The sequence below is a fragment of the Schistocerca gregaria genome, chromosome 10 (genome assembly GCF_023897955.1).
Source record: "Schistocerca gregaria isolate iqSchGreg1 chromosome 10, iqSchGreg1.2, whole genome shotgun sequence".
Taxonomy (NCBI): domain Eukaryota; kingdom Metazoa; phylum Arthropoda; class Insecta; order Orthoptera; family Acrididae; genus Schistocerca; species Schistocerca gregaria.
In genome coordinates, this window is record NC_064929.1 from 127,181,350 (window position 1) to 127,418,570 (window position 237,221).

Genomic DNA, 237,221 nt, shown 5'->3' on the forward strand with positions numbered 1-237,221 from the left:
ATACATAACTTGTAAGCAGGCTGTATAGTTTTTTTTATTGGTAACGACACGTAGCGCTCTCTATGAAAATCACTTGCTGTGCTGTGTGCAGTCTGTGGCTAGTTTGCATTGTTGTCTGCCATTGTAGTGTTGGGCAGTTGGCTGTTAACAGCGCGTAGCGTTGCGCAGTTGGAGGTGAGCCTCCAGCAGTGGTGGGTGTGGGGAGAGAGATGGCGGAGTTTTGAGAGCGGATGATCTGGACGTGTGTCCATCAGAGACAGTAAATTTGTATGACTGGATGTCATGAACTGCTGTATATATTATGACTTTTGAACACTGTTAAGGTAAATACATTGTTTGTTCTCTATCAAAATCTTTCATTTGCTAACTCTGCCCATCAGTAGTTAGTGCCTTCAGTAGTTTGAATCTTTTATTTAGCTGGCAATATTGGCGCTCTCTGTATTGCAGTAGTTTGAGTAACGAAGATTTTTGTGAGGTAAGTGATTCATGAAGGTATAGGTTTGTTAGTGAGGGCCACTCTTTTGTAGGGATTATTGAAAGTCAGATTGCGTTGCGCTACAAATATTGTGTGTCAGTTAAGTGATGATCAGAATAGGTAAAGACAGAAATGTCTGAGTACGTTCAGTTCTGCTGAGCTGTTTGAAAATCAAATAACGTAAGAGGTTTATCAGCATAGTAATGCATAAATTTTTCTAAGAGGATATTTCAGTTTTACAAAAGTGGTTTATTAATATGACCACACTTGCAAGTAAATAAACTAATCCGTAGTATTTATCAACGAACGGCCCCTAAGCTTCTCTGGAATCGTACCAAAGAGTTGCACGTCCCTAGCCAGGTGGGCCGCTACAACGAGAAAACCATTCTATTTTTACCATTCTTGTGGTCCCTCCACCACGATACCGAACTTGCAACTACAACCTACTACCAGTCAGAGACTTAAACAGACAACTATTGGAGCCAATGTACTGTTCTGATAAATATTGATTGCTTTTGACAGTAAATGGAGTGTTCTTTGTCCAATTGATATTAATTTGTTGAACAAAGCTAAGGACTTAGATGTCATTTGCTCGATATGCGGAATGAAACTCCATGTCTCATCTAGATATACCCCCAAGTAGCGGGCATATCCCTGACGCGATACTGTCTGCCCATTAATTCTTATTTTGGGTCCCTGTTTAACTTGTATATACAGGGTGAAAAGTATTTAAACCGACAAACTCTGGGAGGTTGTAGGGGACATCAAAACAAATATTTTTCCCTAATGTCTTTTTTTCCTACGAGGATTATTTAAACTGTTGGAGGCCGTATTACGCTCTTCAGTTGTTAGAGGCCATATTACGAACTTCAGTTGTTAGAGGGAGTATTACGCTCTTCAGTGGTTGGCAACTGCTGTCCACCAGTGTAGTAGTGCATTGTCTCTGTTTACTAAAGGAGCGACACACCTGGAGTGAGTACACTGATATGGTTGGTGCGTACCACGTAGCGCACCAGAACGGACGAGCTGCACAGCGGGTTCATCAACAACAATATCCTAATCGCCGTATCCCGCATCATACGACCTTTGCTGCTGTGTACCAACGTCTGCGTGAGACCGGGTCATTTAGCAGATTACATGGACAGGGACGCCGTCGCACGGTCAGAACGTTGCAATTTGAGGAAGCTGTCTTGCAGCACGTGGAGCGGGATCCTCCAATCAGCACTCGTGCAGTTGCACGTAACATGGGGACGAATCAGACGAATGTAAGAGCAGTCCTTCGACAGCAATTGTTTCGTCCATTGCACGTACAGCGTGTTCACAACCTGGAACCAGTTGATTATCCACGCAGAGCACAATTTTCAAAATGGTACCTGGAACAGTGTGAAATGCATCCTACATTTCCATCCTCCGTGTTGTTTACCGATGAAACAACGTTCGGGTGAGATGGAGTCTTCAACATGTACAATTCGCATGTTTGGATAACCCACATGCCACAGTTACTAGCGCTCATGAAGTGCGGTTCTTCGTTAATGTGTGGGTCGGTATTCTTAGAGCCTGTTTAATTGGGACGTATCTGCTGCCTAGTTGTTGTCTCTTGGTCATAAAAAAGGGGAAAGAGTTTGTTAGTTCAATTAATTTGCCGCCAGAGAAATGTTCCTCTACCGGTTTAAATACTCCTCGTAGGGAAAAATGACATTAGGGAGAAATATTTGTTTTGATGTCCCCTACAACCTCCCAGAGTTTGTCAGTTTAAATACTTTTCGCCCTGTATTATGATTTCTGTGGTGCAATAGACACTTTTAGTCTTCCGACACCAACCTGTTGACAGAGCAATAGCCAACCGAGAACGTTGCTCAATCGCATTACGAGAGTCTCCCTCCAACAGAATTACGAGATCATTCGCGTATGCAACGACACCCAGAACTGCAGTATCCCCCTGCAAGACATAAGGACAATACGACACCCAGTCCCTGAGCGGAGAAAATCTCCGACCCAGCTGGGAATCGAACGCGGGCCCGTAGGTATGACATTCCGTCGCGCTGACCACTCAGCTACCGGGGGCGGACAATTTTGTGTTAGTGGGCGTAGACCCCAAGAAGCCACGGATCCAAGTTGTTAGAAAGTTGTGCTAGGTTTCTATGGCACCACACTAGAGAGATCAGCGGTCCCTAGGCTTACACAGTACTTAATGTAACTGAAACTAAAACTAACGTACGCAAAGGACAAAACAGTTACCCATGCCCGAGGGAGGAATCGAACCTCCAACGGGGTGGGGGGACCCAGCGTGGCTGACCCGAGTTGTGAACAAGACACCGTGCAACCTGGTGGTGGCTCCATAATGGTGCGATCTGCGTTTACGCGGACTGTAGTGGGTCCTCTAGTTCAATTGAGCCGCTTCTTGGCTAGAAATGGCTACACTACTGGCCATTAAAATTGGCTACACCAAGAAGAAATGCAGATGATAAACGGGTATTCATTGGACAAATATATTATACTAGAACTGACATGTGATTACATTTTCACACATTTTGGGTGCATAGATCCCAGAACAACCACCTATGGCCGTAATAACGGCCTTGATACGCCTGGGCATTGAGTCAAACAGAGATTGGATGGCGTGTACAGGCACAGTTCCCCGTGCAGCTCCAACACGATACCACAGTTTGTCAAGAGTAGTGACTGGCATATTGTGAGGAGCCAGTTGCTCGGCAACCATTGACCAGACGTTTTCAATTGGGAAGAGATCTGGAGAATGTGCTGGCCAGGGCAGCAGTCGAACATTTTCTGTATCCAGAAAGGCCCGTAAAGGACCTGCATCATGCGGTCGTGCATTATCCTGGTGAAATGTAGGATTTCGCAGGGATCGAATGAAGGGTAGGACCACGGGTCGTACCACATCTGAAATGTAACGTCCCCTGTTCAAAGTGCCGTCAATGCGAAGAAGAGGTGACCGAGACGTGTAACCAATGGCACCCTATAACATCACGCCGTGTGATGCGCCAGTATGGCGATGACGAATACACGCTTTCGATGTGCGTTCACCGCGATGTTGCCAAACACGGATGCGACCATCATGATGCTGTAAACAGACCCTGGATTCATCCGAAAAAATGACGTTTTGCCATTCGTACACCCAGGTTCGTCTACACCATCGCAGGCGCTCCTGTCTGTAATGCACCGTCAAGGATGACCGCAGCCACGGTCTCCGAGCTAATAGTCCATGCTGCTGCAAACGTCGTCGAACTGTTCGTGCAGATGGTTGTTGTCTTGCAATCGTCCCCATCTATTGACTCAGGGATCGAGACGTGGCTGCACGATCCGTTACGGCCATGCGGGTAAGATTCCTGTCATCTCGATTGCTAGTGATACGAGGCCATTAGGATCCAGCACGGCGTTCCGTATTACCCTCCTGAACTCACCGATTCCATACTCTGGTAACAGTCATTGAATCTGTACCAACGCGAGCGGCGACGTCGCGATACGTAAATCGCAATCGCAATAGGCTACAATCCGACCTTTTTCAGAGTCGGAAACGTGATGGTACGCATTTCTCCTCCTTACGCGAGGCATCACAACAACGTTTCACCAGGCAACGCCGCTCAACTGCTGTTTGTGTATGAGAAATCGGTTGGAAACTTTCTTCGTGTCAGCACGTTGTAGGTGTCGCCACCGGCGCCAACCTTGTGTGAATGCTCTGAAAAGCTAATCATTTGCGTATCACAGCATCTTCTTCCTGCCGGTTAAATTTCTCGTCTGTAGCACGTCATTTTCGTGGTGTAGCAATTTTAATGGCCAGTAGTGTATGTTCCGCTACTTGCAGACCGTTCGCAGCCCTTCGTGGACCTCATGTTTCCGGACAGAGATGGAATTTTTGTGGATGGCAGTGCACCCATAGCTGTTCGCGACTGGTCTGGACAACGTTATGGACCATTCGAGTGATCGATTTTGCCGCACAGATTGTCTGACTTTAACTCCAACAAACATCTTTGGCACATAATCGAGAGGCCGATTCGTGCAAGAAATCATGCAGTGGCAACATTTTCGTAATCGTGGACGGCTGTAAAGACAGCAAGGCTCAGTATTTGTGCACTACGCCAGCCAAAAGGAGTTCCGACTCGAGGTACGTCATGACTTCCGTCGCCTCAGTGTACTTGTGTTGCAAGCGTCAAAATTTAATCTAAGGTGCAGAACTCTGCTTCCGATGTTTTTCCGAAAGGTGGCGACAACGGTAAGTAGCGGTCGAAAGAAACAGATCGCAGACGTCGGGCAGTTAGCTTGGATCTCGGTGAACATAACCTAATTCAGACAATAGTAGATTTATGTCTGCCTCATAAAGCTGTTCCTGATTGAAAATGTCTGTTTTAATTCTCGTCATTTACGGGAGGTGTTACTGTTTTGTTTCACTATGAAGAAAACAGCGGCTGAGTCTCATCGAATGCTCTCACGTACGTATGGTAAGCTCGCTATTAGTGAAAGAACGTGTCGTGAGTGGTTTCAGCGCTTCAAGAACGGTGATTTTAACGTCGTAGACGGGCATCGTGGTGGAAGAGAGAATGTTTTCGAAGATGCAGAATTGGAGACATTGCTGAGTGAAGACTCACGTCAAACTCGAGAAGGACGCGCGGATAGTGGGAGGGTCATAGCAAGACATTTCAAAACGTCTCAAGGCTATGGACATGATTCAGAAAGAAGCACCTTGGGTCCCGTGTGAGCCGATACCAAGAGACGTCGAACGGCGTTTGTGTGTTTGTGAACTGTGGTGTCACCGCCAGACACAACACTTGCTAGGTGGTAGCCTTTAAATCGGCCGCGGTCCGTTAGTAGACGTCGGACCCGCGTGTCGCCACTATCAGTGATTGCAGACCGAGCGCCGCCACACGGCATGTCTAGAGAGACTTCCTAGCACTCGCCCAGTTGTACAGCCGACTTTGCTAGCGATGGTTCACTGCCTACATACGCTCGCATTTGTTGAGACTACAGTTTAGCATTGCCTTCAGCAACGTCATTTACTACGACCGAGCAAGGGGCCATGATTAGTTTCTATTGATGTTGTAAATCATGTACCGTCAAGAGCGACATTCGTCATTAATGGATTAAAGTTAAGTATTCCATCAGCTACGTCCGTTTTCCTCAATTCTAATTTCCTTGTCCTGTTCCAGACCTCACGCCAGCCTGCGTGAGCTAAAACGGGTGCCTTTCGGCCTCCTGTAGTAACACGGTGTTGGCGCTCCTGCTAACCACAACATGAACAGTTGCTTCAGAGGCAAGAACGGAAGGATTTCTACATCACATTGTGACCGGACACGAAAAATGGATTCATTACGATAACCCTAAACGCAAAAAATCATGGGGATAACCCGGCCATGCTTCCACGTCGACGGCCAAACCGAATAGTCAAGGCTCCAGGATCATGCTCTGCATTTGGTGGGACCAGCTCGGCGTCGTGTACAATGCAACGAAAGGAAAGTCGTACACCTGGAACAATAGAGAGCTGAACTTGACAGCCACAAGACACTTCAGATTTTTTTTTGTTTTGTGTTTATCAGTATCGTCATTGCACCTCGAGTAGCTTGTACCGAAATACTTGGCAGTGATTGTAACGAAATAAACTTCCGTAGCTAGTTTACGATGGCTCTCCCAACTCACCTTCACCCCATTAGCGTTTATTAATTCCGTTGCGCTCATTTTAATTTGCGTGGTTGCTTAGGGAAGAGATCGAGATAAGTAACAAACTACCATCATTTCCCACTATAATATGGAGTCAGTGGGGGTGGAGGGGAGCGAGGGGGAGGGTTGGCAAAACTTCACAAGCAAACCACATGTCTATTGGATTTTTGTTACTTTTCATATTTGTGGCAGCTACAGGGGATGGAAAAAATGATGTGAATAGCACGTTACATAGTACATCTCTAATTTTGTCCATATTTCGCAGCTTCAAACGTGACTGTTTTCAATACACTGGAGGTATGAGTTAAGAACGCCTTCAGTCACAACTTTTCGTGTTTTATTTAATACACGACGCATTTCGGTCTCTAATGGTCCATCATCAGGTGTAATTTATCTTAATACATAATTTATTTTTACTTTTGAATGAGGTGAAATGCATGTTGCTGTCACGAAAACGTTTGGTATTAGGTTATGAATTTCGTAAGTCAAATGCGGAAAATATGTGCGAGATAGTGGACATGATGAATAGTGTAAACTTACCACATAACCCAAAAAATTTTTTTTAACGTTTTAGCACCAGTAAGCATTCTTTTCTCCGTCGTTTTCGTACATGCCATTTCATTCATACATATGTTTGTAAATACTTCACACATTTTTTTGTACATGGTGTGGTCAAAGATGAATTTATTCGTAAAGCTAAAGGTACGTCAGTTGTTTAATAATTATATATTATATATAAGTTAAACAGTTCTACTACCTAGGCAGCAAAATACGAGGGCTATCCACAAAGTACACTCCAGGAAATTGAAATAAGAACACCATGAATTCATTGTCCCAGGAAGGGGAAACTTTATTGACACATTCCTGGGGTCAGATACATCACATGATCACACTGACAGAACCACAGGCACATAGACACAGGCAACAGAGCATGCACAATGTCGGCACTAGTACACTGTATATCCAGCTTTCGCAGCAATGCAGGCTGCTATTCTCCCATGGAGACGATCGTAGAGATGCTGGATGTAGTCCTGTGGAACGGCTTGCCATGCCATTTCCACCTGCTGCCTCAGTTGGACCAGCGTTCGTGCTGGACGTGCAGACCGCGTGAGACGACGCTTCATCCAGTCCCAAACATGCTCAATGGGGGACAGATCCGGAGATCTTGCTGGCCAGGGTAGTTGACCGTCAACTGCACATACCTTCTAGAGCACGTTGGGTGGCACAGGATACATGCGGACGTGCATTGTCCTGTTGGAACAGCAAGTTCCCTTGCCGGTCTAGGAATGGTTGAACGATGGGTTCGATAACCGTTTGGATGTACCGTGAACTATTCAGTGTCCCCTCGACGATCACCAGAGGTGTACGGCCAGTGTAGGAGATCGCTCCCCACACCATGATGCCGGGTGTTGGCCCTGTGTGCCTCGGTCGTATGCAGTCCTGATTGTGGCGCTCACCTGCACGGCGCCAAACACGCATACGACCATCATTGGCACCAAGGCAGAAGCGACTCTCATCGCTGAAGACGACACGTCTCCATTCGTCCCTCCATTCACGACCTGTCGCAACACCACTGGAGGCGGGCTGCACGATGTTGGGGCGTGAGCGGAAGACGGCCTAACGGTGTGCGGGACCGTAGCCCAGCTTCATGGAGACGGTTGCGAATGGTCCTCGCCAATACCCCAGGAGCAACAGTGTCCCTAATTTGCTGGGAAGTGGCGGTGCGGTCCCCTACGGCACAGCGTAGGATCCTACGGTCTTGGCGTGCATCCGTGCATCGCTGCGGTCCGGTCCCAGGTCGACGGGCACGTGCACCTTCCGCCGACCACTGGCGACAACATCGATGCACTGTGGAGACCTCATGCCCCACGTGTTGAGCAATTCGGCGGTACGTCCACCCGGCCTCCCGCATGCCCACTATACGCCCTCGCTCAAAGTCCGTCAACTGCACATACGGTTCACGTCCACGCTGTCGCGGCATGCTACCAGTGTTTAAAAAACTGCGAAGGAGCTCCGTATGCCACGGCAAACTGGCTGACACTGACGGCGGCGGTGCACAAATGCTGCGCAGCTAGCGCCATTCGACGGCCAACACCGCGGTTCCTGGTGTGTCCGCTGTGCCGTGCGTGTGATCATTGCTTGTACAGCCCTCTCGCAGTGTCCGGAGCAAGTATGGTGGGTCTGACACAGGAGTGTATATTACGTTTTGGAATTAAAAATAAATAAAGTATTGGAATTTTTTTAATTATAGACAGATGAAAGTCACACTTCAATACTACTTTTCTACATAGTTGCCAATTAAATTAAGGCACTTATCGTAGCGATGGACGAGCTTGGAAATTCCTTCGTCGTAAAATTCGGCCGACTGCGCCTTCAACCACGTGGCGACTGTCTACTGGGACAGAAAAGGTGTGATTTTTGTGGATTTCCTGGAAAGAGGCACTACAATAAACTCTCAAAGGTATTGCCAAACTCTGCACAACCTCAGAAGAGCAGTACAAAACAAGCGCAGGGCTCAAAGATCTTGCCGATTCACGACAACGCCCGGGCTCACACTGCAAATGCCACTCGTGAAGTTCTCGAATCTTTTAAGTGGGAGTTGTTTCCTCATCCGCCGTAGAGTCCCGACCTGGCACCGAGCAACTTCCACTCATTCCCAGCAGTGGAGAAGTGGTTGGCTGCGCAGCGTTTTGATGACGACGCACAACCTCAAGAAGAGGTAACCACGTGGTCGTGTGCGCAGGCGGCCGAATTTTACGACGAAGGAATTTCCAAGCTCGTCCATCGCTAAGATAAGTGCCTCCATTTAAATAGCAACTATGTAGAAAAGTAGTATTTAAGTGTGGCTTTCATCTGTACATAATAAAAAAATCCAATACTTTATTTATTTTTAATTCCAAAACATAATGTACTTTGTGGATAGCCCTCGTAGCAGACTAAGGAGGACATCAGAAGCAGGATAGCACTGGCAAAAAGGGCATTCCTGACAAAGAGAAGTCCACTAGTATCAAACATTGGCCTTAGTTTGAGGAAGAAATTTCTGGAAATCTACGTTTCGAGCACAGCATTGTATAGTAGTGAAACATGGACTGCTGGAAAACCGGAACAGAAGAAAATCGAAACGTTTGAGATGTGATGCTATAAACTAATGTGGAAAATTAGGTGGACTGATAAGGTAAGAAATGAGGAGGTTCTGCGCAGAATCGGAGAGGAAAGGAACATGTTGAAAACACTGACAAGTAGAAGGGACACATCTGTTAAGACATCAGAGAATTACTTTTGTTGTATTAGAGGGAGCTGTAGAAGGCAAAAACTGTACAGGAAGACAGAGATTGGAATATATCCAGCACGTAATTGAGTGCGTAGGTTGCAAGTTCTACTCTGAGATGAAGAGATTGGCTCAGGAGAGGAATTCGTAGCGGACCACACCAATAAAAAAAATATAAAAAAATATATCATAATTAGATACAAGAAGATGTGCATTTATCATAAAGCTAGCCATTAGGCATGTGGGACCTTAGGTTCTTCTATCGAATCCAGTATTCAAATACCCCACAGGAATGCAGTCGCATGACGTCAACAACGCCCGTTATTTCTACAGGTGCACACACTGCGATTTTAAAGGCAAAACAGCAGTTAATAAGCGTAGTGTAACGCAGTGAAATCATATATGTCTTAAGGAGCATACATTTAATGACTTTTAGATATAAGAGACGCAGATAACTGAACGAAAAATAACGAAAAAGTAATAACGTAACGAGACGCGAATCAGTGATCATTGCCTACCAGTCGCGAGCTATTTTTTCCATCTTTATACATTTTACGCTTCACGCAAACGATCATAGCATATGTGCCTTCGTTAATAAGTTTGCGTCGACCATAAATCGAACCCAGATCATCCACTTGCCATTCAAGCAGCCTGCCACAGAGAAAACTGACTGTAAACGTGGTAAAGACAGTCTCAATATTTCGCACTAGATTCTCTCGAGTATTTTTCTGAGCTCCATCGAACTGTCTTGTAGGACTGATACTTGAGCTCTGAACATCACGCACCATTAACACAAATAATTACAAAACTGCTACGGTCGCAGGTTCGAATCCTGCCTCGGGCATGGATGTGTGTGATGTCCTTAGGTTAGTTAGGTTTAAGTAGCTCTAAGTTCTAGGGGACTAATGACCACAGCAGTTGAGTCCCATAGTGCTCAGAGCCATTTGAACCATTTGAATTACAAAAATCCGATTGCCGCATTGTGTTTTGGTCAACCTCACCTTCTGTTCCTCACAGCGCTACAGCACTTAATCTGAGTGATGAAGCAGTATTCTTTCGCCTCATTCCGAAAGATGGTGTGCTTAGGAAGAAGAAACCGATTCGTATGTTATCTATAGGAACCTAGACGTGCGAAAACGTGATAACCGTGAATTTCATAAATTTGATAGGCATGTGTATGACTAGAGCTGTGGAACACAGACATCGAAGGCAACAATATGAAAAACGTGCTACCGACGTACTACAAGATCTGTGGTAGTCAGTAATAATTGCACTAAAAAAGAAAAAAAAAGGTGCCTCGAAGAGATTGTATAAATGGGACGGAAATCGGTAGATATGGTGTACGAGGGCCGTTCAATAATTAGTGCCCCACTTTTTTTTTCTCAGAACATATTTATTGTTAAGAGTCAGAGTGTGCTAACAAAATACATGAGCACGTCATGTCCATGCCTTATTTTCCTACGTAGTCTCCATCACGTTCTATGGCCGTACCCCAACGTTGTGTAAGAGCATGTATTCCCTGTTGGTAAGAGCTCTTGTCCTGTAGGCGTAGCCATGTTTTCATGCCTTACACTCTCGTCATCTTCAAAGTGTGTTCCCCGTAGAGAACCTTTGAGCGGCCCAAAGAGATGCAAGTCCGAGGGCGCCAGGTCTGTAGGCAATGATGTCCAACCCGATTTGGCGGTGTGTTCCCGGGTTCTCAGACTTGTGTGTGGATGTGAGTTATCGTGTTGGAGCAAGACTTCCGCTGGATTCTTGTCCGATCGGAAACGACGGAAACGGTTTTTGAGTTTATTCAGAGTCTTTACCTATTCCTCTCAATTGATGGCTGCCCCTCTTGGCATCACGCCCACGAGAATGACGCCATCACGATCCCAGAAGGCTGTCACCGTGACTTTTCTGGCAGAGGGGGTTGTCTCGAATTTCTTCTTTTGTGGTAAATGAGAATGATGCCACTCCACGGACTGCCTCTTTGTTTCTGGCGCAAAGTGGTGCACCCAGCTTTCGTCTCCCATAACGATCCGTGACAAAAAGGCCTCTCCGTCGGTCTCAAATTGCTCCAACAATTCAGATGAAATGGCCTTCCTGTGAATCTTGTGGTCCGCTGTGAGCATTCGTGGAACCCATCGTGAGGATCTCTTTTTAATATCAGACAGTATCGATCATTGCAGACGCACTTCCAATGCTGACCGACAACTGTAGAGCAAACTGTCGAGTTGTGATGCGCCAAATAATGGCATCCGTACGATTCAGCACGTCTGGAGCAGTGGCTGTGACAGGACGTCGAGAACGTGGCTGATCACGGAGGTCTGTTTCTGCATTTCCTGAGGATGTAACTTTCTTTACCCATCGGCCAACTGTACTCCTATAAACTGCAGCATCGCCATACTCCGCACAGAAACGTTTATGGGTGTTCACCACGGTTTCTTTTTCTGCACACTAGAAATCAAGAACAGCACATTGCTTGTAACGTGAGTCGTATGTAGACGCCATTTTGACGGTGTAGTACGGCTCTGCCATCTGCTAGAACGGTTCGAAACTTCACCGGCGCACAGAACAGACATCAAATGTAAAGCACCAACAAAGATGTTTACATATTAATGGCGTTTAAAAAAATGTAGGGCGTTACTTCTTGAACGACCCTCGTACATTTACAAACAAATGATAACCATTTCAGAGAAAAAAAAGTTGGATGGAAGAGAAGGAGGTTTACAAAATCAAAAAAATCATTAACTCTTTGCTCCATCTCCGGCTCTAATGCAAGCAGTTCTTCAGCTTGCTGATAGGTTCTTGGATGTCCTCCTCAGGCATATCGTGCCAAATTCTGTCCAATTGGCGCCTTACATGGTCAAAATCCCGGGGAGGCCAAGGTAGGGTTTGCCAAGCACGAACATGAGCAGCAGGGAGTCTCGCCGTGTGCGGGCGGGCGTTATCTTGCTGGAATGTAAGGCCAGGATGGTTTGCCATGAAGAACGACCAAACGGGGCGCAGAATATCGTCGACGTGTCGCTGTTACGTAAAGGTGCCGCAAATGACGACCACAGCAGTCCGGCTATGAAATGAAATGGCACGCCAAACCATGAGTCCAGGGCGTCGGATAGCATGGCGGGAGACAGTCAGGTTTTTGTCCCGCCGCTCTCTTGGGTCTCTCCAGACACGTATTCGGCTTGGAATCTCGTTGACTGCAGCATACTTCTCTCCAGTGATGAGTCCCGCTTCGAACTGGACCCTGATGACCCGATCACCTACCACCACATTTTTTCTCACCATTCTCGACACCCTGTTGTAAGAATATGACATCCCCTTCATTTAAATGATCCGCCGCGATAGCTGAGTGTTCAGCGCGGCGGTCTGTCACGCTAAGGGGCCTGGGTTCGATTTCCAGCTCGGTAGGAGATTTTCTCCGCTAAGGGACTGCGTGTTGTGTTGTCCTCATTATCATTTGATCATCACCAGTGCAAGGCAACGGGAAACGGCCACTGGAATCACTTCCCTAGACGCTCGTGCGGTGGGCCTCTCTGACGAGGCTTTCCCCGTGACAAAGTTTTTTTTTTCATCTAAAAGAACATTGTCTTGAGCATCAGTATCATTTGCACGGAGTACCTGAGGAATTTCCTCATTCTTGGGAAAGAGCTACCTTCGTTTTGCAAGACATCCGAGAATAAATGTTTCAAGGTGTAAAAAGTTTTGGTCATTCAAATAAATTCATCTGGGATATTTACTTATTAGTTTACCTGTGCTGTACTTGTAAAGAAAAAAATATAAACAGTTAAGATTTTAAACTGTTGAAATACATAGGGACTTATTTTTGGCTTGTGAAATAATTAGCTCTATTACTCAGGAACCTGAACTGAAGTACTATAAATAAGTCTAAATATCTGAAGATATTCAGTTTTCCCGGAGATTAGCGTTAAAAAAACACACCAGAACTGGAGGACATTAAAAGCAAAGCCGACGCATACAGCACCAACATTTACAACATTATTCTTTCTCGCAAGAAAGCTTATAATCATTGTTGAAACACAAAGAACGTAGCAACAATGAGACAAAGCTTTCTCAACAGCGTATAGCTTTTAAAAGTAAAGTTTAATATATGTTTTATAAATGCACCAAATGTACAAACGTGTCCCAAGTACTTGAAATGGATAAGAATTCATAGCTTGAGCCATCTGAAGAGTAGTACCACCTCTTTGTAGTATACCTTTGTCGGTCTATTCCTTATCGCTGGTACGAGGTACTTATTTTTTTGCAGTTTTATGTTTTCTAAATACTTCGTTTTGTTTTTGAGTATCTATTTTACTAAATGTTTAATTTCCTCGATATTTCATCATTGCAGTATATTTGTCTTTTTTTAAAAACGCATTGCTGCATTGTTAAGCGAGGGGCAGCTGAATAAGGCTGATATTGCCAGTGTTGCAAGGAGACAGTTTTCTAGCTTAGTAAAACAGTACGAGATAGAATAATCTCTCGATAGGAGAGAGAGAGAGAGAGAGAGAGAGAGAGAGAGAGAGAGAGAGAGAGAGAGAGGAAGGGGGAGGGGGGGAGGAAAAGTTGTCTCGGCTGTAGGCGTGCTGTTAGACATTAATACTACACAGTGTATCGTAAAGAATCATCTACTAAAAAACATCGTAACTATTATGTTATTTGAGATATGTGTGTGAACGACGTACTGTTGGAAAGAGCAAACTCACGAGTTTTGCATGGTACCTGCTAGCAAGCACCAATGTGTCCTCACTTCAGTTTCAATAAAAATGGTATCAGGACAGCAGAAAGCGTTTTTATTCAACGTTTTGCGCAGTGTGTGTCAGTAATAACAGTTCAGCGTGACTATCGTACTAGGAATGGTGTGGATCCACAGAGCATTAGACGATGGCGTGAACATTTCCGGAAACCAGGTTGTCTGTGTAAAGGCAAATCGTCGAGCTGTCCGCGAGTGTCTGACACAGACGTCGAACGCATCCGCCACAGTTTCACAAGAAGTCCGCAGAAATCCATTCGCTATGTAGCTCGACAGCTCATTATGTACCAAATGTCCGTGTGGCGTGTGTTGCGTCGACATTTACACATCAAACCATAGTATTCAACTAACCCAAGCTCTTCTTGAAGATGAGAAACAACAGCGTGTGGATTCTGCAATTTCGTTCTTTGCAAGATGGACGTTTACAGTTTTCTTTCATGTTTACTTTTCAGTGACGAGGCAACATAAATGGAAACCTGAACCGTCAAAATGTGAGAATATGGGGTACCTAAAACCACATAAAGTTTTACAACTTGAGGGGGACTTTCCAAAATTTAATGCCTTTTGTACAGTTTAACGGGAAAAGGCGTACAGCCCATTTTTCTTTGATGACAACACTGTTACAGGAAGCACATATTTTGAAATGCTTGAGGAGTTTCTTTTCCTACAGTTGGAGACTGATTCGAACGACTACGTTTACCAACAGGATGGGGCACCGCCACTCTGTCATCTGGAAGTGAGGGAATTTTTAAATCGAAGGATTGCTGCACGATGGATCGGTCGCACTGAACCTAATGATTCAGCCTCACATTACTGGCCTCCAAGGTCACTGGACCTGACTGTATGTGATTGTTTCTTGTTGAAGTTTATGAAACACTCTGTTTATGTGCCTCCGTTGCCAACAAGATTGATTGAACTAAGACATCACGTAACAGCAGATGTAACACAAGACATGCTCGCTGCAGCGTGGGAACAATTTGAATACCGCATTGATATGTGCCGTGCTTCTCAAGGGTGGCATAGTGAGGACCTATGACAAGATATAAAAATATTTTTTTTTAGTTCCCAGTTCATCAAACAACAAAATTTGCTGTATATGTTTATTAGTTTCAAGCAACGGAAAATTCAGGACGGAATTTAAGAGTATTACGAAAAGGAAAATTGGTACTTACCATATAGCAGAGATGCTGAGTCGCAGATAGGCACAACGGAAAGACTGTCACAAATAAAGGTTTCAGCCACTGTGGCCTTCGTCGACATTAGACGACACACACACACACACACACACACACACTCACACAGACACATACACACACACACAGTCACCCACACAGACGACTGCGGTTTCAGGCAACTGAATAGACGTGCCAAATAGGATTATTCTTTTTGATACGCCCAGTACAAAAATACTGTGGTCAGTGTTTTAAAAGACGGTGAGTACTTGTTATTGGTGTGTAAAATGACAGTTTTGCGTACTTTTTGTGGTATGAAATGGAAGATTGGAAAAGGGCACAGGTCATCCCCGTTTTCAAGAAGGGACATGGAACAGATGTGCAGAACTATAGACCTAACGTCGATCAGTTGTAGAGTTTTGGAACACGTATTATGTTCGAGTATAATGACTTTTCTGGAGACTAGAAATCTACTCTGTAGGAATCAGCATGTGTTTCGAAACAGACGATCGTGTGAAACCCAGCTCGCGCTATTCGTCCACGAGATTCAGAGGGCCGTAGACACGGGTTCCGAGGTAGATTCCCTGTTTCTTGACTTCCGCAAGGCGTTTGATAGTTCCCCACAGTCGTTTAATGAACAAAGTAAGAGCATATGGACTATCAGAACAATTGTGTGATTGGATTGAAGAGCTCCTGGATAGCAGAACGGAGCATGTCATTCTCAATGGAGAGAAGTCTTCCGAAGTAAGGAAGATTTCAGGTGTGCCGCAGGGGAGTGTCATAGGACAGTTGCAATTCACAATATACATAAATGACCTTGTGGATAACATCGTAAGTTCACTGAGGCTTTTTGCGGATGATGCTGTGGTATATCCATAGGTTGTATCAATGGAAAATTGTACTGAAATGCAGGAGGATCTGCAACGAATTGACGCATGGTGCAGGGAATGGCAATCGAATCTCAATGTAGACAAGTGTAATGTGCTGCAAATACATAGAAAGAAAGATCCTGTATCATTTAGCTAGAATATAGCAGGTCAGCAACTGGAAGCAGTTAATTCCACAAATTATCTGGGAGTAGGCATTAGGAGTGATTTAAAATGGAATCGTCATATGAGGTTGCTCGTCGGTAGAGCAGATGCCAGACTGAGATTCATTGGAAGAATCCTAAGGAAATGCAATCCGACAACAAAGGAATTAGGTTACAGTACACTTGTTCGCCGACTGCTTGAATAGTGCTCAGCAGAGTGGGATCCGTACCAGATAGGGTTGATAGAAGAGACAGAGAACATCCAACGGAGAGCAGATCGCCTCGTTACAGGACCATTTAGTAATCGCAAAAGCGTTAGGGAGATGATAGATTAACTCCAGAGGAAGACTCTGCAATAGAGTCGCTCAGTAGCTCGGTAAGGGCTTTTGTCGAAGGTTCGAGAACATACCTTCACCGAGGAGTCAGGCAGTATATTGCTCCCTCCTACGTATAACTTGCGAAGAGACAATTGAGGATAAAATCAGCGAGATTAGAGCCCACACAGAGGCATACCGACAATCTTTCTTCCCACGAACAATACAAGACTGGAATAGAAGGGAGAACGGATAGAGGTACTCAAGATGCCCTCCGCCACACGCCGTCAGGTGGCTTGCGGAGTATGAATGTAAATGTAGAAGCAGTGCTTGCAGGAAGAAGTTCTGTTTCTAATGGCGAGTCATCGGGACAGCTATTATGGTCCACAAATCGATGTGTGTGATGTCCTTAGGTTAGTTTGGTTTAATTAGTTCTAGGCGACTGATGACCTCAGGAGTTAAGTCGCATAGTGCTCAGAGTCATTTGAACCATTTTGAACCCTGCCCCGGGCATGGATGTGTGTGATGTCCTTAGGTTCGTTAGGCTGAAGTAGTTCTAAGTTCTAGGGGACTGATAACCTTAGAAGTTAAGTCCGCTTGTGCTCAGAGCCATTTGAACCATTTGATATATACATGGGTACAAATTCAGAAGAAAGGTACTGATTAAGTAGACTCATACTTACGTTGCGTATCTATTGTTTCGTCTATGTGAGAAAAAGCCGATTGCAAACAACAGATATGTGATAAAGAGAAAGTTGTGTATATGACAAAAAATCCCTCCTTCGCTACAAAAGTGCCAAATCCTTTGGTGAATAAAGCTGTAATACTTATTTGATCTGAAGTTATTATTGTGGCCGGCCGCTGTGGGCGAGCGATTCTAGGCGCTTCAGCCCGGAACCACGCTGCTGCTACGGTCGCAATTCGGATCCTGCCTCTGGCATGGGTGTGTGTGATGTCCTTAGGTTAGTTAGGTTTAAGTAGTTCTAAGTCTAGGGGACTGATGACCTATTATTTGTGTATTCATTGTCAGTAATAATCCTGTGCCTTTGTAACTTTCTGGGTATGTAGGCGAGTGTAGCAGCCAGTTGGAGTTGGTAAGAGGTGAGGGAAATTTGTCTGCGAAACTTTTTGTTCCTGGAGTCGACAGCGTGTCTAATGCAGCTGCGATACTTTGGCCACTCCAGACGAGCCAGGAGCAGAGAAGAGCGAAGGACCGTATATGAGGTAATCCTAGTGTGGGGAATTTTAGCGATCGACGTTTTCAGGACAGGCAATGCTCCGAAAAATGACAGAGTGTCAGACAATCCTGTGGCTGGCTAAATTACAGCTCTCTGAACTTCGACAATACATCACAGTTAAATATTAATGTGTGCCTGAATGCGTCTGCAATATCATATAGAAGAGGTGCATCCAGTGGCAAAGCAGTATTTCAACGTCTTTGAAACTACAGAAGTTAATATACGATATCTGAGATGATAGAATTGCCCATAGTTATCATCTCTGAAAGCTATGTATCTGCATCTATCTTACTTCATGATTCAGTACGTCTTTTATACCATTTTTATAACGCAAATATTGATCAGAAGATTACTGAGCAAATGGAAACAGTATCAGAACCTCATTTTTGTCATACTTGCATTTTCACTTAACAAATCTGTAACATTTTTTTAAATGTTGATTGCGAATGCTATTAAAACTGTGCTAATTTTTGAGTGGTCAATTGAATATACTAGTGTACACCACCACTGAGAAGAGAATGAAAGACACTTATGTGAAGAAGGAACAAATAATTGTTTAAGTACTATTAAGTGACAATGCATTTTCATTTAACTTGAGCGCCCTTGTGCAAGAATACTTATCCATTTATGAACGCTTACTTACTTGTAATTATTGTGAATGATCTGAGTGTGACTGAATGTTAATGAAGTTTAAGCATTTCAGTGTTGTTGTAATGTACTCGTGTATCCCCAGGAGGTAGTCAAGCTGAAACAGATCATGTTTGTTGAAGTTAAGAAAGATGAATTTTTGATAGCCCACAGCTTTCAGCCAATGGAAAAGCAGACAGTAGCAGAACATTATGGGAATCAAGTAGAGAGTGGTTCTTTTCGAATGAATTCAAGGTAGCGATTCTGGACATTGTCGAGTGCTGGAAGAAGGCAGACCTACCTGTGGCAAAGTGCACGATTCAGTCCTGTAGGTAATTGATTATGGGTGGTGAACAGGTACTACCATAGTTTAACTCCTGAACAGACTTTAAATTTCGAGAGGTTTGAACGTGCTCCAGTGAAGCACTCTGTCTCAAGTTGTGTTACACAACTGAAGATAGGCAGAATGTAAATTACTTTTCTTTGTACCATGTGTGTCAGTTTGCGAATCATCATGTTGAACACTGAACTGTTTTGAGCTAATGAATATTTCATGTATTGTGATTATAAAACGGACTAGTGTTCCAAGTATCTTTCACAACTATTTAGCTTGGGTATTTTGCTACCATTCTCGTAAAGTTCCAATGTACCTTTACAGCATTTGATAAGCGTTCTTTTTGTCTCCATTTTAAGGAAATATTGTACAACCACCACCCATTTATTTTAGATGTTCTTTCTCGAATAAATATTATTCATAATAATTCTCTGTCATCTATATCAATTACAGATGTTTGAATGGAAGTCTTGTTATTAAATTATTCATTTAACATTTATTTTGTATTTCTGTGTATTTTATTAAATCAGAAATGTAGCTAGTACATCGACTATTTGACTGCACAATCAGATATGCATGTTATTACTTGCAGCGAATTAGATACAGGGCATGAACGTAGACATGTCATGGCTTAACGCTATACTACATCGCGCAATTGTTTTTTTTTGACAGAGCCATGCATAGCTCCAGTACTCAAAGTACAAGTAACTGCAGGCAATGATGCAACTGTTTTGCTCTTCGTTGGATGCTGTTTGAAAGAGCAATTTCTCAGCAGTAACAATTATCTAACATTGCATGTAATGCGCAAAATTCTTTCTTGTTGGTAAATTAAAATTTCGTAAACTTCACATATATTATGTGTATGTTCTTTTGCTTGTTTTTCTCTTGTTGTTTCTCCTTCCATAGCTTTTGACGATTAATTCATATATATGTATTTGTGCTTTCGGGAAATGTACTTGTTATCTTTGGCCATGATATTACTTTACTCCGTAATACGAGTAGTTGTGAGTCCGCCATTAACGTGGCAGGTTCTCAGCCAATCAGCATGTAGCAAGTGCTAAGTTGTGTCCCATTGGCAGAAGTAGTACACAGTACGGCATATTTGAATCGGGAAGCGTTGTCTGACTGCAATGTGCGTTCACGCTCGAAAACGGTCATGCATTAATGTGGCCTGCACAGCGACTGAACTTGTACAACTTCTTTATTAATTCAGGAAACTGTGTCGATTACAGTCTGCGTGCAGTAGAGAATTTCCGAAGAATTACTTAATTTTAAAAAATATTTATACATTTTTCTGAAATTATGTTAGGAGTTGTGAGATTTTGTAGAGGCTTTTACAGTAATTTGTCAGATCTCACCACACGAATAATGATTGCCTCAGACTTGTGTGTAGTGTGAAAGACTTGTATCAAAAATTCAGTGACACAGTTTTAAAGGCAGGTGTGATTACCGTGTTGGATGGAACTAGCAGAAATAGTAGTGAACTCTGAAAAGATTGTCACTGTATTTGTTTGAACTGTACAGGGTTACAATTTGTTTGATGTTCTCTTGATTACATAATAGCGTGTACAGTGTACTGAGAGATGCGACGGCGTAGAACTCCGGCACCACTGACGCCGACGTCGACGACGCACCGGGGAGCGACGTTAGTGGTTCATCTTCCTCAGCTTGGCCTCTGATGGAAGCAGCGTCGAGAGCACTCCGCAACCTGTAGGACAAGGAAAGGAGCCAGTGAATATCGGGCACACGCAGCCTGTATTGCCAACATTCATGATCAGTGAATGATGTGTGAACCACTGATTCATATACTGTGGAAGTCAGATCTTGTTTACTACAACTGCATCGTACTGTACTAGCATCACAGGATGCTGTATCTACGACACACAATATGTGATGAAAATTGTCTAGGAGCGGCACCAGCATTTAGGATAGGGAAAGTTATTTGGAGCACGAGTTACAGCCAGGTGCAGACCGGATTGCAGTCAGTTATGCCTAACAGCAGTTACGAAGGCATATAGAGGCCACGGGGATGTAGAACTGCCGGAGAGGGTGCACACGGCACTTTCCATGGCACGAGTCACACTCAGAATGGGGCCCCTGGCCAACCTATGTGATATGCGTATGTGATGCGAAGCTGTGTCTTAATAAAACAGAGGTGCACAGCCGAGTGTAAATAGGTGCCATTTTGTAACGAGATTCATTCAAGTGTGGTAGCTCTCGTGGACAGCGGGGCATATCACACCACCGGGCTATATGCAGCAACAGATGGTGCGCCAGTGTCCCAGTCGATGGCTGGTCGTTGGTTCGACCCTCTGAGGCCGACGCAGGGTCCACAGACAGCCAGGGTGGACCACTTTTGCACACCAAATGTTGCAGCTACTTCTGCCAGTGAACGTATCAGGATGCCCAAATATAGCAGGAAGACACCAAATGTAGTGGTTGGGGTGCCAGCAGGTGCCGTATTAAAACTCGGTGAGAACTTTCCAAATGATTTATTCCACTACAGTGCTCCGTTCACCTCGGTCTGCATCACAGGGGCCCCGCAGTGCTGAGGAAGCACCCCAGCGGCATGTGCAATGCAGCTCTGTGTCATGCTGGCCTCAGCCAGGATGATGTCAGGATGGTTGTCCCAGCGACCACCATCCCCATTGACTCCATGATGCTCCGCTGTGAGCCGTAGGCCGTCCCTGCTGCTGCTTCTTCCTCGCTGGCATAGCTAAGAACACAGCGGCAGTGACCGCCCATGATCCAGAATCCGAATCTGCAGCCCTCACCTCGGAAGTCTCCGGTGCGAGTCGGGAGCCGAGACGACTTCCCACAGTAGTGAACTGAAGAGTGGCCAACTCTGGCTGGCTGCAGACCCCACGTCGCCCTCTAAGGGTCGAACCAACGACCGCCGTGGACTGGGAGGCTCGTGCCCCATCTGTTGCTCATGTAGCCCACTGGTGTGACATGCCTCGCTGTCCAGGAGAGCTGCCACACTTGAATGAATCTCGTTAGGAAACGGCACCTATTTATACTCAGCTGTATACCAAATGGCTCTGAGCACTATGGGACTTAACATCTCAGGTCATCAGTCCCTTAGAACGTAGAACTACTTAAATCTAACCTAAGGATACCACACACATCCATGCCCGAGGCAGGATTCGAAACTGCGACCGTAGCGGTCACGCGATTCCAGACTGAATCGCCTAGAACCGCTCGGCCACATCGGCCAGCAGATTTGTGCCTGTGATTTGCTAACACACTGCTTCGCGTCATGTACGCATAACATTTAGGTTAGCCAGTGATCCTCTTCTGCCTGTGACTTGCGCCGTGGAAACTGCAGTGTGCGCCCTCTCCAGCAGTTCTACGCTCCTGTGGCCTCTATTTGCCTTCACAACTGCTTGTATGCATAACTTACTGTAATCTGGCCCACACCTGGCTGTAGCTCGGGCTCCGAATATCGCTCACAACTAACTTTCCCTATCCTAAACGGTGGTTCCGCTACAATCTGGTGACCCCTACATAACTGAACGAGATCGGGCTGGCTGGGGCGAGCTGTGACGCCGTGAGACGGGTCATTGGCGCGTGCCTTCCTACATCCGTTGAAGCGGCTGACAGCGAAAGGTTGGGTAGACCGTTGGGGGTGCTGCGCCAGGTCTTCGCCAGAAATCGCATTTTATTAGAAGTTAAGTGATTGGAGATATGTTGTTTCATTTACTTGTTAAATTCTAGTTGTTTTCTTGGTGTGGTCACCAGCCACTTTGTTTTGGGGTCGCCTTACCATTCTTCTCCGTTTGCCCACCTGCGGGAAGGTGGTGTATTGTGAATTGGGTAGTCCGTTTTTCCCTTGTGGAATTGGGGAGGTTTAGAGCAATCTGCGGTTCGGCTTGTTTAGTAACCCCCCCCCCCCCTGTCAATCTGCCATACGTTAATAGCTGCCTCTGTCATGTTTGTCGGATTTGGTGTTAACGAATTTATTGCTTAAAGGCCGAATTCTTGAAATACACTCCTGGAAATTGAAATAAGAACACCATGAATTCATTATCACAGGAAGGGGAAACTTTATTGACACATTCCTGGGGTCAGATACATCACATGATCACACTGACAGAACCACAGGCACATAGACACAGGCAACAGAGCATGCACAATGTCGGCACTAGTACAGTGTATATCCACCTTTCGCAGCAATGCAGGCTGCTATTCTCCCATGGAGACGATCGTAGAGATGCTGGATGTAGTCCTGTGGAACGGCTTGCCATGCCATTTCCACCTGGCGCCTCAGTTGGACCAGCGTTCGTGCTGGACGTGCAGACCGCGTGAGACGACGCTTCATCCAGTCCCAAACATGCTCAATGGGGGACAGATCCGGAGATCTTGCTGGCCAGGGTAGTTGACTTACACCTTCTAGAGCACGTTGGGTGGCACGGATACATGCGGACGTGCATTGCCCTGTTGGAACAGCAAGTTCCCTTGCCGGTCTAGGAATGGTAGAACGATGGGTTCGATGACGGTTTGGATGTACCGTGCACTATTCAGTGTCCCCTCGACGATCACCAGAGGTGTACGGCCAGTGTAGGACATCGCTCCCCACACCATGATGCCGGGTGTTGGCCCTGTGTGCCTCGGTCGTATGCAATCCTGATTGTGGCGCTCACCTGCACGGCGCCAAACACGCATACGACCATCATTGGCACCAAGGCAGAAGCGACTCTCATCGCTGAAGACGACACGTCTCCATTCGTCCCTCCATTCACGCCTGTCGCGACACCACTGGAGGCGGGCTGCACGATGTTGGGGCGTGAGCGGAAGACGGCCTAACGGTGTGCGGGACCGTAGCCCAGCTTCATGGAGACGGTTGCGAATGGTCCTCGCCGATACCCCAGGAGCAACAGTGTCCCTAATTTGCTGGGAAGTGGCGGTGCGGTCCCCTACGGCACTGCTTAGGATCCTATGGTCTTGGCGTGCATCCGTGCGTCGCTGCGGTCCGGTCCCAGGTCGACAGGCACGTGCACCTTCCGCCGACCACTGGCGACAACATCGATGTACTGTGGAGACCTCACGCCCCACGTGTTGAGCAATTTGGCGGTACGTCCACCCGGCCTCCCGCATGCCCACTATACGCCCTCGCTCAAAGTCCGTCAACTGCACATACGGTTCATGTCCACGCTGTCGCGGCATCCTACCAGTGTTAAAGACTGCGATGGAGCTCCGTATGCCACGGCAAACTGGCTGACACTGACGGCGGCGGTGCACAAATGCTGCGCAGCTAGCGCCATTCGACGGCCAACACCGCGGTTCCTGGTGTGTCCGCTGTGCCGTGCGTGTGATCATTGCTTGTACAGCCCTCTCGCAGTGTCCGGAGCAAGTATGGTGGGTCTGACACACCGGTGTCAATGTGTTCTTTTTTCCATTTCCAGGAGTGTATGTTTCCATCTTGCTTATCATCTTGCGAGGTGGTGTATGTGTAATGTAGAGCATGTTGTGCATATTACATAAGCCTGCATTTTATGGGTTTTATTTAAATAGTCATATTAGGTTATAATCTTGCCACAGTTCCACCGTAAGAGTGCTTTAAAAAAAATTGCACTTTCGGTGGCAAATAGTTTCAGGGTCGTACCATTTCCATTCCTCTCACAAGGTGCATAGTTTACATGTTTGTATGAGATGTTAATTTTTTTTAAACGTAAACTGGTGTGTTGCAGATTTGCACCAGTGTACTCTTTCAGAGGTGATTGTGAGAGGTCATGACTACGGCCGTGTTGAAAGGGAGCGGCAAGCTTCTCAGACCGAAGGCTCCTACTGTTAGTATTGTTCTTTGCCTCTAAATAAAACTGTAACTTGATATTTCGAGAGTGCTTTTCTGCTTATAATTTTAGGTCTGTTTTGGAAAGGCTTTTAGGAATAAAATTCACGTTTGTTAAATTGTGACTTGATATTTCGAGTGTGCTTTTCTGCCTATAATTTTAAGTCCGTTTTGGAAAGGCATTTAGGAATAAAATTCACGTTTGTTAAATTGTGACTTGATATTTCGAGTGTGCTTTTCTGCTTATAATTTTAAGTCTGTTTTGGAAAAGCTTTTAGGAATAAATTCACATTTGTTAAAAGTAATTTTCCATCAGTTACTTCCTGGGAGCTACTTTCAGGCTCACCTAGTATGATTAAATGCGTCAGTGTTTGTGGTGTGCGCACTGTAAGATCTCCGGTACACACAACATCAGATTATTTGACTTGTCGCTCTAACAAAGTAGGCGAGTGTCAGCAATATGTCTCGTGGTGTTATCATGGCGTGTTTATCTTCTGCCGTTAGGTCAGACGATTGAAATGCCACTTGCACGCTTATAGTAGCAGAATGACGGTGACCAACTTCAAACAGAACTTGATTAATTTTCACACACATTTATTAAAATAATAATAATCATAAACTTTACTTAACTTGATTCTGGATGCTATTTACAATTGACAGTCTGAAGTTCCTTCAGCCTTGGTACGTTAATTTTATTCTCACATATCTCTGATACTAGGCAAAGTTTCTATTCACTTATCTTCATGGTTATGTACAGGAATATGATAATCTTATTAGGAGCACACTGAAACTTGACTACAGACAAATGCAGACTAATGCAGACTGATGCAGACTGACTAATCTGATGTCTGCACACTTATTATAATACCTCGCGCATTCAGGTATCACTGCGCGAGTGTGTTCCGTGAGGAGAAAAGGTTCTACGTTAGCAGCAATCTCATTGGCTGCGTTACATATTAATACGAGGATCGGCCGAAGCAGAATTTGGTTCGTCTCTAAGACAGCGCCATCTTGTAGAGCAGAGACGGACGAGCGCTGCGCCTGTGCTGTTGTGCTTAGCGAGGCGCGCTCTAGTGGGAAAGTGCCATACGCGCTGACTATGCGGCACTAAGTACACAACAATGTTCTTGATGAAACGTCAGTAAATAAAGTAAATTGTTTAAGAAAAGATTTTGAAAGTAAATTCACGGTTCATTGTGGCTGTAGCGACTAATTTCATTCGGTTCTTTCGTTTGACTGGAAAAAAACGACTGGATGAAAAACAATCGACTGACCAATCGATTGTTAAATGCAGTCGGTTGCTCCATCAGTATGGGTGGGGTTTTACAGAGGCCAAAAGAGTGTGTGAGGTATTCTGCGTGGGATTCAAACGAGCAGGCCTGGAGTGTCGCAGTGTCGCCAACTTCAGTTGGGCCACTCACCGAAGACGAAGCCGCCCAGGATGGAGACGGCGAGCACGCAGCTGGACTCGATGAGGGCGCCCAGCATCAGCGACGTCACGAAGGTGCCCAGGCGGCCGCAGCACAGGGACAGACACACCGCCATCGCCCTGGAAGCACCACGGACACCGTGAGCGTAGGGGTCGCCAGCTGACCACAGGTGTACACACAGTGCCGGCAAGCTTCGTATTGTGGTGGTCGTAGCCAAGGGACAGGAGAAGATGAAGAGGCAGAGGAAGCATCTGAGGATGTCCAATGGCTAACTGAGTATGAACGAGAGATGAAAATACAACAGTCATCGGGGATTGGAACGTGGTTGTAGGTGGATGCACAGAAGAAAGGTTCGAAAAGAAAGAGGGTATAGACTGAGTTCTGTAGTAAATATCATATGGTAGTGGTGAATACTCTGTTCAAAGATTACAATCGGAGGACATACACTACTGGCCATTAAAATTGCTACACCAAGAAGAAATGCAGATGATAAACGAGTATTTATTGGACAAATATATTATACTAGAACTGACATGTGATTACATTTTCACGTAATTTGGGTGCATAGATCCTGAGAAATCAGTACCCAGAACAACCACCTCTGGCCGTAATAACGTCCTTGATACGTTTGGGCATAGAGTCAAACAGAGCCTGGACGGCATGTACAGGTACAGCTGACCACGCAATTCAACACGATACCACAGTTCATCAAGAGTAGTGAATGGCGTATTGTGACGAGCCAGTTGCTCGGCCACCATTGACCAGACGTTTTCAATTCGTGAGAGATCTAGAAAATGTGCTGGCCAGGGCAGCAGTCGAACATATTCTGTACCCAGAAAGGCCTGTACAGGACCTTCATCATGCAGTCGTACATTATCCTACTGAAATGCAGGGTTTCACAGGGATCGAATAAAGGGTAGAGCCACGGGAGGTAACACATTTGAAATGTAACGTCCACTGTTCAAAGTGCCGTCAATGTCAACAAGAGGTGACCCCGATTTGTAACCAATGTCACCCCACACCATCACGCCGTGTGATATGCCAGTATGGCGATGACGAATACATGCTTCCAGTGTGCATTCACCGCGATGTCGCCAAACACGGATGCAACCTTCATGATGCTGTAAACAGAACCTGGATTCATCCGAAAAAATGAGATTTTGTCATTCCTGCACCCAGGTTCGTCGTTGAGTATACCATCTGTCTGTGATGCGGCGTCAAGGGCAACCGCAGCCACGGTCTCCGAGCTGATAGTCCATGCTGCTGCAAACGTCATCGAACTGTTCCTGCAGATGGTGTTCTCTTGCAAACGTCCCCATCTGTTGACTCAGGAATCGAGACGTGACTGCACGATCCGTTACGGCCATGCAGATAAGATGCCTGTCATCTCAACTGCTAGTGATACGAGGCCGTTGGGATCCAGCACGGCGTTCCGTATTACCCTCCAGAACCCACCGATTCCATATTCTGCTAAGAGTCATTGAATCTCGGCCAACGCGAGCAGAAATATTGTGATACGATAAACCGCAATCTTGATAGACTACAATCCGACCTCTATCAAAGTTGGAAACGTGATGGTACGCATTTCTCCTCCTCACACGAGGCATCACAACGTTTCACCAGGCAACGACGGTCAACTGCTGTTTGTGTATAGGAAGTCGGTTGGAAACTTTCCTCATGTCAGCTCGTTGTAGGTGTCGCCACCGGCGCCAACCTTTTGTGAATGCTCTGAAAAGCTAATCATCTGCATATCACAGCATCTTCTTCCTGTCGGTTAAATTTCGAGTCTGTAGCACGTCATCTTCGTGGCGTAGCAATTTTAATGGCCAGTAGTGTAGTCCCAGATCACAATTTAGTATAGATGAGGAGTAGACTGAAGTTTAAGAGCAACGTTCAGAAGAATGAGTGTGGAAGGAAGTCGGATTCTGAAGTACTGCTGAACGATGTGATGTGTTTGATGTTTTCAGAGGATGTGGGTACTGCAGTAAGGAATACTAGAGTAAGTAGTTCACTTTAAGTTGAATGGACGTCTCTAAATAGGGCAGTTATCGACGTTGGACAAACAAACATAGGTACAAGGAAGTTAATTGCGAAGAAATGTGGGGTAACACAAAATGTATTTCTATTGATCGACGAAAGAAGTAAGGGCAAAAATATGAAGGGAAAGACAGGAATACAACGATATAAATCCCTTAGGAAGAAATAAACAGGAAGTGCAGGGCAGCCAAGGCGAAATGTTTTTGCAGGAAAGAAGAGAAGGAATGGCAAGGAAAAATTGGAAAATGTGGTAAGTTGCTGTGGAACCGAATTGCTGGTGTCATCGGTCCATAGGCTTACACACTACTTAATCTGACTTAAAGTAACTCACACTAGAGAAAACTCACCCACCCATGTCCGAGGGAGGACTCGAACCTCCAACGGGAGAAGCCGGGGGAACCGTTGCAAGGCGCCTAAAACCGCTCGGCTGAATGGCAAGGGATGTAATTGTCATTACTACTGACTCGGCATATAAGAAAGTGATGGTGGTGGTGGTGGTTAGTGTTTAACGTCCCGTCGACAACGAGGTCATTAGAGACGGAGCGCAAGCTCGGGTTAGGGACGGATTGGGAAGGAAAGCGGCCGTGCCCTTTCAAAGGAACCATCCCGGCATTTGCCTGAAACGATTGAGGGAAATCACAGAAAACCTAAATCAGGATGGACGGAGACGGGATTGAACCGTCGTCCTCCCGAATGCGAGTCCAGTATGCTAACCACTGCGCCACCTCGCTCGGTTAAGAAAGTGAAAACAACCTTCGCTGAAATTAAAAACGAAGATGGGTACAGATGGGAACATTGAGAATGTAGTGGGAATACTGTTGTTAAACGCGAAGGAGAGAGCATATTGGTGGAAACAGGAAACAGTTCTCTAGAAACCTGCCTGAGTGGGGGGGGGGGGGGGGGGGAGGAGAGGGGGGGGAGGAGTTGTCCAAAGAGGTGACAGAAGAAGAATATGGAGACGATATACAAGACACGGGGGATCTACAATTAGAGTTAGAATTTATGAGAGCTCTTGAGGTCGAATAAGACGCAAGAGATAGACAATAGTCCCACAGAATTTATAAAATAATTGAGAGAAGTGACAACCAAAGGACCATTCAAGTTAGTGTGTAGAATCTGTGAGATTCCTGATGTACCCTCAGACTTCCATAAAAGTATGATCCACACAGTTCAGAAGATACGTAGTGCCCAATGAGCTCACGCATCCAAGCTGCTGGCAAGGGCACTATACACAAGAATGGGAAAGATAACTGAGGACGTAGTACATGACCATTAGTTTAGCTTTAGGAAACGTAAAGGCATCAGAGAGGCAGTTGTGGTGTTGCGCTTGATAATGGAACAAGACTGTAAAAAATCAAGATACGTTCATTGGATAGGCCGGCCTACAAAAAGTGTTTGACGATATCACATGGTGCAACATGTTCGAAATTCTGAGAACAATAGGAGTAAGCTTTACAAAGAAAAGGAGTATACAGTATGTTCAAGAACCAAGAGAGACCAATAAGACTAGAAGACTAGGAATGAAGTTCTCAGATTAAAAAGGGTGTAACACAGGGATACATTCTTTGACCCCTACTGTTCAATCTGTACATCAAAGAAATGATAGAAATTGTAATTAAAGTTTCCCCAAGACATTGAATTCTCATCTTTATGTACGATAATGTAGGAAGCAGAAGAAATGTACTAAAATTTGTGTAACAGTCAGGACTCGAACCCAGGTCTTCCTGTTTGCAAGGGAGAAATGCTAACCATTACACCAGAGCTGCACGAAATACCGAAGTCGACTGGCCTCTCCAATACAAAGTTCATATCTTCAGCTTACTTTCCCCCTACATTGTCACTGTTGCCAGGGCTCTCTGGCATTGGAATAGCGCCCCAGTGTTGGATGTAAAGGGGAAGTCCCGTGCCATAGGTGATCTTATAATCGAGACATTTAAGTCTCCTCTTTGAGTCCCAGCTGTGGCACAAGTAGATAAAGATGAGACTTAAATGTCTCAGGGAAAATTTAATTATGAGATGACCTATGGTATATGTCTTCCCCACTATGTCCAAGATAGAATTGAGGGCATTTGACTTATGTAGTTCATGCAGAAATATTGATCGTAGTGATGCGGTGGTGTAATGATTAGCATTTTTGCCTACTAAGCAAAAAGACCTGGGTGCGACACCTAGCCGTGGCACAAATTTTAATTCATTTCTTTTGCTTCCATTATTATTGTAAATGATGACAATAAAGGAAAAGCTGAAGAGTGGGTGAAACTTCAAGGTACAAGGTTGATAAGATTTGCAGATTACATTGCTAACCTCAGCGCAAGTGAAGAAGAATTGTAGGGTCTCCTGAGTGAAATAAACAGTCGAATAAGAACAGAACACTGTCAACAGGCATGGGACTCCACTACCCATCACCAGATTCGAATGCGGGTTCTCTGCTGGGCATGAGGAAGAGGATGTTGGATGTGTGTCCACGGATGCTGGACATGAGGAAGAGGATGTTGGGTGTGTGTCCACAGATGACAGAATAACAACATTTATGGATGAGCTGCAATAGATTGGTTGTTGACTGTCTGGGTGAAGTTGGCTTCTGCTCGTAATGTTCTCAGTGGCGACGATGGTGGCTGGCAGACACATACTCGCGCGCCCGCTGCTGCGACTGTAGCTGCGCTGGTGTAACTGGAATCTGCTGACTCGGCAGTGGCGCTCCGGCCTTGCTGGGTCACACTGCGGTGGCAGAAACCATGCGCTGTTGTGATCGTGGCTGGGGGGTGTGGAGGCGGTGGCAGTGGGACAGGTCAGCGCGTTGTCTCAGCGATCATCCCTAGTAGCAGCTGTCTGGCGTCGGTAGGCCAGGGTTCCTGGTTCCAGCCCCAGTCACACTGTTTGTGGACGAAGTGTTCTTGGACGATGGTGACAGTGTGTCACCATGATGCACTCTAGGCAATGACTCCCATTACAGGCGCGACTGTCTGATGGTGGCGTCCGACGATTGCGATGCTGCTTACTACAGTGGCGGCTTCACTCTGCTGTTTCCAATGCTAAACGATGGTGTCTGCTACGATGACTGCAATGACAGCGACGACTCTGAACAGATGGAGCCGCCGAATGACACGGGCCCTGCATCACTCCAATGTCTCATGACGGTCGAGGACGACGAGATGGCTGTGGGTCCTTAAATATGGTTTTCTGCTGTTGATGTTTGAGGTCAGTGGAACAGCCTGGTACTGCTCCACTGGCATAACTGACATGGTATCTCTGTCAGTGTACCATACGACTGATCTGTGCAGCAGAATGTAACACACATATGACTCCTGGCCCCCCAACATTACCTCACATTTTAATTAACTCCTACCCTTAACTAACTTATAGTTGTAATCATTCACCTCTCTAGAATATGGATTTTATTTATTTAATAGTATGGCTAGGACCCCCCACCTGGCAGGCCATTCGCCGGGTGCTGGTCTTTGAACTTGAGGCCACTTTGGTGACCTGCAGTCTATGAGGATGATAGGATGATGATGACAGTACAACACCCAGTTCCTGGGCGGAGAAAATTCTCCGACCCAGCTGGGAATCGAACTCGAGCCCAGAGGATTGGCAGTCCATCAAGCTGACCATTCAGCTACCAAGGGTGGACACAATATGGATTGAAGATAAGCCAGAAAAATGCAAAAGGGACCAGAAACAGCAGAAATGGGAATAACAAGAAGGTTAACATGAAAATTGGTGTTCATCAAGTTGACAAAGCTAAGAAATTCTCCTACCTCCGAAGCAAAATAAACCATCATGAATGAAGCACGAACTAGACAAGGAGAGCATTCTTAGCCAACAGAAATTTACTGGTATCAGACATGAACCTTAATTTACGGAAGCACTTTCTGAGAGTGTACATTTGGATTATAGCATTGTATAGCAGTAAATCTTGAACAGTGCGAAAGTCGGAACAAAGGTGGATCGAAGTGTTTGAGATGTGTCGTTACAAAAGAATGCTGAAAAATCAGGTGGACTGATAGGGTAAGGGTGGGAAGGTTCTCTGTGCAGAATGGGTGAAGAAAGGAACCCACAGAAGACACTGACAAGAAGAATGGACAGGTGATAGAGCATGTGTTAAGACGTCATGGAATAACCTCCATGCCGGCCGGGGTGGCCGAGCAGTTTTAGGCGCTTCAGTCTGGAACCGTGCGACCGCTATGGTCGCAGGCTCGAATACTGCTTCGGGCATGGACGTCTGTGACGTCCTTAGGTTAGTTAGGTTTAAGTAGTTCTAAGTTTTAGGGAACTGATGACCTCAGATGTTAAGTCCCATAGTGCTCAGAACCATTTGAGCCAATAACCTCCATGGGACAGAAATCGGTAGATATGATGTACAAGGGTCATTCAGCAAGTAATACCCACATTTTTTTCCTCAGAACGTGTTTAGTGTTAAGATTCAGACTTTGGTGACAATGTACGTCAACATGTCTTGTCCATGTGCTGTTTTTCTACGCAGTCTTCATCACGTTCTATTGCCGTATCCCAATGTTGTGGAAGCGCATGTATTCCTTGCTGGTAAAAGCTCTTGTCCTGTAGGCGTAACCATGTTTCCTCTGCAAGGCTGACACTCTCGTCATCTTCAAAGTGTGTTCCCTGTAGAGAATCTTTAAGCGGTCCAAAGAGATGGAAGTCCAAGGACGCCAGACCTGAGCTGTAGGGTGGATAAGGCAATGATGTCCAACCCAATTTGGCGATGTGTTCCCGGGTTCTCAAACATGTGTGTGGGAGTGCCTTATCGTGTTGGAGCAAGACCTCTCCTGGATTCTTGTCCGGTCGAACACGTCGCAAATGGTTCTTGCGTTTATTCAGAGTCTTCATGTATTCTTCTGAATTGATGGTTGGCCCTCTTGCCATCATATCCACGGGAATGACGCCATCACAATGACTCTTCTGGCAGATGGGGTTATCTTAAATTTCTTCTTGCCTTTATGTTTCCGGCCCAAAGTGGTGCACCTAGCTTTCGTCCCCTTATTATCTGTGACTGAAAGGCCTCTCTGTTGGTCTGAAAACACTCGAACAATTTAGATGAAATGGCCTTTCTTTGAATCTTGTGGTCCGCTGTGAGCTTCCGGTCAAGGCATCGTGAGCACCTCTTTGAATATCTGAGAGTCTCGATCATTGCAGACGGACTTCCAATCATAGAAATGTGTGGCTTATGAGGAGTTTCTCGACCACTGTACCCCATTCATATTAACTTGCTGCACTCTATCATTTTTCCATATGGACAGCTCATACCACTTTAGAACTGATGCGTGATTATTTCCGCTGTTTTCATGCGATTTTCTGCAACCACCCTCCAATGCTGGATGGTCCTTCACTGTCAGTTTAGGAGGCGGCCCTGCTGTGGTTGTTTCTTCACGTTCCACTTCACAGTAACATCCCTAACAGTCATCTTGGACATCCGGAAAAGAGTTCAAAGGTCCACATTGTTATACAGATCATTTCTTTCCTTTCACACTTTGATACATCCCATTCTACGTCCGAACAGGCCTTGGAAACCCCAATGGTATCGACCGGCCGCCGTGTCATCCTGAGCCCACAGGCGTCACTGGATGCGGATAAGGAGGGGCATGTGGTCATCAAACAGCTCTCCTGTCCATATGCCAGTTTACGAGACTACTCTATCGAGTAGCTCCTCAGTTTGTCTCACAAGGGCTGAGTGCACCCCGCTTGCCAACAGCGCTCGGCAGACCGGATGGTCACCCATCCAAGTGCTAGCCCAGCCCAACAGTGCTTAACTTCTGTGATCTGACGGGAACCGATGTTACCACTGCGGCAAGAGTCAACCCTAGTACCTTTTATTTAATAAACCGTTACCGTTGCACGACAGAGATTCTTTGAAATTTGCATACAACACACAGGACAGACGTTAAAGAGCTCTATGTCCCTCCTGTGCGGTGTATTTACTGCCATTGGGCTGTTTTTACCATCACTTCAGGGGCAGTTTTTGTACATAGACCATAGCCTGCATTTGTCACGTTTGCGATACTGATGATTACAAAATGGACACATGTGTGCGAAACTAGTCACCATCGATAAATAATAAAAGCTATTCCTCAGTGCAACTTATGACGGAGCTACAACCATTTATTTCTGGTATGAGACAAGTTGCGGACCTTTTTTTCACCTGCAGCACGCTGCAAGTTCTTTACATCGCTTTTCTTTAATATTACGCAATGGGGCATGGAAATAATAACAAAAATAATGGCTCTGAGCACTATGGGACTTAACATCTGAGGCCATCAGTCCCCTAGATCTTAGAGCTACTTAAACCTAACTAACCTAAGGACATCACACACATCCATGCCCGAGGCAGGATTCGAACCTGCGACCGTAGCAGTCTCGAAATAATAACACAATGTGTCATTTGTTAAGGGGGGTAGGACGATAAAAGGGCCGACTTGGAGCAGGAGAGGCACCACAGCACGTTTTAATATCCACTGTCTGTGCTTCTACATATAAATTAATAAAACTTTGTCAGCATGACCAGGAAGAATTCAGGATTCACACTCATAGCAGTGGAAGTTCAAAAACATAACAAAATAGTTTTTTTACGTGTGAAATTTCATCATTTTTTAATTTTCTATTGGCTGCATTTGTTGCTATAGGTACACTTTTCTTCATACGTAAGAGCAGTTCTTCGATGCATTTTGCACAGAATACAAACTACACTTACAGTATTTACCAAATCTATTAAAAACTGTGGTAAAAGATTTGAGTTTTTTCCTAAACATCAAGTTTCCAATGAAACAACGCATTAATTTTTTTATAAGTTAAATAAATTATATAGTTTCATCGAACTATTAGTTTAATAAGTCAGAGCTGCAAATTACTAACGCTAATTATTTACCTCGGAGGGAGACGAGTTTGGATTCCGTAGAAATATGGGAACACGTGAGGCAATACTGACCCTACGACTTATCTTAGAAGCTAGATTAAGAAAAAGCAAACCTACGTTTCTAGTATTTGTAGACTTAAAGAAAGCTTTTGACAATGTTGACTGGAATACTCTCTTTCATATTCTGAAGGTGGTAGGGGTAAAAGTACAGGGAGCGAAAGTCTATTTACAATTTATACAGAAAGCAGATGGCAGTTATACGAGTCGAGGGGCATGAAAGGGAAGCAGTGGTTGCGAAGGGAGTGAGACAGTGTTGTAGAGTCTCCCCGATGTTATTCAATGTGTATATTGAGCAAGCAGTAAAGGAAACAAAAGAAAAATTCGGAGTAGTAGAAGAAAAAAAAACTTTAAGGTTCGCCGATGGCATTGTAATTCTGTCACAGGCAGCAAAGGACTTGGAAGAACAGTTGAACGGAATGGACAGTGTCTTGAAGGGAGGATACAAGATAAACGTCAACAAAAGCAAAACAAAGATAATGCAATGTAGTCGAATTAAGTTGGGCGATGCTGAGAGAATTAGATTAGGAAATGATACACTTAATGTAGTAAAGGAGTTTTGCTATTTGGGGAGCAAAGTAACTGACGATGGTCGAAGTAAAGAGGATGTAAAATGTAGACTGGCAATGGGAAGGAAAGCGTTTCTGAAGAAGAGAAATTTGTTAACATCGAGTATAGATTTAAGTGTCAGGAAGTCGTTTCTGAACGTATTTCTATGGAGTGTAGCCATGTATGGAAGTGAAACATGGACGATAAATAGTTTGGACAAGAAGGGAGTAGCGGCCTTTGAAATGTGGTGCTACAGAAGAATGCTGAAGATTAGATGGGTAGGTCACGTAACTAATGAGGAAGTATTGAATAGGATTGGGGAGAACAGGAGTTTGTGGCACAACTTGACAAGAAGAAGGGATCGGTTGGTAGGAAATGTTCTGAGGCATCAATGGATCACCAATTTAGTATTGGAGGGCAGCGTGGAGGGTAAAAATCGTAGAGGGATACCAAGAAATGAATACACTAAACAGATTCAGAAGGATGTAGGCTGCAGTACGTGTTGGGAGATGAAGAAGCTTGCACAGGATAGAGTAGCATGGAGAGCTGCATCAAACCAGTCTCAGGACTGAGGACCAAAACAACAACAACAACATAGTTTCATACAGCTGTAAGTATGGTTTGTACGCTGTGCGAAATTCATCGAAGAATCTCTCTTATTTGTGAAGAAAAGTGTACCTATAGCAACAAATGCAGCCGATAGTAATAAAAAAATGATGTAATTTCACATGTAAGAAAATTTATTTTGTTATGTTTTTGAAGTTCCACTACTATGAGTATGAATTCTGCATCCTTCCTGGTCATTCTGACAAATGTTTTTGAATTTGTTTGTAAAAAATTATAGACAGTGGATATTAAAATGTCCCGTGGTGCCTCTCCTGCTCCTCCAAGTCGGCCCGATTGACATCCTACCCCCGGAAAACAGCTAAAGCACTTCTCACACTACAGACACGATATACATGAAGTTGTAGACACTGAAGATATCATATCATGCATTCATACAGGTCAAGTGAGTGTGGCTGGTGATGTACATTATATCAGCTAGTATCGGGATGAGACATCTCGGCACCAACAGCGCATAAGTGCATGATGGTAGCACCTATCCAGTTGCGAAAATTAAAATTGCAAAATTACATCCTCATGTAAATCAAATAGCCTTTCGCTGTCCTGTAGTCGGTTTCTGAATCGCTGGCTCATGCATACTACTCTTAAATGGTGTGAGTGTGGTAGACCAGCAGTGACTGGTGGGAAAACTAAGTCCAGCTCGACTTCTGTACTTTGCTCTAAGCTGGAGACATTCTCTTTAACGACTCATCGATCTCCATGCAGCAAGTGTTCAAAAGTGTTGACGCCCCACCAGTAAGTGTTCTCTGACTTAACTCTCCAATACTTAGCTGGTTCTAGATTTGATGTGGGCCGTGTGATAAATGGTGCTCTCATTGACGATTTATAAGGCTCTTGGTAAAACTGTTTGAGTTGCTCTTTCATTTGACATATCATTTATAGCTGTAAGTTAAATATAATAAATATTATAAAGCGTTAAAACCCCGATATTCATTTATAAACACCCTGTATATGGGAATCACAGATAGGAAGAAGGGAAGAATGGTAGGACATCTCTTGAGACATCACAGAACCGCTGTTATGGTACTAGAAGGAGTTGTAGAGACTAAAAACTGTAGAGGAAAACAGAGATTGGACTACACTCAGGGCATACCTACGTTACAAGTGTTACTCTGGCATGAAGAGGTTGTCACAGGAGAGGAATTCATGGCAGGCTGGATCAAACCAATCAGAAGGATGGTGACAAAAGAAAATGTTCTTTTACTCATTGGAAATTTTCGCTGTAGCACCTGAGGTAGGTGGGGAAGATGTCAATGACGACGCTGTTGACGACGGAGATGCACATCCCGGAGAGTACGACGAACACCATGGGCAGCATCAGCACCTCCAGCTCCGTCTGGGCCCACATGGTAGCCACGCCGCATGCTCCAGACACCACCAGGCACACCGCTGAAACACAACGCCATTCCAGGTAGGGTCAGCTTGGAGTTGTCCAGCTGGACCTAGATGATAGCCACACTACACACCCAGGAAATACCAGCCACACTGCTTAACCATGATACCATTCTAAATATGGTCAGTTCAGGGATGTCCAGCTGGACCTAGATGGTGACCACACTATACACACAGGACAATGTTAGTAATACCACTTAAACATGATACTATTCCAAATATGGCCAGCTCAGGGAGGTCCAGCTGGATATACTACACACCCATGACAATACCAAGCATACCACTTAAACATGATACCCTTCTGAATGTGGCCAGCTCAGTTTGTCCAGCTGGACCTAGGTGACGACCACACTACACACCCAGTACAATGCCTGGCATACCACTTCAAAATGATACCACTCTAAATATGGTCATCTCAAGGTTACCATTGTAAATTCGTCAGCTCAGGGTTGTCCTGCTGGACCTAGGTAGTGTCCTCACTGCACACCCGGGGCAATACCAGGCATAATACTTAACAATACAATTATATATATATGGTCAGATCAGGATTGTCCAGCAGGACCTAGGTGGTGGCCGCACTACACACCCAGAATAATACCAAGCATACCACTTAAACACGATACCATTCGAAATATGGTCAGCTCAGTGTTGTCTAGTTGGACCTAGATGGTGGCCACACTATACACACAGGACAATGCCAGAAATACCACTTAAACATGATACCATTCTGAATATGGTCACATCAGGTTGTCCAGCTGGACCTAGGTGACGACCACACTACACAACTAGGACAATACCAGGCATACCACTTAAAAATATGGTCAGCTGAAGGTTATCCAGTTGGACCTAAATGGTGGCCACACAACGCACCCAGGACTATACCAGGCATACCACTTAAACCTGATACTATTCCAAATATGGTCCGCCCAGGGTTGTCCAGCCGGACCTAGATGATGGCCACACTACACCAAGGACAATACCAGGCATACCACATACACGCAATACCACTGTAAATTGGTCAGCTCAGTGTTGTCCTGCTGGACCTAGATAGTGTCCACACTGCACACCCTGTGTAGTACCAGGCATAATTCTTAACAGCAATACAGTTCTAAATATTGTCAGATCAGGATTGTCCAGCAGGATCTAGGTGGTGGCCACACTACACACCCAGAATAATACCAAGCATACCACTTAAACACGATACCATTCGAAATATGGTCAGCTCACTGTTGTCTAGTTGGACCTAGATGGTGGCCACACTATACACACAGGACAATGCCAGAAATACCACTTAAACATGATACCATTCTCAATATGGTCAGCTCAGTTTGTCCAGCTGGACCTAGGTGACGACCACACTACACAACTAGGACAATACCAGGCATACCACTTAAAAATATGGTCAGCTGAAGGTTATCCAGTTGGACCTAAATGGTGGCCACACAATGCACCCAGGACTATACCAGGCATACCACTTAAACCTGATACTATTCCAAATATGGTCCGCCCAGGGTTGTCCAGCCGGACCTAGATGATGGCCACACTACACCAAGGACAATACCAGGCATACCACATACACGCAATACCACTGTAAATTGGTCAGCTCAGTGTTGTCCTGCTGGACCTAGATAGTGTCCACACTGCACACCCTGTGTAGTACCAGGCATAATTCTTAACAGCAATACAGTTCTAAATATTGTCAGATCAGGATTGTCCAGCAGGATCTAGGTGGTGGCCACACTACACACCCAGAATAATACCAAGCATACCACTTAAACACGATACCATTCGAAATATGGTCAGCTCACTGTTGTCTAGTTGGACCTAGATGGTGGCCACACTATACACACAGGACAATGCCAGAAATACCACTTAAACATGATACCATTCTCAATATGGTCACATCAGGTTGTCCAGCTGGACCTAGGTGATGACTACACTACACACCCAGGACAATACCAGGCATACCACTTACAGACAGTACCATTCTAAATATGGTCACTTCAGGGTTGTCCAGCTGTACCTAGATGGTGGCCACACTATACCAAGGACAATACCAGGTATACCACTTAAACAAAATATCACTGTAAATTGGTCAGCTCAGGGTTGTCCTGCTGGACCTAGATGGTGGACATACTACACAGCCAGGACATTATCACGTATACCGCTTGAAAACGATACCATTCGAAATATGGTCAGCTCGGTGTTGTCCAGCTGCACCTAGATGGTGGTCACACTATGGACACAAGACAATGCCAGACATACCACGTAAAACCGATTCTGTTCTAAATATGGTCAGCTCAAGGTTATCCAGCTGCACCTAAATGGTGGCAACACTACACACCCAGGATAATACCAGGTATACCATGTAAACATAATACCATTCCAAATATGGTAAGCTCAAGGTTGTCTAGCTGGACATCTACACACTCAGGACAATACCAAGCATAACACGTAAATATGATACAGTTCTAAATTCGGTCAGCTCAGGGTTGTCCTGCTGGGCCTAGATGGTAGCCACAGTACACACCCTGGATAATACCAAGCATACCACTTAAACACAATATTGTTCTAAGTATGGTCAGGTCAGTGTTTTTCAGCCGGACCTGGATGGTGGCCACACTGCACACCCAAGACAATACCAGGCATACCAGTTAAACGCAATTCCATTCTAAGTATGGTCAGCCCAGGGTTTTCCTGCTGGACCTAGATGGTGGCCACAGTACACCAAGGACAATACCAGCCATACCAGTTAAACACAATACCATTGTAAATTGGTCAGCTCAGGACAATACTAGGCATACCACTTAAATGTGACACCGTTCTATATATGGTCAGCTCAGGGTTGTTCAGCTCGGCCTAGGTTGTGGCCGTACAACACACCAAGGACAATACCAGACATACCACTTAAATACAATACTGTTCTAAGCTTAGGGTTGTCCTGCTGGATCTAGATGGTGGCCACAGTACACACACAGGACAACACCAATCACATCCCTGCAATACGGCGCCATTACAAATAGAGTTGCCTTGGCACTCGGATTACAGTCTGCATGCTTTTCTGAAATCATGTCAGGCAAATGCAAATATTGCTTCGACACTAAATTTCATGTCCGAGGATAGTTCAACAAGTAAAGTAAGAAGAGCCCTTGCTGGTGTATGAGTACCACATGTGAATTACATTCCATGTCTAATTGTGAAAATAAAATTATTAAATCTTTAGAACTGTTCTGGTAGATGGGCAGTTATGCTTCACAGATTGCAGTTTCAAGGTGGGGGACTGGAAGATACGTGGCCGCCACTGAAGTGACAAGTGTAGTACTATATTGACGCAAATTATCAACAACTATTGGAAGTTTATTGGGCGTGTGTAATGGCAGGTTTGGTTTTGCTAAAGGAACTTGATAAAAGTGGACCAGATCAATGAGATGAGGAAACGTCAGAGTGACCAAGCAAGCCTGCCTCATCTGACAATGTCTGGCTTGTCCAAAAGCTGATCCAAGAAGACTGTCGTGATATGTAATGTGGGGTTCACATCAGCTCAACATTGCCCTCAGCACTGCAGTCGATATCATGGACAACGTACTGGAATAAAAGGTATTCTCGCTGGGCACCATGGCAACTCTCAGATGACAGCAAAGTCAGGCAAATGAGGCTCACTCTCCAGCAGTTTGGAATGTTCTATATTTCTGCAGAGTATAATCAGAGAGAGGAAACATTGTGGTGTCATGTGATATCCGAGATGATGAAAACGTGAATTTCATACGGAGACCTATCATATTCCTCCTATGAGAAGTTCAAAACATCACAGTCCGCAAAGACACTTATGGTCACCATGTGTTGGGACACACTGGGTATACTGCCAGTTGTTATTCCGAGCCACAGAGAGAACATAAATGCTGCCAGATATTGTACCATTCTGGGAAGGTTGCAGCAGACTATTGGGAGGAAGCGGCTGTTGCTTTCGAATGGTATTGTGTTGTTGCAACACGAAACACGCTGCACACAGCCCAGATCTCGCACCAAGCGTGTGTCATCTCTTTGGATCGTTAGAGAAGGAAGTGAATTTTTAACACTTCAGAAGCGATGCCAGTGTTCAGGAAGCTGTTGTCAAGGCCTGGAGCCTGATTTCTTTTACATCGTCTCCGACAGATTGGCTTACAGGTGGAAGAAATACTTAGATAACTATGCTGACTGTGTGAAATATCACTATACACGACAGCCTTAGTAACTTCCTCTTAAATCGCCGGCCGCGGTGGTCTCGTGGTTCTAGGCGCGCAGTCTGGAACCGTGCGACTGCTACGGTCGCAGGTTCGAATCCTGCCTCGGGCATGGATGTGTGTGGTGTCCTTAGGTTGGTTAGGTTTAAGTAGTTCTAAGTTGTAGGGGACTGATGACCACAGCAGTTGAGTCCCATAGTGCTCAGAGCCATTTGAACCATTTTGAACCTCTTAAATTTCCTGAATAAACCTTCTCTTCCAAGGAAAGTTGTTACCATAACTTTTGAACCACTTTTTTACCTAACGTCTGTAGTAGTAGTAGCTAATACACACATTAAAAGATGTTTTGTATCTCCTCTGTTCCGAGAGTTCCGGAACCTGTACAAAAAATTGGACTAGAGATCAACATAAACTTCATTTCCACCCTTTTTATTGCTCATGAAAACCACACATTACATGTTGTACCACCACACAGCGAGACTTTCGTTGGTGGTGCATACTGTTGTACACACCGGTACCTCTAATACCCAGTAGCATGTCCTCTTGCATTGATACATGCCTGTATTCGTCGTGGCATACTATCCACAAGTTCATCGAGGAACTGTTGGTCCAGATTGTCCCACTCCTCAATGGCGATTCAGCGTAGATCCCTGAGAGTGGTTGGTACGTCACGTCGTCCATAAACGGCCCTTATAAATCTATGCCAGGCATGTTCGATAGGGTTCACGTCTGGGGAACGAGCTGGCCACTCTAGTCGAGCGATATCGCATAATGCCATCCCAAAACAGCAGGGAACCTCCACCTTGCTGCACTCACTGGACAGTGTGGCTAAGGCTTTGCCTGATCGGATTGCCTCCAAACACGTCTCCGACGACTGTCTCATCGGTGAAGTGAGCGTGATATCAATCCTGAGCGGTACATTCGGCATGTTGTTGGGTCCATCTGTACCGCGCTGCATGGTGTCGTGGTTGGACCACGCAACGGACGTCAGGATTGAAGTTGCGCATCGTGCAGCCTATTCCGCACAGTTTAAGTCGTAACATGACGCCCTGTGGCTGCATGAAAAGTATTATTCAAAATAGTGGCATTGTTGTCGGGGTTCCTCCAAGCCATAATCCATAGGCAGCGGTCATCCACTGCAGTAGTAGCCCTTGGGCGGCCTGAGCGAGCCATGTCATCGACAGTTCCTGTCTGTATCTCCTCCAGGTCCGAACAACACTCCGAGACGTCTGGACACTTCCCTTGTTCAGAGTCCTTGCTGGCACCTCGATGTTGACCGTGTAGGCATGGTTGAACTACAAACACCAGCCGTGTATCTCTTTCCTGGTGGAATGACAGGAACCGATCGACCGTTGGACCCCTAATAGGCGCTGCTCATGTATGGTTGTTTACATCTTTGGTCAGGTTTAGCGACATCTCTGAACAGTCACCTATGTGTCTGTGATACCATATCCACAGTCAAGGTCTGTGTTCAGGAATTCTGGGCTCAAATGGTTAAAATGGCTCTGAGGACTATTGGACTTAACATCTGTCATAAGGGGTTACCGCCCAAACCCACTACATCTGCACTTGGTTTTCACCCTGTTTTCGCCACGTGTCAAAGACACTCACCGCAGCAATCCTCGAACATCCAACGAGTAGTGCTGTTTCCGAAACGCTCGTGTCGAGCCTCAGATGGTTCAAATGGCTTTGAGGACTATGAGGTCATCAGTCCCCTAGAACTTAGAACTACTCAAACCTAATTAACCTAAGGACATCACACACATCCATGCCCGAGGCAGGATTCGAACCATCGTCCACGCGGTTCCAAACTGAAGCGCCTAGAACGGCTCGGTCACAGCGGCCGGCGGAATTATGGGAACCGGTGTGATGCGAAACTTTTTTTTATGTATGTAATAGCAACAGAATGTGCCCATTTAGTTCCATAAACACTTAGGTACTATTTGTTGTAACGTCACCTTAGATTTCGATACAGGTTTTTGTCTGATGGATTCTCTGCTGCGGCATACTGATTGTTTGTAGTCATACTGAAAACAATAACGTCTTTCAACTGTGGAAAACACAAAATGTTTGAAGGACTGTTTCTTGGAAAATAAGAGCTACACTGTGCAGTGGCTACTTCTGCGGGCCCCTGTCCCGTCAGCTGTTTTGGTGGTTGCTCGACGCCAAATTACTGACTGTAAACCCCGACGGTTGAATTTATCAAGTTGGAAACAGATTGCGTAGTGCGATTCTTGAGTTTCTCCCGGCGTATTTGATAATCAAAATATCCACGGGTGTACTGCCGGTCTATAGTGTCCAACGGGCACAATGTTTCGGCGATCATACATGTCGCCATCATCAGGTGAACTGACGGACTGAGCTCCTGTGAACGTGCCGGCACGGAGATCCGTACGCTATGGCCGCTCAGGGGGAACTGGGTTCGGTCACTCGCTCACTCACTCTTTTACCTTACAGGTCTGCCCTGACCCGTGAAGGAGTAGGCTAAGCAGTCGACTGCTATTCCTGCGTAAACCTTACATTTTGGAGGGACTACCTCTCTTCGTGGATTGGCCTCTGGTTTGTTTCTTTTTTTCCTGGATGGGGATGTCCTGTCTCTATTGCGGAAGTTTTCACTCCCGCAGCAGGTCAGGCCAGCGTGTTGTTGGCCTGTGGTGTGCAGGATGGCCCAGATCCCTGATGAGCTGGTTGTCGGACCGTCCGGCCCGCTCATAGAAGGCCCGCGCTGATTGCTTGAAGCGGTCGCGGAGGAGGGGTATTCCGGTCTGCTCGTGTAGCCGAGCGGTCGAGTATAGCCTCGGCAGGCGCAGCGCGAGCTTGAGCGCCCTGTTCTGCACCCTCTGCAGCTTGCTGATGTGTGTTTCGGCCGCGTTGCCCCACACCACAGCCGCGTATTCCAGCACTGAACTACCAGCGCCAGGTACAGCGTGATGCCGTGGTGAGGCGGCAGCGCAGACGAGGGATTGAGCAAAGGGTACAGGACGCGTAGGCGCCCTATCGCTCTGCCCCTGACGTCCTCGATGTGCGGCTTCCATGTCAGCTTGTGGTCCAATGTGACATCCAGGTAGCGGCCGGTCTTGCTCCACGGGACGGGGCTGCCCATGACGGTGACTGGCGGAAGATCGGGCGGCAGTGGTCGTCTCGTGAACACCACCGCCTGGCTCTTCGCCGCGTTTTGCTTGAGGCGCCACTTGGTCGACCAGGTGCCAAGGGCCTCGCAACCTCGTTGGAGAAGACGGCGCATCTCGACCGCCTTCATGCTCCGCACAAACAGCGCAGTGTCGTCAGCATATAGTGCCAACTTCACCGGCGTCACGCGCGGAGCGTCGGCGGTGTATAGGGAGTACAGTAGGGGCCCAAGAACGGACCCCTGCGGCACTCCAGCACGGATGTATCGATGGGTGGATGACCCGTCTTCCAGCCTGACATGGAAGGACCGCTCGGCTAGGTATGACAGGAGGAGGACTCCGTGCGACGTCGGTACCCCGTGCACAAAAAGTTTGTACACGAGGCCGTCGTGCCACACGGAGTCGAATGCCCTAGAGACGTCCAGGAACACCACCCCAAGGTATTCCCGAGTCTCCAAGGCGCGCATGGCTTCTTCTACCAACCGCATCAGCTGGTGGACGGTGGAATGGCCCCTCCTAAAGCCGAACTGCTCGTCGGGTATGATGCCTGCTGCTGTCACGTGGCGGAACAGGCGTCTGGCGTACAGGCGCTCAAACACCTTCGAGAGTGCCGGCAGCAGGCTGATTGGCCTATAGTTGGCGGCGTCCCGTGGGTCCTTGTTCGCCTTGGGGATTGCCACCACCTCTGCATGTTTCCATACAGAGGTGTAGACCCCAGAGCGAAGGACCTGGTTGGAGATGCCCGCCAGGAATGGGTGTGCACCCGCCGGCAGGCTCTTCAGCAGATGGTTGGTGACGCCGTCAGCCCCGCCAGCCTTCTTGGTGTTGAGTGCCGTTATCTGCGCGGCCACCTTCTCGTCGGTGATGGGGTCGATCTCGTCCGCGTCGTCCCTGGCTTCCAGGAACACTGGGAGCTGCTCCTCAACCCGGTGGAGGTGCTCCTCGTCTATGTTATCATCCACCGGGGTGAATGACAGCTCGAAGTGGTCCGCCAGGGCGCCTGCTTTGCCGTCCGGGCTGCAGACGACGTCTTGTCCGACGAGTAGAGGCGGGACGCGCTGCCTTCTGCGTAGAAAGGACTTCACAGTCCGCCACGCGCTGCCGTCCTCGGGGTTGAGTGAGGCGACGAAACTGGGTTCGGTCGCGGAGGCGGCCGATTTAAATACCCTCCGCCCGCGGCGCGCTCCCTCCGCCGTCCGCGCCCCGCGCCACGGTCGCGCGGTGGAACAGATTGCGACGGCGTCTGAGATGACGTCAGTGTGATGGCTCTGTCCGTGGACGTCACAACTATACGTTTGCTCGATTTACTCTTGATTAACCCAATCGCTGGTTCCCAAGCCTTGGTCAAGAGAAGGGCTGACGGCACCCTAGGTCATGGGGTGTATCGGAAGACAACGCACACTGATCTGTATTTGCACGCAGACAGCTGCCACCACCCTTCACAGAGGAATGTGTTACTTAAAACTCTAGTACATAGGGCGCGCACCTTCTCTGACGCAGAGAATCTACCCCAGGAATTGGAATATCTGAGAACTGTGTTTCGTAAAAATGGGTACTCAGAGTGGCAGATTCAACGTGCTCTCCGCCCAACCACTGCAGCACAACCTGTTGAGATGGATGAAGTCACGAGGGAGGAGGTAGGCACTGCATTTATTCCATACACAGACGCACTCTCGGGGAAAATCGTCCGCATTCTGAAGAAACACCGGGTCGGAACTGTGTTTTGTCCTCCGAATAAAACTCGTGCACTGGTGGGGAGCGCCAAAGATGACCTCGGTTTGAGGAAGGCCGTCGTGTACCAGATTCCGTGTCAATGTGGCAAGTCGTATATTGGTCAGACGATGCGTACCGTCGAAGATCGATGCCGTGAACACCAGAGGCACACTCGACTGATGCATCCGAGCAAGTCGGCGGTCGCTGAACATTGTTTGTCGGAAAATCACGCTATGGAGTATGAACGCACGAGGGTTCTGGTACAGACGTCGAGATACTGGGACAGCGTTGTTAGAAAGGCCATCGAAATTCGCACCAATGACGACCTCATAAACCGTGACTGTGGCTATAATCTTAGCAAGGCTTGGGAACCAGCGATTGGGTTAATCAAGAGTAAATCGAGCAAACGTATAGTTGTGACGACCACGGCGGACAGAGACATCACACCGAAGTCATCTCAGACGCCGTCGCAATCTGTTCCACCGCGCGACCGTGGCGCGGGGCGCGGACGACGGAGGCAGCGAACCGCGGGCGGAGGGTATTTAACTCGGCCGCCGCCGCGACAGAGCCCACAGGCAGGAAGAAATAATAAACGGACGAGTGGCTCAATTGAGGCAAGAAAGGCCAGATACACAGTTTACTCCTGTTTCCGATCGACTTGTGTGTGCCTACATCAGGCGCTTAGGGAATAATAAATCCCCCAGTCCTGACAAGGTCCGTGTCCCATAACTGAAACACCTGCCTCCCAACGCAATCACCTACCTCACCACACTATACAATCAGTGCCTTTCCCTAACCTACTTCCCAAAAGCCTGGAAAACTGCTCAGGTCGTAAACCTACCAAAACCCAATAAGAACTTTATCCTTCCACAAAACTATAGACCCATCTCACTCCTGTGCTTTCTAGGGAAAGTACTGGAGAGCCTGATCCTAAGCGCCCTATCCACATTCCTACGAGACAACAACACAATCATCGCTTAGCACTTTGGATTCCGCCCTGAACACAACACCATCCATCAGTCCCTGCGCCTGGTGGAACACATATGCAGGACGAGAGACCGGAAACACAGCACAGGAGCAGTCTTTCTCGATATCGAGAAAGCATTCGACAAAGTCTGGCATGATGGCTTAACAGACAAGTTATCCCAGTTAGGCATTTCAGGACATATCATCAGCATGGTTGACTCGTTTCTGGCGGGGAGGCAGTATCGCGTCACGATCAGGGACGCTGAGGCAGGAGTTCCGCAGGGCTCAGTTCTTGGCCCCATGTTATACTCGTTGTACAGAAACGACGTGCCAAAGTCGGCAGGAGGTGAGATAGCGCTGTACGCCGACGATACGGCGGTTTACAGGAGTAGCAGCAATCTCAGTTTCATAGTAAAAAAGCTGCAGGAGCACTTGGACCAAATCGTAAAATGGTGCAAGATTTGGAAAATAAAGATTAATCGTGAAAAGTCCGTAGCAGTTATGTTTACGAGGAAACTGACCCCCCCCCCAAACAGACGGATTTTTGTAGCCGAAATGGAATTAGAATGGAGTGGCTCAGCCACATACCTAGGCCTTGAACTAGATAAACGCCTAACCTTTGCAAAGCAGGTAAACAGATCCAGAGGTAGAGGCTACACCGCTTTCTTCCAACTATACCCACTATTAAAAGGTGGAGGACTCAGCATGGAAACAAAACTTAGACTACACAGGGCAATTATTCTGCCGAGTATTTTATATGGATCGGAAGTTTGGTCCATGGCAGCAGACGTACATCTACAAAAAATTCAGAGCCTACAGAACAGAATCCTCCGCGTCATCGCCGACGCAGACCGCTACACACCAAACACACACATTATACTTATATTAAAATAAAATCAGAAAACCTATATGAAAAAGCACCGACTAATAATAAATCAGTTAGGAACCGATTATCCTGATGCTTCAGACAAGCGTCCCATTTCAACACTAAACAGAGAATTTAGGGAATAACAGTTAGAGACAAAACAGGCACACATGCAAACATTATTTAGATACGTGGAGGTATGTGCCGTCTATGCAACTAAATGAAGGCAGTTTGTTTGTTGCCATACGCGTTTCGCTTCATTTATTTGGGAAGCATCATCAGTGGCCTGAAATACATGTTTCTTTTTATGTATACAATAAGCGTATTATCTGCTAGATATAATAAGTTGATATATTACATTTTGTCGGGTTTTTTAGGTTAGAAACAACTTTTGTAGCACAAGTTCCGTAAAATGATGTATCTTTCGTTTTACTTACGATTTCCAGCACTGCTAACACATATATGTGTTTCTGGAGATGTATTTGTTGGTCTTCATGCTGCTGATTCGGCTAACTGGAGCATGAAGACCAACAAATACATCTCCAGAAACACATATATGTGTTAGCAGTGCTGGAAATCGTAAGTAAAACGAAAGATACATCATTTTACGGAACTTGTGCTACAAAAGTTGCTTCTAACCTAAAAAACCCGACAAAATGTAATATATCAACTTATTATATCTAGCAGATAATACGCTTATTGTATATATAAAAAGAAACATGTATTTCAGGCCACTGATGATGCTTCCCAAATAAATGAAGCGAAACGCTTATGGCAACAAACAAACTGCCTTCATTTAGTTGCATAGACGGCACATACCTCCACGAATTTAAAGCAACTAAAGGATAAGACGGAAAACAGTAAAAATGACGATTATTTAGATAACTGAAGCTATTCCTCTAAATATCATACAGCCATATTAGAAGTCAGACGGGCAAAGCCCTGTGGTGCTTCTGTGAAACATTAATATAGATAAGCAACTCACCGAACCCAGTTCCCCTGGGCAGCCATAGCGTACGGATCTCCGTGCCGGCACGTTCACAGGAGCTCAGTCCGTCAGTTCACCTGATGATGGCGACATGTTTGATCGCCGAAATATTGTGCCCGTTGGACACTATAGACCGGCAGTACACCCGTGGATATTTTGAGATTGTGTAGTGGTTAAAATAATATGTTACACATTGCCGAAACTTATGTATTGAACGTTATGATATCAGTAAAGTGATTTGTCTGTAATGTAATTCTAGACGAAATAGTCCACTTTTTTGCCGTTAGGGGACAGTATGTGCATTGTATGGCTACTCTGTCACCTGTAAGCATTGCCATACTTGTGCTGTTTGCAATTACAAGAGTTGTGTCGCTCAGGATGGTACAATAACATATGATCACAGGCTCCGTACAGTCAGTGCAACGGAACAGGGAATGAGGCAGGTGGAGTGTTTATTTGACATTACAATAGTGGGGCCATAGTCACAATACATAAAAATTTTTATAGAAAAAAAGGAGTTACATTTCCCGTTTCAATGTACTACGTCAGCACTCTCAAATGTAAAACATCATTTGGGGAATACATAAAGCGAATTACGACCACAAATCTGACAATAATTACGAGAAATAATGAGATCAGGCAAACGAGGCAATGGTGGCCCAAGCAAGTCACTACAGTTATGTCCATGGTTGCCCAAATGTTCAAAAAAATGGTTCAGATGGCTCTGTGCACTATGGGAGTAAACGTCTGAGGTCATTAGTCCCATAGAACTTAGAACTAGTTAAACCTAGCTAACCTAAGGACAGAACACACATCCATGCCTGAGGCAGGATTCGAACCTGCTACCGTAGCGGTCGCGCGGTTCCAGACTGTAGCGCCTAGAACGGCTCGGCCACACCGGCCGGCCCCGAATGTTCATTCCATGTCCTAATGGACGATAGATGAAAATTACACCAGGGTAAAAATTCCCGAGAATTCTTGGAATGTGTTCTGCTGTCGCGCTACGATTGTGTGGCTGATATAAATTCACAAGTCGTAAGTGTATCAAGGACAGCCAGCTTCCATATGGAGTGCAACACATAATACTCTGTTCCGAAAAAAAGGATCTCAAAACAGTCTGGACTCTTATGTTGGACTGAAATTACAGTACAGCGTGTTTTGTACTCTTATGTAGGACTGACATGAGAGTACAGCGTGTTTTGAGATTCTTTTTTCGGAACGTAGTGAAATTATGTGTTGCACTCCATATGGAAGCTGGCTGTCCTTGATACACTTGTTGTTGTGGTTGTCTTCAGTCCTGAGACTGGTTTGATGCAGCTCTCCATGCTACTCTATCCTGTGCTTCATCTCCCAGTACCTACTACAACCTACATCCTTCTGAATCTGCTTAGTGTACTCATCTCTCGGTCTCCCTCTACGACTTTTACCCTCCACACTGCCCTCCAATGCTAAATTTGTGATCCCTTGATGCCTCAAAACATGTCCTACCAACCGATCCCTTCTTCTAGTCAAGTTGTGCCACAAACTTCTCTTCTCCCCAATCCTATTCAATACCTCCTCATTAGTTACGTGATCTATCCACCTTATCTTCAGTATTCTTCTGTAGCACCACATTTCGAAAGCTTCTATTCTCTTCTTGTCCAAACTAGTTATCGTCCATGTTTCATTTCCATACATGGCTACACTCCAAACAAATATTTTCAGAAATGACTTCCTGACACTTAAATCTGTATTCGATGTTAACAAATTTCTCTTCTTCAGAAACGCTTTCCATGCCATTGCCAGTCTACATTTTATATCCTCTCTACTTCGACCATCATCAGTTATTTTACTTCCTAAATAGCAAAACTCCTTTACTACTTTAAGTGTCTCATTTCCTAATCTAATTCCCTCAGCATCACCCGATTTAATTTGACTACATTCCTTTATCCTCGTTTTGCTTTTGTTGATGTTCATCTTATATCCTCCTTTCAAGACACTGTCTACAAATGCTAGAAACATAGGTTTGCCTTTTCTTAATCTTTCTTCTAAGATAAGTCGTAAGGTCAGTATTGCCTCACATGTTCCAACATTTCGACGGAATCCAAACTGATCCTCCCCGAGGTCCGCATCTACCAGTTTTTCCATTCGTCTGTAAAGAATTCGCGTTAGTATTTTGCAGCTGTGACTTATTAAACTGATAGTTCGGTAATTTTCACATCTGTCAGCACCTGCTTTCTTTGGGATAGGAATTATTATATTCTTCTTGAAGTCTGAGGGTATTTCGCCTGTCTCATACATCTTGCTCACCAGCTGGTAGAGTTTTGTCGTGACTGGCTCTCCCAAGGCCGTCAGTAGTTCTAATGGAATGTTGTCTACTCCCGGGGCCTTGTTTCGACTCTTCACGCAGTATCGTATCTCCCATTTCGTCTTCATCTACATCCTCTTCCATTTCCATAATATTGTCCTCAAGTACATCACCCTTGTATAAACCTTCTATATACTCCTTCCACCTTTCTGTCTTCCCTTCTTTGCTTAGAACTGGGTTGCCATCTGAGCTCTTGATATTCATACACGTGGTTCTCTTCTCTCCAAAGGTCTCTTTAATTTTCCTGTAGGCAGTATCTATCTTACCCCTAGTGAGATAAGCTTCTACATCCTTACATTTGTCCTCTAGCCATCCCTGTTTAGCCATTTTGCACTTCCTGTCGATCTCATTTTTGAGACGTTTGTATTCCTTTTTGCCTGCTTCATTTACTGCATTTTTATATTTTCTCCTTTCATCAATTAAATTCAGTATTTCTTCTGTTACCCAAGGATTTCTAGCAGCCCTCGTCTTTTTACCTACTTTATCCTCTGCTGCCTTCACTACTTCATCCCTCAGAGCTACCCATTCTTCTTCTACTGTATTTCTTTCCCCTATTCCTGTCAATTGTTCCCTTATGCTCTCCCTGAAACTCTGTACAACCTCTGGTTCTTTCAGTTTATCCAGGTCCCACCTCCTTAATTTCCCACATTTTTGCAGTTTCTTCAGTTTTAATCTACAGGTCATAACCAATAGATTGTGGTCAGACTCCACATCTGCCCCTGGAAATGTCTTACAACTTAAAACCTGGTTCCTAAATCTCTGTCTTACCATTATATAATCTATCTGATACCTTTTAGTATCTCCAGGGTTCTTCCACGTATACAACCTTCTTTCATGATTCTTAAACCAAGTGTTAGCTATGATTAAGTTGTGCTCTGTACAAAATTCTACTAGGCGGCTTCCTCTTTCATTTCTTAGCCCCAATCCATATTCACCTACTATGTTTCCTTCTCTCCCTTTTCCTACACTCGAATTCCAGTCACCAATTACTATTAAATTTTCGTCTCCCTTCACTATCTGAATAATTTCTTTTATTTCATCGTACATTTCTTCAATTTATTCGTCATCTGCAGAGCTAGTTTGCATATAAACTTGTACTACTGTAGTAGGTGTGGGCTTCGTATCTATCTTGGCCACAATAATGCGTTCACTATGCTGTTTGTAGTAGCTTACCCACATTCCTATTTTCCTATTCATTATTAAACATACTCCTGCATTACCCCTATTTGATTTTGTGTTTATAACTCTGCAGTCACCTGACCAGAAGTCTTGTTCCTCCTGCCACCGAACTTCACTAATTCCCACTATATCTAACTTTAACCTATCCATTTCCCTTTTTAAATTTTCTAACCTACCTGCCCGATTAAGGGATCTGACATTCCACGCTCCGATCCGTAGAACGCCACACTTACGACTTGTGAATTTATATCAGCCATAAAATCGTAGCGTTACAGCAGAACACATTCCCAGAACCCTCGGCAATTTTTACCCTATTTTCATCTATTCTACACTAGGACATGGAATCAACGGTTGGACAAGCATGGTCATAACTTGTAGTGATGTACTTGGGCCACCATTGCCTCGTTTGGCTGATCTCGTTATTTCTCGTAATTGTTGTCAGATATGTGGTTATAATTCCCATTATATATTCTCCAAATGATATTTGCATTTAAAAATGACGACGTTGTACGTTGGGACCGGAAATGTAACTCCTTTTTTCTAAAAAAAGAAAAATTTTATTTATTGTGACTATGGCGTCAGTAATGTAATGTAAAATGAACGTTTCACTTGTATTTTTAGTCACATTCCTTACGGCAATTATGTCTCAATATCTGCAATGGCGAACTGGGGTTCCCGCTGGAGATTTCAAAATTGTCCACCGCCCCACCACCACGCACGGGATGCGGTGCTTGTCATGTCGTTAGATGGTCCTCTCCGAGAGAAACAAATTGGAATTACAGCTTTTTAGGACAGATGTGTAGTTTTCGCGATATTCCAACGTCTTCAGTTGCAAGGAACACCCTGTATATTACTGGCAGAACAGGTGTCTGGAGAAGCGAGTCCAGGGGCGGCACTCACCAATGATGGTCTTCTTGGAGATGACCCTCAGCAGGACGACGACAGAGGCGTAGGAGATGGCGGAGCCGCAGCCGATGATGAGGGTGTTTTGGAAGCTGGTGGAGCTGATGGACACGGCACAGGCGCGGGGTGCCATCTCCAGAACTTGAGGCTCCAGCGAGGCATTCAACAGCGTCCAGGCCTCCGGTAGGACCCCCGTGGCAGTCTCGGTCCAGTTGAAGGGCTCGCTCCAGGAGTTGGCAACGGAGGTATTCAGGACACTGCGCACAAGACAAAACTTAGTACATGAGCCACTCTCGCGGTATAGGTGCTCGTGCAGCATGTACGCAGTCAAACGGATATCAACTGCAGCTCAAGAGGGACCCATGTGTGTGGAACGAATTTGATGCAATAGTATGACGAAACGAGGAAATATAAAAAAGCAGCACATTGAACTGATAAGAGAGAATACACAAATGTAAGAAATGTGACTGATAGGATGTGCAAAATGCCTAGAGAAGAAACGCGAAGCTGAAGAAGAAGACATGACCAACGGTAGAATACTTTTCATCTATAAGGAGATTATACGCTGATTGTGCATTACTTACTGAACACCCCTCGTATTTAATCGCTGGTATATGAGGGCTGTCCAGAAAGTAAGAACGATCGCTCGCGAAATGGAAACGACTATGAAAATCCGATAAAGCTTTGCAAAGATGTGTTGGGCAGTGTCTCTAGTATGACTGTAGGTAGAATTATGTCGTTCTTTTCATTCCTGAGCCGTTAGTGAGCGCGTTAAGATGTTATAGAAAATAGTGTCTCCCGCCAAGTACGAGGGCCTGGTGAGAATTTTCCCCTGGAGCTATGCAACCAACATTACATAACTGTCGTGCGGTTTCTTCTTCAAGACAATTCTCAGCCTCATTCCGCAGGGGCAATGAAGATGTTCGTGCATCGTTTCAATTGGAAATGTTTGCTTACCCACAATACAGCCCGTAATTGTCCCCCACTGAGTTTCTTCTCTCCTCAAACAAACCACTGGCTATGAAGACAACATTTTGGCACAGACAACGAGCTTTAGGCCAACGTAGGGACTTGGTGGAAAGCATTGGCGACTGCCTTCTATGATGAGAGTATTGGAAACTTGGTACGACGCTACGACGAATGTCTGAGTCATAACGGCGACTACGTAGAGAAGAATCTGAAAGGTGTAGCTGACTGTTACAAATGAAACATTTCTGATTTTCACCGTGTTTTTCATTTCGCGATCAATCGTAACTTACTTTCTGGACAGCCCTCGTATTTTGCCAGCATTATGTACACTACTGGCCATTAAAATTGCTACACCAAGAAGAGACGCAGATGATAAACGGGTATTTATTGGACAAATATATTATGCTAGAACTAACGCAGTTTGGTTGCATAGATCCTGAGAAATCAGTACCCAGAACAACCATCTCTGGCCGTAATAAAGGCCTTGATACACCTGGACATTGAGTCAAATAGAGCTCGGATGGCATGTACAGGTACAGCTGCCCATGCAGCTTCAACACAATACCACAGTCCATCCAGAGTAGTGACTGGCGTATTGTGACGAGCCAGTTGCTCAGCCACCATTAACCAGACGTTTTCAATTGGTGAGATATCTGGAGAATGTGCTGGCCAGGGCAGCAGTCGAACATTTTCTGTATCCAGAAAGGCCCGTACAGGACCTGCAACATGCGGTCGTGCATTATCCTGCTGAAATGTAGGGTTTCGCAGGGATCGAAAGAAGGGTAGAGCCACGGGTCGTAACACATCTGGAATGTAACGTCCACTGTTCAATGTGCTGTCAATGCGAACAAGAGGTGACCGAGACATGTAACCAATGGCACCCCACACCATCACGCCGGGTGATACGCCAGTATGGCGATGACGAATACACGCTTCCAATATGCGTTCACCGCGATGTCGCCAAACTCGGATGCGACCATCATGATGCTGTAAACAGAACCTCAATTCATCCGAGACACTGACGTTTTGCCATTCGTGCACCCAGCTTCGTCGTTGAGTACACCATCGCAGGCGCTCCTGTCTGTGATGCAGTGTTAAAGGTAACCGCAGCCATGGTCTCCGAGCTGATAGTCCATGCTGCTGCAAACGTCTCCAACTGTTCGTGCAGACAGTCGTTGTCTTACAAACGTCCCCATCTGTTGACTCAGGGATCGAGACGTGGCTGCACGATCCGTTACAGCCATGCGGATAAGATGCCTGTCATCTGGACTGCTAGTGATACGACGCCGTTGGGATCCAGCACGGTGTTCCGTATTACCCTCCTGAACCCACCGATTACATATTCTGCTAACAGTTATTGGATCTCGACCAACGCGAGCAGCAATGTCGCGATACGATAAACAGCAATCGCGATAATGTGATGGTACGCATTTATCCTCCTTACACGAGGCATCACAACAACGTTTCACCAGGCAACGCCGGTCAACTACTGTTTGCATATGAGAAATCGGTTGGAAACTTTCCTGGCGTCAGCACGTTGTAGGTGTCGCCACCGGCGCCAACCTTGTGTGTATGACCTGAAAAGCTAATCATTAGCATATCTCGGCATCTTATTCCTGTCGGTTAAATTTCGCGTCTGTAGCACGTCATCTTTGTGGTGTAGCAATTTTAATGGCCATTAGTGTATAATGCAATGGATACAAAACCTTAGGAGGGGCTCTTGTCTACCACTGGATGTCGAATATCATGCACACTTATCTAGTAATGTTAAAAACAAATGAAGATGATCTCAGATATCCTGAGCACCCTGAGAATTCGTTTGGCAGAGCGCGTGATGGAGGACTGGGATGGGCCGGCTTAGGTGGCCGAGCGGTTGTAGGCGCTACGGTCTGGACCCGCGCGACCGCTACGGTCGCAGGGTCGAATCCTGCCTCGGGCATGGATGTGTGTGATGTCCTTAGGTTTAAGTAGTTCTAAGTTCTAGGGGAGTGATGACCTTAGAAGTTAAGTCCCATAGTGCTCAGAGCCATTTGAACCAAGACTGTGCTGGACTCACCTGGGCAGATTGGTCTGTGCAGCGAAGGGCACCTCCTGCTGGCCAGCCAAGATGGCGATGACGTCACACACGCTGGCCTCGTGGTCCGGGTACATGGACCGGAAGTCCGACATGCGGGTCATCAGGTCCGGCAGCCACAGGAAGAAGCCTCCCGAGCTGCGCAGACAGCGCTCTTTGACAAGACACAGTTGCTGGAGACTAGGTTACATGAAAGACAAACCAGAATGTTACTACCTCTTTACTTTTTTTTTTTGAGTCATCACTCTTCTGACTGGCTTGATGCAACCTGCCCCGAATTCCTGTCCTGTGTCAACCTCTTCATCTCAGAGTAGAACTTTCAACCTACCTCTTCAGTTACTTTCTGGATTTCCCTATCTGTCTTCCTCTACAGTTTTTACCCTCTACAGCTCGATCTAGTACCATGGAAGTCATTCCCCGAAGCCTTAACAGATGTCCTGTCATCCTGTCCATTCTCCTTATCAGTGTTTTCAGCATATTCCTTTCCTCCCCAATTCATCGCAGAACCTCCCCATTCCTTACCTTATTAGTCCACTTAATTTTCCACGTTCCTGTATAACACCACATCTCAAATGATTCGATACTCTTCTGTTACGGTTTTCCCACAGTCCATGTGTATGTAACGTAGCATTTGCGTTAAGTCAAGGTACAAGCTGTCTTCGTTTCGAATTTCATCCAAATCCGTCCATCCGTTTTAACGCGAAGGAGTAACGAACATAGCAACACACACACACACACACACACACACACACACACACACACACACACACACACACACGTACAAACTTTCGCATTTATAATACAACGGGCTAGTCACCTGATACGTGCAGGGCAAATATTGCGGAAATTTGAAGTGATGAGTGGTTTTCACAGAATGGGTTGGTCATTAGGGGCTCGTCAAGAGATTGTAATATTATGAGGGTGGTTTGAAAAGTTCTCTGAACGGAATAGAAAAAAAGTAATAAATCACTGGAACGTTTTTATTTTTGCATTTAGTCTCCTTGTAGATTAATGCACTTGGTCCAACGATGATCCACAGCCTTGATCCCATCTCGAAAATGTGTTTCCTAAAGGTTTGCAATATAGTTGTCCGGCTATCAATTCTTCGTCCGAAGTGAATCTTCGTCCACAAAGATAAATTTTCACCTTCGGGTAGAGATGGATGTCTGACGGAGCCATATCAGGCGAATAAGGCGGGTGTGGCAACAGTCCATACCTTGGTTCGTGTAATTTTGCCATGGCAACGGCACACGGCCACAGGAAGAAGCCACCGGAGCTGCGCAGAGAGTGCAATTTGACAAGACACAGTTGTTGGAGACTACGTTTACTTCGTTATGAAACATAAACCAAAATGCTACTACCACTTTACTTTTTTTTTTTGAGTCTTCAGTCTTCTGACTGGCCTGGTGCAACCTTCCCTGAATTTCTCTTCTGTGTCAACCTATTCATCTCAGAGTAAAACTTGCTACTTACGTCGTCAGTTATTTGCTGGATTTCCATCTCTGTCTTCCTCTACAGTTTTTCACCCTCTGCACCTCCCTCTAGTGCCATGATATCTTAACAGGTGTCCCACCATCCAGCCCCATCTCCTTGTCGGCGTTTCCCATATACGGGGTGTAAATTTTAAGTTGACAAACCAGAATAGCTCGAAAAATAAGCTTCAGACGAAAAAAATGTGTAGACTCCAAAGTTGATTATTTTCGAGGGGGACATTTGCTGGTACTGAAATTAGCCCGCCACTCCAGGCCCCTGGGGGTGGGGCGGGAGACAACTTTAAAATTTCAAATGGGAACCCCCATTTTTTATTACAGGACCAGATTCTACATAAAAAAAACTACGTACAGTTTTTCTTAAAGATTTGTTTTGATTCTTGGTAGTTGGCGCTGTAATTAAAGAAAACTAGGTTTTCATTTTTGAGTGGAAAATGAATGGCTACAAGCGCCTCCATCTGTAGAACACCCACCTGGCATACAGTCCAAACTGGATGAGGCAGGCGAGCAACGTGTAGGGAAGGAAGGGAGTCTTGAACAGCGGGTACGTCTGCCTCCACATGTGACGTGCGATGTACAGTGGCGACTTGGGGTTCCCGGCCATTGCTGAGGAAGACTGTAGGTCCTTCTGGAGGGCCAGTACCTGGCGAAAGAGACAAAAGGACAGCTAGAGGGACTACATGTATACCAGGCGTTCATTCACGTGTATTTTTTAAACCTTGTAAGTAGGCTGTTTAGGTTTTATTATTGGTAACGCCACGTAGCGCTCTGGATGAAAATCACTGGCTGTGCTGTGTGCAGTCCGTGGCTGGGTGGCATTGTTACAATACTCGCCATTGTAGCGTTGGGCAGCTGGATGTTAACAGCGCGTAGCGTCGCGCAGTTGGAGGTGAGCCGCCAGCAGTGGTGGATGTGGGGAGAGAGATGGCGGAGTTTTGAAATTTGCAAGACTGGATGTCATGAACACTATTGAGGTAAATACATTGTTTGTTCTCTATTAAAATCTTTCATTTGCTAACTATACCTATCAGTAGTTAGTGCTTTCAGTAGTTTGAATCTTTTATTTAGCTGGCAGTAGTGGTGCTCGCTGTATTGCAGTAGTTCGAGTAACCAAGATTTTTGTGAGGTAAGTGATTTGTGAAAGGTATAGGTTAATGTTAGTCAGGGCCATTCTTTTGTAGGGATTTTTGAAAGTCAGATTGCGTTGCGCTAAAAAATATTGTGTGTCAGTTTAAGCACAGTTATGTATAATTTTTCTAAGGGGACGTTTCATATGTCGGCCCTTAGCCGAGGATACCTCACTGGAATCTTCTGATTTTTTCCTTGTAGTTAGTGTAATTAGTGTAGCTTTTGTTTATTGCTAGCGCGTAATCATAGAGAGAATTTCCTTTGTAGTTGCAGTCTTTCATTGTTGTACAGTAAAATAGTTGTGGCATGCTTGTAGTTTTGCACGAAGTATTTCGCAGCTGCGCTTGCAATTAACTAGATATTATTCACAGTGCTATGTTAATGTGTTCTCTTATTTTTGTTCTTCAAATTGTGTTTTTCTGTGTTGTCGTGTGAAATATCGTGACAAAAATGGCGTGTGAAAAACGTAATACGAGGCTCCAAAGTAAACTGAGAAATGACAGTGAAGACGAAAGCAGTGTGTTAGCGCCACCGTGTAATGATTTAACTAATGTTCAAAGTAGTTATTTGGTAATAGTGCATAGGGAAATGGAGCGGGCTGCAAATAATGGTGTAGACAGTGAAATAATTAGTGAACAGGGCAGCATTATCGATCGATCTGTCGGCAACAGCTCGCCTCAGGATTCCGAAATGACAGGACACAATCTTGCAAATACTGTAGATTTAGGTTTTGCGTCCTCACCGTTTTCTCAAATAAGTCAAGACACATTTTCTGTTTTTCAAACTGCGAATATTGCCGGTTCAAATGCATTGCCGAGTAGCACTAAGGAACGTGTTTCACACACCAGTGCACTGTTATTACAATTAATGCAACAAATGGGACAAGAGCTTCAAAAGTTCGACACAATGGAATAAATCAGAGACAAACACAGCAAAAGCTTCAAAAGTGATAATATATACATCAGTTCATGACATCCAGTCTTACAAATTTCAAAACCCTGCCATCTCTCTCCCCACATCAACCACTGCTGGCGGCTCACCTCCAACTGCGCAACGCTACGCGCTGTTCACATCCATCTGCCCAACGCTACAATGGCGAGTATTGCAACAATGCCACCCGATCACAGACTGCACACAGCATCGCCAGTGATTTTCATACAGAGCGCTACGTGGCGTTACCAATAAGAAAACCTAAACAGCCTAGTTACAACCTGCCACATCTGATAGCCAGACTCATTGAAAAAGGAGGAAGGATTGCCTTAATGACTAATACTGAAAAAGCATGGAGGAAGAAATTTCTAAATTTGCAATAATGCTGAAAAATTCCAAAATAAATGGGAATAAAAAGTATTAGCTTTTAATGTGTTGATGAGGGCACTAGAAACAGAACAGATTGGAGAACAAAATCAGCTGTAAGTTTCTCTAGGGACCTATCACAGACGGATATCAACTGCGTTTTTTTAATAGGAACCCCCATTTTATTACATATTCGTGTAGTACGTAAAGAAATATGAATGTTTTAGTTGGACCACTTTTTTCGCTTTGAGATAGGTGGCGCTCTAATAGTCACAAACGTATAAGTACGTGGTATCGCGTAACATTCCGCAAGTGCGGACGGTACTACCTTCGTGATACATTACCCGTGTTAAAAGGACCGTTTACCTATTGCGCAAAAGGTCGATATCGTGTTGGTGTATGGCTATTGTGATCAAAATGCCCAACGGGCGTTTGCTATGTATGCTGCTCGGTATCCTGGACGACATCATCCAAGTGTCCGGACCGCTCGCCAGATAGTTACGTTATTTAAGGAAACAGGAAGTGTTCAGCCACATGTGAAACGTCAACCATGACCTGCAACAAATGATGATGCCCAAGTAGGTGCTTTAGCTGCTTTCGCGGCTAATCCGCACATCAGTAGCAGACAAATTGCGCGAGAATCGGGAATCTCAAGAACGTCGGTGTTGAGAATGCTACATCAACATCGATTGGAGCCGTACCATATTTCTGTGAATCAGGAATTGCATGGCGATGACTTTGAACGTCGTGTACAGTTCTACCACTGGGCACAAAAGAAATTACGGGACGATGACAGATTTTTCGCACGCGTTCTGTTTAGTGGATGAAGCGTCATTCGCCAACAGCGGTAACGTAAACCGGCATAATATGCACTATTGGGCAACGTAAAATCGACGATGGCTGCCACAAGTGGAACATCAGCGACCTCTGCGGGTTAATGTATGGTGCGGCATTATGGGAGGAAGGATAATCGGCCCCCATTTTATCGATGGCAATATAAATGGTGCAATGTATGCTGATTCTCTACGTGATGTTCTCCGGCTGGCGATGTTACTACAAGATGTTCCACTGCATGACAGAATGGCGATGTACTTCCAACATGATGGATGTCCGGCACATAGCTTGCGTGCGGTTGAAGCGGTACTGAATAGCACATTTCATGACGGGTGGATTGGTCGTCGAAGCACCACACCGTGGCCCGCACGTTCACCGGATCTGACGTCCCCGGATTTCTTTATGCGGGGAATGATGAAGGATATTTGCTATCCTGATCCACCGACAGCACCTGAGAACATGCGTCAGCGCATTGTCAATGCATGTGCGAACATTACGGAAGGCGAACTACTCGCTGTTGAGAGGAATGTCGTTACACGAATTGTCAAATGCAAATGACGGACATCATTTTGAGCATTTATTGCAATAATGTGGTATTTACAGGTAATCGCCCTGTAACAGCATGCGGTCTCAGAAATGATATCTACATCTACATCTACATCCATACTCCGCAAGCCACCTGACGGTATGTGGCGGAGGGTACCTTGAGTTCCTCTATCTGTTCTACCTTCTATTCCAGTCTCCTATTGTTCGTGGAAAGAAGGATTGTCGGTATGCTTCTGTGTTGGCTCTAATCTCTCTGATTTTATCCTCATGGTCTCTTCGCGAGATATACGTAGGAGGGAACAATATACTGCCCGACTCGTCGGTGAAGATACGTTCTCGAAAGTTCAACAAAAGCCTGTACCGAGCTACTGAGCGTTTCTCCTGCAGAGTCTTTCACTGGAGTTTATCTATCATCTCCGTAAGGTTTTGGCGAATACTAAATGATCCTGTAACGAAGCGCGCTGCTCTCCATTGGATCTTCTCTATCTCTTCTATCAACCCTATCTGGTACGGATCCCACACCAGTGAGCAGTATTCAAGCAGTGGTCGAACATGTGTACTGTAATCTACTTCCTTTGTTTTCAGACTGCATTTTCTTGGGATTCTTCCAACGAATCTCTGGCATCTGTTTTACCGACGATTAATTTTATATGGTCATACCATTTTAAATCACTCCTAGTGCCTACTCGCTGATAATTTATGGAATTAACTGCTTCCAGTTGCTGACCTGTTATATTGTAGCTAAATGATGAGGGGTCTTTCTTTCTATGTATTCTCAGCACATTACACTTGTCTACATTGAGATTAAATTGCCATTCCCTGCAGCATGCGACAATTCGCTGCAGACCCTCGTGCATTTCAGTACAATTTTCCATTGTTACAACCTCTTGATATACCACAGCATCAAACGGAAAAAGACTCAGTGAACTTCCGGTGTCATCCACCAGGTCATTTATGTATATTGTGAATAGCAACGGTCCTGCGACACTCCCCTGCGGCACACCTGAAATCACTCTTACTTCGGAAGACTTCTCTGCATTGAGATAAGGTGACAAAGGAACATGTATCACATTGGAACAACCGAAATATTCAAACGCACCTACGTTCTGTATTTTAATTTAAAATAACCTAGTTGTTACCAACGGTTCGTGTAAAATTGTGAGCTACATGTTTGTGACTATTACAGCGCCATCTATCACAAAGCGAAAAAAGTGGTGCAACTAAAACATTCATATTTCTTTACGTACTACACGAATATGTAATAAAATATGGGGGGGTCCTATTTCTGCAGTTGATATCCGTTTGACCTATGGCAGCGCCATCTACTTATTTATTTATTGTTCCGTGGGACCAAATTAAGGAGAAATCTCCGTAGTTATGGAACGAGTCAATACATGAAATTATGACACGATAGTAGAAACAGATAAAATGAAATATAAAAACACATTCAGACGTCAAGTCGTTAGTTTAAATAAAGAAAATCAACAATGTAACACTGGAATTTGTTTAATTTTTTAGCTCTTCCAGGAGCTCCTCGACAGTCTAGAAGGAGTGAGTCATGAGGAAACTCTTCAGTTTACACTAAAAAGACTTTGGGCTACTGCTAAGATTTTTAAGTTCTTGTGGTAGCTTATTGAAAATGGATGCAGCAGAATACTGCACTCCTTTCTGCACAAGAGTCAAGGAAGTGCATTCCAGACACAGATTTGATTTCTGCCTAGTACTAACTGATTGAAAACTGCTAACTGTTGGGAATAGGCTGATATTGCTATCAACAAACGACTTTAAAGAATATATATACTGTGAGGGCAATGTCCGAATTCCCAGACTATTGAATAGGAGTCGACAAGAGGTTCTCGAACGTACCTCACACATAGCTCGAACAGCCCGTTTTTGAGCCAAAAATACCCGTTTTGAATCAGAAGAATTACCCAAAAAAAGAGTACCTTACGACATAAGCGTATGAAAATATGCGAAGTAGACTATATTTCGTGTTGAACTGTCACTTATTTCAGATACCGTTCTAATGGTAAATAAAGCAGCATTTAGTTTCTGAACAAGATCCTGGACATGGGCTTTCCATAACAGCCATCTATCCGAACGCCTAGGAACTTGAACTGTTCCGTCTCGCTTATAATATGCCCACTCTGTCTGATCTATTGGGCCAACCATAGCGCCGTCTGGTTTCCCCATTGAAGCTTCACAAGTTTCGTTCTTTGCAGTTTTTTCGTTTGACGGTTATTTCGTGAGGTATTTGGCCCGGTCACGATCAATGTTCAAAAAATATTCAAATGTGTGTGAAATCTTATGGCACTTAACTGCTAAGGTCATCAGTCTCTAAGCTTACAGACTACTTAACCTAAATTATCCTAAGGACAAACACACACTGCCATGCCCGAGGGAGGACTCTAACCTCCTCCGGGAGCAGCCACACACTCCATGACTGCAGCACCTTCGGGCTAATCCCGCGCGGCCACGATCAATGAATGGACTACCCAGTATACACACTGATGGTGGTGCTGACTCACCGGGAACGTGTCTGGGGGCACGGAGTTGTTGGCGGAGAACATGTGCTGCAGCACGGCCAACGCCTCCTGGTGGCGGCCAGCCACCAGCAGGAACTTGGGGCTCTCCACCATCAGGGTCCTGAGCAACACCAGGGTGAGCGCGCTCAACGCAGCGCCCAGCAGCAGGAAGGCCCGCCACGAACTCAGCCGCAGGCCGCCTCCCAGGGGTACGTCCCACGGCTGGGGGATCACCACCCACGCCACCGCTGCAAATCATACACGCCACTTTCAATGTGCTGACGTATACCAGGTGATCAAAAAGTCAGTATAAATTTGAAAACTGAATAAATCACGGAATTAAATCGGGTGATGCTGAGGGAATTAGATTAGGAAATGAGACACTTAAAGTAGTAAAGGAGTTTTGCTATTTAGGAAGTAAAATAACTGATGATGGTCGAAGTAGAGAGGATATAAAATGTAGACTGGCAATGGCAAGGAAAGCGTTTCTGAATAAGAGAAATTTGCTAACATCGAATATAGATTTATGTATCAGGAAGTCGTTTCTGAAAGTATTTGTTTGGAGTGTAGCCATGTATGGAAGTGAAACATGGACGATAAATAGTTTCGACAAGAAGAGAATAGAAGCTTTCGAAATGTGGTGCTACAGAAGAATACTGAAGAAAGATAAGGTGGATAGATCACGTAACTAATGAGGAGGTATTGAATAGGATTGGGGAGAAGAGAAGTTTGTGGCACAACTTGACTAGAAGAAGGGATCGGTTGGTAGGACATGTTTTGAGGCATCAAGGGATCACAAATTTAGCATTGGAGGGCAGCGTGGAGGGTAAACATCGTAGAGGGAGACCAAGAGATGAATACACCAAGCAGATTCAGAAGGATGTAGGTTGCAGTAGGTACTGGGAGATGAAGCAGCTTGCACAGGATAGAGTAGCATGGAGAGCTGCATCAAACCAGTCTCAGGACTGAAGACAACAACAACAACAACAATGTAGACAGAGACGTACAAATTGACGCACATGCTTGGAATGTCATGGGGTTTTCTTAGAAGCAAATGGCACTTCATCTGATCAGAATAGCAATAATTAGCATAACGAAGTAAGACAAAGCAAAGATGATGTTCTTTACAGGAAATGCTCAGTGCGTCCACCATCATTCCTCAACAATAGCTGTTGTCGAGGAATAATGTTGTGAACGGCACTGTAAAGCATGTCCGGAGTTATGGTGAGGCATTGGCGTCGGTCGATCACGATACACTTGCGACTTCAGGTAACCCCAAAGCCAATAACCGCACGGACTGAGGTCTGGGGACCTGGGAGGCCAAGCATGACGAAAGTGGCGGCTGAGCACACGATCATCACCAAACGACGCGCGCAAAAGACCTCTCACACGTCTAGCAATATGGGGTGGAGCGCCATCCTGCATAGACGCCGTTCGTTCCAGCAGGTGTTTTCAGCCAGGCTGGGGATGATTCGATTCTGTAACATGTCGGCGTACCTCTCAGCCGTCTCGGTAGCAGTTACTGACGTTTTGCTGTCGGACATTTTGTGAACTTTGGTTTTTTTTTGTTCTAATAAAACCCTATGTCACTCCAAGCATGTGTGTCAATTTTTAACTCTCTATCTACATTATTCCGTGGTTTATTAAGTTTTCAAATTTATACTGACTTTTTGACCATCCGGTAAACTGAAAGCCAACATATAGTGTGGAGTCTGTCTGCAGGTCGTGGTCTACTGGCTAGCATTGCTACCTCTGGCTGATGGCGTCCTGGCTTCGTTTCCAAGCCAGGTTGGGAATTTTTCTCTACTAGGGGACTGGGTTTTGGGTTATCCTCATCATTTCATCACCTTCCTTACCATTCGTACTTTCATGTGTAATACACAGGGTGGTGACAGGACGGGCATCTGGCCACGACTTAAATTAACCATCCCAAAACCGTTTGTAACTACGCCAAACCTGTATGAATGTGTGACATGGGCACAAGCAAAAGAAGAAGAAGATATAGTTTGGAGTTTCACGCCACTTCATATTGGGTAAGGTGAAACATTTTGATTATTTTTACTATCTAACACAAAATATTCAAGAAGATTGTCTCTCCCTGTACATCTCCTCCTCCACCTCATCCTCTCTCTATCCATCTCCTCCTTCTCCTTCTCTCCGTCCATCTCTTCTCACTCTTCGATCTCCTGCTCCTCCCTCTGTCACTCTCTTCCTCCATCTCTTTCCATCCTCTCCTCCTCCTGTATACGAGGCGTGTTTTTTAAGTAAGTACTGTTTTGAAATTAACAAAAGCCGTGCTAAAGTGTCTCAAAAATTTTATATACATGAAAGCCTGTACCTTAATCTATACTACTAGCCATTAAAATTGCTACACCACGAAGATAACGTGCTACAGACGCGAAATTTAAACGACAGGAAGAAGATGCTGTGATATGCAAATGATTAGCTTTTCAGAGCATTCACACAAGGTTGGCGCCGGTGGCGACACCTGCAACGTGCTGACGCGAGGGAAGTTTCGAACAGATTTCTCATACACAAACTTCAATTCACCGGCGTTGCCTGGTGAAACGTTGTTGTGCTGCCTCGTGTATGGAGGAGAAATGCCTACCATCACGTATCCGACTTTGATACAGGTCGGATTGTAGCCTATCGCGATTGCGGTTTATCGTATTGCGAAATTGCTGCTCAGACTGGTCGAGATCCAATAACTGTTAGCAGAATATGGAATCGGTGGGTTCAGGAGGGTAATACAGAACGACGTGCTGGATCTAGTATCACTAGCAGTCGAGATGACAGGCATCTTATCCGCATGGCTGTAACGGATCGTGCAGCCACGTCTCAATCCCTGAGTCAACAGATGGGGACGTTTGCAAAACAACAACCATCTGCACGAACAGTTCGACGACGTTTGCAGACGCACGGACTATCAGATCGGAGACCGTGGCTGTTGTTACCCTTGACGATGCATCACAGACAGGAGCACCTGCGATGGTGTACTCGACGACGAACCTGGGTGCACGAATGGTAAAACGTCATTTTTTTCGGATGAATCCAGGTTCTGTTTACAGCATCATGATGGCCGCATCCGTGTTTGGCGACATCGCTGTGAACGCACATCGGAAGAGTGTATTCGTCATCGCCATACTGGCGAATCACCCGGCGTGATGGTATGGGGTGCCATTGGTTACACGTCTCGGTCACCTCTTGTTCGCATTGACGGCACTTTGAACAGTGGACGTTACATTTCAGATGTGTTACGATCCGTGGCTCTGCCCTTTATTCGATCCCTGGGAAACCCTACATTTCAGCAAGATAATGCACGACCGCATGTTGCAGGTCCTGTACGGGCCTTTCTGGATACAGAAAATGTTGGACTGCTGCCCTGGCCTGCACATTCTCTAGAACTCTCACCAACTGAAAACGTCTGGTCAATGGTGGCCGAGCAACTGGCTCGTCACAATACGCCAGTCACTACTCTTGATGAACTGTGGTATCGTGTTGAAGCTGCGTGGGCAGCTGTACCTGTACATGCCATTCAAGCTCTGTTTGACTCAATGCCCAGGCGTATCAAGGCCGTTATTATGGCCAGAGGTGGTTCTTCTGGGTACTGATTTCTCAAATTGCGTGAAAATGTAATGACATGTCAGTTCTAGTATAATATATTTCTCCAATGAATGTTTATCATCTGCATTTCTTCTTGGTGTAGCAATTTTAGTGTCGAGTAGTGTGTTATTGATTAGTAAATTGTCTGTTATTTGTATCTGTTCAGTTTCTTAAACTTCTGGAAAAACGCTACGAACTATTTTTGCAGGTGAATTGAGTGATATACGTGAATACTGTCCGCAAAATCTGTGGCAGATAGATTTAGCAGCGTCTAAAAATCCATTTCGAGGTCCAGTACAAAAAGGAAGAAAAAACTAATCTAAAAGGTCTAGAGGTCACGGAAGAGTATTTAAAGATGTCGACAAGATATATATATATATATATATATATATATATATATATATATATATATATATCTAGTCTTACAAATTAACTGTCTCTGATGGACACACGACCAGATCATCCGCTCTCAAAACTCCGCCATCTCTCTCCCCACATCCACCACTGCTGGCGGCTCACCTCCAACTGCGCAACGCTACGCGCTGTTAACATCCAGCTGCCCAACACTACAATAGCAAATTCCATCAATGCCACCCATCCACAGACTGCACACAGCACAGCCAGTGATTTTCATACAGAGCGCTACGTGGCGTTACCAATATAAGAACCTAAACAGCCTACTTACATCATCCCCGACGACAAAAGCAGAGCCAACACCGTGGACGGACTTGGAAGCATCAGTGTACAAAAATATGCTATCGGCAAGTTGTGAGCGAATTTCGAGAAATTTGCAGCGATAGGTCAGCTCGGGAGTCGAATCCTTCGGGAAAGAGCTGAGGTCGAAATGAGCCTCAGCTGCTGAAGCAAGTGACGAAAGTGGACGCCGGGAGGCTGCGGAGAAGAAACGTACATCTTGTACTGGCAGAAGCAGCAAAGAAGCCTGCCGCATGATCCTACCCTCCGACGCTTTTGAAATTCCGCCACCTGCCGTGGCTGGCGCTGGTGTCAAAGTGGAGCTCTCTGTCGGCCGTTTTCGCGGCCTGAGGCGTACAGCGCAGGGAGAGACACTGGGGCCTTTTTCCTCGTGACAATGATGAGCGCTATGCGGAACTAAAGTGCGCGTCACTTACGACGGCGGCCGAGTTTAAGTCCGTTCTGGGCATCTGACGTCACAAAACACAGTCAGCCAGTAAACAGAGAACGACGTTGCCAGAGCTCTACTGCAGTGCAGAGCACGGACGAGTGCCTTCACGTTTAGAAACGTTCAGTCATAAATAAAGTAATTCAACAAACGCAGTGTCTTGATAGCAGACTTTCTTTTATAGAAAGTTTGGAAAAAGCAGTCTTTATACCAATTGCTTCATATTCTATTAATTAATTAAACCAAACAAGCAATAAGCCTCCTAATTCTGGCGATAGCAAGGAAAGGTGTTTGTATCATTCTGAGGAAATCACTTTTTATCAATAAAGAACAGCGGTAATTGTTTCTTTCCTATTGTAGTTCGACGAAACGTGAATAATTCATAGTCATACCAATAGGGTTTGTCGGTATTTTGCGTGATATGTTAAAGTCCTCCGGGAGGTGAATTGAATGATGAGCTAGCCGGCACAGTAGCTCAGCGTGTTGGGTCAGAGAGCCCGTTGGCCTCTGTAATAAAAAACTGATCAATAACGAACAAAATGAAAAAAAAAACAAAACAAACCGTGTTATCGTAATGGTGAAAGTGTATGGCTGCTAAGCGAAAGGTTCTGAGTTCAACCCTTGGTCGGTGCTTAATATTTTCTTTATCTGCAAACAATATCGAAGAATCTTACTTCATGAATTTTGTTTGTTTGAATGTAATTTTGTGAAATTTCTAGTGACCTCTAAAATCGACTATACAGAAAGCATATGCTATGGACTTTTACCTCTGCAAACTCTTAAAAATTTCGTGCAGTGGTTTACTACATGTAATGCTGCACAATAACTGCGTTGAACTTCGAAGCAAAATTAAGTCATTTATGGGGGGAAGGTATCAGTCAAGAAGATGCGTAAAAATCAAATTTGTGGGCCAAATAGTTTTTGTGGAATCGAATGTTAAGAGTGTCAAAGCAGTCGGAACACCATGTGTCTGCACAAGCGAGCAGTGCAGTGATGACAAAATCGCGCACAGCGCTGAATGCGGGGAGCACGTCTCTGTAGCAGCGCAAAGGTTAATGCGGCTGTGGTGGCTTTGCTTCATAAACTGCGCGCTCCCCCCTAAACGTAAGTTTGCGAACTACACTATGGCGCTGCTTCTCTTGGCACGTACAACTGGCAACGCAGCAATCTCTCGCGTCTGGGCGGGCATGCGAGAGCCGCCAAGATAAATGAACTATAGCCAGCGGTGTGGGTCGCCTCCAGCGGTTTTGTGTGATAGTTTTCCTCGTTGTGTAGCGGATGTAGAAGCTGCCGTGAAAGGTTTCTGTCCTGATCCATACGATACTGTTCGATGTTGTTCTAGGAAAGGAAGGGCCATGAATATTTTACTCGGCGTTTTGCGTGCCTGCTCACTAAGCGACGAATTCTACATCTACATCCATACTCCGCAAGCCACCTGATGGTGTGTGGCGGAGGGTACCTTGAATATCTCTATCTGGTCTCCCTTTGTTCCAGTCTTATATTTTTCGTGGAAGAAGCATTGTCGGTATGCTTCTGTGTGGGCTGTAATCTCTCTGATTTTATCCTCATGGTCTCTTCGCGAGATATAGGTAGGAGGGAGCAATATACTGCTTGACTCCTCGGTAAAGGTATGTTATCGAAAGTTCAACAAAAGTCTGTACCGAGCTACTGAGCGTCTCTCCTGCGGAGTCTTCCACTGGAGTTTATCTATCATCTCCGTAACGCTTTCGCGATTACTAAATGATCCTGTAACGAAGCGCGCTGCTCTCCGTTGGATCTTCTCTATCTCTTTTGTCAACCTTATCTGGTACGGATCCCACACTGCTGAACAGTATTCAAGTAGTGGGCGAACAAGCGTACTATAACCTACTTCCTTTGCTTCCGGATTGCATTTCCTTAGAATCCTTCCAATGAATCTCAGTCTGGCATCTGCTTTGCCGACGATCAACTCGTATGATCATCCCATTTTAAATCACTCCTAATGCGTACTCACAGATAATTTATGGAATTAACTGCTTCCAGTTGCTGATCTGCTATATTGTAGTTAAATGATAGGGGATCTATCTTTCTATGTATTCGCAGCACATTACGCTTGTCTACAATGAGATTCAATTGCCATTCCCTGCACAATGCGTCTATTCGTTGCAGATCCTCCTGCATTGCAGTACAATTTTCCATTGTTACAACCTCTCGATATACCACAGCATCATCCGCAAAAGGCTTCAGTGAACTTCCGATGCCATCCACAAGGTCATTTACATATATTGTGAATAGCAACGGTCCTACGACACTCCCCTGCGGCACACCTGAAATCACTCTTACCTCGGAAGACTTCTCTCCATTGAGAATGACATTCTGCGTTCTGTTATCTAGGAACTCTTCAATCTAATAACACAACTAATCTGATAGTCCATATGCTCTTACTTAGTTCATTAAACGACTGTGGGGAACTGTATCGAACGCCTTGCGGAAGTCAAGAAACACGGCATCTACCTGGGAACCCGTGTCTATGGCCGTCTGAGTCTCGTGGACGAATAGCGCGAGCTGGGTTTCACACGAACGTCTTTTTCGAAACCCAGGCTGATTCCAACAGAGTAGATTTCTAGTCTCCAGAAAAGTCATTATACTCGAACATAATACGTGTTCCGAAACTCTACAACTGATCGACGTTAGAGATATAGGTCTATAGTTCTGCACATCTGTTCAACGTCCCTTCTTGAAAACGGGGATGACGTGTGCCCTTTTCCAATCCTTTGGAACGCTTCGCTCTTCTAGAGACCTACGGTACACCGCTGCAAGAAGGGGGGCAAGTTCCTTCGCGTACTCTGTGTAAAATCGAACTGGTATCCCGTCAGGTCCAGTGGCCTTTCCTCTCTTGAGCGATTTTAATTGTTTCTCTATCCCTCTGTCGTCTATTTCGATATCTACCATTTTGTCATCTGTGCGATAATCTAGAGAAGGAACTACAGTGCAGTCATCCTCTGTGAAACAGCTTTGAAAAAAGACATTTAGTATTTCGGCCTTTAGTCACAGAGTGCCTGGACATTTTGTTTTGATCCACCTACCGCTTTGACATAAGACCAAAATTTCTTAGGATTTTCTGCCAAGTCAGTACATAGAACTTTACTTTCGAATTCATTGAACGCCTCTCGCATTGCCCTCCTCACACTACATTTCGCTTCGCGTAATCTTTGTTTGTCTGCAAGGCTTTGGCTATGTTTATGTTTGCTGTGAAGTTCCCTTTGCTTCTGCAGCAGTTTTCTAACTCGGTTGTTGTACCACGGTGGCTATTTTCCATCTCTTATGATGTTGCTTGGCACATACTCATCTAACGCATATTTTACGATGGTTTTGAACTTTGTCCACTGATCCTCAACACTATCTGTACTTTAGACAAAACTTTTGTGTTGAGCCATCAGGTATTCTGAAATCTGCTTTTTGTCACTTTTGCTAAACAGAAAAATTTTCCTACCTTTTTTAATATTTCTATTTACGGCATAAATCATCGATGCAGCAACCGCTTTATCATCGCGGTTTCGCTGTTCTGCGTTAACTGTTTAAAATAGTTTGCGTCTGTTTGTCACCAGAAGGTCTAATATGTTATCGCCACGAGTCGGTTCTCTGTTTAACTGCTCAAGATAGTTTTCAGATAAAGCACTTTAAAAAATTTCACTGGATTCTTTGTCCCTGCCACCCATTATAAACGTTTGAGTCTCCCAGTCTATATCCGGCAAATTAAAATCGCCACCCAGAACTATAACATGGTGAGGAAATTGTTGTGTACATAGTTCCACATAGTCAGCACATACACAAGTTTCCCACTAGAGCGCGCCCCGCTAAGCACAACAGAACAGGCGCAGCGCTCGTCCGTCTCCGCACTACGAGATGGTGCTGCCTTAGAGACGGACCAAATTCTGCTTCCGCCGATCCGAGTATTAATATGTAACGGAGCGTGCAAGTGGCATTTCTATCGTCTGACCTAACGGCAGAAGATAAACACACCACGATAAGACCACGAGACATATTGCTGACAATCGCCTACTTCGTTAGAGCGACAAGTCAAATAGTCTGATGGTGTGCGTACCGAAGATCTTACAGTACGCACACCACAGATATCTACTCGAAATAGTTTCCAAACGATCCTTCAAGTGCTCAGCCACAACAGATGCTGAGCCAGGGGGCCTATAGAGACATCCAATTACCATGTCTGAGCCTATTTTAACCGTGACCTTCACCCAAATTATTTCACATTTCGGATCTCCGTCAATTTTCTTCGATTCTATTGCACTTCTTTTCGCTAAAAACACGCCTCCCCTGTCACTCTCCAGCCTGTCTCTGTGGTATACATTCCAATCTTACAGTTATTATATTGTAGTTGTTGTGGTGGTCCTCAGTCCTGAGACTGGTTTGATGCGGCTCTCCATGCTACTCTATCCTGTGCAAGCTTCTTCATCTCCCAACACGTACTGTAACCTACATCCTTCTGAATCTGCTTGGTGTATTCATCTCTTGGTCTCCCTCTACGATTTTTACCCTCCACGCTGCTCTCCAATACTAAATTGGTGATCCCTTGATGCCTCAGAACATGGTCTACCAACCGATCCCTTCTTCTAGTCAAGTTGTGCCACAAACTTCTCTTCTCCCCAATTCTCTTCAACACCTCCTCATTAGTTATGTGATCTACCCATCTAATCTTCAGTATTCTTCTGTAGCACCACATTTCGAAAGCTTCTATTCTCTTCTTGTCGAAACTATTTATCGTCCATGATTCACTTCCATACATGGCTACACTCCATACAAATACTTTCAGAAACGACTTCCCGACACTCTGTGACTCGATGTTAACAAATTTCTCTTCTTCAGAAACGCTTTCCGTGGCATTACCTGTCTACATTTTATATCCTCTCTACTTCGACCATCATTAGTTATTTTGCTCCTCAAATAGCAAACCTTCTTTACTACTTTAAGTGTCTCATTTCCTAATCTAATTCCCTCATCATCGCCAGACTTAATTCGACTACATTCCATTATCCTTGTTTTGTTGATGTTCATCTTATACCCTCCTCTCAAGACACTGTCCATTCCATTCAACTGCTATTCCAAGTCCTTTGCTGTCTCTGACAGAATTACAATGTCATCGGCGAACCTCAAAGTTTTTATTTCATCTCCATGGACTTTAATACCTACTCCGAATTTTTCTTTTGTTTCCTTCACTGCTTGCTCAATATACAGATTGAATAACATCGGGGAGAGACTACAACCCTGTCTCACTCCCTTCCCAACCACTGCTTCCCTTTCATGTCCCTCGACTCTTATAACTGCCATCTCGTTTCTGTACAAATTGTAAATAGCCTTTCGCTCCCTGTATTTTACCCCTGCCACCTTTAGAATTTGAAAGAGAGTATTTCAATCAACATTGTCAAAAGTTTTCTACGGAATCCAAACTGATCTTCCCCGAGGCCGGCTAATACTAGTTTTTCCATTCGTCTGTAAAGAATTCGCGTTAATATATTGCAGCTGTGAGTTATTAAACTGACAGTTCGGTAATTTTCACATCTGCCAGCACCCGCTTTCTTTGGGATTGGAATTATTATATTCTTCTTGAAGACATCACAGGTTGATATCTGTATAAGATAAAATAATATCTTGAAGATATTACAGTTATTATATCGTTACAGTTATTATATTCAGCGAGCTGTAGTAACTGTTTCGTGTTGTAGTGCCCGCCTGCGTGGTTTCGCAGCGGGGTTGAGCGGGAGAGCGCTCTTGTGTGTGTGTGTGTGTGTGTGTGTGTGTGTGTGTGTGTGTTTTCCTAGTCAGTGTAAGCCTCTACGCACGCACCAATTTATCGGTCGGCCGGCCAACCAACCGACCGACCGACGGATCGATTTCTTGTCAGCCTATGCACCTCACGACCGACCAATTTCTCGTCACTGTACAAGCCTACATCTACAGCTACGTGATTACTCTGCTATTCACAAACACAGTGTATCATAGCGCTTAGAGCCGGCAGGTCGCCGTTAACTTCCGCCTGTGCCGCTTGTGTCGAAGCTACTCAGTCTTGTTGGTGTATCGGCCGGAGTCACATCGTAGTTGTGTAGCGGAGTTTGTTGTCGTTTTCCTCTTGGCGGCGGTGTTTTCTGCCCGCGCCATGGTGTCATGTCGAGTCTCCTAAATCTGTTCCTCGTCGAGCTACTGTTCGTTTCAGTTTTCACAAGAGTACGCGTCGTATTCAACCTGACACCGTAGAAATTCACGATTGGTTGGCTGATGTTATCCATGTTACTCCTGATCAGGTAGATACTGCCTGCCGGGGTGGCCAAGCGGTTCTAGGCGCTACAGTCTGGTACCGCGCGACCGGTACGGTCGCAGGTTCGAATCCTGCCTCGGACATGGATGTCTGTGATGTCCATAGGTTAGTTAGGTTTAAGTAATTCTAAGTTTTAGGGGACTGATGACCTCAGAAGTTGAGTCCCGTAGTGTTCAGAGCCATTTCAACAGGTAGATACTGCTTACTTTGATTCTGACTTGTATGCATTCTTTCTGAAGTGTTATGATCCCGTTAAAGTAGAAAGACTTGTCTCCCGGGTTGGTTCTAAAGTGTTGTTTACACATCGCGATGGTTCCGTTACTCAAGTCCTGCTTGAGAATGCGGCACTCGAGCATACTCCGGTTAGAATTTATAATCTTCCTCCTGAAGTGGACGATTCATTTCATAAAACAGCGTCGCTTCCGTTTGGAGTCATACGGCATATCTGATGGGAACACTGGTCAGTACAACATCACTTCCAGTGTTGTAATGGAATGCGGACTGTGGACATGTGCGTTAAAAAGGATATTCCTTACCACTTAACTGTTTGTGGTTACCGATCCATGTCACGTATACAGGTCACGAAGGAACTTGTTTTCTCTCTAACGAAAGCGGTCATCTCACAAGGAGACGGCACGACCGTGGGGTCAGGGATTTGCTCGAAATTTTTGTTTGGTGAAAGAGGACCCCCAACACCTCATGTGGTTAAAATATTAGGACGCACTAGTCGCAAAATCCCGGGAAAAATCGTCCAAAGTTTTTTAGGTGCCGTATGAGTACATAATGTCAGACCAGGGCCGAGCCGCCGACTGGCCTAGATGGTTAGCGGTTCGGTTTCTTACGCCGCAGGTCTCTGGTTCGATTCCTCCTCTGGCACTTTTTCCTTGTGTTTCATTTTCTTTTGTTAGTCCACCAATTATTCAGAAAGTTTCCCAAACCTACATTATCTTTAACAAATTAGTTACAGTATTGAATAAAAATTATTTTCTCTTTGTCCAACAACACAGTTGTAAAGTATGTGAGGAGAAACATTGGGTTTTTAATCAGAAAAACAAATTCGACTGGGAAGCATTAAAATTTTATATGTATAATAATTATAAACAAGAACCGCAGTGGTAATTATCGTAAAAACAAACAAAGCAATAATTTTTGCGACATCTAGTGCAACATATAAAAGCGGATTTTTTACAGTCACAGGGCGTTTGCAATAAATCTGTACAAAAACATGCCCCAGTAACATTTACAAAAATGTTTCGTGTTTCTGATAATTTTGAGGCAAACCAGGCCTACTGAATCATGTCTCGGAATATTCGTGCCGATAATTCATGGTGTATCATAGAATGAATTTTTATACAATCTTCCAGGGAATTAATTTCACTATTCTCCTTTAACAATGCGCTGCAATTTTGCAAGCGCTTTATGAAATTTTTAACTTGCCTGTGAAAGTAAACACAACAAGGTTGCACCAAAGATATGCATTTTTGGAGGTATGACTTTTACATACCAAGTTGGCATACTTCCGTCATCTTGAAAAATTGCATCACATGTCTCTGGATTCCTTTGACCTCCCCAAGAGTCAATGAGAAGTAAGTATTTATTCTCTCCAGTGTATTATTATAAAGTTCTCCGGCCAATAACATAGCATCGCGAGAGATTTCTTCCGAAGATGTCGATGCAATTAAACTATTTTCCGTCAATAGCTTTTCATAATACACCACTGCGTCCTCCAATCGCAATGTTGATAGATCACTATGAATGGATTCTTCAGGAATTTCTTCTCCTACTCCAGATGAGCCAGCAACTTCTTCAGTCGACATATATAACCTGGGATCGGAATAACACGTTGCAATTTGAAACAGGCACGTCTATTCACGACGAAATCGAAAAACAAACTGCTGTTTGCTTCTCACGGCTCGCCCACAGTCCTGTGCGCAGATTACCGTTATAATTCCAAGGGGACAAAGTCTCTTTAAACCTTGAAACCCAATAAAACGAAGTAGAACAACGAGCACCAATGTTTTTCGGTGAATGAAAAACTTTACGCTCTTGAGTTTAAATAATGTGTCAAAAATAATGTAGGTTTGAGAAACTTTTTGAATAATTGGTGGAATAACAACCCTTGTCTACAGTACGAGCAGTCCTTAGCGGCTCGCCATCTAACAAGTGTTCATGACGTCACCTTTCTGGCTGAGATCTTTTCTAATAAGTACTGCATCTTGTAAGTACTGCATCTTTTGGAGTCAGTACATACTTTAATTTTATTAATGTAATATATACCTAATGTTTTAGTACAGTTAGTCTAATTCTGAAGACGACGCTCATAGTAGCGTCGAAGCCAGGTCAATTTTGACTTAATATTTGTGACCTAGGTCTTATTTGTTACAATATAAAAGAAAATGAAACAGAAGGAAAAAGAAGTGCCAGAGGAGGAATCGAACCAGAGACATCTGCCGTAAGTGTGCGAGCCCTAACCATCTTTTTTTTAAAATCTCATTTTGTTCGTTTTCGTTCGTTGTATCTGATCGGCGCGGACGACGTAATACATCCGTTTAAGTTCGTTGTTGATCCATTAACTCAGTTTTTTTTTATTACAGAGGGCAGCTAACCCTCTTACCGAACACGCTGAGCAACCGTGAAGGCAACCTTCTAGGCCAGACAGCGGCTCGGCAGTGGACTATCATTTTATACTCATAACGCACCTAAGAAAATTTGGATCGATTTTTCTCGGGATTTTCCGAGTAGTGCGTCCTAATATTTTAACGACGTGAGGTGTTAGGGGTCATCTTTCACCACACAAAATTTCGAGCAAATCCCCGACCCCACGATCGTGTCGTCTCCTGGACCTGACGGGACACCAGTTCGCTTTTACACAGAGTACGCGAAGGAACTTGCCCCGCTTCATGCAGCGGTGTACCATAGGTCTCTAGAAGAGCGTAGCGTTCCAAAGGATTGGAAAAGGGCACAGGTCATCCCCGTTTTCAAGAAGGGACGTCGAACAGATGTGCAGAACTATAGACCTATATCTCTAACGTCGATCAGTTGTAGTAGGCCTATGTCACTTGTGTTTTCAGTAGTGCGTTGTTTGTACATCACGATCTATACTTTACAATTTTCTGTCATGTTATGATATTCAAAATTTGGGGGCTATGAAGAGTAGACCACGAATATTACATGAGGTGACAGGTCAGGATCTGAAGTATAGCCAGTATCTCCTCTTTCTACATATTGTGACGCTGCCAGATATGTGACTGTGCATTGCGTATGGTGTGTGTGTGTGTGTGTGTGTGTGTGTGTGTGTGTGTGTGTGTGTGTGTAGTCATGTAGTGTTAGCGTATTGAGGAGGGAGTACCTCTAGGTAGCTCTATCCCCTATCTCGAGTATTATGACTTTTCTGGAAACTAGAAATCTACTCTGTAGGAATCAGCATGGGTTTCGAAAAAGACGTTCGTGTGAAACCCAGCTCGCGCTATCCGTCCACGAGACTCGGAGGGCCATAGACACGGGTTCACAGGTAGATGCCGTGTTTCTTGACTTCCGCAAGGCGTTCGATACAGTTCCCCACAGTCGTTTAATGAACAAAGTAAGAGAATATGGACTATCAGATCAATTGTGTGATTCGATTGAGGAGTTCCTAGATAACAGAACGCAGCATGTCATTCTCAATGGAGAGAAGTCTTCCGAAGTAAGAGCGATTTCAGCTGTGCCGCAAGGGAGTGTCATAGGACCGTTGCTATTCACAATATACATAAATGACCTGGTGGATGACATCGGAAGTTCACTGAGGCTTTTTGCAGATGATGCTGTGGTGTATCGAGAGGTTGTAACAATGGAAAATTGTACTAAAATGCAGGTGGATCTGCAGCGATTAGACGCATGGTGCAGGGAATGGCAATTGAATCTCAATGTAGACAAGTGTAATGTGATGCCAATACATAGAAAGATAGATCCCTTATCATTTAGCTACAAAATAGTAGATCAGCAACTGGAAGCAGTTAATTCCATAAATTATCTGGGAGTAGGCATTAGGAGTGATTTAAAATAGAATGACCATATAAAATTAATCGTCGGTAAAGCAGACGGCAGACCGAGATTCAATGGAAGACACGTAAGGAAATGCAATCCGAAAACGAAGGAAGTAGGTTGCAGTACACTTGTTCTTCCCGAGTTCAGGAGAACGGATGCCACAGGGATCTGTTTCAAGTGTCTGCCTTTTTTTAATAGCATTTAACGGGCTCGCTGTGGCGGTGGAAACGTCTGTCTCAGCGTCCGTGTATGCTGACTACTTCTGCCTTTAGTATAACTCTAATGGCATTGGAGCTGCTAAACATCAGCTGCAGGGTGCTAGCCGCAACGTGCAGTCTTTGGCTGTAGCGCTTGACTTTGTTTTCGGCAGCCAAGCCCTGCGTTATGCATTTCTGCCGGCGACGCACTGTTCATCCGGAGCCGCGGCTTTATCTTGATGGCGGTCTTCTTGCTGTGGTGAGGTCACACAGGTTTTTGGGTGTGGTTTTTGATGCCTGCTTGACTTGGATGCCTCATATTCGGCAGCTTAAACAGATGTGTCGGCAGCATCTAAATGCTCTGCAATGCTTGAGCCACACGAGCTGGGGCGCCGACCGATCTACTCTCGTACGGCTTTACCAGGCGTTAGTCCAGTACCGTCTGGACTATGGGAGTCTGGCTTATGGTTCAGCATCCCCATCTGCATAGCGAGTGCTGGACCCAATCCTACACAGAAGGATACGACTTGCCACCGGTGCCTTACGGACCAGACCCGTGGACAGCATACTTGTGGAGGCAGGTGTCCCTCCACTGCGTTTACGGGGCCAACATTTACTGGCCGCTTATGCTGCCCATGTTATTAGCTTGCCCGGGCATCCAAATTATCGTGTCCTGTTCCCACAGTCAGTCGTCCACCTGCCAGAACGTCGGCCTCGGTCCGGTTGTCCGATCGCCACACGTGTCAAAGAGCTTCTCTCCGGGCTTCTGTTTTTCCCTGTTCCAACTCCTTTCCAGGCCCCTCTGAATGGTGCGTTCCTCAGCCTTGCCTTCGGCTCGAATTGGCACATGGCCCGGAGGACTCAGCCCCTCTGGAGGCCTTCTGCTGCCGCTTTTATTCCATCCTCGCAACGTATCAGGACTCTGGCGTGTTTTATACTGACGGTTCGATGGTTGCTGGTCGTGTCAGTTATGCCCCAACTGTAGGGGACCATTACGCACAACGATCCTTGCCGGCTGGCTGCAGCGTTTTCACTGCTGAGCTGGTCGCCATCTTTCGTGCCCTAGAGTATATCCGCTCCTGCTCAGGTGAGTCCTTCGTTATCTGTAGTGACTCCCTCAGCAGTTTACGAGCTATCAATCAGTGTTTCCCTCGCTCTCGTCTGGTGACAGCTGTCCAGGAGTCTCTCCATGCTCTTGCCCGTTGCGGCCGCTCTGTGGTCTTTGTGTAGACTACAGGCCATGTGGGAATACCCGGCAATAAAAATGTTGACCGCCTGGCGAAAGAGGTCACCAGTAAACCATCTCTGGACGTTGGCCCCCCGGAGACTGATTTGGGAGCCTTGTTACGCCGCGAAGTTTTTGCGCTATGGGACGCTGAGTGGCGCAGTCTGACCACACCCAATAAACTCCATGTTATGAAGGAGACGACGACTGTGTGGCAGTCATCCATGCGAGCCAATCACAGAGGCTCAGTTGTCCTTTGTCGGCTCCGCATTGGCCACACCCAGCTGATGCACAGTTGTTTACTACATCGGGAGGACCCTCCTCTACGTCGCTGCAGGGCGGCTTTGACAGTGGCCCACATTTTGTTGGCCTGTCCGCCTTTTAGCTGTGGTCAGGCAGATACGCTCCATGCCCTTTTAGCAGATGGCACTGCCATGACAGGATTAGTTTTGCGTTTTATTCGGGCAGGGGGCTTTTATCATTTCAACTAAGTGTTTGTCCTTTTTGTGTTGAGTCTGGCATTTAACCTCCGGTTTCAGACTGAGTTTCTAATGTGTGTCCCGGTGGTTGGCTTTTCCTTTTTTGTCCCTATCGTCGGCCAACCACCGTCACACTCTGTGTGATTTTAATGCGTTTTGTCTGGTCTTTGTCTCAGTTTCTCTTGTCCTGTGTCGTCTGTCGTCTTCTCCTTCTTCGCTTTTATTCTCTGTGGGTGTTTTTAAGTCTTGGGAAAAGGGACCGATGACAGTAGCAGTCTGGTCCCTCTAATCCCACAAACCAACCAACCAACGTTTGATTGCCTCAATTAGGAGACTTTCACTGGCATCGTTATTGTTACCTTTCATTTGTTCTTCAGTCATCAACCTTGTGAACTTACATCAATAAAAGTTGTTTTTGTGAAAAATTGCGAATTGTCAGTCACAACAGTTACCATTTACATCTACATATATAATCCGCTAGCCACCAAGCGGTGTGTGGCGGAGGGCACAATTCGCGCCAAAGTCATATGTCCTCCCTCTCTGTTCTACTCGCGGATTGCACGAGGGAAAAACGATTGTCTGAACGCCTCAGTACGAGCTCTAGGTTCCCTTGCATCTGGTGGTGTCATGTGCCTAACATTTGTCGACCTGATTGAGATTTTCACTCTGCAGCGGAGTGTGCGCTGATATGAAACTTCCTGGCAGATTGAAACTGTGTGCCCTACCAAGACTCGAACTCGGGACCTTTGCCTTTCGCGGGCAAGTGCTCTACCAACTGAGCTACCGAAGCACGACTCACGCCCGGTACTCACAGCTTTACTTCTGCCAGTATCCGTCTCCTACCTCCCAAACTTGACACAAGCTCTTCTGCGAAACATGCAGAACTAGCACTCCTGAAAGAAAGGATACTGTGGAGACATGCCTTAGCAAGTTTCATATGAGCGCACACTCCGCTGCAGAGTGAAAATCTCATTCTGGAAACATCCCTTAGGCTGTGGCTAAGCCATGTCTCCACAGTATCCTTTCTTTCAGGAGTGCTAGTTCTGCATGTTTCGCAGAAGAGCTTCTGTAAAGTTTGGAAGGTAGGAGACGGATACTGGCAGAAGTAAAGCTGTGAGTACCGGGCGTGAGTCGTGCTTCGGTAGCTCAGTTGGTAGAGCACTTGCCCGCGAAAGGCAAAGGTTCCGATTTCGAGTCTCGGTCGGGCACACAGTTTTAATGTGCCAGGAAGTTTCATATCAGCGCACATTCCGCTGCAGAGTGAAAATCTCATTCTGGAAACATCCCTTAGGCTGTGGCTAAGCCATGTCTCCATAGTATCCTTTCTTTCAGGAGTGCTAGTTCTGCATGTTTCGCAGAAGAGCTTCTGTAAAGTTTGGAAGGTAGGAGACGGATACTGGCACAAGTAAAGCTGTGAGTACCGGGCGTGAGTCGTGCTTCGGCAGCTCAGTTGGTAGAGCACTTGCCCGCGAAAGGCAAAGGTAGCGAGTTCGAGTCTCGGTTGGGCACACAGTTTTAATCTGCCAGGAAGTCTCATATCAGCGCACACTCCACTGCAGAGTGAAAATCTCATTCTGGAAACATCCCTTAGGCTGTGGCTAAGCCATGTCTCCACAGTATCCTTTCTTTCAGGAGTGCTAGTTCTGCATGTTTCGCAGAAGAGCTTCTGTAAAGTTTGGAAGGTAGGAGACGGATACTGGCAGAAGTAAAGCTGTGAGTACCGGACGTGAGTCGTGCTTCGGTAGCTCAGTTGGTAGAGCACTTGCCCGCGAAAGGCAAAGGTTCCGATTTCGAGTCTCGGTCGGGCACACAGTTTTAATCTGCCAGGAAGTTTCATATCAGCGCACACTCCGCTGCAGAGTGAAAATCTCATTCTGGAAACATCCCTTAGGCTGTGGCTAAGCCATGTCTCCATAGTATCCTTTCTTTCAGGAGTGCTAGTTCTGCATGTTTCGCAGAAGAGCTTCTGTAAAGTTTGGAAGGTAGGAGACGGATACTGGCAGAAGTAAAGCTGTGAGTACCGGGCGTGAGTCGTGCTTCGGTAGCTCAGTTGGTAGAGCACTTGTCCGCGAAAGGCAAAGGTTCCAAGTTCGAGTCTCGGTCGGGCACACAGTTTTAATCTGCCAGGAAGTCTCATATCAGCGCACACTCCGCTGCAGAGTGAAAATCTCATTCTGGAAACATCCCCCAGGCTGTGGCTAAGCTATGTCTCCACAGTATCCTTTCTTTCAGGAGTGCTAGTTCTGCATGTTTCGCAGAAGAGCTTCTGTAAAGTTTGGAAAGTAGGAGACGGATACTGGCAGAAGTAAAGCTGTGAGTACCGGGCGTGAGGCGTGCTTCGGTAGCTCAGTTGGTAGAGCACTTGTCCGCGAAAGGCAAAGGTTCCGAGTTCGAGTCTCGGTCGGGCACACAGTTTTAATCTGCCAGGAAGTTTCATATCAGCGCACACTCCGCTGCAGAGTGAAAATCTCATTCTGGAAACATCCCCCAGGCTGTGGCTAAGCTATGTCTCCACAGTATCCTTTCTTTCAGGAGTGCTACTTCTGCATGTTTCGCAGAAGAGCTTCTGTAAAGTTTGGAAGGTAGGAGACGGATACTGCCTGAAGTAAAGCTGTGAGTACCGGACGTGAGTCGTGCTTCGGTAGCTCAGTTGGTAGAGCACTTGTCCGCGAAAGGCAAAGGTTCCGAGTTCGAGTCTCGGTCGGGCACACAGTTTTAATCTGCCAGGAAGTTTCATATCAGCGCACACTCCGCTGCAGAGTGAAAATCTCATTCTGGAAACATCCCCCAGGCTGTGGCTAAGCTATGTCTCCACAGTATCCTTTCTTTCAGGAGTGCTACTTCTGCATGTTTCGCAGAAGAGCTTCTGTAAAGTTTGGAAGGTAGGAGACGGATACTGCCTGAAGTAAAGCTGTGAGTACCGGACGTGAGTCGTGCTTCGGTAGCTCAGTTGGTAGAGCACTTGCCCGCGAAAGGCAAAGGTCCCGAGTTCGAGTCTCGGTCGGGCACACAGTTTTAATCTGCCAGGAAGTTTCATTTGTCGACCTCTTTTACGTTCGCCCCCTCATGTGTCCTATATGTAATTACTTGTCTCGGCATCATTTTTGTTTCGGGGTACTTAAATATTACTAAGTATCGCCCTGTACGCCAACAGTCGCACTGAGGAGCAGAGAATGAGTGCTGTTTGTCGAAGCAAGACTTCCCCCTTAATACGCGGTGACAGATAACACCTTGAGGACTGCAGTGACGCCTCGGAGATGACGTCACAGGAGGGCGAGGTCACACGTCGCAAGTTAAACCCGGAACAAAGGCCTGTCAGCTGCGAACGCGTCGTAAACCTGCTACTTGTTTGACTTATACTCGCTCGGCGACAAACAATGCTAATGCACTGAGCAGCGGCATCCTTAAATTGTTTTTCCCGCGTCACCACAGAAGTGTTCCGCCCAAAATGAAGGGAATATTTTCCAGACCAACTGCTTCGGCCTCGGGATACTGATCGCAGTGGTGTGGCTGTACAGCTTCAGCTGTTCTCAGGGAGGAACGTCATGAGATAGCGATACGTACAGATGCAGATGGCTGTAGTATCGCATACATGTGATCAAAAGTACCCGGACACGTGGCTGAAAATGACTTACAAGTTCGTGGCGCCCTCAATCGGTAATGCTGGAATTCAATATGGTGTTGTTCCACACTGATGACAGCTACCACTCTCGAGAGCATACGTTCAATCAGGTGCTGGATGGTTTCTTGGAGAAGGGCACCCATTCTTCACGGAGTGCTGCACTGAGGAGAGGTGTCGATGTCGGTCGGTGAGGCCTGGCACGAAGTCGGTGTCCAAAACATCCCAAAGGTATTCCACAGGATTCAGGTCACGACTCTGTGCAGACCAGTCCGCTACAGCGATGTTATTATCGTGTAACCACTCCGTCACAGGCCGTGCATTATGAACAGGTGCTCGATCCTGCTGAAAGACGCAGTGGCCATCCCCGAATTGCTCTTCAACAGTGGGGAGCAAGAAGGTGCTTCAAAAATCAGTGTAGGCCTTTGCTGTGATAGTGGCACGTAAAACAACACGAGATACAAGCCCCCTTGATGAAAAACACGACCGCACCATGAGACCACCGTCTCCGAATTTTACTGTTATCACTACACACGCGGGCAGATGACGTTCACCGCGCATTCGCCATACACACACCCTGACGTCGGATCGCCACATTTTGTACCGTGATGCGTCACTGCACACATCGTTTTTCCACTGTTCAATCATCCAGTGTTTATGCTCCTTACAGCAAGTGAGGCATCGTTTGGCATTTACCGGTGTTCAAAAAATGGCTCTGAGCACTGTTGTTGTTGTTGTTTTCTTCAGTCCTGAGACTGGTTTGATGCAGCTCTCCATGCTACTCTATCCTGTGCAAGCTGCTTCATCTCCCAGTACCTACTGCAACCTACATCCTTCTGAATCTGCTTAGTGTACTCATCTCTCGGTCTCCCTCTACGATTTTTACCCTCCACGCTGCCCTCCAATGCTAAATTTCTGATCCCTTGATGCCTCAAACATGACCTACCAACCGATCCCTTCTTCTAGTCAAGTTGTGCCACAAACTTCTCTTCTCCCCAATCCTATTCAATACCTCCTCATTAGTTACGTGCTCTATCCACCTTATCTTCAGTATTCTTCTGAAGCACCACATTTCGAAAGCTTCTATTCTCTTCTTGTCCAATCTAGTTATCGTCCATGTTTCACTTCCATACATGGCTACACTCCAAACAAATACTTTCAGAAACGACTTCCTGATACATAAATCTATATTCGATGTTAACAAATTTCTCTTCTTCAGAAACGCTTTCCTTGCCATTGCCAGTCTACATTTTATATCCTCCCTACTTCGACCATCATCAGTTATTTTACTTCCTAAATAACAAAACTCCTTTACTACTTTAAGTGTCTCATTTCCTAATCTAATTCCCTCAGCATCACCCGATTTAATTTGACTACATTCCATTATCCTCGTTTTGCTTTTGTTGATGTTCATCTTATATCCTCCTTTCAAGACACTGTCCATTCCGTTCAACTGCTCTTCCAAGTCCTTTGCCGTCTCTGACAGAATTACAATGTCATCGGCGAACGTCAAAGTTTTTACTTCGTCTCCATGAATTTTAATACCTACTCCAAATTTTTCTTTTGTTTCCTTTGCTGCTTGCTCAATATACAGATTGAATAACATCGGGGAGAGGCTACAACCCTGTCTCACTCCTTTCCCAACCACTTCTTCCCTTTCATGCCCCTCGACTCTTATGACTGCCATCTGGTTTCTGTATAAATTATAAATAGCCTTTCGCTCCCTGTATTTTACCCCTGCCACCTTTAGAATTTGAAAAAGAGTATTCCAGTCAACATTTTCAAAAGCTTTCTCTAAGTCTACAAATGCTAGAAACGTAGGTTTGCCTTTTCTTAATCTTTCTTCTAAGATAAGTCGTAAGGTCAGTATTGCCTCACGTGTTCCAACATTTCGACGGAATCCAAACTGATCCTCCCCGAGGTCTGCATCTACCAGTTTTTCCATTCGTCTGTAAAGAATTCGCGTTAGTATTTTGCAGCCGTGGCTTATTAAAATGATGGTTCGGTAATTTTCACATCTGTCAGCACCTGCTTTCTTTGGGATTGGAATTATTATATTCTTCTTGAAGTCTGAGGGTATTTCGCCTGTCTCATACATCTTGCTCACCAGCTGGTAGAGTTTTGTCAGGACTGGTTGTCCCAAGGCCGTCAGTAGTTCTAATGGAATGTTGTCTACTCCGGGGGCCTTGTTTCGACTCAGGTCTTTCAGTGCTCTGTCAAACTCTTCACGCAGTATCGTATCTCCCATTTCGTCTTCATCTACATCCTCTTCCATTTCCATAATATTGTCCTCAAGTACATCGCCCTTGTATAAACCTTCTATATACTCCTTCCACCTTTCTGCCTTCCCTTCTTTGCTTAGAACTGGGCTGCCATCTGAGCTCTTGATATTCATACACGTGGTTCTCTTCTCTCCAAAGGTCTCTTTAATTTTCCTGTAGGCAGTATCTATCTTTCCCCTAGTGAGATAAGCTTCTACATCCTTACATTTGTCCTCTAGCCATCCCTGTTTAGCCATTTTGCACTTCCTGTCGATCTCATTTTTGAGACGTTTGTATTCCTTTTTGCCTGCTTCATTTACTGCATTTTTATACTTTCTCCTTTCATCAATTAAATTCAATATTTCTTCTGTTACCCAAGGATTTCTAGCAGCCCTCTTCTTTGTACCTACTTTATCCTCTGCTGCCTTCACTACTACATCCCTCAGAGCTACCCATTCTTCTTCTACTGTATTTCTTTCCCCTATTCCTGTCAATTGTTCCCTTATGCTCTCCCTGAAACTCTGTACAACCTCTGGTTCTTTCAGTTTACCCAGGTCCCACCTCCTTAATTTCCCACATTTTTGCAGTTTCTTCAGTTTTAATCTACAGGTCATAACCAATAGATTGTGGTCAGAGTCCACATCTGCCCCTGGAAATGTCTTACAACTTAAAACCTGGTTCCTAAATCTCTGTCTTACCATTATATAATCTATCTGATACCTTTTAGTATCTCCAGGGTTCTTCCACGTATACAACTTTCTTTCATGATTCTTAAACCAAGTGTTAGCTATGATTAAGTTGTGCTCTGTGCAAAATTCTACTAGGCGGCTTCCTCTTTCATTTCTTAGCCCCAATCCATATTCACCTATTATGTTTCCTTCTCTCCCTTTTCCTACACTCGAATTCCAGTCACCCATTACTATTAAATTTTCGTCTCCCTTCACTATCTGAATAATTTCTTTTATTTCATCGTACATTTCTTCAATTTCTTCATCATCTGCAGAGCTAGTTGGCATATAAATGGGACTTAATTTCTGCGGTCGTCAGTCCCCTAGAACTTAGAACTACCTAAACCTAACTAACCTAAGGACATCACACACATCCGTGCTCGAGGCAGGATTCGAACTTGCGACCGTAGTGGTCGCGCGGTTCCAGACCTACAAGCGCTCGGCCGCTTCGGCCGCCATTTACCGGAGTGATGCGTGGCTTATGAGCAGCCGCTCGACCGTGAAATCCAAGTTTTCTGACCTCACGCCTAGCAGTCATAGGACTTGCAGCGGAACCTGATGCAGTTTGGAATTCCTGTGTGATGGTCTGGACAGATGTCTGCCTATTACACATTACGACCCTCTTCAACTGTCGGCGGTCTGTTAGTCAACAGGTCGGCCTGTACGCTTTTGTTCTGTACGTGTCCCTTCACGTTTGCACTTGACTATCTCATCGGAAACAGACAACCAAGGGATGTTTAGGAGTGTGGAAACGTCGCGTACAAACGTATGACAAAGGTGACACAGGATCGCCTGACCTCATTCGAAGTGAGTTCTGTGGAGCGCCCCCTTCTGCTCTACATCTACATCTACTTACATACTGCGCAATCCACGATATGGTGCGTGGCGGAGGGTACTTCGTATCACAACCACCATCTTCTCTCCCTGTTCTACTCCCAAACAGAACGAGGGAAAAATGACTGCCTATATGCCTCTGTACGAGCCCTAATCTCTCTTATCTTTGTCGTCTTCTCGCGAAATGTAAGTTGGCGGCAGTAAAATTGTATTGCAGTGAGCCTCAAATGCTGGTTCTCTAAGTTTCCTCAGTAGCGATTCACGAAAAGAACGCTTCCTTTCCTCTAGAGACACCCACCCGAGTTCCTGAAGCATTTCCGTAACACTCGCTTGGTGATCAAACCTACCAGTAACAAATCTAGCAGCCCGCCTCTGAATTGCTTGTCCCTCAATGCGAGCTGATAGGGATCCCAAACGCGCCAGCAGTACTCAAGAATAGGTCGTATTAGTGATTTATAAGCGGTCTCCTTTACAGATGAACCACATCTTCCCAAAATTCTACCAAAGAACCGAAGACGACTATCCGCCTTCCCCACGACGGCCATTACATGCTTGTCCCACTTCATATCGCTCTGCAATGTTATGCCGAAACATTGAATCCACGTGACTGTGTCAAGCGCTACACTACTAAATGAAGTATTCAAACATTACGGGACTCTTTTTCCTATTCATCTACATTAATTTAGATTTATCTATATTTAGAGTTAGCTGTCATTCTTTACACCAATCAAAAATCCTGTCCAAGTCATCCTCTATCCTCCTACAGTGACGCAACGAGGGCACCTTACCGTGCACCACAGCATCATCAGCAAACAGCCGCACATTGCTATCCACCCTATCCAAAAGGTAATTTATGTAGGTAGAAAACAACAGCGGACCTATCCCACTTCCCTGGGGCACTCCAGATGATACCTTCACCTACGATCAACACTCATCATCGAGGACAACGATGGCAAATGGAAATGGAAATGCCGTGTGCCTAAGGCTTCACGTCGGGTAGACAGGTCGCCTGGTACAACTCTTTCGAGTTGACGCCACTTCGGTGACTTGCGTGTCTGATGGCTCTGAACACTATGGGACTTACCATCTGAGGTCATCAGTCCCCTAGACTTAGAACTACTTAAACCTAACTAACCTAAGGACATCACACACATCCATGCCCGAGGCAGGATTCGAACCTGCGACCGTAGCGGTTGTGCCGTTGCAGACTGAAGCGGCTAGAACCGCTCTGCTACACCGTCCGGCGTTCCCCAAGGAAGTTATAGGCCCTCCATTGTTTCTGATCTACATTAACGATACAGGAAACAAAATGAGTAGCCGTCTTAGATTGTTTACACATGATGCTGTCATTTACCCTCTTGTAAAGTCATCAGATGATCAAAACGACTTGCAAAATGATTTAGATAAGGTATCTGTATGGTGCGAAAAGTGGCAACTGACCCTGAATAAAGAAAATTGCGACGTTATTCACATGACTACTAATGCAAATGCGCTAAATTTCGATTACGCGATAAGTCGGACAAATCTGAATGCTGCAAATTCAACTAAATACTTAGGGATTACAGTTACAGATAACCTAAATTGGTACGATGACATAGATAATGTTGTGGGTAGAGCAAACCAAAGACTGCGATTCATTGGCAGAACACTTAGAAGGTGCAACAGGTCTACTAAAAAGACTGCTTACACCAAGCTTGTCCGCCCTATTCTGGAGTATTGCTGCGCGGTGTGGGATCCGCATCAGGTGGGACTGACGGATGACACGGAAAAAAGTTCGAAGAATGGCAGCTTGTTTTGTTTTATCGCGAAATAGCGGTGATAGTGTCACACACATGATGCGTGAACTGGAGTAGCAATCATTAAAACATCGCGTTTCTCGTTGTGGCGGGATCTTGTCATAAAATTTCAGTTACCAGTTTTATCCTCCAATTGCGACAATACTCCGTTGGCGTCGACCAACATAGGAAGAAATGATCTTCACGATAAAACAAGAGGAATCAGGGCTCACACAGAAAAATTTAATGCTTGTCTTACCCGCACGCCGTTCGAGAGTGGGACGGTGGGAGAGAGAGCTTGAAGGTGGTTCATTGAACCCTCTGCCAGGCACTTTATTGTGAATAGCAGAGTAATCACGTAGAAGTGGATATACCCTTGTTCCGACAAGGAGCGATCTAAGGTTGAGGGACATATGACCAGCATGAGTCCAATCCTGCGGGTCGTTATTGCTAGAAAATCGATCCTAACGATGGCGCTGCTTCTCTCAGTTTCACGGAGTGGGACTCTTTCCTGATCTACGTTCATATCTCAGAGATAATCCGAGGACGTACTGGGAACCGAACCCAGGTCATCCTGAACCAAAGGGAGCTATGTTAACCATTCAGCTACAGGGGCAGTCACAAATATAGCTGTCACAAATATACTGTCGGATGTACACTCCTGGAAATTGAAATAAGAACACCGTGAATTCATTGTCCCAGGAAGGGGAAACTTTATTGACACATTCCTGGGGTCAGATACATCACATGATCACACTGACAGAACCACAGCCATATAGACACAGGCAACAGAGCATGCACAATGTCGGCACTAGTACAGTGTATATCCACCTTTCGCAGCAATGCAGGCTGCTATTCTCCCATGGAGACGATCGTAGAGATGCTGGATGTAGTCCTTTGGAACGGCTTGCCATGCCATTTCCACCTGGTGCCTCAGTTGGACCAGCGTTCGTGCTGGACGTGCAGACCGCGTGAGACGACGCTTCATCCAGTCCCAAACATGCTCAATGGGGGACAGATCCGGAGATCTTGCTGGCCAGAGTAGTTGACTTACACCTTCTAGAGCACGTTGGGTGGCACGGGATACATGCGGACGTGCATTGTCCTGTTGGAACAGAAAGTTCCCTTGCCGGTCTAGGAATGGTAGAACGATGGGTTCGATGACGGTTTGAATGTACCGTGCACTATTCAGTGTCCCCTCGACGATCACCAGAGGTGTACGGCCAGTGTAGGAGATCGCTCCCCAAACCATGATGCCGGGTGTTGGCCCTGTGTGCCTCGGTCGTATGCAGTCCTGATTGTGGCGCTCACCTGCACGGCGCCAAACACTCATACGACCATCATTGGCACCAAGGCAGAAGCGACTCTCATCGCTGAAGACGACACGTCTCCATTCGTCCCTCCATTCACGCCTGTCGCGACACCACTGGAGGCGGGCTGCACGATGTTGGGGCGTGAGCGGAAGACGGCCTAACGGTGTGCGGGACCGTAGCCTAGCTTCATGGAGACGGTTGCGAATGGTCCTCGCCGATACCCCAGGAGCAACGGTGTCCCTAATTTGCTGGGAAGTGGCGGTGCGGTCCCCTACGGGACTGCGTAGGATCCTACGGTCTTGGCGTGCATCCGTGCGTCGCTGCGGTCCGGTCCCAGGTCGACGAGCACGTGCACCTTCCGCCGACCACTGGCGACAACATCGATGTACTGTGGAGACCTCACGCCCCACGTGTTGAGCAATTCGGCGGTACGTCCACCCGGCCTCCCGCATGCCCACTATACGCCCTCTCTCAAAGTCCGTCAACTGCACATACGGTTCACGTCCACGCTGTCGCGGCATGCTACCAGTGTTAAAGACTGCGATGGAGCTCCGTATGCCACGGCAAACTGGCTGACACTGACGGCGGCGGTGCACAAATGCTGCGCAGCTAGCGCCATTGGACGGCCAACACCGCGGTTCCTGGTGTGTCCGCTGTGCCGTGCGTGTGATCATTGCTTGTACAGCCCTCTCGCAGTGTCCGGAGCAAGTATGGTGGGTCTGACACACCGGTGTCAATGTGTTCTTTTTTCCATTTCCAGGAGTGTATTTTTGTGATACAATTGTGCAGGGTGGTTCAGAAGTCCTTTGACAATTGCTTGAAGGCGATAACCAGTGTTTCTTATTTCTTGCAGATACTCCTGAAGAATACTGGCAACTGCAGAAACAATGGCCTTGTTTTGGCTTGATCGTGAGGGATGACCTACCAAGAGATCCAACAGGACTTACTAGGGAAGTTTAGAAAGCCACGCCCATCTAGGCAAGCTATCATGGATTTAGTGAGTAATTCCAAAAGAACAAGAAGTGTTGCTGGTACAGTTGACTTACTATGTTCGGGTAAGGCAGCATGATCACCATAGACACCGTACAGAATGCTATGAACCGCGGTCCAACCGCAAACGACTATTTGGGGGACACACAGATTCTCCTTGAAAAAATGTGCATGCCACATCCAAACTTCACCCTGAAGACATCGCTGCTCGTTTTGCCGTGCGTGTGCGCAGACGTGCTGGAAGCAATATAGGACGAAACTGTAATTCAAAACTTTCTGTACAGTGTTAAATCCACATCTCACACGTGTGGCAGGGTGGATAGACGCAACAATCGTATTTGTACGGGTGAGAGGCTAAACGCAGTTCAGAATTGGGAATGAGACACATCTAAGGTGAATGTGTGGATGAGAGTGCCCAAAACAAAGATATACTGACGTTTGATGTTTGCGAAGAAGACAATACAGGAACAATTTACTTAGACATGCTCTAACAGTATCTGCTACCACAACTGGAACAGGATAGCATAAAAGACACTGATGTTTTACAGCAACATTGCGCACCTGCGCACTTTCGAATCATCGTTCGTGATGACTTGGAAGAAACATTGTCATCTAGACAATGGGTTGTCTGCTCTCCTCACATGACGCTATTGGCTTTCTTTGTTTGGGATTTTGTAAGGTCACAGGTGTACCAGGTAAATATTAATAGCGTAGACCAGGCGATACCGATGCAGTCGGAGCTATAACACAAGAGATGCTGGCGGTAGTGTTTCGTACAAACAAGAGAGATAGGGCTGTGCGTAAATCTGCAGGGTCACCAGATCGAAATGTATTCACTTCTGTTCGCCCCCCCCCCTTCCCTCCCACCCCCCCTCACCCTATGTAGTGTGTAGTGAAGCTGTAACTTCCATTTTGAGAATAAGCATTTGCATCTCCAAAATGTCAAGGGACGTTAGAATCACGCTGTATGAAGCTAACCGACTGTTTCATGTGGAAGACTTTTATCCTTGAAAGGAGTAGGATGTCAAACGGGACCTTGAAGCGGGAGAGGCACCACAGGACATTTTGATCTCTGCTGTCTATACTTTTACAAATAAATTCATAAAACTTTATCAGCATAACCAGGAAGGATTCTGGATTCACTCTCATAGCAGTGGAAGTTCAAAAACGTAACAAAAAATTTTTCTAAAGTGTGAAATTTCATCATTTTTTCACTTACTGGCGGGCCGAAGTGGCCGTGCGGTTCTAGGCGCTGCAGTCTGTAACCGCGAGACCACTACAGTCGCAGGTTCGAATCCTGCTTCGGGCATGAATGTGTGTGAGTTAGTTAGGTTTAAGTAGTTCCAAGTCTAGGGGACTGATGACCTCAGATGTTAAATCCCATAGTGCTTAGAAACATTAAAAGCTTTCCTTTTATCATAAAATTACTTGAAATATTATGATGCAAAATTCCCCTTGTCTGCATTTGCACGGTCTTAAAACTTTCTCACACTAGTTTGTACAGCGTTTGTCAGTAGAACAATGATCTACATATTTACTTTAGACCAAATTCACGCATTATTGACACTAATAAAAGCATATACAAAACTGTACAGACATAAGTAAAAAAGCCTTCAAGAAACAAACAGAACAATTGACAAAAACATTCTCTTGACATGTTTCTTGAATATCTCTGTGCACTGCTGGACTCTGATGCTCAAGTTCCTTAACTACATTATAGTTCTTTATGTTTAGTCCTGTCCGCTACTGTCCTCTAGCAGATGAAAATTAGGAATACGCGTGTGTGTTGTATGTTAACCAGGGACCTAGAAACCACGGAGAGGCTCCGTCCCCGCCACAGCCGCAGTGGTCTACAACCCCGCGACGACTACCGCAGTCCACTTCACCCCTCCGCCGCCCCACATCAAACCCACGGTTATTGTGCTGTTCGGCCCCCGGTGTACACCCCCCCCTCCCAGGGAACGTCTCACACCAGACGAGTGTAACCCCTATGTTTGCGTGGTAGAGTAATGGTGGTGTACGCGTACACGGAGAACTTGATAGCACAGCAATCGCCGACATAGTGTAACTGAGGCGGAATAAGGGGAACCAGCCCGCATTCGCAGAGGCAGATGGAAAACCGCCTAAAAACCACCCAAAGATTGGCTGGCTCGCCTGACCTCGACACAAGTCCGCTCCAGAAAGGCGTGCGTTAGACCGCTCTGCTAACCGGTTGGGTAGAGCTACGTGCTCGACTGAAACCGCTTCAGAACAGCTGTCACTGTGCACACATGAGTCATTCTCCCGATACACAGGCTCCAAACAGGAGTGACATAAAGCTCCATGCATCACATTGATCATCGTTCGAATCCCGATGGTCCCGTGCCGATTCCATTCGCAACTGATGTCGGGTCAATAAGTGAACACGCAAGGGTGGTCTGCTGCAGATCTGCATGTTCGATGAACGGTGTGCTCCGAAACACTTGCGCGTGCACCAGCATTGTGTTCTTTTGGCAGAGATGCTGCAGGTCAACATGTGTCCTACTTTACACAGCAGACAAACCTCTGAGCCCCACGTTGTGTGAATAGTCGTGTACTTACAACCATTTAGCGCCTAGTGGTAGTTTCACTGTCCTTCTACCTCTTTCCGTAGATGCTCACGACAGTAGCACGTGAACATTCGACCAGCTTCGATGTTCACAGGCTCTCACTCACTCACTCCGTATTCAGGCCACGAGTGGCCTACCGGTACCATCTCAGTGGAGGATGCGGATAGGAGGGGCATGGGGTCAGCATACTGTTCTCCCAGTCGTTATGATGGTATTCTTGACCGAAGCCGCTACTATTCAGTCGAGTAGCTCCTGAATTGGCATCAGGAGGCTGAGTGCACCCCGAAAAATGGCAACAGCACATGGTGGCCTGGATGGTCACCCATCCAAGTGCCGACCACGCCCGACAGCTCTTAACTTCGGCGATCTCCCGGGAACCAGCGTATCCACTGCGGCAAGGCCGTTGACATTCACAGGCTCTGCATAATAATAACCTTCCCTTTGTCAAAATCGCTTATCTGAATGGATTTCCCCATTTGCAGACCATATCTTGGCTAGGGTGATCCTCCGTCCTTGTCAGCTCCGCTTACATACATTTGTTACCACGTCACTTACACCCCCGTGATGTGTGCCTCTTGCCTTCGGCTCGAATTGGCACAGCGCCCAAAGGACTCAGGCCCTCTGGAGGCCTTCCGCCGCCGCTTTTATTCCATCTTAGCCACATATTAGGGCTCTGGCGTTGTATACACTGACGGTTCGGTGGTTGCTGGTCTCATTGGTTATGCTGTAACTCTAGGGGACCATTACGAACAACGATCCTTGCCGGCTGGCTGCAGCATTTTCACTGCTAAGCTGGTCCCCATATTTCGTGCCCTGGAGTATATCCGCTCCCGGTCAAAGGAGTCCTTCGTTATCTGTAGCGACTCCCTGAGCAGTTTACGAGCAATCGACCAGTGTTTCCCTCGCTCTCGTCTGGTGATGGCTGTCCAGGAGTCCCTCCACGCTCTTGCCCGTTGCGGCCGCTCTGTGTTCTTTGTGTGGACCCCCGGTCATGTCGGCATCCCGGCCAATGAACTTGTTGACCGCCTGGCCAAACAGGCCACCAGTGCACCAACCCTGGACATTGGCCCCCCGGAGACTCATTTGCGAACTGTCTTACGCCGCAAAGTTTTCGCGCTTTGGGACACTGAATGGAGCGATCTGACCACGCCCAATAAACTCCGTGCTATCAAGGAGACGACGACTGTGTGGCACTCCTCCTTGCAAGTCTCTCGCAAGTAGTCTGTCGCCCTCAGCCGACTGCGTATTGGGCACACACGGATGACGCGCGCCCACAATTGCGCCGTGAGGACCCCCCTCTATGTCGCTGGGGGTCGGCATTGACAGTGGTCCACATTTTGTTGGGGTGTCGCCTTTTAGCTGCATTTGCACTGCCTGATACAGTCCCTGCTCTTTTAACAGATGACTCTGCCATGGCGGACTTGGTTTTGCGTTTTATTTGGGCAGGGGGCTTTTATCACTTAATGTAATTGTTTGTCCTTTTGCGTTTATTTTGATTCTGGCTTATGGCCTACGATTTTAGTCTGACTTTTTAGTGTGTTTCTCGGTACTTGGCTTTTCCTTTTTTGTTTCTATGGTCGGTTAACCAACGTCACACTCTGTGTGATTTTAGTTCGTCTTGTCTGGTCTTTGTCTAAGTTTCTCTTGTCCTGTGTCGTCTATCTTTTTTCCATTGTCCGTTTTTATTCTTTGTGAGTGTTTTTAAGTTTTGGAACAAGGGACCGATGACCGTAGCAGTCTGGTCCCTTTAATCCTCCAAAACCAACCAACCAACCAACCAACCAACCAGCCATCTCATGGGGACCGGTGTGTCCACTGCGGCAAAGCCGTTGCCGTTCACAGGCTCTGCGCAATATTAACCTTCCCTTTGTCAAAGTCGATTATCTCAATGGATTTCCTCATTTGCAGACCATATGTTGGCTAGCGTTATACCCTGTCTGTGTCTGGTGTGCTTACATACCTCTGATACTGCGTCAACGTGCCCGCAACGCTAACAGGCGGCATCCAAAGCCGCGGTGGGCAGTGGTCACAATGTTTTTGGTTGATTAGTGTACGTCCCACTGCTGACGACAGGGTTAATGCTCGTAATTTTCCGAGTTTGCTCGTGCGGTTGAGTGTGGCTTACCAGGCTGGGCGATGCTGCCGATGGCGAAGAAGAGGCAGACGTAGACGATGTGCTGCGTGCGCGTCCTGTCCGAGTGGAATTCCCCCAGGTAGGCGTACGTCACGGCGGAGGGCCCACACACGCTGCGGGAAACCACACGCAAGAGCATTACTCCACACTGCTGGAGGTTTAGGCAAGAAAGCAACAATGCTACAGTTACAAAATAATTCACAGGAGCTTCAAATATTTGTATGCAGTTAATGAACGTAATATTATGCAGTTCACCATACACCAGTGAAGCAGAAAACACATAAAAAGTATATAAAGAAAAGGATGGAAAAAATGAGGCAAATTACACGAAAGATGAGTATGTTGCAAATAAATTTCAAGAAAAAATGAAGAAAATCGTCTTGACACACACAAGCGTTGGATGAATGACATTTGTTTTGTAGACATACATCTGAGCACAGAAAGCCATGTTACAGTTGTTGCGGAGTAAAGTCAAGCAACGGCCCACCAGTCGGAAACTACAGAGAAGCCCATCGCACGCTGACCAACCACTCTCCAGGACGACAACGCAACAGCAGCGGCCTCTGTGTGGAGATGACATAAGCGCGGCGAACGACTGGCTACGCCCCAGTTGAATAACAGATTCAAGATTAGGCACTTGCGCAGCAGCGACTTAGGGTTCATTGTTTAGCAGCGCGGGTTTAGCTGAGCGGTCTCAGGTGCTGCAGTCATGGACTGTGCGGCTAGTCCCGGCGGAGGTTCGAGTCCTCCCTTGGGCATGGGTGCGTCTGTTTGTCCTTAGGATAACTTTCCTTGCGACACAGCTGTGTGATTGTCAGAGTTAAGCATTTTAATTTTCTTTTTTGTAACAAAACACATTAAGACGATTTGAATTGTTTCTCAAACGAACTGAGTACGTAAGATTCCTAGACTCCAAACATTTGACGACGAGCATAGAGACGGGAGTTCCTCTCGAACTACACTTCCTGACGAAAAATGTTAAGCACTGCAAAGTGGAGGAAGAAACGAAATGAAATTTCCCCAATATGGAGGCTATGTGATCTTAATGCAGTGACTATAAAATCCAGTCAATCGTACAAAGAATTTGCTGGTTGTTGTTGTTATGGTTTGATGCAGCTCTCTGTGCTACTATTCCTTGTGCAAGCCTCTGCATCTCTGAATAACTACTGCAACTTACATCCTTCTGAATCTGCGTAGCGTATACTTCTCGTGGTCTGCCTCTACGATATTTACCCTCCACGCTTCCCTCAAATACTAAACTGGTGATCCCTTGATGTCTCAAAATGTGTTCTACCAACCGATCTCTTCTTCTTGTTAAGTTGTGAAACAAATTCCTCTTCTCCCTAATTCTATTCAATACCTCCTCATTAGTTACATGATCTAACTGTTTAATCTTCAGTACAACATTCTGTAGCACAACATTCCGAAAGCTTCTATTCTCTTCTTGTGCAAACTGTTTATCGTCCATGTTGGCGTACATACATGGCTACACTCCATACAAATACTTTCCTGAAAGACTTCCTGACACTTAACTCCATACTCGATGTTAACAAATTTCTCTTCGTCAGAAACGCTTTCATTGCCATAGCCAGTCTACGTTTTATGTTCTCTCTACTCTGATCATCATTATTTATTTTGCTCCCCAAATAACAAAGCTCATTTACTACTTTAAGTGCCTCATTTCCTACTCTAATACCCTCAGCATCACCCGATTTAATTCGGCTACGTTCCATTATCCTTGTTTTGCTTTTGTTGATGTTCATCTTACATCCACCTTTCAAGACACTGTCCATTCCGTTCAACTGCTCTTCCAGTCCTTTCCTGACTCCGACAGAATTACAATGTCATCGGCAAACATCAAAGTTTTTATTTCTTTTCCATGGATTTTAATTCTTTCTCCAAATTTTTCTTTTGTTTCCTTTACTGCTTGCCCAATATATAGATTGAATAACATCGGAGATAGGCTGCAACCCTGTCTCATTCCCTTCTCAACCACTGCTTCACTTTCATGCCCCCTCGACTCTTATAACTGACATCTGGTTTCTGTACAAACTGTAAGTAGTCTTTATCTCCCTGTATTTGACCCCTGACAGCTTCAGAATTTGAAAGAGAGTATTCTAGACAACATTGTCAAAAGCTTCCTCTAAATTTACAAATACTAGAAACGTAGGTTTGCCTTTTCTTAATCTATCTTTTAAGATACGTCGTAGGTTCAGTATTGTCTCGCATGTCCTAACATTTCTACGGAATCCAGACTGATCTTGCCCAAGGTCGGCGTCTACCGGTTCTTCTATTCGTCTGTAAAAAAATTGTGTTAGTATTTTACAGCCGCAACTTATTAAACTGATAGTTCAGTAATTTTCACCTTTCAATACGTGCTTTCTTCAGGATTGGAATTATTATATTCTTCTTGAAGTCTTAAGGTATTTTGTCTGTCTCATACACCTTGCTCACCAGATGGAAGAGTTTTCCCATGATTGGTTCTCCCAACGCTGCCCGTAGTTCCAATGGAATGTTGTATACTCCGGGGGCCTTGTTTCGACTCAGGTCAATTTTCTGGATGAGCCTACTTATCAATATGACATTTATACTGCCCCCATCTGGTCTCGATCCACGCACTGATTCGGTTCGTAAAGTTCTCACAAAATGGTGGTATTCCCTCCTGAGGCAAGCTCGCCTGCTGGTGCTGTAACTGATCTCTAATATCCAGGCTACTGGAAATGGGATGAAGACGATGACTGAGCTGGACCCAAACGTGTTATATTGGGGGCACATCTGGGAAACTTGGTGGCCACAGGACTGTATCTCAGCCCTGTGCAAGACAGGTCATAGAGACATATGCCACGCGTGGATGGCAATAAGCCTGTTGAAGAGTTCGCCCACAACAGCGAGAGGCGAGGATGCATGGTGTCCATGAGGTAATTATTGTACCACCAGAGTCCCCTCAATCACTAACAGCTGTGGTCTCAAGTCATACCAGATGGCTCCACACACAGTGCCGGCCGCTGTGGTCGAGCGGTTCTAGGCAATTCAGTCTAGAACCGCGCTGTTGCTACAGTTTCAGGTTCGAATCCTGCCTCGGGCATGGATGTGTGTGCTGTCCTTAGGTCAGTTACGTTTAAGTAGCTCTAAGTCTAGGGGACTGATGACCTCAGATGTTAAGTCCCATAGTGCTTTGAGCCATTTGAACCATTTGAAGTAGCGCCAGCCACTGTGTATCTACAAAAAATTTGGAGAATGGCATCTCTCTTCAGGTTCAAATGGCTCTGAGCACTATGGGACTTCTGAGGTCATCAGTCCCCTAGAACTTAGAACTACTTAAACCTAACCAACCTAAGGACATCACACACATCCATGCCCGAGGCAGGATCGAACCTGTGATCGTACCGGTCGTGTGGTTCCAGACTGTAGCGCCTAGAACCGCTCCGCCACACGGCTGGCCCTCTCTTCAGGTCGTCACCTCTCTTCAGGTCTCGAAGCAATGGAGCACGATGATACAGAATGTTGCAGTGACTACGTATCTTCTTGGGGGGGGGGGGGGGGGAACGATCACCATAATAAAATAAGGGAAATCAGAGCTCTTACAGACAGATATAGGTGTTCATTCTTTCCGCGTTATACGAGATTGAAATTATAGAGAATTGTGAAGGTGGTTCGATGAACCCTCTGCTAGGCACTTAATGTGTTTTGCAGGGTATCCATGTAGATGCAGATGTAGTCGCTGACGATGGTCATTTGAGGTTCATTCTTGACACAATGCTACTGGATTCATAAGCATTCTATGTTGCCTGGGCACAGCACCATTTCAAAGAGACCAGTTCGTGTTAGGGAGTTAACAGCAGCATACCTATGGGGGCAGTAATTCCCTTGACCATTGATGCTGATCTCGCAGCAATGGTGCAGGATGACACAGAATGTTGCAGTGACACCATAACTTATGCTGGGATGACAGGCAGATATGGGAAGGGATTACCATGCGCTGTGTACAGTATGTCGAGCCTCCCTTGCAGCGACCTTGCATCGACCTTGCATCGTCGACCAGAACTTTGACGATGTCCCAGTGCAGTCAGAATTAGAGCACTGGCACATCTGGATAAGCCACAAAATCTAAATATTGCTCAATTCAACAAGCTTCATCAAATTGGGAATTAATTATGTATGGTGTTCCTTAAGGTTCCATCTTGGATCCATCGCTTTTCTTGTGTACGTTAGTGACATCTCGTCTGTTGCATTGCCAGGTGATACAAACATTGCAATAAGCAGCAAGTCAAATACAGATTTAGAAATGGCTGATAACCAAATTTTTACTGACGTTAATAAATAGTTTAACGCTGTCACTGTAACTAACTTTGAAAAGATCCACTTATGCAGTTCAGAACCTGTAAGAGATTTCCTTCCAACATGTGAATAACATATTGAGACATGCAGATCGAAGAGGTTGACAGTGTTAAATTCCTGAGATTACAGATCAGTAATAAATTCACTTGAGATGGTCTTACATAGAACTGCTAAGGTGCCTAAACAAGTCTACATTTGTAGTGAGAATGTCAGCTGAAGAAGATATAAATACAAAAACCTTGCACACTTTGCTTACTTTCATTGTATTATGCCATATGGGATCATATTCTGGCGTAACTCGCCAAACCGAGCAAAGGTTTTTAGAGTGTAAAATCGTGTAATAAGACTCATTTCTGGTGTAAATTGAAGAACATCATGTAGAAACCTGTTCAAGAAACTTTGTATTCTAACCACTGTTTCTCAGTATATTTATTCCTCAATGAAAGTTGTTGCAAGTAATATACTTTTGTTTCCAACCAGCAGCTCAGTACATGCTATCAATACTGGGAATAATAACCATCTACATAAAAATCTAAAATCACTTACCTTGGTCCGAGAAGAGGTGCAGTATTCAAGAACACACATTTTCAATGAACTTCCAAAAATCATTAAAAATTTGGTTTCAGATAAAGCACAGTTTAAACAGAGTTTGAAAGCCTTTTTGATAGACAATTCCTTCTACTCTATAGATAAATATCTTAACATGGACTGTTAGACTAATTTAAGTAAAAATGTCTGTTAGCTTTCAGTTTTAGCAGCACTTGGGCGCAACAGTCAAAATTAGGTATTTTGTGTATGATAAATTAATTAAAAGTCCGAAACTATGTCCCATTCTGACTGTATTAATTCTGAAAATATTTGCAGTTTCAGTTTACTGTCACATATTCACATGTTTTGACAATCCCCTGCAAATGATCATCACAGTGAGTATTATATTAAAATGTTTTATGTTGTACTTTCTGACTTGTCCCACATCCACGACAATCATTCATTTCTGGGACAGTGGGATGAAAACTGAATCTATCCTAACAGTCAGGCACCTGTAGAACTCTCTCAGATGCTGATAATGCTGTCTCACATGGTAACATGGGATCTCTTCGTGTCCTTGACAGCCCCTGTACACCTTACCAAGTTTCGTGAAGACACACTAAACATGAATACCAGTAATACATTCTGGCGGTAGTTCTACCTGCCACAGAGAATTGCAACTCTGATCATTTACACGCCCGCTGATGGTGTCTAAAAAGCTAGATTGACATGCAGTGCTTCACTTTTTTGTCAGCTAGCGGGTCCTCTCCTCTTCTGTTTCATTCCCCAAAATTAATGGGATGCAGCACCATCGCTGAGGCCTGATTTCTGAATAACCATGGGTCCATACGAAACTTCCGGACTTCCATAGTTCTAAATGATGACAGTGTTTGAAATAAGTGTAGTCGCTGGTACAAGCGTAGCTGTGGGAATGAAGACGAAACATCTTTAAAAATGAACCAAACGACGCGAAATCATAATAATGAATTTATGATACATCCTTTTATATACGATTTCATGCACTGCTAATTTTAATTTGTAACTTTCGAGAGTAATATTTACATTTACTTGTTGTTGCAGAGAAGGTTAATGAGAAATACGAATATAAAATACAAAGAAGTAAATAAATACGAACTGTACAGGTTAGAACATGTTGTTCACTTCTTACTTGGTGTATCACTAGGGTCACAATAACAGTAGATTGTGTTTTGAGAGTTTAATTACAGTTAGGCCGTAGTAGCAATAAATAAATCACGATACAAGGCTTTTTTGAAAGAATACACAGCCATTTTACTGTATTTTTCTTCTCCACAATCTAGACTTAGGCTTTTACGCCTTTATCGAGTACAATGTTCTGGTACAGTAATGGCGGTGTGTTCTTTCAAAAAATAATGTATGCGTGTGGTTCAGCACCATCGAAAGCAATCAAGGCGACAATGAAACAATGAAATGTCGTGTGACGAGGGCCTCTCGTCGGGCAGACCGTTCGCCTGCTGCAAGTCTTTGACGCCACTTCGGCGACTTGCGCGTCGATGGGGATGATATGATGATGATTAGGACAACACAACACCAAGTCCCTGAGCTGAGAAAATTTCCGGGAATCGAACCCGGGCCCTTTGCATTGACACTCTGTAGCGCTGACCACTCAGCTGCCAGGGGTGGACAAGGGGACAGTGACAAATAGCTTCTCATGGTTGGAATTCACAGTCATATAGTATTTCTTAAAAGATATCATAGTCGCCGTTGACTGTATAAAACATTTATTGTTACTGTTGCAATTTCGGCCTTATGGCCATTTTCAAGGAACGTTGCAAAAGTTACATTCTGTCAGAATATAAAACTATCTGACATGAGTACATTTTGACGACGACATATGCTCATGTCAGACAGTTTTATATTCTGACAGAATGTAACTGTTGCAGTATTACTTGAAAATGCAATAGTAACAATAAGTATTTTATACAGTCAGCGGCGACTATGATGTCTTTTAAGAAATGACAAATAGGTCTGTCGTCATCGAAAGAATATTCGTTTAGAAAAGAAAAGTCGACTTGTACTACGGGCAGAGATTATGCACTATCGCAGTGTTCACTGCTGTTATCTATGACATTGCTGTATACAAATTATGCAATAAATAAGTACTTTAAACTCACGCCGTCTCGACAAATAAAATGGTATTTGATAAAAAATAATGTGAAAATGGAGTCTCTTTTCGTTAGCTTTGTAAAATGCAGGTACGAAGTTGGGCATCCATGACTCCCTTTTGCTTCTGATTGTTCAAAGTATCAGTTACGTTAAACTGTTCCACATACAGTAAGTTTTAGCACAAAAGCGACATGCAGTGCCCTAAAAACTGTTTCTATCGATGCCTCATTCATCCCTGCATGATTAGTAAGAGTTGAGAAGAAGGTATGTTAACTTGAGAAATAATATGGGCGATGATAGAGGAGATGGAGAGGTTCGAAGGCCGAGCGGTGAGTATCATGATGCGTTTATTTAACAATCGCGAGGGCGTTACGAAGACGCGTATCGAACCTCAGTGACACGGGCTGTAAAGTGAGTGTGTCTTGGAAAGGTTTACTGATAACGTAATGGGAGCGTACATTCAAGACACGTCAGGCACCAGAATACCAATGCGATCTCAAGCTTTCCAGCCGGTGGTTTCATTGGCGTCGTCTATGCCACCCTCTGTGCCCTTTTCGTGTCGGTTCCGTGCGGAAGTGTGTCTAATATGTTTTCCTCGGCCACTCATAAGAAAACCTAGTGATTTCGAAGCTGGTCGTCGCGGTTCTGACCTCCATTGCGGAGTCGTCAAGAGGAGGGGTCAAATGTGGGTTAGAGGTAGGACTGTCGATATTTTTAAAAAACGTCGGGAGTCAGATATATCGTTATTTAACAGAAAATAGCTACAAGGCCTCGATACAGCAAAGACGGATAGCGATATATCGACGTTCCTGCTTGTAAAAATATCGGCTGCACATTTAAATATTCTGAGGTTTTAGAACTGTACCAGGTGTGTTCAAAAAGTAAGGTGACTTAATATTTTAATGAAAAATATTTATTTATTCATCAATATTCGTGTTTTCCACTGCAAAAAAAAAAAAAAATAATGGCTCTGAGCACTATGGGACTTAACTTCTCAGGTCATCAGTCCCTTAGAACTTAGAAGTACTTAAACGTAACTAACCTAAGGATATCACACACAACCATGCCCGAGGCAGGTTTCGAACCTGCGACCCTAATGCTCGGCATAAAGTTAGTTAAGAAATGAAATACAGCAGGATGTCCGCTGCAACGGGAGGTGTAGAACAGAGTAGGAATACAATTGCGGTTGTGATTAACTGGGGTGTGTCTATTTGTTATCTGAGGTATTACGAATGATTGACACTTATAGCTGTTGCCACTTCTAAGGCCGCTGTTACACTATTACACTCCTTTGACAAAGAAATATTATCAGATATTCGTCTGATAAAGATGTGTGAACTGGCGCTAAAAATGGGTATTACACTGTCATCATATTTTCGTGAAAGTTCAAGGCGGACCGAAAACTAGAACTTGTTGTTATGAGCTGCAGTTGCTTGAACCACAATTGAACTGTGTGTGCGTTTGGAAGAGAAGCGGCGGAAAACAAGCTGTGCGTTTTAGGTCGAGATAGTAAAAGCATTCAGCAAAATTTGTTACGAGAGCTGCTAGTGTAGGACGTCAAGTCTTAATATACGAGTACACATAATTTACGAACGGGTGAAAGTGCATTTCAGTATTTGCTCTGTAAAGTGGCTTCTCATACTGCAAAGTATAATACTCACTTGACAGATGCTATATTTGCAGAAGGCAGGCTCAACGTAACACTGCAATTTCTCGTTACACGAGAGAGCTACTCTAGTTTACAATACAGCGCTGGAATACCACAGTGCACATTAACCAAAATAGTTCCAGAAACATCTGAAGCTATTTATAAAGCTGCGAAGTGGGAATATGTAAGAGTAAATAAATGGTTAGTACACTAATGGGCCGGCCGGAGTGGTCGAGCGGTTCTAGGGGCTACAGTCTGGGACCGCGCGGCCGCTACGGTCGCACGTTCGAATCCTGCCTCGGGCATGGATGTGTGTGATGTCCTTAGGTTAGTTAGGTTTAAGTAGTTCTAAGTTCTAGGGAACTGATGAGCTCAGAATTTAAGTCCCATGGTGCTCAGAGCCTTTTGAACCATTTTTTACACTAATGGGGGCAATAAGAACTATTTGTATTTCTGAATAACTTAATTAATAGAATTAGTCTTCCAACAACAAGAAAATTAATAAAAGGTACGAAAAAGACGAAGCTCTTGTTAGATTGTGCCACCCAGGATTCAAAAGTAGGCGAAGTAGAAAGGAGAGCTAAGAAAAAAAAATATTTTAGAGAGTGACCACCACCGTTATTCCGTCTTGCTGAAAAGCTGCCTGGATATTCCCTAATGTTGAGGTGGATGGCTGTAGCGGAGATTGCGCACATGGTGTCGCCTACAGTGCGTTCCATCTGTCCATGATCACGCGATTAATAGCGTGCTCTGTGACATTTGCTCAGCCCCACCCGAGTCAAAGCAAGAGTATTAAGAAGATTCGAAGGGCCACACCAACTAAACACTGCATCCCTGATTAAACACACACACACACACACACACACACACACACACACACACACACACACACACACACACACACACACACACACACACACCAAATCTACGATGAGGCTCTAGATTTATTCACACTTATTTGACGAAAGGCGAGGTTTGTCAGAGTTCCCTATTACACTGCCTAATTTCTTTTCACCTTTACCTCGCACACATACACTGATTAGCCACTGCAATTTGACCACAGTCCGCTGTGACACTGAATGCCACCTGGTGTGCCAAAGGTATGTGACACAGTGAGGAAAGTATGTAAGCAGATCAGAGATGCATGGGGAACCATTCTAATGATGATTCTGGCCACAAATTGGGACCAAACAAGGTATGGTCAGGTTCACTGTTTGGGTTCCTTAAGGGTTCCGTTATATGTGTAGTCAGGACGTACTTAATTCATTACATAACAAATTAGAGACTACTTGCATTTTCCATAACCTGTCAAAGGTCTTTCACTGTGCGAGTCACAGCATTCTCTTGAGTAAATTAGAATATTATGTAGTGACTGATGGTGCTGCAAAATTGTTATAGTATTACGTAACCAACAGTATACAGTGGCTGTTATTGCAAAATACCTGTTGAGTAATCAATCTGTCTTCGTCTGATAGGGGATTAACTATATGTGATGTTCCTCAAGGTTTCATCTTGGGTCCATTGCTTTTCCTTGTGTATATTAATTACCTCTTGTCTGTTACTTTGCCAGATACTGAGTTTATTTTGTTGACAAGTGATATAAACATTGATTAAATAGCAAGTGAAAAGTACAGATTTAGAAATGGCTGATAATCAGATTTTCACTAACATTAATAAATGGTTTAAAGAGATTTCACTGTCAGTAAACTTTAAAAAGACTTCCTTCCAGCATGTGTATAACATCTGAAGACTTGAAGATAGAAGATGGTTGATGGTGTTACATTTTTGGGAATATACCCCGATAATAGATTCAGTTACCAGCCGAAGTGCCAAGCCGTTCTAGGTGCTTTAGTCTGGAACCGCGCGACCGCTATGGTCGCAGGTTCGAATACTGCTTCAGGCATGGATGTGTGTGATGTCCTTAGGTTAATTAGGTTTAAGTAGTTCTAAGTTCTAGGTGACTTATTACCTCAGATGTTAAGTCCCATAGTGCTCAGAACCATTTGAGCCAGCCAATAAATTCAGTTGCAAGGGCACACTACAGAACTGCAGAAGCACCCAAACAAGGCTTTATTTGCAATGTGAATAATGTGATATGTAGGAGATATAAATATAAAAAAGACTTGCATACTTAGCTTAGTTCATTGTTCTATGTCGTATGGGATCATACACTCCTGGAAATTGAAATAAGAACACCGTGAATTCATTGTCCCAGGAAGGGGAAAATTTATTGACACATTCCTGGGGTCAGATACATCACATGATCACACTGACAGAACCACAGGCAACAGAGCATGCACAATGTCGGCACTAGTACAGTGTATATCCACCTTTCGCAGCAATGCAGGCTGCAATTCTCCCATGGAGACGATCGTAGAGATGCTGGATGTAGTCCTGTGGAACGGCTTGCCATGCCATTTCCACCTGGCGCCTCAGTTGGACCAGCGTTCGTGCTGGACGTGCAGACCGCGTGAGACGACGCTTCATCCAGTCCCAAACATGCTCAATGGGGGACAGATCCAGAGATCTTGCTGGCCAGGGTAGTTGACTTACACCTTCTAGAGCACGTTGGGTGGCACGGAATACATGCGGACGTGCATTGTCCTGTTGGAACAGCAAGTTCCCATGCCAGTCTAGGAATGGTAGAACGATGGGTTCGATGACGGTTTGGATGTACCGTGCACTATTCAGTGTCCCCTCGACAATCACCAGAGGTGTACAGCCAGTGTAGGAGATCGCTCCCCACACCATGATGCCGGGTGTTGGCCCTGTGTGCCTCCGTCGTATGCAGTCCTGATTGTGGCGCTCACATGCACGGCGCCAAACACGCATACGACCATCATTGGCACCAAGGCAGAAGCGACTCTCATCGCTGAAGACGACACGTCTCATTCGTCCCTCCATTCACGCCTGTCGCGACACCACTGGAGGCGGGCTGCACGATGTTGGGGCGTGACGGTCTAACGGTGTGCGGGACCGTAGCCCAGCTTCATGGAGACGGTTGCGAATGGTCCTCGCCGATACCCCAGGAGCAACAGTGTCTCTAATTTGCTGGGAAGTGGCGGTGCGGTCCCCTATGGCACTGCGTAGGATCCTACGGTCTTGGCGTGCATCCGTGCGTCGCTGCGGTCCGGTCCCAGGTCGACGGGCACGTGCACCTTCCGCCGACCACTGGCGACAACATCGATGTACTGTGGAGACCTCACGCCCCACGTGTTGAGCAATTCGGCGGTACGTCCACCCGGCCCCCCGCATGCCCACTATACGCCCTCGCTCAAAGTCCGTCAACTGCACATACGGTTCACGTCCATGCTGTCGCGGCATGCTACCAGTGTTAAAGACTGCGATGGAGCTCCGTATGCCACGGCAAACTGGCTGACACTGACGGCGGCGGTGCACAAATACTGCGCAGCTAGCGCCATTCGACGGCCAACACCGCGGTTCCTGGTGTGTCCGCTGTGCCGTGCGTGTGATCATTGCTTGTACAGCCCTCTCGCAGTGTCCGGAGCAAGTATGGTGGGTCTGACACACCGGTGTCAATGTGTTCTTTTTTCCATTTCCAGGAGTGTATTTTAGGTAACTTGTGAAGAGGAGCAAAAGTTCTTAGAGCGCAAAAGCGTGTAACAAGACTCATTTGTGGTGTAAATTGAAGAACATCATACAGAAACATGCTCAAGAAATTGGGTCTCCTAACCATTGCTTCTCAGTACATTTATTCCTTAATGAAATTTAATGCAAATAATATGTCTGTTTCCAACCAATAGCTCAATATACAAGGTGTTTCAGAGAGAATATTCGTATTTCGAATGCATATATTAATTAAACTAAGACATACGAATATTAAACTTTACACGCATATTTACAAACCTTTCAAGTTCAGATTACAGATGTTCAATATGTCCTCCATCAGTGACACGAACAATATCACATCGATACTCAAATTCATCCCATACTCGGGCAACCATGTTCTTCGTCAGTGATGTTATGGCAGTACGGATCTGGTTCTTCAACTCTCCTAGGTTCTTTGGGAGTGGTGGTACATAAGCGTTGTCTTTAACATAACCCCACATGAAGAGGTCAGAGGGTGTCAAATCCAGTGACTGTGCAGCCCAGCTGAGACGCCCTAAGTCGCCAGCTCCTTGAAGACCAATCCAACGGTTCGGTAGAGTTTCACTCAGGTACTCATGTACTTGGCGACTCCAGTGAGGGAGTGCCCCGTCTTGCTGAAAAATGAAGTTGTCTTCGTGTAGCCTCGGAAACAACCAGTTTTGTAACGTAGCGAGACATTGCTGGCCGTTAATCGTGTTTCCATCAAAGGAGAATGAGCCGTAAACAGATGATCTGGATGTCGCACAAAACACATTGACTTTGGCCGAATTTCGCACATGTTCAGTGGCTGCATGTAGGTTCTGTAGACCTCAAATTCGAACATTGTGTTTGTTTACCTGACCACTAACATGGGAAGTCGCTTCATGACTGAACACGGTGTGTTGTGCAGAAGTGTTATCATTGTCAATAGCATCAAAAATCTCGTTACTAAATGCTACTCGTTTGCGTTTGTCAACAGGACCCAGAGGTTGCAACAGCTGTAAATTGTACGGCTTCATAGCCAACGGACGTCTCAAAACACGCCAAATTGTTGTTGTAGGCAGTTGTAACTCTCGACTGGCACGATGAATTGAATTTGAAGGACTACGTTCGAAAGCGGTTTGAATTCGTGCATCATTTTCTTTGGAAACACGAGGGCGGCCAGCACTCTTTCCTTTACATATCCATCCCGTATCTAGTTACTGTCAATACCACCTGCGAATATTCCACCCATTCGGAGGATCAATTAGGTACCTCAACCTGAAACGTCTTTGCACTGTAATCACGGAATTGCACTTCGCAAACTCTAGAACACAAAATGATTTCTGCTGTGGAATTGCCATTTTAAACATATGACGGTTTCCAAGCAAAACAGAAGACAAATGACATGTACCGGCTATTAATATAAACTAGACTATGTGTTAGTTTCTCCAATAGCAGAGCCGAGGCGCAGCGATTTATCGTTTGGACAAAATAATAATATGTAATGCGTATATTCCTTTTGAAACACCCTGTATCATAGCAATACAAAGAGTAATAACAATCTACATAAAGACCTAAAATCACTTATCATGATCCAAACGGGGATCAGATATTCAGCAACACAAATTTTCAGTAAATTACCAACAACTATACAAAACTTGGTTTCAGATAAAGCACAGTTTAAACAGTCTGAAAGACCTTTCTGTGGTCGATTCCTTCTTCTCTACAGATCAGTATCCTAACAGGACTGTTAGACCACCTTAAGTGAACTTTTTCGATGTACTCTGTCAATCATATCTGGTAAGGATGCCACACTGCACAGTAGCATTCTAAAAGAGGACAGACAAGTGTAGTGTACGCAGTCTCCTTAGTAAATATGTTACATGTCCTTACAATAAAATGCAGTCTGTGGTTAGCCTTCCCCACGACATTTTCTATGTATTCCTTCCAATTTAAGTTGTTCATATTTGTAATTCCTAGGTATTTAGTTGTATTTACGGCCTTTAGATTAGACTGATGTATCGTGTAACCGGAGTTCAACGGATTCATTTTAGCACTAATGTGGATGGCCTCACACCTTTTATTATTTAGGGTCAATTGCCAATTTTCGCACCATTTTCTAATGACCTTCCATGTTAGCCGAGAGTGCTAACGCGCTACTTCCTGGACGCGGGGGAAGGTGTGCTGGCCCCAGATCGAATCCGCCCGGTGGATTCATGGCGAGGGCCAGTGTGCTGTCCGGCCTGGATGTGGTTTTTAAGCGGTTTTCCACATCGCACTAGGTGAATACCGGGCTGATCCCCACGTCTCGCCTCAGTTACACGTCTGACAGACATTTGAAGACGTCTGCACTGTTTCATGGCTTACGCAAAACACAGACAGTTGGGGTACACTATTTCCATCCCAGATGTTGCGGGGTAGCGACACGAAGGGCATCCAGCCACCCCTTAAATTAACATGCCAAATCGGATTGACCATAGCCGACCCTGCGCCACCACAGGACAAGGAATTAGCGACAGAGAGTCAGATATCATTTCTAAATCGTTTTGCAATTTGATTTTATCTTCTCATTACTTTCTAGTTCACAAGCGAAAGCGTCATCTGCAAACAACCTAAGGTGGCTGCTCATATTGGCTCCCAAATCGTTTATATAGATAAGGAACAGCAAAGGACCTATTACACTACTTTGGGAAACGCCAGAAATCACTCCTGTTTTAATCTATGACTTTCTGTCAATTACTACGTACTGTTACCTCTCTGACAGGAAATCGTTAGTCCAGTCATATAACTGAGACGATAATGGATAAGTACGATATTTCACTACAAGCTGCTTTTGTGGTAAAGTGTCAAAAGCCTATTCGTTGTTACACAAGGTGGAAGGTAGTGTTCCGACATGCCATCATCCACACACGCCACAATTGTAGCCCACCAGGGCAATATTATGCAGTGTGGAAATTTACTTGAGGTAGTAATCGAAGGCACCATTACAGCTGCATACTACATGATCATCTGTATCTACAGACCATCTGCACCTTTCATGCTTGATATTTTTCACGACGGAGTGGAATCTATGAGAAAGACATTTCTGTGTTACAAAGCAACAATCACGTTACAGTGGTTTGAGCAGCTTGATATTGTGCTCATAGTGCTGCCTTTTCCATCAAATTCGGCTGATACCAATCCAATGGAACACTATTGTGCATCAGCTCTGTGTATACACAAACCTTCCCCTTTAATTCATTGGGATAGCAAATACCGTGAGTAGACGGCAGGTACAACATACCTTTGGAAATCTACGATGAGTGTGCCAGATCTATGCACAGACATGATGACAGAGTACAGTGTGTATGTATACCTGTATGTCTTTATGCGTTCCAAATGAAGTCGAACGTGTAGTAATGTAAGGGTTTTGAATCAGTGCAGACAAAACTGGCGGTGTTAGAAGGTAGACTCACAAGACGCCATTCAGGAGCCTCATGAAGATGAGGAGGGGCAGGCTGGGCATGAAGGCGGCTGCGACGGAGCAGAGGCAGTTGCCAGCCAGCGTGAGCGACAGCACCAACCGGCGACCCCGTGTGTCCGCCACGAAGCCCCACAGGTGGGAGCTCAGGATCATGCCTGCCAACAGCAATACAAAGCCACCAGGTGAGACCTCAGTACCATGCCTTTTGTCAAAAGAGGCAATTGCCAGCCAGCGTCAGCGACAACACCAGCCAATGACCCCGCGTGTCCGCAACGAAGCCCCACAGGTGGGAGCTCAGGATCATGCCTGCCAACAGCAATACAAAGCCACCAGGTGAGACCTCAGTACCATGCCTTTCGTTAGCAGAGGCAGTTGCCACCCAGCATCAGCGACAGCACCAACCGGCGACCCCGTGTGTCCACCACGAAGCCAAAGAGGTGGGACCTCAGGATCATGCCTGCCAACAGCAATACAAAGCCACCAGGTGAGACCTCAGTACCATGCCTTTCGTCAGCAGAGGCAATTACCACCCAGCATCAGCGACAGCACCAACCGGCGACCCCGTGTGTCCGCCACGAAGCCCCAGAGGTGGGACCTCAGGATCATGCCTGCCAACAGCAATACAAAGCCACCAGGTTCCACCTCAGTACCATGCCTTTTGTCAGCAGAGGCAGTTGCCACCCAGCATCAGCGACAGCACCAACCGGCGACCCCGTATGTCCGCCACGAAGCCAAAGAGGTGGGACCTCAGGATCATGCCTGCCAACAGCAATACAAAGCCACCAGGTGAGACCTCAGTACCATGCCTTTTGTCAGCAGAGGCAGTTGCCACCCAGTATCAGTGACAGCACCAACCGGCGACCCCGTGTGTCCGCCACGAAGCCAAAGAGGTGGGACCTCAGGATCATGCCTGCCAACAGCAATACAAAGCCACCAGGTGAGACCTCAGTACCATGCCTTTCGTCAGCAGAGGCAATTACCACCCAGCATCAGCAACAGCACCAACCGGCGACCCCGTGTGTCCGCCACGAAGCCCCAGAGGTGGGACCTCAGGATCATGCCTGCCAACAGCAATACAAAGCCACCAGGTTCCACCTCAGTACCATGCCTTGCGTCAGCAGAGGCAGTTGCTACCCAGCATCAGCGACAGCACCAACCGGCGACCCCGTGTGTCCGCCACGAAGCCCCAGAGGTGGGACCTCAGGATTATGCCTGCCAGCAGCAATACAAAGCCACCAGGTGAGACCTCAGTACCATGCCTTTCGTCAGCAGAGGCAGTTGCCACCCAGCATCAGCAACAGCACCAACCGGCGATCCTGTGTGTCCGCCACGAAGCCCCAGAGATGGGACCTCAGGATCATGCCTGCCAACAGCAATACAAAGCCACCAGGTGAGACCTCAGTACCATGCCTTGCGTCAGCAGAGGCAATTGCCAGCCAGCGTCAGTGACAGCACCAGCCAGCGACCATGTGTGTCCACCACAAAGCCCCACAGGTGGGAGCTCAGGATCATGCCTGCCAACAGCAATACAAAGCCACCAGGTGAGACCTCAGTACCATGCCTTTCGACAGCAGAGGCAGTTGGCAGCCAGCACTAGCGACAGCACCAGCCAGCGACCCCGTGTGTCCGCTACGAAGCCTCACAGGTGGGAGCTCAGGATCATGCATGCCAACAACAAAGGCACTGGGTGGGACCTCAGTATCATGCCTTTCGTCAGCAAAGGCAATTGTCAGCGAGCATCAGTGACAACACAAGCCGGTGACCCCGTGTGTCTGCCACGAAGCCCCACAGGTGGGAGCTCAGGATCATGCCTGCCAACAGCAACACAAAGCCACCAGGTGACACCTCAGTACCATGCCTTTTGTCAGCTGAGGCAATTGCCAGCCAGCGTCAGTGACAGCACCAGCTGGCGGCACCGTGTGTCCGCCACGATGCCCCACAGGTGGGAGCTCAGGATCATGCCTGCCAACAGCAATACAAAGCCACCAGGTGAGACCTCAGTACCATGCCTTTCGTCAGCAGAGGCAGTTGCCACCCAGCATCAGCAACAGCACCAACCGGCGACCCCGTGTGTCTGCCACGAAGCCCCAGAGGTGGGACCTCAGGATCATGCCTGCCAACAGCAATACAAAGCCACCAGGTGAGACCTCAGTACCATGCCTTTTGTCAGCAGAGGCAGTTGCCACCCAGCAACAGCGACAGCACCAACCAGCGACCCCATGTGTCTGCCACGAAGCCCCACAGGTGGGAGGTCAGGATCATGCTTGCCAACAGCAATACAAAGCCACCAGGTGAGACCTCAGTACCATGCCTCTCTTCAGCAGAGACAGTTGCCAGGCAGCATCAGCGACAGCACCAGCCAGCGACCCCGTGTGTCCGCTACGAAGCCTCACAGGTGGGAGCTCAGGATCATGCATGCCAACAGCAAAGGCACTGGGTGGGACCTCAGTATCATGCCTTTCGTCAGCAAAGGCAATTGGCAGCGAGCATCAGTGACAACACAAGCCGGTGACCCCGTGTGTCTGCCACGAAGCCCCACAGGTGGGAGCTCAGGATCATGCCTGCCAACAGCAACACAAAGCCACCAGGTGACACCTCAGTACCATGCCTTTTGTCAGCAGAGGCAGTTGCCAGCCAGCGTCAGTGAGAGCACCAGCTGGCGGCACCGTGTGTCCGCCACGATGCCCCACAGGTGGGAGCTCAGGATCATGCCTGCCAACAGCAATACAAAGCCAATGGGTGGGACCTCAGCATCATGCCTGCAGACAGCGGAGACAGCTTGCACTGAAAGCAGAAATTGTAATTTAACGTGGGTGTGTGGGGAAAACAATTCCTTAATGTTTGAGTAGAGCATCAGTAGTGTGTTGCGTGACATGGTCTCGTCGATTAAATACCTAGACGTAGCGCTGCATTGCGATATGAAATGTAACAAGCATGCTAGGACTGTGCTAAGGAAGGCGAGTTTGGTTTATGCGAAGAATTTTAGAAAAGTGTGGAGACTGTGTACAGAACACAAGTGGGACCAATTCTTGAGAACTGCTCAAATATTTGGGAACCACACCAGATCAGAGAAAAAGGAAAACAGAAATAATTAAGAGGTGGCCGCTTGTGCCGTAGAAAAACGCGGGAAGGAGCTATATTGGCTGCCCGCAATTAAACTACCAGAACAGGGAATAGCAGGCTGCTTTCTAGGACTCACAGATGCAGGAGAACCGTAGATTGGCTGCAAAGAAAATCTTTGAATAATGAGAATTTTTCACAGTACTTTTTAAATACATACGTCTGTTTCGCGTTCTTCCTTGATAAACATTTGACCACCTGCTGTCCCGGTCTGCAATGGAGATTTTAGGAACTATGTTGACAGAACCCCAAATCACTGGCGGAATGATAAAACTTTTGCTATGTGGGAGTTTAGCAGTCTTGTTTGGAACATTTTCGTTGACCATGAATTAAGAGAGCCTTGCCATTCGTGAATGGTAGTATATGTGAAGTTCGGGAAGTAGAGAGAGAAGGCCGCTCTGCTGGAGCGCACTGTTCTCCAGCTCCCTTTGTGACTCTGGCTGGAGATGGCATTACTTGTGATGGAGGACACGACGTCCAGTGGCCAACCGATCAGCCGACTTCCACACTGTTCCAGCCTACAATTTAAACTACGGTGAGAATCTGTTGCACAGGTGACCAGGATGCAATCATTCGGTAGCCGAGGTGTTTGGCTTAGCTTAAATTCTGACCTCTCGTTAATTTTAATTCGGCGTTCCAGGTCTCACTAATGAGGCAGTTAGTTATGGCAGTAGCATTCGACATCCTATGCCTTCAGACTAAGTCGGACCAGGAACTGTGGGGGCACACAATCATTTGCTTTTGTCAGTGATTTGTAAAATGACGACTATTCTCTCCTTCCCTATTCCCTGCAGTCTCTGATACGTGATTCAACCATTATTTGCAAAAACAGACATAATGTCTGCAGGGATACCGCAGTCACTTTTTCGACAATGTTACTTAAAATCCGTCTTGACTGCGTCCACACCCAGCATAGTTCACATTCTGCCTGAAATTAAATTTACTCAATGTTCTATGACTCTAGATATCATTTTGTATGAAAATTCGTTTATGTATTTGACACACAGATTTTACAAAAAATTGAGGTCAATTTGGACTGATATTTTACTCTCTTTTGGCAGATTCATGATGAAATTGTTGAAACAGCGTTGCTTAAAACTCCAAATCCCTTGGAGTCCTGGTACATTTGTAGACTGATGTTTAGCTGTATCGAGAACTTGCTGTAAACTTACTATCTGATGCTATTCGTAAAGTGGGATGACGTGTATGTGTGTTAGGAGGAAGATTTTCAATTACCGTAATACGAGAGACATTTCATAAATGATGCACAGGTTCGTATTGCTGTGGACTATTTGATGCAACAAGAACGAAAATTACGTCAGATATAGTCGAGATGCTGAGGAAGAAGTAGGTGTTTTGCTTTCTTCGCTGTGTAAAATTGGACGGGGTACAAATGGATCATGCAGGGTCTCAGGTACTGTGACTGTTGAACACCAGACGTCATACATCAGGATCGAAAACGTATGTGGCGAAAACCAGACAGAAATGCATCGTATGTTAAGTAAAGTATATGGTGAGTTTACAGTGGACTATAGTACAGTTGTGTGTTGGGTTAACCGTTTTCGTTGTGGTCGTATGAGTAAAGATAATAACCCAAGACCCGGAAGACCAAGAATGCCAAAAGATGAACGAAGTGTGAACCTGGTGGCAGATGCTCTCAACGAAGATCGCAATGCAACTTGTGAAGAAATCTCTGAAGCCGCGGAAATTTCCCGAGCATCAGTATTCCATATTCTGAGAAATAACTGAAGACAAAAATTTCTGCGAGGTGGGTCCAACATTGTCTGACTGCTTAAGAGAAGCAGAAACGTCTCGCCATTGCCTTCTGGCTCGAACAACGAATCGACTGTTAAGGTTAAGGATTGTTCTGTCGAATTGTCGTTACTGATGAAACGTGGATTAGTGACTTTGAACAGGAGTTGAATTCACACTCCAGTGTTTGGAGAGCTTCAGATTCCTCACGTCGATAACAATTTAGACGTGCTGGATCAACGCTCAAGCAAATCATACTACTTTGTTCTCATCAGCAAGGAATCATTATGAAAGAGGCTCATGAGAAACACGTATTATAGTAACTTCATGCAAAACCTGTACAGAAAGCTGCACATAAACCGACCTGAGGTGCTCGAGGCTGGGTCGGGGACCGATAACCGTAGTAGTCTGGTCCCTTTAATCCCACAAACCAACCAACCCACCGAGGCTGGGTACCTCATTCTCAACTACAACGCAAATCGGCAAAGTTGTAGCCCAAAAAATATGATAAGAAATGGTGTCCTGGACAGATTAATAGCCGGCCAGTGTGGACGAGCGGTTCTAGGCGCTTCAGTCCGGAACCGCGCGACCGCTACGGTCGCAGGTTCGAATCCTGCTTCGGGCATGGATGTGCGCGATGTCCTTAGGTTAGTTAGGTTTAAGTAGTTCTAAGTCAACCTCAGATGTTAAGTCCCATAGTGCTCATTTAAACCATTTTTGAACGGAATAATAGAGCTTCTGAGACACTGGGACACTGTGGTAGAGAAGCAGGGAAACTATGCTGTAGGAGTGTAAAGAGATATCGAAGAAAATGAATGCGTAATTAAAAGAAATTTATGTGCGTTATTCATGAAATGTCCCTCGTAGATAATGGCTTGGTCACTTTGAAAACAAGGGTCCCTTCCCCTCCTTCCAATCACCAAACTTAAGCAATGTCAGGGCTCTCATTACTAGGGTGGAAGACCATCTGGGTACGCTGGATACTGTTGGTTCAGGAACGTGGATGTCGCAGAAGAAGCTCTCCTTGGTCTAACTCTACACAAAGACGCAGTGGCATGACATGGTAACCCCTTGACGTCCTCCCTCCACGAAGTTCTCTCTTGGGAATGGTGACTTGCTTGCTGCAAGCCTATACTGGACAAGCACTCAATCTGATCTATTCACCGCGGTGATATGCGGCCTCTATGTCTTCGGCCGTCCACTTCTCCGTCTGTCGTTGTTCTTTCCACTGCTCTTGCCTTCTGGCACTGTAACCAAAATATACTACTGGCCATTAAAATTGATACACCTAGAAGGAATGTAGATAATAGACGGGTATTCACTGGACAAATATATTATACTAGAACTGACATGTGATTACATTTTCACGCAATTTGGGTGCATACATCCTGAGAAATCAGTACCCAGAAGAACCACCTCTGGCCATAATAACGGCCTTGATACGACTGAGCATTGAGACAAACTGAGCTCGGATGGCGTGTACAGGTACAGTTGCCCATGCAGCTTCAACACGATACCAAAGTTCATCAAGAGTAGTGATTGGCGTATTGTGATGAGGCAGTTGCACGGCCACCATTCACCAGACGTTTTCAGTTGGTGAGAGATCTGGAGAATGCGGTGGCCAGGGCAGCAGTCGAACATTTTTTGTATGCAGAAACGCCCGCACAGGACCTGCAACATGCGGCTGTGCATTATCCTGCTGAAATGTGGGGTTTCTCAGGCATCGAATGAAGGGTAAAGCCACGGGTCGTAACACATCTGAAATGTGACGTCCACTGTTCAAAGTGCCGTCAATGCGAACAAGTGGTGACCGAGACGTATAACCAGTGGCACCCCATACCACCACGCCGGGTGATACGCCAGTATGGCGATGACGAATACACGCTTGCAATGTGCGCTCACCGCGATGTCGCCAAACACGTATGCGACCATCATGATGCTGTAAACAGAACACGGATTCATCCGAAAAAATGACGTTTTGCCATTTGTGCACCCATGCTCGTCGTTGAATACACCATCGCAGGCGCCCCTGTCTGTGATGCAGCGTGAAAGGTAACCGCAGCCACAGTCTCCGAGCTGATAGTCGATGCTGCTGCAAACATCGTCCAACTGTTCATGCAGATGGTTGTTGTCTTGCAAATGTGCCCATCTGCTGACTCAGGGATCGAGACGTGGTTGCACGATCCGTTACAGCCGTGATGCCTGTCATCTCGTAGTGATACGAGGCTGTTGGGATCCAGCACGGCGTTCCGTATTAACCTCCTGAACCCACCGATCCCATATTCCGCTAACAGTCATAGGGTCTCGACCAACGCGATCAGCGATGTCGCGGTACGACAACCCACAATCGCGATAGGTTACAATCCGACCTTTATCAAAGTCGGAAATGTGATGGTACGCATTTCTTCTCCTTACACGAGGCATAACAACAACGTTTCACCAGGCAACGCCGGTCAACTGCTGTTTGTGTATGAGAAATCGGTTGGAAACTTTCCTCAAGTCAGCACGTTGCAGGTGTCGCCACCGGCGCCAACCTTGTGTGAATGCTCTGAAAAGCTAATCATTTGCATATCGCAGCATCTCCTTCCTGTCGGTTAAATTTCGCGTCTGTAGCACGTCATCTTCGTGGTGTAGCAATTTTAATGGCCAGTAGTGTAGTAAGCAATCTGTGTAGCTGCTCCTTCACGACACCAGCCACTTCCACTGCACAGTCTACGGTGCTGCTAGATTCTACCGTGCAGAATTCGAGTATACGTACCACTGGTTCCCACAGAAGCTGTAGTCGCTGACATGGACCTGGAGGGATTGTCCAGGCGGAGGGGGTGTAGTCTGGACTCAGATGGATCACTGCCTGAGACTACTGCAGTTTTAGCAGACTCTGTTGTCTTCCCGCGTTAGTCACACGGTGTTCCCCGCCCCCCCCCCCCCCCGTTCCCCCCCTCTCTCCCCGTCGACTCGAGGCTCTGTTGTGACTGACCTATGTAGATGGAGCCGCTGAGGAAGCCCTTCTCGAAGGACGACATCTCGAAGTCGCACTGGGCCGCCGGTGTGACGTAGGCTGCCGCCAGCGACTCGAAGAGCAGCGTCATCAGGCAGAAGCCACACACCACCAGCGCCGTCCAGTGGAAGCGGCCCTGGCCTGAAACACGTCGAGCGTATCCATAACTAAACTGTGTAAGACTCTAAAACGTACAATTGAAAGAAAACTGCACACGGTCGCTATTTTAAACGAATTAACCTGGTTTCAACACTGCTCGGAGTGTCTTCTTCAGAATTTAAATCAAAGAATGGTCTATAACATGTTTGCAGAATTATGACTAAAAACGTATTGAGAGGCACCCCACAAGCCTTGCTCATACTGTGGCATCAAGCAGTCAGGCCTGCAACATGAGTGGTCTGCCAAGCTTGTGGATTCATTCTTATTTATCGAGTAACATGAACTCTAGTACTCCGCTAACAGTTATAGCGGATTACAATTTACAAACTATTCTCCTGTTTGAATATTACGCAATGGAAACGGATAACGCACATCTGACTATTAGTAACCTACACAAATCTGACTCTTCACTACACACTGGCAATACCACATTTTCTTTCTTACCCAACGGCTTTGATCAACACGTGGCCATCGCACTGAATATGAATGGCGCACACATTATAAATTCTGGGTATCATGACAACATACTATTCGAAGGAAAATGCCACCAATCTTTTTCTTTTCACTATCTTATTTATTCCGATAAATTCTATAACATAAACACACAAATTCTGCACCCTACAACAATGACACATGAGCAATTCCGCCCAGTCGGCATGGCTTTACATTGGTGATTCTCTATCTTATGGTCTCGTAATTATCTAACACTATACAGTGCACTTTCAGGATAGGATGGTGGATCTTTTTCCTATATCTCACACTTCGACTCTCACACCCATCATTACGAAAATTTCCTCCAGACCGAGTGCTACAAAAAGGAACATGCATAACCCACTGCCTCTGAAACTATCTTGTTACTCTCCCATGCCAACCACACATACTTAAATTTCATGAAATTCATCACACTGGCAACATACCATACAACACAAGGAATAGTCACAAAGTTATCATCACATCACTTTCAGCTTTCCCACTCAATTAGTATTTATCCCAGTTTCACACGACACTGCCCCACTTCGTAATTTTTTCTTTCTACTATGAACTATGGAGGATATATGCATGTCTACCTGTGCAATGCAAGCCAAGTGGCGTTGCTGGATAGACGGCTGACTCACCTTGCTACACTCTCAGAGTATTATAGTTTCAATCAAGCGTCACACGGAAACATAACACGCAAAGTAATATTAAGAACATATTCGTCACACACGCGAGTCCTCAACTGATACCTTGTACAAGTACTTCTCTTTATCCCTTGTCTCATACACAGATTGAGACTCACACAGTACTCACCACTTGCAGGTACTCGTCTCTAATTTGAAGTCCTGCACACGCCATTTCTTAAATATTTCCAACTTATAGTACACAGGCATTTTGCGCAGGGAGTGGCAACTGAGCCTTAACATAGACAAATGTAATGTATTGCGAATACATAGAAAGAACGATCCTTTATTGTATGATTATATGATAGCGGAACAAACACTGCTAGCAGTTACTTCTGTAAAATATCTGGGAGTATGCGTGCGGAACGATTTGAAGTGGAATGATCATATAAAATTAATTGTTGGTAAGGCGGGTACCAGGTTGAGATTCATTGGGAGAGTCCTTAGAAAATGTAGTCCATCAACAAAGGAGGTGGCTTACAAAACCCTCCTTCGACCTATACTTGAGTATTGCTCATCAGTGTGGGATCCGTACCAGATCGGGTTGACGGAGGAGATAGAGAAGATCCAAAGAAGAGCGGCGCGTTTCGTCACAGGGTTATTTGGTAACCGTGATAGCGTTTAACAAACTCAAGTGGCAAACTCTGCAAGAGAGGCGCTCTGCATCGCGGGTGTAGCTGGCTAGCCAGGTTTCAGGAGGGTGCGTTTCTGGATGAGGTATCGAATATATTGCTTCCCCCTACTTATGCCTCCCGAGGAGATCACGAATGTAAAATTAGAGAGATTAGAGCGCGCACGGAGGTTTTCAGACAGTTGTTCTTCCCGCAAACCATACGAGACTGGAACAGGGAAGAGAGGTAATGACAGTGGCACGTAAAGTGCCCTCCACCACACACCACTGGGTGGCTTACAGAGTATAAATGTAGATGTAGAACTAATTTCTACACGTGGTTTGATTGTGACCATTCGTCACTTCCAAAGATTACCACTATCTGACATTTAATTCTCCCCACAAAAGTTCCTGAAATAGAGAAATTATAATTCCAAACTACTCTTAAGTAGACATTCTGGAGTAGTCGGGTGTTCTGCCGGATGTTCGTGTCTAACTTGCACAATATTTCGACAGTGTGCCTCACTGTCTTTCTCAGGTGCTTCCTGGGACTTGTCCCTGTTTGGAACGCGTCCAGTATTTATGCCAAGGTGTTAGGCGTTCCATGTGCGTTCCGCGCCGAGTCCTATGCTCTGTGATTGGTCCATTCCCGAGAGGGTGTGTCTGGTTGGCGCCTGGTGCTCCCTCCGCCGTCCGCGCCGCGCCAGGCGTCCCCTCCGCCGTCCGCGCCGCGGCAGGTGCTGCCTCCACCGTCTGCGCCGCGCTGGGCAGTCGCTACGGGGATGTCGACGCGTACAGACCACGTTAGCTGCGCTCCGGAGGGGACTGACCGCCGCGCTGTGGGGCTTGCCCCGCCGCCGGCCCCGTCAGTCACTCCACTTACGACGACCAGGCAAAGGAGGAGGGGTAATGATCTGCTGACGGCCACGGCGAGGTACTTGGACTACGATATGGATTATTCGACGGATGTTTCGACTGAAGATGATACTACTCGGCATTCTACTGCGTTTGCCACGCAGTACCGCCGAAAACGAAGCGACCCAGGACCTGCACCTCAGCCTTCAGCGGCCACGGACGACGGTTTCGTCAGACCACCGCCGAAAAAACAAGCCAAGAAGCAGCAGCCAGAGGCAACCACTTCACTACCGCTAAGCAACCGTTATGACGTCATCCAAGATGGCGGGACGGCGGCCGCGGACGATGCCGCACAGCAGCAACCGCAACAACAACAATAACAACAACAGCCACTGCAGCAGCAACAAGAACAGTCTACGAGGATACCGCCGATTGTTTTGCAGTATCCTAACTCTTACAAGGAACTGTACGACTGGCTGAAGAGTAATTTGAAACAACCTTTTACGGCAAAACAGGCTGGCGGCGACAAGTTAAAACTTTCTGTTGCCACTACTGACGACTATATGACGGTCATGGACATGGCTGGGGGGCGCGGGATACCAAGTTACACCTTCCCTATGGTGCGGCCACCGACGCTGAAGATCGTCCTGCGTGGAGTTGTGCAGTCTCTCTCCAATGAAGATGTCAAGGACGAATTGGCGGAACTTGGCTTCCATGCTTCCATCGTGGACTACCACAAGATGCCTGGCACGAACAAGAGATCTGGACTTCGCGTCGTCATCCTGCCGGACACGCCTGATAATCGGAAGATCTTCAATGTGACCCGACTCTGTGCCTTGTCTATCACTGTAGAATCACTACGAAAATCTCGTGGTGTTACGCAGTGCTTCAGATGTCAAGGGTTCAATCATGTGGCTCGACACTGCACCATGCCCTTTGTATGTGTGAAATGTGGCGGGCCTCATGACAGCCTACAGTGCCCTGTGCCGAAACAAGACCCAGCTAAGTGTGGTCTATGCAGAGGAAATCATACAGCTAACATCCGATCGTGCCCCAAGCACAAGGAAGCTAGTCGTCGGCAACGCGGGCTCCCACCGCTTACTGCCAAGGAGAGGAATAGGAGGACCAACGTCGTCCGTGGTATCCCGGCAAGCTCTCGCGGCGCTGCAGTCTTTCCACAGGAACAAGTGCCGCCGCTGCAGAGTCGCAATGCGGCTCCCCAGCAACGACGTTCGACTCGCTACGTCATTCGGCACGACGCTGCCCCTTCAGCGTCGCCTCAGGACGGTTTTGTGGCTGATACAGCTGCTTTCCCGACTGCTCCCAGATGGCCCTCTACTGTGCCTGACCGCCAGCAGCGTCGTACGTCTCCAGCTGATACCACTGATCTTGTTGACCTGCTCAAAACCATGATGACTGCAGTAACCGAGATGAGTAGAGCTATCCAGGCTCTCCCCACGACTCTTGCAGCAACTGTGGAGGCCACGATTCGAAGTGTCCTTCGACCGGCGAGCGGCTCTACCACACATCAACATGAATAGAGCGCGTCGTTTTGAAGATCTTCGCATTGTCACTTACAATGCTGATGGGCTGTATCACGATCTCCAAGAAGTCAAGCACTTTCTTGTGGACCATAACATCGACATCATGATGGTCACCGAGACGCACCTGAAGCCTGCTCTACGGGCAAACATCTCCAACTACAGCTGCCATCGTACTTATCGCCTGACGCGAGGGGGCGGCACGGCCATCTATATCAAACTTTCCATACAGCATTACGGTGTCCCTCTTCCAGCTCTTCGGCAGATGGAAGCCACGGCTGTTGCAGTTGAGACGTCGGCGGGGCTCATCACCTTCATCTGCGTTTATCGTCCGCCGAAATATCATCTGGACGCTGACGGTGCCGCAGCGCTGCTCCGGCTCCCTGGCAAGCTCTTCCTTGCTGGGGACTTCAATGCTAAGCATGCGGCGTGGAATTCTCTCCACACCACCTACAGCGGCAGACGACTTCTCCAGGTCCTTGAACGCGCGAATGCCTACGCCTGTGGCCCTGAGGAGCCGACGTGCTATCCTTCCAGAGGCACACCGGACATCCTAGACATCGCCATCACGAAGGGATTGCACCAGTTTCTGACGGCTGACGTCATTCACGAGTTAAACTCCAACCACCTGCCTGTCCTGTTCGACTTGGCGGTCGGCGCTGCCGCAAGACCGCGGAAGTACAACCTCCGCCGCACGGACTGGGAAGCATATCGCACCGACATCACGGCCATGTTGGCACCCCATCTGGACGCGGATCCTCCCGCAGTCGATGCTGGCATGGCAGTTTTTACTGATGCCGTCGCAGCTGCTCTGCACTCGTCAACTCCGCCATCGCGCGGCCCCTCTCGCCCGCGCCCAGGACTGTCTGCCGATATCCTCGACCTCATCAAAGCCCGGAACCGCCTACTCAAGGAATGGCGCTTAACTCGCAATGTGGAGCTTAAGCGAAGGATCAATCAGTTCCGCCGGGACATCAAGGCCGCCACTATTGAGTACCGGAATAGCCAATGGGCGCAGAAGCTCGAATCGTTCACTCCTGATCCTGATGCATGGGACACGGTGCGGTTTTTCACCAAGAGGAGGGCCACTATTCCACCTTTGGACGCTGCAGCTGGAGTGGCATACATACCGTCGGATAAGGCCAACGCCCTCGCCGACGTTTTTCAGGAGAACTTCCTTCTGGTAGCGGATCCCATTGACGCCCAGCATGTGCGACACGTCGAAGGCAGCCTTGCGGCGTATCTTACTGCAGAGGACGCAGATGACCACCTATTACCACGGACGAAGTCTCTTCCTGTATACGGGCCTTGGGCACCAACAAAGCACCGGGAGCGGATGACATACCAGGAAGGGCGCTTAAGGAACTCCCTCATGCTGCGTTTGCCTATCTCGCGCTGCTCTTCAACCTCGTTCTTCAACTGCAGATTTATCCTGCGGCGTGGAAGCACGCTATCATTGTGGCTGTCCCCAAGCCGGGACGCAACAGGAAAAATCCGCTTCATTACCGGCCGATCAGCCTCCTGCCGCAGTTAAGCAAGATCTTTGAACGGCTGCTACTTCATCGCCTCAAGCGGATTGTCGATCGCCGGCAGCTGCTACCCCCGGAACAGTTTGGGTTCCGCAGCGGGCACTCTGCGACACTGCAACTCATACGCGTGGTTGAAGAAATTACGAGGGCCTTCAACAACAAGGAATATTGTGGGGCCCTGTTCCTTGATGTCACTAAGGCTTTCGACAGCGTCTGGCATGATGGGCTACTCTGGAAGCTGACTCTGCAGGGATTCCCGCGATCTGTCATCAGGCTGGTCCGTTCCTACCTGCACGGACGGACCTTCGCTGTTCGCATCGATGATGCCCTCTCCACGGTTCGACCCATCGCCGCTGGCGTGCCGCAGAGATCGGTGTTGGGCCCCACACACTATTCCCTGTACACGTCGGACCTCCCTCGGGCTCCACGCATCGAACGGGCCATCTACGCTGACGACACCGCTCTCTTCACGCGGAGCCGCTGGTCCCAAGCGCTGTATCGACGCCTCCAGGACGCCTGTGCCGCCCTTGAAACCTGGGCCACCCTTTGGCGCATTGGATTCAACGCTCGGAAGACTCAAGCTGTCGTCTTCACCAGGAAACGAGTTAAACCTCCAGACCACCAGCTTCTGCTCTTTGGTGAAGCTATCCAGTGGACGACGTCAGCCACCTACCTTGAGGTAACCATGGACAGCCAACTCAACTGGCACTTACAGGTAGCCAACGTTCGCCGGAAGGTGGATCAACGACTGGGAATGTTGTACCCACTCATTAATGAACGGTCTTCCCTGTCCATCAACAACGGGCTCCTGATATACCGGATGTTCATCCGTCCAGTCAAGGATTATGCCTGTGCTGCATGGGGTAATGCGGCAAACCGCCATCTCCACCGCCTCCAAGCGCTCCAAAATAAAGCGCTCCGAAGGATTTTTCATGTGCACCCGCAGTTCCCGTCACGGTACCTCCATGACGCGGCGTCAGGACTCGAGGTCCTCTCCAGGTTTCAAGCAACAGCGCGTAAGATTTATCACCAGGTCGCCGCCTCTGCTAATCCCCTCCTGCGGGCGCTCGGAGCTCCATTGGATGACAGAGATGTGTATAAAAACCCTGTTGCGCTGTTAAACAGGTAACCAGCACTTAGCCTGAAGCGCGGCTAAACAAACCAGAAACCCAGGATGCAATGACCTATTCCACAAATAACGAAGACACACTCAACTCCTGAAGCCTATCTCCTTCCTACCCATCGAAGCAGTAGTAAATGCCTTCGGGTAAATGCTACCTTGCCTCACTCTCAGTAGTTCGAAGACGTGGACTGGAGCCGCGGCAGGCGCTTCCTCCGCCGTCCGCGCCGCTGCAGGTGCTGCCTCCACCGTCTGCCCCGCGCTGGGCGCTCCCTCTGCCGTCTGCGACCTGCTAGGTGCTCTCCCAGTCGTTTTTCGTTGAGATTTTAGAAGCTCCAGTGCTGGGTTCCATGCAGCACTAAGTTGATATCCAGTGTCACGGTTGATGAGATTTTCACTGATCTTAATCTCAATGGATTCTTTTATGGCACTGTCCCAGAATCTCGGCGTCTGTGTTACTATTCTGGTGTTGTTGTAGTCCATGGCGTGGCCAAGTTCTAGGCAGTGTTCAGCCACTCCTGATTTCGTAGCCTGTCCCAATCTGGTGTGCCTTTGGTGTTCCTTGCACCTGATTTGAACCGTCCTGGTGGTCTGGCCTATGTATGCCAACCCACACTGGCATGGTATGCTGTAAATTCCTGGCCTCTGTAGTCCCAGGTCGTCCTTAGTATTGCCCAATAGTGCACCGATCTTCGTGGGTGGGCAGAATATGCTCTTGATGTTGTGTTTGGCCAAAATTCTGCTGATTTTGGCAGATACTGGCCCTGCATATGGGAGGTATGCCACCCTCTTGGCCTCTTGCTCTTCCTGTTCCTCTGCTGGTTCCTTTGCTGCACTTACTGAGTGAAACGCCTTCTGGATGTCTCTGGCAGAATATCCATTCCTGTTGAATACTGACCGCAAGTGTGCCATTTCTGTCATCATTCTGTCAGAATCAGAGAGCGTCTGTGCCCGATGGATAAGAGTTTTAAGCACACCATTCTTTTGTGCTGGATGGTGACAACTGTTTGCTTGTAGATACAAATCCGTATGTGTGGGCTTGCGATACACACTATGCCCAAAGGTACCGTCTGCCTTCCTCTTAACCAGCACATTCAGGAAAGGAAGTAGACCATCCTTCTCCAGTTCCATCGTAAACTTAATATTGGGATGGCGTGAGTTAAGGTGTTCCAGGAAGTTGTCCAGCTCCTCCTTTCCGTGGGGCCAGATGACAAAGGTGTCATCGACGTATCTGTAGAAACATGTTAGTGCCTCTTCCTCGATGTGGTGTCCTTGTTCACCTGTGTCCCACTGAATGACTCGCTCAAGCTCGTTGGGGAAAAATTCGATGGGGCCATCTTGGATCTGTTCAAGCATGTACTGACCTCGACTTACTTCCTTTACGGAGGTCAATTTTATGAGCAGACAGAAGGGGTGGCGATGGGTAGTCCCCTTTCACCAGTGGTAGCCAACCTATTTATGGAGAAATTCAAGGAAGAGGCACTAACATCAGCCACACATCAGCCAAAATGTTTCTACAGATACGTCGAAGACACCTTTGTCATCTGCCCCCACGGAGAGGAGGAGCTGGACATCTTCCTGGAACACCTTAACTCACGCCATCCCAATATTAAGTTTACGATGGAACTGGAGAAGGATGGTCTACTTCCTTTCCTGGATGTGCTGGTTAAGAGGAAGGCAGACGGTACCTTTGGGCATAGTGTGTATCGCAAGCCCACACATACGGATTTGTATCTACAAGCAAACAGTTGTCACCATCCAGCACAAAAGAATGGTGTGCTCAAAACTCTTATCCATCGGGCACAGACGCTCTCTCATTCTGACAGAATGATGACAGAAATGGCACACTTGCGGTCAGTATTCAACAGGAATGGATATTCTGCCAGAGACATCCAGAAGGCGTTTCACTCAGTAAGTGCAGCAAAGGAACCAGCAGAGGAACAGGAAGAGCAAGAGGCCAAGAGGGTGGCATACCTCCCATATGCAGGGCCAGTATCTGCCAAAATCAGCAGAATTTTGGCCAAACACAACATCAAGAGCATATTCTGCCCACCCACGAAGATCGGTGCACTATTGGGCAATACTAAGGACGACCTGGGACTACAGAGGCCAGGAATTTACAGCATACCATGCCAGTGTGGGTTGGCATACATAGGCCAGACCACCAGGACGGTTCAAATCAGGTGCAAGGAACACCAAAGGCACACCAGATTGGGACAGGCTACGAAATCAGCAGTGGCTGAACACTGCCTAGAACTTGGCCACGCCATGGACTACAACAACACCAGAATAGTAACACAGACGCCGAGATTCTGGGACAGTGTCATAAAAGAATCCATTGAGATTAAGATCAGTGAAAACCTCATCAACCGTGACACTGGATATCAACTTAGTGCTGTATGGAACCCAGCACTGGAGCTTCTAAAATCTCAACGAAAAACGACAGAGCGCCCAGCGCGGGGCAGACGGTGGAGGCAGCACCTGCAGCGGCGCGGACGGCGGAGGAAGCGCCTGCCGCGGCGAGCGAGCGAGCGAGCGACTCTTAACCTAAGGGACAACCTATATGCGCTGTGGTTTCACAGGCTAAACCCAATTGTTATTCCTGCTTATCCTAAGTGTATTTGTGTCTCTGATGGCCTAACGTGTTGTGTGTTTCCTATGTGTCACATGAGTGTTGTGTGCGTGTGTAGTGTATCTGATTTTGTTCTAACAGTGGTCGTGAGTGTTTCCACTGGCGATCACTGCCGAAGCATGTCGGGCCATCGTGTGGTCCCCCTCCTGTGCTCCTGGGTGCCCAGGTTTGCTATTAACCTATTGTCTGACTGGGACGACAGCTCATAGAACTGCCGCACCAGCAGTTTGAATCGATCCCTAATCATGGGGATCCCTGTGACTTCATGCAGGTCCCTGGTGGGGAAGTCCCACGGCAGGTGCATGGCAAGGCGCAGGACCTTACCTTGTAGGCCTTGTAACCGCTTGATATGGCAGTCGGCGGCATTACCCCACACTACGGCCGCTTATTCCAGTACTGGTCTGATCAGTGCCAGATATAGCGTAATGCCGCAGTGTGTGGGAAGTGTGGACTGTGGATTTAGTACAGGGTAGAGTTCGAGTAAGCGTCCTAAGACTCTGCCCCTAACCTCTGTGAGATGTGGCCCCCATGTGAGGTGCCGGTCTAAAGTCACGCCCAGATACTTAACAGTGTGAGACCATGGGATGGGGCCTCCCATGATCTGCACTGGTTGAAGATCCCTTGGTATCCGACGACGTGTAATAATAATTGCCTGGCTTTTTGTGGCGTTAAATTTCAGGCGCCACTTTTTTGCCCAAGCTCCCAATACGTCGCACGCCTCTTGTAGGCGACGACGAAGGATATTAACCTTGAGGCATCGTGCGTAGAGGGCGGTGTCGTCCGCATATAGTGCTAGCGACACTCTCTGCGTCCTAGGTACGTCTGACGTGTACAGGGTGTACAACAGGGGGCCAAGGACGGATCCCTGTGGTACTCCCGCACGAACAGGCCTATTAGTGGATACTCCGTCACCGGCGCGGACACTAAAAGTGCGATTTTGCAGGTAGGATGCAATGAGTTTCACATGTGGCGTCAGAACCCCCAGTTCAAAAAGTTTGAATAGGAGGCCCTCATGCCACACTCTGTCGAAGGTCCTGGAGACGTCAAGGAGTATCGCCCCTGAATACTCCCGGCGCTCCAGGGCACCCATCGCATCTTCTACTAACCTCAAGAGCTGTTGCTGTGTACTATGCCCCTGCCGAAAACCGAACTGTTCGGGAGGCATGAGCAACTCGCGGTTTACATGAGCTAGAAGTCGTTGGGCATAAATCCGCTCAAAGACCTTTGACATTACTGGGAGGAGGCTAATAGGTCGGTAGTTTTGCGGCAGCCTTGCATTCTTCCCAGACTTTGGGATGGCTACCACCTCTGCATGTTTCCATACAGAGGGGTAGTCCCCAGTTCGCAGCACATGGTTGAATAGCTCGGTGAGCGGCTGGATAGCAGGAGGGGGGAGCTGCCGTAGCATAACTGCCTCCACTCTGTCACTGCCACCGGATTTCCTGGTGTTTAGGGTTCGCAGTTGGTATTCAACCTCCTCCTCAGTGATAGCAGCTATCTCGTCCTCTGGAGCTGCCTCTGCTGCCAGGAATACAGGCAGACGCTCGTGCACGAGTTGTACATGTGCTGCGTCTATGATGTCCGCTACAGGTGTGAAGTTGGCCGCGAACGTGTCAGCCAGGGCGCTAGCCTTGGCGTCTGGCTCGCAAACCATCTACCCACCAACTTGTAGCGGAGGTATACGCTGCCCTTTCCTAAGAAGCCTCTTTGTCGTCTGCCAGGCAGAGCCATCATCAAGGCGGAGCATGGCCATCCTCCCTGCCAACTCTCTATTTCGATGGTTTTCAACCGCCACTTTAATCTCACGTCTAAGCTGGTTGAGGCGACGTTTAGTGGCGGCTTGCCTCGTGATTTGCCATTCTCGGAAAACCCTATTTTTGTGGTGTATGGCTTCCAGAATATCGGGAGGGAGCTGGCGCGAACATTCAGGCGGCCTGCGTGGTCCCCTCGGTGTTGCTGCGTCTACAGCTTGTAGCGCAACCTCAGCGAGCCGTCGTATCATCTCATCAGCTCCTACATCACGTGGGTGAGGAACAGTATCGAGATCGTCAAGTATACTTTCCCGATACTGCTCCCAATACACCCTGCGAAGCTGTCTACGCCATTGTGGTGGCTCTGTTCCCTGGAGATCAATGTCAAAAACCGCGGGGACATGATCCGACGATAGTGCGCACCGCGTAGTGGCAGTAATGAGGTGTCCGATACCCCTCACCACCGCCACATCGAGTACGTCAGCTAGGCCTCTGTTGTGGGGATAGATGGTTGGGTCATAGGGGCCCACCACGATCCCATTGTGCTGCCGTACTACACGTAGTAGGCGTCGTCCACTGGTATTAGTGACTCTTGAATGCCACTCCGCATGTTTCGCGTTTAGGTCTCCGGCGACAAACAGTTTCCCACGAAGGGTCATCAGTGTCACGAAGTCAGCGGGATTCAGGAGTCCCCTGGGCGGTCGGTAGGCTGCCACAAAAGTGATCTGACCCTCTGAAGTTTGTACTGCTACAGCAGTGGCCTCAACCGTAGCAAGCTGAGGCACTTGTACTAAATGGTGCTTGAGAGAGGTTTTGACATATACTGCAGTACCTCCCCCTGCCGTTAACCTATCTGTTCGGTAGCAGGTGTAGTTTGCTGCACGAATGTTGACTCCTGGCTTTAGATGTGTTCGCAGACGAGGCAGATGTCTACTGCCTCGTCATACAGGAATTGGCGGAACTCACCAGCCTGAGTTCTTATGCCGTTTGCATTCCATGCACAAACTGTCAAGCCATGAACTGGTGTGTTATTCATGGTTTTGCATGGAAATCTGTTGGTGGCCGGCTGCTAGAGCCGTCTGCACTGTAGCAATCAAGAGCTGTGGTAATTGCACGAGCATCTCCTTGACAGTTCTGAGAAGCGAGCAAAGCTCGGCTTGCAAATCTGCAGGAGTCTCCTGGCTTGCTGAGGTTGCAGATGCGATCGGCTGCTCTGGCTGCTGTCCGCTCCCGTGGGGGGCTACAGCTGCCGGCTCCGTTTCGCTCTGCTGTGCTGCGCTCTGATTGGCTGGCGCGATCCGCTCTCTCTCTGTTCTCTGCCGTCCGCGCCCGGAAACGACTTCCTTTCCGACGGGGCGAGCGTCACTCACATCAGCCCGCTGGCCGACGTTTTCAACCTCGGCACGCGGGCGTTTTTTGATAGCATCGCTAACCTGACGCGGTCTTGCCGATTTAGCCTGAGTGGCAGGTGCGGCAGCCTTTCCACTCGCGATTTGGCTAAAACTAAGGCCAGGGTTCACCCGTCTGGCCGGAGCATTGTTGGCACGCTGTTTAGCGTCCGCCTTCTTAAATGTTGCACAGCCACGATAGCTGGCAACGTGCTCCTGTTCACAGTTACAGCACTTAGGTTTTACGTCCTGTGTCTCTTTACAGTCACAGCTCTGATACGGGCCTGCACATTTCACACACTTGGCCGGCATACTGCACCATCTCGCGTCATGGTTGAGTCCTTGGCACTGGTAGCAGTGTGTCCTCCTACCCCTGCCGCGAAATCGTTCCACAAGCACATTGCGAATATTTGCAACTGTTGTCAGTTGAAATATTTTTCTATTTTCGGCATTATCCACTAATATGACCTGGAATAGTGGCATCTGCTCGTTTGTTCCGGGCGTCTTCATGCGAGAGACAGCCCTGACACCGTAACCTAATTCCTCTAGCTCCTCTTTTAGGTGGTCCGGGTCCATTTTGAATGGGAGTCTGCGGAAAACCACCTTGAGCAGTTTCAGTGGCTCTGTAGAGTGAGTATAGTTGGGCACGCCCATTTCCCCAAATACTTTCATAAGAGCGGACGGCGGAGGGAGCGCCTGTCGCGGCGCGGACGGCGGAGGGAGCACCAGGCGCCAACCAGACACACCCTCTCGGGAACGGACCAATCACAGAGCAGAGGACTCGGCGCGGACCGCACATGGAACGCCTAACACCTAGGCATAAATACTGGACGCGTTCCAAACAGGGACAAGTCCCAGGAAGCACCTGAGGAAGACTGAGGCACACTGTCGAAATATTGTACAAGTTTGACACGAACATCCGGCAGAACACCTGACTACTCCAGAATGTCAGCATTTCGCCGGGAAAGCATGAAATCATACTCTTAAGTATTTCACATGCATACCATGTCTCCACTCTTTTGTCTTTACGGAGCACTCCTAAGACAGGTCTTACCAACACTAGATCCAGCGGCAGAGTGCTGAAACATGGCCGTTCTTCAGGTCATCTCGCACCTCTGTCGAGGTGGGGGAAGACCATGCTACCATATTGGTCAGCCACATTTCAGGCGCTCAGAGCTCCGGTAAGTTTCATCTCTTTGGTTCCACCAAAGGTGACCAAAGGATCGTCTCAAAGATAATCATATATTCACATTCTCTATCTGCAGTTACCAGACGACCATACATTCATTCATTTCACAGATCTCTCCAAACTGGATGTAGGGATTTATTTTGTGGGTGTGCACATGTGATCAATTAAATAAAAAAATTGTCATTCTTTCCCACACTGGTATCCGGCTTCTCTATATTAATTGAAGTTGAGCTATTATTAGAAAAAATATGTTGTACTGACAACAATAACGAAGAATGTTTTACCTATTTTCAATGACAGGCAGTACTGTACCCTTCCATTATGATACAGAGTACAAGTACGGAATCATCAAGAAACATTGGCAGTACTTATATGTCATTTATAAAATAATAAATATGCCAAAAGGGCATTAGTCCGTTTGCAACCTGTAACCGCACATGTAAGGAGCTGCCCTTATTGGCTTTCCAGCACAGGTTTTTTTTATCTTAAATATGTACATATACATCTGCAGCTATATACATACTCCGAAATGCACCATACAGTGCGTGGAGGAGAGTACCTGGTACCACAACGAGCGTCCTCTCTCCCTGTTCCACTCCCAAACAGAACGAGGGAAAAATGACTGCCTATATGCCTCGGTACGAGCCCTAATCTCTCTTATCTTATCTTTGTGGTCTTTCCGCTAAATATAAGTTGGCGGCAGTAAAATTGTACTGCAGTCGGCCACAAATGCTGGTTCTCTAAATTTCCTCAGCAGCGATTCACGAAAAGTACGCCTCCTTTCCTCTAGAGACTCCCACCCGAACTCCTGAAGCATTTCCGTAACACTCGCTTGGTGATCAAACCTACCAGTAACAAATCTAGCAGCCCGCCTCTGAATTGCTTCTGTGTCCTCCCTCAGTCCGACCTGATTGGGATCCCAAAGGCTCCAGCAGTACTCAATAGGTCGTATTAGTGTTTTATAAGCGGTCTCCTTTACAGATGAACCACATCTTCCCAAAATTCTATCAATGAACCGAAGAAAACTATCCGCCTTCCACACAACTGCCATTACATGCTTTTCCCACGTCATATCGCTCTGAAATGTTACGCCCAAATATTTAATCGACGTGACTGTGTCAAGCGCTACGCTACTAATGGAGTATTCAAACATCACAGGATTCTTTTTCCTATTCATCTGCATTAATTTACATTTATCTATATTTAGAGTTAGCCGCCATTCTTTACACCAATCACAAATCCTGTCCAAGTCATCTTGTATCCTCCTACAGTCACTCAACGACGACACCTTCCCGTACACCACAGCATCATCAGCAAACAGCCGCACATTGCTATCCACCCTATCCAAAGGATCATTTATGTAGATAGAAAACAACAGCGCACCTACCACACTTCGCTGGGACATTCCAGATGATACCCTCACCTCCGATCTTTATGATTAATGCCCTTTTGGCATATTTATTCTTTTATAAATGACATATAAGTACTGCAAATCTTTCTCGATGATTCCGTACTTGTACTCTGTAGCATACGGTTTTAGTCATAATTCTGTGAACATGTTATAGACCATTCTTTGGTTTAAATTCTGAGGAAGACACTCCTAGCAGTATTGAAACCCGGTTAATTCGTTAAAAACAGTGACTGAGGGCTGTTTTCTTTCAATTTTAACTATTCACGGTCTCTGAACGTGCAGCCACGTAAAAAAAAATCTGGAAGATAATATAGAGACGAAAAATTTACAAATTCACTCACGTACGCCAAACACTATTTTCCGTCGTAGCCTAGGGATGAACTCTCTGATACCTTCAAAACGGTCAGATGTGTGTGAATTCCTATGGGACGAAACTGCTGAGCTCGTCGGTCCCTAGACTTACACACTACTTAAACTAACTTATGCTAAGAACAACACACACACCCACGCCCGAGGGAGAGTTCGAACCTCCGGCGGGAGGGGCCTTGCAATCCGTGACATGACGCCTCAAACCACGAGGCCACTCAGCCCTGCTCTGATACCTTCGTCAGACAAGTCTCCCACCACCTCTTTTTGACAGCATACTGGAACTCATCACCTCATCGTCGATAAGAAACCTCCTTCCTCACAGAAACAACTTTAGACTGGTGAAAAGTCTGAAGATGCCAGTTCAGGCTGAAACGTCCCCTTAGAAACATTATCAGTTACTGTGCTGGTAAACCTCTTACGTTCTTTGATTTACAAACAGCTGAGCAAAACTCACCGTACTCAGACTGTTTTTTCTCTTTACTTATTCTGATCATCACTAAACGGACACACAATATTTTGTGGCAACGCAATCTGACTTTCAAAAATACTTACAAAACAATGGCCCTGACTAACAATAACCTATACCTTTCACGAATCATTTACCTCACAAAAATCTTCGTTAGTCGAACTACTGCAATACAGCGAGCGCCAATACTGCCAGCTAAATAAACGATTCTATCTACTGAAGGCACTAACTACTGATAGGCATAGTTGGCAAATGAAAGATTTTGATAAAGAACAAACAATGTATTTACCTTAATAGTGTTCAAAAGTCATTATATATATATATATATATATATATATATATATATATATATATATATATATATATATATATATATATACCGTACGTTCTCGTCACCACCGCTGCCACCAGTCACACACAGTGGCTACACTTCGGCCAAGTCTTTCTGAAATGCTGAAATGTTGCAGAAAGAACGTGTATCTTCTTACAGCTCTCTTACACGACCTCGTTCAAAGTCAGTGAGGTGTCGGTAATGACCCCTTTCTCGCCTTAACTCTTTGTTTCCTGACATAAGAAAAAAATTACTTTTTAACATTTTCTTTTTACAGAATTTATGCTATTGTGGCCTCAAATGACGGTAGGATTTTTTGTAAAATTTTATTTTATTTTTCACAACTTTTTTGTCTCCTGGTACTCAGAAGTACCGTCAGTCTCCATGGACAGAATCACAATATGCGCAGAAAGATGCTCCAATTTTTATAACTTGTTCTTTATTCCACATAAATAGCAAATATTTTTACATTAGAAAATTAATTAACAGAAATATGATATTTCTGAATTATTTTTTAAATTTCGCATAAATTTATTCTAGAGCAACTTCACAATACATAGTAACTTAGCTATACATTTTTGACAGTATATACATCTTTAGTGTTAGTGATACCTCATGAAATTGTAGGAAACAGTTCTTTTTCTCATTGTAGTACAAATACACTTTCATGTAGTACATTGTGAATGTGGTCTCGACTGAATTTTATTTTTCGCACACATTTCGCATCGTCCTCTTTCACAGCTGAACACTACAAAATGGTTTTGTCGGTTGCCAAGACGTACATACTTCGGAACAGGAAAGTTATCCTTTGTTCTCTTTGGGGGAGTTATTTCATCTTTACCAGAGTTTCTCTTTTTGAGATTTGGCACTTGCTGTTCATTCATTTGCCCTAGTGCCACAGAACTCCTAAATTCCAGCAGTGGCAGTGCCCCATATAGATCACTGAAAATGACGTAAGCATTGACAAAAGTAATTTCTATTGCTCCCCAGAAGAGACGGTGCCACCGTTTCTTTGACTGCCTGTCAAGACCATAAGTTGAACGTGATCTGTCTGCATGATCCACACCACTCATTTGTTTATTGTAATCACATACAATAACTGGTCATGGTATAGTCATACTACTTCCATCTTTCTGTTTTCTTGTCGCTACTCTCTGTTCAGTGCCATGAGAGTTTGACGCAAAATACACTACTTTATTTTCCCTCCATTGAAATACTGTCAGGTCTAAAGATGACTCTCTGTGATTTTATTCCCCACGGTTTAGACATTTTTCTTTAGGTAAATTCCCTTGCAAACCTGTCCTGTTTGTTCTAATTGTCGCACATGCAAATGTATTTACGCATTTCTGTGTGAGAAAAGGTGAACAGAACAACTAGTGAGGGATAACGCATTGTTGCTACAATAAAGTGTTCGCACAACCTGACGGTAGTAATAAGTCCGTCTTATATTTTCCACTTTATCTCATTCACTTGTAACGTATTGCTTCAAACTATTATAAAAAACAAAGGAGGTAAGTACGTACAATGGAAAACTCAACGGAAGTTTCAATAAATTGCACACACATTCAGGCAACATCATGAAAACAAGCACATACAATCTTCTATTTTCACAGCAGCGCGCGAAAAACAATTTCAAGCTCTGACCGCCATAGAGGTGCATGTATTGCAGAATAATATCTATGATACAGTAGAGCAGAGTTACTGTTATGTACCGACAGGCTCTCAGATCACGAAACTGCACTACGAGAAAATAATGAGAGTCAAAACTTACTGGTACTTTTAAGTGCCGACAGGCAACAAAGGGTTGAACCAAAGCCTTCTGGATGCAAGGCTTACGCACAGCGGCCATATTGCCACGTGACGTCACAAACTGTTGGCCATTTTGTCTGTAGTCCGCAATCCTGTTGGCGTGTATGTTGTGTTGAATGTTTCATGCAGTATTCGCATACAGTTCTTCGAAGTATGGGATACAAGTATTGCGTTCCCTTTTGCCAGGGAAATTATAAATCCCCAAAAGGCATGAAAGAGCACGTGTTTCGATTTCCCAAATGTGTGAAGGTGAAATCGCTGGATTGCGGCTATTCCTAGACAGGAATTTGTGTCTACGCATCATTCAAGGGTAAGTAAATAACAAAAAAATTATAGCGTGTTATTTGTTTCCATTGCACCACATTTGCCAATTGTTTTTGAAAGCAGTTACATATCATGTACCAGTATAATTTGTTTCTTAATTCTGGACCATTGCTGCGAAGTTAATACGAAGCAACTCTTGACACACAGAATAGTTACATTAATTAGTGAGGCTCGAAAATGTTTAGTATTCCTTATCATTCCTACCATATTCCGGTACATTTATTTGGAAGAGCTACAGAATGATTTTGAAATAATTTCAATTTGAGTAAACTACCTTAGAAATTTTCTTTAATGAATTCAGTGTTCGACAGATTAAGCAGTATAGAAAGCAGAATTTCGATGTAAGTGCGTTGTGGTTAAATTAACAGCACCCTGTGGCACGAATTTTAGTCAGGGATATAGGTGTGGTGTCACCGCCAGACACCACACTTGCTAGGTGGTAGCCTTTAAATCGGCCGCGGTCCGGTAGTATACGTCGGACCCGCGTGTCGCCACTATCAGTGATTGCAGACCGAGCGCCGTCACACGGCAGGTCTAGTCTAGAGAGACTCCCTAGCACTCGCCCCAGGTTGTACAGCCGACTTTGCTAGCGATGGTCCACTGACAAAATACGCTCTCATTTGCCGAGACGATAGTTTAGCATAGCCTTCAGGTACGTCATTTGCTACGACCTAGCAAGGCGCCATATTCAGTTACTATTGATATTGTGAATCATGTACCGTCAAGAGCGACGTTCATCATTAATGGATTAAAGTTAAGTATTCCACCAGCTATGTCCGTTTTTTCTAAATTCTAATTTCCTTGTCCTGTTCCAGACCTCACGCCAGCCTGCGTGAGCTGAAACGCGTGCATTTCGGCCTCCTCTAGTAACATGGTGTTGGCTCTCCTGCCAACCACAACAATAGGAGAAAGTTCTGGAGACACAGGGAAATAAAATATTTTTTCGGTTTTTTTCCATTTTTTAAACATTACGTCAGGAGGTGCTCCATTTCGTCGAATGATTTGAGTTTCGTGCGAGGTCAACAAATTTTGGAGAGGAAAATTTACGAAATTAACCAGGGAAACAAATTCTTCAATTCTGTAGGAGCTCCGGGCTGCTTTATTTAAAACCGAAAACGTCTACTTGTTATTGAATATTGCCGATTTTTTGCTGCAAGAAAACAGAATTTAAAACTGTCGTGGTTGCGGTCTTCAGTCCTGAGACTGGTTTGATGCAGCTCTCCATGCTATTCTATCCTGTGCAAGCTTCTTCATCTCCCAGTACCTACTACAACCTACATCCTTCTGAATCTGCTTAGTGTATTCATCTCTTGGTCTCCCTCTACGATGTTTACCCTCCACGCAGCCCTCCAATACCAAATTGGTGATCCATTGATGCCTCAGAACATGTCCTACCAACCGATCCCTTCTTCTGGTCAAGTTGTACCACAAACTTCTCTTCTCCCCAATCCTATTCAGTACTTCCTCATTAGTTATGTGATCTACCCATCTAATCTTCAGCATTCTTCTGTAGCACCACATTTCAAAAGCTTCTATTCTCTTCTTGTCCAAACTATTTATCGTCCATACAAATACTTTAAGAAACGACTTCTTGACACTTAAATCTATACTCGATGTTAACTAATTTCTCTTCTTCAGAAACGCTTTCCTTGCCATCGCCAGTCTACATTTTATATCCTCTCTACTTCGACCATCATCAGTTACTTTGCTCCCCAAATAGCAAAACTCCTTTACTACTTTAAGTGTCTCATTTCCTAATCTAATTCCCTCAGCATCACCCGACTTAATTGGACTACATTCCATTATCCTCGTTTTGCCTTTCTTGATGTTTATCTTATATCCTCCTTTCAAGACACTGTCCGTTCCATTCAACTGCTCTTCCAAGTCCTTTGCTGTCTCTGACAGAATTACAATGTCATCGACGAACCTCAAAGTTTTTATTTCTTCTCCGTGGGTTTTAATACCTAATCCGAATTTTTCTTTTGTTTCCTTTACTGCTTGCTCAATATACAGACTGAATAACATCGGGGAGAGGCTACAACCCTGTCTTACTCCCTTCCCGACGACTGCTTCCCTTTCATACCCCTCGACTCTTATAACTGCCATCTGGTTTCTGTACAAATTGTAAATTGCCTTTCGCTCCCTGTATTTTACCCCTGCCACCTTTAGAATTTGAAAGAGAGTATTCCAGTCAACATTGTCAAAAGCTTTCTCTAAGTCTACAAATGCTAGAAACGTAGGTTTGCCTTTCCTCAATGTTTCTTCTAAAATAAGTCGTAAGGTGAGTATTGCCTCACGTGTTCCAGTGTTTCCACGGAATCCAAATTGATCTTCCCCGAGGTCGGCTTCTACTAGTTTTTCCATTCGTGTGTAAAGAATTCGTGTTAGTATTTTGCAGCTGTGGCTTATTAAACTGATTGTTCGGTAATTTTCACATCTGTCAACACCTGCTTTCTTTGGGATTCGAATTATTATATTCTTCTTGAAGTCTGAGTAATTTAAAATTACAGTTTGTATTCCAGCCCAGAAACGCGTATTTAAGGCAAATCGTCAAAATAATTTTACATCTTGAAATATCATAGGGCAGTTTTGTTCACTTACTTTACGCAGTTATATAAATTTCCATGCATTCATTACAAGGCCATGTAGAAGGGGAAAGAACGTGAATCCCAATGTGGTCTCAGCTGTGAAACTTGTAAGAGTTCGTATAGCTGCAGAGTGCTTAACAGGAGCGTTCCGATACAGACCCGGCCATCAGTACGTGACGTCACAAGTGTGCGCGCAGGCCTGTAGTCTAGGTGGTGTTGCTTAAACGCGTTCTTGATTAACATCTACTCACCACGTCCCATCCCAAAGGTAAGTAACGGTAACGACCATTACAGCGCATATTTAAAGCGAATCAGCCTTTCGTACACATACTCGCACTGCTACCATCCTTATAGTGCTACTGGTGTGAAGTATGAACAGACAACATCTTTCAGAAGTATAAACACGTCAGACAACTTTCGTTTATATTAAAAATGAAGAAATTCCTCCAGCAGTATTTAAGGCGTCGATTTTATTTTGGCAGCTACTTTCAGCGTTGTAACAACGTCATCTTCAGACCCATACACTTGTTGACGTCAACTGCGTGCGTCTGATACTAGAAGAGCCGACCGCTGTGGCCGAGCGGTTCTAGGCGCTTCAGTCTGTGTGTGATGTCCTTAGGTTAGGTTTAAGTAGATCTAAGTTCTAGGGGACTGATGACCTCAGATGTTAAGTCCCATAGTGATCAGAGCTATTTGAACCATTTGATACTAGAAGTCAGTGGTGAGATACGGACGTGCTCCGTGTGGAAGGTGGTTAGTAACTTCCTGGCGTTGTGATGTTTTCTCCGTCGTTACAGTAACCCCAAGCTTTTTTGTGCAGAGGATCAGTTACGTGTAGTGAATTACTGTCTGAGGGAACGTGCATAAATATGCATTCAGATCTCATTAAGTTTTCAGTGTGGTGCAGCACAACTCATGCGCGTTTGCATGCTTGCATTCAACATTCCGCCAGTTTTGCCAGTTATTAATGCACCAGCATTTCACACCTGCAATGGCTTATCTCGCGCTTACATTAACCTGTGATCTTGCAATGTTAATCGTTACGTCACCTACACAACTACCGGATGACGAAAAAGTCAGTATAAATTTGAAAACTTAATAAACCACCGAATAATGTAGATAGAGAGGTACAAATTGACACACATGCTTGGAATGACATGGGGTTTTGAAACTTCCTGGCAGATTAAAACTGTGTGCCCGACCGAGACTCGAAATCAGGACCTTTGCCTTTCGCGGGCAAGTGCTCTACCAACTGAGCTACCGAAGCACGACTCACGTCCGGTACTCACAGCTTTACTTCTGCCAGTATCCGTCTCCTACCTTCCAAACTTTACAGAAGCTCTTCTGCGAAACTTGCACAACTAGCACTCCTGAAAGAAAGGATATTGCGGAGACATGGCTTAGCCACAGCCTGGGGGATGTTTCCAGAATGAGATTTTCACTCCGCTGCAGAGTGAAAATCTCATTCTGGAAACATCCCCCAGGCTGTGGCTAAGCCATGTCTCCGCAATATCCTTTCTTTCAGGAGTGCTAGTTCTGCAAGTTTCGCAGAAGAGCTTCTGTAAAGTTTGGAAGGTAGGAGACGGATACTGGCAGAAGTAAAGCTGTGAGTACCGGACGTGAGTCGTGCTTCGGTAGCTCAGTTGGTAGAGCACTTGCCCGCGAAAGGCAAAGGTCCCGAGTTCGAGTCTCGGTCGGGCACACAGTTTTAATCTGCCAGGAAGTTTCAAAACCCCATGTCATTCCAAGCATGTGTGTCAATTTGTACCTCTCTATCTGCATTATTCCGTGATTTATTCAGTTTTCAAATTTATACTGACTTTTTGATCACCCAGTACATTCCCGAAATTTCATTCCTCTACATAAATGGGGGGCGACGTTGATGAAAAACACACTCTATTTCAATAATTGACCAAATCCACAGTTTTCGAGATATGACAATGCAATTTTTTACCACGCTTTACATGAAAGTAACACATTTACATATAAAATCCTTTGATTATATGTCTTCAACTGTTTCTGAATGAAATTTGAACTTTTATTTTCAAAAAGTAATGTATGTTCCTTTTTCTCAGAAAATATTTCTACAAAAATTTCTGTGTTTCATCTCTTTATACACTCCTGGAAATGGAAAAAAGAACACATTGACACCGGCGTGTCAGACTCCGGACACTGCGAGACGGCTGTACAAGCAATGATCACACGCACGGCACAGCGGACACACCAGGAACCGCGGTGTTGGCCGTCGGATGGCGCTAGCTGCGCAGCATTTGTGCACCGCCGCCGTCAGTGTCAGCCAGTTTGCCGTGGCATACGGAGCTCCATCGCAGTCTTTAACACTGATAGCATGCCGCGACAGCGTGGACGTGAACCGTATGTGCAGTTGACGGACTTTGAGCGAGAGCGTATAGTGGGCATGCGGGAGGCCGGGTGGACGTACCGCCGAATTGCTCAACACGTGGGGCGTGAGGTCTCCACAGAACATCGATGTTGTCGCCAGTGGTCGGCGGAAGGTGCACGTGCCCGTCGACCTGGGACCGGACCGCAGCGACGCACGGATGCACGCCAAGACCGTAGGATCCTACGCAGTGCCGTAGGTGACCGCACCGCCACTTCCCAGCAAATTAGGGACACTGTTGCTCCTGGGGTATCGGCGAGGACCATTCACAACTGTCTCCATGAAGCTGGGCTACGGTCCCGCACACCGTTAGGCTGTCTTCCGCTCACGCCCCAACATCGTGCAGCCCGCCTCCAGTGGTGTCGCGACAGGCGTGAATGGAGGGACGAATGGAGACGTGTCGTCTTCAGCGTTGAGAGTCGCTTCTGCCTTGGTGCCAATGATGGTCGTATGCGTGTTTGGCGCCGTGCAGGTGAGCGCCACAATCAGGACTGCATACGACCGAGGTACACAGGGCCAACACCCGGCATCATGGTGTGGGGAGCGATCTCCTACACTGGCCGTACACCTCTGGTGATCGTCGAGGGGACACTGAATAGTGCACGGTACATCCAAACCGTCATCGAACCCATCGTTCTACCATTTCTAGACCGGCAAGGGAACTTGCTGTTCCAACAGGACATTGCACGTCCGCATGTATCCCGTGCCACCCAACGTGATCTAGAAGGTGTAAGTCAACTACCCTGGCCAGCAAGATCTCCGGATCTGTCCCCATTGAGCATGTTTGGAACTGGATGAAGCGTCGTCTCACGCGGTCTGCACGTCCAGCACGAACGCTGGTCCAACTGAGGCGCCAGGTGGAAATGGCATGGCAAGCCGTTCCACAGGACTACATCCAGCATCTCTACGATCGTCTCCATGGGAGAATAGCAGCCTGCATTGCTGCGAAAGGTGGATATACACTGTACTAGTGCCGACATTGTGCATGCTCTGTTGCCTGTGTCTATGTGCCTGTGGTTCTGTCAGTGTGATCATGTGATGTATCTGACCCCAGGAATGTGTCAATAAAGTTTCCCCTTCCAGGGACAATGAATTCACAGTGTTCTTATTTCAATTTCCAGGAGTGTATTTTGTAAGATTCTCCCATGAGGTTTCTGGAGTAGGTCAAACAGGAGAATTTTCATATTTTTTAATTATAATTCCACAAGTAGAATTTTAAATTCATGCAAAATTCCAAGCTCTCTGAGCTTGCAATCAGAAGTTCAAAATTCGCTCTTGAGACAACGTTCATTAGGTTTACAGAAATATGTCTAGAAAATTTCATAATTCTAACATTCATAGACTCTGAGGAAAAGGTACATAAACATTAAAAACAAATTTTTCAGGAAACGCAATTTAACGTTCGACGTAACTTTGTTCCTTATGTCACTTCTTCAGAAGGCACCACATTTCTACTCTGGGTCGTCTTTCCCTTCAAGGCTTCTCTTCTGGTTTCTTGTTGTCTGTCTTCTTTCCTTTACTAGGTCGTCAACTGACTTTTCAGCTGCAGAGACGAGCTGTAAATCTAATTTTCTCAGTATGTCTTGAGTAAAATTTCTTATCTTGAATCCCATTCTTTCTAATCCCTTCATCCTCCCGACGTTCCCATCATTAAATATAATAACTGCGTCACAAGTTGTAATTCCGGCAACTGTAGCAGACGCGAATGTGTTTTTAGGCATCGTTTCCATACAAGTGAATTTAGAGACTCATTTGGATTTTGGGCTTTGCCATGAACACACTTTTTGAGAGATGCAGGATCAGCCAAAGTATGTATCACGGCCTTCTAGAGGTTTCCTGCACGCTTTTGGTTGACAGTAATACACAGAATCTTTGTTCACTGAGGTGGTATTGAATTGCTGCTTCAAAACGTGGGGGTGGCTGGGAGACCACGTCACGCTTTTAATTAATTGTCAGGCACTTCGGCTGCGATTTAAACATTGTAACTGTGGGAACTTATTGTCCGTGAGTTGTACTAACAAATAAAAAATAAATCGAAAATTGAAATTTTTGGTCAGTTTCATCAACGTCCCCCTTTAACTATTTTTTTGGTTTCAATCCTTTCACAATAACAAACATGCCAAAATGTTACAGTTGTCATTGACGAAATACGTCTAATACTGTTTCATAATAATATTTGTTGCCCGTCTGCATACTAACATTGTCAGCAAGGTTGTCAATAGGTGAAACAACAGTGAGGGACCCAACACAGTTCCCTGCAGCACACCCGATTTTACTTCTTCGTCTGGCGATGACTCTCCATCCGAGAAGTTCGCAGCTCGTCGTCTAGTGGCTAGTGTTGCTGCCTCTGGATCACAGGGTTCTGGGTTCGATTCCCGTCCGGGTTGGGGATTTTCTCTGTCTAGGAACTTCGTGGTTGTGTTGTCCTCACCATTTCATCATCACCATTATCATCCGTGAAAGTGGCTAAATTGGACTGGGTAAAAGATTAGGACTTAACACGGGCGCTGATGATGGCGCCGTTGAGCGTCCTACAAATCAAACAGCATCATCATCATCATCATCATCATCCATCCGAGACAACACGCTGCGCACCCTCACCTGTCACCGAATAGTGCACTGTCCACCAGCTCGTGGCTTCACGCCTTGCTGAGTGAACAGCTCAGTCTTTGTTGCCTGTGGCGTAAAAATGACAGTGTTGCCACCGTAAGTGAGAGCATTGCATAAAAATGCCGGGCTAAAAATTAGTCAACACCGCCTGTAATACCCCAGTGGTGTGTGCCCTGCCCATGCCTTCGGCACAGGGCCCTCCGCCACCGCTTTCTTTCAATACTTGCCGCTTTTCAAGGCTCTAACGTGGTCTATACCGACTGTCCGATGGTTGCTAGTTGCGTCGGTTATGCGCATACTCTTGGGAACTGCCGGCTGCTTGCAGTGTTTTCACTGCAGGGCTGGTCGCCATGTCTCGCGCCCTAGAGTACTGGGTGATCAAAAATTCAGTATAAATTAGTATAAATTTAAAAACTGAATAAATCACGGAATAATGTAGATAGAGAGGTATAAATTGACACACATGCTCGGAATGACATGCTAATTATTGCTATTCTCATCAGATGAAGCGCCATCTTTCGGACATTTTTTGAACTTTTCTATTTTTTTTTTCCTCTAGTGAAACCCCATAACAAAGTAGGATAAAGCAAAGATGATGTTCTTTACAGAAAATGCTCAATATGTCCACCATCATTCTTCAACAATAGCTGTAGTCGAGGAATAATGTTGTGAACAGCACTGTAAAGCATGTCTGGTGTTATGGTGAGCCATTGGCGTCGGATGTTGTCTTTCAGCATCCCTAGAGATGTCAGTCGATCATGATACAATTGCGACTTCAGGTAAGCCCAGAGCCAATAAACTGAGGTCTGGGGACGTGGGAGGCCAGGCATGACGAAAGTGGCGGCTGAGCACACGATCATCACCAAACGACGCGCACAAGAGATCTTTCACACATCTAACAGTATGGGGTGGAACGCTATCCTGCATAAACATCGTATGTTCCAGCAGGTGTTTATCAGCCAGGCTGGGGATGATGCGATTCTGTAACGTATCGGCGTACCTCTCACCCATCACGGCAGCAGTCACTGATGTTTTGGTGTCCAGCGCCATCTGTCGGACATTTTGTGAACTAAGTTTTTTTTTGTTCTAATAAAACCTCATGTCATTCCAAGACTGTGTGTCAATTTTTACCTCTCTATCTACATTATTGCGTGGTTTATTAAGTTTTCAAATTTATACCAACTTTTTGATCACCTGGTATATCTGCTCCGCCTCAGATGAGTCCTTTGCTATTTGAAGTGACTCTCTGAGCGGTTTACGAGCTATCGACCTGTGTTTCACCCGCTCTTGTCTGTTGATGGCTATCCAGGAGTCCATACATACTCTTGCCCGTTGTGGCTGTTCCATCATTTTTCTGTGGACCCCGGATCATGTCGGCATCCTGGGTAATGAACATGTTGACACGCTGGCAAAATGGGCTGTCGGTGCACCGGTCTTCGAGATTGGCCTTTCGGAGAGTGACCTCACGTCGGTATTGTATCAACAAGTACTTGGCACCTGGGGTGATGAATGGCGCACCCTGCCCTCACCCAACAAACTTCGGTCCATCAAGGAGACCACCAGCGAGTGGCACTCCTCCATGCAGGTCTCTCACAAGGACTCTGTTGTCCTCTGTCGGCTGTGGATTTGCCACACCTGGCTGACACACAGCTATTTATTGCGCCGCGAGGACCCACCTTTATGTCGCTGCGGGTCAGTTTTCACAGTGGTCTACATTGTGTTGACCTGTCCACTCTTAACTGCACTCAGGCACGTTTGCGCTGCCTGATAAGCTCCCTGCCCTTTTAACGGATGACGCCGCCATGGCATGCTTAGTTTTGAGTTTTATTCATGCAGGGGTCTTTTATTGCTCGATCTGAGGATCTGTCTTGTGTTGAGTCTAGCCTTTGGCCTACAGTTTTAGATTGGGCTTTTTGGTGTCTCTTGGTAATTGGCTTTCCCCTTTTTTTTTGTTTCCATGGTCGGCCAACCAGTGTCACACCAGTGAGTGGCACTCCTCCTTGCAGGTCTCTCGCAAGGACTCTATTGTCCTCTGTCGGCTGTGGATTTACCACACCTGGCTGACACACAGCTATTTATTGCACCGCGAGGACCCACCTTTATGTCGCTGCGGGTCAGTTTTCACAGTGGTCTACATTGTGTTGACCTGTCCACTCTTAACTGCACTCAGGCACGTTTGCGCTGCCTGATAAGCTCCCTCCACTTTTAACGGATGACGCCGCCATGGCATGCTTAGTTTTGAGTTTTATTCATGCAGGGGTCTTTTATTGCTCGATCTGAGGATCTGTCTTGTGTTGAGTCTAGCCTTTGGCATACAGTTTTAGATTGGGCTTTTTGGTGTCTCTTGGTAATTGGCTTTCCCTTTTTTTGTTTCCATGATCGGCCAACCAGTGTCACACCCTGTGTGCTTTTAATTCCCTTTGTATGGTCTTTGTCTGTGTGTCTCTGGTTCCGTGTCTTCCCTTGTCATCTCAATTGCTTGTTTTTTTTATTCCTTGCATGATTTTATGGCCATGGACCAAGGGACCGATGGCCTTTATAGTCTGGTCCCTTCAACCCCCATTAAGCAACCAACCGCCTGTAATATCGATAATGGAATTTGGCGAGGAGAGAGTCAATGAGTTGTTTTCATGTGTGTAACGTCATGATGAAGCCACTGGTTGGTGGTTAGCTCCGCCAGAACTGCCTTACTGCACTGGTGTGGACTGATGAACTCCACCTGCCATTACAAACAGTCCCACAAATTTCATTTGCGGTCGAGATCAGATGATATAGAGGACCAATCAACGTGTGACAGCGCGTCTGAGTGACCATCGGACGAGGACCGTAAAATTCAGTACTGTCAACATGGGTGTTGTCATCATGGAAGATGAGATTCTCCACAGCACACTCACCGTGAAGGTGGTGATGCAGTTGACGACAGTGGCACTAAAATAGAGTTACTAAGCACGGTTTTCCGAAATTCTAATAAAGAACAACTGACAATATGAGTAACTTAGAACTAGATATCCTACGTGTTGCGAAGCAGCTTACAAAACTTAAGAAAGGCAAGCCTTCCGGTCCAGTTGTATACCAGTCAAGTTCCTTTCAGAGTATGCTGATACCATTACTCCATACTTAGTAATCACACACAAACGCTCGCTCAAAGGAAGATCCATATCTAAAGACTGGAAAGTTGCACAAGTCACACCAATCTCCAAGAGAGGAAACTGGAGTAATCCAGTGAACAACATTTACATCTACATCTACATCTACATCTACATCCATACTCCGCAAGCCACCTGACGGTGTGTGGCGGAGGATACCCTGAGTACCTCTATCGGTTCTCCCTTCAATTCCAGTCTCGTATTGTTCGTGGGAAGATAGATTGTCGGTGTGCCTCTGTGTGGGCTCTAATCTCTCTGATTTTATCCTCATGGTCTCTTCGCGAGATATACGTAGGAGGGAGCAATAAACTGCTTGATTCTTCGGTGAAGGTATGTTCTCGAAACTTTAACAAAAGCCCGTACCGCGCTACTGAGCGACTCTCCTGCAGAGTTTTCCACTGGAGTTTATCTGTCATCTCCGTAACGCTTTCGTGAATACTAAATGATCCTGTAACGAAGCGCGCTGCTCTCCGTTGGATCTTCTCTATCTCTTCTGTCAACCCTATCTGGTACGGATCCCACACTGCTGAGCAGTATTCAAGCAGTGGGCGAACAGGCGTACTGTAACCTACTTCCTTTGTTTACGGATTGCATTTCCTTAGGTGTCTTTCATTGAATCTCAGTCTGCCGTCTGCTTTACCGTCGATTAATTTTATATGGTCATTCTATTTTAAATCACTCCTAATGCCTACTCCCAGATAATTTATGGAAGTAACTGCTTCCAGTTGCTGACCTGCTATTTTGTAGCTAAATGATAAGGGATCTATCTTTCTATGTATTCGCAGCACATTACACTTGTCTACATTGAGATTCAATTGCCATTCCCTGCACCATGCGTCAATTCGCTGCAGATCCTCCTGCATTTTACTACAATTTTCCATTGTTACAAACTCTCGATATACCACAGCATCATCTGCAAAAAGCCTCAGTGAACTTCCGATGTCATCCACCAGGTCATTTATGTACATTGTGAATAGCTACGGTCTTATAACACTCCCCTGCGGCACACCTTAAATCACTCTTACTTCGGAAGACTTCTCTCTATTGAGAATGACATGCTGCTTTCTGTTATCTAGGAACTCTTCAATCCAATCACACAGTTGGTCTGATAGTCCATAGGCTCTTACTTTGTTCATTAAACGACTGTGGGGAACTGTATTAAACGCCTTGAAGTCAAGAACGCGGTATCTACCTGTGAACCCGTGTCTATGGCCCTCTGAGTCTCGTGGACGAATAGCGCGAGCTGGGTTTCACACGACCGTCTTTTTCGAAACCCATGCTGATTCCTACAGAGTAGATTTCTGGTCTCCAGAAAAGTCATTATACTCGAACATAATACGTGTTCCAAAATTCTACAACGGATGGGCGTTAGAGATATAGGTCTATAGTTCTGCATATCTGTTCGACGTCCCTTCTTGAAAACGGGGATGACCTGGCCCCTTTTCCAATCCTTTGGAACTCTACGCTCTTCTAGAGACCTATGGTACACCGCTGGAAGAAGGGGGGCAAGTTCCTTCGCGTACTCTACAGACCCATATCGGTAACATAGGTCTGCAGTATGATTTTGGAACATATACTGTGCTCGAATTCATGAGTCACATCGAGGAAAACGATTTATTGACAAATATCCAACTCGAATTCAGAAAATATCGTTCCTATGGAACACAACTAGCTCTTTATTCTCACCAAGTAATGACTCCTATCGACACAGGACGTCATATTGTATTGTGTATTGAAACTGAGGACCTAGAAACGACGGAGAGGCTTCGTCACATCATAGCCCTCAGTGGTTCACAACCTCACAACAGGCCACAACAGTCCACCCACCCCACTGCCGTCCCACACCGAACCAAGGGCTATTGTGCATTTCAGCCGACAGACGAGTGTAACCCCAATGTTTGCGTGGTAGAGTAATTATGGTGTATGTGTGCGTACCTCTTCTGATTCCCACTCGGGAACATTCCATGTTTTCAGATTTCCAGAAGGCTTTCTGACATCGTTTACCGTGTTGTAAAGTCATCAGATGGTCAAAGCGAATTGCCAAATGATTTACACAAGATATCTGTATTGTCCAAAAGTAGTAACTGATTCTGAATAATGAGACGTGTGAAGCATCCACATAAGCACTAAAAAGAACACGCTATATTTTCAGTTACACTATAAATGACACGGATCTGAGCACTCCGTCTTCACGCCGCGAGTGACCTACCGGGACCATCCGACCGCCGTGTCATCCTTAGTGGAGGATGCGGATAGGAGGGTCGTGGGAACAGCACACCGCTCCCCCGGTCGTTATGATGGTATTCTTGACCGAAGCCGCTACTATTCGGTCGAGTAGCTCCTCAATTGGCATCACGAGGCTGAGTGCGCCCCGAAAAATGGCAACAGTGCACGGTCACCCATCCAAATGCTAACCACGTCCGACAGCGTTTAACTTCGGTTATCTCACGAGAACCGGCGTATCCACTGCGGCAAGGCCGTAAATCACACGGATATAGAGGATGTAAGGTCAACTAAATACTTAGGAATTTACAATTACTAATAACTTAATTTGGAACGATCACATGGATAATGTTGTGGGGAAAAAGCCAAAGACTGCCATTTCTTGACAGAACTCGTAGGAAATGCACCAGGTCTACTACAGAAGCTGCTTATACTACGCTTGTTCGCTCTTTTCAGGACTAATGTTGTGCGGTGTGGGATCTGCATAAAATAGGACTGACGGAGGACATGGAAAATTTGGAGTGAATTCGAGAGCATCCCACAACATTTCAGAATGTTTTGGAATCTTCCTCAATGATTCGGCCTGTTCTGGCACATTTGGGAACGTTCCAGAATATCCTAGATAACGGTGGGACATGCCGACATGCCCCGGAACCCAGCAGAAAGCCACCACCTTCCCCAGTCGCTGTAGTTGGAGGAGGGCATCCTGGATGGTCTGCACTATTTTATCTGCTGGATACAAACGTTGAAATGAGTGAACCTTATCAGTGACGAAAGAAGGAACCAAAAAAAGTAGTGCAGTGAGTGAATAAAAACCCTCCCAAAAATGTCACAGGAAATTGTCATTGGCTGGCCAATTGCATAAAATGTGGGCGAGCTTGTCGTTCAGTGAGCAAATTAAGACCCTTTCACTAAAATCTTGGTAAAATCATTGGACAAGTCACAGAACTTTAAAACTTTAACCACATTCGTTTGGGTATTTCCTAAAAGAGATGGCAGATCCGCTGGCAAGTCAGCCGCGGCCCGCTGGTCAGAAAATAAAACGCGCCGGCCGTGATGGCCGAGCGGTTCTAGGCGCTGCAGTCAGGAACCGCGCGACCACTATGGTCACAGATTCGAATCCTGCCTCGGGCATGGATATGTGTGGTGTCAGGCTAGTTACGTTTAAGCAGTTCTAACAAGGGAAAGGCCTCAGACACGGCCAACCGATTCGGTTCAGATTTGGCAGGTCGGTTGTGTACAACCTAAAACGAAGACTCTAAGATATTTTGGGTCAACACCCCAGCATTTTTGAGAAAATCGCCCCTAAAGGTTATGACGAGCAATCTACTCAAAAATGGCGGATTCGATAGAAAAATGTAAATAGAGCATTTTTCATCATCAGGTATGGGGTCCGAAAATGCACACTTTTCCAGAAATCGAGGTAAGAAACTTTTACAACTGCCGCTTCTATACCCACATGGTCAACGCATTTCGCCGACAGCACCGATAGCGCAACGGCCAAGGTAACTGAATGGGACTTGGAGAACCCGGGTTCGAATCTCGAAGAAACCTAGAGGATGTTGTTCTTTTCGTTTGTATTTTTCCGTATCTCAGTTAACAGGGATAGGAGAGTTAATAATGTAAGTATTTTTATCATTCCTAATTGATTTACTTACCTTATTAACCATCTTATCCCTTTCAAGCACCCGTGGTCTAGGGGTAGCGTCTTTGATTCATAATCAAAACATCTTCGGTCACGGGTTCGATCCCCGCCGCTGCCTAAATTTTGATAAATAATCAACATTGGCGGCCGAAGACTTCCGGCATAAGAAGTCAGCCTCATTCTGCCAACGGCCTTTTCAAAGAGGGCGGAGGATCGGATAGAGGTTCAGAGCACTCTCTTGTCCTAGGGGTGGGAAATTGCCCCTAAAGGCGGAAGAATCAGCAATGATCAACGACATCAGGATGCAGAAGGCAATGGAAACCATTGCATTAAAGACACGTAACGTGTATTCACAGGACATGTGGCCTGTAGTTGAAGAAGTGTCATGATGATCTCTCCATTGGCAAAAGATTTCGGAATAGTCCCCCATTCGGATCTCCAGGAGGGGACTGCCAAGGGGGAGGTTACCATGAGAAAAAGACTGAATAATCAACGAAAGGACAATGTTCTACGAGTCGGGGCGTGGAATGTCAGAAGCTTGAACGTGGTAGGGAAACTAGAAAATCTGAAAAGGGAAATGCAAAGGCTCAATCTAGATATAGTAGGGGTCAGTGAAGTGAAGTGGAAGGAAGACAAGGATTTCTGGTCAGATGAGTATCGGGTAATATCAACAGCAGCAGAAAATGGTAAAACAGGTGTAGGATTCGTTATGAATAGGAAGGTAGGGCAGAGGGTGTGTTACTGTGAACAGTTCAGTGACCGGGTTGTTCTAATCAGAATCGACAGCGGACGAACACCGACAACAATAGTTCAGGTATACATGCCGACGTCGCAAGCTGAAGATGAACATATAGAGAAAGGGTAATGCAGTATGCAAAGGGGGACGAAAATCTAATAGTCATGGTGGAGTGGAATTCAGTTGTAGGGGAAGGAGTAGAAGAAAAGGTTACAGGAGAATATGGGCTTGGGACAATGAATGAAAGAGGAGAAAGACAAATTGAGTTCTGTAACAAGTTTCAGCTAGTAATAGCGAATACCCTGTTCAAGAATCGCAAGAGGAGGAGGTATACTTGGAAAAGGCCAGGAGATACGGGAAGATTTCAATTAGATTACATCATGGTCACACAGAGATTCCGAAATCAGATACTGGATTGTAAGGCGTACCCAGGAGCAGATATAGACTCAGATCACAATATAGTAGTGATGAAGAGTAGGCTGAAGTTCAAGACGTTAGTCAGGAAGAATCAATACGCAAAGAAGTGGGATACGGAAGTTCTAAGGAATGACGAGATACGTTTGAAGTTCTCTAACGCTATAGATACAACAATAAGGAATAGCGCAGTAGCCAACACAGTTGAAGAGGAATGGACGTCTCTAAAAAGGGCCATTACAGAAGTTGGGAACGAAAACATAGGTACAAAGAAGGTAGCTGCGAAGAAACCATGGGTAACAGAAGAAATACTTCAGTTGATTGATGAAAGGAGAAAGTACAAACATGTTCCGGGAAAATCAAGAATACAGAAATACAAGTCGCCGAGGAATGAAATAAATAGGAAGTGCAGGGATGCTAAGACGAAATGGCTGCAGGAAAAATGTGAAGACATCGAAAAAGATATGATTGTCGGAAGGACAGACTCAGCATACAGGAAAGTCAAAACAACCTTTGGTGACATTAAAAGCAACGGTGGTAACATTAAGAGTGCAGCCGGAATTCCACTGTGAAATGCAGAGGAGAGAGCAGATAGGTGGAAAGAATACATTGAAAGCCTCTATGAGGGTGAAGATTTGTCTGATGTGATAGAAGACGAAACAGGAGTCGATTTAGAAGAGATAGGGGATCCAGTATTAGAATCGGAATTTAAAAGAGCTTTGGAGGACTTACGGTCAAATAAGGCAGAAGGGATGGATAACATTCCATCAGAATTTCTAAAATCATTAGGCGAAGTGGCAACAAAACGACTATTCACGTTGGTGTGTAGATTATATGAGTCTGGTGACATACCATCTGACTTTCGGAAAAGCATCAGCCACACAGTTCCGAAGACGGCAAGAGCTGACAAGTGCGAGAATTATCGCACAATCCGCTTAACAGCTCATGCATCGAAGCTGCTTACAAGAATTATATACAGAAGAATGGAAAAGAAAATTGAGAATGCGCTAGGTTATGATCAATTTGGCTTTAGGAAAAGTAAAGGCACAAAAGAGGCAATTCTGACGTTACGGCTTATAATGGAAGCAAGGCTGAAGAAAAATCAAGACACGTTCATAGGATTTGTCGACCTGGAAAAAGCGTTCGACCATATAAAATGGTGCAAGCTGGTCAAGATTCTGAAAAAAGTAGGGGTAAGCTATAGGGAGAGACGGGTCATATACAATATGTACAACAACCAAGAGGGAATAATAAGAGTGGACGATCAAGAACGAAGTGCTCGTATTAAGAAGGGAGTAAGACAAGGCTGTAGCCTTTCGCCCCTACTCTTCAATCTGTACATCGAGGAAGCAATGATGGAAATAAAAGAAAGGTTCAGGGGTGGAATTAAAATACAAGGTGAAAGGATATCAATGATACGATTCGCTGATGACATTGCTGTCCTGAGTGAAAGTGAAGAAGAATTAAACGATCTGCTGAACGGAGTGAACAGTCTAATGAGTACAGAGTATGGTTTGAGAGTAAATCGGAGAAAGACGAAGGTAATGAGAAGTAGTAGAAATGAGAACAGCGAGAAACTTAACATCAGGATTGATGGTCACGAAGTCAATGAAGTTAAGGAATTCTGCTACCTAGGCAGTAAAGTAACCAATGACGGACGGAGCAAGGAGGACATCAACAGCAGACTCGCCATGACAAAAAAGGCATTTCTGGCCAAGAGAAGTCTACTAATATCAAATACCGGCCTCAATTTGAGGAAGAAATTTCTGAGGGTGTACGTCTGGAGTACAGCATTGTATGGTAGTGAAACATGGACTGTGGGAAAACCGGAACAGATGAGAATCGAAGCATTTGAAATGTTGTGCTATAGACGAATGTTGAAAATTAGGTGGACTGATAAGGTATGGAATGAGGAGGTTCTACGCAGAATCGGAGGAAAGGATTATGTGGAAAACAGTGATATGGAGAAGGGACAGGATGACAGGACATCTGCTAAGACATGAGGGAATGACTTCCATGGTACTAGAGGGAGCTGTAGAGGGCAAAAACTGTAGAGGAAGACAGAGATTGGAATACGTCAAGCAAATAATTGAGGACGTAGGTTGCAAGTGCTAGAGATGAAGAGGTTACCACAGGAGAGGTACTCCAGAACCACCACGAACAATGGCTACAGTGAACCATCCGTTACCATGACCAAATGAATCATTAATATCTAACCTAAAATTAAGTCGACAACCACAGAAAACAGAAGGTCCGTCCAGCAAGGCTTGGGCAGCGACAGACTTGACTGGTATATGATTCTTCTTGTCTCCAGAAGTTGTATCAAACTCAATGTTCTCGATAGTTTTGTAGACTGTCTGTTTCGGCCATATGGTAGGTGCGAAATGCAATAATGTCTCTGTCAACGAAACTTTCGAGTCCACCAACATTTGGTACTCCAGAACCGCCACGAACAATGGCTACAGTGAAACATCCGTTACCATGACCAAATGAATCATTAATATCTAAACTAAAATTAAGTCGACAACCACAGAAAACAGAAGGTCCGTCCAGCAAGGCTTGTGCAGCGACAGACTTTACGATTCTTCTTGTCTCCAGAAGTTGTAGCAAACTCTATGTTCTAGATGGTTGTGCAGACTGTCTGTTTAGAACGGCGACGGTATCTTAATTTTAGTTTAGATATTAATGATTCATTTGGTCATGGGAACGGATGGTTCACTGTAGCCATTGTTCGTGGTGGTTCTGGAGTACCAAATGTTGGTGGACTCGAAAGTTTCGTTGACAGAGACATTATTGCATTTCGCACCTACCATATGGCCGAACTAGCTAATAAAGACTTTGGTAAATCTGCTTATATGTCGCCTTCTGCTTTGTCTTTGTATACTCGTAATAGGAGGAAAATATCTGTAAATGAGTCTGTATTCATTTGGGTAAAAGGTAAAGGAGTATGTGAATATGTAAAGTTTGAACGGTGCCAAGATGCCGTACAGAAGATACCGTCGCCGTTCTAAACAGACAGTCTACAAAACCATCGAGAACATTGAGTTTGCTACAACTTCTGGAGACAAGAAGAATCGTATACCAGTCAAGTCTGTCGCTGCCCAAGCCTTGCTGGACGGACCTTCTGTTTTCTGTGGTTGTCGACTTAATTTTAGTTCAGATATTAATTAATCATTAATAGTTAAGTAGTTCTAAGTTCTAGGGGACTAATGACCACAGCATAGTGCTCAGATCCATTTGAACCATAGTCGTGGTCTGTGGAAACTCAATGTCGTTCACCTGACCTCCTCAGACAGTCGCCGTATGGTCGAAGCAGCTTGGGCACGCTGCCACCATCGTCGAGAAGCCTATGACTCCACCTTATCGTGGTGGCTCTCCTGTGCAAAGCCGACCCTCAGGAAGACTCTGATGAGTTATGGAAAGGAATTAAAGGCGTGGCAAACTCATACCCTGCACTTCTACTACACCATTCTACGTGACTGTACGACGATACCTTTCTCGCCAGCCCGGCAGTCGATGGTCCATCGCACGAAGGCGCAGATCTCCTTGATCATGCTGACTCATCCCTCAAGAACGTCCGTCGATGTACCACATCCTTCAGGAAAGACAACGACGATGAGCTCTGATCCAAGTCCTCACTGACGTGGAAGGACGCCGGCACGACACCTAACAAAGCATCGGTCGTTCTCTCCATGTTCATTTAGCCGGTCTATACGCAGCCGTACCGCATTCTGCAGCACTGATCACAGAGGTCGCTCAGCTTACTACGAACACTCTTCCGGAGGATGCAGTGCATGACCTCCAAGACGACGTAACCACAGATGAAGTGGTAGATGCTATCAAGGCGAGTTCCGATAACGGATCTCCTCGACCTGACGGTATACCCATCGAATTTTATAAAAGTTTTCACTATTTGTTGGCTTCCAAGTGGACGGCAATCGCACAAGAGCTGATGTCACCGATGACAGTGGTCGCGAGCGCCTTTCTAAAAGGCATTATTATCCCCGTACATAAAACGCGTGGGTTATCGAGGGTCCAGGACTATCGACCAATTACTTTGCTCAACAGCGACATGAAAAATATTCACACGGCTAATGGCATCGCGACTCAAGAAGGTCGCACGTTACGTCACATCCTGCGACCAGATTTCCCTAGGAGGCGACAACAACATCCATACGGCCCTTTGCCGTTACATTGGCGCATTATCTGCGTCTCCCTGGCGCCTTGGCTTCACTGGACTTTAGCCAGACTTTCGACCGTGTTGACCATTTCTATTTACGGACAGTTCTTCAGCATATGGGTTTTCCTGGCGGTATTGTCACAGTGGTTATGCGCCTGTTGAGTAGTGCAACCTCTAAAATCATGTACAATGGTCGCCTTACACCGTCCGTGGTCATCTTACGATCTGTACGACAAGGCTGCCCTCTTTCCACGATTTTGTATGCTTTCGCCTTGGAACCCCTGCTCCAGGGCATGCGCCAACGTTTGGAAGGTATGGCTGTGCACGGCCGCCGTTTTTGTTGTACAGCCTACGCAGACGACATAGTACTATATCTGCGCAGTGAAGATGAAGTACGAGCAGCACTGACATGGGTGGCGACTTACGGCGAAACGTCGGGGAGCTGCCTCAACGTGTCAAAATCCAAGGTCCTACTCATTGGCGAGGGCTTGCCGGAGAGATGCGTTGCCCCCCTTAGTGGCGACTTACGGCGAAGAGTCGGGGAGCTGCCTCAACGTGTCAAAATCCAAGGTCCTGCTCATTGGTGAGGGCTTGCCGGAGAGATGCGTTGCCCCCCTTAGTGGCGACTTACGGCGAAGCGTCGGGGAGCTGCCTCGACGTGTCAAAATCCAAGGTCCTACTCATTGGCGAGGGCTTGCCGGAGAGATGCGTTGCCCCCCTTAGTGGCGACTTACGGCGAAGCGTCGGGGAGCTGCCTCAACGTGTCAAAATCCAAGGTCCTACTCATTGGCGAGGGCTTGCCGGAGAGATGCGTTGCCCCCCTTAGTGGCGACTTACGGCGAAGCGTCGGGGAGCTGCCTCAACGTGTCAAAATCCAAGGTCCTACTCATTGGCGAGGGCTTGCCGGAGAGATGCGTTGCCCCCCTTAGTGGCGACTTACGGCGAAGCGTCGGGGAGCTGCCTCAACGTGTCAAAATCCAAGGTCCTACTCATTGGTGAGGGTTTGCCGGAGAGATGCGTTGCCCCCCTTAGTGTCGCCGCCACCATACGGTGTCTTGGACTTGATTTCACAGCAGACCTGCGCCGCTCAGCGACTATCAATGATAGACACTTGCTACAAACAATCTCAGCAAATCTCGCAGCTCAACGGCTACGAGCTCTCGACGTTGTCCAACACGCACAATACGTGAACATGTATCATGCTTCCCGTATACCACACGTGGCCCAAGTACTACCAATCCCAAATCACCTGGCGAGACGACTGTTGATGGCTCTCGGCTCATTCGTCAGCTCGGGGATGTTATTCAAGGTGCAGTATGAATCCCTTGCACTGCCACGAGATCGTGGCGGGGCGGGACTCATCCTCGTGCCGACTCGTGTCAACGCACAATACGTCAGCTCCCAACTAAAACTTTGGCACCGTTGCCCGCAGAGCCTTACTAGCCTCCTGCTTCACAACTTTGCACCGGTCTCCTTGACCGCCCCAGTACTGTATCGACCATTTCAACCCCCTTTTATTTCATCCAACAATTTTTCCTGGAGTTCAGTTATATCTACCGGTCCTTACCACGTCCACTTTTGTACCTCACGAAAACAGTCTCCGAATTGTTACAACTGTGCCGCCCGTTCAACCCCATGGAACGTAAGTATACACAGTACGTGTGGCGACACATGTGGAAGGCGATCCATGCGCGTTTTCTTGAATCAGACGTTCAATCAGCGTGGTACATCACCGTGAATGGCAAACAAGTTAACCGAGATCGTCTGCACCGCATCCATCTCGCCGATTCATCCCTCTGCACCCACTGCGGAGTGGATGACACGGATGTCCACCGGTTCCACTGTGGCACAGCGTTCGACGTCTGGACACTTGCGCGGCGAATTTTGGCGTTTCTTACTCGCCAGACACCGACTCAGATCGACGTCCACATGCTTTTGTACCCCGATGAGACTTTCTACCCCTCCGGCAAAACTCACTCTGCGAATTGGATCTGTGGCCACACGATCCGCTATCTTTTTACTTCTGGCGACAAGTCTACGCTAGGATTCTGGACTCATCTCAACGAACGACACTGCGTCCTGATGCGCAACCCACGCTATAAACAATATTTTTCCAATTTCTTACGGAGCACTTCCGATGACCCACCTAGTAGCTGGAACGTCCAAGCCCTGAGAAGCTGAAAACTGTAAAAACCGAGCCGAACTGAATAGATCTGCTACCCAGAACCCACGCCTACGCCTTGAGAGGACACGTTTGGACGAGCTGGCACGCTGTAGGCGGAGGCACTTCAGGAGCTCCTGAAAGAACTGGACTTTAACTACAAGTCGCACGACGACTTTACGTATATTAAAAAAATACTCTTCCTTATTTATTCCTCATAATTTGTTCTTAAACGAAAAAGAAATTTGAGTTTGGCTTTGAAAAAAAAATTGTTACAAAAGATTGCTTCTTCGCCAACAAGACGAAGGAGACTCATTTTTGTATACTGGAAGGAGAAACCGGTATAATTGAAGTCTTTGTTTTCTTTTGCAAAAAAAAAACTTTTCCTTATTTATTCCTCATAATTTGTTCTTAAAAAAAATTTGAGTTTGGCTTTGAGAAAAAAAAATTGTTACAAAAGATTGCTTCTTCGCCAACAAGACGAAGGAGCCTCATTTTTGTTTACTGGAAGGAGAAACCGGTATAATTGGAGTCTTTGTTTTCTTTTGCAGAAAAAAAAATACTTTTCCTTATTTATTCCTCATAATTTGTTCTTAAGAAAATTAGAGTTTGACTTTGAGAAAAAAAAATTGTTACAAAAGATTGCTTCTTCGCCAACAAGACGAAGGAGACTCATTTTTGTTTACTGGAAGGAGAAACCGGTATAATTGGAGTCTTTGTTTTTTTTTTGCAAAAAAATCTTTTCCTTATTTATTCCTCTTAATTTGTTCTTAAAAAAATTAGAGTTTGGCTTTGAGAAAAAAAAAGATTGTTACAAAACATTGCTTCTTCGCCAACAAGACGAAGGAGACTCATTTTTGTTTACTGGAAGGAGAAACCGGTATAATTGGAGTCTTTGTTTTTTTTTGCAGAAAAAAAATCTTTTCCTTATTTATTCCTCTTAATTTGTTCTTAAAAAAATTAGAGTTTGGCTTTGAGAAAAAAAGGATTGTTACAAAACATTGCTTCTTCGCCAACAAGACGAAGGAGACTCATTTTTGTTTACTGGAAGGAGAAACCGGTATAATTGGAATCTTTGTTTTCCTTTGCAAAAAAACTTTTCCTTATTTATTCCTCATAATTTGTTCTTAAACGAAAAAGAAATTTGAGTTTGGCTTTGAAAAAAAATTGTTACAAAAGATTGCTTCTTCTCCAACAAGACGAAGGAGACTCATTTTTGTTTACTGGAAGGAGAAACCGGTATAATTGGAGTCTTTGTTTTCTTTTGCAAAAAAACAAACTTTTCCTCATTTATTCCTCATAATTTGTTCTTAAAAAAATTAGAGTTTGGCTTTGAGAAAAAAAAATTGTTACAAAAGATTGCTTCTTCGCCAACAAGACGAAGGAGACTCATTTTTGTTTACTAGAAGGAGAAACCGGTAGAATTGGAGTCTTTGTTTTTTTTTTGCAAAAAAAATCTTTTCCTTATTTATTCCTCTTAATTTGTTCTTAAAAAAATTAGAGTTTGGCTTTGAGAAAAAAAAAAGATTGTTACAAAACATTGCTTCTTCGCCAACAAGACGAAGGAGACTCATTTTTGTTTACTGGAAGGAGAAACCGGTATAATTGGAATCTTTGTTTTCCTTTGCAAAAAAACTTTTCCTTATTTATTCCTCATAATTTGTTCTTAAACGAAAAAGAAATTTGAGTTTGGCTTTGAAAAAAAAATTGTTACAAAAGATTGCTTCTTCGCCAACAAGACGAAGGAGACTCATTTTTGTATACTGGAAGGAGAAACCGGTATAATTGAAGTCTTTGTTTTCTTTTGCAAAAAAAAAAAACTTTTCCTTATTTATTCCTCATAATTTGTTCTTAAAAAAATTTGAGTTTGGCTTTGAGAAAAAAAAAATTGTTACAAAAGATTGCTTCTTCGCCAACAAGACGAAGGAGCCTCATTTTTGTTTACTGGAAGGAGAAACCGGTATAATTGGAGTCTTTGTTTTCTTTTGCGAAAAAAATAAAAAAACTATAAAAAAATAAATATAAAAAGGGTTAGCGTAAAAAAAAGAAAAAAGCGGTTCTAGGCGCTAAAAAAATAAAAAAGTGGTTAAGGCGGGGAAAAAAGTGGCCAGCGTGACAGACTGTCAATCGTAAGTGCCCGGGTTCGATTCCCGGCTGCGTCGGAGATTTTCTCCGCTGAGGGACTGGGTTTTGTGTTGTCCTAATCATCATCATTGCATCCCCATCGACGCGCAGCTCGCCTAAGTGGCGTCAAATCGAAAGACCTGCACCAGGCGAACGGTCTATCACACGGGAGGCCCTAGCCACACGGTATTTCATTTTCACCGAAGCGGCAGTTATAAAAGTTTCTTTCCTCATTTTTGCAAAAATTTTGCATTTGCTGACCCCATACCTAATGATGAAAAATGCTCTATTTACAGTTATCTATCGATCCCTCCAATTTCGAGTCGATTGTTCGTCGTAACCTTTAGGGGTGATTTTCTCAAAACTGCGGGGGTGTTGACCCAAAATATCTTAGATTCTTTCGTTCGAGGTTGTACACAAGCGACCTGCCAAATTTGAGCCGAATCGGTTGGCCGTGTCTTAGGCCTTCCCCTTGCAAGTTCTAGGGGACTGATGACCTTAGAAGTTAAGTCCCATAGTGCTCAGAGCCATTTGAACCATTTTTTGAAAATAAAACGAAATCCAATGAAACGTGGCGCACAGTGACCTGCACCACACATTAGAGGGCCCTCTCGCCGGAGCAGGAAGCCGTGCGTCATAGGGCTGTGGCCTATCCGACGCCGAGTGAGGAGAACCTCGTCCCGTCGACGGCGCTGTAAGGAAGTACACCACACACGCATTGAGGGCTTGACTATGCGGAGCTTATTGTCAGTCACTTCCAGCCACTCATCCTCTCCGACACATGACCCGTGAGCTCAACACCGAGATGAATGCTTGCAGGGGGATAGCACACTGGGATAGTGGATCGAGACACGCCTGTTTGGCTGCGAGATCGGCCCTTTCATTCCCAGCAATGCCGACATGCCCCGGAACCCAGCAGAAAGCCACCTCCTTCCCCAGTCGCTTCTAACAACCGTACCACAACTAAGGTCAAAAATTAATTACGATTGCAGTGTTGGTCATGCTGCTAAGTATTGCATTTTAGGGCAACAACAAAGTTATATTATGTGGCAGGTGTCATTAGAGCACAGTTAATAAAGTCATTTCTTGAAATAATGGATAAACTAGGCACTCATCTTTTCGTGTTTACCACGCTGGTCTCGTTGTGAACTCATGGCTCAATCGTCGAAAATCTACGTAGTGATGATTCCAAGCTAGGATGCAAAGAGGCCTAGCTGTGATTCTGCGATATTCAAAATTTTTATAGATGTGTTTCATAAACCATTCATTAAGATAAAAGTTTTGCAAGTTAGGACAATGGTGATGTAAAAAAAGTAATCAGCACTCCGAATTTAAGTTACACTTCTTTTTTATTACTTTTGTTGCAATATCACGTAACTCGTTCCAAAACATGACTTCACGATATAAAACATACTTGAAAATATCTCCCTCACTGTTAAAGTTCACATTTCATAAACTGACTAATATTTGCGTCTTTTTAACATGACGACCAAAGCTTGAGTCTCTAATAACCGCTTACGCGCCCAAAAATCAGAGTTACAAGTACGTCAATGATCATAGTGACGAAAGAAAGAATACACATAAGAATAATATCATGAAATATATACATATCGATGTATCGAAGTACCTCTTCAATAATGAAATCAAATCTGAATGGTGTCACAGAAATATGTCAACTATTTTATAGAAACACAGTAGAATATTGCTGGCATCGAGAGGTTGAGGTGAGGTGCCGTAATGGTTACGTAATTCAAGTACCATTACACACTGTAGTTGGATGAGGGCATCCTGGGTGGTCAGAACTATTTTATCTGCTGGATACAAACGTTGCAATGAATGAAGGGCACTTAGTGAGGCGGAACAGACAAGAAATTTAGGACAGGAAGAATGTCTCATCTGCTCCAGGGCCCGCAGTTGCTACGTTTTCCCTTTCCTTACGTTTCACTTTCTCATGTAGCATTTTCCTTCTTTTCCTGCTTTCTTTGCGTGTGTGCTTCAGTTTTATTAGGTCTGTCGACATTCGTTCCTTTTAATGTGTGTCAGTGCGCTGATGATGGTTCAAATGCCTCTGAGCACTATGGGACTTAACATCTGTGGTCCTCAGTCCCCTAGAACTTAGAAGTACTTAAACCTAACTAACCTAAGGACATCACACACGTCGATGCCCGAGGCTGGGTTCGAACCTGCGACCGTAGCGGTCGCGCGGTTCCGGACTGAAGGACCTAGAACCGCACGGCCACATGGCCGGCGGCGCTGATGACCTCGACGTTGAGCTCCCACAAGCCCCAACACACACACACACACACACACACACACACACACACAAACACACACACACACACACACCAGAACTCTCCCGAATGTTGTGAAATGTTCCGGAACATTTTGATCATTCTAAGCCTTTTGGTATGCTCTAGAATCCGCCTCTGGTGGGGCTACTCATTTAAAGCAAGGCCCGTCGTGGATTCGAACGTCGGTTTCTTGTTGTTGTGGTCTTCAGTCCTGAGACTGGTTTGATGCAGCTCTCCATGCTACTCTATCCTGTGCTAGCTTCTTCATCTCCCAGTACCTACTGCAACCTACATCCTTCTGAATCTTCTTGGTGTATTCATCTCTTGGTCTCCCTCTACGATTTTTACCCCCCACGCTGCCCTACAATGCTAAATTTGTGATCCCTTGATGCCTCAGAACATGTCCTACCAACCGGTCCCTTCTTTTTGTCAAGTTGTGCCACAAACTCCTCTTCTCCCCAATTCTATTCAATACCTCCTCATTAGTTATGTGATCTACCCATCTAATCTTCGCATTCTTCCGTAGCACCACATTTCGAAAGCTTCTATTCTCTTCTTGTCCAAACTATTTATCGTCCATGTTTCACTTCCAGACATGGCTACACTCTATACAAATATTTTCAGAAATGACTTCCTGACACTTAAATCTATACTCGATGTTAACTAATTTCTCTTCTTCTGAAACGCTTTCCTTGCCATTGCCAGTCTATATTTGATATCCTCTCTACTTCGACCATCATCAGTTATTTTCCTCCCCAAATAGCAAAACTCCTTTACTACTTAAAGCGTCTCATTTCCTAATCTAATACGCTCAGCATCACCCGACTTAATTCGACTACATTCCATTATCCTCGTTTTGTTGATGTTCATCTTATATCCTCCTTTCAAGACACTATCCATTCCGTTCAACTGTTCTTCCAAGTCTTTTGCCGTCTCTGACACAATTACATTGTTACCGGCGAAGCTCAAAGTTTTTATTTCTTCTCCATGGATTTTAATACCTGCTCCAATTTTTTCTTTTGTTTCCTTCACTGCTTGCTCAATATACAGATTGAATAACATCGGGGACAGGCTACAACCCTGTCTCACTCCTTTCCCAACCACTGCTTCCCTTTCATGCCCCTCGGCTCTTATAACTGCCACTTGGTTTCTGTACAAATTGTAAATAGCCTTTCGCTCCCTGTATTTTACCCCTGCCACCTTCAGAATTTGAAAGAGAGTATTGTAGTCAACATTGTCAAAAGCTTTCTCTAAGTCTACAAATGCTAGAAACGTAGCTTTGCCTTTCCTTAGTCTTTCTTCTAAGCTAAGTCGTAGGGTCAGTATTGCCTCACATGTTCCAACATTTCTACGGAAGCCAAACTGATCTTCCCCGAGATCGGCACCTACCAGTTTTTCCATTCGTCTGTAAAGAATTCGCGTTAGTATTTTGCAGCTTTGACTTATTGTTCGGTAATTTTCAAATCTGTCAACACCTGCTTTCTTTGGGAATTGTATATATATATGATGTCCTGAAAACACTGCCCTGTCGCTGTAAGACTCACACTCCACTCCACTGTTTGTTTTTCTTCACTCACTGCACTACTTTTTCGGTTCCTTCTTTCGTCACTGATAATATATTTCTTATCAGTGACGAAAGAAGGAACCGAAAAAGTAGTGCAGTGAGTGAATAAAAAGAAACAATGGAGTGTAGTGTGAGTCTTACAGCGACAGGGCAGTGTTTTCAGGACATTAATGGTTCAAATGGCTCTGAGCACTATGGGACTCAACTGCTGTGGTCATCAGTCCCCTAGAACTTAGAACTACTTAAACCTAACCTAAGGACATCACACACATCCATGCCCGAGGCGGGATTCGAACCTGCGCCCGTAGCAGTCGCACGGTTCCGGACTGCGCGCCTAGAACCGCTCGGCCACCGCGGCCGGCCAGGACATTAGTACCGGACTCTTAGGTGTAATTATAACAGGCGTCAGCGGGCTTCCAAACTGGAAGCAAGGCGCCAGCGAAGGGTATTTCACTGACCTGTGAGGCCGATGGCGACTTCGAAGGGCGTCGCGGCGGCGACGTCTGCGCTGGTGAGGCCATTCACTTGGCTGCCCTTCTTCTGCCCACTCTCCGTATCCTGGCCTGCAACAGAAGAACCAAATATCTGCCGTGTAAACTAGCCGTGTGAATGAACGCGGGGACGCAAAAGACAGCCGTGCGGTGTAGCTGCGTGGTCTTAGGTGCCTTGCCACGGTTCGAGCGGCTACCCCCCCCTCCCCCTCCCGTCGGAGGTTCGAGTCCTCCCTCGGGCACGGGTGTGTGTGTGTGTGTTGTTCTTAGCGTAAGTTAGCTTAGACTGTGTAAGCCTAGGGACTGACGACCTCAGCAGTTTGGTCCGGCAGGAACTGGCCAGCAGCACCACAACAGCCATGGCCTTGGTTCAACATCTGAGGTCATCAGTCCCCTAGACTTAGACCTATTTAAACCTAACTAACCTAAGCACAGCACACACATCCCTGCCCGAGGCAGGATTCGAACCTGCGACCGCAGCATGGCCTTGGTGTTTCGTCACAGAGAAGGCATCATTTTGGTCGAACGTTTGCCTCAGGCGGTGACTATCAATCTGTCAATGCACTACGAAGTTGCGAGACCCTAAAAACACTAAGAAGGAGCTTTCAGGACAGGGGGAGAGGAATGCTGACGAGAACAGCGTGGTAACTCCACGACAACATCCGTCCTCAGACAGCCTCAGCCACCGAGGCGCTCTTGGTTTCATTTGGTTGCGAGGTTTTGAACCAGTCTCGGTATTCCACTGACTTGGCGCCTAAAGACTGTCATCTTTTCACTTCCCTGCAGGCACACATGAGTTGTATCAAATTTTCGACCGCCGAGCAAGTGGGGAAATATGTTCTGAAATGTGGGAAGGCGCTGGTGGGGGCAGTCTTTGGAGGAGGGCAAAAAGAAGGCTTGTGGAAAAGTGCTCAACAACTGTCTCATCAATATCCTGCATTTCTTTCAAATACACTTTTTGTAAAAAGAAATTAAAATCTAGTACAGTTACTTTGCGAGCATACAATGTACGTGGGTCGTTCAATAAGTAATTCTCCACATTTAAAAAAAAAGCCATTAATATACATAGACAAACGTTCTTGTTGGTGCTTCACATTTAATGTGTTTGTTCTGTGCGCCGCTGAGGTTTCTAACCGTTCTGGCAGATGGCAGAACCATACTACAGCGCCAAAATGCCGTCTACATACGACTCTCCTTACGAGCAGAGTGCTGTTATTGAATTCTTGTGTGCAGAAAAAGAAAACGTGGTGAACACCCATAAACGTTCATGTGCAGTGTATGGCGGTGCTGTAATTGATAGGAGAACAGTCGGGAGATGGTAAAGAAAGTTACAGCCTCGGGAAATACAGAAACAGAGATACATGATGATCCACGCTCATTGGACATCACTGCCTCACCCACACTACAGTTCTGACCTGGCACCCTCGGACTTCCATCCCTTTGGGTCACTCAGAGATTCTCTACGAGTAACACACTTTGAAGATGACGAGAGTGTCAGTCATGCAGTGAAAACATGGCTAGAAATTACAATGTAATCAATACCCTTAGCTGCATACAGGCGTTGATATAAGTCAACGGGGACAGTTGAAAATATGTGCCCCTAGTGGGACTCGAACCCAGGGTCTCCTGCTTACATGGCAGACACTCTGTCCATCTGAGCCACCGGGGACACACAAGATAGCGCGACTGCAGGGAGGGATATATATATATGAAGGTGTGCTAGAGATAAATCCCTGCAGTCGCGCTATCCTGTGTGTCCCCGGTGGCACAGATGGACAGAGTGTCTGCCATGTAAGCAGGAGACCCTGGGTTCGAGTCCCGGTAGGGGCACAGATTTTCAGCTGTCCCCGTGGTGGAGACTACGTAGAAAAATAGCACGTGGACAAGACAAGTTTGTGTACATTGTCACCAAATTCTGACTCTTAACAATAAATATGTTCTGACAAAAAAAAAGAAAAAAGTGGGGCATTACTTGTTGAACGACCCTCGTATTTTCATCTGAGGCGGTTCCAGTGACGAGTGTGTAAGTTTGCATTGAAGCTGTCACCAGCAATCGAACCGAATTCCAGCACGGTTAAAAGCAGTCAGCTACGTAAGGAGATTACTTTATGTACGCAACAAATAGCCGTATTAACTTAAGCTTCATGTATAACTAACGGCTTGTAATTTCTTTCATTTGTAGTTAGTCTGACGATATTATGATTCATCGTCATCTGTCTTGAGTGAGTCACCGTATCACTTTCATTTTATTTCTTCTGTCAATACATAGTTGCTTCTATTGTTCTTGGTCCATACGTTCGTAGCGTTTTTGTCCTGCACGTTGGTATTCCGGTTGCTATGGGTTTATTTATCGACTACCATTTTTTTCCTAGTTCACTATTGCTATTTGAATTTACGTACTGTTATTGTTCATTTTGAGATAGTGAGTGCAGCTGTGGACGCTAGAAAATCGATTGACACGTGTGGAAAAAGGGAAAATTTCCTACATTTTCTCCTGTATGAGTTCAATAGAGCAGTGACAGCACCGGAGGTAATAGGATCACCAACTTTTCTAAACGAAAATAAGGGAGATTCTTATATCCTTGACAAAAAATAAGGGAGATTAATAGCGCGGCAAAATTTCGCCAAAAATCAAAGCGGTATTTGTAAAAGTAGACTATTTATTTACACATCATAATTACTTATATATATTTTGCAACAGATTTTGCCTTAGCCAGTAGTTTTACATTATTTTTAGCAAATTCAAAGAATTCACTACACGAATAATGAAAATTCATTACAACTTGTAGTTCAGATTTGTGCTACTTCTGTTCCTTACATCAGTCCACTTATTATTCATAAAAGAAAATACTCTCTCAGTGTGAGCATTACTTCCTGGTATACTCATAACAAAACAAACCAGCTTACCGAAGTTTCCAAAATTAACATTATTTGATTTCAAAGTTGTAAAAAACTGTATCCATTTCTGGCTAACACTACCATTTAAAGAGACAGCACATTTAACTGCATCATGAGAACTACAAAACTCCTCATATAATTCATCTTCATTACTACAGTCCAGCTTAAGGTATTCTACAATTTCATCTATGTCACTCAATGTCAATTCCCTTTTTAGGCATAGTGGGAATAAACTCTTTAAACTATTATCAAATTTACTACCTAAGTAAGAATATAAACAATCATAGAATTCAATGATTTTTAGACATAGTGAGATTAAACTCTTTAAACTATTATCAAATTTACTACCTAAGTACGAATATAAACAATCATAGAATTCAATGAAGTTGTTCTCACCACTAGATTTCAAATTTAAATCAAGAACAGAGGCTAATAATTTATGAGTACCACTACCAAAAACCCTATCTTCCTTTCTCTGTCTAATTTTACTAATTAGTAAGTTTACAGCTTCATGAGATTCCATAATACTAAGGTCTGAATTCTCCAAATACTTTGCTTTCTAAATGTAAACATTTCGTGTATTCCCAAAAAAACAAATATAAGCTTGAAAAATTGTTTCTACTTCTGCATTTTCATTGCAAAAATACTTTTTCAGAACATTAGGACAGTCTGATTCATCTACGCTTTTAAATTAGCTTTTTATAGGCTCCCACCTCCTAGGTAGCCAGAAACACTTGCGCCGTGTTTGGGGATAACACCACTGGACAGAAAAAGGCAACAAAATGGTTTCTTCGTTTTAAGGAGGACGTTTTTGATATAAGTGACTCTCCACGTTCAGAAAGACTCATAACGATGGTTTAAACGCGTCAGTCAACTATGATTCACGTCAGCGTACTAGGGAACTAGCAGATGCGATGAACTGTGATCATTCCACCATCTTGCGACATTTGCGTGCAATGAAGAAGGTTCAAAAAATCCGGATGCTCTGAGACAAAATCACAAAAGTCAGCAGATGGCCATGTGTGTATCTCTGCTTGCTCGTGAACATCACCGACCGTTCCTATCCTGTATCGCTACTGTGTGTTTAAGCTCACATAAGAAAAAGAAAGGAATGGTTGAGCCCTAACAAAGCAGCAACTGGCCGTACAAAGATGTGAGTGCATCCACAAAAGAAGAAACGCTATCTATTTGGTGCAACAGCGACGGTTCGGTGCACCAGGAATAGCTCGCGCGAGGTATAACCCTCACTTCTGAAATTTATGGTCAACAACTGAGATGTCTTGTAGGCTTAGTCCAAGAACAATGACCAGTAATACTGCGTGAAGTAATGCTACTCCATTCAGTAGACTGACAAAAAACACTGTACAAGAGCTGGGCTGGGAAGTCATTTCTCACCCACCTTATTCGCCTGATCTTGCACCCTCAGATTTTCACCTCTCTCTAGCGGACATCCTTCAAGGACCCTCCTTCCTGGATGAAAATGGGCTCAGAACATTTCTCGGCGAGTTCTTCGTCTCAAAACTACGAAATGTCTACAGTCGCGGAATTGAAATGTTACCCCAGTGTTGGCAGACTGTTGTAAACAGGGCAGAAGAATATCTTATTGGTGACTGAAGTCTCTGTTATGTGCACGTGCTGTGTTTACTGTTAATATGTTGGGTTGTTACATAAGTTCGTAGCGTTTTTCCATAAATTTAATAAATAATATTATACTGTGATACTGACAAGGGGGAGAACGAAACAACAATAAACTCACTGAAGACTAAGGACTCTCATGGATATGATGGAGTGCCTAACAGAATATTAAAGTACTGTGTTGCACATGTTAGCCATGTACTTACCCATATTTGTAATTCATCTTTTAGGAATGGTCGTTTCCTGAACCATTAAAGTACTCAGCAGTAATGCCGCTTTATAAAAACGGAGAAGGGATAACGTAGACAATTTTAGACCTATTACTATCCCATCAGTGATTGCTAAAGTTATGGAAATGGCTGTGTATTTAAGGATAATTGATCATTTTGTATCACATAATTTGGAATCAAATGTACAGTTCGGCTTTAGAAGTCGTTTAACAACTGAGATTCCTATATTCTCTCTTGTCTGTGAGGTACTTGATGAGTTAGACAAAAGGTTTCGAACGATAGGCAGATTTTTTGATCCAACTAAGAAGTTTGATTGTGTTGATGCAAAATATTGCTCCAGAAGTTGGACCACTACAGAATACAGGCAGTAGCTCACAATTGGTTCACCTCTTACTTAACAGCAAAAGCTCGTTATTCACAGTGTCGAGAATGGCTGTTATGTAGGGTCTCAGTGGAGTACCGTCAAATGGGGGGTGCCCCAGGGATCAGTGTTGGAGCCACTCCTGTTCCTTATTTATATAAATGATATGTCCTCTAGTATTACAGGTAATTCTAAAATATTTCTGTTTGCTGATGACACTAGCTTGGTAGTAAAGGATGTTGTGTGCAACATTGGCTCGCTTTCAAATACAGCAGTTTATGACCTACGTTCATGGCTTGTAGAAAATAAACTAACGCTAAATCACAGTAAGACTCAGTTTTTACAGTTTCTAACACATAACTCAACAAAACTCGACATCTTAATTTCACAGAATGGGCATACGATAGTGAAACTGAATAGTTCTAATTTCTAAGTGTCATGTCCATTGGGGCCCAAAAAGAATAGCGGTGCTACTGCGGTTGCTATACTGGAGATGTTAGTGAAACAGATTGGCAACCTTTTGGGCACCTCAGGCATGTCTGCAGGCTATCTGGCTCTCTCACATCTCACTGTCACAAACTCGACCTGTCGCTGTAACGTAATGGATGGACGCCAGGTGCCAGCGCAAGCCCCACAGAGGTCGAGACTACCGAGGGATCGATTCGCGTCCGCCACACACGTGACCAGAAAATAGTGGCGCGGGTATTCCGCCGCCAGCAACTATAAAGGTCAACTCCAGCATCATCCACAACAACTATCATTAGCCGTCCTTGTATTGGCTGACCAAGTGCAGTAGGTATCGAACTCCATCCCACAAACTGACATTTAGCACCTGTACAACACTATGCATGCACATCTGAATGATTACATTCAAGATTCTGGCAGTTACACTGGTTATTAATGTACTAGCATCTCGCATTTCTCATGCCATATCATGCGCTTAAGGACCTGGAATAGCAGTTTAATAGAATGGACAGTGTCTTGATGGGATGTAATAAGATGAACATCAACAAAAGCAAAACGAGGGTAATGGAATGTAATCGAATTAAAGCAGGTGATGCTGAGGGCGTTAGGTTAGGAAATGAGACACTTAAAGTAGCAGATGAATTTTGCTGTTTGGGGAGCAAAATACGCTACTGGCCATTAAAATTGCTACACCAAGAAGAAATGCAGATGGTAAACAGGTATTCATTGGACAAATATACTATACTAGAACTGACATGTGATTACATTTTCACGCAATTTGGGTGCATAGATCCTGAGAAATCAGTACCCAGAACAACCGTCTCTGGCCGTAATAACGGGTTTGATAGGCCTGGGCATTGAGTCAAACAGAGCTTGGATGGTGTGTACAAGTAGAGCTGCCCATGCAGCTTCAACACGATACCACAGTTCATCAAGAGTAGTGACTGGCGTATTGTCACGAGCCAGCTGCTCGGTCACCATTCACCAGACGCTTTCAGTTGGTGAGAGATCTGGAGAATGTGCTGGCCAGGGCATTTTATATATCCAGAAAGGTCGGTACAGGGCCTGAAATATGCGGTGGTGCATTATCCTGCTGAAATGTATGGTTTCACAGGGATCGAATGAAGGCTAGAGCCACGGGTCGTAACACATCTGAAATGTAACGTCAACTGTTCAAACTGCCGTCAATGCGAACAAGAGGTAACCGAGACGTGTAACCAATGGCAACCCATGCCATCACGCCAGGTGATACGCCAGTATGGCGATGACGAATACACGCTTCCAGCCAAACACGGATGTGACCATCATGATGATATAAACATAACCTGGATTCATCCGAAAAAATGACGTTTTGCCATTCGTGCATACAGGTTCGTCGTCGAGTACACCATCGCAGGCGCTCCTGTCTGTGATGCAGGATAAGCGCAGCCGTGGTCTCAGGGCTCATACTCCATGCTGCTGCAAACGTCGTCGAACTGTTCGTGCAGATGGTTGTCTTCAGAACGTCCCCATCTGTTGACTCAGGGATCGAGACGTGGCTGCACGATCCGTTACAGCCATGCGGATAAGATGCCTGTCATCTCGACTGCTAGTGATACGAGGCCGTTGGGGTCCAGCACGGCGTTCCGTATTACCCTCCTGAACCCACCGATTCCATATTCTGCTAACAGTCATTGTATCTCGACCAACGAGAGCAGCAATGTCGCGATGCGATAAACCGCAATCGCGATAGGCTACAATCCGACCTTTATCAGAAACGTGATGGTACGCATTTCTCCTCTTTACACGACACATCACAACAACGTTTCCCAGCCAACACCGGTCAACTACTGTTTGTGTATGAGAAATCGGTTGGAAACTTTCCCCATGTCGGCACGTTGTAGGTGTCGCCATCGGCGCCAAGCTTGTGTGAATGCTCTGAAAAGCTAATTGTCTGCATATTACAGCATCTTCTTCCTGTCAGTTAAATTTCGCGTTTGTAGCACGTCATCTTCGTGCTGTAGCAACTTTAATGGCCGGTAGTATAACTGATGATGGTCGAAGTAAAGAGGGTCAAAATTTAGACTGGCAATAGCATGGAGAGTGTTTCTGAAGAAGAGAAATTTTTTTAACATCGAGAATAGATTTGTCAGGGAGTCTTTCCTGAAAGTATTTGTATACAGTGTAGACATGTATGGAAGTGAAACATGGACGGTAAATAATTTAGACAAGAAGAGAATTGAAGCTTTCGAAATGTGGTGCTGCAGAAGAATGTTGAATATTAGATGGGTAGATCACGTAAGTAATGAGGAGGTACTGAATAGAATTGGGGAGAAGAGAAATTTGTGGCACAACTTGACTAGAAGAAGGGATCGGTTGGTAGGACATGTTCTGAGGCATCAAGGGATCACCAATTTAGTATTGGACGGCAGCGTGGAGGGTAAAAATCGTAGAGGGAGAGCAAGATGAATACACTAAGCAGATTCAGAAGGATGTAGGTTGCACTAGTTACTCGGTGATGAAGAAACTTCCGCAGGACAGGGAAGCACAGAGAGCTGCATCAAACTAGTCTCTGGGCTGAAGACCACAACAACAACAACAACATAATGGGCTTAAATTTACCTGCGATCTTGCAATGTTAACCACTGAAATGCGTTACATAGCCAAATCTATTCCCAAAATTTCATTGTTCTACATTACCTATTTTTTGGTGTTGTAATTTTTTTCCGTCACTGTACATCGATTGTAGGTAAACGAGATGAAAGGGGCTAAACAGCCGAACAGACAGACGGACAAAAAAATCATTGCTGGCACTGAAAGACTTAAGTATCTGTTTTCCCGCACGCTGTTAGAGAGTAGAGCGGTAGAGAAATAATCTGGAGGTGTTTCGATGAACCCTCTGCCATGCACTTCACTGTGAATTGGAGATAAGTCACAAAGGCGTAGATGTGGATGTTGCAGTGGCTGTGCGGAAGTGGTTCCAACTGATAGAGTAGCGTGGAGAGCTCTAAGGACAGAAGACGACAACAAGAACACTGGCCATAGCTGCGGGTTGCCGCAGGAGCGCCGTCAGAACACGGGGACGTGAAGAGTTTTCTTGCTCTGCTACTTACCCGCATCCATGCTTGCCCGCCGCCGTCGCAGAGTGCCGCCGGGACAGAGGGCAAACGGGAGTCCCTTTGTCCTGCCGTCACCAGGCCGGCCTTATCTGTCGAGGGCGATGACAGTCAGATCCTGAGATAAAAGAATGCAGCCACTTTGCTGCATACGCCACAAAGTCAGCACAAGTGTTTTCGCCCTTTCGCGCGTATAATCACGGCAAGACGACGTTCAGAAGTCGTTTCGTCACAACAATCGACTTGGCATATTTAATTTATTTTTAATTTCATTACTCGCCTGACTGGTTTCGATGTGGTCCGCCACGAATTCCCCTTACTTGCCAACGTCTTCATCTCAGAGTAGCACTTAAACCCAAAGTTCTCAATTATTTGTCAGATCTCCATCTGGCCACTAAAATTGCTACACCACGAAGATGACGTGCTACAGGCGCCAAATTTAACCAACAGGAAGAAGATGCTGCCATATGCAAATGATTACCTTTTCAGAGCATTCACACGAGGTTGGCGCCGGTGGCGACACCTACAACGTGCTGGCATGAGGAAAGGTTCCAACAGATTTCTCATACACAAACAGCTGTTGGCCGGCGTTGCCTGGTGAAACGTTGTTGTGATGCCTCGTGTAAGGAGGAGAAATGTTACCATCACGTTTCCGACTTTGGTAAAGGTCGGATTGTAGCCTATCGCGATTGCAGTTTATCGTATCGCGACATTGCTGCTCGCGTTAGTCCAGATCCAATGACTGTTGGCAGAATATGGAATCGGTGGGTTCAGGAAGGTAATACGGAACACCGTGCTGGATTCCAACGGTCTCGGATCACTAGCACTCGAGATGACAGGCATCTTATCCGCATGGTTGTAACGGATCGTGCAGCCACGTCTCGATCCCTGGGTCAACAGATGGGGACGTTTGCAAGATAGCAACCATCTGCATGAGCAGTTCGACGACGTTTGCAGCAGCACGGACTATCAGCTCGGAGACCGTGACTGCGGTTACCCTCGACGCTGCGTCACAGACAGGAGCGCCTGCGATGGTGTACTCGATGACGAACCTGGGTGCAAGAATGGCAAAACGTAATTCTTTCGAATGAATCCAAGTTCTGTTTACCGCATCGTGATGGCCGCATCCGTGTTTGGCGACATCGCGGTGAACGCAGATTGGAAGCGCGTATTCGTCATCGCCATACTGGCGTATCACCCGACGTGATGGTGTGGGGTGCCATTGGTTACACGTCTTGGTCACCTCTTTTTCGCATTGACGGCACTTTGAACAGTGGACGTTACATTTCAGATGTGTTAATATCCGTGGCTCTACCCTCCATTCCATCCCTGCGTAACCCTACATTTCAGCAGGATAATGCACGACCGTATGTTGCACGTTCTGTACGGGCCTTTCTGGATACAGAAAATGTTCGACTGCTGCTCTGGTCAGCACATTCTCCAGATCTCTCACCAATTGAAAACTTCTGGTCAACGAAGGCCAAACAACTGACTCGTCACAATACAGTAGTCACTACTCTTGATGAACTGTGGTATCGTGTTGAAGCTGCATGGGCAGCTGTACCAGTACATGCCATCCAGGCTCTGTTTGAATCAATGCCCAGGCGTATAAAGGCCGTTATTACGGGCAGAGATGGTTGTTCTTGGTACGGAATTCTCAGGATCTATGCACCCTATGTCCGAAGAATATCCGTTTATCATCTGCATTTCTTCTTGGTGTAGCAATTTTAATGGCCATTAGTATATATGAATATTCTCCAATTCATACTTAAGTGCCTGCCAGAGGGATCATGGAATCGCTTTTTCACTATTTCTCTACTGTACGATTCTGTAACAGCGTGTTCTACATCTACATTTATACCTACATAGATACTCCGCAAGACACAGTTTGCCACGTGGCCGAGTGTAAAATGTACCACTCTTCCACTCGGAATTAGAGTGAGCCGAAAACGACTCTCTATATACCTGTATATTTGCCATAATTTCTCGTATCTTGCCTTCTTGGTCCTTAAGCGCAATGTATGTTGGTTACACTAGAATCGTTCGGCAGTCAGTTGCAAATTCTGATTCTTTAAATTTTCACAGTATTGTTCCTGGAAGAGAATGTCGCCTTCTCTCCGGGGATTACTATTTCAGTCACCAAAAAAACAAGCACTCCGCCTTCAGGCCACAAGTGGGCCATCGGGACCATCCGACCGCCGTGTCATCCTCAGTTGAGCATGCGGATAGGAGGGGCGTGTGGTCAGCACACCACTCGCCCGGTCATTATAATGGTTTTCTGTGACCGGAGCCACTACTATTCTGTTGAGTAGCTCCTCAATTGACATCACGAGGCTGAGTGAACCTCGAAAAATGGCAACAGCGCATGCCGACGGGGTCACCCATCCAAGTGCCGGCCACATCTGAAAGCGCTTAAGTTCGGTGATCTAACGGGAACCGGTGTATCCACTGCGGAAGGGTTGTTCCTGTATTTCAGTCCCCAAAGCATCTCCGTAACACCTATGTGCCACTCGACCTTACCGGTTACAAATCTAGCAACCCGCTTCTGAACTGCTTCAATGTCTTACTCTGATCTGATCTGATACGGATCCGAAACACTCGAGCAGTACTCACGAGTAGGTCACACCAGCGTCCTATATGCGGGCTTCTTTACAGATGAATCACAATTACTTAAAATTCTCCCAATACACCAAAGTTGACCATTCGTCTACCCTACCACAGTTCTCACATGCTCGTTCCATTTCTTATCTCTTTGCAACATTACGACCAAATATTTAAACTACTTGACTGTGTCAAGCAGAACACTAGTAAAACTTAAACCGAACATTACTGGTTTGTTCTTCCTACTCATCCTCATTAACTTAGGTTTTTCCACTTTTAGTGCTAGTTTCTGTTTATCAAGCCAATTGGAAATTTTGTAAAGTCGTCTTGTATCTTCCCACAGTCAGTCAACTTCGACACCTTACCGTACACCACGGCATTATCAGCAAACAACTACACACTGCTGCACACACTGTCCACCAAATACTTAATGTATACAGAGAACTACACCTGTCCTACCACACTTCCCTGGTGCACTCCTGACGATATACTTGTATCTGATGAACACTCGCTGTCGAGGACAACATACTGGGTTTTATTACTTTTTTTTTCGGTCATCATTCTACTGACTGGTTTGATGCGGCCCGCCACGAATTCCTTTCCTGTGCTAACCTCTTCATCTCAGAGTAGCACTTGCAACCTACGTCCTCAATTATTTGCTTGATGTATTCCAATCTCTGTCTTCCTCTACAGTCTTTGCCCTCTACAGCTTCCTCTAGTACTATGGAAGTCATTCCCTCATGTCTCAGCAGATGTCCTATCACCCTGTCCCTTCTCCTTATCAGTGTTTTCCACATATTCCTTTCCTCTCCGATTCTGCGTAGAACCTCCTCATTCCTTATCTTATCAGTCCATCTAATTTTCAACATTCGTCTATAGCACCACATCTCAAGTGCTTCGATTCTCTTCTGTTCCGCTTTTCCCACAGTCCATGTTTCACTACCATACAATGCTGTACTCCAGACGTACATCCTCAGAAATTTCTTCCTCAAATTAAGGCTGGTAATTGATATTAGTAGACTTCTCTTGGCCAGAAATGCCTTTTTCGCCATAGCGAGTCTGCTTTTGATGTCCTCCTTGCTCCGTCCGTCATTGGTTATTTTACTGCCTAGGTAGCAGAATTCCTTAACTTCATTGACTTCGTGACCATCAATCCTGATGTTAAGTTTCTCGCTGTTCTCATTTCTACCACTTCTCATTACCTTCGTCTTTCTCCGATTTACTCTCAAACCATACTGTGTAGTCATTAGACTGTTCTTTCCGTTCAGCAGATCATTTAATTCTTCTTCACTTTCACTCAGGATAGCAATGTCATCAGCGAATCGTATCATTGATATCCTTTCACCTTGTATTTTAATTCCACCCCTGAACCTTTCTTTTATTTCCATCATTGCTTCCTCGATGTACAGATTGAAGAGTAGGGGCGAAAGGCTACAGCCTTGTCTTACTCCCTTCTTAATACGAGCACTTCGTTCTTGATCGTCCACTCTTATTATTCCCTCTTGGTTGTTGTACATATTGTATATGACTCGCCTCTCCCTATAGCTCACCCCTACTTTTTTTCAGAATCTTGAAGAGCTTGCACCATTTTATATTGTCAAACGCTTTTTCCAGGTCGACAAATCCTATGAACGTGTCTTGATTTTTCTTTAGCCTTGCTTCCATTATTAGCCGTAACGTCAGAATTGCCTCTCTCGTGCCTTTACTTTTCCTAAAGCCAAACTGATCATCACCTAGCGCATTCTCAATTTTCTTTTGCATTCTTCTGTATATTATTCTTATAAGCAGCTTCGATGCATGAGCTGTTAAGCTGATTATGCGATAATTCTCGCACTTGTCAGCTCTTGCCGTCTTCGGAATTGTGTGGATGATGCTTTTCCGAAAGTCAGATGGTATGTCGCCAGACTCATATATTTTACACACCAACGTGAATAGTCGTTTTGTTACCACTTCCCCTAATGATTTTAGAAATTCTGATGGAACGTTATCCATCTCTTCTGCCTTATTTGACCGTAAGTCCTCCAAAGCTCTTTTAAATTCCGATTCTAATACTGGATCCCCTATCTCTTCTAAATCGACTCCTGTTTCTTCTTCTATCACATCAGACAAATCTTCACCCCCATAGAGGCTTTCAGCGTATTCTTTCCACCGATCTGCTCTCTCCTCTGCATTTAACAGTGGAATTCCCGTTGCACTCTTAATGTTACCACCGTTGCTTTTAATGTCACCAAAGGTTGTTTTAACTTTCCTGTATGCTGAGTCTGTCCTTCCGACAATCATATCTTTTTAGATGTCTTCACATTTTCCCTGCAGCCATTTCGTCTTAGCTTCCCTGCACGTCCTATTTATTTCATTCCTCAGAGACTTGTATTTCTGTATTCCTCATTTTCCCGGATCATGTTTGTACTTCCTCCTTTCATCAATCAACTGAAGTATTTCCTCTGTTACCCATCGTTTCTTCGCAGCTATCTTCTTTGTACATTTTATTACTTAAGAAGCCTTATAGCACATCTGTGGACCTTCTCCATATGCTCATACCTTCCTTAACAGCCTGCAATGGGGCATCGTGTCAATTGCTAGGAACAAGAAACCTCCCTGTTGCCCTTCACCCATAGTTCGCACTATATAAAGTGAGAAAAGGGCAAGCTGAGTTCCGCACAAGAGATGCTTTCTAAAGCCATGCTGATTCGTGGATACAGGCTTCTCGCTCTCCAGAAAATGTATGTTCGAATTGGGAACACGTTCAAGGATTCTTCAGGAATCCAAAGTTAGGGATATTCGTCTGCAATTTTGTGGCTCCTTTGTTTAACCCTTCTTACACACAGGTGTCTTCTGCCCTTGGGACTTTCCTCTTATGCTATGGCAACGGTCATTTCTCCCTATGTAGGTGGGCGCCAACAAAATACACTCCTGGAAATGGAAAAAAGAACACATTGACACCGGTGTGTCAGACCCACCATACTTGCTGCGGACACTGCGAGAGGGCTGTACAAGCAATGATCACACGCACGGCACAGCGGACACACCAGGAACCGCGGTGTTGGCCGTCGAATGGCGCTAGCTGCGCAGCATTTGTGCACCGCCGCCGTCAGTGTCAGCCAGTTTACGGAGCTCCATCGCAGTCTTTAACACTGGTAGCATGCCGCGACAGCGTGGACGTGAACCGTATGTGCAGTTGACGGACTTTGAGCGAGGGCGTATAGTGGGCATGCGGGAGGCCCTGTGGACGTACTGCCGAACTGCTCAACACGTGGGGCGTGAGGTCTCCACAGTACATCGATGTTGTCGCCAGTGGTCGGCGGAAGGTGCACGTGCCCGTCGACCTGGGACCGGACCGCAGCGACGCACGGATGCACGCCAAGACCGTAGGATCCTACGCAGTGCCGTAGGGGACCGCACCGCCACTTCCCAGCAAATTAGGGACACTGTTGCTCCTGGGGTATCGGCGAGGACCATTCGCAACCGTCTCCATGAAGCTGGGCTACGGTCCCGCACACCGTTAGGCCGTCTTCCGCTCACGCCCCAACATCGTGCAGCCCGCCTCCAGTGGTGTCGCGACAGGCGTGAATGGAGGGACGAATGGAGACGTGTCGTCTTCAGCGATGAGAGTCGCTTCTGCCTTGGTGCCAATGATGGTCGTATGCGTGTTTGGCACCGTGCAGATGAGCGCCACAATCAGGACTGCATACGACCGAGGCACACAGGGCCAACACCTGGCATCATGGTGTGGGCAGCGATGTCCTACACTGGCCGTACACCTCTGGTGATCGTCGAGGGGACACTGAATAGTGCACGGTACATCCAAACCGTCATCGAACCCATCGTTCTACCATTCCTAGACCGGCAAGGGAACTTGCTGTTCCAACAGGACAATGCACGTCCGCATGTATCCCGTGCCACCCAACGTGCTCTAGAAGGTGTAAGTCAACTACCCTGGCCAGCAAGATCTCCGGATCTGTCCCCCATTGAGCATGTTTGGGACTGGATGAAGCGTCGTCTCACGCGGTCTGCACGTCCAGCACGAACGCTGGTCCAACTGAGGCGCCAGGTGGAAATGGCATGGCAAGCCATTCCACAGGACTATATCCAGCATCTCTACGATCGTCTCCATGGGAGAATAGCAGCCTGCATTGCTGCGAAAGGTGGATATACACTGTACTAGTGCCGACATTGTGCATGCTCTGTTGCCTGTGTCTATGTGCCTGTGGTTCTGTCAGTGTGATCATGTGATGTATCTGACCTCAGGAATGTGTCAATAAAGTTTCCCCTTCCTGGGACAATGAATTCACGGTGTTCTTATTTCAATTTCCAGGAGTGTATTTTCAAAGTCGGAGGAAAACGTTGGCGTTTGAAATTTCATGAAAAGATTTCGCTGCTACGAAGAATGTCTCTGTTTTTATGATTTCCACCCTAACCCGTGTATCATACGCGTGACACGCTCTCTCCCCTATTTCGCCTTTGAACTCCTTCGAATTGCTCTGCCAATCCAGTCTATTGAGGATCCCATACTGCACAGCAGTATTCTGGAAGAGGACGAACAAGCGTTTTAGGGGCAGTCACTTTAGCAGACCTTTTGCATCTTCTAAGTGTTCTGCTTTACCTTCCCTACAACATTATCTATGTGACGGTTACAATTTAAGTTGTTCGTAAGCGTCATCTCTGATGTTTAGTGGAATTAACAGGCTTTAGATCTGTGTGATTTATCACATAACTGAAATCCAACGGATTCCTTTTAGTACTCGAGCGGATGGCCTCACAGTGTTCTTACTTAGTGTCAGTTACCACTTTTCACACCTTACACATACCTTGTGTGAAGCAGTTTGGAATTGGTTTTGTTCTTCTGATGACTTTACTGGATGGCAAATGACAGCATCCACCGTCTGTGTCTTCCACTACAGTTTTCACTCTCTACAGTTCCCTCTGATAGTGGGGAAGTTATTTCCAGATTTCTTAATTCTGTCACTGTTCTTCACCTATTAGTATCCTCGTTGACAGTGTGGAGAACATCATTATTCTGTACCTGTCCACCTGATCTTCAACATCTTTCTACAGCAGCACATCTCAAACCCCCCCTTCAGCCTGATGTCAACATCTTATCACTGTCTTCTCCCACTTGCAATTGGCTTAAGACACCACATGGCATCACATCTTCGGTGCCCTACAGGGGTCGAGTCTCTGGGCCCATTCCCGATTTTTGTTGGGAACTTCTTGTCTCACCGTATTTTCTGGGTTGAACTGGCTGCTTCCCACGGTAATTACTCCCCCGCCCCCCGCCTCCTCGTTCCCTCCTACATGCGCAGTTTTTCCCACCGGGATCTGTATCGAGTGTGCCCCTTTTCCTATTGTTTATCTATGGTCTAGCTGCAGTTGTTGGGGTCTACAATGTCAGCCTCCTTGTATGCTGACGACTTTTGAATCTTGTATTTCTCCTCATCTAAGTGTTTCTGAACGCTGACTGGAAGATGAATTACTACAGGCGCAGTCCTGGGCTCTCACCCAGGGTTCCAGTTTTACGCAGACAAGTCTCTTGCACTTAAGTTGTAGTTGTACTGCCCATCACCAACCATAATTCTACATCAAGGTAAAGTTCGCAACATGACAAGTTCTTATCTCTTTTTGGGATTCGTTTCCGAATTCCAGTTGATGTCGCTTCCCCATCTTCGACAACCTAAGCGAACATTCTGGTCAGATCTTACTACTTCTCACTATCTCAGTAACACCAGCTGTGGCACAGACCATTCTACAAAGCTCTGATTCTGTCCTATCCTGATTACTGTAGCCTTGCATGTGGCTCAGCATCGCTTTCAACGTTGCAGATGCTGGACTCAATACAATCTTGTGAGTTTTGACTTGTGACCGGTGTTTCTCAGAACAGCCCACTGAACAACATACTCATACAGGCTAGCAATCGTCCCCTACAGATCAAACACCGAAGACTGCTGCTCAAGTATGCGATGTACGTTTGCTGCTTCCCTGAGCTACCAAACAGCCATGTCCTGTTTCGTGGTAGGGAGATCTACCTCCCACAACAAGAAGAGTTCAAGGACTGAAGGTATGATCGCTTTTCACAAGCAGAGTCTCTGCTGTGACCTCCACCTTCCCCGACTGTCACCATGGCAGGGAGATATCGTGTGCACCCTTGTGGTTTGTATGTGGCATCACAGATCAATACCACCACGTGGGTGCCATAGAAGAAGACTTGCAAGTTCCTGTGAGTCACCTTAATCTGCATAATGTATCACACATCGATACCATCACATGGTGGCGCCATTAGAGTAGAATTGCCTTGGTGTGGACGTGGCATCACAGATCGATTCCACCACATCGGTGCCATAATAGTGGAATTGCAAGTTCCTGTGAGATGCCTAGGCGTGTATATGCTATCACAGATCGATACCACCACATGGCCGCCATAACAGTGGAAATGCCACTTTCTGTGAAACACCTTGGTTCACATGTGGTGTCACATATCGATACCACCACACAGGCGCCATAACAGTGAAATTGAGTGTTATTATGAGATGCCTTGTGTACATCTAGCATCACAGATCAATACCACCACGTGGTTACCATAGCAGTGGATTTACAAGTACCTGTGACATGCCTTGGTGTGCATGTGCTATTACACATTGATACCACCATATGGGCGCCACATTAATGGAATTGCAAGTTCCTGTGAGACACCTTGTATGGATGTGGTATCATGGATTGATGCCATCACATGGGCACCATAACGGTGGAATTGCAGGTTCCTGTGAGATGTTTTGGTGTGCATGTGCTATCACACATTGATACCACAACATGAGTGCTACAGCAGTGGAATGGCAACTTCCCGTGTGATGCCATGGTGCGTATGTGGTAGCATGGATTGATACAACCACATGGGTGCCATAACAGCGGAACTGAAAGTTCTGTGACATACCTTGGTCTGTATGTGGTATCATTCACTGATACCAACACACAAGCGCCATAGCATTGGAACTGCAAGTTTTTGTGAGACACCTTGGTGTGCATGTGGTATCACTGATCAATACCACCACATGGGAGCCATAACAGTGGAATTGCAAGTACCTGTAACACGCCTTGGTGTGCATGTGGCATCACACATTGATACCACCATATGGGCGCCATAGTAATAGAATTGCAAGTTGCTGTGAGATACCTTGGTGTGAATGTATTATGACACTTTGATGCCACCACATGAGTGTGATAGCACTGGAATTGCAAGTTCCTGTGAGACACCTTGGTTTGGATGTGTTATCATGGATTGATGCCACCACATGGGCGCCATAACAGTGGAATTGTAGGTTATTGTGAGATGTTTTTGTGTGCTTGTGCTGTCACACATCGATACCACCACATGGTGCCATAGCAGAGGAATTGTAAATTCCTGTAAGTTCTTGGTGTGCATGTGGTATCACAGATCAATACAACCACGTGGGCACCATAACAGTGGAATTGCAAGTTCCTGTGAGATGCCTTGGTGTGAATGTACCATCACACATTGATACCACCATATGGGCGCCATAGTAATTGAACTGCAAGTTCTTGTGTGATACCTTGGTGTGGATTTGGTATCATGGTTTAATACCACCACATGGTTGTCATAACAGTGGAATTGTTAGTTCCTGTGAGATGCCTTGGTGTGCATGTGGAATCATGGATCGATACCATGACATGGCAGCCATAACAGTAGAATTGCAAGCTCCTGTGAGATGGTTTGGTGTTCATGTGCTATCACATATTGATACCATAACACGAGGGCCACAGCAGTGGAATTGCATGTGCCTATGAGATGCCTTGGCGCATATGTGGTATTACATATCGATACAACCACATGGGTGCCATAACAGTGGAACAGCAATTCCTGTGACATGCCTTGGTGTGGATGTGGCATCACACATTGATACCACCATACGAGGGCCATAGCAGTGGAATTGCAATTTGCTGTCAGATGAATCGGTGTGTATGTGGTATCACAGATCAATACCACCACATGGGCACCATAACAGGAAATTGCACGTTCCTGTAAGATGCGGTTGTGTGCATGTGCTATCACATATTGACACCACTATACAAGCGACGTAGCAATGGAATTGCAAGTTCCTGTGAGACATGCATATGTCATTTGATAGATCATAAGAGCACATTTTTTGGAGCAAGCAACAGTACAGAACTCAGTCGAACGCCTTTTGAATGTCGAGAAATTTTGCATAACCTGGGAGCCGGTACCTAGAGCCTGTTGTATATCATGCACAAAGAGGGCCAGCTGTGTCTCACATGACTGCTGTTTCCTAAAACCGTCCTGGCTTCTGCAGATGAGCTTCTGAGAGTCTAGAAGGGTCATTATGGCTGAACACAAAATATGTTCCATGATTCCACAACACATTGATGTCAGTGAAATTGGCCGGTAATTATGTGCATTCGATTTTCTACCCTTTTCATAAATTGCTATTACTGGGGCCTTCTTCCAGTCTCCTGGAACTTTCCGCTGTTCCAATGATCTCTGATATATGGTGGATAAGAATGGTACTACATTTGTAGCATAATCAACAAATAGTCTTACAGGGATACCGTCTGGGCCAGATGCCTCCCTGGCGTCAATTCCAGATACACTAAATACTATGTCAGCCATCCTTGCGTTTGTTCGATAATTGAAAGGGAGAATGGTGCTGCAGTCCTCTACCGTAAACGAGTTTTTGGAAGCTAGGTTTAGAATTTCGGCCTTCTGTTTATCATCATCTGTTACATTACCCATACTCTCAACAAGAGAAGGTATTGAATTATTTGTAGCGCGCATAGATTTTACGTACGACCAAAATTTTTGGGGGTTATTTTTAGAATCTGCAGATAAAATATTGCTTTCGATTTCTCCCCTCCGGTATGTATATCCAGTGATGTCCCTGATCTGATAGAATGACGTGGTGGTCGGTCGGTATCGTTGGGCCTTCCAAGGCCTCTTCGGACTACGTATTTATTTTTTTATTCTTTTACATCTGTCGTCGTTATCATTCCTATGATTTTATCAAATCGTCCGTGTGGTTTGTTTTCTTGTGGTAATGAGGGATGTGGATGCCTTGGTCGGGTGCAGAGAGGCTGTGTCCGTCATCGCATAATGTGTCCCAAATGTCTACAGTTGCTTTCTGTCTCTGGCAACTCTCCCACATTCACCCCTTTCAGCCTTCTCTGTACATTTATTGCCTCTATCTCCTGGATACTGAGAGGTTCATTCGACTTTTTGTAAAATTCATGGTGAAACCTTCAGCTGTTATTTATATTTCGCAGTTCTCTATTAATTTCGGTCAAAGACCGTTTTCAAATTTAGCCCAAAACTAATAAATCACCATTAGAGTGTACACAGCTTACAGCAAAATATGAGTTTAATCGTATTTCACTTACTGGTGTGAATGGCACGAAAGTTAAACCATATTGTGAACAAAAGCAATATTCTAGGATTGTTTGCAAAAGTGATTTGTGATCAATCTGCTTTGCAAACTGCATTTTCCCAGTCGTCTATCAACAAACCAAAGTCTACTCCTTGTTTTACCCACAACTGTACGTATTTGATTAATTGTGTTTCACATCCCTACGAATTGTTACACCGAGATATTTGTATGCCTTTAAATTCCAACTGTGACAACCTGATCTTATAGATTCATTCTGTTTTTCATTTTGTGAAGTGCACAGTTTTATATTTCTGAACTTTTAAAGTAAGTGCAAATATGTTCACCAACCATACACGGGGACATGATTTACTGGAAACGCAATAGTTGTCCACACAATGCGACTTTCGTCGTGCGGAATCCCAAGACGCGCGGGAATAAAAGCACGAACAAAAAGTAGTGGATTTTCTCGTGTCCACTCTTTGCCTCTTAGCACAAGCTGTGCTGTGCATTCCCTTCTGCACTTGGAACCTTTTGCTCCAATTGTCATGAAAACACGACAGAAAAAGTAAATGCAAAAGTGGCTGTAGGTAAATTATCTAAATATAGTAAGAGGTGCGAGCAATGGTGCCGTTTTGTTTGCAAATCCGACGTCACAGCAGAAATCTTAATTTCCTGCTTGGAAAAATGTAGCGATTAGGGTGGAAATAAATTAGCTAGTAAGCAGCAACTTACGTACCAGTAGTTACTTCGCAGTTAAAAACAAAGGGTTTGATTATTCCTGAAACTGAAAAATACTTCTGGGAGGTTGTAAGTCATTAGGTGAAGATTAACTTTCAATGGATCAATTTCATTTTAAAAAGTTATTCACACAAATTTAATAACGAAAAACGTTATCCCTTAACTCGACAAATTTGGAAATTTCGTGGACCCCAGAAGCAACTAGAATAGAGGTTATTTCCTTCCATTTCTTTTTTCAGACTCATATGATCTCTTCCTAGCAGTTCGTTGATGAGCTGCACACCCGCTGCCAAGTTAAGTATTGTGTCTTTTCATTTCGTAATAAAACTCATTAATGCCATTTGTTTGAATTGTCTACCGAACCAAGTACGTAGGATTCCTGGACCCCATATATGACGACGACAAAAGAGACAAAATAGTTAGCCATAAGATACTGTTTCTTTTTCAATTTGTGGACTGTACAATTTTAGATTTCATCGCATTTAAAGCAAGTACTCAATTTTATGCAGCACTTAGAAATCTTATGAAGATCTGAATTAGTATTTATGTTGCTTCTCTGATTATAGATAACTCCAAGATCTGCAAAAAGCCTGATTTTAGTGTTAATATTGTCTCAAAGATCATTAATATACACTCCTGGAAATGGAAAAAAGAAAACATTGGCACCAGTGTGTCAGACCCACCATACTTGCTCCGGACACTGCGAGAGGGCTGTACAAGCAATGATCACACGCACGGCACAGCGGACACACCAGGAACCGCGGTGTTGGCCGTCGAATGGCGCTAGCTGCGCAGCATTTGTGCACCGCCGCCGTCAGTATACGGAGCTCCATCGCAGTCTTTAACACTGGTAGCATGCCGCGACAGCGTGGACGTGAACCGTATGTGCAGTTGACGGACTTTGAGCGAGGGCGTATAGTGGGCATGCGGGAGGCCGGGTGGACGTATCGCCGAATTGCTCAACACGTGGGGCGTGAGGTCTCCACAGTACATCGATGTTGTCGCCAGTGGTCGGCGGAAGGTGCACGTGCCCGTCGACCTGGCACCGGACCGGAGCGACGCACGGATGCACGCCAAGACCGTAGGATCCTACGCAGTGCCGTAGGGGACCGCACCGCCACTTCCCAGCAAATTAGGGACACTGTTGCTTCTGGGGTATCGGCGAGGACCATTCGCAACCGTCTCCATGAAGCTGGGCTACCGTCTCGCACACCGTTAGGCCGTCTTCCGCTCACGCCCCAACATCGTGCAGCCCGCCTCCAGTGGTGTCGAGACAGGCGTGAATGGAGGGACGAATGGAGACGTGTCGTCTTCAGCGATGAGAGTCGCTTCTGCCTTGGTGCCAATGATGGTCGTATGTGGCGCTCACCTGCATGGCGCCAAACACGCAATCAGGACTGCATACGACTGAGGCACACAGGGCCAACACCCGGCATCATGATGTGGGGAGCGATCTCCTACACTGGCCGTACACCTCTGGTGATCGTCGAGGGGACACTGAATAGTGCACGGTACATCCAAACCGTCATCGAACCCATCGTTCTACCATTTCTAGACCGGCATGGGAACTTGCTGTTCCAACAGGACAATGCACGTCCGCATGTATCCCGTGCCACCCAACGTGCTCTAAAAGGTGTAAGTCAACTACCCTGGCCAGCAAGATCTCCGGATATGTCCCCCATTGAGCATGTTTGGGACTGGATGAAGCGTCGTCTCACGCGGTCTGCACGACCAGCACGAACGCTGGTCCAACTGAGGCGCCAGGTGGAAATGGCATGGCAAGCCGTTCCACAGGACTACATCCAGCATCTCTACGATCGTCTCCATGGGAGAATAGCAGCCTGCATTGCTGCGAAAGGTGGATATACACTGTACTAGTGCCGACATTGTGCATGCTCTGTTGCCTGTGTCTATGTGCCTGTGGTTCTGTCAGTGTGATCATGTGATGTATCTGACCCCAGGAATGTGTCAATAAAGTTTCCCCTTCCTGGGACAATGAATTCACGGTGTTCTTATTTCAATTTCCAGGAGTGTATATGAACAACAAGGGTCCCAACACACTTCCCTGGGGCACACTTTAAGATACTGCTATATCTGACGATGACTGAGATACTGTGTCCTCCCTACCAAAAGGTCCTCAATACAGTCACAAATTTCACTTGATATGATCGTATTTTGACAATAAGCGCAGGTCCAAAAATGAGTGAAATACTTTTCGAAAGTAAAGAAATACAGCATCTACTCGATGGCCTTGGTCCAAAGCTTTCAGTATGTATTTCAAATGCATTCTGGTTGGCGCTGATGTCATTCTGTAAAAAGTGCCTCATTCTTATTTATGAATAATATCCATGTATACTAACTTTAGGCAAAAACATAAATTGAAACAAACCTATATGAAAAAGATAATAATAAGCAACTCAGTTTCACACATAACTTATTTATAATGGAAACTATGTAAACATGTAACATGGCTGACCCACTGTCATCCAACTGTCAGGAAAGTAGCATATTTGGAGAGCAAGTAACATCCCATATACAACTCCACTGTACACCTGGGAGAAAGTAATAATTCCAAAACAGACACGACAGCAACGATGTTACGTGTAAGGTAAAACACCTAATGATATATTATAAATTTTCAGGTCATAGTCACAAAACTATTATATTAACACTGTCGCTTACCTATGTATTTACACAGCACCTGACGATGGCAATTTGCCGAAATGGGCTCACTGTGAATGACATAAAATATAAACATAGCAGTGTAGCTGAATATTATTCAAAAATAATCACGTCATTAACAGACATATTTTACACTGCGGGCCCCAAAGAACAAAAATACCTCGTCGTGTCTGAGCTCAGAATATAGTGTAAGATTATAGAACAAATGGGTATCAATGATACCAGACAGTAGTTTTGGGTATCATTTCTACTACCCTTGGTGTCACCTGTGCCTTTTTCCAAGAACTGGGCACAGTTCTTTCTTGGTCAGGGGGATCTACAATAGATTATACTTAGAAGCAGGGCTAACTCAACCACAGATTCGTGTAGAATTTCACAGGAATTTCATCGGGGCCTGAAGCTTTGTTCAGTTTCAAAGATTCCGTCTGTTTCTCGCCACCACTGACACTTACTTACTTCATTCATCTTTTAATAGTGATGATGATGAGGTCCCATACTCCAAGGAGCTAGGGGACGATGCGCCGCAGACTAGGCAAGGTCCTAGCAGGAGATGGTTTGCCATTGCCTCCCTCCGATCGTAATGAGGATGAAAGATGTTGATAAGGGCAACACACCACCCAGTCATCTCGAGGCAGGGAAAATCCCTGATCCCGCCGGGAATCGAGCCCGGGACCTTGTGCGTGGGAAGCGAGACCACAGACTGCGGACGAGGATTAAATTGAAGCTATTCCACTGGGTTTTCCTTCGTAAAGCAACGTTAGAAAACGGAGTCGAGCATTTAAGCGTTTGCTTTGCTACTCTCATGGCAACGGCCTTGCCGCAGTGGATACACCGGTTCCCGTGAGATCACCGAAGGTTAGCGCTTTCGGGCGTGCTCGGAACTTGGGTGGGTAACCATCCAGGCCGCCATGCGCTGTTGCCATTTTTCGGGATGCACTCAGCCTCGTGATGACAACTGAGTAACTACTCGACCGTATAGTAGCGGCTTCGGTCAAGAATGCCATCATAACAACCGGGAGAGCGGTGTGCTGACCCCTACGCCCCTCCTATTTGCATCCTCCACTGAGGATGACGCGGCGGTCGGATGGTCCCGGTAGGCCAGTCGTGGCCTGAAGACGGAGTGCTGTTTTTTTTTTGCTGCTCTCAATGTCAGTTCCTCTCTCATTCACTAGGGACTGGACACTAACTTTGAAACCACTAACAGTCTTTAAGTATGACCAGAATTTCTTTGGGTTCTGTGAAAATATTCTGCTACAGCTGTCAGTCAAGGCATCACGCACAGCTCTCTTGACAACCGAACGCATTTCATTCAGCATATATCTACCTATAGCGATACACCTGTTATGCAGTAATCTATTTCTTTAGTTTCTTTAAGCTGACAGTATGCAACGAAGGTTCCATACCATTATGAACTGCTCTCCTGGATACATTTGTAACCACTGCATGGACGACTATTCTTTTAAACTTGAGCCAGAGTTCCTTTACATACTCCTGCCCTTTGCTGGAAGTTTCAAGTTCCTCACTGAGATATGACACTACTGATTTCTTAACCTAGTGTATTGAACATATATATCTTTCTGCATGTTTTAGTTGTTGTATGGACTTTGGTTATCTTTTCTGCCACAAGTACGTCATGGTCACTGGCACCAGTTTCGATGTGGACATCTTCATAGGTCATTGTATCCAATGCATTCTCATCATTACTGGGGTTCCTAACTATCTGTTGTAGGTAGTTTTCAGAGAAGGGATTTGGTACTGTTCACAGGATGTGTTATCACGCCCAACAGTAACAAAACTGTAATTTTCCCAGTTAATTGTCAGTTGATTTAAGTCTCCACCAGTACGACTGGGGAACTTACGTACAAGTGGACTGGGATTTTCTCTGAAGTTTTCTGCACTATAGAAGGAGCCAACCATTTTATGCCCACCCCTCATACTGAGTCTCATCCAGTCGCTCATGTCCAGCTTCAGCGGATTTGAGTTTGTCTATTGCGACAAATACACGACCTTCATTTCCCATTTGCCTATCCTTTTCATATACTCAGATTTTCCCCAAAGGTCCTGCTATCAGTTTCAGGTTTTAACCATCGTTTTGTACATAGCATTATGTGACCTTCACTGCTTTCCATGGGCGCTTCAAACTCTGTCACTTGCTTGGAAATCCTTCGACAGTTTACCATTGAGATTTTAATACTCTTACTTGTGGGAGGCATCTCTTTCGATATTTCTGGGTTTCCTACAGCTGTCGTTATCTGGATTCGATAGAGAGTCGCCTAATGCAAAAAAAAAGCCCTTGTGTGCACCCCACACAGTCGGCTATCTGTGTAGCAACCTCTGAGGTGCAGTGCATACCAGACCCATTTATGGGATCCTACAGTTCTCAACCCTATGGTGCAAGTCCAGAAAGTCACAGTCTAGCATATTACAGAACCCTGGAAGTATCTGGTTCAGTCCTTCCACTCGATTCGGAACCAAAGGGACATTATCGGCTCTGGGGACAAGGCAGAAAATCGTGGACATCATTGAAAGTCCATTCGCATGGCTGATCTTCTCAACCTTCTGCCTGTCGTTGGAATGACCTGAGTATGACCTCAGAGGCCAGCCGACAGGCATCATTTGCTCCAATGTGCTCCACGATCTGCATTTGGTTGCACTCTGTTCCCTCAACAGCTGCCAAATCAGCTTCACCATGCTGAACGAGACCTTCAGGCATATACTATGAGTGCACATGGTGTCCTTTCGTGTGCATTGCTGCCATTTCTGTAAGGGGTAGTATAATATCCCGTATGGTTGAACTGCTGACATTTTATAGACTCCTACCCGGCTATGTATACTGCCTCCTGACACTGGAGGAAACCTGTTTCCCCAAAACAGGTGAAGTGAGTCGCATAGGATAAGTTTGTTTCAGTGAAAGACAGCACCTCAAACTTGTTGGTCAGGGGGAACCGTACAACAGCCATCCCTGGTCCCTGTCCACCCCATACGGGATGCGTAGATCTGCCACTGACATGCCACTCGCAGTCGACGCTACGGACAATGAGATAGCCTGTACTTTCTGCAGAGGAGACAGGATCTACAGGAGAGGACAGTGCTAGAGGTACCTCGGGTACAGGTGCCACAGGTACACGACTCTCGGGAGCTCTTCCAAGACACGAATTCGCAGCAGCCAATCATTTGGCGATTGCCAGATGCTTACGAAAGTCAACCAACTCGCCCTGTGCTGGAGAACAGCATTCACAGTGGGGATTGCATTTTGGTTGGTGCCGTGCCTTACAAGTCAGTGAACAAGTAACTTTAAATGAAGCCCGCTGATTCTCTTTTAATGCGTTGAGCTAGAAAATTGCTAATTCCTTACAAGAATTGTAGTATATGCACAAACGAGACTTCAGCTAAGGCATCACAGACCTGCGCTAAAAACTACTAGTTTCCTAAAACGTTTTGAAGTTAATTATAGTTGTTAGCAAACTGTTTTCGAGTTAATTTTCCCTTCTTTAATGGAAAATTAAATGTAGAACAATATGTTTAGAAAATTTACAACATAAATTAAATCATAGATGCCGATTTACTACAAGTTGTTTGTAGATTATGCAAAGTACAATAGTAGCTTCCGAAAATTCCCAAAAACGAGCATATGCATTGATATACACAGACATTCAGGGATTGTCTACTGTGATCCACAAACGCTGATTTGCTACGAAGTAAATTGCGTATCAAAAACACTCGTAATGGTAACTTACAAATATATAGTAGTTGGAATGACCTGAGTATGGCCTCAGAGCCCAGCCGACAGGCATGATTTGCTCCAATGTGCCCCACGATCTGCAGTTGGTTGCACCCTGTTCCCTCAACAGCTGCCGGAACAGTTTCACCATGCTGAACGAGACCTTCACGCATATACTATGAGTGCAGATGGTGTCCTTTCATGTCCATTGCTGCCATTTCAGTAAGGGATAGTAAAATTCTCAAAACAACCTTTTTCATGTAATTGTACAATGAAATTTGTGAACAATTGTTTTGATAGAGGAATGGCCTACTGCTCCAAAAATTTTAAAAGAGTGTAATTAAGTTTACATCTATATCTACATCTACATGGATACTCTGCAAATCACATTCAGGTGCTGGCAGAGGGTTCATCGACTCACCTTCACAATTCTCTATTATTCCAATCTCGTATAGTGCGCGGAAATAAGGAACACCTATATCCTTCCGTACGAGCTCTGATTTCCCTTATTAAATTTCGCATATGACATTATGAATATGTTGGTTCGATACAGATAAAATGCTCCTATACACACAGAGCGATACTAACATTATGTGTTAGTATGTATTTTAAAGTTTATTTAAAAATTAATTCCAGTTTTTAGGCGTCCATAAAAATCCTAGGGCTCTATTATTGTCACCTAGAGCATTGAAACGGGGATAAAAGATTCTTACAGAGGAGACTATTAAAGTAAAAAAAAAAAATGTTGAAGTACAATACAGTAAGGGTGAGTGGGACATACGATGTGCATTCAAGTTACAAGGCCTCCGATTTTATTTCTAATTAACTACTCACCCGAAATCGATGAAACTGGCGTTACTTCTCGACGTAATCGCCCTGCAGACGTACACATTTTTCACAATGCTGACGCCATGATTCCATGGCAGCGGCGAAGGCTTCTTTAGGAGTCTGTTTTGACCACTGGAAAATCGCTGAGGCAATAGCAGCACGGCTGGTGAATGTGCGCCCACGGAGAGTGTCTTTCATTGTTGGAAAAAGCCAAAAGTCACTAGGAGCCAGGTCAGGTGAGTAGAGAGCATGAGGAATCACTTCAAAGTTGTTATCACGAAGAAACTGTTGCGTAACGTTAGCTCGATGTGCGGGTGCGTTGTCTTGGTGAAACAGCACACGCGCAGCCCTTCCCGGACTTTTTTGTTGCAGTGCAGGAAGGAATTTGTTCTTCAAATCATTTTCGTAGGATGCACCTGTTACCGTAGTGCCCTTTGGAACGCAATGGGTAAGGATTACGCCCTCGCTGTCCCAGAACATGGACACCATCATTTTTTCAGCACTGGTGGTTACCCGAAATTTTTTTGGGGGCGGTGAATCTGTGTCCTTCCATTGAGCTGACTGGCGCTTTGTTTCTCGATTGAAAAATGGCATCCACGTCTCATCCATTGTCACAACCGACGAAAAGAAAGTCCCATTCATGCTGTCGTTGCGCATCAACATTGATCAGCAACATGCCACACGGGCAGCCGTGTGGTCGTCCGTCAGCATTCGTGGCACCCACCTGGATGACACTTTTCGCATTTTCAGGTCGTCATGCAGGATTGTGTGCACATAACCCACAGAAATGCCAACTCTGGAGGCGATCTGTTCAACAGTCATTCGGCGATCCCCCAAAACAATTGTCTCCGCTTTCTCGATCATGTCGTCAGACCGGCTTGTGCGAGCCCGAGGTTGTTTTGGTTTGTTTTCACACGATGTTTTGCCTTCATTAAACTGTCGCACCCACGAACACACTTTCGACGCATCCATAACTCCATCACCACATGTCTCCTTCAACTGTCGATGAATTTCAATTGGTTTCACACCACGCAAGTTCAGAAAACGAATGATTGCACGCTGTTCAAGTAAGGAAAATGTCGCCATTTTAAGTATTTAAAACAGTTCTCATTCTCGCCGCTGGCGGTAAAATCCCATCTGCCATACGGTGCTGCCATCTCTGGGACGTATTGACAATGCACGCGGCCTCATTTTAAAACAATGCGCATGTTTCTATCTCTTTCCAGTCCAGAGAAAAAAAGTCGGAGGCCTTATAACTTGAATGGACCTCATAGTTTTAAGCCAGCCAGGGTGGCTGAGCGGTTCTAGGCGCTCCAGTCTGGAACTGTGCTACTGCTATGGTCGCAGGTTCGAATCCTGCCGGGGGCATGGATGTGTGTGATGTCCTTAGGTTAGTTAGGTTTAAGTAGTTCTAAGTTCTAGGGGACTGATGACCTCAGAAGTAAAATCCCATAGTGCTCTGAACCATTCTAACATAGTTTTAGCATCTGCAGTACAGCATTTTCATCAGTGAAGACTAAGTTTATAACTTAGTCATGATTTGTCATGATGGACACTACTTGCATGTTGAAACTGCAGTTAATTACCCATGCTACGAAATTGGTTTGTGAATCAACATGCACAGCAACAAGATAGATATGAATCGGAGATAGCACTACTAAACCTTGATATATGCTGCAGGTGATCGATTGTTCTTAAAAATACTGAGACAATTACTTGTATGTCTGCAAACTTTATTTTTTCTTTTGGTGACAGGCAAAGTGAGTCCACTCATTTGACACATTAATACCATGAAAATAAAGCTTCTTTAGGAATGTTTTATGGTGTACCATGTCAGTAACTCTAGTTATGATTAAACATACTTGCTGTTTAGTTTTTCTGTATACTTTTTCCAGTACATCAGAAAATTTAATTTTTTTGCTATGAACGCACCTTCAAAGATAGAAATCACAGTGTTTCCAACAATTCAGGAAGACTGCCCAATTCAAATGAGCAGTTACTTAAATGACAGATGTAGGAAAGCTGTAAGATAGAATTGCATGTGCCATAAAATTTGTAAGTATGTCACTTAACTGAACAACCTCAATTTCAGCCCTTTGTACATGACAACCATCATATAAAACCTGTAATATACAGCAAATGTGTAATCATAACTAATCTGCTTTGTGTTAATGATGAAGGACCAGTATGGTATGAGCTCAAGTGGATATTAGGTTTACAGTTATACATTTTTGTGAATGCTAATGCCAAATAGTTCAAAATTGCACATGTGTTAGCTGTTATTATTTGGTGCACTTCATCAGCAGCAGTTTCATGAACAGATTCTTTATGTTCAGTTCTGTATTTAATCAAGAGGAATATGTGCTACTTGGGAAGGAAACATGTTTTGATAAATTGGGTCATTATTACAGAGATCAAAAAAGGTTTTACATCACCCCAGTTCCCAGAACTCCTGAAGGTAGATGTTGACTGTGAATAGTATTTTATCACAGACACAGCCCCTTTCCTTGTTTAGAGATGTCACCAAACCCACCCAAAAATGTAAACAACCATGCATGAGCAGCACCTATCAGATGGAGGAGGCCCAACAGACGATCGGTTCCAGTCATACCACCAGGAAGGAAGTACAAGGCTCATGTTGTCTGTAGTTCAACTATGCCTAGGCAGTCAATACCGCTGTTTCAATCGCGTACACATGGTTACTTTGTGCCAGGAAGGGCTCTCAACAACAGAAGTGTCCAGACGTCTCAGAGTGAACCAAAGCAATGTTGTTCGGACATGGAGGAGACACAGAGAGACAGGAACTGTCGATGAAATGCCTCACTCAGACCACCCAAGGGCCACTAATGCAGTGGATGACCACTACCTATGGATTATGGCTTGCAGAAACCCTGATGGCAAAGCCATCATGTTGAATAATGCTTTTTGTGCAGCCACAGGACATCGTGTTACAAATCAAACTGTGTGCAATAGGCTGCATGCACAAATTCACTCTCGACATCCCTGGAGAGCTCCATCTTTGCAACCATGACACCATGCAGCTCGGCACAGATGCATCTACCAACATGCCGATTGGACCACTCAGGATTGGCATCATGTTCTCTTCACTGATGAGTGTCACATATGCCTTCAATCAGACAATTGTTGGAGGAAACCCGGTCAGGTTGAATGCCTTATACACAGTGTCCAGCAAGTGCAGCAAACTAGAGGTTCGCTGCTGTTTTGGGGTGGCTTTATATGGGGCTGTAATGGCTGTACGATACGTGAATGCCATCCTCCGACCAATAGTGCAACCATATTGGTGAGGAATCCGTCTTCATGGATGACAATTCATGTCCCTATCACGCACATCCTGTGAGTGACTTCCTTCAGGATAATGACATTGCTCGACTAGAGAGGCCAGCATGAACCCTATCAAACATGCCTGGGGTAAATTGAAAAGGGCTGGTTATTGGTGACATGACCCTCTACCCACTCTAAGGGATCTACACCGAATTGCCGTTGAGGAGTGGGGCAATCTGGACCAACATTGCCCTGATGAACTTGTGGATAGTATGCCACAATGAATACAGGCATGCATCATTGCAAGAGGACATGGTACTGGATATTAGAGATACCAATGTGTACTGCAATATGGCACCACCTCTGTATGGTGGTACAAAATGCAATGTGAGGTTTTCATGAGCAATGAAAAGGGCACAAATGATGTTTATGTTGATCTCTATTCCAGTTTTCTGTACAGGTCCCGGAGGAGTTACCAGCTAAGAGTTGTCTACACAAACTTCAGATATTTTGGAAATTAATAATAAATATTTGCTGTAATACTTGACAATGGCTATGCAGTTAATTCTGCAACTTCTAACAGCTTTTGACCATACCAGTTCAAAATATTAAAAAAATGCAAACATCTTAAAAATCTTTTGTAAAATTTGACTAAAATTCACTGTTACTACTAGAGCCTGTAATAAACAATCATAGCACCTAACAAGCTACAAAAATTTAACTCTTATTGGCATGCTTATTGAACTATGTAGGTCAGAAAAAAAGTTCCTGTTCAGATTTCGGAACTCATCTTAGGCTCTTGTACCGAAATCATTGAATTGTTTTGACAGGCTGTAGGTAAGCATACTCCTTGAATGGTAAATGAGGTATGCAGACCATTTCATACCAGCATATTTCGCGAGTGACTGAAACATCACTAAAGATAAAGTAAAAAAAGCCTTAAGCAACAGTGCCACACTGGTTTGTGGGAGCAGGCTAGCTTTTTGAAAAAAATAGTCTCAAAAGTCAGAATTAAAGTCCATTTGTTGTGATTTATTTTTTCTTATGTATTCCCTGAAGTTATAGGTGTGCTCCCTGAGTCCCAAGATTAAGCTCAGGCTGACTATTGAAAAGATCTATACTTAGAACATGAACATCATAGTCATGATCTCCTCCAAAAATCTGAAGGAATGTCATAAAATTTCGAGTAGAAAGCAATTGCTTTCTGCCGATTGTGTTTTTTATGCCTTATCAGAAACTGTAAAATGGCAGGTGCGTTACATAAATTTGTATTGTTGTTACTGCATTATATTGTATTGTCACCCAGCTGATCATGCAGCGGTACACCACCCAACTTTACACAATTTACTTCAGTCAGTAGACTAGTTTTGACCTGACTTGATGTCACATCATGATAGCTCATGAGATGCTGTCATTAGATCTATCAAGAGATTGGCTAAAACATACATCCAGACTTGGTATTCTTTTCAAAAATTTCCTTTTTGGATTCACAGAATCTTTCCTGACTAGTTTTGACCTGACTTGATGTCACATCATGATAGCTCATGAGATGCTGTCATTAGATCTATCAAGAGATTGGCTAAAACATACATCCAGACTTGGTATTCTTTTCGAAATTTTTCTTTTTAGATTCACAGAATCTTCCTGTGGCATTTCTTGGCACTGTGATCGGTGATGAAGTGTCTGTGGTACATCTGCTCTGATGTAACTGGCTGCTTCTCCTGAATGCCACCAGTAGTGTGACGAGTACTTCAGACAGAAAGTGCACATGACAGATGTCATGTTAAATATTTAAAAAAAACATAGATTTACAAAACAAGGTTCTTAACACTAATTACAAAGAGCCATGCTACAGCCCGGTACATTTACCCATTCATACTAGACATCAGGGAGCAGAAATTTTTGTCTGGTAACTTTTGCACATTTGTTGCTGTAGTCTCTATTTCTGCACACTTTATTTTTGTATAGTGATCATTAAAGAAATTCCTCCAGTTTCAGGTAATTTTTGTTACTTAAATACCTTATCAGGTTTATTGATAGTATAGGAGGAAAAGAGAGTACTGAGTAGCAGAAGCATACTTGTGAACAGGCACACAAGAAAAAATCATTAGCTTTTGGAATAAATCCTTTGAGCTAATTCAGTCCGTAGTAAGCACAATAGCTCAACTTGGTTTCTGAAGATAAATACTGTTTTCCGTTTTACTAAAATCTTTTGTAATGTACTTAATTTTGTCAAGATCCCTTCCTCAGTTTGAAATTTAAATCAGTGTCTGAAAAGATTTGAAAACTTTAGCAAAATCAGTGGCTAGACTTCCAGAAATGTCTGTGGGCTTCAATAAGTAAAGCAAGTGTAATAGTGTTAACAAACAAAAGCTTAAACCAAGCTCTTTCCAATAACTTAAATTTCAGGTTCATGACATCAGCAGTTTCAAATTTAGATTTTTCTTGGCAGTATCACATAATAGAAATTTTCAAATTTGAAAAAGATATGTGCACTGAAAGTATAAAATGTAGTACTACATGTACATACAATACACTAGAAGGTCCAAATCACTGTTTTATTTTACAGACTGACCTGTGACTGCTATAAATATAAAATCATAGTTTAAAAAGTCAGTCATGTAACATTATTATAAATAGTTCAGGTAAACTTTATCATGTTGTACTATTTAAGTGTCAAAATCCCTTTTTAATTAAACAGATGTGAGCCTAAAGAACTGCCCAATGAATTTTTGAATGGTTCTAAGACTGCAATAATTTGATAGTTACTTTCCATGTAACATAAATTGTGAGGCTACATTGTACTGGAAGTGTGGATTTTCTGGGTGGGTGGTAACAAGAATGGACAGTTTTTACTGTTAAGAATGTGATTTGAAACAGTATTTTCAGATGTGGTTATTTAATTCAAAAAATGAAACTGTTATTAGCAACTGAGCAACATCATCTAACTAAAGGATTGATTTATTTTAAAAAGCAAAAGTGGTTGCAAACCAAAAGTACTTAAATTCCACAAAGCTCAAGAAATTACGTCCTGATTATACTGTTCTGTAACATTAGAATTCAGTGTTCAAAGTTCAGTGTGTTGATGCACAACTCACTTTTTCTATGTTATATTCATTCAGATAGAAGCCAATTTCAAAGCAACAGAGATGCCAGTCATCCATTGACTTGTTGTGGACTTCCCTAATATTGAATGGAACATAATGCTATGAAAAAGCTTAAAACACTCACACTCGTGTTCTTCTAATGTTTACAAAAAATTAAGATTCGGGCTTGAGTGTGGGCCTCTGGAGACAATGTTCTTGGGAAACTAGAAAATCACCTCATTTTAAATGTTCTTTGGATGTGTGTACCTCCTAGCACCATTGAACTTCCATTTACAAAGCACATAGTAACTAATATTGAGTGGGCCATGGTCTAGTCAAGTTTATTATTTCGTAATGTCTAAATTTTGACATGAGGAAGTTGGTTCTAACAATTACATGGTAGTGCTTCTGTGCCTAATATTTAGCCCCTTAATGCTAGACATCCTCAGAGGATGTGAAGGCATTTTTAGATCTTCAAACACTTGCACAATTTTTCAAAAATGTCTTAATAGCCTATTGGGATGTCTCCAGCATTAAAAGATGCAGCACTAAGCAAATAAACATGCCTTAGGCCACAGACTAATTGCTATGTAATTGAAATCACAAAGGAAATATACATATTTGTGTAAAGCACTCAGTATTTTAGCAGTACGAGTACATAACAGTTTAAAATGTATAACATTCATACAGTCTAAACTGTGGTAAGAACTATAATAGAATTTAGTATTGGAGCGTGTCACTATCTTACTCAAATGACATGAAACTGAAGTTGTCTAATGCTCTCACATTTGTAACATATATGTGAAAAGTACTTGAATTGTCTTCAGTATGAGCCTTGTCATTCTCATACAATTTTGTGGTTCTCGTAATGCTGTCAGAATGGTGATATTAATAACTTGGTCTTGGTTTTCTTAATCTTTCCAAAATTATTTCTGCTAAAGACTCATTTTTGTACTGAAGACAAAAATGGGTTGATTCTGTGTACTTAAGATTACTTAATTGGTAAACTTACTCCGAAGTGAAAAATAGTGTGTAATGGCAATTATATCAGCCATGGCAGAAGCCTCTTAAAACACTGAAATTCTTTCTCATAGACCCCAGCCCCCTGAGTATTTTCTTTATTGTGTGTCTTCTGGCTATGATATTAACATACCCACTAACACAAGTTATTCTCAAAATTTTCATGTCCCCAGTATAGCTTCTATAAAGAAGTGGTACAAATACAGTAGGTAATAGAGGTGGAGATAATTGGCTGACCACCACCTCCAGTAACTATACTAGAGAAAGATTCCAGTGTTTAATTTCAGGAGGCAAGTCTAGTGCTGTGGGTACACACACTGGCTAGGATTCAGAGCAAATATTTTCTTAGTCAGTCAAGGGGGAGAGGAGTAACTTGGATAAATCAACAAAAGGGCTCTTCAGACCTACCTGTAATAAGTGAAGGGGAGACAAAGATGGAGACGAACGTGTCAGAGCAACAGATGAGACATTGGTAAGTGTATCAAGGTAAAAAAAAAAAAAAAAAAAAAAAAAAAAAAAAAAAAAAAAAAAACTGAAAATATAATGCTGCTAAGTTTGTTTTCATTTACGCTTGGATTGTGGCAATGAATCCTGGGAGTGTGATGGCAAAAATAACTGTAGGTACAACAGCAATGAAGTAAATTGTGAGTTCTGAATTTAAATTTATTAAATGACTTAACATTAAAAACAATTGGTATATGGTAAGGGCTCCAGACTCTCTTCTTCAGAACCTATCTGCCTGAAGACCCTTTTGTATAGAAATATTGTAGCCATGTAGTCTGCACCAGATCTACACATAGTTGATTTGTCCACAGTATTTTTGTCAGTATACGGTGCTAAATAGTACATTATCATAATATCATTATTTACTATTTTCTGTTTAGACTACTTCTTCACCTATAAAACTACAAACTGATAAATGTTGTCTAGTCCATAAAACAAAGAAACAAAAAAGCGCCACAAGGATGGAACATACTAATTTGTGCTTCTCAAGTATGTCTATCCTACTCACTACTACTCCATCAATATTTGTGCATGTAATGTTCATTTATATGTACACAATTCCAGTTTTTAACTCTTACAGTAACACTAAGTACTGGCAGTTCAAGAGAGTTAGGTGATGTGTAGTCTTCATTAATAGAATGTGAAAGAGTGGTTATTTGAATTACTCATAGATATTTAACACTCCTCACTCCCTCCCTGTTGACTGACAGAACCATGTGAACATTTCCTGCTACTTAGCGTTTTATTCTGTCTGCACCATGTGCTGTTGAGGTTATGGTAATATGAGCTATAGCAGTTAATATTAGTAACAACTTGATCAATTCATTCTTATAGCTTGTCTTTCTTATTTTTTATTAACTAGACAGATGATTCATACCTTTCCAGTGTGCTTCATATGCGTGATTGTCTCTAAATGCACAAATTTAATGACAGACCATAATTCCCTACTTCCTTGTAACTTGCATGTAAAAAAAGATCTGAAAATAGTCAGAAATATTTCCTTCATGCTGGTACATGGTGAGAACAGACTTGACTTGTAACCTCTGTCCTGAATTCTTTTATTAAAATGTTTTAGGCAATTATGGAGAAGAAAGTGAAGTGATACTACCATAAAACTTCAAACAGCACTACTCTGTTTATCTTTAAAAAATAAAAAAAGGGAAGGAGCATGTTGTTGCCTAGAACTGTATTCATTATCTTGTATTCTCCTTGCTTATAAACTGCACAATTTGTAGATAAAGAAGTTGGCATTCTATTAGCCTGAGACTAATCTGAAAATTGGGACAGAGGTAATGGCTGGCCATTATAGAAACTAAATTCCAGGCTCTGCAAGTACACATTTAAAAGTGGAAAATATTGCCGAGCTTTAGAAATTCAGCTGTTTGCTTTTCACAAAGGAACAGTCAAAATTTGAAGGTTGCTGTCAGTGTTCCCTCATATCAGAGTGTCACCCTTTCCTCCCTGAGGGAGGAGACAATTCTGAAAGCTGAGATAGTTTGTGCCACTAAACGTGTTCATTTCCAATACTTGAAATGTTATCTCCTATAGGCAAGTCCTGACAAAGAATTTTTCTTCATTATAATTTGTTTCAAATTTTCCTTTAGTACTTGAGACTGCATTCAAAATCCTTATGGTTACTTTTTATGCTGGAGACTTAAAACTGTAAAGCCAACCACTAGAAACAGTCTGAGTTCAGGAAAGCAGCCATTTATAACATTATTTAAAATCTTAGTGGAACATCTTTGAGATTTTAGTTCAGTATACATGAAGTAAAGCAACTTAGTTTTCATCTTCTAGTTCTAATCACAAATGCTACTGTAACAGTGTACTTGTACATCCAAGAGTGAGGCACATTCCTTGTTTCACACGTAATTGGCTTTTGTATGGAAAAAGTCTCAAACATTCTCAAGCACGGAAATGTTATAATAAAGTAAACACCAGCCTGTTTTTCCTGCTTGTTTCTCATAATAATGTTTCATCTCCTCCAGACAAATTTTACACATATGTTACATTCAAATCATCTCAGTTGCATAAATTTTATCAATAGTGTGGTGTCCCACAAACATATTAGTGATGGTTAAACAAGGAACAATTCCTTGAGCCAGTGCTGTACCTTTCTAGAAGGGTCCTTCAAAAATTTCTATTCCTATTAGAATATTTCTGATTCCAATTAACAATCATTGAAATTTCCAAAATTATTTCATTAACAAAGGTGACAAAATTTCAGCAGAATTATAAAAATATAAAAACCAGTTTGCAGCTTTTACGTTTGCTACTACTTCTATGTAAGTCTATACTCATACCAGGAGGCAAGACTTGCCAAGAGACTTCTGATGAGTTGTCACAGACTGTTCTCATATGAAACCAACTCTATTTTAATGATGGATGGGTTGAACTTCATGACACATTGTCATGGGCAGTCTTTAGAACACAATATTGTGGACAGAATTATGCTCAGGCTTGGTAGCCAAATAGCTAATGGTACTGTTTATATTGTAGTGAATGTAAAGATTAATTTCCTGCAGTGAAATGACATCATATAAAAACAGCAAATGTTAATCTCCAGGTAAGCTGAAAGATGTTACTGAAGGCTGCACATCAGACAACTCATTCAGTTGCCATGACAAGTTGACATATGTCAAGTTGCCAAAGTATGTGACAGAACCCCACACAGTTTGAATGGTTTGGATGGAGGTCCCATGTGCCTGAAAAGTAAACTGACACATAGTGAAAATATTGACTGTGCTGCTCTTGTTTAACAGTTCAGCAGCAGTGTAAAATATTTCAGCCAAGCCCTATACCCCTACCAGGACTACAGCTTCAGATGCCCTCCAAACATCCAGTGGATCTGTCTGTGTCTGCCTGATGTGCTTCAACTTGGTAAATGAAAAGTACTGCACAAGTAATGTGTGTTGTCCCTTTTCTGTTTCAAACCGCCTAACTTCTGTGTTTTATGTCTGCCTGGAGTGCCAAACGTAACTTGGAATTGGTAGCAGGATATGACCGGGGTGTGGTGCAAGATCTGATGGCCAAGAAAAGATTAGTCTATAAGGCGCCAGTGATCAGGAAAATTACTTATCTTTATTCCCCACACTGAAGCAGGCACTGTCTATTGCTCTCACAGCAAGCTATGTAATTAACTTCACAATTCACAAATCCACAGTGCAATCCAAATTGTAACTAAGTTCTAAGCTTAAGGTTGTCATATAAGATCTATACAATACTTCGATATTAACACAGCTAGTGAGCAAGAGCGAGTAGCCGTGGCGTCAGGTCTGTGCTCCTATTTTATCTTGTGGCCATAGAGGGAGCTGCAGGCCAGAACTATTGAGTGGTGTGACATCTTCAGCCGTAGATAATGCCATGAACCAGCCTGCATGTGCGGCCAGGATGAGTGACAGCAGGATGTGCGTGATTCTGTTATGTTCGTGGACATAGCACTCTGTTAGGGATATTTTTATGCTTGTAATATTATTTTGTAACTACATTTTATTTTTGTTGTTAGCCATTTGAGATACACCTCCATCTTTTAGAAATATACTTTTTGGGTGACTTCTGCTTCAGGTTTTAATCATACAAGATATTTGAAAAGATTAGTGAAAAATAGTATATGGTATCCTTAGTGCTGTGTATGCTAAAAAGTAAAAATGACAAGAACAATTTCACTTAATGGAAACAGAAACACACTTAATACTTCCCCAAATGATGAATTCATAAGTAGATACATGCAGAGAAATAATTATATGGTTCAATTAAGATACAAGTTAGATGTGGCAGCATGTTCCTGAAGTCTTCACCCAAAATGAGGTTTGTCCTGTATAAAGCGTTGGAACAATTTTTGATATGTTAGAAATAGTAATATATTATTCATTGCTTTCCAAATTATATACTCCTCAAATGTAAAACAAAAAACAGACTTAAGAAAATTGCCTCAGAATTCAAAGGGTGGCTCACACTCCTTAGTGATCCTTATGGTGTTCAAAGGAACACTTCAGGCAAATTCTAGGACAGTGCCTTCATGGTAACTGTTAACTACTTGGCCTCCTCCTGTGTGTGGAGGGTGTGGAGTTATATGCATGATTAACTTCCGTTCTTGATATTTAACTGATGAGTCTTAATTATTGTAAGATCATCATACAATGGTAATAGTTAATTTGTTCATTAGCCTCATGTGAGACCCATTTCATAAAACTGCCATTCATTGACTGCTAGGTGTTGGGAGTGAGGCAAATGTAATGACCTGCTTGTAATCCTTAGAAATAGTCATAGATCTGAAACAGTTTGGTCATAACTTACAAAATTGATTGAAACCTATGTATTACTGGCAAAGACATCCTAATCCAAAACTCGTCAAAACCCCTACTGTCAATGTGTGAAACCTTATTAGATGCTCACCATGAATTTATCATTCATAAAATGTGGGTTACACTAGTTCATAAATGCTGTTCGCCACCCTCTCCCAAGTCTAAAACTAGGTCCTGGATTAACAGCCAAAGTTTAGTACCCTCGAAAGCCAAAGTAACAGAAAAAATTTTGTCTAACAAAGATTTTGTGAAGCCTCTCAAGAGGAAAACAGATTATAAAATATTTCTTGGTATGTATGATCACCAAAATGATGTAGATGTTCTGAAATTTTTCAGACATTGACAGGTGCAAGATGTACAACATATGCTCCCGGAAATGCAGGAACACATACGGCAGCTATGTGACCAGGGCTACATCTTGCAAACTGATAACCCATCTTGCTTCTATAAAGCAACCATTTTCATTTCTTCAGATTTTGCTGTGAGCAATTTCTGAACAATACTAATCTCATCTGAAATTTTCCCTCACTTTTCACACAATTTTCTCTTATTATTAAAGGTATTTTCTTGATCATTATTCATTCATGTTCTGAAAAAAATTATGTACTCCACAGCCAGTGAACCTTAGACATTATAAAAAGCTGATTTTTCCCACCAAACTTCTTAAGTACCTAAGATTTTTACTTGATCAAATAATTTACCTTGCACTGATAGTCTGATCAAAACCTTCCAGTTCGATTTTCTTCCATCCTTATCTTTGAAATTCATTCTGTATATTCTTCTTTTCTGCTTCTGATTCTCTCCGTCATAAACAGTTGGTCTGATTCTGCAAAGACTGCTAGTTCTCTGTACTCATCTCTATCAATTCTGTCCCTTCTTGTGTTTATTGTCCAGCTACAAATGTCCTGTTAATCAGACAAGGGCACTGAAACTTTCTAGCAGATTAACTGTGCTCTGGAGTGAGGCATAAACTTGAGACCTCTGCCTTTAGAAGGCAAATGAATGAAATGTATTGTAAAAATACTTAGGATTTTTATTTCCATCTTTGTCTGATGTCTGTTATGGTAATGTACAGTACTTCATATTATGCTTGCTAAGTAAAAATATATGGTATAACAGCCTTACTATCACTAATTGTTTACTGTAAAAAAGGGCTGAGTCTCAAATTTGCAGGTTCAAATCTTGGACATTGAGTGGTCGTTGTGAAAATCTTCAGGGTCAAATTTTAGAAAAAAACACTGAATATATTTGGTTCATATAATTAATTTGCAGCTACTCAGAGGTTCCGTGTGGACTGCAATTGTCTTATGGCAGTGAAGTTGGTAGATATTTTAATGTTCATGTGGAACAGATTTATGCTGGAAAAATATTAAATTTATGACCATCCTGTGAAAATCTGGTACTGTGATTTTATGAAAGATCACAGCAAGATTTCACATATAATGGATTAGGAATGCAATGTAAGCAGAAAGTCAGACAAGAGAGAACCACCACAAAGTCAAACAAGAGAGAACCACCACCTGCACTATTTCTTCTGTAGGAGCACAAGAAATGCCAAGATGCTGTAGTGGCACACTGGTGGTCAAAACTTGAACTTTCTGAAATGAAAACAGGTTCCACATTAGCACATTAGCGCATCTACTAACTTTTGTGGCATATGGTAATTACACCACACACTGGACCTCTATGAGTAGCTACACCTTAATTATAATCACCCAGTAACTTTAGTGAGTACATCAGATTACCAGTTTGACCTGCCTTACACTTCTGACAAATTCATTCCTATCACATCTGAAAGACAAATACCATGCGAATAAACAAAACAAAAATATTTAACTGTTACATAACTTGTGGAATTGAACACTCATAGAAAACATCTAGCTTCATCACATCCTCACATTATTTTGAAGACACAAATATTTTTGGTGTTGGTAGGAACCAAATGTAAAGGGTGACAATTATTGAACTACATGGGAAAGTAACATAAATTAGTTACAAACTTTGACACGCACATCACTACAGATATTCATATTTCGGTTATGATATGTTCAATATGCTTGCCATCCTTGGTGATAATGTCGCACAAGCGAATAGTGAAATTCTGCATGACCTGCTGAAGTGTCAGAACATTGATGCTATGAATGACATCCTGAATGGCTGTTTTCAGCTTAGCTATGGTTTTGAGGTTATTGCTATACACCTTGTCTTTAATACCGCCCCACAAAAAAGGAGTCACATGTGTTCTGATTCGGAGAATATGGCAACCAACAGAGATCCATACCAGTGGCCTCTGGGTACTCCAGAGCCAGAATGTGGTCCCAAAAGTGCTTCTCTAGGACATCAAACTCTCTCCTGCTTCAATGAGGTCAAGCTCCACCATGCACGAACCCCATATTGTTGAAATCAGGGTCACTTTGGATAATGGTGATGAAATCATCTTCTAAAACTTTCACATACCATTCAATAGTCACTTTCCCACTAAGGAAGTGTTCCCCACATCTTTACTCAATAGCACCTTGTACTATGGGTTTATGCAAGAAAGGTTAAATACCTCCACACTTTGTACGTAAGTCTGGCTGACACGTTTTAACCTTGTGAGATGAAGTGAATGCTTGATCCATTTCTAAGAGTCACATGGAATGTTTTTGGAGATGTTAAACTAACTTGGCTACAATAACTCTGAACATCTGCAGGATTGAGGTCTTAGGCCAAGGTATTTCTACTTGGCTAGGCATCACACTCTTACTGAGCACTGTAGCAAACAGTTGCTAGCCAGTCCATTACTATGTTGGCATGCTGTCTTTTGCTTGGTTAAATCACTGATCACTTAGTGAAATTATCTTTAACAATTGTTATATGCTCCCTTCCCCTACAGTAACTAACATTACAGTAGTCACTGGCTTTCCATGTAAACTTCATCAGATGCCGGTATTTGTCTCTTCATAGTCCATTGTGGTATTGCACAGAATCTCCCAAAAGACTGAAAGTTGGTTTTTCATTAATCTTGTTTATACGGTGACTACATGTTGAATTTTGATTAAATGAACAGTCTGTTATTAAAATATGACAGCCCCAAATATTGAGAGTTACTTAATCAGTTGTGCAAAGTCTTGAGTGCCAACCAATACTTCCAAGGCATTATGTCTGCAATATGCCCAGACAATTGTGAAGGCTTGATTAGTTTGTCAAGAAATAAGTATCTTGTCTCGTAGCTTATGCAAACAAAATTATAGCTTGATGTTAAATAACTTTTCAAATTTTTCTCCCTGTTGTTGGATTTCAGTGATGAAACTGCTGTTCACAGTTCAGTAATATCCAACACTGGACACACTGAATTTATCAAAACCATACTGTCAACTTCTGTATTAGATGTAATCTTTCACGTAACAAATAACTACAACTTTGAAATTTGCATAACTATGCTGAATTTAAAGGTTCATTCATTTTCTTCTGATCTTGCCACCCACTTGCTAAGGCAAAATTTAATCATCTAGTTGCAGAAAAGCTGTACATGTCCTGTCATGTGAAATAGCTGACTGAGTACATTAGTTAGTATCAAAATGAAAATATGGTTCCATCTTTACATCATGCACAGTTTCCGGGTACTGTTCGCATTGTCACTCCATTTCTAAGAAATTAAAACCAGTTTGCATACCAGAAACACAAAGAAATGAAACTCTTTGTGGAAAAATTTTGGAACAAAAGTGCAGCTTATATGAGCCAGTACTATATGAAATTAGAAGTAGTGTTTATGCACATAATGTGTCATCAAATATGCATCATAATGTTAAGGGAGCATAAAACACTGATGCTTCACAGTTAAGCCTCAAGTACTACACCAGCATGCAGTTTGCCCAATGACAACATTCTCAATTCTGTCACCAGGAGCCACGTATAACACTATAACTGGCTAATAATTGCTAAATATGGCCTAAACCTGCAGTAAGTATTATCCTCTGTGAGGATTTTTGCATTGACTGAGCATTAACCTAACAGATAGACAGAATCGAACCGGAATTTCATAACTATGGTTGTTGGTAGAAATTAAATGGACTTGAATTTTTGTAAGAAATTACAGTAACAGATTTAATGTAAAATAAATAAGAAGCAGTCACCAGCCTAATCAGGCATAAACATGTGAAAACATTATTTTCAATGGATTTGCATATACTCTTGCAAAAGTGACTTTCATACATTCTTTCTCAGAAAAGTGCAATGAACACCTACAATAACCAGACAAAACTACAACATGGGTAGGAGTAGCACTCAATTGCATAGACTAGCTTTTCCAGAAACAAAATACAGACATTATCCCTGCTGATTGCAATCACTACTTCTATCTTTAAGTAATTTAGCACAAAAAAATGTTCTCAAAGACTAACTCGAAATTAAATAGCATCTGACCAGAGTTCAATTTAGGTTAACATACTTATACATATCACAAATGCAATAAAATTCTCAATACTCACATTTCATATGCATTCCACTTTGTCAATGCTTTAGGTTCATTAACAGACACCTGCTTTCAGTACGACTTTCTGTTATTAAATATTATAGTGGAAGCTGATCACTGCTTTATCCACAAATAAGCACACTTTATAGAAAATCCTTGCATTTTAATGAATGGTCAACTACACTTAAGATCATTCTGCCCTCAAAGCTTGAAAACAATATACACTAGCAATATTTGAATCTAGGTTGGTAAGGAAGTTCAAATTAAAGCAAATATTCAAAAGGTTTCAAATTTTTCTCTCTATTTCATCACTTGTAAAGCAAGCAATTTTAACCAATCACATTTAAATTAATTAGCACTAACCATTTGGCAGTTTCCTATTGAAGTATTTCTTTGTTGTTGTTGTTGTGGTCTTCAGTCCTGAGACTGGTTTGATGCAGCTCTCCATGCTACTCTATCCTGTGCAAGTTTCTTCATCTCCCAGTACCTACTGCAACCTATGTCCTTCTGAATCTGCTTAGTGTATTCATCTCTTGGTTTCCCTCTATGATTTTTACCCTCCACACTGCCCTCCAATGCTAAATTTGTGATCCCTTGATGCCTCAGAACATGTCCTACCAACTGGTCCCTTCTTCTCGTCAAGTTGTGCCACAAACTCCTCTTCTCCCCAGTCCTATTCAATACCTCCTCATTAGTTATGTGATCTACCCATCTAATCTTCAGCAGTCTTCTGTAGCACCGCATTTCAAAAGCTTCTACTCTCTTCTTGTCTAAACTATTTATCATCCATGTTTCACTTCCATACATGGCTACACTCCATACAAATACTTTCAGAAACGACTTCCTGACACTTAAATTTATACTCGATGTTAACAAATTTCTCTTCTTCAGAAACGCTTTTCTTGCCATTGCCAGTCTACATTTTATATCCTCTCTACTTCAACCATCATCTGTTATTTTTTTCATAGCAAATTAAAAAAATTTTCATCATATAAATATTATGTGCCCCTTATATTACTTGTAAGTAATTTTCACTGACAATCTTAATGTTCATACACTTAAGCAATGACTCTGGTAAATTAAAAGCTATTCAGAGTAAATTGGAGCTTTTCATACATTCAGCTTAAAATAAAATAGATTAATTTCAGTCTTTCACAAACAGGATTCTTGTACTTAAGTATTTTGAGGAAAGGAGCCTGCTTCATTGACTGAAAGGGAAAATTTAATGGTTCAAATACCAGTTCTTGCAATACTTGGATTATTATTGCAAAATTAAACACACACAAACACACTGGTTCATACTGATATACAGTTCTAACGTCCTGAAGTCATTGGAGCAGTGGTGCAATAATGGTGGTGAGAACATGGTGGGTACCTGGTCTCTGCTATAGCGGATTACTGCTGTATTTCATTTCTTATTGGCAATGTAAATATTAATTTTAGAGCCATTCCCAATGCTAGAGCACCCTTTTCCAGCAGTAACCACATTCGAGGCTGTTCCATCATAGATCAGAATACCGAACGCCTCACTTGGGACCTGCGGTGTTGACTCCACAACTGCTGGCTACTGACTGTCTATTGTGCTCTCTCGATTCACACTCAGCCTGACCACCAACTCCACCTTTTTTTTGTGTGCCAAATCACTCCCACAGTGGAAGGGAATCACTATGTCTTTTATGTTATACACTACAAAATCCATGAGTGTGAACCAGTTTTTACGTTGCAGTTTCTCATACATAAACAAACACATTTAGTAAAATTCCATTATTTGGGCACACTATTACATTAAACAATTTATACATCGTAAAGTACCACTTCCCACCAATGATCCAAAGAACTTAACTAGCAACGAGTAAATACTTCTTAAATAAAATTGCTCTGTACTGATTGCTCACAATCGGTTGTGGTGTTACAAGCAGAAGGATATAATCTTAGTCACCATCTTCCCATATATCATAGTTCCCAGTACCATATAGGTAATGTGTGATAAATTTTAAGAATTTTTCTACCAGTGCTTGTGGAATATGCAGTCCCAGGCACATTTCATCCACTCACAGATCCAGGAGTTGGATTTTCCACTCACTGTGAACTAGGTGTTTTCATCTGCCACACGTTATGCATATTGCTTTTTAACTGCAGCTTTGACAGATTACTATGCATCTGTAGCGGTTGCAGGACAGATGTTTGCCCTCCAGGAATATTGAGTCAGTTTTCACTTTCCATAACTTCTCTCGGACTTTCTCAGTTCAAAGTCTGTGGAAATTGTCCAGGACCAATATGTTCCATAAATTGAGTAACACCTGGGTGATGCTGCCAAATGTGGGGTCACACTGTCAAACAGTCATTGTCCATCCACTCTTTTGGATTTGCTCTCATCAATATGCCTTTCACTGAAATTTTGAGAGTCGTTTTCCTTTAAAATATCGTGTAGGGTGGTAGCATCCATCACCAGTTACATACATCACTGTACATCTTTGCTTCTCATTGCCACCATTTCATATCATGCTGCTGGATTTCACTTTCCTGTTCAATGTTGTAGAGTGGCAATGCACAATAGATTCGCATTTGATTTTTTACCAATTTGGAATAATGTATATGAATGTTCACAGTGCTAATTTATCATGTTGTGATGAAAAGTCACTTTTTCTCATCATCTGAAAGACATAAAGTGACAGTTTCCCTCCAGAGGTCTAACTCATTTCATTGATCGAGAGAGATGGGGCAGTGGTTAGCATACTGGTCTTGCATTCGAGAGGACGACAGTTCAAACCCATTTCCAGCCATCCAGATTTAGTTTTTCTGTGATTTGCCTAAATTGCTTCAGGCAAATGCTGGGATGGTACCTTTTAAAGGACACAGCTGTCTTCCTTCCCTAATCTGAAGGTACTGATGGCCTCCCTGTTTAGCACTCTCCTCCAAATCAATCAACCAACCAATAATTTCGTTTATCTGACGGAATTAAGATTTCTTACATGAATTTCCACTTTATCTTCAATAATGATGGAAGCTGAAGAAATGAATTAAGATTTGTGCCATGGCTGGGACTCGAACCCAGTGCCTCCCTAACAGAAATTTAAATTCACACCATCACTGACTAGCTAAGAAAGCAAAAATGGGCTGAAGCTGTGAATATAAGTTTGTGTTTGGAAGAGCACTGGACTAGTGTAGTCCATGGAGCTATGTTAAACATACTGGTACATTGAAGTAATGATTAGCACATATGCCTAGTAAGCAAGAGATCCAGGTTAGTCTCAGCTGTAGCATGAATCAATTCATTCCTTCAGCTTCTATTATCAATTTCAGTTGAAAAATCTTGATAGCCCACCCTGGCTAGTTTTGGTACCAGTGATGCCTAGCTCTCTCTCTCTCTCTCTCTCTCTCTCTCTCTCCCTCCCTCCCCCCCCCCCCCCCCCCATTCTCCCCTAAGCATCTGGACTCGTTTTTTTTTTTCTTTTTTTTTTTCGACAGTCACAAATACAATCCTCACTTTATTCCCACAATTTCCATTGTTCTTTTTGTCACTTTTAATGTGCACCTGACATGTCAGACTCATGCTGTAATGCTACAGGATAACAGGATCTGTTGTTGGTGGAGCAGTACCAATCTTATTACAATTACCTTCACACACCCCATTTTTTGTTCGGGAATTCAGGAAAAACATGCACATTATTCATGTATACATGGTATGTTGAACAGGATCTATAGTACAGATTATTCTAAACAGTACTAAGGTAGCAGTATGCCCTGTATATCTTACTGTTGCAAAACTTTGAGAAATAACTGTACTACTTCTTGCTGTTGTGCAGAAGGAGAAGCTGTCTTTCTATTCTCAACAAAGACTGAAGTTTAGGGGTACTTCATGCAGAGTAAGGTGTAAAAGTTTGTGGGAGACAGATTCAGTTGCTGATGTTAATTATTTCGAATTTCTCACACCAGTGCCCAATGTTTCAATAATACTCATGTCAGTATTATTAAATCATTACTCAAACAGTGGCAGTATTTTCACAGTAACAATAGTTCTTGAGTATTCAAGAAACAGAGCACTGAGAAATCACTTATCTCCTTAGAATTGGTTTTAACAATTATAGTTGATTTAGATGGGTGTTTCTTCCCAAAATGCATCTCTAAATTGAGCTTCATTGTTCAGGCATTTATGATTTAAAAGTCATAAAAATAATCCTAAAATGTTTAGCTATTTTTGGTGCACACAATCTCTAAAAGCTAATTCAAACTGTTGGAGCAAATCGTGACAGAGAAAAATACATTAGAAGCACTGGTTTACATCTCTCCATGTCTTCAGAATACAGGATTATTGACTAACATCTCGGTTACTGTAGTCAAATCATTGGCAATGGCAAAGGGAATGGAGGTGTATTTATACAACCATTAGACAACCTTTACTCTGTGTTCTGGGAAAACTGTACTTCAAGATATTTCCCACAGCCTAGTTTCTGTAACCATGTAGAATGGAACTTTGGCAGCTGTTGAATGGTAAAGGCTCAATATTGAGTAACCTCGTAACATACACACAATTTTCAGTTTATTTTAAAAGTGACTATGATTAAGTTCTCCTACTTATCAGAAAAGCATAGAGCCCAAAGAAAGTAAACTGAAATGTGAAGATTAGATGTGCACTTTTCCACGAGTGGAAACCAGAAAGCATTCGTTTCGTTTCATTTCATTTCATAAAACTCAGTTCCCGTCCAGATTTGGCAATTTCTGTTACGTTGTCAATAAGCCATATCACGCTGACTCTCTCATCAGGGCAGTCCTTTACTTCCCTCACTGCAGTCAACATACAGTGTAAAGTTTAGCGGTGTTTTCATTTCTTATTTCTCCAAAAACTGGCTTCTGTTATTAACTCCTGTAGTAGAAATACTACTCGAGTGCCGCTGTTTATCCTAAAAGCAATTTACTTCTATCCTAATCTATTTAATCTACTTTCACTCTTGCCTTCGTTTCATCAGTAAAGCATGATCGTATTTTCGCCTGTATACAAGCCCAATTCAGTGTCTTTCTACATTTTCTCTATTGCAGTCATATATATAAGCAAAAAATAGCACAGTAATCTGTGTCTGAAACATATCAGCATTGAGATCAGAAACAGATTAAGGCTTTTATCAGCATAGCTTCGTCATATCTCAGCGGTACTACTTTTGTCCGTCTGGTATTCACTATCTGTGTCCCATTATCAACACACTACTGCCTGAATTCATCAGTCTCTATTGCTATTTTTTTTTAATTTTGTGTTCCTGGTGCGTTTCATTTACTTCCCTCATCAGCTAACCTTTACACATTAATTCTGTCTGCAGATTTGATTTTTTCATTGGCGCTGGAAGTAATCCATAATAATGGCAAAAACGTTACAGTAAGGAAGGTTTCACAGAATAAGCTGTTTACGGATGTGTGGTTAACAGGTAACGTATGAAACTTCCTGGCAGATTAAAACTGTGTGCCCGACCGAGACTCGAACTCGGGACCTTTGCCTTTCGCGGGCAAGCGCTCTATCATCTGAGTTACCGAAGCACGACTCACGCCCGGTACTCACAGCTTTACTTCCGCCAGTATCCGTCTCCTACTTTCCAAAATTTACAGAAGCTCTCCTGCGAACCTTGTAGAACTAGCACTCCTGAAAGAAAGGATACTGCGAAGACATGGCTTAGCCACAGCCTGGGGGATGTTTCCAGAATGAGATTTTCACTCTGCAGCGTAGTGTGCGCTGATATGAAATTTCCTGGCAGATTAAAACTGTGTGCCCGACCGAGACTCGAACTCGGGACCTTTGTCATTCGCGGGCAAGTGCTCTACCATCTGAGTTACCGAAGCATGACTCACGCTCGGTACTCACAGCTTTACTTCTGCCAGTATCCAAACTTCGGTAGCTCAGATGGTAGAGCACTTGCCCGCGAAAGGCAAAGGTCCCAAGTTCGAGTTTCGGTCGGTCACAGTTTTAATCTGCCAGGAAGTTTCATATCAGCGCACACTGAGCTGCAGAGTAAAAATCTCATTCAGGTAACGTATGGTTACCTTACAAATGAGTTAACATGTTAACTATTTGACTTGAAGCATCGAAGCAAGAAGAAGTTGAGGAAAAGTTTGAAATTACGCTTAAAGTGTGCTGGAAGCTGCTAAATACTATTATTACGAAACATTGAGTGAATGTAGTGTGGGTGTTTTCCCTGCATTTTATGCAAAACCTTGTCCGTCTCGCCATCTAAATATACGTAGACATTTTTTGAAAAGTGTGTTCCGAATGAAGTTAATACAAAATGATAAATAAATCAAAACGTCATGTCTGATGTTGAAGCTTTACTGTGTGGACACCGAAAATCAATTTGTGAGACTAAAAGTTTCGTAACGGTTTAAAGTTATGTGTAGTTTGTTGAATTCGCTTGGTTCTCTCACTCTGGAATACTACATCTACATCTACGTGATTACTCTGCTTTTCACAATAAAGTGCGTGGCAGACGGTTCAATGAACTACATTCAAGCTGTGTCTATCGTTACACCCTCGAAGGGCTGTGCGAGCCCTGATTTCTCTTATCGTGATGATCATTTCTCCCTATGTAGGTGGGTCCCAACAGAATGTTTTCGCAATCGGAGGAGAAAACTGGTGATTGAAATTTCGCGGGAAGATCCCGTCGCAACTAAAAACGCCTTTGTTTTAATGACTGCCACTCTAATTGACGTATCATGTCTGTGTCACTATCTCCCCTATTTAGTGATAATACAAAACGAACTGCCCTTCTTTGAACTTTTTCGATTTCATCCGTCAGTCCCACCTAATGCGGATCCCACACCGCACAGCAGGATTCCAGAATAGGGCGGACAAGCGTGGTGTAAGCAGTCTGTTTAGTAGACCTGTTGCACTTTCTAAGTGTTCTGCCAATGAATCGCAGTCTTTGGCTTGCTCTACACACAACATTACCTATGTGATCGTTCCATACCAAAAAACAGTAAAAGACCTTGGAATAATCTTGGATGAACACCTAAACTGGGAAGAACAAACAGTCACATCTCTCCTTCCTACATGCGATCCAAAAATTTAGAAAAATATTTCCAACCCCTATTAAACAAAAATTAGGCCAAACACTTGTCTTGCATAATCTGTACTGCTGTGATGTAGTACAACACGGCACAAATAGTGAAAATTCGAGATGCCTCGAGCTAGTGATGAATGCTTGCGTTAGATACCTGTTGTATGATCATATCAGCCCATCATACTCCCAGCTAGCTTGGATACGCCCACATAAGGCACGCGATCTCCACACGATGTGCTTACTTCATCGATTTCTTAGCCACTGGTGCCCCCAATACTTATCTTCTCACATTAAACACCTATCATCATTCCACAACCGCAATACCAGATCGGATACGTCTAGCATCTTGGCTGTACCTTTACAGATTCAAATGGCCCTGAGCACTATGGGACTTAACTTCTGAGGCCATCAGTCGCCTGGAACGTAGAACTACTTAAACCTAACCTAAGGACATCACACACATCCATGCCCGAGGCAGGATTCGAACCTGCGACCGTAGCGATCGCGCGGTTCCGGACTGAAGCGCCTAGAACCGCACGGCCACAACGGCTAAGCCACAACCGCTAAGCCACTTTAGCCGGCGTACCTTTACATAACACAAAAATCTTTCTCCTCGTCAGTCTCCATCTCAACCATACGACTATGGAACGAGCTCCCCTGTTATCTGCGTCTTATCCAGAACCACTCAACATTCAAGAGGGGACTCAAAACTTACATATTAGGGACGGTATAGCCACCACTGTTGTGCCCCTCTCATCTCTTTCTTTCTCTTCTCCATCATAGCTTCGAATTTTACCATTCTATTTATCTTCCTCTAAGCTATCTACCTCTTATATATCTCTTTCACCCCATTCTATCGTCTTATGTCTCTGCTCGATGTGAATAACTCACAAACTGCAAGAACATAACGAGAAAAATCCCAACAAGTAATAGGACAGACATTCATAAAAGAAAAATATGTTTACTTTCATATACATTACCATTACTATTATTATTATTATTCTTGATTGTTATAATTATTTTTTGATTGTTATAAATATCCTTATACTACTGTTATAATCTCTATTTTTTTCTTTAGGGGGGGTAGGACGTCAAACGGGCCGACTTGGAGCAGCAGAGGCACCACAGGACATTTTAAGTTCCACTATCTATACTTTTACAAGTAAATTCATAAAACTTTGTCAGAACGACCAGGAAGGATTCAGGATTCACACTGGTAGCAGCGGAAGTTCAAAAACATAACAAAATATTTTTTTTACATGTGAAATTTCATCATTTTTTTCACTTACTATTGACTGCATTTGTTGCTATATGTACAATTTTCTTCATAAGTAAGTGAGACTGTTCGATGAATTTTGCACAGCATACAAACCATACTTACAGGTGTCTGAAACTCTAGAATCTATTTAATTTATGAAAACATGAATTATCTGTTACGTTTTAAACTTTATGTTTAGAAAAAAAATCAAATTTTGTAGTTAATTATCTCAATTTTTACCACAGTTTTTTAATAGATTTGGAAAATTCTAGTTTCATACACCTGTAAGTATGGTTTGTATACTGTGCAAAATTCATCAAAGAATCTGTCTTACTTGTGAAGGAAAATGTACCTATAGCAACAAATGCAGCCAACAGTAAGTGAAAAAATGATGAAATTTCATATCTACAAAAAAAATTATTTTATTATGTTTTTGCAATTCCACTGCTATGAGTGTGGACCCTGAATCCTTCCTGGTCATGCTGGCAAAGTCTTATGAATTTATTTGTAAAAGTATAGACAGTGGAAATTAAAATGTCGTGTGGTGCCTTTCCTGCTCCAAGTCGGCCCGTTTGACGTCCTACCCCCCTTAACATTGATACTGTATAACACGTAGTATGTCCATGATGTTGTGTACAAACTGAAATTTGTTCAATATGAGTATGCCTGGTTACGTGTAAGAGAGGGCCTGAAGGCCCCAATCTTGCCAGGTAAAATAAATGCATAAATATTGATTCGAAAGGATTATTATGTTCGGCTACTTGGACACCATCTGCAGCCATTCATGGACTTCCTGTTCCAAACAACGATGCAAAAAATGGCTCAAGCACTATGGGACTTAACATCTGAGGTCCCTAGAATTCTTAAACCTAACTGACCTAAGGACACCACACACATCCATGCCCGAGGCAGGATTCGAACCTGCGACCGTAGCACCTAGAAACACACGGTTACAGCGGCCGGCCAAGAACGATGCAGCTTTCATGGATGACAATAGGTCATGTCACTGGGCCAAAATTATTCATGACAGGTTTGAAGTACAGCTTCAGCGAATAATTTGGTCATGCAGATCGGTCGCCATGATTCCAATCGAACATTTATGGGACGTAATCGAAATGTCAGTTCGGGCGCTAAATCCTTCGCCGGCAACACTTCCGCAGTTATGGACAGCTAAAGTAGCAGCATGGCTCAATATTTCTGCATGGGGCTTCCAACGAACGACTTGCTGAGTCCATGCCACGTGGAGTTACTGAACTACGAAGGGTGAAAGGAAGGTCGACACCATATTAGGAGGGAACGCATGAGTTTCGTCATCTCATTCTAATACGTAAGTCGAGGTGGCAATCATTAAAACAAAGGGCTTATTCGTTGCGGCGAATCCTTTAACGAAATGTCAATTTTCTGATCCAAATGCGAAAATATTTTGTTGGCGCCGACCTGTTGTTGTTGTTGTTGTGGTGGTCTTCAGTCCTGAGACTGGTTGATGCAGTTCTCCGTGCTACTCTATCGTGTGCAACTCTTTATCTCCCAGTACCTACTGCAGCCTACATCCTTCTGAATCTGCTTAGTGTAGTCATCTCTTGGTCTCCCTCTACGATTTTTACCCTTCACACTGCCGTTCAATGCTAAATCGGTGATCTCTTGATGCCTCAGAACAAGTCCTAACAACCGATCCCTTCTGCTAGTCAAGTTGTGCCACAAACTCCTCCCCAATTTTAGTCAATACCTCCTCATTAGTTACGTGATGTACCCATATAATCTTTAGCATTATTCTGTAGCACCACATTTCAAAAGCCTCTATTCTCTTCTTGTCCAAACTATTTATCGTCCATGTTTCACTTCCATAAATGGCTACACTCCATACAAATACTTTAAGAAACGACTTCTTGACACTTAAATCTATACTCCATGTTAATAAATTCCTCTTCTTCAGAAACGCTTTCCTTGCCAGTGTACATTTTATATCCTCTCTACTTCGACCATCATCAGTTATTTTGCTCCCCAAATAGCAAAACTCCTTTACTAATTTAAGTGTCTCATTTCCTAATCTAATTCCTTCAGCATCACCCGACTTAATTCGACTACATTCCATTGTCCTCGTTTTGCTTTTGTCGATGTTCATGTTATATCCTCCTTTCAAGACACTGTCCATTCCGTTCAACTGCTCTTCCAAGTCTTTTGCTGTCTCTGACAGAATTAAAATGTCATCGGCGAACCTCGAAGTTTTTAATTCTTCTTCATGAATTTTAATTTCAACTCCTAATTTTTCTTTTGTTTCTTTTACTGTTTGCTTAGTACACAGATTGAATAACATCGGGGAGAGGCTACAACCCTGTCTCACTCCCTTTCCAACCACTGCTTCCCTTTCATGTCCCTCGACTATTATAACTGCCATCTTGCTCACCAGATGATAGAGTTTTGTCTGGACTGGCTCTCCCAAGGCCGTCAGTAGTTCTAATGGAATGTTGTCTACTCCAGGGGTCTTGTTTCGACTTAGGTCTCTCAATGCTCTGTCAAACTCTTCATGCAGTATCATATCTCCCATTTCATCTTCTTCTACATCCTCTTCCATTTCCATAATATTGCCCTCAAGTACATTGTCCTTGTATGGACGCTCTATATACCCCTTCCACCTTTCTGCTTTCTCTTTTTTGCTTAGAAATGGGTTTCCATCTGAGCTCTTGATATTCATACAAGTGGTTCTCTTTTCTCGAAAGGTCTCTTTGATTTTCCAGTAGGCAATATCTGTCTTACCCCTAGTGAGATAAGGCGCCGAACTATATACGGAGAAATGATCATAGTAGATGTAGATGGGAGGTAGTGGATTAATAATGAACTGCAGCGCACGCTTTCCTTAGCATTATTCGAGAACTTGGCACGAACGTTGCTTGACGTTTTTCGCCGACTTTCCAATGCAACTGAGAAGGGAACTTAAAAGCAGGGCATTAATTACCGATCACCAACATAACCTGAAGAAAACCTAACATTAACAGTCTGGTTATTAGCGACTGGAGACATTTACGTCAGTGTTTCGTATTTCAGTAGCTGTTATGTATCAGATAGTTTCTGGTGTCAAAACTGACACATCCGAAGCACTTGACGGATTTCATTTAACTGCCTATAAGGAAGACACTGTCAATAAAATATGATTAATGACATGTGCAATATACATTCCACCTGTCACAAAGGCTACTTGATAATATTTGCTGCAGACTTTGTAGAAGGTAGATAGTGTCATCACACGAAATTTATTCGATTATTACACAATCTACGATAAGAATGATGCATAAACCATTTAATTACAGATACCATGAACTAAAGCAACAAGAATGAGCAGATCTACCCGGCAGCTGCGGCCAAGCGGTTCTAGGCGCATCTGTATGGAACCAAGCGGCTCCTACGTCGCAGGTTCGAATCCTGGCTCGGGCATGAATGTGTGTGATGTCCTGAGGTTAGTTAGGTTTAAGTAGTTCAAGTCTAGGGGCTAATAACCTCAGATGTTAAGTCCCATAGTGCTTACAGCAATTTGAACCATTTGAGCAGGTCTTTCCTAATTTTTAGTTGTGATGATATTTTTTACTTTTGGTCGGTCTAATTACAGCTAAATGAAGCACAGTTCTCGCACCATACTCGTTGTTGTTGTTGTGGTCTTCAGTCCTGAGACTGGTTTGATGCAGCTCTCCATGCTACTCTATCCTGTGCAAGCTGCTTCATCTCCCAGTACCTACTGCAGCCTACATCCTTCTGAATCTACTTAGTGTACTCATCTCTTGGCCTCCCTCTACGATTTTTACCCTCCACGCTGCCCTCCAATACTAAATTGGTGATCCTTTGATGCCTCAGAATATGTCCTACCAACTGGTCCCTTCTTCTTGTCAAGTTGTGCCACAAACTCCCCTTCTCCCCAATTCTATTCAATACCTCCTTATTAGTTATGTGATGTACCTATCTAATCTTCAGTATTCTTCTGTAGCACCACATTGCGAAAGCTTCTATTCTCTTCTTGTCCAAACTATTTATCGTCCGAGTTTCACTTCCCTACATGACTACACTCCATACAAATACTTTCAGAAACGACTTCCTGACATTTCAGCCGGCCGCGGTGATCTCGCTGTTCTAGGCGCGCAGTCCGGAACCGTAAGGAGGAGGAGGAGATTAGTGTTTAACGTCCCGTCGACAACGAGGTCATTAGAGACGGAGCGCAAGCTCGGGTGAGGGAAGGATGGGGAAGGAAACCGGCCGTGCCCTTTCAAAGGAACCATCCCGGCATTTGCCTGAAGTGATTTAGGGAAATCACGGAAAACCTAAATCAGGATGGCCGGAGACGGGATTGATCCGTCGTCCTCCCGAATGCGAGTCCAGTGTGCTAACCACTGCGCCACCTCGCTCGGTGCCGAAACCGTGCGACTGCTATGGTCGCAGGTTCGAATCCTGCCTCGGGCATGGATGTGTGTGATGTCCTTAGGTTAGTTAGGTTTAAGTAGTTCTAAGTTCTAGGGGACTAATGACCACAGCAGTTGAGTCCCATAGTGCTCAGAGCCATTTGAACCATCTGACACTTCAATCTATACTCCATGTTAGCAAATTCCGCTTCTTCAGAAACACTTTCTTTGCCATTGCCAGTCTACATTTTATATCATCTCTACTTCGACCATCATCACTAATTTTGATCCCCAAATAGCAAAACTCCTTTACTACTTTAAGTGTCTCATTTCCTAATCTGATTCTATCAGCATCACCCAAGTTAACTCAACTACATTCCATTATCCTCGTTTTGTTTATGTTCATCTTATATCCTCCTTTCAAGACACTATCCCTTCCGTTCAATTGTTCTTCCAAGTCTTTTGCTGTCTCTGACACAATTACAATGTTATCGGCGAACCTTAAAGTTTTTATTTCTTCTCCATGAATTTTAATACCTACTCCGAATTTTTCTTTTGTTTCCTTTACTGCTTGCTCAATATACAGATTGAATAAGATCAGGGAGAGACTACACCCCTGTCTCACTCCCTTCCCAACCACTGCTTCTCTATCATCTCCCTCAACTCTTATAACCACAATCTGGTTTCTGTACAAATTGTAAATAGCCTTTCGCTCCCTGTATTTTACCCCTGCCACCTTCAGAATTTGAAAGAGAGTATTCCAGTTAACATTGTCAAAAGCTTTCTCTAAGTCTACAAATGCTAGAAACGTAGGTTTGCGTTTCCTTAATCTTTCTTCTAAGGGTCAGTATTGCCTCACGTGTTCCATCATTTCTATGGAATGCAAACTGATCTTCCCCGAGGTCAGCTTCTACCAGTTTTTCCATTCGTCTGTAAAGTATTTTGCAACTGTGACATATTAAACTGAGAGTTTGGTAATTTTCACACCTGTCAGCACCTGCTTTCTTTGGGATTGGAATTGTTATATTCTTCTTGAAGTCTGAGGGTATTTCGCCTGTCTCATACATCTTGCTCAACAGATGGTAGAGTTTTGACATGACTGACTCTCCCAATGCCGTCAGTAGTTCTAATGGAATGTTGTCTACTCCCGGGGCCTTGTTTCGACTCTTCACGCAGTATCGTATCTCCCATTTCATCTTCACCTACATCCTCTTCCATTTCCATAATATTGTCCTCAAGTACATCGTCCTTGTATAGCCCCTCTATATACTCCTTTCACCTTCCTGCTTTCTCTTCTTTGCTTAGAACTGGGTTCCCATGTGAGCTCTTGATATTCATGTAAGTGGTCCTCTTTTCTCCAAAGGTATCTTTAATTTTCCTTGTAGGCAGTATCTATCTTACCCCTAGTGAGATAAGCCTCTACATCCTTACACTTGTCTGCTAGCCATCCCTGTTTAGCCACTTTGCGCTTCCTGTCGATCTCATTTTTGAACGTCTGTATTCCTTTCTGCCTGCTTCATTTACTGCATTTTTAAATTTTCTCCTTTCATCAATTAAATTCAATATTTCATCTGTTACCCAAGGTTTCTACTAGCCCTCGTCTTTTTACCTACTTGATCCTCTGCTACCTTCACTACTTCATCCCTCAGAGCTAACCATTGTTCTTCTACTGTATTTCTTTCCCCCATTCCTGTCAATTGTTCCCTTATGCTCTCCCTGAAACTCTCTACCATCTCTGGTTTAGTCAGTTTATCCTGGTTCCACCTCCTTAAATTTCCGCCTTTTTGCAGTTTCTTCAGTTTTAATCTATAGCTCATAACCAATAGATTGTGGTCAGAGTCCATATCTGCCCCTGGAAACGTCTTACAATTTAAAACCTGGCTCCTAAATCTCTGTCTTACCATTATATAATCTATCTGACACCTTCTAGTATCTCCAAGATTCTTCCATGTGTACAACCTTCTTTTATGATTCTTGAACCAAGTGTTAGCTATGATTAAGTTATGCTCTGTGCAAAATTCTACCAAACGGCTTCCTCTTTCATTTCTTACCCCCAATCCATATTCACCTACTATGTTTCCTTCTCTCCCTTTTCCTACTGACGAATTCCAGTCACCCATGACTATTAAATTTTCATCTCCCTTCACTATCTGAATAATTTCTTTTATCTCATCATCATACATTTCATCAATTTCTTCATCATCGGCAGAGCTAGTTGGCATATAAACTTGTACTACTGTAGTAAGAGTGGGCTTCGTGTCTATCTTGGCCACAATAATGGGTTCACTATGCTGTTCGTAGTAGCTTACAATCACTCCTATTTTTTTATTCATTATTATACCTACTCGTGCATTACCCCTATTTCATTTTGTATTTATAACCCTGTATTCACATGACCAAAAGTCTGGTTACTCCTGCCACCGAACTTCACTAAGTCCCACCATATCTAACTTTAACCTATCCATTTCCCTTTTTAAATTTTGTAACCTACCTGCCTGTAGAACGCCAGTTTTCTTTCTCCTGATAACGACGTCCTCTTGAGTAGTCCCCGCCCGGAGATCCGAACGGGGGACTATTTTACCTCTGGAATATTTTAACTAAGAAGAAGCCATCATCATTGAACCGTACAGTAAAGCTGCATGCCCTCGGGAAAAATTACGGCTGTAGTTTCCCCTTGGTTTCAGCCGTTGGAATAAAAATATCGAGTGCAATGTAGTGGACGAGAATGTGAGATGTTAAACGGAAAGAAATTGAATCAAAATCATTAAGTAACAGTAACTTAATTCACATGCACAAAGATTCCAAGTGGAAAAGAATTATATGAAAAATGAGAGCAATCGATACAGTTAATATGCTGATTAATTTGGTGTAACCAAGAAATGCAAATAAAAAAATTCATTTAAACCAGTTAATTGAATAAAAATGATGATATGAGGCATTTTGATGAAAATGAAAAAAAATGTTAACATCTGACAGGACTGAAACCAACAACTACGTGAAATAGCTGGTAAGTACGCTGTAAACCTTACGATACGACAACAGTCTGTATAATGGTAGTATTTTGAAGCAGTAAAGCATCACACGAAATTGCAAATAGGTTTCCGTCGATTACTCGCAAACATGGGCTCATCAGTGTGAATAAGTTGGGTTGGGCGGGGGGGGGGGGGGGGGGGGGGTTGTGATGCCATGGACGTTAACATACATTAGGGCTGAGCAAACGATGTTTACTTTCGAACGGGCTCGAAAGTTCCTGATACGCCGCAGCCTTCGATGCAGTATCGAACTTTTTTCAGGCAGTCACCTGGCAATTGAAATTTCGTGGTGACGTGGAGGAAGCAGCTTTAAATCCTACACAGCAAAAGAATGGTTCAAATGGCTCTGGGCACTATGGGACTTAACATCTGAGGCCATAGAACATAGAAGTCCTTAAACCTAACTATCCTTAGGACATCACACAGATCCATGCCACAAGGCAGCATTAGAATCTGCGACCGTAGCGGTCGTGCGGTTCCAGACTGAAGGGCCTAGAACCGCCAGAGAGGCCGGCTCCTACAGTGCACAAACTCCTATTGTGTCTGAACAAATTTGCAGTATGCGTTCTCATACAGTATTTATGGACGTATGTACGGATTTAAGAAACATTTATACCGACTTTTAACTAAAGGCGATAGACAAAGACGAAAATGTTGTGCTCCAAAAAGTATTGCTCGACTGAACCTAGTGTAATATTTTATTTCATTGTGAGAGGCGGTAACGATCTACCAAGTAGGTTGCAATGAGCAGTTTCAAGCCTGCTCGCATATCTGAATAACAGATAAATACTTTATCAGGTTTTAATCAGTTCGAAAAGAATACGACAACATTGAGGTAAAACAATTAAGAGAACTAACAAAGAAATACATTACAATGAAATGAACACCCTTAACTGCTTACAGGCGTTGACGTACGAAAATGGGTGCCCCCGTCGGGACTCGAACCCGGGATCTCCTGCTTACATGGCAAACGCTCTATCCATCTGAGCCACCGAGGATAGCGCGACTGCAGGGACTTACCTCTGGCACGCCTCTCGAAACCCACATTCTTCACGTATTGTCCCGCACTACATTCGTAATGCCCCCGCCCGTTATACTAATTACTCGCGGCGCGTTGCCGATTCCCGTAAGAGTTCGGGCACTGTTTGTGCATTCGCACAGAAGAAGAAGATGGTCAAGTGGCCGGTGAGCCTTAACTATATATATACTAAGATGGTATCTGTTCTTTCGGACACGTCCACTACGAATGTAGTGCGGGACAATACGTTGAGAATGTGGGTTTCGCGGGAGGCGTACCAGAGGTAAGTCCCTGCAGTCGCGCTATCCTCGGTGGCACAGATGGAGCCGGCACGGTTAACTCAGCGTGTTCGGTCAGAGGGTTAGCTGCCCTCTGTAATAAAAAAAAATGAGTTAATTGATCAACGACGAACTGAAACGGGTGTCTTGCGACGTCCGCCACGAGCAGAAGCAACAAACAAACACGAACAAAATGAGACTAAAAAAAAAAAGATGGATGAAGCGCCTGCCATGTAAGCAGGAGATCCCGGGTTCGAGTCCCGGTCGGGGCACACATTTTCATCTGTCCCCGTTGACGTATCTCAACGCCTGTAAGCAGCTAAGGGTGTTCAATGAACTGGTTTAAATGAATTTTTTTATTTGCATTTCTTTGTTACACCAATTTAATCAGCATATTAACTGTATCGATTGCTCTCATTTTTCATATAATTCTTTTCCACTTGGAATCTTTGTGCATGTGAATTAAGTTACTGTTACTTAATGATTTTGATTCAATTTCTTTCCGTTTAACATCTCACATTCTCGTCCACTACATTGCACTCGATATTTTTATTCCAACGGCTGAAACCAAGGGGAAACTACAGCCGTAATTTTTCCCGAGGGCATGCAGCTTTACTGTACGGTTCAATGATGATGGCTTCTTCTTAGTTAAAATATTCCAGAGGTAAAATAGTCCCCCGTTCGGATCTCCGGGCGGGGACTACTCAAGAGGACGTCGTTATCAGGAGAAAGAAAAGTGGCGTTCTACGGGCAGGTAGGTTACAAAATTTAAAAAGGGAAATGGATGCGTTAAAGTAAGATATGGTGGGACTTAGTGAAGTTCGGTGGCAGGAGTAACAAGACTTTTGGTCATGTGAATACAGGGTTATAAATACAAAATCAAATAGGGGTAATGCAGGAGTAGGTATAATAATGAATAAAAAAATAGGAGTGATTGTAAGCTACTACTAACAGCATAGTGAACCCATTATTGTGGCCAAGATAGACACGAAGCCCACGCCTACTACAGTAGTACAAGTTTATGTGCCAACTAGCTCTGCCGATGATGAAGAAATTGATGAAATGTATGATGATGAGATAAAAGAAATTATTCAGATAGTGAAGGGAGATGAAAATTTAATAGTCATAGGTGACTGGAATTCGTCAGTAGGAAGAGGGAGAGAAGGAAACATAGTAGGTGAATATGGATTGGGGGTAAGAAATGAAAGAGGAAGCCGTTTGGTAGAATTTTGCACAGAGCATAACTTAATCATAGCTAACACTTGGTTCAAGAATCATAAAAGAAGGTTGTATACATGGAAGAATCCTGGAGATACTAGAAGGTATCAGATAAATTATATAATGGTAAGACAGAGATTTACAAACAAGGTATTAAATAGTAAGACGTTTCCAGGAGCAGATGTGGACCCTGACCACAATCTATTGGTTATGAGCTGTAGATTAAAACTGAAGAAACTGCAAACAGGTGGAAATTTAAGGGACCTGGATAAACTGACTAAACCAGAGGTGGTAGAGAGTTTCAGGGAGAGCATAAGGGAACAATTGACAGGAATGGGGGAAAGAAATAAAGTAGAAGAAGAATGGTTAGCTCTGAGGGATGAAGTAGTGAAGGCAGCAGAGGATCAAGTAAGCAAAAAGACGAGGGCTAGTAGAAAGCCTTGGGTAACAGAAGAAATATTGAATTCATATAATGAAAGGAGAAAATAAAAATGCAGTAAATAAAGCAGGCAAAAGTCTCAAAAATGAGATCGACAGGAAGTGCAAAATGGCTAAGCAGGTATGGCTAGAGGACAAATTTAAGAATGTAGAGGCCGGCCGCGGTGGTCTCGCGGTTCATTGTAATTTCATTCTAACGAGCTGCTTGGTCACCGATGGACATGTCCGAAAGAACAGATATCATCTTAGTATATATAAAGAAATACATGTAGAACAAACGAAATGTATCGTAATAAAGTTGCTGTAAATTTCATCACTAGAATAAATTGCAGCGGTATGATCCTTTATAGAGACAGTGCCATCAGACCACACCAGATCGCGTGACGATCTAAATTTCGAGAATTAGCCGAGAGCGCTAACGCGCTGCTTCCTGCACTCGGGTCGGCCTGCTGGCCCCGGAACCGAATCCGCCCGGCGGATTAACGATGTGGGCCGGTGTGCCGGCGGTTTTCCACATCCCGCTAGGTGAATGCCGGGCTCGTCCCCACGTTCCGCCGCAGTTCCACGCGTCGCAGACATTTGGAATCACGTCCGCACTATTTCACGATGTACACCAGACGCACACAGTTGGAGTACACTGATTCCATCCTGGGATGTACGGGGTGACGGCAGCAAGGGCATCCGGCCATCGCTAACACTAACACTGCCAAATCTGTTGTAACCACGCCGACCCTGCGGTCGCTGCAGGACTATGGCGTAAGCGAAAGGAAAGAATGATTGCAATTTTTTATTTCTTTATTACACTCACATTCAGAAGAAACAGAACACTTGGAACGACTAGAGGGTAGGATGTTCATATTCATAGGAAATTGACATTGATATGCTATGCAGAAATACACTCCTGGAAATTGAAATAAGAACACCGTGAATTCATTGTCCCAGGAAGGGGAAACTTTATTGACACATTCCTGGGGTCAGATACATCACATGATCACACTGACAGAACCACAGGCACATAGACACAGGCAACAGAGCATGCACAGTGTCGGCACTAGTACAGTGTATATCCACCTTTCACAGCAATGCAGGCTGCTATTCTCCCATGGAGACGATCGTAGAGATGCTGGATGTAGTCCTGTGGAACGGCTTGCCATGCCATTTCCACCTGGCGCCTCAGTTGGACCAGCGTTCGTGCTGGTCGTGCAGACCGCGTGAGACGACGCTTCATCCAGTCCCAAACATGCTCAATGGGGGACAGATCCGGAGATCTTGCTGGCCAGGGTAGTTGACTTACACCTTCTAGAGCACGTTGGGTGGCACGGGATACATGCGGACGTGCATTGTCCTGTTGGAACAGCAAGTTCCCTTGCCGGTCTAGGAATGGTAGAACGATGGGTTCGATGACGGTTTGGATGTACCGTGCACTATTCAGTGTCCCCTCGACGATCACCATAGGTGTACGGCCAGTGTAGGAGATCGCTCCCCACACCATGATGCCAGGTGTTGGCGCTCACCTGCACGGCGCCAAACACGCATACGACCATCATTGGCACCAAGGCAGAAGCGACTCTCATCGCTGAAGACGACACGTCTCCATTCGTCCCTCCATTCACGCCTGTCGCGACACCACTGGAGGCGGGCTGCACGATGTTGGGGCGTGAGCGGAAGACGGCCTAACGGTGTGCGGGACCGTAGCCCAGCTTCATGGAGACGGTTGCGAATGGTCCTCGCCGATACCCCAGGAGCAACAGTGTCCCTAATTTGCTGGGAAGTGGCGGTGCGGTCCCCTACGGCACTGTGTAGGATCCTACGGTCTTGGCGAGCATCCGTGCGTCGCTGCGGTCCGGTCCCAGGTCGATGGGCACGTGCACCTTCCGCCGACCACTGGCGACAACATCGATGTACTGTGGAGACCTCACGCCCCACGTGTTGATCAATTCGGCGGTACGTCCACCCGGCCTCCCGCATGCCCACTATACGCCCTCGCTCAAAGTCCGTCAGCTGCACATACGGTTCACGTCCACGCTGTCACGGCATGCTACCAGTGTTAAAGACTGCGATGGAGCTCCGTATGCCACGGCAAACTGGCTGACACTGACGGCGGCGGTGCACAAATGCTGCGCAGTTAGCGCCATTCGACGGCCAACACCGCGGTTCCTGGTGTGTCCGCTGTGCCGTGCGTGTGATCATTGCTTGTACAGCCCTCTCGCAGTGTCCGGAGCAAGTATGGTGGGTCTGATACACCAGTGTCAATGTGTTCTTTTTTCCATTTCCTGGAGTGTAATTAACATTTCAGACACCTCGAGTCAGCACGTGTCTTTCTGCCTAGTAGGTACAAGGTCCACCATGAGCCCTGAAACGTATTCCACGTGTGATAGCATCGACGCGTCCTGTGGTCAGGCACAAATGGATCTGAGCACTATGAGACTTAACATCTGAGGTCATCAGTCCCCTAGACTAAGAACTATTTGAACCCAACTACCCTAAGGACATCACACATCCGTGCCCGAGGCAGGACTGGAACCTGCAACCGAACGGTCGCGCGGTTCCAGACTGAACAGCCTAGAACCTCTCGTCCACTTCGGTCGGCGCTGGGGTCAGGCATCCATCCTCTATTCACGTGATTCCAATGTTAATCTGTGGTGGTTGGCATAGGTCACAGCGCTGCACCCATCGTTTCAACATATCTCACATATTTTCGCTTGGCGACAATACCGTTTCTGGCCGGCCAGGGCATCGAAGAGCCACAGGTTCGTGCAGGAACATGTCGTCGTGCATTGTCATGCTGAAAAATGACGTCTGCGATGCTGTGCAGAAAAGGGTATGGCTAAAGTTCGCATAATGTCATTCTCATAGCTGACACTGGTCACAGTGCCGTAAACGCGCGCAAAGTGCGATTTTTGGTTTGTACCCAGGGGCGGTGGCAATGGGGGGAGGCTATGGGGGCTATAGCCCCCCCCCATGCAGTATCATACTATACTGGATAAAATGACTTCAGAAATCAGCGAATATGTTACTCCAACAATCATTTTTTTTAATAATTATGTAGCAATACAGCTTGCAATGTATTCCAAACACATTTTAACAAAAGATTAAGAACGGCAAATAGCTTTCTACACTACTGGCCATTACAATTGCTACACCACGAAGATGACGTGCTACAGACGCGAAATTTAACCGGCAGGAAGAAGATGCTGTGATACGCAAATGATTAGCTTTTCAGAGGATTCACACAAGGTTGGCGCCGGTGGCGACACCTACAACGTGCTGACATGAGGAAAGTTTCCAACCGATTTCTCTTACGCAAACAGCAGTTGACCGGCGTTGCCTGGTGAATCGTTGTTGTGATGCCTCATGCGTACCATCACGTTTCCGACTTTCATAAAGGTACTTAATGTACGGATGTCAGGGTAGATGCGCAGGAAACAGTGGCGTTTTGTAGCACATGTGTTTCGGGACAGTTTTCTCAACGTATCACCATTAGCGTGGACTTACAGATCTGTGCCGTGTGTGTTCCCTATGTGCCTATGCTATTAGCAGCAGTTTGGTGTAGTGCCACGTTGTGTGGTCCACATTCAGCAATTATCAAAATTTACGAGCATGAGTGTAGTGACCTTTGCTACAGGTGACCTGCAACGTATTTCATCGCATGTTGCATAGTTACAGCTCTAGTTAAAATTCATAGAGCATTAAAAAGATAGGTCGTTGTGATAGCACCAACAAAAGCCACTAGATTGCAGACGGATCAAAAGCGCGAACAGTACCCGAGGTTTCCCGAATTGTGACGTAAATCGTTCGAACAACTTGTTGTTGTTGTGGTCTTCAGTCCTGAGACTAGTTTGATGCAGCTCTCCATCCTGTGCAAGCTTCTTCATCTCCCAGTACTTACTGCAACCTACATCCTTCTGAATCTGCTTAGTGTATCCATCTCTTGGTCTCCCTCTACGATTTTTACCCTCCACGCTGCCCTCCAATGCTAAATTTGTGATCCCTTGATGCCTCAGAACATGTCCTACCAACCGATCCCTTCTTCTTGAAAACTTGTGCCACAAACTCTGTTGTGGTTGGCAGGAGAGCCAACACCGTTTTATTAAAGGAGGCCGAAATGCACGCGTTTTAGCACACGCAGGCTGGCGTGAGGTCTGGAACATGACAAGGGAATTAGAATTGAGAAAAACGGACGTAGCTGGTGGAATACTTAACTTTAATCCATTAATGATGAACGTCGCTCGTGACAGTACATGATTCACAATATCAATGGTAACTGAATATGACACCTTGCTAGGTCGTAGTAAATAACGTAGCTGAAGGCTATGCTAACTATCGTCTCGGTAAATGAGAGCGTAGAAGTCAGTGAACCATCGCTAGCAAAGTCGGCTGTACAACTGGGTTGAGTGCCAGTCTCTCTAGACCTGCCGTGTGGCGGCGCTCGGTCTGCAATCACTGATAGTGGCGACACCGGGTCCGACGTATACTACCGGACCGCGGC

At 44.8% G+C, this 237,221-nt stretch overlaps 1 protein-coding gene across 1 annotated transcript; it reads right to left on the minus strand.

The window, feature by feature from the left end:
* Positions 1-20,351: 20,351 nt before the first annotated feature.
* LOC126293755 (synaptic vesicle glycoprotein 2B-like) lies at positions 20,352-177,535 on the minus strand. Its single transcript, XM_049987106.1, has 12 exons — positions 177,461-177,535; positions 168,747-168,851; positions 121,544-121,705; positions 113,687-113,849; positions 97,994-98,115; positions 64,786-65,030; positions 58,927-59,096; positions 56,946-57,101; positions 53,918-54,177; positions 37,449-37,608; positions 26,079-26,206; positions 20,352-20,574 (listed from the first exon to the last, which is right to left on the minus strand). Exons 1-12 carry the CDS (start codon positions 177,468-177,470, stop codon positions 20,513-20,515), a joined length of 1,743 nt encoding a protein of 580 aa, XP_049843063.1. The 5' UTR covers positions 177,471-177,535; the 3' UTR covers positions 20,352-20,512.
* Between the last annotated feature and the right edge of the window lie 59,686 nt (positions 177,536-237,221).

What these genes read in the sequence shown, in the direction of transcription:
- LOC126293755 (XM_049987106.1), bottom strand. An exon ending in CGGCAGCATCGCCCAGCCTG is followed by an intron (nt 65,031 to 97,993) that starts GTAAGCCACACT and finishes TATGATTTGCAG; the next exon opens with CGGTGGCGTGGGTGGTGATC. An exon ending in CTCCAAGAAGACCATCATTG is followed by an intron (nt 37,609 to 53,917) that starts GTGAGTGCCGCC and finishes GTTGTGTTTCAG; the next exon opens with CGGTGTGCCTGGTGGTGTCT.